General features: G+C 46.6%; 13 protein-coding genes and 1 long non-coding RNA gene across 36 annotated transcripts in view; 11 read left to right on the forward strand and 3 right to left on the reverse strand.

Annotated features, from left to right (window-relative positions):
• The window catches only part of pi4kb.L (phosphatidylinositol 4-kinase, catalytic, beta L homeolog), a 22,225-nt gene extending 1,996 nt beyond the window's left edge, over nucleotides 1-20,229 (forward strand). For 2 of the 4 annotated variants that reach the window (XM_041572034.1, NM_001092548.1), the window contains 10 exon segments: nucleotides 5,737-6,680; nucleotides 13,140-13,367; nucleotides 14,054-14,281; nucleotides 16,044-16,153; nucleotides 16,247-16,351; nucleotides 16,432-16,555; nucleotides 16,634-16,899; nucleotides 17,346-17,478; nucleotides 18,458-18,578; nucleotides 18,735-20,229. In XM_041572034.1, the coding sequence (XP_041427968.1) occupies nucleotides 5,763-6,680; nucleotides 13,140-13,367; nucleotides 14,054-14,281; nucleotides 16,044-16,153; nucleotides 16,247-16,351; nucleotides 16,432-16,555; nucleotides 16,634-16,899; nucleotides 17,346-17,478; nucleotides 18,458-18,578; nucleotides 18,735-18,916 (2,415 nt within the window). In that variant the 5' untranslated portion in view covers nucleotides 5,737-5,762 and the 3' untranslated portion in view covers nucleotides 18,917-20,229. 4 annotated transcript variants of the gene reach the window in all.
• A 4,979-nt stretch (nucleotides 20,230-25,208) lies between these two features.
• On the forward strand, nucleotides 25,209-44,178 carry myo1e.2.L (myosin IE, gene 2 L homeolog; the record flags this gene model as incomplete). Its single annotated transcript, NM_001086970.1, is given in 28 exon segments — nucleotides 25,209-25,338; nucleotides 28,462-28,599; nucleotides 31,089-31,178; nucleotides 31,879-31,973; nucleotides 32,076-32,163; nucleotides 32,248-32,337; nucleotides 32,777-32,908; nucleotides 33,228-33,362; nucleotides 33,440-33,572; nucleotides 33,986-34,182; nucleotides 34,314-34,394; nucleotides 34,523-34,609; nucleotides 34,687-34,773; nucleotides 34,991-35,158; nucleotides 35,351-35,436; nucleotides 35,585-35,666; nucleotides 39,403-39,509; nucleotides 39,670-39,768; nucleotides 39,847-39,991; nucleotides 40,089-40,203; nucleotides 40,344-40,513; nucleotides 41,056-41,201; nucleotides 41,711-41,857; nucleotides 42,183-42,340; nucleotides 42,501-42,554; nucleotides 42,796-42,988; nucleotides 43,087-43,268; nucleotides 43,667-44,178. Coding segments are annotated over 28 exon segments (3,285 nt in total). The 3' UTR covers nucleotides 43,744-44,178.
• A 7,507-nt stretch (nucleotides 44,179-51,685) lies between these two features.
• znf687.L (zinc finger protein 687 L homeolog) lies at nucleotides 51,686-73,376 on the reverse strand. The gene is made up of 9 exons (XM_018231561.2): nucleotides 73,005-73,376; nucleotides 59,184-61,423; nucleotides 58,071-58,249; nucleotides 57,807-57,983; nucleotides 57,548-57,725; nucleotides 57,059-57,391; nucleotides 56,522-56,634; nucleotides 52,630-52,768; nucleotides 51,686-52,550 (listed from the first exon to the last, which is right to left on the reverse strand). Exons 2-9 carry the CDS (start codon nucleotides 61,401-61,403, stop codon nucleotides 52,110-52,112), a joined length of 3,780 nt encoding a protein of 1,259 aa, XP_018087050.1. The 5' UTR covers nucleotides 61,404-61,423; nucleotides 73,005-73,376; the 3' UTR covers nucleotides 51,686-52,109.
• A 3,496-nt stretch (nucleotides 73,377-76,872) lies between these two features.
• Nucleotides 76,873-90,305, forward strand: LOC108699468. The gene is made up of 6 exons (XM_018231562.2): nucleotides 76,873-77,110; nucleotides 85,850-85,999; nucleotides 87,599-87,721; nucleotides 87,877-87,987; nucleotides 88,833-88,950; nucleotides 90,192-90,305. Exons 1-6 carry the CDS (start codon nucleotides 77,045-77,047, stop codon nucleotides 90,224-90,226), a joined length of 603 nt encoding a protein of 200 aa, XP_018087051.1. The 5' UTR covers nucleotides 76,873-77,044; the 3' UTR covers nucleotides 90,227-90,305.
• On the reverse strand, nucleotides 84,488-89,244 carry LOC121397265. The gene is made up of 2 exons (XR_005963615.1): nucleotides 87,617-89,244; nucleotides 84,488-85,372 (listed from the first exon to the last, which is right to left on the reverse strand). It is a non-coding gene; the product is annotated as an uncharacterized LOC121397265 (long non-coding RNA).
• Nucleotides 90,306-92,101: 1,796 nt separating the features above from the next.
• cks1b.L (CDC28 protein kinase regulatory subunit 1B L homeolog) lies at nucleotides 92,102-94,758 on the reverse strand. Its single transcript, NM_001171737.1, is given in 3 exon segments — nucleotides 92,102-92,454; nucleotides 92,631-92,758; nucleotides 94,657-94,758. Coding segments are annotated over 3 exon segments (237 nt in total). The 5' UTR covers nucleotides 94,716-94,758; the 3' UTR covers nucleotides 92,102-92,404.
• A 189-nt stretch (nucleotides 94,759-94,947) lies between these two features.
• shc1.L (SHC (Src homology 2 domain containing) transforming protein 1 L homeolog) lies at nucleotides 94,948-117,899 on the forward strand. 3 transcript variants are annotated; one of them, NM_001090463.1, is given in 14 exon segments: nucleotides 95,046-95,117; nucleotides 104,400-104,448; nucleotides 107,936-108,097; nucleotides 110,281-110,351; nucleotides 110,653-110,716; nucleotides 111,679-111,798; nucleotides 112,055-112,108; nucleotides 112,700-112,751; nucleotides 113,132-113,258; nucleotides 113,338-113,518; nucleotides 113,603-113,663; nucleotides 113,949-114,095; nucleotides 114,432-114,664; nucleotides 115,334-117,896. In NM_001090463.1, coding segments are annotated over 13 exon segments (1,413 nt in total). In that variant the 5' UTR covers nucleotides 95,046-95,117; nucleotides 104,400-104,436; the 3' UTR covers nucleotides 115,463-117,896.
• A 1,715-nt stretch (nucleotides 117,900-119,614) lies between these two features.
• pygo2.L (pygopus family PHD finger 2 L homeolog) lies at nucleotides 119,615-125,722 on the forward strand. 2 transcript variants are annotated; one of them, XM_018228725.2, is made up of 3 exons: nucleotides 119,615-119,780; nucleotides 121,224-121,273; nucleotides 123,137-125,722. In XM_018228725.2, exons 2-3 carry the CDS (start codon nucleotides 121,226-121,228, stop codon nucleotides 124,193-124,195), a joined length of 1,107 nt encoding a protein of 368 aa, XP_018084214.1. In that variant the 5' UTR covers nucleotides 119,615-119,780; nucleotides 121,224-121,225; the 3' UTR covers nucleotides 124,196-125,722.
• A 2,867-nt stretch (nucleotides 125,723-128,589) lies between these two features.
• Nucleotides 128,590-146,915, forward strand: LOC108699470 (pre-B-cell leukemia transcription factor-interacting protein 1). Of its 9 annotated transcripts, XM_041573836.1 has the most exons (14): nucleotides 128,593-128,747; nucleotides 130,489-130,561; nucleotides 131,252-131,408; nucleotides 139,382-139,468; nucleotides 139,945-140,017; nucleotides 140,548-140,615; nucleotides 140,698-140,833; nucleotides 141,095-141,181; nucleotides 141,406-141,621; nucleotides 142,197-142,220; nucleotides 142,316-142,383; nucleotides 143,162-143,287; nucleotides 143,862-145,234; nucleotides 145,424-146,915. In XM_041573836.1, the coding sequence occupies exons 4-14, from the start codon at nucleotides 139,409-139,411 to the stop codon at nucleotides 146,118-146,120; spliced, it is 2,928 nt and encodes a 975-aa protein (XP_041429770.1). In that variant the 5' UTR covers nucleotides 128,593-128,747; nucleotides 130,489-130,561; nucleotides 131,252-131,408; nucleotides 139,382-139,408; the 3' UTR covers nucleotides 146,121-146,915. The 9 variants fall into 9 exon arrangements, with proteins under 9 accessions (XP_018087052.1, XP_018087057.1, XP_018087055.1 ...); XM_018231563.2 differs by lacking the exon at nucleotides 130,489-130,561 and having other exon boundaries at nucleotides 128,590-128,747; XM_018231568.2 differs by lacking the exon at nucleotides 130,489-130,561 and having other exon boundaries at nucleotides 128,590-128,747; nucleotides 145,401-145,645.
• Nucleotides 146,916-149,001: 2,086 nt separating this feature from the next.
• On the forward strand, nucleotides 149,002-152,128 carry pmvk.L (phosphomevalonate kinase L homeolog). 2 transcript variants are annotated; one of them, XM_018229218.2, is made up of 5 exons: nucleotides 149,002-149,306; nucleotides 149,379-149,442; nucleotides 150,618-150,770; nucleotides 151,627-151,756; nucleotides 151,846-152,128. In XM_018229218.2, the coding sequence occupies exons 1-5, from the start codon at nucleotides 149,017-149,019 to the stop codon at nucleotides 151,992-151,994; spliced, it is 786 nt and encodes a 261-aa protein (XP_018084707.1). In that variant the 5' UTR covers nucleotides 149,002-149,016; the 3' UTR covers nucleotides 151,995-152,128.
• Nucleotides 152,129-158,658: 6,530 nt separating this feature from the next.
• LOC108699471 (phosphatidylinositol 4-phosphate 5-kinase type-1 alpha) lies at nucleotides 158,659-170,652 on the forward strand. Of its 3 annotated transcripts, none has more exons than XM_041573839.1 (16): nucleotides 158,659-159,409; nucleotides 164,490-164,524; nucleotides 164,990-165,082; nucleotides 165,211-165,341; nucleotides 166,009-166,126; nucleotides 166,308-166,460; nucleotides 166,561-166,860; nucleotides 167,026-167,231; nucleotides 167,437-167,520; nucleotides 167,746-167,794; nucleotides 167,876-167,960; nucleotides 168,075-168,212; nucleotides 168,292-168,421; nucleotides 168,501-168,560; nucleotides 168,667-168,757; nucleotides 169,172-170,652. In XM_041573839.1, exons 1-16 carry the CDS (start codon nucleotides 159,367-159,369, stop codon nucleotides 169,238-169,240), a joined length of 1,785 nt encoding a protein of 594 aa, XP_041429773.1. In that variant the 5' UTR covers nucleotides 158,659-159,366; the 3' UTR covers nucleotides 169,241-170,652. The 3 variants fall into 3 exon arrangements, with proteins under 3 accessions (XP_041429773.1, XP_041429774.1, XP_041429775.1); XM_041573841.1 differs by having other exon boundaries at nucleotides 158,664-159,409; nucleotides 169,387-170,652; XM_041573840.1 differs by having other exon boundaries at nucleotides 158,662-159,409; nucleotides 168,667-170,652.
• A 6,785-nt stretch (nucleotides 170,653-177,437) lies between these two features.
• On the forward strand, nucleotides 177,438-186,219 carry psmd4.L (proteasome 26S subunit ubiquitin receptor, non-ATPase 4 L homeolog). Of its 2 annotated transcripts, none has more exons than XM_018231570.2 (10): nucleotides 177,438-177,586; nucleotides 182,138-182,278; nucleotides 183,235-183,349; nucleotides 183,482-183,568; nucleotides 183,723-183,791; nucleotides 184,568-184,783; nucleotides 184,865-184,973; nucleotides 185,338-185,469; nucleotides 185,614-185,681; nucleotides 185,934-186,219. In XM_018231570.2, the coding sequence occupies exons 1-10, from the start codon at nucleotides 177,561-177,563 to the stop codon at nucleotides 186,102-186,104; spliced, it is 1,134 nt and encodes a 377-aa protein (XP_018087059.1). In that variant the 5' UTR covers nucleotides 177,438-177,560; the 3' UTR covers nucleotides 186,105-186,219. The 2 variants fall into 2 exon arrangements, with proteins under 2 accessions (XP_018087059.1, XP_041429776.1); XM_041573842.1 differs by lacking the exon at nucleotides 177,438-177,586 and adding an exon at nucleotides 180,686-180,818.
• Nucleotides 186,220-192,817: 6,598 nt separating this feature from the next.
• Nucleotides 192,818-198,735, forward strand: flad1.L (flavin adenine dinucleotide synthetase 1 L homeolog). Of its 4 annotated transcripts, none has more exons than XM_041571998.1 (9): nucleotides 192,818-192,977; nucleotides 193,290-193,478; nucleotides 194,531-195,290; nucleotides 195,980-196,127; nucleotides 196,209-196,307; nucleotides 196,383-196,572; nucleotides 196,918-196,991; nucleotides 197,081-197,212; nucleotides 197,636-198,735. In XM_041571998.1, the coding sequence occupies exons 2-9, from the start codon at nucleotides 193,323-193,325 to the stop codon at nucleotides 197,667-197,669; spliced, it is 1,593 nt and encodes a 530-aa protein (XP_041427932.1). In that variant the 5' UTR covers nucleotides 192,818-192,977; nucleotides 193,290-193,322; the 3' UTR covers nucleotides 197,670-198,735.
• Nucleotides 198,736-215,172: 16,437 nt separating this feature from the next.
• Nucleotides 215,173-222,543, forward strand: smad6.2.L (SMAD family member 6, gene 2 L homeolog). 2 transcript variants are annotated; one of them, XM_041573843.1, is made up of 5 exons: nucleotides 215,173-215,267; nucleotides 219,664-219,759; nucleotides 219,916-220,388; nucleotides 220,520-220,636; nucleotides 220,934-222,543. In XM_041573843.1, exons 3-5 carry the CDS (start codon nucleotides 219,968-219,970, stop codon nucleotides 221,509-221,511), a joined length of 1,116 nt encoding a protein of 371 aa, XP_041429777.1. In that variant the 5' UTR covers nucleotides 215,173-215,267; nucleotides 219,664-219,759; nucleotides 219,916-219,967; the 3' UTR covers nucleotides 221,512-222,543. The 2 variants fall into 2 exon arrangements, with proteins under 2 accessions (XP_041429777.1, XP_041429778.1); XM_041573844.1 differs by lacking the exon at nucleotides 219,664-219,759 and having other exon boundaries at nucleotides 215,182-215,267.
• The last annotated feature ends 11,692 nt before the right edge of the window (nucleotides 222,544-234,235 follow it).

Below are 234,235 nucleotides of genomic sequence, written 5' to 3' on the forward strand. Positions count from 1 at the left end.
TGGGGGTGTGTAGTGAGGGCAGTGAGTATCCTATGAGTTTAGTACTGGGGGGGGGTGTAGTGAGGGCAGTGAGTATCCTAATGAGTTTAGTACTGGGGGGTGTAGTGAGGACAGTGAGTATCCTATGAGTTTAGTACTGGGGGGTATAGTGAGGGCAGTGAGTATCCTATGAGTTTAGTACTGGGGGTATAGTGAGGGCAGTGAGTATCCTATGAGTTTAGTACTGGGGGGGTATAGTGAGGACAGTGAGTATCCTATGAGTTTAGGACTGGGGGGGTGGGGGTATAGTGAGGACATTGAGTATCCTATGAGTTTAGTACTGTGGGGGTATAGTGAGTATCCTATGAGTTTAGTACTGGGGGGTATAGTGAGGACAGTGAGTATCCTATGAGTTTAGTACTGGGGGAATAGTGAGGACAGTGAGTATCCTATGAGTTTAGTACTGGGGGGGTGTAGTGAGGGCAGTGAGTATCCTATGAGTTTAGTACTGGGGGGGAGTATAGTGAGGACAGTGAGTATCCTATGAGTTTAGTACTGGGGGAATAGTGAGGACAGTGAGTATCCTATGAGTTTAGTACTGGGGGGGTGTAGTGAGGGCAGTGAGTATCCTATGAGTTTAGTACTGGGGGGGAGTATAGTGAGGGCAGTGAGTATCCTATGAGTTTAGTACTGGGGGGGAGTATAGTGAGGGCAGTGAGTATCCTATGAGTTTAGTACTGGGGGAGACAGCAGACCGTTGGTACATTACCTGTAGTAAGAGCTGTGCATGTTGGGAGTTGTTGCCTTTGGCCCTTGCTCCCAGGCCAGTGGTTAGTTGGGTGACCAGGAGGTTGGACTGACTGCAGTGGGACATGAGAATAAGTGTATCCCCCCATTATAAGGTGTTGCACAAAAGTCCTGTATCAGTCCATGTGGGAGTTACAGTTCCAGCCAGTGACACCAACGGTTTGCTCAATGACAACGTCACATTGGCCAAACCCTGATTCCCCACCCCCTGCCTCTCTCCTTCTTTACAGAACAATTGTTACTGAATGGGAGAGGAGTGGCCCTCCAAGTGCTCCACACGTACTTCCTGCTCTGCTTTACACTCTGCATTCAATATGACTCTTAGCTCTGCAGCCTGCGCTTCCCTAGTGCTGAACTGTATCCTGCAGCCTGCGCTTCCCTAGTGCTGAACTGTGTCCTGCAGCCTGCGCTTCCCTAGTGCTGAACTGTATCCTGCAGCCTGCGCTTCCCTAGTGCTGAACTGTGTCCTGCAGCCTGCGCTTCCCTAGTGCTGAACTGTGTCCTGTAGCCTGTGCTTCCCTAGTGCTGAACTGTGTCCTGCAGCCTGCGCTTCCCTAGTGCTGAACTGTGTCCTGCAGCCTGCGCTTCCCTAGTGCTGAACTGTGTCCTGCAGCCTGCGCTTCCCTAGTGCTGAACTGTGTCCTGCAGCCTGCGCTTCCCTAGTGCTGAACTGTGTCCTGCAACCTGCGCTTCCCTAGTGCTGAACTGTGTCCTGTAGCCATGCGCTTCCCTAGTGCTGAACTGTGTCCTGCAGCCTGCGCTTCCCTAGTGCTGAACTGTGTCCTGCAGCCTGCGCTTCCCTAGTGCTGAACTGTGTCCTGCAGCCTGCGCTTCCCTAGTGCTGAACTGTGTCCTGCAGCCTGCGCTTCCCTAGTGCTGAACTGTGTCCTGCAGCCTGCGCTTCCCTAGTGCTGAACTGTGTCCTGCAGCCTGCGCTTCCCTAGTGCTGAACTGTGTCCTGCAGCCTGCGCTTCCCTAGTGCTGAACTGTGTCCTGCAGCCTGCGCTTCCCTAGTGCTGAACTGTCCTGCAGCCTGCGCTTCCCTAGTGCTGAACTGTGTCCTGCAGCCTGCGCTTCCCTAGTGCTGAACTGTGTCCTGCAGCCTGCGCTTTCCTAGTGCTGAACTGTGTCCTGCAGCCTGGGCTTCCCTAGTGCTGAACTGTGTCCTGCAGCCTGCGCTTCCCTAGTGCTGAACTGTGTCCTGCAGCCTGCGCTTCCCTAGTGCTGAACTGTGTCCTGCAGCCTGCGCTTCCCTAGTGCTGAACTGTGTCCTGCAGCCTGCGCTTCCCTAGTGCTGAACTGTGTCCTGCAGCCTGCGCTTCCCTAGTGCTGAACTGTCCTGCAGCCTGCGCTTCCCTAGTGCTGAACTGTGTCCTGCAGCCTGCGCTTCCCTAGTGCTGAACTGTGTCCTGCAGCCTGCGCTTTCCTAGTGCTGAACTGTGTCCTGCAGCCTGGGCTTCCCTAGTGCTGAACTGTGTCCTGCAGCCTGCGCTTCCCTAGTGCTGAACTGTGTCCTGCAGCCTGCGCTTCCCTAGTGCTGAACTGTGTCCTGCAACCTGCGCTTCCCTAGTGCTGAACTGTGTCCTGGAGCCTGCGCTTCCCTAGTGCTGAACTGTGTCCTGCAGCCTGCGCTTCCCTAGTGCTGAACTGTGTCCTGCAGCCTGCGCTTCCCTAGTGCTGAACTGTGTCCTGCAGCCTGGGCTTCCCTAGTGCTGAACTGTGTCCTGCAGCCTGCGCTTCCCTAGTGCTGAACTGTGTCCTGCAGCCTGCGCTTCCCTAGTGCTGAACTGTGTCCTGCAACCTGCGCTTCCCTAGTGCTGAACTGTGTCCTGGAGCCTGCGCTTCCTAGTGCTGAACTGTGTCCTGCAGCCTGCGCTTCCCTAGTGCTGAACTGTGTCCTGCAGCCTGCGCTTCCCTAGTGCTGAACTGTGTCCTGGAGCCTGCGCTTCCCTAGTGCTGAACTGTGTCCTGCAGCCTGCGCTTCCCTAGTGCTGAACTGTGTCCTGCAGCCTGCGCTTCCCTAGTGCTGAACTGTGTCCTGCAGCCTGCGCTTCCCTAGTGCTGAACTGTGTCCTGCAGCCTGCGCTTCCCTAGTGCTGAACTGTGTCCTGCAGCCTGCGCTTCCCTAGTGCTGAACTGTGTCCTGCAGCCTGCGCTTCCCTAGTGCTGAACTGTGTCCTGCAGCCTGCGCTTTCCTAGTGCTGAACTGTGTGCTGCAGCCTGCGCTTCCCTAGTGCTGAACTGTGTCCTGCAACCTGCGCTTCCCTAGTGCTGAGCTGTGTCCTGCAGCCTGCGCTTCCCTAGTGCTGAACTGTGTCCTGCAGCCTGCGCTTCCCTAGTGCTGAACTGTGTCCTGCAGCCTGCGCTTCCCTAGTGCTGAACTGTGTCCTGCAGCCTGCGCTTCCTAGTGCTGAACTGTGTCCTGCAGCCTGCGCTTCCCTAGTGCTGAACTGTGTCCTGCAGCCTGCGCTTCCCTAGTGCTGAACTGTGTCCTGCAGCCTGCGCTTCCCTAGTGCTGAACTGTGTCCTGCAGCCTGCGCTTTCCTAGTGCTGAACTGTGTCCTGCAGCCTGCGCTTCTATGCGAACTGTGTCAGCCTGCGCTTCCCTAGTGCTGAACTTGTTCCCTGCAGCCTGCGCTTCCCTAGTGCTGAACTGTGTCCTGAGCCTGCGCTTCCCTAGTGCTGAACTGTGTCCTGCAGCCTGCGCTTCCCTAGTGCTGAACTGTGTCCTGCAGCCTGCGCTTCCCTAGTGCTGAACACAAATGAAGGGAAGTGAAGTACAAGGCATCTTGTTGGCAGGAATTCTATGTGTCACTGATGTTTTCTTTGAGGTCCCCTAACTACAAGCCATTATACCAGGGAAGGGCTAGTGGTACCGGTACTATTACTGATTCTTATGAACCCACTCAGCGCCCACTGCATTCTAAGCTTTTAATATTGACTCATGCCTCCTTATGCTGAGTAATAGCCATGGTATAATGGGAAATCCCGCAGCCAAGGAGCTTACACTCTAGTGGTTTAATGAGGGATGCTGACACAGGGAGCTGGTTTAGGAAACATATATATATATATATATACATATATATACAGTGCTTGGTGTCTCACGGGTGGGAAGGGGGAAGGAAAGAGGCTGATGTTTGGTGTGGGGGGGGGACCCTGCTGGCAGTTTTGTTTCTATGCTCCATTGGCAGCAGCTGATGTCTTTGTCCTGGAAACTTATATCCTGATCCGGAGTCAGGCTGCACTGGTAACCAGAGCCTGGGCTTTCCATGTAACCCTACTCCTGCCCCAAGGCCTTGTTCCCAGACTCAATTTCACTCCTGACAGCCGCCCCCTCACTGTCAGTTCAGCCAATAAACAGGCGTGTGGAATCCAGGTCATGGCTGCACCCAGCGAGCAAACACGGAGCACCCTCTTGTCTCCTTGGGAACAGCCTGCTCTGAGGCACTGACACAAATCTGAGTTCCCCCATGCATCCCCCCATGCACCTCCACATGCATCCCCCCCATGCACCTCCACATGCACCTCTCCATGCCAGCACACCATTGTATTGTGCCAGTCTGTCAGTGCCACTGTATGCCACTTTATATAATGAAGTGCCCTCTGACTGGAATGTGGATTAGACCCTGTTGCACCAGTCTGTTCCTTATTGCTAATGTTTCCTGGCAGTGTTAGTGCTGCATCTGTCTCTGTGAGACCTTACCAGGGATCTATAAAGTGGTATCACTGTCTCTCTCTGTCCCCTGGGGATCGGGTCTGTAGAACTGAACCCAGAGCTCTAGGTGAGACTTTACTAGGGATCTAAAAAGTGGTATCACTGTCTCTATCCCCTGGGGATCGGGTCTGTAGAACTGAACCCAGAGCTCTAGGTGAGACCTTACCAGGGATCTATAAAGTGGTATCACTGTCTCTCTCTGTCCCCTGGGGATCGGGTCTGTAGAACAGAACCCAGAGCTCTAGGTGAGACCTTACCAGGGATCTATAAAGTGGTATCACTGTCTCTGTCCCCTGGGGATCGGGTCTGTAGAACAGAACCCAGAGCTCTAGGTGAGACCTTACCAGGGATCTATAAAGTGGTATCACTGTCTCTCTCTGTCCCCTGGGGAATCGGGTCTGTAGAACTGAACCCAGAGCTCTAGGTGAGACCTTACCAGGGATCTATAAAGTGGTATCACTGTCTCTCTCTGTCCCCTGGGGATCGGTCTGTAGAACTGAACCCAGAGCTCTAGGTGCGACCTTACCAGGGATCTATAAAGTGGTATCACTGTCTCTCTCTGTCCCCTGGGGATCGGGTCTGTAGAACTGAACCCAGAACTCTAGGTGAGACCTTACCAGGGATCTATAAAGTGGTATCACTGTCTCTCTCTGTCCCCTGGGGATCGGGTCTGTAGAACTGAACACAGAGCTCTAGGTGAGACCTTACCAGGGATCTATAAAGTGGTATCACTGTCTCTCTCTGTCCCCTGGGGATCGGGTCTGTAGAACTGAACACAGAGCTCTAGGTGAGACCTTACCAGGGATCTATAAAGTGGTATCACTGTCTCTCTCTGTCCCCTGGGGATCGGGTCTGTAGAACTGAACCCAGAGCTCTAGTTGAGACCTTACCAGGGATCTATAAAGTGGTATCACTGTCTCTCTCTGTCCCCTGGGGATCGGGTCTCTAGAACTGAACCCAGAGCTCTAGGTGAGACCTTACCAGGGATCTATAAAGTGGTATCACTGTCTCTCTCTGTCCCCTGGGGATCGGGTCTGTAGAACTGAACCCAGAGCTCTAGGTGAGACCTTACCAGGGATCTATAAAGTGGTATCACTGTCTCTGTCCCCTGGGGATCGGGTCTGTAGAACTGAACCCAGAGCTCTAGGTGAGACCTTACCAGGGATCTATAAAGTGTATTTGCACAATTGGTCCCTGTGTTGCACATTTCTGATTTATTTCTCTGTCTTATGCAGCTCTGACTTGAGGCCTGAGCCGTGAGATGGGAGACACCATGGTGGAACCAGTACCTGTGAAGCTCTCGGATCAGTCGCTGGTGTTACGGGGCAATGGAGGGAGTGCCCTGTGTGTCATTACGGAGGGCGTGGGGGAGGCGTCGTTGGTTATAGACCCAGATGTGGCGCAGAAAGCCTGCCAGGAGGTGCTTGAGAAAGTCAAGATGATTCACGGCTCCTCTGTCGAGAGCTTGGACAAAGTAGATGGTGGAGATGCTGGAGATGGAGGTTCTCTGGCCAATGGGGACACAGAGCCGAAACTTACCAATACCGGACATACTTCCACCAGCTCCAGAATTAACGAGGAGGAGTCTCCATTGGACATAAACAGTGTAAAGAATGCCCGCCGGAGACAGAAGAACAACTCGGCCAAACAGTCGTGGCTCCTGCGGCTCTTTGAGTGCAAGTTATTCGATGTTTCCATGGCGATTTCGTACCTGTACAACTCCAAGGAGCCGGGGGTCCAGGCCTACATCGGCAACCGGCTCTTCTGTTTCCGCTATGAAGACGTGGACTTTTACCTGCCGCAGCTGCTCAATATGTACATTCACATGGACGAGGACGTGGGCGACGCCATCAAACCCTACGTGGTCCATCGGTGCCGCCAGAGCATCAACTTCTCCCTGCAGTGCGCGTGGCTCCTGGGCGCTTACTCCTCCGACATGCACATCTCCACCCAGCGGCACTCCCGCGGCACCAAGCTCCGCAAGCTCATCCTCTCCGACGAGCTCAAGCCCGCCCACAAGAAGAGAGAGATCCCGCCCCTTAGCCTGGCCCCGGATACGGGCCTCTCACCTTCCAAGAGGACTCACCAAAGGTCCAAATCTGATGCCACGGTCAGCATCAGCCTCAGCAGCAACCTGAAGCGGACATCGAGCAACCCCAAAGTGGAGAACGACGACGAGGTGAGATGGGGGAACAAGTGGGAGCTACTGGGTTTTGTATAATCCTCAGCAGAATGGGGGGCCTCCGTTTACAAACGGTGCTAACAATACCAGGCAAGAAAAGAGAGGTGCTCACCAAGATGATCATGTGGTCCAGATGCAGCAGACCCCCAGCTTCAGGGAGCGGCAAACCAAAACAGACTGGGCTATGAATAGGTCTTTATTAATCATAGTTAAAAGTATAAACGCATCTCCATAGGCCCTACGCGTTTCCTACCTGAAAGGCACTTAATCATGGGCTATGGTCCCATCCATATACAGAAAACAGCCAATCAGAAACAATTTAGAAGAAAAGAAAAAAGAAAAAACAATTCTTAAAGAGACAGGGCATGAATTCAGAATATGATATTTCATGTTACTATTGAGGTTAGAGATGCACCGAATCCGGGATTTGGTTCGGGATTCGGCCTTCTTCAGCAGGATTCAGCCGAATCCTTCTGCCCAGCCGAACCAAACCCAAATCCTAATTTGCATATGCAAATTAGGGGCGGGGAGGGACATCGCATTACTTTTTGACACAAAACAAGGAAGTAAAAAATGTTTTCCCCTTCCCATCCCTAATTTGCATATGCAAATTAAGGCAGGTGTAGATTTGCATATGCAAATTATGACTTAGATTTGCTTTGGTATACGGCCGAATCTTTCCTGAAGGATTCGGGGGTTCGGCCGAATCCAAAATAGTGTATTCAGTGCATCCCTAATTGAGGTATGAAAAAATGTGCCCGAAACTCCCTATACGAAGTGCAATTTCTCACTGTAATCATGCATTAAGTGCCTTGCAGGTAGGAAACGCGTAGGGCCTATGGAGAAGCGTTTATACTTTTAACTATGATCAGTAGAGACTTATTCTAATAACTTGTACTTTTGGCCCTGGGAATTCCTGTGAGTGCCCAGTGGCCCTGTCTATTTGCTGTGTAACTATACGAGGGCCACATTCGGTGCCACACAATACCCATCACTAATGAAAAACTAATGCAGCGGAGCCAAGCAGAGTATTTGTCCCATCAGACCACATTGATAGAGAACCTAAGCCTGTGATTGGCTGAGTGTGTAAGAACTTGCCTTCTGATTGGCCGAGAGACGGCAAATTCAGTCTCCTTTGTACTGGGGCGGTGGGATTCCAGTGAATGTGTCGGCAGGCATAGGGCCAACTCGCTGGGTTCCCTCATTAGGAGCTGCCAGTCTGATGACTGCAGATGTGTGGGCACTGCCCAACTCACAGACTAAGCACTTTCCTCTCGGCTCTCCATTGTCTGGGCTCTGGACAAAGTGCCATTCAGGAGGATTCTGTGGGTCGCTTCCTGGGAGACTCGGAATGTCTGAGAGGTTCATTATTCCCATGTCACTGAGTCGTTCCTTTCCGTGCCACCCACCCACGGGGTTAACTGTAGATGCCCGGCCAGCGCCAATCCATCCTCCTGTTCATTGTGTTCTGTATATTACAGTACTTTAGTCTCACTCCTCCTCCCAGTGCAATGCAGAATGTCATTCCCTTCTGTGCCCTCTGTCCTGCCAGGTGTGCCCGTTATACAGGTGTACCCATTATACAGGTGTGCCCATTATACAGGTGTGCCCGTTATACAGGTGTACCCATTATACAGGTGTACCCATTATACAGGTGTACCCGTTATACAGGTGTACCCGTTATACAGGTGTACCCGTTATACAGGTGTACCCGTTATACAGGTGTACCCGTTATACAGGTGTACCCGTTATACAGGTGTACCCATTATACAGGTGTGTTGTCAGGTGTACCCATTATACAGGCATGTTGTGTCAGGTGTGCCCATTATACAGGTAGATATCCTGCCGGGCACTACCCAGTCTGTAGTAATTTGGGGGAGCACCGGGGGGCTGCAAAAGAAATGGCCAGAGGAGCAGTTGTTGGGCCCCAAGTATCCAGAAGTGGGGCCCCTGTACATGACTAGGAGAGTGCACCAGTGAGACATAGAGATTGTATAGAAACCCTGCCCCCGTCACCTTTATACACAGAGCCACTGCCACATGCTCCAGGCCCAGCTGACAGTCGGCTGAGTCACAGGCCTTGCACGTGGGCGTAACTCCTCCCACTTGTGTGTGTCACACGCTACTGTACTCTGCACTTCACCCCGTAATAAGTCTATACTAACAGGCACCCCTAGCTCAGCACAGGGAATTGTGTGTGCGCATTGCAGCCATGTAGAACTGCACCTCCCAACTGTTGCTGGAGTATCAGTTGCTGCTGGGAGTTGTAGTACAGCAACAGCTAGTGAAATCCATTCCAGGGTGGGCACCCATGTGTATGTGCTGCCTGTACAAAGAATACAGCAGTCGCTGGGCTCGGGGAGGGATGGGAGTGACACCCAATAGGAGACGAGCATCAGATCAGCACATGATTGACGGCTCAGAGCTGATTAAGTCACATGATGTGTGGCACACAGGGGCCCATTCTGGGCAAGTCAAAGGCTTAATTGTTCCTGAGACACAAGGAGATTCCCGTTATCCCTGACACACTGATGACTAATTCCCCTGTCAGCCTTTTTACTGACTCACTGTCTATTGGGCACGGACCCCTCGTGGTGCCTTATAACGTCTCACTAATACCCCCCTCTGTGTGTCTGGGGCAGAACAGATCCACTCTTAAAGGGACAGTGTGCCCTGTTCATACACCCCATTTCTGGACACACAATAAGCTATACCCTCATACCGTACTGTCTAAGGGAATCAATATGGCACCTCCTCCTCCCATATGTATAAATACAAATATACAGAGAAGGAATGTTCTGGGCACACAATAAGCTATACCCTCATACTGTACTGTCTTAAGGGAATCAATATGGCACCTCCTCCTCCCATATGTATAAATACAAATATACAGAGAAGGAATGTTCTGGGCACACTGACTAAGCTATACCCTCATACTGTACTGTCTAAGGGAATCAATATGGCACCTCCTCCTCCCATATGTATAAATACAAATATACAGAGAAGGAATGTTCTGGGCACACAATAAGCTATACCCTCATACTGTACTGTCTTAAGGGAATCAATATGGCACCTCCTCCTCCCATATGTATAAATACAAATATACAGAGAAGGAATGTTCTGGGCACACACTAAGCTATACCCTCATACTGTACTGTCTAAGGGAATCAATATGGCACCTCCTCCTCCCATATGTATAAATACAAATATACAGAGAAGGAATGTTCTGGGCACACAATAAGCTATACCCTCATACTGTACTGTCTAAGGGAATCGATATGGCACCTCCTCCTCCCATATGTATAAATACAAATATACAGAGAAGGAATGTTCTGGGCACACAATAAGCTATACCCTCATACTGTACTGTCTAAGGGAATCAATATGGCACCTCCTCCTCCCATATGTATAAATACAAATATACAGAGAAGGAATGTTCTGGGCACACAATAAGCTATACCCTCATACTGTACTGTCTAAGGGAATCAATATGGCACCTCCTCCTCCCATATGTATAAATACAAATATACAGAGAAGGAATGTTCTGGGCACACAGTAAGCTATACCCTCATACTGTACTGTCTAAGGGAATCAATATGGCACCTCCTCCTCCCATATGTATAAATACAAATATACAGAGAAGGAATGTTCTGGGCACACAATAAGCTATACCCTCATACTGTACTGTCTAAGGCAGGGATCCCCAACCTTTAGAACCCATGAGCAACATTCAGAAGTCAAAGGAGTTGGGGAGCAACACTAGCATGAAAAATGTTCCTGGGGTGCCAAATAAGGGCTGTGATTGGCCATATAGTAGCCCCTATGTGGATTGTCAACCTACATTAAGGCTCTGTTTGGCTGTACACATGGTTTTTATACAACCAAAACTTGCCTCCAAGCCATGAATTCAAAATTAAGCACCTGCTTTGAGACCACTGGGAGCAACAACCAATGGTTTGGAGAGCAACATGTTGCTCACGAGCTACTGGTTGGGGATCACTGGTCTAAGGGAATCAATATGGCACCTCCTCCTCCCATATGTATAAATACAAATATACAGAGAAGGAATGTTCTGGGCACACACTAAGCTATACCCTCATACTGTACTGTCTAAGGGAATCAATATGGCACCTCCTCCTCCCATATGTATAAATACAAATATACAGAGAAGGAATGTTCTGGGCACACAATAAGCTATACCCTCATACTGTACTGTCTAAGGGAATCAATATGGCACCTCCTCCTCCCATATGTATAAATACAAATATACAGAGAAGGAATGTTCTGGGCACACAATAAGCTATACCCTCATACTGTACTGTCTAAGGGAATCAATATGGCACCTCCTCCCATATGTATAAATACTAATATACAGAGAAGGAATGTTCTGGGCACACAATAAGCTATACCCTTATACTGTACTGTCTAAGGGAATCAATATGGCACCTCCTCCTCCCATATGTATAAATACAAATATACAGAGAAGGAATGTTCTGGGCACACAATAAGCTATACCCTCATACTGTACTGTCTAAGGGAATCAATATGGCACCTCCTCCTCCCATATGTATAAATACAAATATACAGAGAAGGAATGTTCTGGGCACACAATAAGCTATACCTCATACTGTGTGTTTAAGAGTAAACAGAAGAGAAGCCATATCAGTAGTGAGTACCTATTCTGTAAGTGTTGCAGGCTCCTCTTATTGGATCATTTCCAGAGCTGCAGTGATTGGCTTCCTTGGAATATAGGAAGAGTTGCAGCAAGGGAATAAGCTGCTCTGATTGGCTCTTGAAGAGCATAGGGAAGAGTTGTGCTGATTGGTTGATAGAGGTTAACAGGTTGGACCTGTTCTGAATGTCTCCAGTTGAGGGTGACCTCTCCTGATTGGCTCTGGGAAGGCTTATGAAAGAGCTGATTGGCTGTGGTAGAATCTCCCTACTTGCTGCTTGCTCCACCTGAGCAGTCACAATGGTGGGTAGAATGGGACATTGTGACATTTGGTGGCTAAACCTGTGCCTTTCTCTCCCCTTTATCCCCCTGTCCTTTCCCCTCCGCCCCTCTTTCCCAGGAGCTCTCGTCCAGTTCGGAAAGTCTCGATAGGTCGTTCTGCTCCGTAAGTGGCCACCGGATTTCATGTAGTTGGCTGGGGACTGGCTTCTCTTTCCTTCCGGCAGCATTTCCTCTGCTCCATCTACCTAACCCCGCCCCCATGCCTAGGAGCTCCTCCTCCTTACTCCCCAGCTCCTCCTCTGCACGCCCATCTCACCTGCCATTGGTCAGCTTGATCAACATGGCTGCCCCGTGCTCCACGTGCATGTCTCTGAGACCTATTCACTGCCTCCTTTACTGGGGGCCCCAGCTTGCTGCACCCCACATGCACCCTGTCACTGCTGATTCCCGCACGTGGGGGCAGGGCATGGTTTTGGGGAGCTGTTTTATTGGCCAGTTACAAACAGGAAACTCCAGTACAGACAAGGGACCTGGCAGTTGCATACCAGGCAGGGTCACTTCCAGTCGGGTTGCTCATGCTGCTGCCACTTCCTGTTTGTGAACTACAACTCCCAGCATCCCTTCAGAACCTGCCAGGTTCTCTGTTCCCTTATTTCCTTTTAATTGTTGGCCCTCATGCACAGACAGAAGGGCCCCATTCTCCCTGGTTTCCAGTCCTAATTCCACACTTTAGACGTCTCTGTCTCTGGTCCACAGGCCGTGGCATCAAGTGTTGGAGCTCGGTGCCAGTGTTCAGCCTTCCCAGCACTAACCAATGGGTGCCCTAAGTAGGGGGGGCGTGGCAGAGGAAATGCTGTTCATTCGTGCAAATTTTGATCATAAATGTCCTGGGAAATGGGATAAAATGTCTGTGTTTTATGTTGGAAATCCATAAATTTTCTGTAACTTTTTATCAATCTTTTCATTATTATTATTATTATATACTCCTCCTTGTCTCTCGTGGTTTTGCTTGCCCTTGATACCCTGCTAAAAGCAGCCTTGCTCAGATCTAATGGAAGTTATTTCCCTGCTGGACTGCACCTCACGTTCCCGGGAGCCAGAACCTAAAAGAGTTGGGAATTGGCATTTAACTTCCCCTTTAATCCCTGGAAAGTAGTGGACAAAGTAGTTGTTGGATTTGGTTGGCTGGATTCCCAGGGGTGGGTCTAGTCCAAATCTTCTGATGGAGCGACCCCCCCCCCAAACCCTGAATGTTCTGCCCCCCAGGTACCAGATCTACTCCTCATATAATGTATATATTAACCCTGTGAGTGCTGGGGGGTGTCCCAGTGACAGGTGAGTATTTAAGGGACGTGTTGGTCGTACAGATCCCCAGCCAGCGCCTTGTCTATCCATGTGCACCCAGGAAGCTGCGCTGCTCCAGGAAGTGGGGCGGGGGATGTCATTGTAGGTGGGGGAGACTGTTCTGCTCTGACTCTCTGGCTCTATCTCTGAACTGACAGCCGGTGCGCCTCGCTCCCGAGAGGGAATTCATCAAGTCTCTCATGGGCATCGGAAAGCGATTGGCCACCCTCCCCACCAAGGAACAGAAGACCCAAAGGCTCATCTCTGAGTTGTCCTTACTCAACCACAAGCTGCCCGCCCGGGTCTGGCTGCCCACCGCCGGCTTTGACCACCACGTGGTGAGGGTGCCACACACACAGGCTGTTGTACTGAACTCCAAGGATAAGGTAAGTCTCCCTTCTGTGAGTGTATATACCACCCGTGTGTGTGTGAGGGCGAGTGTATATACCACATTTGTATTATTGTGAGTGTATATACCACCCTTGTGTGTGTGTGTGAGTGTATATACCACCCTTGTATGATTGTGAGTGTATATACCACCTGTGTGAGTGCGAGTGTATATACCACCCTTGTATTATTGTGAATGTATATACCACCCCTGTGTTAATGTGAGTGTATATACCACCCGTGTGTGAGTGCGAGTGTATATACCACCCTTGTATTATTGTGAGTGTATATACCACCTGTGTGAGTGCGAGTGTATATACCACCCTTGTATTATTGTGAATGTATATACCACCCCTGTGTTAATGTGAGTGTATATACCACCCGTGTGTGAGTGCGAGTGTATATACCACATTTGTATTATTGTGAGTGTATATACCACCCTTGTGTGAGTGTGTGTGTATATACCACCCCTGTGTTAATGTGTGAGTGTATATACCACCCGTGTGTGTGTGTGAGTGTATATACCACCCTTGTATTATTGTGAATGTATATACCACCCTTGTATTATTGTGAGTGTATATACCACCCGTGTGTGTGTATTTACCTCTGCCAGGCCCCTGTGAGGGCCACAGAGATCCCTTATGCCCTGTTATAAAACAAAATGTCCCATTACCCCTCCCCCCAGGCCCCCTATCTGATCTACGTGGAGGTTCTTGAATGTGAAAACTTTGAGACATCGCTGGTCCCGGTCCGAATCCCGGAGAATCGAATCCGCAGCACCCGCTCCGTAGAGAACCTGCCTGAGTGCGGCATCACCCACGAGCAGCGAGCCAGCAGCTTCACCACCGTCCCCAATTATGATAACGATGATGAGGCCTGGTCTGTGGATGATATTGGGGAGCTGCAGGTGGAGGTGAGTGGGAAAGGGGTACTGGGCTAAATCTCACACTCAGCCCTTTTATCTGAAACCATGGGAAAGAGAACAGCCCAGGAGCAGGAAGTACAGAGAATCAGAGCTTTGTACCTGGGTAAGTACTGGGGGAGATTGGATTCACTTACCCAGGGGGAGGTTCCTGTCTGACCATGGGAAAGAGAACAGCCCAGGAGCAGGAAGTACAGAGAATCAGAGCTCTGTACCTGGGTAAGTACTGGGGGAGATTGGATTCACTTACCCAGGGGGAGGTTCCTGTCTGACCATGGGAAAGAGAACAGCCCAGGAGCAGGAAGTACAGAGAATCAGAGCTCTGTACCTGGGTAAGTACTGGGGAGATTGGATTCACTTACCCAGGGGGAGGTTCCTGTCTGACCATGGGAAAGAGAACAGCCCAGGAGCAGGAAGTACAGAGAATCAGAGCTCTGTACCTGGGTAAGTACTGAGGGAGATTGGATTCACTTACCCAGGGGGAGGTTCCTGTCTTGCCATGGGGAAGAGAACAGCCCAGGAGCAGGAAGTACAGAGAATCAGAGCTCTGTACCTGGGTAAGTACTGGGGGAGATTGGATTCACTTACCCAGGGGGAGGTTCCTGTCTGACCGTGGGAAAGAGAACAGCCCAGGAGCAGGAAGTACAGAGAATCAGAGCTCTGTACCTGGGTAAGTACTGGGGGAGATTGGATTCACTTACCCAGGGGGAGGTTCCTGTCTGACCATGGGAAAGAGAACAGCCCAGGAGCAGGAAGTACAGAGAATCAGAGCTCTGTACCTGGGTAAGTACTGGGGGAGATTGGATTCACTTACCCAGGGGGAGGTTCCTGTCTTGCCATGGGGAAGAGAACAGCCCAGGAGCAGGAAGTACAGAGAATCAGAGCTCTGTACCTGGGTAAGTACTGGGGGAGATTGGATTCACTTACCCAGGGGGAGGTTCCTGTCTGACCGTGGGAAAGAGAACAGCCCAGGAGCAGGAAGTACAGAGAATCAGAGCTCTGTACCTGGGTAAGTACTGGGGGAGATTGGATTCACTTACCCAGGGGGAGGTTCCTGTCTGACCATGGGAAAGAGAACAGCCCAGGAGCAGGAAGTACAGAGAATCAGAGCTCTGTACCTGGGTAAGTACTGGGGGAGATTGGATTCACTTACCCAGGGGGAGGTTCCTGTCTTGCCATGGGGAAGAGAACAGCCCAGGAGCAGGAAGTACAGAGAATCAGCGCTCTGTACCTGGGTAAGTACTGGGGGAGATTGGATTCACTTACCCAGGGGGAGGTTCCTGTCTGACCATGGGAAAGAGAACAGCCCAGGAGCAGGAAGTACAGAGAATCAGAGCTCTGTACCTGGGTAAGTACTGGGGGAGATTGGATTCACTTACCCAGGGGGAGGTTCCTGTCTGACCATGGGAAAGAGAACAGCCCAGGAGCAGGAAGTACAGAGAATCAGAGCTCTGTACCTGGGTAAGTACTGGGGGAGATTCACTTACCCAGGGGGAGGTTCCTGTCTGACCGTGGGAAAGAGAACAGCCCAGGAGCAGGAAGTACAGAGAATCAGAGCTCTGTACCTGGGTAAGTACTGGGGGAGATTCACTTACCCAGGGGGAGGTTCCTGTCTGACCATGGGAAAGAGAACAGCCCAGGAGCAGGAAGTACAGAGAAGTCCATGCCAGGTTATACCCTGTATGTTGCAGCAGAACTAAAGTGGGCAGTGTCCATGTTCTTACCCTTCCCCCCCGTTTGTTTTTACCCCCAGTTGCCTGAACTTCATACCAACAGCTGTGACAACATCTCTCAGTTTTCGGTGGACAGTATCACCAGTCAGGAGAGCAAGGACCCCGTGTTTATAGCGGCCGGCGACATCCGGTGAGATCTCCTTCCTGCGGGATGCAGAGTAATGGGGGGCACAGGGGTTATTGGGGGGGTTAATGTGCACTCACTGATTCTCTGTCTCTACAGGAGGCGTCTGTCAGAGCAATTGGCTCACACCCCAACTACGTTCCGCAGGGACCCCGAAGACCCCTCAGCTGTGGCCCTTAAAGAACCTTGGGAGGAGAAAGTCAGGTGAGAGGGTGACATGTGGGGGGCATATGTGGGTATAGAGGGTGGGGATGGTCTCTCATGCCTTTACCCCACCCCCGCAGGAGGATCAGGGAGGGCACCCCCTATGGGCACTTCCCAAACTGGAGGCTCCTGTCAGTCATAGTGAAGTGTGGGGACGACCTGCGCCAGGAGCTCTTGGCCTCTCAGGTGCTGAAACAGCTGCAGGTGAGTCCCGGGGGTTAGTGGGAGGAGAGGACCCTCCGCTGGGCACACAATGGGGTAACCGGGTGTCTCACCCCTCAGTCCATCTGGGAGAGCGAGCGGGTGCCTCTGTGGATCCGGCCGTACAAGATCCTGGTGATTTCGGGAGACAGCGGAATGATTGAGCCGGTGGTGAATGCGGTGTCGATACATCAGGTGAAGAAGCAGTCGCAGCTCTCGTTGTTGCATTATTTCCTGCAGGAACACGGCAGCTGCACCACCGAAGCTTTCCTCACCGCTCAGCGCAACTTTGTGCAGAGCTGCGCCGCCTACTGCCTGGTGTGTTACCTGCTGCAGGTCAAGGACAGGTGAGTGCGGCTACATACGGTCACACACTCACAATGGATCTTTTACTATCTTATAAGCAACTTTTCAATTGGTCTTCATTGTTTATTTTTTACAGTATTTTTATTTAATTGCCTTCTTCTTTTGACTCTTTCAAATAGGGGTCACTGACCCCATATAAAAAACAAATGCTCTGTAAGGCTACAAATGTATGGTTATTGCTCATATTCCATTCTCTTATTCAAATCAGTGCATGGTTGCTAGGGGAATTAGGACCCTAGCAACCACATTACTGAAATGACAAACTGGAGAGCTGCTGAATAAAAAGCTAAATACATCAAAAACCACAAATAATAAAAAATGAAAACCAATTGCAAATTGTCAAATTAAATATCCCTCTCTACATCCTACTGACAGTTAACTTAAAGGTGAACAACTCATTTAATACTGACACCCCCCTGTCACTCAGGCACAATGGTAACATCCTCCTGGACGCCGAGGGCCACATTATCCACATCGACTTTGGCTTCATTCTCTCCAGCTCTCCCCGGAACCTCGGCTTTGAGACCTCGGCCTTCAAGCTCACTGCTGAGTTTGTGGATGTAAGTACAGCAATCACTATGTACAGCAATCAGTATGTACAGCAATCAGTATGTACAGCAATCACTATGTACAGCAATCACTATGTACAGCAATCAGTATGTACAGCAATCAGTATGTACAGCAATCAGTATGTACAGCAATCAGTAGGTACAGCAATCAGTAGGTACAGAAATCACTGTACAGAAATCACTATGTACAGAAATCACTATCTACAGAAATCAGTATGTATGGCAATCAGTATGTGCAGAAATCAGTATGTACAGCAATCAGTAGGTACAGAAATCACTGTACAGAAATCACTATGTACAGAAATCACTATCTACAGAAATCAGTATGTATGGCAATCAGTATGTGCAGAAATCACTGTACAGAAATCACTATGTACAGAAATCACTACAGAAATCACTATCTACAGCAATCAGTATGTACAGCAATCAGTATGTACAGCAATCAGTATGTACAGCAATCACTATGTACAGAAATCACTATGTACAGAAATCACTATGTACAGAAATCACTATGTACAGCAATCAGTATGTACAGCAATCAGTATGTACAGCTCACTGCTGAGTTTGTGGATGTAAGTACAGCAATCAGTAGGTACAGCAATCAGTAGGTACAGAAATCACTGTACAGAAATCACTATCTACAGAAATCAGTATGTATGGCAATCAGTATGTACAGAAATCACTACAGAAATCACTGTACAGAAATCAGTATGTACAGAAATAACTACAGAAATCACTATGTACAGCAATCAGTAGGTACAGAAATAACTGTACAGAAATCACTATGTACAGAAATCAGTAGGTACAGAAATAACTGTACAGAAATCACTATCTACAGAAATCAGAATGTACAGAAATCAGTATGTACAGCAATCACTATGGCAGCTCCCACCAGCAGACACCCAGAGAAACTTTCCATAGTATTTATGCTACTGCAGAGACATCATGTGATCACTTTCTCTTCCCGCAGGTGATGGGGGGGCTGAATGGGGACATGTTCAACTACTACAAGATGCTGATGCTGCAGGGACTGATCGCTGCCCGGAAACACATGGACAAAGTGGTGCAGGTTGTAGAAATCATGCAGCAAGGTATGTGGCCCCCATGGTCTGGCCCCTGAGCTGTGTGTGCTCATGTCTTTCATATAACTTGTGCACCAGCTCCCCACCCTGTGTGCCCTTCTTGTGCCCTGACTCCTGCCCCCTCTCTTCCTTTCTTGTGGCCTGACTCCTGCCCTCCACACACAGGTTCCCAGCTGCCCTGCTTCCATGGCTCCAGCACTATCCGTAACCTGAAGGAGCGTTTCCACATGAACATGACGGAGGAGCAGCTACAGATCCTGGTGGAGCAGATGGTGGACGGCAGCATGAGATCCATAACCACCAAACTGTACGATGGATTCCAATATCTGACCAATGGCATCATGTGACCCGCCCCCCAGGAGCCACCGGCCGGCTGGATCAGCTACGGTTTCCCATTCACCAAAATCTTTATTTTGTTACTGTTGGGCGGGGACAGAATGAAACCCCCGCAGCACATTGTACAGGATTATGACTTAGAATGAGGTTATTCCTTTGGGGCTGGAGGGCTCCCTTGCACCTCCCTGGCTACAGCACTAGGCCACGGTGACCACTATGCAGGCAACTGCCCCACGCCCCCACTCATTCATTCAGTATTTCCACTCAGTGTTTGGCTCCTCCCCCAAGATTCTCTCTACTATATCCCTACCCCCCCATTTCTCATTCCACTTGCTCCTACTCCCCCATGTGATCAAGCTCCTCCCACTTGCTCTTTGCTACAAGCTCCTCCCACCAGGTTCCTGCTATAATGCTCCTCCCAGCAGGTCCTCTCTGTTCTATCACCCCCATAATGTGATTAAATCCATTTCTGCCCCCGCCCAGGATCATGCTTCAGCCCCAGGTCTAATGTCCCATAATGCCCCTCTGTGATCATTCTTCTTCCTCCCATCCCCCTTACTGTTATTAATGCTCACTGTGTAATTGATCCCGCCCACGAGGTCCCATCTTTGCCATAAAACTTCCCCGTGTGACCAGGCTCCTCCCACCATAGTTTGGGGGTTCAGACCTCTTGACTTTTTTAAAAAATCTGTGGAAGGGTTAATGCTGAACTGGAGGAAAGGGAGAAGCAGATTAACCCATTGGGACCCCCCGGGCTATGCGGGTGTTTATGTAGTAATGTGACGGCTGCTTGCCCCCTGTATGTAAATACCTGCATCTGACAGCCCCGGGACTCTGAATTCCTCTGCACCCCAAAGTTTTTTTTATAGTCTCTCCTGCACCCCTCTAAGCTCTCTGCTTCAATACTGACTGATGGGCACAGCTCTATGGCAACTCCTGCCTGTTATTAGGAGGGGCAACTTCTTCCTCCCATTATTCTTTTATTTATATGATTTTATTAGGAAATCTATCTCTCTCTGTGTAACTCCCTGATACCCTCTGCCGTGGGCCCCAAGAGCACAACAGCCTTTGTAGGGCCCCTCTCCCTGTGGCTCCAACACTGACTCTGCAGCTTCACGGGACAGAAATGGGTGTGGGCTCAGGGGGTATTTGGAACGGCCTTGGGGCAGAAAGATTTGCTGCTCGGAGAGGAAATGGCCCCCTATTTATTTAGGGGTGGGACAACCTGGGACTCCAGTTTATTAATGGGGGGGGGGGCTTTTTAAGAAATGATTACGTCTGAGCGCTTTCATGTTTATTTCTATTAAAAGTGATAATTCCCAGAGTCTCTTGTTGTAATTGTTGTCAACTCCTTGGGGGCGGGGCCTGATAGAGCTCTGATGTCATTCCCTGCGTCCTGCCCCTGCAGAGCTCATTCTCTTTCTTTTTTCTTTGTGTCACAGAGAGTACGACATCCAGTAAGGACTTGTTCCCCTTTAAATCAACTAAGTACAATTCACTTTGTATTGACCGGTTGAAATGCCAGCAGCTTTCTGGTTGCTAGGGTCCAATTTACCCTAGCAACTTGGCAGTGGTGTGAATGAGAGAGGGATGAACAGAAGAAGGAATAAGTGACAATACAATTGTAGCCTCACAGAGCAATAGTTTTTTGCTGCTGGGGTCAGTGACCCCCTTTGAAGGCTGTAGAGAAGCACAATGATTCAATAACTATATAAAACAAAGACCAATTGAAATGTTGCTAAGAATTCATTCTATAACAGTCTTACAATTAATCTCAATTAAAGTATAACTTTGGGTCAACAAAATCTGCTGTGCCAGTGCCAAATACTTTTGAGGTGGCAGAATTAAAGGGCAAGTAAAACCCAGAAATAAAATGTTGCCTGATGAAAGAAAATCTCAATATCCAATAGTTTCTCCTTCTTCGTGGGTTTACTATTGGAAGTAGTGTCTCTGCACTGGCGGTTCTGACTCGTAAAGCATTGTAGCAGAAGTCGAGAAGAGAAGGTCCCAGGTCCAAAGTCCAAATGAGGTTGGAAAGTGTTGGGATTGGACAGGAAGTCATCCCCCAAAATGGTCCCAAAAAGCTAAATCCCGGCAGAGGGGAGTCTCTGGTGAATCCAGTTCTGCTGCTCGTGGTCCCGTGAGGAGAAGTCGCCAGTTGGTGGAAAATATCGACATTGTCCCGTCGGATCTTCCCCAGAACTGGGACTGAAGGAAAATCCCGAGGGACGTCCCGTGTCCTGGAGAAGGACAAACGGAAAACTGCGACTGACCCACAAGCGATTCCCGTAGTGAAGATACTTCCCCGCGGAATGTCAGTTTTCCCAGTTTCAATTCCAAATCTCAGGAACTTCTGCTGCTTCTCATAATGAGTCGGGTCTCCTGGGTCCAAGTGTTCATTAGTCTCTAGTCGCTGCCGCTCTTGTTTCTCCGGAGAAATTCCTTGTTGGCTCAATCCCAAGAGATCGGTCTGTTCCAACTCCCAGCAGCCTCGCTGTTGTGCCACTTATTTGTTGCCTCTTTGGGAAGAACCAATGGATCTGCAGGATCTGCTCCAGGAATGTTGGGAATAACGGTCTGTAAGATAAAGTTTTCTACATGGTCATGTGGGGAACCAAGAGCTGATTGGTCGCCAGTGTTTGGCCAATCCCAATGTCTGATGGTTTTGCAATAGGTTCAGATCTAAAGATCCTCAATATGTTCTGATTATGAGAAGCTCGTCCGGCCAGAACTTCCTGACTCCGACCATCGACAGAACAGAACACGCCCACTGCAGCCACTGGACCCGCCCACCACTGAAATCTCCGCTCCCACTTCTGGATTGAGACACTTCCTGCGTTTCACACTGACCCGCCCCCAATTTGCGCTGGTCACATGGTCTCCTGGATCCAGTTCCAATACCCGGGGGCAGATCTGGGCTGAACCTGCTGAATAAGAAATGTCGTGGGTTGGACCAGGCGTTAGAGGGAAAGAAACTAAACTGGGAGGGGAGACAAATCACTATATTTATTCTGCAGAATACTTTACCATACTGAGTAAACAGCTCTAGAAGCTCTCTGCTTGTTTAGGATAGCAGCTGCCATATTAGCTTGGTGTGACATCACTTCCTGCCTGAGTCTCTCCCTGCTCACTCATAGCTCTGGGCTCAGATTACAGCAGGGAAAGAGAGGAGCAAACTGAGCATGCTCAAGCCCTGGAGGTTTAAGCTGAAAACAGTTAGTCTGATACAGAAGCCCATGAGGACACAATAGAAGGAAATGTGCTGTTTGACAGAGGACTCAGAGCAGCATTACTTTGAGGGGTTACTGGTGTATTTATATAGACCTTTCTGATAAACCTCACTTACTTTTAGCCTTTCCTTCTCCTTTAAATGCACTACAAACTATAAGGCTCACAAACAGTGTAGGACTCACATATAATTAGGCTCTTGACTTGGCACGTGAGCTTACATATTTTAGCCAAAGTCTGGGACTAACACCTCATTTTTTTTATAATAATAATTTTTAAAGGCAAACTGTGCGCTTGCAATTTTTCTCTTAATGGCAGGGGGGTAATAACCGGGGGTGCGAACACACACACACTCTTGGGGCCCTCCGGACACTTGTGCTGATGTGAAGACGCACGGAAAAACTGCGTCCGGGGGGGGGCGGCGGCTGCACGGCACAGACCCTGCTTAGTTACATTACTGAACAAGGGAACTTTTATTATAATACACAAGTGTCAGTGAGTCATGTGACAGAAATGACATCACTAAGCTCCGATTATAAGGATATAATTTACTGGATATTATATGCAAAATCTTGTCGTATTCAACTGCGCAACATTCCCTGAATATGACCCTATCTCAGTTCAGAATCAACTAAAACACTGATTCAGTCTCTCATCATCTCCCGCCTTGATTACTGCAACTTACTCCTCACAGGTATTCCCACAAGTCACCTTTCACAACTCCAATCTGATCTAAACGCGGCCGCTAGACTCATTCATCTATCTCACCGCTCAACATCAGCTGCTCCCATATGTATGTCCCTTCACTGGCTCCCAATCTCTTCTAGAATCAAATTCAAATTACTTACACTCACATTCAAGGCCCTTAATAATGAAACCCCTCCCTATATTTCATCTCTAATCTCCAAATACTCTCCTTCACGAAACCTACGCTCTGCTTCTGATCTTCCCTCACTTCTCTCTCATCACTTCTGCCCATTCTCACCTACAAGACTTCTCTCGGGCTTCTGCTTTTCTCTGGAACTCTCTGCCACAAGCTGTCAGACTTTCTCCTTCTTTCCAAACTTTCAAGCTCCTTAAAGACCCATCTGTTTAAAGAGGCTTATTCACTGTACCTTAATTAATCATTGCTGTATCATAAATGACAAAGTGTTTATATAATCCTAATGTCTAAATTGTACCCTAACCTTTAGTTTGTAAACTCTAATCTCTAGGTCCTTCTAACCCTATTGTATCTGTAATCCTTGTCTCTTATCCACCATTTATTCCCTGTTTGCTATAACTGCAGTAAAGCACTGCGTATCTTGACAGCGCTATATAAATAAATGATGATGATATTCATGGCTCTTGTGTATTATAACTGCAGATGCACCAAACCCACTATTTTGGATTCTTCTAAACCCCTGATTCATTAGGGGTGGGAAAACATTTTTTTACTTTCTTGTTTTGAGTCACTCAATTTCCCTCCCTGCCCCTAATTTGCATATGTAAATTAGGATTCGGGTTTGGCAGGGCAGAAGGATTCAGCGAGAGAAGTTATTAACGAATTAACCAATTAATGAACTAAATAAGGTTACTATGTTTTATGTTTTGCTCTCAAGCATCGGTTTGAATTTCTGTATTGATTCTCTAGTCAATAATCTTGATCTTTTGTGATAAATCTGAATGTCTACGTTAACACTTCAATAAAAAAACTATTGAAAATAGGGATGCACCGAATCCAGGATTCGGTTCGGGATTCGGCCAGGATTCAGCCTTTTTCAGCAGGATTCGGATTCGGCCGAATCCTTCTGCCTGGCCGAACCGAATCCGAACCCTAATTTGCATATGCAAATTAGGGGAGGGAGGGAAATCACGTGACTTTTTGTCAGAAAACGAGGAAGTAAAAAATGTTTTCCCCTTCCCACCCCTAATTTGCATATGCAAATTAGGGTTCGGATTCGGTTCGGTATTCGGCCGAATCTTTCACAAAGGATTCGGGGGTTCGGCCGAATCCAAAATAGTGGATTCAGTGCATCCCTAATTGAAAATGAAGGTTTTTCTTCCTTTCCCTCCAGTCCCTTTAATTTAGAGACTTTAGAGCCAGAGGGTCCAAGTAACGGCAGTAACTCAGGGAACGGCTTCATCTCTTTGACAAATTCCCAATCTCTCCCAAACGACAGGAATGGATTCGTTTGTCACTTGGATCATCTCAGGCCTAGAGTTACTCACACTGCGCCCTCTGCTGGAACAAGTCCAACACTGATGTCAGGAATATGCGCCACTTAGTGGTGAGTTTCAGTATTACACGTCTGTGCAATAAAGTGCTCCTGGGCTGCTAATGGAGTTCTACAGAGGCAAAACACCCCAATATGTGAGCCTTGTACCTGGGGGGTAATCACCTCTATACAAGGGATCCCCATTACTCACACCTCATGTACCTTATGTCAATACACTTTACATTTGGGGCTTATTTATTAACATTGGAGAGAAACATCAAGGGTGAAGTTGCCCATAGCAACCAGTCAACAATTTGATTTGAGCACTCACCTAACAGTTAGAACAAAAAAGCAAAGGTCTGATTGGTGGCTATGGGCAAATAGGCCCCATGTCATTGAAGGTGCAGTACTTCTCTTCCCCAGCAGGAGGCGCATAAAGACTGGCTTTTACTAGTGACTTCTGGAAGGCTGTGTCTATTGAGCGAGGACCCAGGATGCAGTACTTCTCTTCCCCAGCAGGTGGCGCCGGATTATTATAAAAAGGCTGCAGTATTCCCTGTAACCAGCAGGTGGCGCAGAAGAATCATTAGGACTTCCCAGTCCAAGTAAACCGGTTAGTGGCGCCGCAATACTCGCGGTGACCGGCAGGTGGAGCAGCACATTACTCGCTGGGATATTCATCGTTTGTCCAGCAGGTGGCGCGCAATAGTTCTCTGTATACAGGAACGTGACCGCGTGTTACTTTGAATATCCAGCAGGTGGCGCTCAATCATTTCCCAATTCCTCAGGTGCAGCCTCACCTGCAGGAACCGCCCAGAGACAGAGGGAATGGCTGGGAGCGACTGAGACTGAGACAGAGACTGTCCCGGGAGTGGGGAGAGACAGAGAGACAGAGAGAGAGAGACAGAGAGACAGAGAGGGAGAGACTGCTGGGAATGTGAGTGAGACCTGAGCCTGAGAGACACAGGGAAGAGACTGCGAGGAGGAGACACCAGAGACTCACAATGGTAAGTGACCCCCTCCCTCTCTTCATTCCTGGACCCCAAAGAAAATCTCCCCAACTTCCCAAGTGTTTGTGTAACATGGGGGGAGGGGGGAGTTGTGATTGGCTGTTGCTCTGTGGCCCCTGGGAGTTTGGCCCCTGGGAAACTAATGAGTGGGCGGCTCCTCTCAGTGTCCCACAAAGTGATTCTCAGTCTGTTTGGACTTTGCTCTGTTGTTTCAGGGGAGGGGGTTGGTCTCGCCCAGTGAGCTGACACTTTCCTGTAGTGATGGGCAGGGGGTACAGGGGTGGGAGGATCTTGGGGGAAGTGACGGGTGCAGGGGGTTCCTCTCTGGGTCCAGTTCTGCATTTCTACTCTGAACCCGGATCTTCTGCTTCTTTGGTGTCTCCATGGGCACCGCCAACTTCCTGCTCAGCAGAGGAAGTGTTAGTGCTGCGCAACAGGAAGTGCCAAGTGCAACAACAAACTGCCCCCCAGTAACAACTGTCCAATCCCCACCCCCTGCCCTGGGTCTCTCTCTCTTTCTGACTCTCTGTTTCTCTCTCTAACTCTCCCTCTCTCTGTCTTCTGTCTGTCTCTCTCTCTCTCTCTGTCTCTGTCTGTCTGTGGGTTTAGGGAACAGATCACATGGTGTAAGAGTGAGGCCCTAGAGTTGTTGTGTGATACATAAATGTGCTCAGTCCCCACGTTGGTTTTCCTGCAGTGTTTTCAGTGTTGAGCTCCTGGGCAGGAAGTTGACTGTGCACCAAATTATCATTCCCACCCCATGATCACAGCCAATAAAATGGAACTTTTTTACTTTTGTCCCATTCACTTCCTGTTCTGTAGAAGAGGAAGTTGCTTTTGGTTCCAGCAGTGACACCGGGGGGGACGTTTGTTAAATGAGGGGAGGAAAGAATTTACTTGGGGATCAGTAAATCTGAAGACTCAACAAACAACTTGTCTAAATCCCCCTCCTGTTTTAATCTTTATATTCACATATTTATTATGTCACAGACACATAGAAATAGTTGATTAATATTTAATTAATATTTTCCAAGGAACAGAGGGGTAACAATGATGTAATGGCTGTAGATCCCAATGAGACAACATCACTAGAAGTAGACCTGACATTAGTAAAGTCTGGGCACTCATGTCTTAGAGGAAGTAGCCGGTGCAACAGGAAACTCTTCCCACTCAGCTGCAATTGGATGAGATTCCTGGAGTGTTTGGCGCATTCCTGCCCGGCTCTGCTCAGACCTGAATGCTGGGGGCGGGGGAAGGTGCAGGGGGAGGGGCAGGAGCTGATCACATTCCTCAGGTGTGTCATTAACCCCATCACTGCTGCTTTACCTGGGACGTTTGGCTTCAGTTATAAAGCCCCAGTACAGAGCAGTTCTACAGGCGCAGGGCAGAATATTGGAGCAAACCCTATTAAATTAGGGGGGGGGGGGTGCATATAGATCTACACAATGTGAATGACTGCCACTGCCTAGATTGTCAGCTCTGCAGGTTGGGTGGTTGGTTATACCAGTGTGGGGGGGCATGTAAATCACACAAACCACTTCCACAGGGGCCGTATCCAGCCAGTAAAAGTTCTCTGTAGATCCCAGCACCAAAAGGGTTAATGCGGCCCCTCCCTCTTCCTCTATTTCCCTGAGGCACCACTTGGCCTTTATTGTAAGTGAGTTAATGGGGTGTGAGCGACACTCCCTGCAGCCTTTATTGTGGCATTGTGCTTCCAGCCGTCAGCTTCAAACCTTTCTATGGCCCTGGGGAGTCTTATTTCTTTGCACACTAATCTTTCATTCTTATCAGCAATTCTTATCTGACCCCACATGGTGCAGCATACTGCCACTTTAAGACTTAAAGAAACAATAACACCAAGAAATGAAATTGTTAAAAAGTAATGAAAATATAATGTAGTGTTGCCCTGCACTGATACAATTGGATTGTTTGCTTCTGAAACACTACTATAGTTTATATAAACAAGCTGCTGTGAAGCCATGGGGGCAGCCATTCAAGCACAGGATACACAGTAGATAACAGATAAGTACTACTATAGTTTATATAAACAAGCTGCTGTGTAGCCATGGGGGCAGCCATTCAAGCACAGGATACACAGTAGATAACAGATAAGTACTACTATAGTTTATATAAACAAGCTGCTGTGTAGCCATGGGGGCAGCCATTCAAGCACAGGATACACAGTAGATAACAGATAAGTACTACTATAGTTTATATAAACAAGCTGCTGTGTAGCCATGGGGGCAGCCATTCAAGCACAGGATACACAGTAGATAACAGATAAGTACTACTATAGTTTATATAAACAAGCTGCTGTGAAGCCATGGGGGCAGCCATTCAAGCACAGGTGACACAGTAGATAACAGATAAGTACTACTATAGTTTATATAAACAAGCTGCTGTGTAGCCATGGGGGCAGCCATTCAAAGCTGAAAAAAGAGAAAAGGCACAGAATACACAGCTGATAACAGATAAGCTCTATAGTATACAATGGGATTTTTCAGAACTTATCCGTTATCTACTGTGTATCCTGTGCTTGAATGGCTGCCCCCATGGCTACACAGCAGCTTGTTTATATAAACTATAGTAGTACTTATCTGTTATCTACTGTGTATCCTGTGTTTGAATGGCTGCCCCCATGGCTACACAGCAGCTTGTTTATATAAACTATAGTAGTACTTATCTGTTATCTACTGTGTATCCTGTGCTTGAATGGCTGCCCCCATGGCTACACAGCAGCTTGTTTATATAAACTATAGTAGTACTTATCTCTTATCTACTGTGTATCCTGTGCTTGAATGGCTTCCCCCATAGCAAACACCAGTTGAACTAGTGCAGGGCAACACTACATTATAGTTTTATTACTTTAATTTTTTGATGTTACTGTTCTGTTATATTAATATTTTTTCAGGAGTCGGAGGGGGGGGAAGCTGTTTTGTGCTGCACTCCTTACTTCCTGCTTTGGAGCAGCTCCTGTCTGTTTCAGCACAGGAAGTGAGCTGTGCAAGGAAATGCAAATCCCCAGCCAACTAGAAAACCTAATTGATGTTTCCAGGCAAGGGATATCCCATCATGCTCAGGGGCACTGAGACTCATTTATATGTGATGTACCTGATACAGGGCAGCAAGGAGCGTTACCATTGGCAGACGCAGAATGTGCGGCAGAGCGGAGTGGACGATATGGTTCTGCTCTCCAAGATCACGGAGGAAGCCATCGTGGACAACCTGAAAAAGAGATACATGGACGATTACATCTTTGTATCCTGCCAACTCCGCCCCCATTAATTAACTATTGGGGCAAATAATAACTGGGACAGGCAGGAGACAGGGACAGTTATTATTATTATTATTATTAATAATAGGAGGGACAGACAGGAGACACAGGGACAGGTATTATTATTATTATTATTATTATTATTAATAGGAGGGACAGGTATTATTATTATTATTAATAGGAGGGACAGGCAGGAGATACAGGGACAGGTATTATTATTATTAATAGAAGGGACAGACAGGAGACACAGGGACAGGTATTATTATTATTATTATTATTATTATTATTAATAGAAGGGACAGACAGGAGACACAGGGACAGGTATTATTATTATTATTATTATTATTATTATTAATAGGAGGGACAGGTATTATTATTATTAATAGGAGGGACAGGCAGGAGACACAGGGACAGGTATTATTATTATTATTAATCGGAGGGACAGACAGGAGACACAGGGACAGGTATTATTATTATTATTATTAATAGGAGGGACAGGTATTATTATTATTATTATTATTAATAGGAGGGACAGACAGGAGACACAGGGACAGGTATTATTATTATTATTATTATTAATAGAAGGGACAGACAGGAGACACAGGGACAGGTATTATTATTATTATTAATAGGAGGGACAGGTATTATTATTATTATTAATAGGAGGGACAGGCAGGAGACACAGGGACAGGTATTATTATTATTATTATTATTAATAGGAGGGACAGGCAGGAGACACAGGGACAGGTATTATTATTATTATTAATAGAAGGGACAGACAGGAGACACAGGGACAGGTATTATTATTATTAATAGGAGGGACAGGTATTATTATTATTAATAGGAGGGACAGGCAGGAGACACAGGGACAGGTATTATTATTATTATTAATAGGAGGGACAGGCAGGAGACACAGGGACAGGTATTATTATTATTATTAATAATAGGAGGGACAGGCAGGAGACACAGGGACAGGTATTATTATTATTAATAGGAGGGACAGGCAGGAGACACAGGGACAGGTATTATTATTATTATTAATAGGAGGGACAGGCAGGAGACACAGGGACAGGTATTATTATTATTAATAGAAGGGACAGACAGGAGACACGGACAGGTATTATTATTATTAATAGGAGGGACAGACAGGAGACACAGGGACAGGTATTATTATTATTATTATTATTAATAGGAGGGACAGACAGGAGGCACAGGGACAGGTATTATTATTATTATTAATAGGAGGGACAGGCAGGAGACACAGGGACAGGTATTATTATTATTATTATTAATAGGAGGGACAGACAGGAGACACAGGGACAGGTATTATTATTATTAATAGGAGGGACAGGCAGGAGACACAGGGACAGGTATTATTATTAATAGGAGGGACAGGTATTATTATTATTATTAAAAGGAGGGACAGGCAGGAGACACAGGGACAGGTATTATTATTATTATTAATAGGAAGGACAGGCAGGAGACACAGGGACAGGTATTATTTTTATTATTATTAATAGGAGGGACAGACAGGAGACACAGGGACAGGTATTATTATTAATAGGAGGGACAGGCAGGAGGCACAGGGACAGGTATTATTATTATTATTATTATTAATAGGAGGGACAGGCAGGAGACACAGGGACAGGTATTATTATTATTAATAGGAGGGACAGACAGGAGACACAGGGACAGGTATTATTAATAGGAGGGACAGGCAGGAGACACAGGGACAGGTATTATTATTATTATTATTATTAATAGGAGGGACAGGCAGGAGGCACAGGGACAGGTATTATTATTATTATTATTAATAGGAGGGACAGGCAGGAGACACAGGGACAGGTATTATTATTAATAGGAGGGACAGACAGGAGACACAGGGACAGGTATTATTATTATTAATTGGAGGGACAGGCAGGAGACACAGGGACAGGTATTATTATTATTAATAGGAGGGACAGACAGGAGACACAGGGACAGGTATTATTATTATTATTAATAGGAGGGACAGACAGGAGACACAGGGACAGGTATTATTATTATTAATAGGAGGGACAGACAGGAGACACAGGGACAGGTATTATTATTATTAATAGGAGGGACAGGTATTATTATTAATAATAGGAGGGACAGACAGGAGGCACAGACAGGAGACACAGGGACAGGTATTATTATTATTATTATTAATAGGAGGGACAGGCAGGAGACACAGGGACAGGTATTATTATTAATAGTAGGGACAGGTATTATTATTATTATTAATAATAGGAGGGACAGACAGGAGGCACAGACAGGAGACACAGGGACAGGTATTATTATTATTATTATTAATAGGAGGGACAGACAGGGACACAGGATTAGAACAAGATATACAATGGTTGAGCCACAGAGCTAGCACTTCATTGCACTAATGTTGAGGTTGACCAGATTTGTCCGTCTCTATTTATTAACCCTTTAACCTCCCACTCAGACATATATTGGCCCTGTGCTGATCTCTGTTAACCCCTTCAAGCAGCTGCCTTACTTCACCGACCGAGAGATTGAGATGTACCAGGGAGCGGTGAGTCGTTTATTTCTGCCCCTATGGAATTTAACCCTTTTGTGTCTTATTGATTAATAAAGTCTCCCTTTTTCTGGGATATTATTGTGACTGTAGTGCTCAGCCGGGCAGGTCACAGGTTAATGATCTGTAGGTGAGACGTGGGGACATGTGGGTTCAGCGGAACCCCAGGAAGTGAATCACTGACCCCACATTGATAACTAAGGGCCACACCCCAATCACTGTGACTGCACCTTCCTAGTGATCTCACCTCTATTATATTTATTTATTGGAGGTGGATTTACTCCCATTGGGCAATACTGCCTCCCAGTGGCTGGATGTGACAGTACCACAAGGATTATTATAATATGTGATTATATTTATATATATATATATTATTATTTATATATAATTACACAAAAGCCATGAATATCCTGTAAATTATATCCTTATAAACGGTGAGTTCTGATGTCATCAGTTATAAACGGTGAGTTCTGATGTCATTTCTGTCACATGACTCACTGAAACTTGTGTATTATAATAAATAAAGTACCCCCAGTTGTAAAATATGAGGATATTAGAAGTTACCTCGGAGTTCCATGACCTGTATTTATATGGTCATGAAACTCCTCGGTAACTTATAATATCCTTATAATTACAAGAGGGGGTACTTTATTCACTATATATTTATATTATTTATTCTGCTGTTCTCCTCCCACAGGCCCAATATGAGAACCCGCCCCACATCTATGCGCTGGCCGATACCATGTACCGTAACATGCTGATAGATGGGGAGAACCAGTGTGTGATCATCAGGTGAGTGGATGGGGAATAACAAGACTGGGCTGAGGAGCTTGCACTCTGTAGAGCGCCGGATTATTCTCTGCTGTCAGTAACGAGGGTCTGTCCCTTTTGCAGTGGGGAGAGTGGAGCCGGGAAGACTGTGGCAGCCAAATACATCATGGGCTACATCTCCAAGGTTTCCGGTGGGGGCCCCAAAGTTCAGGTAATGGGGGGCTGTGGGTAGAATTAGGGACTTGCTGTCATTTAATATTCTGCTCACCCCCCAATTCATCTTGCCCCCCTGCAGCACGTAAAGGACATTATTCTCAAATCCAACCCCCTGCTGGAGGCATTTGGCAACGCAAAGACTGTGAGGAACAACAACTCCAGCAGATTTGTAAGTACCGGGACCACTAGGAGCACCAGAGAGTTGCAGTTGGTCAGACTGGGCAGGAGGAGGGACTATATTAAGAGGAGGACACTACAAATAGTTGCAGTTGGTCAGACTGGGCAGGAGGAGGGAATATATTAAGAGGAGGACACTACAAATAGTTGCAGTTGGTCAGACTGGGCAGGAGGAGGGACTATATTAAGAGGAGGACACTACAAATAGTTGCAGTTGGTCAGATTGGGCAGGAGGAGGGATACATTGAGATTAGGACAGTGTAGAAAGTTGCAGTTGGTCAGAGGAGGGGATACACTGAGAGTAGAACAGCACATAAAGTTTCGGGGGCTGAATTGAGAGGTTCCATTAATAACGGAGCAATGCTGAATGGAAGAAATTGGGTAAATTCGGGTTATTTACTGACCCGTGTCCTGTCCCCGTCTCACCGCAGGGCAAATACTTTGAGATCCAGTTCAGTCGTGGGGGGGAGCCGGACGGAGGCAAAATCTCCAACTTTCTCCTGGAGAAATCGCGTGTTGTGAGTCAGAACTCAGGAGAGAGGAGCTTCCATATCTTCTACCAGGTGAGCAGTAAAGGGTTAAGTCACATGTGCAGATTTAGGTGCAAATTTCCCATGAAGCATTGCGGGGCTGCTCATAATACACAAATCCTCCGCCGTAGCCCCTCCCTGTTTCTCCTACAAACGAAGGAGAAGTTTCCCTTTAACCTAAATAACCGCAGCCCCCCCATACACCTCTGAGGTTGCCGTGGCGACCAGTTGGCCGCCCCTTGGTCTCTATGGGATTAAAATGAAGTACTTTTGGGTTCCGCGGGCAATATCAGGGTATTTGCAATAAGTGGCCCCACAATTTGGCCCCGGGGTAATTCTCCCTGTGTTGCAGGTACTAGAGGGGGCGTCAGCCGAGGATAAGGAGAATTTGGGGATCACCTCCCCCGATTACTATTTCTACCTGAATCAGTCGTCCGTGTATCACGTGGAGGACGTAAGTGACAAAAAGGAGTTTGCAGAAACCATGGTGAGTGCCACTGACTGGGAATGCTGGGAGTTGTAGTTTGGCCTTAATGTGACCCCCCACTGTCTCTCCCCCCTCAGCTGGCCATGAATGTGGTGGGTCTGGACCCCGATACTCAGACGTCGGTGCTACAGATTGTGGCTGGAATTCTACATCTCGGGAACATCACCTTTAGGGAGAATGGGAACAACGCGGAGGTGGAGAGTCAGGATTGTAAGTGGGACCCCGGGACACAAAGTGGGGAAATTGGGCTGAACCAACTACTGGGCTACAGGAGGCACCACTGCTACGGAATGGGCTGCACCAACTGCAGGGGTAGAGGGGCTGCTAGTGGTTGGGAATGGGCTGTACCAACTGTTGAATAATAGGGGGTGCTGGCAGCAAAGAATGTGAAGGACTATCTGTAGAGTAAGAGGGGGCACAAGTGGTAGGGAATGGGGTTCATCAGGGGCATTGGTAAGAAGTAATGGGGTGCACTGGTGGTAGGAAATGGGGTGAACTAACTGTTGGGGAAGAGAAAACACGAGTGGTAGGGAATGGGGTTCATCAGATGTAGGGGAATAGGGGGCACTGGGGGGAGATGGGACACTGCTGTAGGTCAATGAGTCTTCTTGTTGCCCCACCAGTCCTGGCGTTCCCTTCCTATCTACTTGGCATTGACCAGATGCGGCTGCAGGAGAAGTTGACCAGCAGGAAGATGGACAGTAAATGGGGAGGGAAATCGGAGGTGATTGACGTGACGCTGAACGCAGAACAGGCCTGTTTCACCCGCGATGCTCTGGCCAAAGCTCTGTACAGTCGCCTCTTCGATTACCTGGTGGAGGTGAGAAGCTTCTGCTGAAATTGCTGTCTGTTCCTTTCCTGCCCAATCTCCCCTGATCTCTGTCTGCCCCCCCCCCAAATCTCTTATACACGGACCCCTCTTCATATGCCCCCCTTGTGTGTTTGCTGCAGGCCATTAATAAAGCAATGAGGAAGGAGGCTGAGGAGTACAATATCGGGGTGCTGGACATATACGGCTTTGAGATATTCCAGGTAGGAGGGACCCAAAGCTCTGGGCATAGGATGATTGGTAGCGGCAAGGTGGAAAGGGCATCTGGGTGGGCAGGGGAAGGATGGGGGGGGGCATATTATGGGGCTGAAACTTTCTTCTAAATTCCCAGAAAAACGGCTTTGAGCAATTCTGCATAAACTTTGTGAATGAGAAACTGCAGCAAATCTTCATTGAACTGACGCTGAAAGCTGAACAGGTGAGTCACCAATGAGTCTGGTTTTTTTGAGGTTATGGGACGATCTGTGGTTCTGACCCACTTGTCTCTTCCCACAGGAGGAATATGTGCAGGAAGGGATCCACTGGAACCCCATTGAGTATTTCAACAATAAAGTCGTGTGTGACCTGATAGAGAACAAAGTGGTGAGTCTGACGGGAGCTCTTGGGCTCAGGGGCTGCTACCCAGGCTGAAGAGTCTGGAAATGGTCCAAAAAGAAGGTTCCTACTTGAACCCCCCCCCCCCAGGAGCAGATCAGAGGGAACTACAGCTGCTGCCCCCACTCTCTCACTCCATGTGGAACCAATGGCCCCAGGTACCAGAGTGTAGTGATGCGACTGCCCTTCCTTTTTGTGCCCACAGAACCCACCGGGGGTGATGAGTATCCTGGACGATGTGTGTGCCACCATGCATGCCAAGGGAGAGGGTGCCGACCAGACGCTCCTGCAGAAACTCCAGTCGGCCATCGGTAGCCACGAGCATTTCAACAGCTGGAACAAGGGCTTCATTATTCACCATTATGCTGGAAAGGTAGGGCAGCGGGGCATGGAAATAATTTGGGTACTGCAGAGGAATGGTGGGTATATTGGGGAATGTGTGGGTGGGATTGGAAAGAGAGGGGGTGATATGGGGCAGGAGAAGGGTGGCACAGCACTTGCCACAGAAGACAGCAGTTTATGGGGGCTGCGGGCAGACGTTTGGCTTCAATCCTATGTTTTACAGGTGTCGTACGACGTCAATGGATTTTGTGAGCGGAACCGGGATGTTTTGTTCACTGACCTGATTGAGCTGATGCAGAGCAGTGAAATGTAAGCGCCAAAGTCTTGTCCTCTCGGCCTAAATATGAATCCCTACCCCCAGGTCAATTTATCATTTGCCTATGGTGCGCCCCAATCTCTTCTGTCTTTTGTCCTCCCATTGGGGGCTACACATTAGCATTGCCTTTGTGTCCCATAGACCGTTCATCAGGGAACGATTCCCAGAAAATCTCAATGCGGAGAAGAAAGGGCGTCCAAGTACGGCAGGCACCAAGATCAAGGTAAACCCGGTGCCTCTAGAGGGGGGTATAGCTGATATGTTTGGATCGAGGGCTTGTGTGTTGTGGAAGAGGGATAATATGCTGGGTCCAGTGCTTGTGTGTTGTGTTACACTACTGATATGTTGGGTCCAGTGCTTGTGTGTTGGGTTAAACGACTGATATGTTGGGTCCAGTGCTTGTTTGTTGGGTTACACGACTGATATGTTGGGTCCAGTGCTTGTGTGTTGTGTTACACTACTGATATGTTTGGTCCAGTGCTTGTGTGTTGGATTACATGACTGATATGTTGGGTCCAGTGCTTGTGTGTTGGGTTACACGACTGATATGTTGGGTCCAGTGCTTGTGTGTTGGGTTACACTACTGATATGTTGGGTCCAGTGCTTGTGTGTTGGGTTACACGACTGATATGTTGGGTCCAGTGCTTGTTTGTTGGGTTACACGACTGATATGTTGGGTCCAGTGCTTGTTTGTTGGGTTACACGACTGATATGTTGGGTCCAGTGCTTGTGTGTTGGGTTACACTACTGATATGTTGGGTCCAGTGCTTGTTTGTTGGGTTACACGACTGATATGTTGGGTCCAGTGCTTGTGTGTTGGGTTACACGACTGATATGTTGGGTCCAGTGCTTGTGTGTTGGGTTACACTACTGATATGTTGGGTCCAGTGCTTGTGTGTTGGATTACATGACTGATATGTTGGGTCCAGTGCTTGTGTGTTGGGTTACACGACTGATATGTTGGGTCCAGTGCTTGTGTGTTGGGTTACACTACTGATATGTTGGGTCCAGTGCTTGTGTGTTGGGTTACACGACTGATATGTTGGGTCCAGTGCTTGTTTGTTGGGTTACACGACTGATATGTTGGGTCCAGTGCTTGTGTGTTGGGTTACACGACTGATATGTTGGGTCCAGTGCTTGTGTGTTGGGTTACACTACTGATATGTTGGGTCCAGTGCTTGTTTGTTGGGTTACACGACTGATATGTTGGGTCCAGTGCTTGTGTGTTGGGTTACACGACTGATATGTTGGGTCCAGTGCTTGTGTGTTGGGTTACACGACTGATATGTTGGGTCCAGTGCTTGTGTGTTGGGTTACACTACTGATATGTTGGGTCCAGTGCTTGTGTGTTGGGTTACACGACTGATATGTTGGGTCCAGTGCTTGTTTGTTGGGTTACACGACCTGATATGTTGGGTCCAGTGCTTGTTTGTTGGGTTACACGACTGATATGTTGGGTCCAGTGCTTGTGTGTTGGGTTACACTACTGATATGTTGGGTCCAGTGCTTGTTTGTTGGGTTACACGACTGATATGTTGGGTCCAGTGCTTGTGTGTTGGGTTACACGACTGATATGTTGGGTCCAGTGCTTTTGTGTTGGGTTACACTACTGATATGTTGGGTCCAGTGCTTGTTTGTTGGGTTACACTACTGATATGTTTGGTCCAGTGCTTGTGTGTTGGATTACACGACTGATATGTTGGGTCCAGTGCTTGTGTGTTGGGTTACACGACTGATATGTTGGGTCCAGTGCTTGTGTGTTGGGTTACACTACTGATATGTTGGGTCCAGTGCTTGTGTGTTGGGTTACACGACTGATATGTTGGGTCCAGTGCTTGTTTGTTGGGTTACACGACTGATATGTTGGGTCCAGTGCTTGTTTGTTGGGTTACACGACTGATATGTTGGGTCCAGTGCTTGTGTGTTGGGTTACACTACTGATATGTTGGGTCCAGTGCTTGTTTGTTGGGTTACACGACTGATATGTTGGGTCCAGTGCTTGTGTGTTGGGTTACACGACTGATATGTTGGGTCCAGTGCTTGTGTGTTGGGTTACACGACTGATATGTTGGGTCCAGTGCTTGTTTGTTGGGTAATACGACTGATATGTTGGGTCCAGTGCTTGTGTGTTGGGTTACACGACTGATATGTTGGGTCCAGTGCTTGTTTGTTGGGTTACACGACTGATATGTTGGGTCCAGTGCTTGTTTGTTGGGTTACACGACTGATATGTTGGGTCCAGTGCTTGTTTGTTGGGTTATACGACTGATATGTTGGGTCCAGTGCTTGTTTGTTGGGTTATACGACTGATATGTTGGGTCCAGTGCTTGTGTGTTGGGTTACACGACTGATATGTTGGGTCTAGTGCTTGTGTGTTGGGTTACACGACTGATATGTTGGGTCCAGTTCTTGTTTGTTGGGTTACACGACTAATATGTTGGGTCCAGTGCTTGTTTGTTGGGTTACACGACTAATATGTTGGGTCCAGTGCTTGTTTGTTGGGTTACACGACTGATATGTTGGGTCCAGTGCTTGTTTGTTGGGTTATACGACTGATATGTTGGGTCATACTTCCTTCCTTCTCTCTCTCCCTCTTCTTCCCTTCCTCTTCTCCTCTGCTTCCTAATCTCTTCTCCTTTCCATCCCTTTCTCTTTAGCCCTCCTTCCCCTTTCTTCTTCTTTCTTCAGCCAAAAACCAATTCCATTGTTATACTGTTTCTATGCCATTGACCCAAATGGGGAATGGTTCTGATTGGCTGATGACAATTTAAACAGGAAAACCAGCTAATTTCTTTAGATGTCCCTTTTACCAATAACAACTGTACAAACAGTTCCTCTTTAAAATGTAAAAGACCCTCTCCAGATGGTCTCTTGGAATGTGTCCCACCTATTTCTTATCTTGCATTTTATTACAAGACAGGATGAGCTCCTTTGAAGGAGTCATAAAAACTCAGGATACCTTCTACCTAAGGATTAATTACAATCGGTCTATATATATTACTACAATATGTTGGGTCATTGCTTGTGTGTTGGGTTACACGACTGATATGTTGGGTCCAGTGCTTGTTTGTTGGGTTACACGACTGATATGTTGGGTCCAGTGCTTGTTTGTTGGGTTACACGACTGATATGTTGGGTCCAGTGCTTGTTTGTTGGGTTACACGACTGATATGTTGGGTCCAGTGCTTGTTTGTTGGGTTACACGACTGATATGTTGGGTCAGTGCTTGTGTGTTGGGTTACACGACTGATATGTTGGGTCCAGTGCTTGTGTGTTGGGTTACACGACTGATATGTTGGGTCCAGTGCTTGTGTGTTGGGTTACACGACTGATATGTTGGGTCCAGTGCTTGTTGTTGGGTTACACGACTGATATGTTGGGTCCAGTGCTTGTGTGTTGTGGAACAGAGATTATATGTTGGGTCCAGGGCTTGTGTGTTGGGTTACACGACTGATGTTGGATCTAAGGTTTGTGTGTTGGGGTACAGTTGTGATGTGGTGTGTCCAGGACTTATATATTGGGCCCAGGATTAATATGTTGGGTCTAGGGCTTGGATCTTTGGGTAGATGTCTGAAAGGTTGGGTCCAGGGCTTGTGGAATAGAACTAATGTTGTATACAGGGCTTGTATATTGGCATTCAGGGATGATATGTTGAGTCCAGTGCTTAGCTATTTGGATATAGGACTGATATGTTGGGTCCAGGGTTTGTGTGTTGGGTTACATGCATGACATGGTGGATTCAAGAATTAATATGGGGCACCTAGGGATTTGGTATTGGGGAGTAGGAATGACATGTTGGATCCATGCCTTTTCAACAGTATGTTGGGGGGCAGGACATATATTGGGGTAAGAGCGCAGGCATTGGGGTAAAATACTGATAAGTTGGGTTTATGGCTCACCAGGACAGTCACAAATACTGAACCCCAACACCGATAATTCAAAACTATTGTCTTTCCCAGAAACAAGCGAACGATTTAGTACAGACCCTGATGAAGTGCACCCCTCATTACATTCGATGTATAAAGCCCAATGAGACCAAGAAACCACGGGACTGGGAGGACAGCAGGTACCTGGGGATGGGGAGAGAAGCAGCACCTGAGGGTTTGAAAGTGGGCGGGAAAATTGCCAAAAGGAACAGGAAATCGCTTAGAATGATATTTTCTCTCAATAATGCAAATTATATTTACAAATTGGGTGGGATTCGACCCCCTCTTCCTCATTATTAGGGCGAAACATCAGGTGGAATATTTGGGGCTCCGAGAGAACATCCGTGTTCGACGTGCCGGTTACGCATACCGCCGAGTGTTCCAGAAGTTCCTGCACAGGTACAGGGAGGGGATCTGCACACCTGAGTGAATTTGCATTGATTTTAGGGGGCTTATTCATTGTGGGGTCTCTGGCAGGTACGCAATCTTGACCCGTGAGACGTGGCCGCGATGGAGCGGTGATGAGAAGAAGGGCGTCATACATCTGCTGCGCTCAGTGAATATGGACTCCGATCAGTATCAGCTGGGAAGGACCAAAGTGTTTATTAAAGCCCCAGAGTCGGTAAGTGACTTGGGGTCATAGTTGGGGTTCCGGGCACTTATGTGAGATCTGGCAGTGGCTAAATAGACTAACCCATGTTGCCAAACTCTGGTTGTAGCTCTTCTTGTTGGAGGAGATGCGAGAACGAAAGTATGACAACTACGCCCGCGTTATTCAGAAAGCCTGGCGCAAGCACACGGCTGTGCGCAAGTATATTCGCATGCGGGAGGAAGGTGAGTGTTGCCCTTTAGATATCACGTGCACTAGTGGGATTGGGGTTGCAATTTACAGACTTCTAATGAGACCCACAAAGTGAGATTTCCAGTGCCCCGCGCATGGAGCAGATCATAATCCTCCATTGTCCCATTTGCAGCCTCCAGCATTGTCCTGAACCAGAAGGAAAGGAGGAGGAACAGCATCAACCGCAACTTTGTAGGTGATTACATTGGCATGGACAGTCGGCCCGAACTCCGACAGTTTGTGGGGCGCAGGGAGAGGATCGACTTTGCAGACATTGTGACCAAATACGACCGTAGATTCAAGGTGAGAGGAATGACCTGATTTAACTGGGGGGCTGCAATCCACTTGGGTTTTACTTACTGGGTGAAGTCCATACTGGACGGCCATATTGTAGAGCAGTGATCCCCAATCAGTGGTTGGTTAGTAACACGTTGCTCACCAACCAATTGGATGTTGCTCCCAGTGGCCTCAGGAGCTTATTTTTTAATTCAAGGATTGGAGGCATGTTTTGGTGCATAAAAATCCACCGAACCTCCTGTAGGCTGCCAGTCCACATAGGGGCTACCAAATGGCCAATTACAGCCCTTATTTGGCACCACCCAATAACATTTTTCATGCTTGTGGTGTTTCAAGTGTCAAGTGTCTCACTTGTCAAAATGGTTTGGGACCCCAGTTGTATTCTTCTGAGAAGAGTCTTTGGGTAGTCGTGTGATACGATCTAGTGCTGGGACCCTTCATATTTGGTAACTAGGAGAACCTGCCACTGCCCCACTACAGGGACTCACCATACCAGGATGGCCACCACACTGTGTCCTTATAAAGCCAAGCTCTTCTTTTGTGATTAGACACTCAAACGTGACATGGTCCTGACACCAAAGTTCCTGTATCTGATTGGTCGGGAGAAGGTGAAACAGGGACCAGAAAAGGGTCTAATTAAGGAGGTTCTGAAGAGGAAGATTGAGGTGGAGAACATTCAGTCTGTATCAATGAGGTAAGTGCATAATGGACCCTACACTCAGCTGTCACTAAGCTGTAATACACTAGATGGGACTAGGTGCTTTCCCTGGGATTCTGCAGTTGCCTCGCTCCTGGGCTGCTTCTGCTGGACTACTTCCTGGGCTAGAGCTGCAGGGGTCTCTGCCTATTTCTTCTGAGCTCCTTCCTGGGCTCAAACTACAGGGTTCTCTCCTGGTCGGTTTCTGCTGGGCTCTTTCTAGGACCAGAGCTGCAGGGTTCTCTGCTGGGTTCCTTCCTGGACTAGAGCTGCAGGGTTCTTTCCTGGGCTATTTCTGCTGGGCTAGAGTGTCAGGGGTCTCTCCTAGTCTGTTTCTGTCTGCTGAGCTGCTTTTTGAACCAGAACTGCAGGGGTCTCTAATTGTCTACTTCTGCTGGGCTCATTCTTGGACCAGAGCTACAGGGTCTCTCCTGGGCTGTTTTTGTGAACATAACATAAAACTCTGATATGGGGATGTCTTAACGGGTGCTGTTGTCCCTTCCCAGTAAGTTGCAAGACGACTTCATCATCCTCCACGAGGCCCAGTACGACAGCGTCCTGGAGACCATGTTTAAGACGGAGTTTCTCAGCCTCCTGTACAAACGCTACGAGGAGAAGAAACAGAAGAAACTGCCCATAAAATTCAGCAACCAGTAAGAAATTGACACTGTATGGGGGTGAGGTATGGGGGGGCCCTGCCTGTCCCCCTGTAAGTGATCAGCTCCGCCCTCTTCTTAATATTTATACAGAATGTAGTTTATTATATAGAATCTGCACTCAATGGGAGGGAAACAAATGAATTAGCTGCACTCAACGTCCCAGTGCTAGAAGGGATAAATGGGTCAGTTTAGCCATACTCTCCCTCCCAGTGCCAGTAGGGATCCATGGAATAGAAACGCCATCATCCCAGTGAGGGTTTGAAGTATTAGGGGAGGAAAACCCATGTGACCCCTGCCGTGTTCTTGTTCCCCCTCTCAGGCTGGAATTCAAGGTGAAGAAGGAAGGCTGGGCACCATGGGGAGCGGCGGGAACACGACAGATCCAGTTCCAGAATGGAATAGGGGACATGGCGCTGACCAAGATCAATGGGAAGGTTCTGGTTATCAGTATTGGGCAGGGGTTGCCCCCCAACTCACGTGAGTATCACTGAGAGAATCCGCTTCACATAGAACTGACTGTATCCTCGTCACTATTATCCATGGAACCCTGTATTTAGCCTTAATTACTCCTGCCTCATACCCCATATTGCCTAGGGACCCCCTTGTATGGTCTCTCACCCTCTCCCTATTGTCTCAGGACCCACTCGTAAGGATAACCGCAAGAGCCAATATCTGAGCAGCACACCGGCCGGTGAGTACATGGGCCCAAACATGACTGAATTCAGGTACAAATGCATCAAGTCTTCCTCAAATTCACCTGTACCCCAGAGAATTGCACCTCCGTCAGGCAGATCTGAGCTTTGTTAAAGGGGAAGTTCAGTTTCAGTTTTGCAGAAACGGGAGCATGCTCAGTAGGGGCTGCCTAAGTGTATCAACTGTATAGTAAGGATTGGTCAATCACATGATCTCTCTTGTTACCCTCTTGCACCCAGGGAACCAAAGGGCAAATGGAGGCAATAAGAAGAGCTCGCGGCCACCCATGTTGCAAAGAATGTCATTCACATCACGACAGCTAAGTGTGGAGCAACCAACCTTACCGAGACAAGGTGCCAGTCCCCGTGCCAAGGCTCCTCCCACGCCGGTCAACCTGGACTTCATGAATGTTCCAGATCAGGGCACAGCGGGGTCAGTAGACAATGTATTGGGGGGGGATAGGATGGAAATATAGGTGTAGGGACTGAGTAAGGTTCCTCATTTCTAAAACCTGAGTTCTTCTCTCCCAGAATCCTTAGGAGGCGCTCCAAGGAAGTCAAGCCTGTCCCTGGAGGTGGAAGGTCCAAGCCCGCCCCAAAGCCCAAGCCACAGCCTGCCCTGCCCCTCTGCCGGGCACTCTATGCTTATGATGCACAGGACACCGATGAGCTCAGCTTCAATGCCAACGATCAGCTGGAGATTGTCAGGGAAGGTAAGATCAAAGGGATGTGGCATACAACTCCCAGCATCCTCTCGAGGGGATGAAAGCCTGATAGCGCCATATTCCTGTCCTCTTTGGTTGTCTGTTTTTTCCTGGAGAGGGTAATGTTTAGGCATTTGCCCATGTAGGTGCTGTCGCACAGGGGTGGGCCCTCCAGCTAAGGACAACAGGGCCCCAATTTAAAAACAAAAAAATCGCTTGTCTAAATAAACCAAGCCCTGATCCATCCCACACACTCCTTAACAACCAAACACAGCTCTGCACCAGGACTACCCACCACTGATAAGTCCCACCCCTTCTGGGGTCAGAGATACTGGGACTGCGCCCCCCCTTACTAAGATCCATGTAGAATGAATGTAAGTGTAAATACCCTCCTCTCTCCTCCATAGACCCATCGGGCTGGTGGCAGGGGCGGATCCGAGGCAGAGAAGGACTGTTTCCAGGCAATTACGTGGAGAAGATCTGACCGCACCACTGCCCCATGTTCTGATCCTCTACTGGGGGGCTCATCTGGTGTATAACCAACCCATCCTGATAAGGAAGGACCACCGGCTCCAAGCAGATCCGGATTTGTTTATAGAAATCGAACAACTTTTTTAATTTTTGTTTTTTAAAGAAATCTATTTTTTAAAAAATACATAAAGTATGAGCCATTGTAATGCTGGTGCCAAGTCTATACACCTCCGGCCGGAACAGGAGCTTGAGGGACAGATGGACTATGTAGCCACTGACCCCCAGTGTATTTACTTGCTGGAGGCAGAAACATTTCATGGACTTTGGGACACCGAGAAAGTTCTTATATTTACCCCTCATATAATATTCCCCCCACGGCAGCCTATCATTATTATTCTACGATGATCCTTTCCATCTTGTACCCACTAAATAAACCAAATTGTGCCTTGCCGAGTGTTTTGTTATAATACAGATATCAGCAGTGCAACTCCCAGCGACCTTCTAATGAAACTATGATGGAAGGTTCAATGCGGGAATGGAAGGGGCAGAACCCAACCAGTCAGGAGACAACACTACGGGTTGACCAAGTATTGGCCGGGTACATTAGTCATTGTATCTTCCATTCCAAGAGGAAAGAGGAAATTTTTGCCGAGATAATTGTTCAGGGAGTCACGGTTTCCCCAGTCTGGTCACTGAAACGAAAAACTTGGAACCCAAAATGGCAGAATTAGTGAAAAGCAGCGACATTTTGCTTTGGCCCCATAATGCCCCTGTCTGGTTTCTGGATGGATTTGGTCTCTCTTGGGTTTCATGGACTAAGCAACTTCTTTAGAACCTCCAGAATTAAAGCTCCGAGGTCTCCTGAGCAGCAATAAAAATCCCAGTGATGGTCAGTCTGTCCTGCCTCCTGTTGGATAAAGAAAAAAATTTACAAAACAAAAGCATAATGAGCCCATTATGCTTTTGTTTTGTAAATTTTTTTTCTGTTAGATTTTTTTCTTCTTTTTTATAATAAATTAATTTTGGTTTTCTTAAATTGGGTGTGCTATCCATTCCTTGCAGTAGTTATAGATTATATGGAGACCCTTATGGGGAGTCACCTATGGATTAGCACCCTATAATTCATTTTAAAGGGTGTGCGCCTTCTCTCTTTACTTTTGATCCTGTTGGATAAAGGACTTTCCTTACAGAAAGCTTTATCAGATCATTTCACATCTACTGTAGTTCATCAGCATCTAAGAAAGGAAGACTTATATCCAGTTCCTTTTCACAAGCAATGGAGAGGTTTCTGCTCAGCTCTCTGCCTAATAAAAAAGAGAGGGATTTGCAAGCTTTGAAGGATAAACAAGTGCTTAAAGGGATCCTGTCATCGGAAAACATGTTTTTTTCAAAATGAATCAGTTAATAGTGCTGCTCCAGCAGAATTCTGCACTGAAATCCATTTCTCAAAAGAGCAAACAGATTTTTTTATATTCAACTTTGAAATCTGACATGGGGCTAGACATATTGTCAATTTCCCAGCTGCCCCCAGTCATGTGACTTGTGCCTGCACTTTAGGAGAGAAATGCTTTCTGGCAGGCTGCTGTTTTTCTTCTCAATGTAACTGAATGTATCTCAGTGAGACATGGGATTTTACTATTGAGTGTTGTTCTTAGATCTACCAGGCAGCTGTTATCTTGTGTTAGGGAGCTGCTATCTGGTTACCTTCCCATTGTTCTGTTGTTTGGCTGCTGGGGGGGGGAAAGGGAGGGGGTGATATCACTCCAACTTGCAGTACAGCAGTAAAGAGTGATTGAAGTTTATCAGAGCACACGTCACATGACCAGGGGCAGCTGGGAAATTGACAAAATGTCTAGCCCCATGTCAGATTTCAAAATTGAATATAAAGAAAATCTGTTTGCTCTTTTGAGAAATGAATTTCAGTGCAGAATTCTGCTGGAGCAGCACTATTAACTGATTCATTTTGAAAAAAAATGTTTTTCCCATGACAGTATCCCTTTAAGGAAAGAGACCTTCAAGATGGAGACATTTTTATCCATGATAAAAAACAGTAATTTGGCCAGGAGATGCTTATCTTCACATTCCCATAGCCCCCAAGCATCGGAGGTTTCTTTGATTTTCTCTCCGTGGACTTCATTTCTAGTTTCGTTGTTTACCTTCTGGCTTGGCCAGATCTCCTAGGATATTTACCAAAGTTCTGGTGGTCCTAATAAATACATCAAAGTGTCAGTTGTCTCCCTCGCAGAGGACAATATATTAAGGAGCTCAATAGATACACGTCTGGGTCTTCTGTCTCTTTTGCAGGAGAAGATCCAGCAATTCATTCTCACAGTGTCCTCTTATGAAGAAAGTGTCAAGGGAATTCATGGGATGAGTAGGCATGAACACTCAAACATAAGAATCCCTTGTTAGAAAATAAAAACTTAAACACCTGTTGTTTTGTGTGGTGAGAGGCCACAGCCAAAGTTTATTAAACAGCATCTGTAATTACTCCATTAACATTCACTGCTTCATTAACAGTAATAACCAAGCCCAGCTCCGTACAATTCCAGAGCTTGCCATACAATGTATTTATAATGTATATATAAGCCCCGCCATGGTATCTGGCCTGCTGGCCCTTCTAGCACCTGAGGTGTTTTTAGAACTATAGAATACAATGGGGGTGTATACTTTTAATAACTAAACCTATATAACTCAATGTATATATGTGGGATCTGAGCCCATTTACCTCCTGTCATGCCACTATCCCATACCCACAACAGGCTAATTTGGCCGCAATGGGACATGCGCTTCTTGGGTCTTTTAACATCCACAATTGGTCTGGTCTATCAGGGTTTATCTTTTTCAAGAAGTCCTTCAGGGTTCAGCAGTTCGGATCAGGTTCTACAATGCCTCAACGTAGCTCCTCTGTGTGTAGGAACACGCAGCTCCTCTGTTTTCAGGGAGACAAGACCAATTAGGACTGGACACAGAGGCATCTGCTGGACATCACAGCCCTATAGGTTCTGGGAATTTAGAATATCAAGGAAGATCTCAGCAGACACCTTGTTGAGAGGGTAATGGGCTTTGAATCCTGAAATCTTTGCCTGGATATCTTTCATCTGGGGCTGTCCTCCGGTGGATCGGATGGAGACAAAGTACAACACCAACCTCCTAAAATTCTTTTCACAAACTCCTTCTCAGAGAGTTATGAATTTGATCACTCAAAACTGGCAGAATTGATATACTTATGTCTTTCCTCCAGTTCCAGTCATAATGAGAGTCTTATAGGACATCTTGTCTTCAAAGATGGAGGTCATTCTAAATGACCCAGAAGACTGTGGTTCTTGTTGCTGAGACAGCTGTCAGTACAGGAACATTTAGATCTGTCACAGATTCTAGATCTTTAGTTCAGGGAACAGGAGTCCACAGAAGGCCTGCAGGTGGAGAGGAGGATTTCAAGACCGCATGTTTTGTTCAGTCAGATATAACTACACTAGTCTAGGCAAGAAAGCAGCACTTCATCTAAATTCTAGTACACTCCAAGGTCAGATATCTGCTTTGTCCGCAAAGAGATGGTTCAGAGATCCCTTGATAGAGAGAGTTTTTTTCAATCTGTTCTATGAATTTGTCCTCCTACTTGACCAATTTGTTCAGCTTGGGACCTCCCACTAGTTTTGACAGCTTTAACTTCAGCCCCGTTTGAAACTCTGGAACAGGTTTCGGTATGGTTCCTACTTTGGAGACATTTTTTCTAGTGGCTCTCACATCAGCTAGATGAATTTCTGAACGTTGTCTGTGGATTTACCCTATACCACCATTCATGAGAACAAGGTGGCTTTGAGACCGGTTTTGGACTTTTCCAGATTCATATGAATGAACCAGTAACTCTGCCTTGCTATGTGCTTCTGAGTCACATCAAGGAGATTTCTCCTCTTTCTGGATGTCAAGAGATGTTTAGAGATCTAATTAAGGAGACTGTCTGAATTCAGGAAGTCTAGGAGTCTTTTTGTGGAGCCGGCAGGCAGGAGAAAAGGAAAACTGTCGGCCAAGTCGGTTAAGTTCGTGGGTTGTTAATATAATCACAAAGGCCTATCAGGAACAGGCCAGACCTAGAAGAGTTAAGGTTCATTCAACTTGAGGCCACTTGGGCAGCAGAGGCAGGTGTATCGACTGAGATCATCTGCAGGGCACCATCTGCTGTTGCTCCCAATACGTTCATAAGACATTACAAGTTGGATGTCCTTTCTTCTTCAGAGGCCAAGTCTGGGAAATCGGATCCAATAAATTATTTTGTTTCGTTTTTCCCACCCTACTATGATTGCTTTGGTGTTTATCCATCCGTGTTGACAGAGAAAAAGAGAAAATTCTATTTATCTGGATTTTCTTTTCCCGACCTCCTGATCGACATGCCCTGCGTAACCTTTGTGATTTGTTCTCAGCTTTATAATGGACTGACAGGTCACCGATTCATTGTTGGATCCTCCTGTCTGGCCTGGTTAAAGGAGGGAAATATCCACCAGTATTTTTTTCCATTCATGTTGACCGGGAGGATGGTCAGCAAAAGAAAATTCCGTTAATATAACGATGTTCTCTTTTCCCTTTTGCAGACACAGGAGCCTAGGGGGCTTTATTGGCTTTACTGGCAGAACACAGGCAACTCTTCTATGCCCCGGCAATAATTAGGCCACCAAAAAGGGACTTGATTCTTCATTGGGACCTGTCTAGTTTTAGGTGCACCACCTTCAGCCACTGTGGCCTACAGCTATTGTGTTTCTTATGGGAAAGGCAGTTTTTCTCGTAATGATCCAGAAGGATTTCGGACCAGGCCACTCTATCTTGGAGTCTAATTAGAGTAAGGCCAATAGCATACAGTCATATGAAAAAGTTTGGGAACCCCTCTTATTTCTTTGGAGTTTTATCATTGGTTGAGCTTTCAAAGTAGCAACTTCCTTTTAATATATAACTTGCCTTATGGAAACAGTAGTATTTCAGCAGTGACATCAAGTTTATTGGATTAACAGAAAATATACATCATAACTAAATTAGACCAGTGCATAAATGTGGGCACCCCAACAGAGATATTCCATCAATACTTAGTTACAAATGTAACAGCCTCTAGACGCCTCCTATAGCCTTTGATGAGTGTCTGGATTGTGGATGTGGCTATTTGTGACCATTGGTCCATACAAAATCTCTCCAGTTCAGTTAAATGTGATGGCTGCCGAGCATGGACAGTCTGCTTCAACTCATCCCATAGATTTTCCATGATATTCAAGTCGGGGGGCTCCAGAATATTGTACTTGTCCCTCTGTATAAATGTCTTTGTAGATTTCCAAGTGAGTTTAGGGTCATTGTCTTGTTGGAATATCTGACCCCTGCAGCGGAACTTCAACTTTGTGACTGATGCTCGAACATTATCCTGAAGAATTTGTTCATATTGGGTTGAATTCATCCGACCCTGAACTTTAACAAGGGCCCCAGTAGTCCCTGAACTAGTCACACAGCCCCCGAACTAGCCACACAGCCCCCGAACTAGCCACACAGTCCCTGAACTAGCCACACAGCCCCACAGCATGATGGGACCTCCACCAAATGTGACAGTCGGTAGCAGGAGTTTTTCTTGGAATGTCGTGTTCTTCTCCCGCCATGTAAAGTGCTTTTTGTTATGAGCAAATAACTAAATGTTTGTCTCATCAGTCCAAAGCTCTTTGTTCCCAAATGCCTGTGTGTTGTGTAAATGATCTTTTCCATAGAACAAGCGAGTGTGTTTGTGTGAGTGCAGAAAGGGCTTCTCATCCCCCTGCCATACACATGTTCTTTGTGCAAATTGTGCTGAATTGTAGAACGATGTACAGATACACCTGCATCTGCAGCAAGATCTTCTTGCAGGTCTTTGGAGATGATCTTTGGCTTGTCTGGAACATTCTCACAATCCTCCGCATATGTCGCTCCTGGATTTTTCTTGGCCTGTCAGACCTGGGTTTTACAGCAACTGTGCCTGTGGCCTTCCATTTCCTCATTCCATTCCTTACAGTTGGAACTGACAGTTTAATAAACCTCTGAGATGCTTTTTGTAGCCTTCCCCTAAACCTGATACTGAACAATCTTTGTTTTCAGATCTTTTGAGAGTTGCTTTGAGGATCCCATGCTGTCACTCTTCAGAGGAGAGTCAAACAGAAGCACAACTTGCAATTGGTCACCTTAAATCCCTTTTCTCGTGACTGGACACACCTGCCTATGAAGTTCAAGGCTTAACCAGCTAATCCAACCAATTTGGTGTTGCCTGTAATCAGTATTGAGCATTCAAATTAGCAGAATTACAAGGGTACCCACATTTTGCACATTAGATTTAATGTCATACAACTGAATACTGCATCGCTAACTATCTTTGTTCAGAAAACCCCCAGTACTCGGATGTTCCTGGGAAATGAAAGACATATCACTGTTATCTTTTTTGTTGAAAGTGGAGTAAATTATTACACAGGCTGAGAGGGGTTCCCAAACTTTTTCACATGACTGTAGCTATGAGCCTATGAGTTGGTAAGATTAGCTACAAGTAGAGAAGATCCCACTGCCATTGGTAAACACAAGATGACAATGTCTACTTGGGTAATGGGGTAATATCAGGTACAAGAGACAAGGGGGTACCTAATTTAGTACCTTTCCCTGCAAAAGAAATGGCAGATCTGGGAATTTTCACTTGAATAAATGACGTCAACTCAGCTCAGGTACTTCCCCTTTATCTTTATATAGTTTGGAAAAGCAAAGCAGGTGCAATGTCCTCTCAGAAGTGAACTCTGCTCCCTGTGTAAATCAAGATCATCAATGTTAGAAGTGCCAACTTCATTTTCACAAATCACCTTTATTTTAGTGTAAAAAAAAAAAAAGAAAACTGATTTTGGAAACACGACCCATTATTTACAGAGCTTGATGATTCATGTGCAGCATTAGTCGCCTGTTGCAGTATCTGCTGGACTCAATACTCCATGTGACTGAAGGGCGCCACTGATTGGTTGGCTCTAAGGAACCAAAACCCCCATTTATTGTTTATAAGGAACATAAAGTGACCGGGTCTAACATAAAACATAATAATCTCAGTAGACATGGAGAGATGGGGGTATTCCAGTTATTGGGCCATGCAGCTGGGCAAACAAACGCTCCTCTGGGGTAAATAATTGTCAGTAGAAAATGGACTCACACACAAGGAGAGAGAAATGGATCTACAGGTCTAAAAAATTCTGTGCAGAAAAATATATATTTATAATGGAGCTATTTACATATTTACAGCAGGTTTTGCCCCTCCCTGAGGGTTACCAGGGGGAAGTCTGATAGGAACAGCAGTAGCGCAACAGGCTCCTCCCAAAACCATTTGAGTCTTTAACGGGGGGAATATTTCATCTTTCAAAAACCGAGCCCCACGCAGTGCCCGTCGGATGCTCTCATTGGCTGTGACCTGGTTTAATGCTTTCCAGCCTGGCACGGAGCGGGCACAGGGAATACAATGGTGCAATACGGGGGCGAGTGGGCGTCTGAGCCGCAGAACATTACAAGTGTCAGTTCTTGCACAACATGAAGGGTTCATTAATGACATTCCCGACACAGACGTAGCAATAAGGCACCTTTAGGGTTTCGTTTCCGGGCAAAAAATTTGTGTTGGTCCAGACAAGGCCCAATTGTCTTGTTCAATTCACTGACCGCCTCACCTGTTTCTGTGGCATTCACCGGCACAGCACTGCTCTCATTGGCTAAGAGCTTCGTGTGTGTGTGTTACTGGATTGTAGCACATTGTGTGTATGTGTGTGTGAGTGTGAGAGTGTATGTGTGTGTAGCACATTGTGTGTGTGAGTGTGTGTGTGAGAGTGTGTGTGTGAGTGTGTGTGTGAGTGTGTGTGTGAGAGTGTGTGTGTGAGAGTGTGTGTGTGAGAGTGTATGTGTGTGTAGCACATTGTGTGTATGTGTGTGTGAGTGTGAGAGTGTATGTGTGTGTAGCACATTGTGTGTATGTGTGTGTGAGTGTGAGAGTGTATGTGTGTGTAGCACATTGTGTGTATGTGTGTGTGAGTGTGAGAGTGTATGTGTGTGTAGCACATTGTGTGTGTAGAGTTGACAGAGGAAAGAATAACATACAGCTGGTTGTGCCACAATAGAAGTTTGAATGGCACAGGCGCCAGTGTCACTTGATCGTGGCCCTCCTGCTGGTCCCACGAGGTTGGCTGGAGGCCGGACAAGCACAGACAGTAACAGTCAGTGACCCCTGTGGCTCTGACCTGTTGGAGGCTGGAAAGCAGTGATCCCGCCCAATAAGTGAGAATGGACGCCGATACCCTCTACACTATGAGTCTGTTACCCGACTATCACGCTAAGTAGAAGACGTCACATGGGCAGGTCAGCGCCCGCTCAATTTTCGGTGCCCCCGCTCTGCCTCTGTTTGATGAAGGCCATACCGTGAGTCCTGAAGTGGGTGTTTAGGTTCAATTGGCTGTCGAAGCTCTTGTTACACACCTGGCAGGTCAGTTTCCCCTCAGAACCCTCCTCAGCTTTTTGGGGAGGTTCCTCGTCGGCAGCAGCCGGGCCCTTCATTTTGTGTGTCATGATACGGTGGCGGTTTAAGGAGCCCTGAGAAGTGAAACAGACCCCACATTCCCGGCACTGATGGGCGCTCTCGTCTGTCCGGTGCTGGGGAATATGTTGCCGGAAATCCGCCAGGCTGCTCGTCTTGTAACCGCAGGCTCGGCACTGGAGCGGGCGCTTGGGCTTCTGGGGGGGGTGTTTGGCTTTCGGGGACTCGTCGCTGCCAGAATCGTCTGATGACAACTTCCTCTTCCTGGATGAGGTCTCCTAAAGAAGGATACGTTGTGCACATCAGTAATGCTCCTCCCCTGAAGGTGCAACGACAGTTGTGCCCCCCTGCACGTACCTGAGACTTGTGGGAAATGTGGGAGACGGAGATCTCCTGACTCCTCTCCTGGTCGGTTATCTTGATGCCGTGTCTCACCTGGATGTGCTTCTCTAGAATCAGGCGGCTGCTGAAAGTTCTCTTTCCCTCTGTGCAGTACCTGCGAGTGGGGGGCACATGTATAACATTACAACACTCACACAGCAGAAAAGCAGATCTTTTAAAGGAACAGTAACACCAACATTTTTTTAAGTAAAAAGAATCCCTTGCAGTCACCTCCGCTAATACTACATTCCTGAACCATTTTTAATGCTTTACTCAATACCATGCTGAAATTCTGCTTCCGCTCCTCACAAACAGGGCAACAAGCTCTCGTCAATAGTGATGTGCGGGTCAGGCTTATCCCAACCCGCCCGAGCCAGACTTCCGGGTCTCTTTTATAGACCTGACCCACCAATGACATCACAAAAGGGGCGGGGCGAGAGGTGGGCGTCTATAAAAACTCATCCCGGAAGTAGGCATTTGGAAGGTCGTGTAGTGATGTGCGGACGGCCGATACCCGTGGGTCAGGTGGGTTCGGGCCAACCTTGCACGCTGCTTTCCAGGTCAAACTCTTCTTACTGCTCTGCGACCCGGAAAGGAGCGTGCCGGGTCGGCCCGAACCCACTCGAGCCTGTATCGGCCGGCCCACACATCACTGCTCTTCTACATCCTACGTGCCCCCCACATCTCCCAGTCCAACAAGCTCATCTCCATGATTTATTTCTGTACGAGCTGCAAGCGGTGAAGGAGTCAGAGCAATGATAGGGGGGGGGGGAAGATTTACCCGGGTGCTGCCTTCACTGATCGCAGTAGGGAAACAAATCCTGCTGACGGATAATACAGGCCTGCTGAAAACCCTTTCGCATGCGGCAGTAACTAGCGTCCGATTTTAGGAGACGCAGAGAGTCCCCGTAGGGCAGGTCGCCATATTTGTGAAGTCACTGCACAACCGGAAGCAGAATTTTAACAAGGTATTTTTGAATAAAGTAGGGATGCACCGAATCCAGGATTCAACCTTTTTCAGCAGGATTCGGCCGAATCCTTCTGCCAGGCCGAACAGAATCCAAACCCTAATTTGCATATGCAAATTAGGGGCGGGGAGGGAAATCACGTGGCTTTTTGTCAGAAAACAAGAAAGTAAAAAAAAATTCCCCTTCCCACCCCTAATTTGCATATGCAAATTAGGATGCGGATTCGGCCGAATCTTTCACGAAGGATTCGGGGGTTCGGCCGAATCCAAAATAGTGGATTCGGTGCATCCCTAGAATAAAGCATTAAATTATTTAAAGGGGTGGTTCACCTTCAAGTTAACTTTTAGTACGTTATAAATGGCCAATTCTAAGCAACTTTTTAATTGGTCTTCATTTTTCTTTTAATGATTTGCCTTCTTCTTCTGACTCTTTCCAGCTTACAAATAAGGGTCACTGACCCCATTTCAATAACACATACTCTGTAAGGCTACACATATATTGTTTGTTTGTTTTTTGAAAAATAAATATTTAATAAAACGTCCAGGGAAAGGGGGGGAACATATGACAACATGGTCCATACAAGGTAATAACTTCTAGTGCATGATACAACCCGCTACATGTCAACTATGGAAGACAGAGTTGCAGAGCATTTCAACACGTCGATTTACATACATACATACATACATACATACATACATACATACATACATACATACATACATACATACATACATACATATCTCCATTATGACATCAAGCATCTAATCACATGAATGTGTAGCCATGGCTCCTAAATGCTTTCAAATTTACAGGGACAACCTCTGGCCAAGTCGGTTAGCTTGATGGAGGGAAGGGCTTTATTTATTACATTGACCAATTGATGGGGCATCCTTGCCCATTCAGTTCATGACTACCACTTTCTTTACATAGTTATAAGGTTAGTCTCATAAGTGATCTGGCCCAGTTTAGGGGGAGTAGATCTTCCACTTCCCCCAATAAGCAAACTTCGGGGGAGCATACCTGTGGGAATGTTAAGTTCTTTGCTACATATTGTATTACCTCCCGCCACAAGTTCTGTATCTGAGGGCAAAAAGGATGCTTTGGGCTTTTGGCATCTTAGACTGTGGAATACTTGCCCATTTTCTGAAGCTTCAGAGGGGTGATATGTAATTGGTGTATATAGTGAATAAAGTACCCCCTCTTGTAAAATATAAGGATATTATAAGTTTCCGAGGAGTTTCATGACCATATAAAAGTACGAGGCTGAAGGCTGAGTTATACAGGTCATGGAACTCCGAGGTAACTTCTAATATCCTCATATTTTACAACTGGGGGTACTTTATTTATTATAATACACACGTTTCAGTGAGTCATGTGACTGAAATGACATCAGAACTCACCGTTTATAACTGATGACATCAGAACTCACCGTTTATAAGGATATAATTTACAAGATATTCATGGCTTTTGTGTATTATAGATTTATATTGAATGAACTTATCCCATAGTGACATGAGATCACTATACAGCAGGGGTCCCCCAACCTTTTTTTTACCCGTGAGCCACATTCAAACGTAAAAAGATTTGGGGAGCAACACAAGCATGAAAAAGTCCCTTGGGTGCCAAATAAGGGCTGCGATTGGCTACTTGGTAGCCCCTATGTGGACTGGCAGGTACAAGAGGCTCTACTTGCCACTATACTTCGTTTTTATGCAATTAAAACTTGCATCCAAGCCTGGAATTTAAAAATGAGCTCCTGGTTTGAGGGCATGGAGAGAACATCCAAGAGTTGGAGAGCAACATGTTGGGGATCACTGCTATAGAGGATCTCAGTGGCCTCCTCCCATTGTTCTACACTCAGAGCTGGGAGTGACTATTAGCAGAGGCTTTGGGCCCTGACAAAGGGTGGAGGGACAGTGTCTATCAACTGGATGTGAGTTTTGAATGTTCTGGATCCTGTAGAATTAATTCCACCGGGGGGGAGTAGCAAAGGTGATCTCCAAAGAAGAGAACTGGGCTTTGAATGCCTGGCGGATTTGGAGGTATCTCTATATATATATATATATATATATATATATAGAACTGCAAATTTGGCCTATTCAGTTTCAGCTTTATTTGAGGGAAATTTTTGGATTAATTAGAACGTCACCTAGGAGCTTAAATCCAGTCTTGAAGAGAGAACAGACGGGGCAGATTAGAATTATTCCAAAGTGGTAATAAGGGGAATATATTGTGCCCGGTGTATGAGCACGCAGACTTCCAAGCTCTGAAAGGGGTAGATATTGTAGATGGATAGTTGTAATCTTTTAATTGCCAATAAATATGGCAAATTCATCGTCCATCCTGGAGGCCAAAAGCAGAAACCAGGATCATGCGCCTCACTGTGTAAATGGTACATCTGGCTGGCAAGTAGAAGTGTAAATGTGATAGAGCGAGGCCATCTTTATCCAGCGGGGCTGCTAGAGACGTCCTGGATATGCGGCCTACAAATATATTGTTACTGCTACGTTTTATTAATCATCTTTCTATTCAGGCCTCTCCTATTCATATTCCAGTCTCTTAATTTAATGAATGCATGGTTGCTAGGGGAATTGGGATCCTAGCAACCAGATGGCTGAAACTGCAAACTGGAGAGCTGCTGAATAAAAAGCTAAATTAAGTCAACAGCCATGAATAATGAGGAATTAAAACGAATTGCAAATTGTCTCAGGAGATCACTCTCTATATAATACTAAAGGTTAATTTAAAGGTGAACAACTCTTTTAACTTTGTGCAGAATGGAGGTGTTTCAATGTTTTTTTGACTTCAAATGTTGTGTTACTGGTCAGTTAAATTAGAAAGCACAAAGCTTGGTGGCCCCCCCAGAGAACACAGAGAGGGACAAATCACGGTTTACTCACCGGCATGGGTACACCCGTTTAATTCCCTCGTGATTAACGCGGACGTGGCGGCGCAGGCTGGGTGCTGAGCAAAAGGAGCGCTCACAAAGGCGGCATGGAAACTTCTTTACGGACTGCAAGGGGGCGACAAATAAACATATTTAATAGGCAATACCCATCACCTGCTCTTTGCCATAAACACTAGTGATGTGCGGGCCAACCGGATACCGGCGGGTCGGGACTACCTCGCACGCTTCTCTACGGACGGCTTGAGCTCTTCTGCAGCTCTCCCCCCCCCGCCATATGCCGGCTTCCGTGTTCGTCTTTTATAGACCCTGTGCCTGCTCGGCGGCGCTGGTCTATAAAAGCAACCCGGAAGTGCGGATGCGGGCTAAGGGAGGGTGGGTTAGGGTCAGGGAAATCATGACCCGCACATCACTAATACACACAGGCCAACAGCCCAACACTGCCCCCTGCTGCCCTTGCCCAGCACTTCCTCACATCAAGCCCCCAAAGTCTATAGTCTCTCCTATCCCATAACCCCACTCCCCTTCTGACCTTGCCGTGCTCCTTCTTCATGTGGACGACATACTCGTCCCTCTCTGGAAACCACGAGTGGCAAATGCCGCAAGTCCAACAGTTGCTTCTTTGCCGAGGGCCGTCGCTCTTACGCTGCTCTTTAGCGCCCCCTTTCTTGCGTGGCTCTGGGGAGCTTGGGGGTTCAGAAGATGAAGACTCTTCCATCTCGGGCTCTGGCTCAGGCGGAGGTTCCAGTTCAGGATCAGCTTCCTCCATTGGCTTGCTGACAGGGATGTCTACTGGCTCCGGCTTGGGTGTGAGGGGTTCCAAAATTGAAGGGGGGTCCTCCCTCACCAGGCTATTGTGGGTGTTCTGTGGGGGAGGCACACAATGAGCTGATTTACTGGGCAAAAAGATAAAGCCAGGCACAATGCATGCTGGGAGCACAGATAAAATGGCACTACATGGGCGGGATAGTGTAACACAGGGATGTTTGGGTCACCCCGTTACTGCCCCACACAAATATACCTTTAAGTGTTCCAGCATGGTGCGCTTCTGTGCAAACAGCAGGGGGCAGTCTGGGCACTTAAACACGCTGACTCTCTGGTTGTTCAGCTGCTGGTCAAAGTGGGAGTGGTCCAGATGGGAACAGAGCAGAGGCTTGTGGGTAAAGACAGTGTCGCACATAGCACACTTGTAGATCATCCTGATAAGACAGAGAGTATGATCTTGTTATACAGAGCGATGGGCACCAGGGACTTACCTACCACCAAATGAGAGCACTTACTTGGCCTGCTGGTTGCTGAACCCTGGGTGCTGGTTAAAAATGTGAGCGTGAGCACTGGGGGCAGATTTAAATGCCATGGGGCATATGGGGCATTTGTGAAAGACTTCACAGTGAGACGTCTGGATATGGGACTTGATTGAATTCACCCCTCCGAAGACCACCGCACAGCTCTGACACCTGGGGGGAGAGAGTGGTTAGTTGTGCTGAATCAGAATGGGCGGTCACAAGGCCAACGAGGGGAGGAAACAAATCTCATGAACGTACTTGTATCCGATCCTGCGGGAGTAGTGCAGGCAGGTTTCCTTCAAGTGGGCCTGGAAGTTCTCCATGCGGAAATTTCCTCCACATTCAGGACAGACGTGGGGTGAGGTCTGCTTGTGCATGCGCTGGTGCGCCTCAAAGCTGCAGCGATTGGGCATCATCATGGGGCACAAAGAGCAGATCTGCAAATAGGAATATTAAAAATCTCTGCTCCCTGCCAGGTATACACTGTAACTATCTGTATAACAGAACATTCTGTCCCAGTGGCTGCACAGATCCTATCTGATCCCCATTGTAAGCAGCAGTCCTGTCCTGCTTTATGGCAGCTGAGATTCTAGCTATCTGTATAACAGAACATTCTGTCCCAGTGGCTGCACAGATCCTATCTGATCCCCATTGTAAGCAGCAGTCCTGTCCTGCTTTATGGCAGCTGAGATTCTAGCTATCTGTATAACAGAACATTCTGTCCCAGTGGCTGCACAGATCCTATCTGATCCCCATTGTAAGCAGCAGTCCTGTCCTGCTTTATGGCAGCTGAGATTCTAGCTATCTGTATAACAGAACATTCTGTCCCAGTGGCTGCACAGATCCTATCTGATCCCCATTGTAAGCAGCAGTCCTGTCCTGCTTTATGGCAGCTGAGATTCTAGCTATCTGTATAACAGAACATTCTGTCCCAGTGGCTGCACAGATCCTATCTGATCCCCATTGTAAGCAGCAGTCCTGTCCTGCTTTATGGCAGCTGAGATTCTAGCTATCTGTATAACAGAACATTCTGTCCCAGTGGCTGCACAGATCCTATCTGATCCCCATTGTAAGCAGCAGTCCTGTCCTGCTTTATGGCAGCTGAGATTCTAGCTATCTGTATAACAGAACATTCTGTCCCAGTGGCTGCACAGATCCTATCTGATCCCCATTGTAAGCAGCAGTCCTGTCCTGCTTTATGGCAGCTGAGATTCTAGCTATCTGTATAACAGAACATTCTGTCCCAGTGGCTGCACAGATCCTATCTGATCCCCATTGTAAGCAGCAGTCCTGTCCTGCTTTATGGCAGCTGAGATTCTAGCTGTTAGCTCAGTGGTTTGTACCCTGTTTCCCACAATATGCAAACCTTACCGTGCTGCCCGATGCGGGAGAACCAACAATTTGCTGGAAGTGCAATGCCAGGCCGGTCTTATTCTTACACTGTTCCTTGCATTCGAGACATCTGAAGGTGGAGTAGCAAGACTGCTCCGTGGCTCCATTACCAGGGAGGATGGCAGAGTCCCCTCCTGTACTGGCTGTGGCTGCTGCATCTTGAGCAGGTCCTGGGGTCGCTGTTTTACCTGGTGTCAGAACTGCCACAGAGACCAAAGGTGTGACATCGGGTTGTCCAATCATTTGCTCCAGTGCAATGGGCCTCATTACGAGATGTGAGCACTGCATTACCAAGCCGTTGTCCTTGTGCTTTCGGGCATGCAGTAACAAGCTGCACTTGTTGAAGAAGACCAGCCGCTTGGTGCAGTGGTTGCAGGTGACTTCGATTCTCATGCTCCTCCGGTCATAATGCCTTGCAAGGCTCTTCTCCAGGGCAAAAGAATCTCCACATTCCAGGCAACGGAACCCGAAAACTGGAAGAGTCAGGCTAGAGTCTGCTGGAGGGCTGAGGTTGGGCTTGTAAGTGGGCAGCAGATTTTTACTGTTGAGGATCTTGTTGAAGGACTCCACCAAGCTAGACTGTGTCCGGGAGATAACTGTCCCAGCCACAGAAGGGGAAGGTTTCTGAGGCTGCACCATCACCACAGTGGCGCTGCGCTGAGGACTGGGAGTGGTAGTTACGCTGGGGACAGGAGGCACATTGACATTACTGAGAGTTGTGGTGTTAGCGAGAGGCTGCTGCTGCACAAGCTGGATGATATTCTTGGTCATCACTTTGTTGGGCTTTGAAGGCAACACCACAGCTTTCTGCTGTGCCACACTGGCTGCCATGAGCATCACACTGCTGGCATTCTGGATGGTGGAGACGGGCAACACAGAGCCTTTGAGTTGACCACCATTGCCCAGTTCTGCCTTAACCGTCTGGGAAGTTTCAGCCTTTGCATGGCTGGAGAGTTCAGAGTCCTTCTCAGAGAGCTGCCCAACCTCTTCCTTTGCCTCTGTGTTTTTCTCAGGGGAGGCCTCTGAAACTGCCTCTTGGGGGGACTCTGCCATCATTGGGGTTGAAGAAACAGTGTCTGAATCAGAGGAAACTCTTGTAACGGTCCTTGTAATGCTTCCCGACCGGGTTTTGATGGTCTTAATACGGACCTTCAGGGGTCTGGATGAATTAGAAGAGGGTGAGCTGATACTCTCATCTTCCTCTACATCACTGGACAAACTTTTTGGGCTCCATCCTGGCTCCTCCTTTAATCCTGGGGCCTCAATCACAGAGCTGTTCTTGGGTTCCTGTGGAATATCTAGAACACCTTTAATGGGCTCAGGGGTTGGAGAACTCTTCAGCAATGTATCCATTGGGTAGGATTGGCTCTTTATTGGAGCAAGGCTATTTATAGGGGCTTCTGACTTCTGCTCTGGCCCTGAGGGAAGAGGAGGTTCTTCAGAAGGATACAGCACAGAGACTGACTTCAGGTGCTCCAATGAGCATTCCCTGGCCAAATCCTCCCTCTGAACACAATCATTGCTGCTTGTATCATCCTCTGGCTCCTTCTTGATTGAGGGAGGTCCAACTGTCAGTCCAAATGGTGCACTGTCAGCAGAGGGTTTAGCTATACTGAAAGTTTGGGGTGCTGCTCTAGATAAACTGTGGCTGCTCTCCTCCACCACGTTGACTGATGGAGAACAAAGCACTGGATCAGCAGGCTCGAACATTGTCTTGTCTTTGGGCTTGACGTCCCGTGGCCTGTCTATCAAATCGGTTGTGTGGCCGTCCATGGGATTGTCTACAGCACTAAAATCAGTGAATAAGTCAATGGGTTTTGGCCCTTTCGATCGTGCTGCCCAACCCTCGCCACCATTTGAAGCTGTGGGAGCTGAATCCATGGACCTCAGAGCAGAAGATCTACTGACATCGGGGCTGTTAAAGCCATTCTGCAGTAGCCGGGGCCCTGTAACTTGTGGATCCTTGCCATGACCTTCCAACAGGTCAACCTGATCAGGGCACACAGTGTTTTTGACTATAACACTGACAGTTGTGATGTCACCATGAGGAAGTCCTTGGTCCGAACTCTCGCCACTGGAAGACTTTGTTTGTCCCTCCTCATCCTCAGGCCCAGAATTTATGGCTTCGTTCGTGTCCACGTCAGGTATGTCAAACGCAGCCAAGAGATCATCAAAGTCTGGCGTTTTCATATCACCCATGTTGAACTATACGGACCAACCTAGGAGATCACACATATGTACAGGTTATAATAAGAACTGTACCATCAGGAATCATATAATAAGTATTTTATCCGTGTCATCCTTAAAATGTGCATTTGGTCTTTGGACTTTTTGGTTTCAAGTCCAACATTTTGTCAGGGAACCCTTTGCCAGCTTATATATCACTGTTCCCCTGTAAATTGTAGCCCTTCACTTGGTGACTAATGTAACCCTCTTTAATTGGCCTCCCCCCATTCAGTCCATAATAAATGCTGCTGCCAGGCCCATACACTTCACCAACTGCTCTTTCTTGGCCATGCCACTTTGTGAGTCCCTACACTGGCTCGAGGGCACTGCAGGCTATTCCTCTGGCATTTTGGCACAGATGAGGGGCAGTGTCAGGGCTGAAGGGGGAGTTGGATGAGGGGCAGTGTCAGGGTTGTGTGGGGGGGATGGATAAGGGGCAGTGTCAGGGTTATGGGGGGGTGGATGAGGGGCAGTGTCAGGGTTGTGTGGGGGGTGGATGAGGGGCAGTGTCAGGGTTATGGGGGGGTGATGAGGGGCAGTGTCAGGGTTGTGTGGGGGGGTGGATGAGGGGCAGTGTCAGGTTTATGGGGGGGTGGATGAGGGGCAGTGTCAGGGTTGTGTGGGGGGGGGTGGATGAGGGGCCAGTGTCAGGGTTATGGGGGGGTGGATGAGGGGCAGTGTCAGGGTTGTGTGGGGGGGTGGATGAGGGGCAGTGTCAGGGTTATGGGGGGGTGGATGAGGGCAGTGTCAGGGTTGTGTGGGGGGGTGGGATGAGGGGCAGTGTCAGGTTTATGGGGGGGTGGATGAGGGGCAGTGTCAGGGCTGAAGGGGAGTTGGATGAGGGGGCAGTGTCAGGGTTTGTGTGGGGGGGGGGTGGATGAGGGCAGTGGTCAGGGTTAGGGGGGGTGGATGAGGGGCAGTGGTCAGGGTTGTGTGGGGGGGGGGTGGATGAGGGGCAGTGTCAGGGTTATGGGGGGGGTGGGATGAGGGGCAGTGGTCAGGGTTGTGTGGGGGGTGGATGAGGGGCAGTGTCAGGGTTTATGGGGGGGGTGGATGAGGGGCAGTGTCAGGGTTGGTGTGGGGGGGGGTGGATGAGGGGGCAGTGTCAGGGTTATGGGGGGGTGGATGAGGGGCAGTGTCAGGGCTGAAGGGGGGAGTTGGATGAGGGGCAGTGTCAGGGTTGTGTGGGGGTGGATGAGGGGCAGTGTCAGGGTTATGGGGGGGGTGGATGAGGGGCAGTGTCAGGGCTGAAGGGGGAGTTGGATGAGGGGCCAATCTCAGGGCTGTGGGGGGGTTATATCAAGGAGCCAGTGTCAGGGCAGAAGGGGGGCAGTATAAGTGAGTGGGATCATGGGATACGTGCCCCAGAGCCGCAGGAAGAGCCACGGTGCTGACCTGTACAAGAAGTGCTCAGGTTTCAGGCAAGGAGAGCTGCAGAGAAGCCCTGGTTAAACATCAGTCAGCATCATGTGACCATGACATCAGAAGGTCAGGGCGGCCCCACAGAAAACATTTGGCTCACGCTGTGCATTGTGGGAAGTGGAAGTTTAACCCCACGGGTGCTGCAGTTAGATTGGCCAGGCTGTGAGACAGGGTTGGATGCAGGGAGGCAGCAATAAGAGCAGAGCAGGAGTGGGGGACAATGAATACAATTACAGCTCAGGAATGTCAGTGCTGCTCCAGTGCTCCGCTCCTGCCATTTCTTTCCTCTGATAAACACAGGCCTCTCCTGCTCTGGGCCCAAGAGCCTCACGTCACCAGCAACTGCCCCAAATCTGACACCTCCCCAGCAGCTGCTGTGTATGTGCCCCCCGGCCACTCATTATCTGTTTATTCCTGCAGGAGATACACAGTCAGCTGGGACCTGCACATGGAACAGACCCAATACACAGGGAACAGACACAATGCACAGGGGACAGACCCAATGCACAGGGGACAGACCCAATACACAGGGAACAGACACAATGCACAGGGGACAGACCCAATGCACAGGGGACAGACCCAATGCACAGGGGACAGACCCAATGCACAGGGGACAGACCTAATGCACAGGGGACAGACCCAATGCACAGGGGACAGACCCAATGCACAGGGGACAGACCCAATGCACAGGGGACAGACCCAATGCACAGGGGACAGACCCAATGCACAGGGGACAGACCCAATGCACAGGGGACAGACCAAATTATTAACATGTATTTATATAGCCCCAACATATTGCGTAGCACTGTATGCACAGGGGACAGACCAAATGCATAGGGAACAATTAGTACAGCCCTTGTGCTTGGGGGGGGCATGATACTGACCCTACAGGTGTGAGCCACACCCCCATCCCTTACACAGACTGGAAGGGGCAGGTAGATGAACACAGTGGGAATGCACCAAAGGAACAATTCACTGGGGGGGGGGGGGGGGTTAGAGGAAATCACAGGACAGTGAAAACTTTCCAGCAGATGGATCCAGTTTGCCTCCCATTTGTTCTATGTCAGTGGTATAGTCTAGCCCCCTGCACCCCTTGCTCTCATAGGGTCACTATTGTTGGCAATATCACTGAATATCAGAAGAATAAGAATATTTATAAGAGGCAGCTGGAGATAAAATGATGCTGAGACGTCACTATGTGTCAGTGCAGTAAAGTAAAGAAGTAAGTGAGACGTCACTATGTGTCAGTACAGTAAAGTAAAGAAGTATGTGAGAGTGTCACTATGTGTCAGTACAGTAAAGTAAAGAAGTATGTGAGATGTCACTATGTGTCAGTACAGTAAAGTAAAGAAGTAAGTGAGACGTCACTATGTGTCAGTACAGTAAAGTAAAGAAGTAAGTGAGACGTCACTATGTGTCAGTACAGTAAAGTAAAGAAGTGAGTGTCACTATGTGTCAGTACAGTAAAGTAAAGAAGTAAGTGAGTGTCACTATGTGTCAGTACAGTAAAGTAAAGAAGTATGTGAGACGTCACTATGTGTCAGTACAGTAAAGTAAAGAAGTATGTGAGAGTGTCACTATGTGTCAGTACAGTAAAGTAAAGAAGTATGTGAGACGTCACTATGTGTCAGTACAGTAAAGTAAAGAAGTATGTGAGACGTCACTATGTGTCAGTACAGTAAAGTAAAGAAGTATGTGAGACGTCACTATGTGTCAGTACAGTAAAGTAAAGAAGTAAGTGAGTGTCACTATGTGTCAGTACAGTAAAGTAAAGAAGTATGTGAGAGTGTCACTATGTGTCAGTACAGTAAAGTAAAGAAGTAAGTGAGTGTCACTATGTGTCAGTACAGTAAAGTAAAGAAGTATGTGAGATGTCACTATGTGTCAGTACAGTAAAGTAAAGAAGTAAGTGAGTGTCACTATGTGTCAGTACAGTAAAGTAAAGAAGTATGTGAGAGTGTCACTATGTGTCAGTACAGTAAAGTAAAGAAGTATGTGAGAGTGTCACTATGTGTCAGTACAGTAAAGTAAAGAAGTAAGTGAGTGTCACTATGTGTCAGTGCAGTAAAGTAAAGAAGTATGTGAGACGTCACTATGTGTCAGTACAGTAAAGTAATGAAGTAAGTGAGTGTCACTATGTGTCAGTACAGTAAAGTAAAGAAGTATGTGAGATGTCACTATGTGTCAGTACAGTAAAGTAAAGAAGTACGTGAGAGTGTCACTATATGTCAGTACAGTAAAGTAAAGAAGTAAGTGAGTGTCACTATGTGTCAGTGCAGTAAAGTAAAGAAGTATGTGAGACGTCACTATGTGTCAGTACAGTAAAGTAATGAAGTAAGTGAGTGTCACTATGTGTCAGTACAGTAAAGTAAAGAAGTATGTGAGAGTGTCACTATGTGTCAGTACAGTAAAGTAAAGAAGTAAGTGTGACGTCACTATGTGTCAGTACAGTAAAGTAAAGAAGTAAGTGAGACGTCACTATGTGTCAGTACAGTAAAGTAAAGAAGTATGTGAGTGTCACTATGTGTCAGTACAGTAAAGTAAAGAAGTATGTGAGAGTGTCACTATGTGTCAGTACAGTAAAGTAAAGAAGTAAGTGTGACGTCACTATGTGTCAGTACAGTAAAGTAAAGAAGTAAGTGAGACGTCACTATGTGTCAGTACAGTAAAGTAAAGAAGTATGTGAGAGTGTCACTATGTGTCAGTACAGTAAAGTAAAGAAGTATGTGAGAGTGTCACTATGTGTCAGTACAGTAAAGTAAAGAAGTAAGTGAGTGTCACTATGTGTCAGTGCAGTAAAGTAAAGAAGTATGTGAGAGTGTCACTATGTGTCAGTACAGTAAAGTAAAGAAGTATGTGAGAGTGTCACTATGTGTCAGTACAGTAAAGTAAAGAAGTAAGTGAGTGTCACTATGTGTCAGTACAGTAAAGTAAAGAAGTATGTGAGAGTGTCACTATGTGTCAGTACAGTAAAGTAAAGAAGTAAGTGAGTGTCACTATGTGTCAGTACAGTAAAGTAAAGAAGTATGTGAGACGTCACTATGTGTCAGTACAGTAAAGTAAAGAAGTATGTGAGTGTCACTATGTGTCAGTACAGTAAAGTAAAGAAGTATGTGAGAGTGTCACTATGTGTCAGTACAGTAAAGTAAAGAAGTATGTGAGTGTCACTATGTGTCAGTACAGTAAAGTAAAGAAGTATGTGAGAGTGTCACTATGTGTCAGTACAGTAAAGTAAAGAAGTACGTGAGAGTGTCACTATGTGTCAGTACAGTAAAGTAAAGAAGTAAGTGAGTGTCACTATGTGTCAGTGCAGTAAAGTAAAGAAGTATGTGAGACGTCACTATGTGTCAGTACAGTAAAGTAATGAAGTAAGTGAGTGTCACTATGTGTCAGTACAGTAAAGTAAAGAAGTATGTGAAGTGTCACTATGTGTCAGTACAGTAAAGTAAAGAAGTATGTGAGAGTGTCACTATGTGTCAGTACAGTAAAGTAAAGAAGTAAGTGTGACGTCACTATGTGTCAGTACAGTAAAGTAAAGAAGTAAGTGAGACGTCACTATGTGTCAGTACAGTAAAGTAAAGAAGTATGTGAGAGTGTCACTATGTGTCAGTACAGTAAAGTAAAGAAGTATGTGAGAGTGTCACTATGTGTCAGTACAGTAAAGTAAAGAAGTAAGTGAGTGTCACTATGTGTCAGTGCAGTAAAGTAAAGAAGTATGTGAGAGTGTCACTATGTGTCAGTACAGTAAAGTAAAGAAGTATGTGAGAGTGTCACTATGTGTCAGTACAGTAAAGTAAAGAAGTAAGTGAGTGTCACTATGTGTCAGTACAGTAAAGTAAAGAAGTATGTGAGAGTGTCACTATGTGTCAGTACAGTAAAGTAAAGAAGTAAGTGAGTGTCACTATGTGTCAGTACAGTAAAGTAAAGAAGTATGTGAGACGTCACTATGTGTCAGTACAGTAAAGTAAAGAAGTATGTGAGTGTCACTATGTGTCAGTACAGTAAAGTAAAGAAGTATGTGAGAGTGTCACTATGTGTCAGTACAGTAAAGTAAAGAAGTATGTGAGTGTCACTATGTGTCAGTGCAGTAAAGTAAAGAAGTATGTGAGACGTCACTATGTGTCAGTACAGTAAAGTAAAGAAGTATGTGAGTGTCACTATGTGTCAGTACAGTAAAGTAAAGAAGTATGTGAGAGTGTCACTATGTGTCAGTACAGTAAAGTAAAGAAGTAAGTGAGACGTCACTATGTGTCAGTACAGTAAAGTAAAGAAGTATGTGAGATGTCACTATGTGTCAGTACAGTAAAGTAAAGAAGTAAGTGAGACGTCACTATGTGTCAGTACAGTAAAGTAAAGAAGTATGTGAGAGTGTCACTATGTGTCAGTACAGTAAAGTAAAGAAGTATGTGAGATGTCACTATGTGTCAGTACAGTAAAGTAAAGAAGTAAGTGAGTGTCACTATGTGTCAGTGCAGTAAAGTAAAGAAGTATGTGAGAGTGTCACTATGTGTCAGTACAGTAAAGTAAAGAAGTATGTGAGAGTGTCACTATGTGTCAGTACAGTAAAGTAAAGAAGTAAGTGAGACGTCACTATGTGTCAGTACAGTAAAGTAAAGAAGTATGTGAGAGTGTCACTATGTGTCAGTACAGTAAAGTAAAGAAGTATGTGAGATGTCACTATGTGTCAGTACAGTAAAGTAAAGAAGTAAGTGAGTGTCACTATGTGTCAGTGCAGTAAAGTAAAGAAGTATGTGAGAGTGTCACTATGTGTCAGTACAGTAAAGTAAAGAAGTATGTGAGAGTGTCACTATGTGTCAGTACAGTAAAGTAAAGAAGTAAGTGAGTGTCACTATGTGTCAGTACAGTAAAGTAAAGAAGTATGTGAGACGTCACTATGTGTCAGTACAGTAAAGTAAAGAAGTAAGTGAGTGTCACTATGTGTCAGTACAGTAAAGTAAAGAAGTATGTGAGACGTCACTATGTGTCAGTACAGTAAAGTAAAGAAGTATGTGAGAGTGTCACTATGTGTCAGTGCAGTAAAGTAAAGAAGTAAGTGAGACGTCACTATGTGTCAGTACAGTAAAGTAAAGAAGTATGTGAGAGTGTCACTATGTGTCAGTACAGTAAAGTAAAGAAGTAAGTGAGACGTCACTATGTGTCAGTACAGTAAAGTAAAGAAGTAAGTGAGACGTCACTATGTGTCAGTACAGTAAAGTAAAGAAGTATGTGAGAGTGTCACTATGTGTCAGTACAGTAAAGTAAAGAAGTATGTGAGAGTGTGTCACTATGTTGTCAGTAACAGTAAAGTAAAGAAAGTAAGAGAGTTGTCACTATGTGTCAGTGTAAAGTAAAGAAGTAAGTGAGTGTCACTATGGTCAGTAAGTAAAGTAAAGAAGTATGTGAGAGTGTCACTATGTGTCAGTACAGTAAAGTAAAGAAGTATGTGAGAGTGTCACTATGTGTCAGTACAGTAAAGTAAAGAAGTATGTGAGAGTGTCACTATGTGTCAGTGCAGTAAAGTAAAGAAGTATGTGAGACGTCACTATGTGTCAGTACAGTAAAGTAAAGAAGTATGTGAGAGTGTCACTATGTGTCAGTACAGTAAAAGTAAAGAAGTAAGAGAGTCACTAATGTGTCAGTACAGTAAAGTAAAGAAGTAGTGAGACGTCACTATGTGTCAGTACAGTAAAGTAAAGAAGTATGTGAAGAAGTGTCACTATGTGTCAGTACAGTAAAGTAAAGAAGTATGTGAGATGTCACTATGTGTCAGTGCAGTAAAAGTAAAGAAGTATGTGAGAGTGTAATATGTGTCAGTGTAAGTCGTCACTATGTGTCAGTACAGTAAAGTAAAGAAGTATGTGAGAGTGTCAGCTATGTGTCGTAGCAGTAAAGTAAAGAAGTATGTGAGATGTCACTATGTTGTCAGTACAGTAAGTAAAAGAAGTAGTGGTGTCACTATGTGTCAGTGCAGTAAAGTAAAAGAAGTATGTGAGAGGTGTCACTATGTGTCAGTACAGTAAAGTAAGAAGTATTGAGAGTGTCACTATGTTCGTAGCAGTAAAGTAAACGAAAGTATGTGAGAGTGTCCACTATGTGTCAGTACAGTAAAGTAAAGAAGTTATGTGAGAGTGTCAGTGTCAGTCTAAAGTAAAGAAGTATGTGAGACGTCACTATGTGTCGTACAGTAAGTAAAGTAAAGTCACTATGTACAGTCAAGTAAAAGAAGTATGTGAGACGTCACTATGTGTCAGTAGCAGTAAAGTAAAGAAGTAAGTGAGACGTCACTATGTGTCAGTACAGTAAGTAAAGAAGTAATGTGAAGAATGTCACTATGTGTCAGTACAGTAAAGGAAGTATGTGAGATGTTACTATGTTCAGTACAGTAAGTAAAGAAGTATGTGAGACGTCACTATGTGTCAGTGCAGTAAAGTAAAGAAGTATGTGAGACGTCACTATGTGTCAGTACAGTAAAGTAAAGAAGTATGTGAGAGTGTCACTATGTGTCAGTACAGTAAAGTAAAGAAGTAAGTGAGACGTCACTATGTGTCAGTACAGTAAAGTAAAGAAGTATGTGAGAGTGTCACTATGTGTCAGTACAGTAAAGTAAAGAAGTATGTGAGAGTGTCAACTATGTGTCAGTACAGTAAAGCAGTAAGTGAGACGTCACTATGTGTCAGTAACAGTAATAGAAGTAAGAGAGTACAGTAAGTAAGAAAGTATGTGTCACTATGTGTCAGTACAGAGTAAAATAAAGAAGTAAGTGAGGTGTCACTATGTGTCAGTGCAGTAAAGTAAAGAAGTATGTGAGAGTGTCACTATGTGTCAGTAACAGTAAAGTAAAAGAAGTATGTGAGTAGTGTCACTATGGTGTCAGTACAGTAAAGTAAAGAAGTATGTGAGAGTGTCACTATGTGTCAGTACAGTAAAGTAAAGAGTATGTGAGTGTCACTATGTAGTACAGTAAAGTAAAGAAGTATGTGAGAGTGTCACTATGTGTCAGTACAGTAAAGTATGTCACTAGTAGTACAGTAAAGTAGAGTGTCACTATGTGTTCAGTACAGTAAAGTAAAGAAGTAAGTGAGTGGTCACTATGTGTCAGTACAGTAAAGTAAAGAAGTATGTGAGTGTCACTATGTGTCAGTACAGTAAAGTAAAGAAGTATGTGAGAGTGTCACTATGTGTCAGTGCAGTAAAGTAAAGAAGTAAGTGAGACGTCACTATGTGTCAGTACAGTAAAGTAAAGAAGTATGTGAGAGTGTCACTATGTGTCAGTACAGTAAAGTAAAGAAGTAAGTGAGACGTCACTATGTGTCAGTACAGTAAAGTAAAGAAGTAAGTGAGACGTCACTATGTGTCAGTACAGTAAAGTAAAGAAGTATGTGAGAGTGTCACTATGTGTCAGTACAGTAAAGTAAAGAAGTATGTGAGAGTGTCACTATGTGTCAGTGCAGTAAAGTAAAGAAGTATGTGAGAGTGTCACTATGTGTCAGTACAGTAAAGTAAAGAAGTAAGTGAGACGTCACTATGTGTCAGTACAGTAAAGTAAAGAAGTATGTGAGAGTGTCACTATGTGTCAGTACAGTAAAGTAAAGAAGTATGTGAGATGTCACTATGTGTCAGTACAGTAAAGTAAAAGAAGTAAGTGAGTGTCACTATGTGTCAGTTCAGTAAAGTTTAAGAAGTAGTATGTGAGAGTGTCACTATGTGTCAGTACAGTAAAGTAAAGAAGTATGTGAGAGTGTCACTATGTGTCAGTACAGTAAAGTAAAGAAGTATGTGAGAGTGTCACTATGTGTCAGTGCAGTAAAGTAAAGAAGTATGTGAGACGTCACTATGTGTCAGTACAGTAAAGTAAAGAAGTAAGTGAGTGTCACTATGTGTCAGTACAGTAAAGTAAAGAAGTATGTGAGACGTCACTATGTGTCAGTACAGTAAAGTAAAGAAGTAAGTGAGACGTCACTATGTGTCAGTACAGTAAAGTAAAGAAGTATGTGAGATGTCACTATGTGTCAGTACAGTAAAGTAAAGAAGTAAGTGAGTGTCACTATGTGTCAGTGCAGTAAAGTAAAGAAGTATGTGAGAGTGTCACTATGTGTCAGTACAGTAAAGTAAAGAAGTATGTGAGAGTGTCACTATGTGTCAGTACAGTAAAGTAAAGAAGTAAGTGAGTGTCACTATGTGTCAGTACAGTAAAGTAAAGAAGTATGTGAGACGTCACTATGTGTCAGTACAGTAAAGTAAAGAAGTAAGTGAGACGTCACTATGTGTCAGTACAGTAAAGTAAAGAAGTATGTGAGATGTCACTATGTGTCAGTACAGTAAAGAAGTATGTGAGATGTCACTATGTGTCAGTACAGTAAAGTAAAGAAGTATGTGAGACGTCACTATGTGTCAGTACAGTAAAGTAAAGGGCCGGGGCCCTTAGCAACCAACGTGTAAAATAAACGGATCCGCACACACACACCGATTAGTGCAGTCGGGGATTATCCCCTTTTATTCAGCCACCAAACATCAACGTTTCGGGGGGAAAACCTAGTGGCTGATCATTTCACTAATATGCCCAAATATTACTGCTATGGATTCATGATCACACTGTGCTGGGGGGCCTCATTATTATTCATTTTGTGACAGAACAACCCCTCAGTGACTTCTAATATCCTTATCATTTACAGTAGGGGGTACATTATCCCTTATAATACATGAGTGATACTCAGAGTTCCCTGTATAACTCAGCCTGCAGCCTTGTGTCTTTATATGGTCACAGAACAACCCCTCAGTGACTTCTAATATCCTTATCATTTACAGTAGGGGGTACATTATCTCTTATAATACATGAGTGATACTCAGAGTTCCCTGTATAACTCAGCCTGCAGCCTTGTGCCTTTATATGGTCACAGAACAACCCCTCAGTGACTTCTAATATCCTTATCATTTACAGTAGGGGGTACATTATCCCTTATAATACATGAGTGATACTCAGAGTTCCCTGTATAACTCAGCCTGCAGCCTTGTGTCTTTATATGGTCACAGAACAACCCTCAGTGACTTCTAATATCCTTATCATTTACATAGGGGGTACATTATCCCTTATAATACATGAGTGATACTCAGAGTTCCCTGTATAACTCAGCCTGCAGCCTTGTGCCTTTATATGGTCACAGAACAACCCCTCAGTGACTTCTAATATCCTTATCATTTACAGTAGGGGGTACATTATCCCTTATAATACATGAGTGATACTCAGAGTTCCCTGTATAACTCAGCCTGCAGCCTTGTGCCTTTATATGGTCACAGAACAACCCCTCAGTGACTTCTAATATCCTTATCATTTACAGTAGGGGGTATATTATCCCTTATAATACATGAGTGATACTCAGAGTTCCCTGTATAACTCAGCCTGCAGCCTTGTGCCTTTATATGGTCACAGAACAACCCCTCAGTGACTTCTAATATCCTTATCATTTACAGTAGGGGTATATTATCCCTTATAATACATGAGTGATACTCAGAGTTCCCTGTATAACTCAGCCTGCAGCCTTGTGCCTTTATATGGTCACAGAACAACCCCTCAGTGACTTCTAATATCCTTATCATTTACAGTAGCGGGGTAACATTATCCCTTATAATACATGAGTGATACTCAGAGTTCCCTGTATAACTCAGCCTGCAGCCTTGTGCCTTTATATGGTCACAGAACAACCCCTCAGTGACTTCTAATATCCTTATCATTTACAGTAGGGGGTGAACATGTCACTATATGAATATGACAGTACACCTGTAGGACAATCACATCCCAGGGGTAAGGTGGTGGTGGTGATCACATTACCTAGCCAAGACTAGTCCTTGTCCCCCGGTCCCTCCCCTGAGCTGCTCTTCCTTCCCCCAGCCCCTGCCTCAGTTGGCCCCTCCCCAGCGGAGAGCTCTCACACTTCCCCTCCCCAAAGTTAATATTTTCTCATCCCACCCCTGAGCTTTCAGCTAGTCCCTCCCACGAGTTGCTCCTCCCCAGAGCTGATCTCGCCCCGCCCCTGAGCCGCACTCCCCTCACTTCCTGTCCCTCCCCAGAACTACTATTCACTGAGCAATTCCGGTCCCACCCCCGAGCTGCTCTATATCCTGATTTGCCCTCACTACTTTCCCGCTGTCTCTTACCTCGGGTTCCCCGCGCAGCAGCCTCAGTGACGTTACGTTCCTAGCCGAGCCAGGCAGCGCCGCTGTAACTTAGTTTCCCGAGCCAGATTCTAGCCCCGGAAGCTCCACTCCCCATTCGAAGCCTCCACCGGGTTCTACTTCCGCTTCCGTCCTCCAACCTCCCAGCTCGGCCCCCCTCCCGGGTCAGGGACAGCAGGTATCATTTCGATGCCCAACAAGCCGCGCACAGTTTCATTGGCTGCTGGAGCTGTCCGTCCCGCTATCACCGCCCTAGCAGCACATGCAAACAGCTCATTGGTTTTTGACTTATCGTGACTGAATAGCGCACTCACTACGCAGGTGTCTAACATTACGTGCAGTGTGATTGGCTAGACTCTACCTGGCCAACCTGTATTGGCGAAACCGACACGTCATTCATCAGATTCACGATCTGATTGGTTAGCTGCTTCTGCTAAGACCGGTGTTGTTGCTAGTGTACATACAGCAGTAGTGTAGAGATATATGCCCCACTTCCTGTTCCGTCTAACATGGCCTAGTCTTGTTGTTGCTGCAGTTACTACTACTAGAAATATGTATTGGGCCCTCATAGCTTACACAGGTGCCCTCAGAGATCTCTTCTCTGCTGTGAACCACATCCTTTGCTCATTCTAAACCAAAATCAAAGTTAAACTTCATAAACCAAAAACAATTGGAAAACCTACAACAACTTATACATTGACTGAACCTGGTTTGTAGCTGTAGAATAGCTTTTAAAGGGGCTGCTCAATTTTAAATGAACTGTTAGTAGGATGTAGAGAGGGATATTCTGAGACAATTTGCAATTGGTTTTCATTTTTTATTATTTGTGGTTTTTGCGTTATTTAGCTTTTTATTCAGCAGTTGCAATTTCAGCCATCCGGTTGCTAGGGTAATTAATTAGCAACCATGCTTTAAGGTGAGAGGAACCTTTTTCATGGGCACAAGATGTCGGACAAGAACCCAGGCTAGTCCTGTTGATTTGAGGCACATCCAGCAACTGGGTGTTCAGGTGTCCAAGGCTTGGGCTCCTTCAGCTCAGAGTTCCTGGCTCCTTTTTTCGGAGGCCGTTCTCTGGCACTCAGTACCATTCCTCTACAAGATTGGGCACCAGTTTCACTACAGGTCCGAGCTGGTTTACTGGGTCTTCAGAACAACCTTATAGACAACATATTCATAAAGATAAAGGGACCTATTCTCTTATTTTGTGGTCAGGAATCCTCAGGAGGGTTTAAGGCAACACTAGACCTTTCATATCTCAGTTTGTTCATGAAGGTTCTGCGACCACTGGAAGGAATTTTACTTGTTTCTTATCTAAACAATATGCTGACCAAGAATAGAGATGATAAATAAATTGTTCTTCAGAGAGTTCTGGTACATCTTCAGGAGCACAGCTGGCTGGTCATTCCAGGAAAGAGATTGCTGGAGCCAGTTGGTGCGGGCAGATGATTTATCACCTTGATGCCTCCCAGATTAGTCGTGTGAGATTTTACTTATTAGAAACAGGTTCATAAACCAAGGGAAAGTAACTGCTGTAGAAAGTCAGTTTGTGATTGGCCAGCTAACTCAACTACCAACATTGCACAATGTGCAGCAATTCACAGTTGGGAACCATAATCCTAAAATCTTTCCCAAAGGATTGCTCTTGCCTCACCCATTAAAGGTCTTTGAGCTGATTGGCAAAGGCCAGCAATGTAGAACAAGTCAAGGGTCTAGAGACTGATGCCACTCAATAATGAATGACACCAGCAGTCACAGCTTAGGACAGTTTCCTCTCACCCCTCTTTTCAAGGAAATGGGTTGCCTCAATTCAAGTGGTCTTCATCTTCCAACTGAAGGAGAGCTGAAGGTGGTCCAGATGGCCCCTCATTGCTGGAATTTGGTTTAAGACCAATCACTCCAAGAGATAGTGATACGGTAGTTCAGTGTATGTAGTCCATTAAGGGCGGGACCCAGAGCAAGTTGCTACTGAACCTGACCTTTGGCCCAAGAGAGATCGGACCTCTAGGTCACCTGAACTCAGTGGTGCATTTCCTGGGGACTGCAGTTAGAAGTCCATGGTCCATATCACTTTCATACACACAAGAGTCAATAGTATCAGGAGTCAATTAATCTGCGAGTATATATTTGTGGGGAGAAAGTGGGGTACCTGGAGGGAACTCACACAGGAAGAACATACAACCTTTATGCTGATGGTGCCCAGGCTGGAATCAAACATAGGACGATCCCAGTCAAGAAAGCAGTTACTTTGCCTTGGTTTGGTGATTTCATGTCAGGGGACAATGTTAGGGTTCCATACTGGTCCAGCAGGGGGTGTCTCATACATACAGAGCCAGTAGGGGGGCAGTGAGCTGGAGGAGTCAACTTGAAATCAAGGGAAGGGTCAAGATCTGAATGGACCTTTATACCCAGCAGCATCTTCTACACAAAGGCTCATTCACTTCTCTGTGATGGTATCTGTGCCCTCCACTTGGCCCTGGTCCAGCCCCTGGGGGTCAGATTCCTCTCCAATCACTCAGATGAGAAAAGGAACAAGGGCAAAATGTCCTCAGGCCAAGATTATTCCCACACGTGCACCAGCAACAGGTTATCCACTGGGCTCTCTCATTCTGAATTTCTGTATAATGGATATATGGACAAATAGGCGACATTCAGCAGCTCATAACGATGATGGTGTGGACATCAGCATGAGACCCTCTAGGCTGTGAGAGGGAAACAATATAGCCCCTTCATTGACAAGGAATGTTCTGGGCACACAATAAGCTATACCCTCATACTGTACTGTCTAAGGGAATCAATATGGCACCTCCTCCTCCCATATGTATAAATACAAATATACAGAGAAGGAATGTTCTGGGCACACAATAAGCTATACCCTCATACTGTACTGTCTAAGGGAATCAATATGGCACCTCCTCCTCCCATATGTATAAATACAAATATACAGAGAAGGAATGTTCTGGGCACACAATAAACTATACCCTCATACTGTACTGTCTAAGGGAATCAATATGGCACCTCCTCCTCCCATATGTATAAATACAAATATACAGAGAAGGAATGTTCTGGGCATACAATAAGCTATACCCTCATACTGTACTGTCTAAGGGAATCAATATGGCACCTCCTCCCATATGTATAAATACAAATATACAGAGAAGGAGCCTGACACTGTATCTCCAGTTCAGCCATGGTGGTGGGGTGGGGAGTGGGCAGTTTTACCTATAAAGGTTTCTCAGTAACTGAAGAAGGGAAAGGAATGTGGGGTTCTGAATTCTGATCTGGCCTGGATGTTTGTGTGAGATTTTTCTGGACACTGGGCCCCATTCATATCCTGGTCTTACAGTGAATTCAGGAACAGAAGCCCCTTGTATTCAGCAGGTTCAGGTAACAAACTCCAAGCCAGGGAGCCCCCCCCCCTCATTTGTCTGAAGGGGAACGTGATCTCCCCTGGGCTCTCCCACCCATGAGCTGTGGGTAACGGGCCAACCTCGATGCCCAGATGGGGAGGGGAACATTTTGAGAATCCGATTCCTATGCTCCAGCGCCACATACACACATCCTTCTAATGAGTGAAAGCTAAGGGATATATGAAATATATTAATAGGACAGACACATGGAGGTGTCTGTTAATTGTCAGCTCCTTTGGCTCTGGGGATTGTTTATACAGGTACCAGTCTGTAAATGAAAATCCCCCCAGTACTCAGAGCTACAAATCAGCTCTATTGAGTTCTTACCTAAAACTGTAAATATTAAATTCATTTGTATTAAGGTTTGTTTACTCTTTATTCCAGGACAAATCAGTTCAGTTTGTGCCAATGAATTGTTTTTCTCCAGTCACTGCTGCTGGCAGCTCCCACCTGCATCATGTTTCTCTGAGCTCTGATTGGCCACAGATGTGGGACACAGGTGGAGAGGGACAGGGGGGGGTCCATGAATATAAGTCCCAGGTGAGACCGGCCAATAACCCCCCAGCTCTCACCTGCACGGCGCACCTGTACTGAGGGAACACAGACTGATCATACATGTCCTCCGAAGAGAAAGCCCCCGAGTCCTGGCCCCCAAGGGTCCATCTCAAAAGTCCTCCCTATGTAAGTGAATCTATATTTCTATAGCCAGTCTTAACCCCCTGTATGCTGTACTGAGGAGACAGGTGCTGGGAGTCGCTAAGCAGAAGTTTCCTAAATATCTAGAATGGGACCAGGGACTGGATCAACCTTTGGCTCTGGACTTAGTGCTATGGTGGGTGATCACTGTGACCCCTCTAATAGTAATAATAGGTTGTGCATCACCTTCATAGGAGTCTACTCATGTGTATCATAGGAATCTTGGGGTAACCTAGTAATCTGAAAAAAGACACATATACATTGAGTTCAACTGTAAGTCTATATATAACCTGCCTAACTGCCAGTTGATCCAGAGGAAGGTGAAAAACTCCATCTGAAGTCTCTCCAATTTGCCTCAGAGGGGAAAAATTCCTTCCTGACTCCAAAATGGACCAGTCCCTGGATCAACTTGTACTATGAGCTATTTCCCATATCCCTGTATTCCCTCACTTGCTAAACACCATCCAACCCCTCCTTATACCTATCTAATGTATCAGCCTGTACCCCTGATTCACTTCCCAGCTCTCCCTGTAACACCCCTTTCCCTCCTCTAATCTCATTGGCTCCTGCTGTCTGCTGGAGGAGCTACTGGTGAATAAAGCATCCGACCCTTCCTTGTACCTATCTAATGTATCAGCCTGTACCCTGATTCACTTCCCAGCTCTCCCTGTAACACCCCTTTCCCTCCTCTAATCCCATTGGCTCCCTCCTGTCTGCTGGGAGGAGCTACTGGTGAATAAAGCATCCGACCCTTCCTTGTACCTATCTAATGTATCAGCCTGTACCACTGATTCACTTCCCAGCTCTCCCTGTAACACCCCTTTCCCTCCTCTAATCTCATTGGCTCCCCTCCTGTCTGCTGGGAGGAGCTACTGGTGAATAAAGCATCCGACCCTTCCTTGTACCTATCTAATGTGTCAGCCCTGTACCACTGATTCACTTCCCAGCTCTCCCTGTAACACCCCTTTCCCTCCTCTAATCTCATTGGCTCCCTCCTGTCTGCTGGGAGGAGCTACTGGTGAATAAAGCATCCGACCCTTCCTTGTACCTATCTAATGTATCAGCCTGTACCACTGATTCACTTCCCAGCTCAACCTGTAACACCCCTTTCCCTCCTCTAATCTCATTGGCTCCCTCCTGTCTGCTGGGAGGAGCTACTGGTGAATAAAGCATCTGACCCTTCCTTGTACCTATCTAATGTATCAGCCTGTACCCCTGATTCACTTCCCAGCTCTCCCTGTAACACCCCTTTCCCTCCTCTAATCTCATTGGCTCCCTCCTGTCTGCTGGGAGGAGCTACTGGTGAATAAAGCATCCGACCCTTCCTTGTACCTATCTAATGTATCAGCCTGTACCCCTGATTCACTTACCAGCTCTCCCTGTAACACCCCTTTCACTCCTCTAATCTCATTGGCTCCCTCCTGTCTGCTGGGAGGAGCTACTGGTGAATAAAGCATCCGACCCTTCCTTGTACCTATCTAATGTATCAGCCTGTACCCCTGATTCACTTACCAGCTCTCCCTGTAACACCCCTTTCCCTCCTCTAATCTCATTGGCTCCCTGCTGTCTGCTGGGAGGAGCTACTGGTGAATAAAGCATCCGACCCTTCCTTGTACCTATCTAATGTATCAGCCTGTACCCCTGATTCACTTCCCAGCTCTCCCTGTAACACCCCTTTCCCTCCTCTAATCCCATTGGCTCCCTCCTGTCTGCTGGGAGGAGCTACTGGTGAATAAAGCATCCGACCCTTCCTTGTACCTATCTAATGTATCAGCCTGTACCACTGATTCACTTCCCAGTTCTCCCTGTAACACCCCTTTCCCTCCTCTAATCTCATTGGCTCCCTCCTGTCTGCTGGGAGGAGCTACTGGTGAATAAAGCATCCGACCCTTCCTTGTACCTATCTAATGTATCAGCCTGTACCACTGATTCACTTCCCAGCTCTCCCTGTAACACCCCTTTCCCTCCTCTAATCTCATTGGCTCCCTCCTGTCTGCTGGGAGGAGCTACTGGTGAATAAAGCATCCGACCCTTCCTTGTACCTATCTAATGTATCAGCCTGTACCACTGATTCACTTCCCAGCTCTCCCTGTAACACCCCTTTCCCTCCTCTAATCTCATTGGCTCCCTCCTGTCTGCTGGGAGGAGCTACTGGTGAATAAAGCATCCGACCCTTCCTTGTACCTATCTAATGTATCAGCCTGTACCACTGATTCACTTCCCAGCTCAACCTGTAACACCCCTTTCCCTCCTCTAATCTCATTGGCTCCCTCCTGTCTGCTGGGAGGAGCTACTGGTGAATAAAGCATCTGACCCTTCCTTGTACCTATCTAATGTATCAGCCTGTACCCCTGATTCACTTCCCAGCTCTCCCTGTAACACCCCTTTCCCTCCTCTAATCTCATTGGCTCCCTCCTGTCTGCTGGGAGGAGCTACTGGTGAATAAAGCATCCGACCCTTCCTTGTACCTATCTAATGTATCAGCCTGTACCCCTGATTCACTTACCAGCTCTCCCTGTAACACCCCTTTCACTCCTCTAATCTCATTGGCTCCCTCCTGTCTGCTGGGAGGAGCTACTGGTGAATAAAGCATCCGACCCTTCCTTGTACCTATCTAATGTATCAGCCTGTACCACTGATTCACTTCCCAGCTCTCCCTGTAACACCCCTTTTCCTCCTCTAATCTCATTGGCTCCCTCCTGTCTGCTGGGAGGAGCTACTGGTGAATAAAGCATCGACCCTTCCTTGTACCTATCTAATGTATCAGCCTGTACCCCTGATTCACTTCCCAGCTCTCCCTGCAACACCCCTTTCCTCTAATCTCATTGGCTCCCTCCTGTCTGCTGGGAGGAGCTACTGGTGAATAAAGCATCCGACCCTTCCTTGTACCTATCTAATGTATCAGCCTGTACCACTGTTTCACTTCCCAGCTCTCCCTGTAACACCCCTTTCCCTCTTCTAATCTCATTGGCTCCCTCCTGTCTGCTGGGAGGAGCTACTGGTGAATAAAGCATCCAATCCTTCCTTGTACCTATCTAATGTATCAGCCTGTACCCCTGATTCACTTCCCAGCTCTCCCTGTAACACCCCTTTCCCTCCTCTAATCTCATTGGCTCCCTCCTGTCTGCTGGGAGGAGCTACTGGTGAATAAAGCATCCGACCCTTCCTTGTACCTATCTAATGTATCAGCCTGTACCACTGATTCACTTCCCAGCTCTCCCTGTAACACCCCTTTCCCTCCTCTAATCTCATTGGCTCCCTCCTGTCTGCTGGGAGGAGCTACTGGTGAATAAAGCATCTGACCCTTCCTTGTACCTATCTAATTTATCAGCCTGTACCCCTGATTCACTTCCCAGCTCTCCCTGTAACACCCCTTTCCCTCCTCTAATCTCATTGGCTCCCTCCTGTCTGCTGGGAGGAGCTACTGGTGAATAAAGCATCCGACCCTTCCTTGTACCTAACTAATGTATCAGCCTGTACCACTGATTCACTTCCCAGCTCTCCCTGTAACACCCCTTTCCCTACTCTAATCTCATTGGCTCCCTCCTGTCTGCTGGGAGGAGCTACTGGTGAATAAAGCATCCAACCCTTCCTTGTACCTATCTAATGTATCAGCCTGTACCCCTGATTCACTTCCCAGCTCTCCCTGTAACACCCCTTTCCCTCCTCTAATCTCATTGGCTCCCTCCTGTCTGCTGGGAGGAGCTACTGGTGAATAAAGCATCCGACCCTTCCTTGTACCTATCTAATTTATCAGCCTGTACCACTGATTCAGGGAGACAATTCCACATCTTCACAGCTCTCACTGTAACAAACCCCTTCCCAATATTTAGCTGGAACCTCTTTTCTTCTAATTGGAATGGGTTACCTAAATAAAGCATTAGAGAGATTATTATATGATCCATGTATATATTTATATATAGTGATCATATCCCCCTTATATTTATATATAGTGATCATATCCTCCTTATAGATTTATATATAGTGATCACATCCCCATATATATTTATATATAGTGATCATATCCTCCTTATATATTTATATATAGTGATCACATCCCTGTATATATTTATATATAGTGATCATATCCCCTTATATATTTATATATAGTGATCATATCCCCCTTATATATTTATATATAGTGATCATACCCCCTTATATATTTATATATAGTGATCATATCCCCTTATATATTTATATATAGTGATCATATCCCCCTTATATATTCATATATAGTGATCATATCCCCTTATATATTTATATATAGTGATCATATGCCCCTTATATATTTATATATAGTGATCATATCCCCCTTATATATTTATATATAGTGATCATATCCCTCTTATATATTTATATATAGTGATCATATGCCCCTTATATATTTATATATAGTGATCATATCCCCCTTATATATTTATATATAGTGATCATATCCCTCTTATATATTTATATATAGTGATCATATCCCCTTATATATTTATATATAGTGATCATATCCCCTTATATATTTATATATAGTGATCATATCCCCTTATATATTTATATATAGTGATCATATCCCCCTTATATATTTATATATAGTGATCATATGCTCACTTAACTGCCTCTTCTGCATCTTTTTACTATTAATATACTTAAAAATTGTTGGGGGTTAGTCCTTGCCTGTGCCAAAATGCGCTCCTCATTTTCTATCTTTTTATTATTTTCTCATTTATTATAGTGTTTATATTCATTAAATGCAGCTTTTGTCCTCACAGACGTAAAGTTATTAAATGCCTTTCTCTTCTTCCCTATTAACTTTTGTACTTCTGTATTAAGCCACAAGGGGCCCATAACACTTCTCAAGGGAATAAACATTAATGAACATGCAATAATGTGTTTAGCAGAAAACCTAATGCCCCAATCAATACTCTGTAGGGCAGCGCTCAAGGCACTAAAATTAGCTTTTCTGAAATTCCTGGTTTTTGTTGCCCCAGTATATATTTGTTTTTTGCACCAGACATTAAATGATATAACATTATGGTCACTATTACCCAGGGGTTCAATGACTTGCACATTTGCTATAAGTTCTGGCTCATTAGAGATCACTAGATCCAGTAGAGCAGGGTTCTGGTTAGCTCCTCAACAACTTGTGCCATAAAATTGTCATGTAACAGTTTATAAACTTGTTCCCGTTAAGTGTCCTGTCAGTGTTCTTGCTCCAGTCAATATCTGGGTAATTACAGTCCCTTTATAGGAATTTTGTGGTGTTAAAATTGATGGATGTCTATCTTATTGTGAGCTACAATGTAACAATAACTGTAACACAGGTAGGTTGGGCACATTGTACATCTGGGGGTCAGGGGTAGGATTGTGGGACAGAGCTGTTGCTCAGTTTACTGAATACATTTATTATTTGCACAGTAGAAATATTACATGGTAAAGGGGAATTATAGTATCTTTAAGTGATCCTAAACCAGGGTTGTCTGTAGCAGTTCAGGAGGCTGCCATGGGCCCTGCATACAGTGGGACCCTGCAGAGCAGCAGTGATAGAGTGGTGTATAACAGGGGATATGAAACAAGATTGAGAGAGTAGGGCAATATTGTTACAGTAAGACAAGATGGAGACAATAGGGCTAGATGGAGACAGTAGGACAAGATGGAGACAGTAGGACAAGATGGAGACAGTAGGACAAGATGGAGACAGTAGGACAATATGGAGACAGTAGGACAAGCTGGAGACAGTAGGGCAAGATGGAAACAGTAGGACAAGGTGGAGACAGTAGGGTACGATGGAGACAGTAGAACTCGATAGTGAGCATAGGACAAGATGGAGACAGTAGGGAAAGATGGAGACAGTAGGGCAAGATGGAGACAGTAGGACAAGATGGAGACAGTAGGACAAGATGGAGACAGTAGGGAAAGATGGAAACAGTAGGGCAAGATGGAAACAGTAGGACAAGGTGGAGACAGTAGGGTAAGATGGAGACAATAGGGCAAAATGGAGACAGTAGGGCAAGATGGAGACAGTAGGGTAAGATGGAGACAGTAGGACAAGATGGAGCAAGTAGGGCAAGATGGAGACAGTAGGACATGATGGAACCAGTAGGGCAAGATGGAGACAGTAGGACAAGATTGAGACAGTAGGGCAAGATCGAAACAGTAGGACAAGGTGGAGACAGTAGGGTAAGATGGAGACAGTAGGGCAAGATGGAAACAGTAGGGCAAGATGGAGACAATAGGAAAAGATGGAGACAGTAGGGCAAGATGGAAACAGTAGGAAAATGTGGAGACAGTAGGGCAAGATGGAGACAGTATGTCAAGATAGGACCAGTTAGACAAGATAGAGATCTTAGGCCAAAATGGAGACAGTAGGACAAAATGGACACTGTAGGACAATGGTGAGACAGTAAAGCAAGATGGAAGACAGCAGGACAAGAGGTAGACAGTAGGACAGTAAGAAAACATTAGGACAGCATGGCAGGATAAAAAGCCATAGGACAAGATGGAGACATTAGCACAAGATGAAGACAGTAGACTAAAATGAGGGCCATAGGACAAAATGGAGTAGGGTTGCGACAGAGACTGTAGGACCAAATGGACACCAGAGAAAGATGGAGAAAGTAGCAGATGATGAACACAGAAGGACAAGATGGAGAAAGTCTGTCTTCCAGGAACTCATTAATGATATCCTCAGAGATACTGTATTTTGTGGCATTCAGTGGTCATTTAGTTAGTCGATATCTTGGCCTTTTCGAAAGATTTAAGAGGCATAGAACTCAGGTGCACGAAGAACCAACTTGACTGAAACAAATTAACTTTATGCCAAGTTTGAGATGTGCAGCTCTTTTCCCTGCTATGTTTTGTCCCTGGAAGGTTTTGAGATGGATCCTGCCAGTTATCTGCAATCCAGGATTGGCCCCTTCCCACCAGAACTAAGGCCATACAGAGATTCATTTGGATCTGTCAACTAACAGACAATTTATCAATGGATTCTGCTCTCGTAGATCACCCATCCTGCCTCTCTTTCGCAATGACGAAAAAATCTAATGCTCAGACTCTACAAGCTTTAAAACCTTTAAATAGAATTTTCCTTCTGCTCCAGCTATTAGGCATCTAGTCCCTCTTCTACCCTTCTTTATAATGGATCCAACATTGGACTAAGAGCTATTTTGTTGGGAAAATAAATATGTGAGCTTATTTTTCTACAAATGTTTCTCTTTCTAAACAGATTTATGTAATTGGAAACAAAGTTTATTTACTACTTTAGAGGCGTGGTGACATCTTCTAGAAGAAACACCCCATCCCATCACAATCTTTACTGACCATAAGAATCTGGAAGATTTGCAAACTCTCAAAAGACTGAATCCTAGGCAGGCATGGTGGGCTTCAACTTTATTGTTATATACCGTCCTGGTCCTAAAAAGAAAAAGGCCAACATTTCATTCCTGAGTATAGTCCTTGATAGGAGAACAACCCAATTATTTCTCCTTGTCTGTTCCCTCTTGAGCTTGACCCCCATGGACTTCATTGTTGAACTACCATCTTCCAAAGATAACAATGTTATTTGGGTGGTAATAGACCACTTCAGTAAGATTTCATTCTCTAACAGAACTCCCATCAGAGGTGGAAATTTGTGTAAGTTCCTTGGCATCTCCGCTTTTCCCATGCCCATCACCCACAATCTAATGGAGCTGGTAATAAGTTAACCAAGTTCTCAAACAATTGTTGAGATGTCATGTATCTTTTTGTAAGGATGACAGTCATGCCTCCATGAGTAGGTCACCATTCCTAGGTGTCTATAGTCAACATCCTCAGCCCCCCATGATTTTCTCCTCTCAGATGTCCCTGCAGCCAATGACAATATTGCCCACGTATCTGCAATCTGGAGTTCCACTTGAAAAAGATTCTGTGGCACAAAAAGCCTATGCTGGAAATGTCTTCTCCTCCTGGCTCTGCCAAGGAACAAGGTTTTTGTATCTACCAAGAACATTCATCTAAGGATTGCCTCTCCAAAAAGAGGTCCTACGTTTATTGGTTCCATCTGTGTTCTTGAAATTATCAATCATCATCAATGTGTCATCATCATCATGTATACATATATGCATATCAGTGAGGCAGCTTGTTACGATAATTATTATTATCAAGATGTATTTGTAGAGTGCCAACAAAGAAATCACATGAATTATATACATAGAGTTACATACATAACAATCAGTACTGGTACAAAAGGTGAGGAAGGTCCTGTTCAAAAGAGCTTGCAATCTAAAGGGGAAGGGAATGAGATACAAGGTGAGGGAGTGGGCAAAATCATAAATAAGCAGGTGAGAGATGTAGCACATGGTATTGCATCTGGTAGCTAAACAGAGTGAGGGAAGGATTCTCTAAACAAGTGTGTATAGAAAGGTGTGTATGAAAGTAGAAAGTTTGGGAGACAGTTGGACAGAGAGTTCCAGAGACCACAGGGAAGGTGGAAATAGGGATAAGATTTCTGAGACGTGGGAATTGACACGGAAGGGAAGGAGACCATGGCCGTGATGTAACTGGGATGGGGGAAATGACGAATTACTACACTAATGAAACTAACAGAAGTAGGATGGATTGAGTCCCAAGCAGAATATAAGGTTTGTAAGATAAAAGTACCAGAAAATTTTGTGGGCCCAGTTATGGTTCTGGCAGGAACTTTTAATCTGGTTCTGAGCCACAGAATCTCATTTTATCCTTTCCTGTTCTCCACCCCAGACCTACCCAACCAGCCTGGACTTCCCTGGCCCTCCAGTGCCTGCCAGTCGCAAGCTGCTTATAATGACAGTTGGAGCAGTCAGTGCACTGGCCATTAGCGTCTTAGGAGTTCTGCTGGCCACTTACCTTGGGAGAGCTTCTTGCAGTCAGGTAAGAGCACTGACACTGCACACAACACTGTCTTTGATGATGGTGGAATCTCCTTTCCTCCTCACCAATGAATCACTCATTCCCCCTCTCTTGGTAGGGAATCCCATAACCTGACTGTCCTTACAGTAAAGAACCCCTTCCTATGCTGATGGTGAGATCTCCTTTCCTCCCCACCAATGAATCACTTCTTCCCCCTCTCTTGGTAGGGAATCCCATAACCTGACTGTCCTTACAGAAAGAACCCCTTCCTATGCTGATGGTGAGATCTCCTTTCCTCCCAACCAATGAATCACTCATTCCCCTCTCTTGGTAGGGAATCCCATAACCTGACTGCCCTTACAGTAAAGAACCCCTTCCTATGCTGATGGTGAGATCTCCTTTCCTCCCCACCAATGAATCACTCATTGCCCTCGCTTGGTAGGGAATCCCATAACCTGACTGTCCTTACAGTAAAGAACCCCTTCCTATGCTGATGGTGAGATCTCCTTTCCTCCCCACCAATGAATCACTCATTCCCCTCTCTTGGTAAGGAATCCCATAACCTGACTGCCCTTACAGTAAAGAACCCCTTCCTATGCTGATGGTGAGATCTCCTTTCCTCCCCACCAATGAATCACTCATTCCCCTCTCTTGGTAGGGAATCCCATAACCTGACTGCCCTTACAGTAAAGAACCCCTTCCTATGCTGATGGTGAGATCTCCTTTCCTCCCAACCAATGAATCACTCATTGCCCTCACTTGGTAGGGAATCCCATAACCTGACTGTCCTTACAGTAAAGAACCCTTTCCTATGCTGATGGTGAGATCTCCTTTCCTCCCAACCAATGAATCACTCATTCCCTCTCTTGGTAGGGAATCCCATAACCTGATTGTCCTTACAGTAAAGAACCCCTTCCTATGCTGATGGTGAGATCTCCTTTCCTCCCAACCAATGAATCACTCATTCCCCCTCTCTTGGTAGGGAATCCCATAACCTGACTGTCCTTACAGTAAAGAACCCCTTCCTATGCTAATGGTGAGATCTCCTTTCCTCCCAACCAATGAATCACTCATTCCCTCTCTTGGTAAAGAACCCCTTCCTATGCTGATGGTGAGATCTCCTTTCCTCCCCACCAATGAATCACTCATTCCCCCTCTCCTGGTAGGGAATCCCATAACCTGACTGCCCTTACAGTAAAGAACCCCTTCCTATGCTGATGGTGAGATCTCCTTTCCTCCCCACCAATGAATCACTCATTCCCCCTCTCCTGGTAGGGAATCCCATAACCTGACTGTCCTTACAGTAAAGAACCCCTTCCTATGCTGATGGTGAGATCTCCTTTCCTCCCCACCAATGAATCACTCATTCCCCCTCTCTTGGTAGGGAATCCCATAACCTGACTGCCCTACAGTAAAGAATACCCCTTCTATGCTGATGGTAATATCTCCGCTCCAATCTCAGTGGATTACTGTGAGATTTTACCTGCACCATGTCATGTAGGAAAACTCCATTAAGGCGTATTTTTGGATTGACCGTGACATTTAAGTAACTCCCATGCTGTTGCCAAGGAACAATGTGTATATGTACAATTCAGTGTTGCTTATTTTCTTTTATTTTAGAGAGAGGCATCTACTTACCTGCCACCACAGCTCAATGTGCAGAATGAGGCGTCTCTTCTCCTGGCACTCAGTGACCTCACAGATCAGGGTTCAACCCCGGGCATCACCTGCGATATTAAAAACGTAAGTTGAATAGAGGAAGAACTGATGGGGGCGCTACTGAGCTACAGCCAGAGGGCAAGTGTTACCTCTAGAACCCACTGAAATTGCTTCTGTTATTAAATCAAATAAAAGAACCCAATGCATATGTGACCCACCCTCACGTCTCTCCCCACCAGCACCTGATGGTTTATCATGGACAGCCGGAGGGATGTGTGGCACGCAAGATGGAATCCACCGAAGCCCTGCCATCTTGTCAGGATCTGGAGATCTACTTTCAGGCTGTGCTGGTAATCCGACCCCATGAGCCCTATATTCATACATGCAGGGAGTGCCTAAGCTCCTCCCACTCTCTCCAGAGGCTGAAACCTATATTCATACATGCAGGGAGTCCCTAAGCTCCTCCCACTCTCTCCAGAGGCTGAAACCTATATTCATACATGCAGGGAGTCCCTATGCCCTTCCCACTCTCTCCAGAGGCTGAAACCTATATTCATATATGCAGGGAGTCCCTAACCTCCCCCCACTCTCTCCAGAGGCTGAAACCTATATTCATACATGCAGGGAGTCCCTATGCTCCTCCTACTTCCTCCAGAGGCTGAACCCTATATTCATACATGCAGGGAGTCCCTATGCTCCTCCTACTTCCTCCAGAGGCTGAACCCTATATTCATACATGCAGGGACTCCCTATGCCCCCCCCACTCTCTCTCGAGAAGCTGAACCCTATATTCATACATGCAAGGAGTCCCTATGCTCCTCCAGAGGCTGAACCTTATATTCATACATGCAGGAACTACCTATGCCCCTCCCACTCTCTTCAGAGTCTGAACCCTATATTCATACATGCAGTGAGTCCCTATGCTCCTCCTTCTTCCTCCAGAGGCTGAACCCTATATTCACACATGCAGGGAGGCCCTATGCCCCTCCTTCTCCCTGCAGAGGTTCATACTATATATAGGATTAGATTTTGTGCACAAAATATCACTTACCCCGAGAAAACCCACTACTGATTATTATACCTAAATATATTTAGCACTGACATATACTGCAGCGTGGGAGGAAACCCGGCAGGGGGAGGATATACACACCCCTTGTGTTCCCACCCACATCTCATTGTGCTTCTCTTTTGGCAGAGGAACGTCACCCTGGGTCTGTCACTGGATGTACAAGTGGTTGCCGTGGGCACGTTAGGGAGCCTGGCCACTCTGCTGTGCAATAACAAGCCCACCTACCTGGTGACCACTCTGCCAGGTAAGTTCCCTGTGGCTGCAAGATTAAGCAATGACTGATCTCAAGGGGAGTGGGGATAATGAGAATGCTGCATGATATAAGGGATTAATAAAAAGAGGGATTCCTATCCAAGAAAGATTATGTGCCTCAAATCCCCCACTGCATCTTCTGCTCCTGACACCTCCTCCAAACTAAGGAACTTTCCCTTAAAGGAACAGTTCAGTGTAAAAATAAAAACTGGGTAAATAGACAGACTGTGCAAAATAAAAAATGTATCTAATATAGTTAGTTAGGCAAAAATGTAATGTATAAAGGCTGGAGTGAGTGGATGTGTAACATAATAGCCAGAACACTACTTCCTGCTTTTCAGCTCTCTAACTCTGAGTTAGTCAGTGACTATAAGGGGAGCCACATGGGACATAACTGTTCTGTGAGTTTGTAATTGACCCTCAGCATTCAGCTCAGATTCAAAAGCAACAGTTATGACCAATGTGACCCCCTCAAGTCACTGATTAGTTACTGCCTAGTAACCAATCAGTGGAAAGCAAGAGAGCTGAAAAGCAGGAAGTAGTGTTCTGGCTATTATGTTACACATCCACTCCCTCCAGCCTTTATACATTACATTTTTGCCTAACTAACTATATTAGATACATTATTTATTTTGCACATACAATCTATTTACCCAGTTTTTATTTTTACACTGAACTATTCCTTTAAACCCAATATATTCCTCTCTCATCGTCTTACATTCTGCCTGCAAGAAATGTTGTCACCCCTGGTATTTGGGCTGTTCAACAGTCTTTGTTTCTTACAGGACATAAGGTGCCTGATTTGGTGTCCCCTGATTTGTATAAAACATGTCTTTTTAACCTGTGGCCCTTCACATTGTTCTACTGAGGTCTTTATGCTTCTCAGTAGGTACTGGCTGCAGGCTGGGTAACCTACCTTTGTTATAGTCAAAGTTTTGTCCTATTGTCTCCAGCTTCTCCTACAATCACCATTTTGGCTTGTCTCTATGTTACCATACTTTCACCCTCTGTTCCTACTGTCAGTAGTTTGTGGTACTGTCTCCATCTTGCCCTACTCTCTCCAGTATGTATGTTTTCACAGTATGGTGAAAAGCCGCTGCTCTTAATTTTGTTGTAATTATGTGCAATAGTTTGCCATGTGCCTTTAATCAATGCTGAGTAACCAGGTTATTTTTGTGTGCAAGTCATTTCTTTATATTTTGTGCCAATTATACATATTATGTGTGTTTCTAGCTCCGGGTAAGTTCCAGGAGAGCCTCACCGCCTGATCTCTGTACAGATGCCCATTACCCTGCCAGACACCGGATGCCAGCCCCACCCCCCACGGAACCCTCCATCCTACCTGCATGATCGTCGCCATAGATATATATATATATATTCAGCTTTTTAGTCATTAGCATTGGATATATAAATGTGTGATACAGTTACATATAAAAACGGTCACAGCTCCTTAACTGCTGAATAAATATGTCACTTTTCATGGCTTTCACCCACTTCCAATAGAAAAGCAGAAACATTGTATGTGATTACTGTGTGTGAGTGTTAGAATAAAGTCGCCACTGTCTCATTCATTCCTCTGGCTCACTGGCCAAGTGGTGGCTGTGGGTTACTGATAATGAAAGCTTGCACCTGATTGGACGGGACAGGTTAGTGGGAGGGTACACTTGGCATTAGGAAAGCTTGCGCCTGATTGTGTGTGACCATGGCCGGATTTACATAGTGGGTGCCCCAAGGCCCACTGCCATACGTCACCCCTGTCCCCTCCCCTTTATTAGTGCAAAGTTTCATGAGGACTGGAGCAATGGGGATTGCCGTAAAGGGAAAATGAAAACATTATTGTATTTCCAGCGCATCGCAAGTGTTTTTGAACCAATGTGGGTGTGGTTGGGCAGCATGCCGCCCCCCTAAAACCCTGCCGCTCAAAGGCCTTTCCACAAATCCGGGCCTGAGTGTGACAGGTTAGTGGGAGGGAACAGTTGGCATTGGGAAAGCTTGTGCCTGATTGGATGGGACAGGTTAGTGGGAGGGAACAGTTGGCATTGGGAAAGCTTGTGCCTGATTGGATGGGACAGGTTAGTGGGAGGGAACAGTTGGCATTGGGAAAGCTTGTGCCTGATTGGATGGGACAGGTTAGTGGGAGGGAACAGTTGGCATTAGGAAAGCTTGTGCCTGATTGGACGGGACAGATTAGTAGGAGGGAACAGCTGACATTAGGAAAGCTTACACCATGAGTACAAGAGACAGGTAAGTGGTATCAGGCGAGTTCCTGCCATGGGGTGGGTTGAGATTGTATTATAAAGGAAATCTTTCAGCACAGGGAGCGAGATTGTGCTCGACCCTCCCCAAATGTCAGTGAGGTAAGGACAGGGGACAGTAATTCTGATTTATCAGCTAATGAAGCTGCAGTCACATAGGAATCTGGTGGTTTAACGGCTGATTCCTTCGCAGGAGATCATGAACTAGAGATGGGTCCAAACAAAAAACTTCCTAACCACTCTTCCTCCACTTGGAGCTGCCCCCCATGCACTATAGAGTGACCCCACTCCCATGTATTTGTCTTTGGCCTGGGATGAATTTTCCATGTCCCTTCCTTTCACCAAGCCCTTATTAGCCCCATTATTCCCACCTGTTATTGCTGGGAAAGATCCCAGATGGCTTCTCCCGATTTCCCTGATTCTGATTTGCTGTCTCGTCACTGTCTCTTTGGAGAGGGCTGTCTGTCTAGGACTGGTTATTTAGTAACACCATAATGGGCCAGTGGCCCAAGTGGGACTGCCCCATATTGGTTTGCTAGAGTTGGTAGCCAATAAGTTTGTCCTTACAAAAAAGAGAAAAAAAGTTAAGTTACAGAGCCCAGTGGCCCCTAATAATCATCAGTCATCATGAGGTGACCACTATTACTATAAACCTGTTTCTTAACCTGGACGGGGCAAAAACTCCCTGCATGCTCATAATGATGAGCTGTGGCCTAGAGACATCCATGGTGGTGGTGGTGGAGGCTGAAGAAGGAATAATAAAGCTGCTGCCTATATTATACATTTGAATCATCCCGCGATTACGCTAATAAGTGCGCCCGCCCCCAAAAAATAACTGCCCCAAGCAAAACACACCACCCCGTACAATCTAAGAGCAGTCATATATCAGAGTCAATTTATTCATGCGAGTGCTAAACCCATGTAGCAACAAGTTGCAGCGTCATAGAGGGACATACACAACATGTAAATAGAAACAGGACGGGCCCTGCCACAGGGCCACAGTTAAGGGCCACTTCTTGTCCGGCCCCCACACAGTGGGAACATAAATACAGTCACATTGGCATCAGTGGGGGGCCTTGCTGGGGTCTCGGTGCATGATATGAGTGGGACAGCCGGAGAGGAACCAGAGGAACGGCACAGCCGGGAAGGTGCTTGCAGTCAGGAGACAGTAATGTACACAAGGGGGCGCCACTAAGGATTCTTGATTGGCAGGGACCTTCGGAACAGCAAGATATGTGGTTCTGCAGAACAGAAAAGCCATGATCAGAACCATAAACCCATGTGACCTGCAGCTAATCACAAAACGTCTAGTCATGTGATGTCACAAGCTGGCGTCTGGCTGGGATTCCTGATATCCAGCAGGGGATGCTGGGAACATGAGCCAATGAGTGCATTTAGGTCTCTAGGATACACTTACCTGGCTCGTGGATCATGTAGTGTACCCAGCCCTGACTCTGCTGCACCCCCAGGTTCCTCCATTCAGTTTCAGACATGAGGTGAGTTTTGGGCACCTGCTTTGCAATATCCTTGGGTAACATGACATGCCTGCAAGACAAGATGGAGAGTGTTAGTTCTGCCAGAGCCTGTGCACAGAGGCACCAGCACGTCCTTCCTGACTGTCAGCCCAGCAATCAGAAAACTCATCATGTGATCAGAAATGTACAACCTGCAGGGAAGGAACAATGGAACATTCTGCAAAGATGAATATGGAATTAGATGAGAAAGGGGTTAAATGAATGAATGATTTAAATGAATATAGTTTATATAAACAAGCTGCTGTGTAGCCATGGGGGCAGCCATTCAAGCACAGGATACACAGTAGATAACAGATAAGTACTACTATAGTTTATATAAACAAGCTGCTGTGTAGCCATGGGGGCAGCCATTCAAGCACAGGATACACAGTAGATAACAGATAAGTACTACTATAGTTTATATAAACAAGCTGCTGTGTAGCCATGGGGGCAGCCATTCAAGCACAGGATACACAGTAGATAACAGATAAGTACTACTATAGTTTATATGAATAAGCTGCTGTGTGGGGGCAGCCATTCAAGCACAGGATACACAGTAGATAACAGATAAGTACTACTATAGTTTATATAAACAAGCTGCTGTGTAGCCATGGGGGCAGCCATTCAAGCACAGGATACACAGTAGATAACAGATAAGTACTACTATAGTTTATATAAACAAGCTGCTGTGTAGCCACGGGGGCAGCCATTCAAGCACAGGATACACAGTAGATAACAGATAAGTACTACTATAGTTTATATAAACAAGCTGCTGTGTGGGGGCAGCCATTCAAGCACAGGATACACAGTAGATAACAGATAAGTACTACTATAGTTTATATAAACAAGCTGCTGTGTAGCCATGGGGGCAGCCATTCAAGCACAGGATACACAGTAGATAACAGATAAGTACTACTATAGTTTATATAAACAAGCTGCTGTGTAGCCATGGGGGCAGCTATTCAAGCACAGGATACACAGTAGATAACAGATAAGTACTACTATAGTTTATATAAACAAGCTGCTGTGTGGGGGCAGCTATTCAAGCACAGGATACACAGTAGATAACAGATAAGTACTACTATAGTTTATATAAACAAGCTGCTGTGTAGCCATGGGGGCAGCCATTCAAGCACAGGATACACAGTAGATAACAGATAAGTACTACTATAGTTTATATAAACAAGCTGCTGTGTAGCCACGGGGGCAGCCATTCAAGCACAGGATACACAGTAGATAACAGATAAGTACTACTATAGTTTATATAAACAAGCTGCTGTGTGGGGGCAGCTATTCAAGCACAGGATACGCAGTAGATAACAGATAAGTACTACTATAGTTTATATAAACAAGCTGCTGTGTGGGGGCAGCCATTCAAGCGCAGGATACACAGTAGATAACAGATAAGTACTACTATAGTTTATATAAACAAGCTGCTGTGTGGGGGCAGCTATTCAAGCACAGGATACACAGTAGATAACAGATTAGTACTACTATAGTTTATATAAACAAGCTGCTGTGTAGCCATGGGGGCAGCCATTCAAGCACAGGATACACAGTAGATAACAGATAAGTACTACTATAGTTTATATAAACAAGCTGCTGTGTAGCCATGGGGGCAGCCATTCAAGCACAGGATACACAGTAGATAACAGATAAGTACTACTATAGTTTATATAAACAAGCTGCTGTGTGGGGCAGCTATTCAAGCACAGGATACACAGTAGATAACAGATAAGTCCCACTGACTGAGGATACAGAAGAAGTCCCGGCAGCGGAGGGAGAGAGTCCCATTAGAGACAAGAGGCTGCTGTATCCCAGTCACACACCCAGCACTGGTCTGTACATAACACACAGGCACTGACTGATAATCGGTTGTTCGCGCAGCCAGAGCCGTAACAAACAGAATGCGCTTTTCTCCCAACTTACCGGTACTCATACAGCTCATCATCGTACTTGTCCGAGTAGTAAATGTTCTTGGCGGACATGGCCCTAAAGCTGTTCTTAATCTCCTCACCACACTCACACTGTCCGTTACCCGCCAATATCTATCTTTTCAAACTTGCCCGAACGTCTTTCCCATTGGCTGCCCATAGCCGGCCAATCAGAACATCGCGAACTTCTTCCTTAACCAATCAATTGCTTGGGAAGTGTCTTACATTCCGAAGCGCCATAACGAGGTACGAGACGCAATCTCCCCGCCTCCAAGATGGCCGCTCCCCTGTCCGGATTCTCCACCCAGGACACGTAAGTGACGCAACGGCTTGGCGAAGCCGGAAGAAGCGCGGAAAGTTCGGAGTTCGGGGCCGGGAAGAGCGGAAAGTTTCTAGAGGGAAAGAGTTAAGCTCCGGCCAGCGCCTCACAGGCCACACTCGCTTCATGCTTCCCTGGTGAGTGATTCTCATGTGTATCGGCCTGTCACCTAATTAGGGGAGGGGCTGACTGAATTTACTGGAACACCTTATATGTACCAGGCTGTGAACTTTCCCTCATACACCGCTCTGTCCCGTCAGCGCTGGATTTATTAACTACTACTTCCTGTCAGTGTTATACAGGGGTATCAGTACTTCCTGTCAGTGTTATACAGGGGTATTAGTGTTTCCTGTCAGTGTTATACAGGGGTATTAGTGTTTCCTGTCCAGTGGTCTATACGGGGAGTATCTTTTTATTTTTCCTTTGTTTTTCTGGGTCTATACAGGGGTATCAGTACTTCCCTTCAGTTATACAGGCTATTTGTTGTTCCTGTCACGTGTTATACAGGGGTAATGGTGTTTCCTCGTCAGTGTTATCACAGGGTATCATTACTTCCCTGTCAGTGTTATACAGGCAGCGGTATTAGTACTTCTTGTCCAGTGTATACAAGGGTATTGTTTTCTGTCAGGTTATACAGGGTATTTGTCGTTTCCCTCCGTCAGTGTTATACAGGGCGTATCTACTTCCTGTGGTAACGACTTTCCTTCTGTCAGTGTTATACAGCGTATTATTGCTTACCTGTCAGTGCTTATTACACGGGGTATAGCTACTTCCTGTCAGTGTTATACAGGCTGCGGTAATTAGTCGTTTCCTGTCGAGTGTTATACAGCGCGGTATTAGTACTCCTGTCAGTTTCATACAGGGTATTAAGTGTTTCCTGTCAGTGTAATACGAGGGGTATTCATAGAGGCTATAAGGTAACTTCCTGTCCAGTGTTTATACAGTGGTATTAGTGTTTCCTGTCAGTGTTATACAGGCGGCTATCAGTATCTGTCAGCTGTCTATACTGGATCAGTATTCGTATACAGGGGATATACTTCCTGTCAGTGTTCATACAGGGTATTAGTGTTTCCTGTCAGTGTTATACAGGTATCAGTACTTCCTGTCAGTGTTTTTTACTATACAGGGTATTAGTACTTCCTGTCCGTGTTATACAGGTATCAGCTACTTCCTGTCAGTGTTATACAGGGGTATTCGTCGTTTCCTGTCCAGTGTATTACAAGGCGTATCAGTACTTCCTGGGTCAGTGTTATATACAGGGGTATATGTTTCCTGTCCAGTTATATACAGGGTATTAGTACTTCCTGTCAGTGTTATAACAATTTTCCGAGTTATCAGTACGTATCCTGTCAGTGTTAACAGGGATATACTTCCTGTCAGTGTTATACAGGGTATAGTCTTCCTGTCAGTGTATACATATTGGTTTCTGTCAGTGTTATACAGGGTATCATACTTCCTGTCAGTGTTAACTAGGGTATCCAGTACTTCCTGTCATGTTATTACAGGGGTATCAGTACTTCTCTGTCAGTGTTATACAGGGTATCATACTTCCTGTCAGTGTTATACAGGGTATTAGTACTTCCTGTCCAGTGTTATAACAGGGGTATCAGTACTTCCTAGTCAGTGTTAACAGGGGTATTAGTTTTCCTGTCAGGTGTTATACAGGGTATCAGACTCTCTGTCAGTGTTATACAGGGTATAGTACTTCCTGTCAGTGTTTATACAGGGGTATTAGTGTTCCTGTCAGTGTTATACAGGGGTATCAGTACTTCCTGTCAGTGTTATACAGGGGTATCAGTACTTCCTGTCAGTGTTATACAGGGGTATCAGTACTTCCTGTCAGTGTATACAGGGGTATCAGTACTTCCTGTCAGTGTTATACAGGGTTATCAGTACTTCCTGTCAGTTATACAGGGGTATCTTGTACTTCCTGTCAGTGTTTACAGGGATAGTACTTCCTGTCAGTGTTATACATGGGTATCAGTGTACTTCCTGTCAGTGTTATACAGGGGTACTTAGTGTTCTCCTGTCAGTTTATACAGGGGTATGTGTATCTTCCTGTCAGTGTTTACAGGCGGTATCAGTACTTCCTGTCAGTGTTATAAGGGGTATTAGTGACTTTCCTGTCAGTGTATACAGGGTATTAGTACTTCCTGTCAGTGTTATACAGTGTTATCAGTACTTCCTGTCAGTGTTATTACAGGGGTATTCGTCTTCCTGTCAGTGTTATACAGGGGTATCAGTACTTCCGTCAGGTTATACAGGGGTATCAACTCCTGCATGTTATCAGATTTTTCCTGTCAGTGTTATACAGTATAGGTTTTCATTTATACAGTCAGCACTCCTGTCAGTGTTATACAAGGTATCAGTACTTCCTGTCAGTGTTATACAGGGGTATTCGTGTTTCCTGTCAGTGTTATACAGGGGTATCAGTACTTCCTGTCAGTGTTATACAGGGGTATCAGTACTTCCTGTCAGTGTTATACAGGGGTATCAGTACTTCCTGTCAGTGTTATACAGGGGTATCAGTACTTCCTGTCAGTGTTATACAGGGGTATCAGTACTTCCTGTCAGTGTTATACAGGGGTATCAGTACTTCCTGTCAGTGTTATACATGGGTATCAGTACTTCCTGTCAGTGTTATACAGGGGTATTCGTGTTTCCTGTCAGTGTTATACATGGGTATCAGTACTTCCTGTCAGTGTTATACAGGGGTATCAGTACTTCCTGTCAGTTTTATACAGGGGTATTAGTGTTTCCTGTCAGTGTTATACAGGGGTATTAGTACTTCCTGTCAGTGTTATACATGGTTATCAGTACTTCCTGTCAGTGTTATACAGGGGTATCAGTACTTCCTGTCAGTGTTATACAGGGGTATTAGTGTTTCCTGTCAGTGTTATACAGGGGTATTAGTACTTCCTGTCAGTGTTATACAAGGTATTAGTGTTTCCTGTCAGTGTTATACAGGGGTATTAGTGTTTACTGTCAGTGTTATACAGGGGTATTAGTACTTCCTGTCAGTGTTATACAGGGGTATTAGTGTTTCCTGTCAGTGTTATACAGGGGTATCAGCACTTCCTGTCAGTGTTATAGAGGGGTATTATGTTTCCTGTCAGTGTTATACAGGGGTATAAGTGTTTCCTGTCAGTGTTATACAGGGGTATAAGTGTTTCCTGTCAGTGTTATACAGGGGTATAAGTGTTTCCTGTCAGTGTTATACAGGGGTATAAGTGTTTCCTGTCAGTGTTATACAGGGGTATTAAGTGTTTCCTGTTCAGTGTTTACAGGGTATAAGTGTTTCCTGTCAGTGTTAGTACAGGGGTATAGTGTATTTCCTGTCAGTGTTATACAGGGGTATAAGTGTTTCCTGTCAGTGTTATACAGGGGTATAAGTGTTTCCTGTCAGTGTCATACAGGGGTATTAGTGTTTCCTGTCAGTGTTATACAGGGGTATTAGTGTTTCCTGTCAGTGTTATACAGGGGTATCAGTACTTCCTGTCAGTGTTATACAGGGGTATCAGTACTTCCTGTCAGTGTTATACAGGGGTATCAGTACTTCCTGTCAGTGTTATACAGGGGTATCAGTACTTCCTGTCAGTGTTATACAGGGGTATTAGTGTTTCCTGTCAGTGTTATACAGGGGTATTAGTGTAACTAGAGAGAGGCATTGGGTGGAACATGAATATAAATAAGATATAACTGTATAAAGGTGGCCATACATGGAGAGATCCACTCGTTTGGTGATGTCAGCAAACGAGTGGATCTCTCCCCATTATGCTCACCTTGGGGTGGGCAATATTTAGCTGATCCGATCGTGAGCCCTATGGTCCAACGATCGGATCCTAACGAATAGTAATGGCGGTCGGATCGCGGGGGCACATCAACGAATAGATGCGGCCGCGATCCAACGGGATTTTTCCTCCCATGTGATGTGGGTGAAGCCTGTCTGCGGGCCCCATACACGGGCCACTGTCTGTCTCCGGCTGTTATTGGCCCGTGTATGGCCACCTTTACTTGTACAGAGAGGTGAGTTGCTAATAGGGAGGCGAGTGATTAGCTGCAGTAATTGGTGCATAGTAATTCCAGACAGACAGGCAGCAGTATAATGAGGTTGTAGAAGGAACAACAGGCCAGTACAGACTCGCAGCAGCAGTAGTCTGGCTTCTCCTTGTCGTGCAGGAACCTGTAGGTGGAATTCCAGGCTGGGCCAGTACTTACCTGCAGTGGAGGAAATGCTTGTGTACTTACCCACCTCTGGCCACTGAGCCACCGCAGTCCGGCTAATTTGGCTTCATGTTAAAGGGGAACTGCAGCAAATTCAGTGCCGTGTCATGGAAATAACAATCTTACTTCTGTAGTGTGACCCCCATTATTATTTCCCCCATTTTTATTCCATTCCCTTCCCCTCTGGCTCTCTAATATGGGGGTCCCTGTTTGATTGACAGCTCTAATACATGGGTGGGCACTGCCATTGCCCATACACTGCATGTGTGTAACCGACACAAAGTTGTATGCAGACAGACAGACAGACAGACAGACAGCTGAGGGGCCCAGGGGAGAGTAGCTGGAGTGAGTCAGTTCAGTGTATTTCACTCCTTATTCCATGAACACATGAAGCTTTTCTAAAGATTTGTCTGTTTTATTATTGGCACGGGGGCAGTTCTGGAAATGTTACACAGATGCAGCTGCTTTATTCCTTTGTGCCCTGGTTGTATTGCGCCCTCCTGTTTATTGCGTCCCCTGGCTGTATTGCGTCCCCTGGTTGTATTGCGCCCTGGTTGTATTGCGCCCTCCTGTTTATTGCGTCCCCTGGCTGTATTGTGCCCTGGCTGTATTGCGCCCTGGTTGTATTGCGCCCTGGCTGTATTGCGCCCTGGCTGTATTGCGCCCTGGTTGTATTGCGCCCTGGTTGTATTGCGCCCTGGTTGTATTGCGCCCTGGTTGTATTGCGCCCTGGTTGTATTGCGCCCTCCTGTTTATTGCGTCCCCTGGCTGTATTGCGCCCTGGCTGTATTGCGCCCTGGCTGTATTGCGCCCTGGCTGTATTGCGCCCTGGTTGTATTGCGCCCTGGTTGTATTGCGCCCTGGCTGTATTGCGCCCTGGTTGTATTGCGCCCTGGTTGTATTGCGCCCTGGTTGTATTGCGCCCTGGTTGTATTGCGCCCTCCTGTTTATTGCGTCCCCTGGCTGTATTGCGCCCTGGCTGTATTGCGCCCTGGCTGTATTGCGCCCTGGTGCGCCCTGGTTGTATTGCGCCCTGGTTGTATTGCGCCCTGGTTGTATTGCGCCCTGGTTGTATTGCGCCCTGGTTTGCCCTGGTTGTATTGCGCCCTGGTTGTATTGCGCCCTCCTGTTTATTGCGCCCTCCTGTTTATTGCGCCCTCCTGTTTATTGCGCCCTCCTGTTTATTGCGCCCTTTCTGTATTGCGCGCTTTCTGTATTGCGCCCTGGTTGTATTGCGCCCTCCTGTTTATTGCGCCCTGGTTGTTTTGCGCCCTGCTTGTGTTGCACCCAACCCTATGAGCTGCCTTGATTCTGTTCCCTTTGTTTTGTCGTTGCCTTTGGCTGCTCTCAGTGTTTGTGTAGCCCGGGGCAGGGCAGCACGTGGCCTTACTCTGCTCTTTACACAGGTAATTGTGCTGACAGTAAAGGGGAAGTTCCCCTGCATATGAGCTCAGGGGGAAATACTCGATAGTCTACATTATTTGTCTTCCCCTTCTGACCTTAAAGGAGTTGTTCACCTTCAAACACTTTTTTTTAGTTCAGTTAGTTTCAGACAGTTCACCAGAAATAAAGACTTTTACCAATTACTTTCTATTTGTGACTCTCTTTTTCTAATATTGAAGTATAAAGATTAATTTTTCACCTTCTAAAGCAGCTGAGAGACTCTTTAAATGGATACATTTAGTTGATACATTTGTTATCTTTGTCCCTGCTGAACAGAATCCCATTACAATTGATACAATAGTTGCAAATACTCCAACATGCTGCTGAGAAATGGATCAACTAATTGTATCAACTAATTGTAGCAAATTGTATCGGTTCAGATGCTCCAGGATTACTGAGCTTCCAAACTGAAACACCAGAGACAGGAACATTAAACTTAAATCTTAAATCTTGAAAAAACAATAAAAGATAAAAAGCAATTGGGAAAAGTTATTTCTGGTGAACAATAAGAATAATTTTGGAATTTGAACAACCCCTTTATGCTGGCAGTTAAAATGCTGTCTGGTTGCCAGGATCACTGGCCCTAGCAACCAGCAAGCAGTCTGGATTGTATTTGTGTCCTTTCTGTGATTCCTTTTGCCCTAAAAAATAAGAGCAAGTGAAACTTTCTTTAGGGTAATGTTAGATTTCTTCAAGTGAGACCCTGAGTCTCTGTTCTGAGTCCCCAGTATTTGATGTGCCCGTCTCTAGAACCCCCTGCCACCTCCTATCAGGCTCTCTCCCCTTCCTTTCAAACCTGCAGATGTGATGCTGCATGAATGAGGATGATGATGATGGTGCAGCAGCGGGTAGCAGGCTCCATCTTATTCTCACTGTGCAGGAAATGGGTGGGGGTTGCAGTTCTGCTGAGCTCTCACTATTCTAGATTCAAGTGCAGCACAAAGGGCTGTGTCCACATAACTCACTTGGGCAAAGAGCTTGCAGTCGTATCACTCCCTGTATGGGGGAGGGGGTACAGAGTAGTTAGCTCAGCCTCTCTAGCAATGGGGAGGCTCCAGCCTGCGGGCAGGAATTCTATGTGTGTCAGGGCCTGTCCCAACTCTGGGAATTGAGAGGGCTGCACCGGGGCATTACTTGTGCTGGAGTGGGGAAGGTGAGTGCCTTTTGTGTGGGTGCTGGGTGTTGTGTAGTACGGCTTATCAGCTCCCACATAGACTCCCAGGTGTTAAAGGGGCCACATCATGAGCAACATGAATGCAATGAATATGGCTTGTGCACTCATGCTGCACATGGGGGGTGTACTGCCCCTTTAAATCGGCTGTGTATAGTATATAGGGGGTGAAGATATAGTGATGTACAGGTGGGATAGACTATGTATTGGGGGCAGGCATAAGAATGTAATGTGTATAGTCAGGCAGACCAAGGAAGGGGGTTGTTGGTGGTCTGTACAATACAATCAAAATATTCTGTTCCACTTCCGTGCAGTTGTTCTGGGCTTGCAACGTAACTGTAGCAGCTGTCAAAACTGAAATGTGAGAAGAACTCCAGCAGTTACCTGCAAATTATTTATTCCAGGCTGTGTAACCACCAGTAGTTCTTCTACTATTTTTGTTTTTGTTACCAGACTACTGCTATAGTACAGGCAGGATAGGTTCCCATAGATCAGTGCTACTGTCGCTTTATATATAGTTTAGTCTGCTGGCACCTTAGACTCCTGACCACCCCTATGGCTTCCAATACAGGCCTGGGACAATTTGTATACTGGCTGTGCCAAAAAGTAACATTCCCCCACTCAGTACAGGGAATACCTATGTGCTATCGTTTTATGGGATCTCTCTGTACAGACTATGAGCAAACTTAGGGACTGTTCCTGCTGAATTGTGCTTAGTACAGGGGAATACCTATGCTGCCATAGTTTTATGGGATCTCTCTGTACAGACTATGAGCAAACTTAGGGACTGTTCCTGCTGAATTGTGCTTAGTACAGGGAATACCTATGTGCCATAGTTTTATGGGATCTCTCTGTACAGACTATGAGCAAACTTAGGGACTGTTCCTGCTGAATTGTGCTTAGTACAGGGAATACCTATGTGCCATAGTTTTATGGGATCTCTCTGTACAGACTATGAGCAAACTTAGGGACTGCTCCTGCTGAATTGTGCTTAGTACAGGGAATACCTATGTACCATAGTTTTATGGGATCTCTCTGTACAGACTATGAGCAAACTTAGGGACTGTTCCTGCTGAATTGTGCTTAGTACAGGGGAATACCTATGCTGCCATAGTTTTATGGGATCTCTCTGTACAGACTATGAGCAAACTTAGGGACTGTTCCTGCTGAATTGTGCTTAGTACAGGGAATACCTATGTGCCATAGTTTTATGGGATCTCTCTGTACAGACTATGAGCAAACTTAGGGACTGTTCCTGCTGAATTGTGCTTAGTACAGGGAATACCTATGTGCCATAGTTTTATGGGATCTCTCTGTACAGACTATGAGCAAACTTAGGGACTGCTCCTGCTGAATTGTGCTTAGTACAGGGAATACCTATGTACCATAGTTTTATGGGATCTCTCTGTACAGACTATGAGCAAACTTAGGGGCTGTTCCTGCTGAATTGTGCTTAGTACAGGGGAATACCTATCCTGCCATAGTTTTATGGGATCTCTCTGTACAGACTATGAACAAACTTAGGGGCTGTTCCTGCTGAATTGTGCTTAGTACAGGGGAATACCTATCCTGCCATAGTTTTATGGGATCTCTCTGTACAGACTATGAGCAAACTTAGGGGCTGTTCCTGCTGAATTGTGCTTAGTACAGGGGAATACCTATCCTGCCATAGTTTTATGGGATCTCTCTGTACAGACTATGAACAAACTTAGGGACTGTTCCTGCTGAATTGTGCTTAGTACAGGGGAATACCTATCCTGCCATAGTTTTATGGGATCTCTCTGTACAGACTATGAACAAACTTAGGGACTGTTCCTGCTGAATTGTGCTTAGTACAGGGAATACCTATGCTGCTATAGTTTTATGGGATCTCTCTGTACAGACTATGAGCAAACTTAGGGACTGTTCCTGCTGAATTGTGCTTAGTACAGGGAATACCTATGCTGCCATAGTTTTATGGGATATCTCTGTACAGACTATGAGCAAACTTAGGGGCTGTTCCTGCTTTATTGTTCTTAGTACAGGGAATACCTATGTGCCATAGTTTTATGGGATCTCTCTGTACAGACTATGAGCAAACTTAGGGGCTGTTCCTGCTGAATTGTGCAGATAGAGTTAAAGGATAAGTAATAATATTATTATTAATAATGCAGGACTGACAGAACAGTGTAGCCACTAGGGGGTGACAGAGTTCCTGGTCGTTGAGCTGGGACAGGAAAGTAAGAGTGAGGAGTGAGGAGTAACTAGTAGGAGGCAAGTGAAGGGTGTAACTAATGTGTTACCTTGTTGTACAATGAGCTTTGGTGTGAATGAGAAGCTGCTGGGTATTGTACCATGTCTATTAGTGGCACATTGTGGGCATGGGGGGATGTGGCACTGCCCAGTAACACATGGGAGCCTGTATGATTGGCACGTCACTGTTTTATAGAAATCATTTCTCTTGTGTCACTTCTTCCTTCCTAATTGGCCCCGCCTCTTGCTCTCAGCCAATGTATCTGTATAACTGGCCCACAGGGGAGTCAGCAGGGCCCCTTATTATCCAGTGTGACCCCTCACTTAACCCCCTTTTTGTTACCCACAGGCTGTAGAAGACAGGGGGTTTGTTATTGGCACCAGACATGGAGTATGTGGTAAGCACCCACCTGCCCACCATGCTGTTCTCTTGCTGGTGGGGGGCTCTGTGTGGTTCTTGGGTGTTCTGATACGGTGGAGGGCACTGCCTTTTTATTTCTCCTGTCCTTCTTTTGGGGTGTCTTATTGCTCCCCAGTTTATACACATTTATTTTCAATCATTTATCCTTGGAAATTGTTCATGATATTACCTCTCCGTGTGGTGTATCCTGGGCAGCTTTGTGCCTAGTCTCCTCCTGGGTCCCTCGGTGCATAAATCTGCATGTGTGATGCGCCACACTTCATACAAGCTGCTGGGGGGCCCTGCCATTCCTGGGGGTTACATACCTACCACATCCCACACCACCTGTGCCACTTACCCACCTGCCTGATCACATGATTATCTCCGTGCCATCGAGTGAGGGACAGTGGTCAGTACTTTGCTCACAGGCTAAAGGGCCTTATGGAAGAACGAGACCTAACCTGCCCCTGGGTGGGTAATACTAGAAGTGCGTCTGTGCATGAGGGGCAGAATATTAGGACAGGGCTAATAATCCAGTATAAGAATTGGTCTGGCAGATATAAAACATCCCTTGTTATCCCTGCTGGGGGGTTGATTTTACCCCCACCTCTCTGTATTGTGGAACAGATCAGGGCTGTTGTCTATACAGCTCCCCTAATAAACTCCCAGCAGTCCCTGCTGATTCCTGGGAGACATGGCCGCAGGGTTAACTTTTTATTGGGTGGGTGGACTGCTGTATTGGCTGTGGGCTATAGGGATGGTCTGGCAGGGAAAGGGTTAGTAGGTAGGAGGGGGAAGCAGGTTCTCCAGAGATACTCAGTCCCTTCCTGCGTGCTGAGGGGGGGCCGGGCTGTGAGCCAGAGATGCAGGAAGCCGGCCCTCCCCAGGGACACACTGGATGGGCAATTAATAGAAAATCTGCTTTGGAGGCCAGCGGAAAGTGTTGGGGGGGGGAGGTTTGAGGAAGGAAAGGAGGGGGAGTAGGAGACTGAGCTTTCTGTAGTGTATGTCACTGCCCATGCTGTCCCTCCCTTACCCCCTCTGCTGGGAAGCTGCTCAATGAAACCACTTCTCTTCCTACTGCATTTAACCCTCTCCCTCCTCTGTGCGCTCTTCCTTTTGTGCCACTTGCTGGATAACCTGTCTCTGTGTAACTGGCAGGGCTGCCATCTCTACAAGGCAGTGACTCCTGCATCAGCTCCTGGTACCCACCCTCTACTTTACCCACCCTGTGCCAGGCACCAATACCCCTGCCAAATACATTATTCCTATTTCCTACTTGCTCTGTACTCCTGGGGCACTTAGTAGGGAGCTCCGCCTGTCTTACCCAAACATATCCCGGGTAGTTTAGTACTTACCCCCATCCCATGCCGTGCCAGGAAATCAACTGACTCTCCAAAGGTCACATTGTCCATCATGTTCAGCCCTTTAGTGCATCCAGGGGTACCCAGGGTACAAATAAGCACGCGCCCCAAATCTCCCCCTAACTGGCCTTCAGACTGGGCCCCCTTAGCTCATAACAAGGTTACAGATATATAGAAACATTGGGGGTCACCCTGCTATAGTTCCAGGGGTACCCAGGGTACAAATAAACACTCACCCCAAATCTCCCCCTAACTGGCCTTCAGACTGGGCCCCCTTAGCTCATAACAAGGTTACAGATATATAGAAACATTGGGGTGTCACCCTGCTATAGTTCCAGGGGTACCCAGGGTACAAATAATCACTCACCCCAAATCTCCCCCTAACTGACCTTCAGACTGGGCCCCCTTAGCTCATAACAAGGTTACAGATATATAGAAACATTGGGGTGTCACCCTGCTATAGTTCCAGGGGTACCCAGGGTACAAATAATCACTCACCCCAAATCTCCCCCTAACTGACCTTCAGACTGGGCCCCCTTAGCTCATAACAAGGTTACAGATATATAGAAACATTGGGGTGTCACCCTGCTATAGTTCCAGGGGTACCCAGGGTACAAATAAACACTCACCCCAAATCTCCCCCTAACTGACCTTCAGACTGGGCCCCCTTAGCTCATAACAAGGTTACAGATATATAGAAACATTGGGGTGTCACCCTGCTATAGTTCCAGGGGTACCCAGGGTACAAATAATCACTCACCCCTAACACATATTGTCAGTGTAATTTGTGCAAGGCTTAGCAGAATCCGACCTCTCAGAGGGAGGTGGTGTTTGGGCAGAGGTTTGCAAGCTGTAGAGTGTCAGCTCTGGGGCCCAGCAGTGTAATGAGGAGATGGAGCAGGTGCTGGTTTCATTGAGAGGAAATGAGTGGGTGGGGGTGTCAGTAGGTGGGTGAGTCAGCAGAGCGTTGCTATTGGCCAGTACTCCCGGCAGCCAGTGAATAGGTAATCAGGCAGCAGTGTCTCCATTCATCCTGACTCACACTCGCTCACACTCACACTCACTCTGATCCTGTACAGCAGCTCCCAGCCTGGGGTCCCCCTCCTCCTGCACCTGAGCTCTCTCCCTGCTGCCTGGGCTTGGGGGCCACAGAGGTGTCGGCTGGGAGATGTGAATGGAGGCAGGTGGAATAATGGCGTTCCCTGCCCCCGGCCTGCTGTCCATCTGTCCATCTTCCCACGAGGATTAGCCCCCCCCCCACTGACCTTTCCCCTAGAGGAGCCCCCATTAGGCCGGATATATAAATATATGGATTTATTTCTCACCCTCTGCATTTCCTCTGCTGGAGGGGAGGGGGGACTCGGAGCACCTTCCTGCTGGGTGCTGTCACACGCCTGGCTCATATCCTCCATCGTTAGGGTGTCACTACCCACCCAGCAGCCTGTCCTGTTCCCTTTGCTTGCGGCAGGGGGAATGTATTGATTGGTGGGAGGGGCCACGCTGTGTGGCACTTGCTCCCAGAGACTGTCAGCTCTCTTGGGCTCTCACTGGATCAGGACCTGCTTCTCTCCTGCTGGATTCTCCCCTCCTGGGCTTGAATGCTAATACCTGGCTCCCCTTTATAACCAAGGGGTCTGTACCAATGTGGGGTCCCAGAGGGAGATCCATGTAGACAGCGCGTTTGGCCGGCACCAGACTATGAGAAGCCGACCCCCCCTTGCTGTAGAGTGCAAGCTGGCCGCTGGCATCATGGATCTGCTTCCCAAAACCAAGTACAATCACCTTCGTAATGAGTCGCTCAGCTCGGTGGAAGAGGCTTTGGCTGCTGGGCCCCTCAGTCCTTCAGTGGAAATGATGGTGTCCCAGTCTGTGGCCCACTCAGCCTCCTCTTCCTCCCTGGCCCCCATGCTGGCCGAGCTTTCCTCTGAGTCGGAGGAGAGTCCCACCACCCTGTGCTCCTTTTTCCCCAAAATGGGCAACCTGAAACTTTCCAACCCGGCCAATCTGCTCAACCTGCGCAGCTTCTCCTCCAAGGAGAGTGTCAGCCCCGGGGAGCAAGGGGACCCCCACAATGAAGGCAGTAGCCCAGAATCAGGCGGCACTTTCACTGTTTTCTCACAGGATATGAACAAACTGAGCTGCGGGAGAAAGTCCCGGGTGGAAGGAGGACAACTGGCTGGTGATGAATGGACCAGACACGGGAGCTTTGTCAATAAACCCACCCGAGGCTGGCTGCACCCCGACGACAAGGTCATGGGCCCCGGAGTTCCCTATCTGGTCAGGGTAAGGGCACATTTCTCTCTTTATTGGGCTACTTCTCTCTTGGCTGCAACTTGGGCAACATGGCAACTTTATCTGTTGTATCACCCAAACCCTCTCATTTACTCCCAGCCACTACCCTGGCTGTTCCCTCTTCTCCTGGAGGGAATGCTGCTCCCATCTGCTCCCTCTACCCATACCTGCTTCCTATACCCCTACCTGCTGCTTCCTATACCCCTACCTGCTGCTTCCTATACCCCTTCCTGCTGCTCCCATCTGCTCCCTCTACCCATACCTTCTACTCCTTGCTGCTACCTTTGCCTTTAACTTCTACTACCAGTTGCTATTCCTGCCCCTACCTTCGACTCCTGGCTGTTCACTCTACCCTTACCTTCTACTCCCAGTTGTTCTCTCTGTTATATTCTACTCATGGCTGCTCCCGCTACCTCTACACCCTACTTCCAGCTGTTCCCTCTTCCCCTGCCTTCTACACCTGGCTACTCTCTTTGACCCTAACCTCTACTACCAGCTGCTATTCTGTCCCTGCCTTTTACTCCTAGCTGCCGCTACTCCCTGGTTCGCTCTCTGTCCCTGCCTTCTACTTCTGGCTCTCTCTGCACCAGTCTTCTCTCTCTCTTTCCATGCCTTCTACTCCTGGCTCCCTCTACACCTAGCTTCTCTCTCTGTCCCTGCCTTCTACTCCTGGCTGCCTCTACTCCAAGCTGCTCTCTCTGTCTCTACCTTCTACTCCTGGCTCCTGCACCCGGAGTCTCTCTGTGTCCCTGCCTTCTACTCCTAGCTCCCGCTACTCCAGGTTTCTCTCTGTGTCCCTGCCTTCTACCTGGCTCTCTCTACTCCCGGCTTCTCTCTCTGTCCCTGCCTTTTACTGCTGGCTTCTCTCTCTGTCCCTACATTCTACTCCCGGCTTCTCTCTCTTTCTCTACTCTACGGTTGGCTTCTCTCTGGCTCATTCCTTTTACTCCTGGCTGATCTCTCTGCTCCTACTCTTTGTACTCCTAGGTGCTTTTTCTGCTTTTATCTTCCTGGCCCTACCCTCTACTCCTGGCTGTTCTCTCTGCTCCTTCTTTCTACACCCAGCTGTTATTGCCCCTTCACTCAACTGCCCCTACCCTGTACTCACCTCTTGCTGTATAGCTGTGCCCTGCCGTAGTACCAACACACACATATACTCACTCAACTATTGCTGTATAGCTGTGCCAAGCAGCCCTACTACCCATATGCACACATACACATGCCACAATAGTACTGACATAAACATCTGTCGTCTGTTTATTGACTCATAAGCTAACACTTTTGTGTGATTACATACTTGCACCTCTGCTGCCCCCCCATACACACATCTGTTACTAACCGTCACTTGTTCCTAGGGCAGGGGGTGGCTGTTCCTGTATACACATACTCACTATACACATACTCACTATACACATACTCACTATACACATACTCACTATACACATACTCACTATACACATACTCACTATATACATACTCACGATACACATACATCAGGAGTGCCCATACTTTACTAATGTGAGGGCTACTTTTAGTCATTTTGTCCCATTATGATCTACATCCATAATATCAGTGTTAGCATTCTGTTCCATGGAAAATATAACTTAAATATTATATTCATATATAAGAATTTATATTACTATATTTAAAAAAAAACAACTATTTCTTATGTAACCTTAACAGAATAAATATATAGAATAAATATATAATATATAATCAAAAGAAGAAGAGTGATTTAGACAAGCTGTTTTTTGACAGTGTTTTGAGATCTGTTGATCACCAGCTAAATGTCTACTGGTAGATCCCAATCTATCTTTTGGATACCCCTGACATGCACCCACACGCACACATACCCACACGCACACATACCCACACGCACACATACCCACACGCACACATACCCACACGCACACATACCCACACGCACACTATACACACATGCACACTATACACACATGCACACTATACACACACACGCTATACACACACACACACTATACACACACACACACGCTATACACACACATACCCGCTGTCCTATTGTCCCACATATCCTGCTGCCCCTGTGTGTGGGTACATAGGGTCACTGCGACCAGTGTTACACACATGATATTGTCACACTGTTGTGCTTAGTGCCAGGGTGTGACTGATGTCCTGTTGTTGTGCTCTTGCAGTACATGGGATGTGTGGAGGTTCTGCAGTCAATGAGAGCCTTGGATTTCAACACCCGGACACAAGTCACAAGGTAGGTCCCCAGCCTGTATGGGGTGTTATTAACAAGTGAGACCGGGGAATGTCTGAAATGGCCCATAGCTGGTACTGAGCTTTACATAGCCTATTAACGACACTCTGTGTAATGTAACCATTAGGTGATATATATATATGATATATAGTTGTATTGCTGCAGGCTCAGCTACTCTCTATCCCCCAGTTTGTATGATTGGCCCAAAGGCTCACACTCTAGAATGCCTGTGTGTGTGTATCTGTCTTGTCCCACAGGCCCCTCTCTGTACCCCTAACCAGTGCCTTTCTCTGTGTGTATGTAGGGAAGCCATAAGTCTGGTGTGTGATGCTGTCCCAGGAGCAAAGGGGGCAATGCGAAGGAGAAAGGTAACTATGAACCCAAAATGTTAAAACAGGAAGAGACACTATCAACCTCTCAGATAATGTACTACAACTCCCAGTATCCCTCCTGTACCTGAAGGCCACCCAGCTGCCCAAACCTTCATTTAGTAGGCATAGCCAGCTGTACTCACATACATTTATATATACATCTATATAGTTAATGTGAGCCTTCACCCCTGTGGGATGGGAAGAGTTAAAGAGAGAGGGGAGGCATTAGGTTAATGAAAGGAAACAGATCAATATGATTGTGTCTGGACTCCATCTGCTAATGGATGGGCGAGGCCTGTGGGACAGAGCGGTCAGCTCCTCTCCATGCAGATCCCTGCGCTACTGTAGCTGCCCTTGCAGCTGAGCCACTGCATTTCAGCCCCTGCTATTTGGAGGTACATAGACATGCTCCCCTTATTGTTGTGCAAGAGAGGTGGGGACCCCTGAAGACTTTCATTTCAACTGAATTGTCCGTTTAGAACTGCCCACCTATAACATTGAGGGGCTCATATATAAACCTTGGACAAACTTATGCCTGGCCAGTAACCGATGGCAACCAATCAAATGTTTGCTTTCACTGTTCGACCTGTAGCTTGCAGAAATAAACCCGGGCTCTAATTGGTTGCTACAGGTTATTGTCCAGGTGCAAATGTGCCCAGTGTTTGTGTTGCTGTGCAGCCATATTGCTACTTACTCAGCCATGTTGCTAGCTCATTAGCTTTGAAGCATCAGTAGTCACAATCAATACTGTGTGTGTAGAGCTGCCAGATTGTGTCTGTGTGGGTATCACCCTCTTGCCCTGGTTTTTGCTGCTAAACCATTGATATTTGCTTAGTTGCCCTCCCTCCTTCCTTGTTTTCCTTAATACCGATTCCCACTTACCTGTCCTGCTGCACTGTATATTTCCCCTGTTGCATTATTGCTCAGTCCAATCCTTTCTCCCCTTGTTCCCTCCAAAGACTTGCGGACGCTCCTTAAACTCCATCCTAGGGAAGAGCAACCTGAAGTTTGCAGGCATGCCAATCACACTGACCGTGTCCACTAGTAGCCTCAACCTCATGGCTTCCGACTGCAAACAGGTGAGAGCCCCCGGTTACCTGTCTCATGTAGTACTATGTGCTGTCATGTGACCACCTAGTACTATGTGCTGTCATGTGACTTCCTACTTCAGGGGATGCTGGGATTGTGTTTGATGGACACACCGGTTACCATTCTAGGGGTGCAGCAGAGGGGGAATGTGAGGGTTCTAGCTAAGCACAGTAATTGCATGAATGTGACAGTGGGGGGAGGGTCATGATGGCAGAGAAAATAATTACATTCCCCTCCCTCTTACAGATCATCGCCAACCACCACATGCAGTCAATATCTTTTGCTTCTGGGGGAGATCCGGTAAGTATAGCTCTATGTATGTATGTATGTACCGTATATACTCGAGTATAAGCCGAGTTTTTCAGCCTCCAAAATATGCTGAAAACCTCTACCTCAGCTTATACTCGGGTCAAGCTCAAAAACGGTCGCCGGCGTCCAAGAATAGTTGCCGGCGTCCAAGAATAGTTGCCGGCGTCCAATTCTAGTCGCCGGCGTCCAATTCTAGTCGCCGGCGTCCAATTCTAGTCGCCGGCGTCCAAGACTAGTCGCCGGCGTCCAAGACTAGTCGCCGGCGTCCAAGACTAGTCGCCGGCGTCCAAGACTAGTCGCCGGCGTCCAAGACTAGTCGCCGGCGTCCAAGACTAGTCGCCGGCGTCCAAGACTAGTCGCCGGCGTCCAAGAATTTTTGCATTTCTCACCCTAGGCTTATACTCGGCTTATACTCAAGTCAATAAGCTTTCTCAGTTTTTGGAGGTAAAATTAGGTACCTCGGCTTAACTCAGGACGGCTTATACTCGAGTATATACGGTATGTATGTATGTAAAGGGGTGGTACATACAGGCTTCCCTGGTCCTGCTGTCTGTAACCAATCAATTCCCTTGTTCCTCTTAGGACACAGCTGAGTATGTTGCGTATGTGGCCAAAGATCCAGTCAATCAGAGAGGTGGGTACAAGGAATAAATAGTGTAAAATCTGGGGAAAATAAAGCAGCTTATTCTTCAAGTACTCAAAGGATATAAACACAGGCTTGTTTTACTTTGGGTGTGGGACCTATTATGCAGAACACTCAGAACCTGAGGTTTTCCGGATAAGGGATCTTTCTGTTATTTAGATCTCCATGCTGTAAGCCTGCTAAAAATCATTTCATCATTTTTTTGGACTTGAATATTTACACACAGAATCCATGGCAAAGTATGTTAATTTCAATAATAACACTCACAGAGTCAAATCAGGTCCCATTGAAATAAATGATAAAAAGTGTGAAATACAAGAAAGCTAAAAAGCAGGGTCAGGAGGAGGCATGACAGTTGGTCTGTATTGCAGCCTGCCATATCTTGGAGTGCCCAGAGGGCCTTGCTCAGGACGTGATCAGCACAATAGGACAGGCTTTTGAACTTCGCTTCAAGCAATACCTCAAAAATCCCCCCAAACTGGTCACCCCCCATGACAGGTAAGTGGCACCCAGTACTGAATAAAGGGCAAGTAGAGGGCTAGTCAGGGAATTTCACTCTTGTCCTTTATCCTGGCAGAATGGCTGGTTTTGATGGGTCGGCGTGGGACGAGGAAGAGGAGGAGCTCCCAGACCACGCCTATTACAATGATTTCCCAGGGAAAGAGCCCCCTATTGGGGGAGTAGTAGATATGAGGCTGCGAGATGGGGCTGCGCCCGCAGTTCTGAGGCAGAGTCCAAATCACATGGGTGCCACCCTGGTAAGTTAATGGACAGGGAACATAGAGGAAGGCAGGTGCTGCACCCAAACCTGACCCAGGCTGACTTCTTTCTTTCTCCCGCAGCCAGTGGGACAGGTTTCTGGTGCAGAACAAGATTCCCGGAAGATGCAGCCCACACTGCAAGGTAGGAGCCACTGGGGGCCCTCAGTCTGTGTGCCAATATGGGGTGCTGCTGGAGACAGCTGGGAAACTCCTCCCACTGTTGCTTTTATTTGGGTCCCACCAATGACAGATCTTTCTCCATTATACTGTGAAATATGGGAATCACTCACAACGGCAGATTAACTGCAAATCAGATTGTTTATTGTGTAACCACAATATAGATCTTTCTCCGTTACAGTGGCACCTCATTGGGGACAGGCAGTTCTGATTATTGATACATATTTGTCTCTCTCCCCCCCCCCCCCAGGCAGGGAGAGGTTCCCAGTTCCCTGCAGTCGGCCTCCTAATCGCCCTGATCTCTTTGATGACCCCTCCTACGTCAATGTCCAGAACCTGGAGAAGTCACGGCAGCCTCTGCGGGCAGCAAACGGCCAAAGGGACATCTTCGACATGAGTACGTTCCATTCAGTCGCTCAGTAGCCTGCATTTCATATAGCACCGCGCACCCCCAGATGCACCACGCACCCCCAATGAGTACGTTCCATTCAGTCGCTCAGTAGCCTGCATTTCATATAGCACCGCGCACCCCCAGATGCACCACCACCCCCCATCAGTAGGTTCCATTCAGTAGCTCAATCTATGTAGCCTGCATATCACATAGCACCACGCACCCCCCACTTGCGCCACGCACCCACAGATGCACCAATGGTACCATCATGTCTGTGGGTCAGTCCGTTCTCATGTACTAATCACATTGGTAGCACCACTAACAGGTCATTGTCCCCCCTAGAGCCATTTGATGATGCTCTGCCCTCGGCTCAGGCAATAGTGAGTATGGAGGATCAGCTGAAGCGGGAGCCCTGGTACCAGGGTAAGATGAGCCGCAAGGAAGCAGAAAGGCTGCTGAAAGTGAATGGAGACTTCCTGGTGCGGGAGAGTACCACCACCCCGGGGCAATACGTACTGACCGGCCTGCAGTGTGGCCAGCCCAAACACTTGCTGCTTGTGGACCCTGAAGGGGTGGTAAGTAGTACCGATAACAAAAAGAGGAGTCGATGGCGGAGCTCTCCCCACTCCTTCCTCTCTCCCACGTCCTCCGCAGCTGTCACGGGATCCCGGCAACACTCAACCGAGCACTCCTATACATCCAAACATATCCGCTAGCAGCGCAGGAAGACGTATCCACGGGAGACGGTAGGATTAATATCAATATCTGGCTTTATTTAAACATACATTGTGGTATAATAGTAGTGGGAGTGCCAAAAACTAACGCGTTTCGTGCCCCACACACTGGGCACTCTGAAGAAGTGCCCAGTGTGTGGGGCACGAAACGCGTTGGTTTTTGGCACTCCCACTACTATTATACCACAATGTATGTTTAAATAAAGCCAGATATTGATATTAATCCTACCGTCTCCCGTGGATACGTCTTCCTGCGCTGCTAGCGGATATGTTTGGATGTGTGGTAAGTAGTAGCCTGATAACTGCCACTCATTATATTCCTAGATTAGGCAATTGATCTAAGACCTGCCCCCTCAGCTAAGCCATTGGACAGGCCCACAAAGCTGATTCAGAGGCAAAGCTACAATGGGAATTAAAGGGGCAAAGTTTAGATATTTGTTCCCAATGTGAGGGAATGATCTGTGTCAGGAATCCTGATGTTTAACTCTCGCTTTGCCTCTCCTTCTTCAGGTTCGAACCAAAGACCACAGGTTTGAGAGTGTCAGTCACCTGATCAGCTATCACATGGACAATCACTTGCCCATCATCTCCGCTGGCAGTGAGCTCTGCCTTCAGCAGCCGGTGGAGCGGAGACAGTGACCCCGCCTTCTAGCTGGGCTCCGCCCCTTCACACTTGAGCCGTCACCAACACTACCCACACCTCTGTTTGTCTTTCCTTTCTCCAGAGCAAGTGACTCCTGGCCACGCCTCTGGCTGGCCCTACTGTAGTAGGAGGAGCCTTATGGGGCCCCAGCTTGGCTCCGTCTCTGATAACTGCACAAGAGCCAGGGCAATGTAAGAACTGCCCCCAGAAGCCCCAAGCTCCACCCATTGCACCTGAAGTCACAGACTATGATCAGCTGGGCCTTACTGTGTTCCCTCTTCCATGGGCACTGCCAGTGTCTGTATTCAGCACAATGCCAGGCTGATTCCTGAAAGCACACTCACACTCATACTCACACTCCATGTGACCAATCTCTCTTGTGCCTTCACAAGCAGCACCTACATACAGGCAGGAGCTTGACTCTTACCCACTTATGCCTGGCACCCACCCTGGGACTGGCTCACAACTGCCAGAGGAGGGAACCATATGATCTGTGCTTTCTTACTATTGGTTGGTTTGCTCTGAGGACTTCCCACCCCAAACCTGCCATGTGCTTCCTGTAGGAGACAGACGGACAAGCTTTAGTGCCCAGCCATGAATCCCACGTTCCTTCCCCTCCATCTTCAGCTGATGGTATCCTCCCTGTGCCTCAGGGCAAGAGACTGGCATCTGGGGAATGTGCCAATGCTGAGTATTGGGGGTGTCCCACACTCTGTGCCTTAGCCAGGGCCCAGGAATATTGCACACTCACCTGTGACCCTGTTACCTGTAGTTTCTCCCTCCCATTAGTCACATGCTCAGTTGTGGGCTTTAGTTACTGCTGTTGGTAGTCTTTAGGTGGCACTTACCCCCAGTCACCTGGATCTCCAATGGATCTCCTGATTACAGGCTTGTGCCCCTCCAGCTGGAGTTGCGCTATTGGTTGGCTCGTGTGGGGGAGGTCCTGTAGCGCAACATTTAGAGGCGGAGGCAAGTCTGTATCAGATAATGCTGGTCAGATTAAACATTTCCCTAAAATCCTGTGCAGTTTTAAGGGAGGCCGTCCTTTCCTTCATCTTACTCATTCATTCTCCTCTGCCAAAAATGAAACTGCAACTGTCAATTTTGGGGCCCAAACCTCACTCCCAGTCTGATGCTGGGGCCCAACCAAAATGCAGGGGAGCCGCCATCTTGTTTCATGTTCCCAGCGCATGTGCTGGCATAGGGTGACACAATGAAACAAGCTGGCGTCTCTCTCATTGGCTCCACCCACTGCATTTTTTTTGCCCTTTAAAGGGGTGTATCTCTCAATGAATGTTTAGTATCTTCCTGATCTGCTTTCGGTGAGGTGAGGTGTGTTAAAGGGGCAGTACACCCCGGGGCTTTACATAAGAACAATCTATATTTTATGTTTGCTTTCACTTGCCACTTCCCGGTCTTTTGGAGAAATGGTGTCAGGCAGAGAAGGCAGTTAATCTAATTATAAGGCTACCCTATAATAAACTCCTCCTTCTCTGTAAGCCTGAGTGACAGGCAACATTGGCTGGAACTTTACACTGAGTTCATCTCCTGATTCCTTAGGGGCAGGGGGTACAGTGTAAAAACTTCAAATGTTCTACAAAGGGTTTGTAGAGGCGGCTACTGCCCCTTTAAAGGACCCTTAGGGCCCCATTTCCAGAGAGCCAGATCTGCACATCCATAGGGGCATCTCATGAATATGTCTTGAATATAATGGTGTGGGCGGGGCTTTGTTTAGGCAACACCTCAAAGAAGCACAAGCAGTGCAATAAAATCCACTCCAGGAGGAGGGGGATCATGGGAAATGTATAGTGTTCAGTTTCCCCATCAAAACAGAATCATTTAAATCTAGTAATAATAATAATGATTAGCAAATGTAATAAACTGCTGCCTGTGGGGAGTCCAGCCCAAGTCCCTTGCACTATTGCTGCGCCTCAGTGGGGCTGCTGGGAATTGTAGTTTAACAACGACGAGACACGCACTTCCCTGCTCTACAACATTGTATAAGTCAGTGGTGAGAGTAACTTCCCCTTTAAAAGCATTTGAACCTCTGCCCCCTCCATAGCCGGGTGCAAGTGATAGTTGTGCTGCTCCCACAGTCTGGGGCATAAGACAATCAGCTGCGGAGCAGAGAGTGGGGTGCAGGGGGGAAGGGAATGGGCTGTACCCCGCTCTCTGTATTGGGGATATAATGATTCACCCCCCAATCATGTACATAAATCTGGTCTTTGTATTGCATGTCACTTTGTACCCCACCACTAAAGTCTCACCCCTGCACACATTCTGCATATCTTACATGCACACGCGTGTACCCCCGACCCCCCGTGTATATGTCCCACTTTCTTATTGTTTTAATCATATGCCTCGATTATACCAAAGGAACTCAGATATTCTGCTTCTTATTGTTATTAAAGTAGTATTTCTATACAAAGCTTACCCGTTCCTGCTCGACTCTCTTTCTTTAGTACATCTGCCCCCTGCTGTGTAATACTGCACCCCAAAACCAACCCTATATGGCTGAACGAGTCAGTAAGGATCCAGTCAGGACAAAACTGATCCCATTTGTGTCTGTAGAATAGATGGTTCTCTCTACTTCCTGCTACAGACCAGCGAGACCTGCAACCCACATTGTTACCTGCTACCCCACCTGACAAACCCTGAGCAACATTAAATAGGAAGTGCTGTTACTGCAAGCTGAGCCCTCTAACACGGGGTTAGATGGATTCACTTACCCAGGGGGAGGTTCCTGTCTGACCATGGGAAAGAGAGCAGCCCATGAGCAGGAAGTACAGAGAATCAGAGCTCTGTACCTGGGTAAGTACTGGGGGAGATTGGATTCACTTACCCAGGGGGAGGTTCCTGTCTGACCATGGGAAAGAGAACAGCCCAGGAGCAGGAAGTACAGAGAATCAGAGCTCTGTACCTGGGTAAGTACTGGGGGAGATTGGATTCACTTACCCAGGGGGAGGTTCATGTCTGACCATGGGAAAGAGAACAGCCCAGAAGAAGGAAGTACAGAGAATCAGAGCTCTGTACCTGGGTAAGTACTGGGGGAGATTGGATTCACTTACCCAGGGGGAGGTTCATGTCTGACCATGGGAAAGAGAACAGCCCAGGAGCAGGAAGTACAGAGAATCAGAGCTCTGTACCTGGGTAAGTACTGGGGGAGATTGGATTCAGTTACCCAGGGGGAGGTTCCTGTCTGACCATGGGAAAGAGAACAGCCCAGGAGCAGGTAGTACAGAGAATCAGAGCTCTGTACCTGGGTAAGTACTGGGGGAGATTGGATCCACTTACCCAGGGGGAGGTTCCTGTCTGACCATGGGAAAGAGAACAGCCCAGGAGCAGGAAGTACAGAGAATCAGAGCTCTGTACCTGGGTAAGTACTGGGGGAGATTGGATTCACTTACCCAGGGGGAGGTTCCTGTCTGACCATGGGAAAGAGAACAGCCCAGGAGCAGGAAGTACAGAGAATCAGAGCTCTGTACCTGGGTAAGTACTGGGGGAGATTGGATTCACTTACCCAGGGGGAGGTTCATGTCTGACCATGGGAAAGAGAACAGCCCAGAAGAAGGAAGTACAGAGAATCAGAGCTCTGTACCTGGGTAAGTACTGGGGGAGATTGGATCCACTTACCCAGGGGGAGGTTCCTGTCTGACCATGGGAAAGAGAACAGCCCAGGAGCAGGAAGTACAGAGAATCAGAGTTCTGGCATGTACAGCCTGAAAGAGTTTAATTAGGCCCCTCACAGAAGTAACATAGCCTCATGCTGTTTGCTTTTGGTTGCCAAGGACCAATAACCCTAGCAACCAGCTGCACCATGGAGGTAGGGTCAGACAGTGGGAGGAGATTGCCCTTATCAGTGATGAGCGACTGCTGCCCACAATGATGTCATTTATACTGAAAGTTAAAACAAGAACATGAATGGACTTCATACAAAGCTTTACTTCCCCTTTAATTACTGCCCAGCAACTCCCCGACCTAAGAAACAAATGCTCTCCCCGGCAGGATCAGACACAGATAGTAGTGCCCACGTGTGACTGAGGGACAGCAGGAGCCCACGGACACGTACATATCCCTAGATACTGCGCTGGACCGTCAATGGCACAAAGACGGAACTACATCTCCCAGAGATCCTTGCGCGGCGCATGTGCAGTTTACACTGTGGGGCGTACCATCTGAAAGCGAAACGGGTGGCTAGATGTTTGCGCCCCACAGGCTTGCCGTCTCACACTCGCTGTTATTTGATGACGTTAGAATAATAACCCAGCACGCGGTTTTAGCCACAAACCCACCGTCCAGTACTGACCACAGGCGGTAAGTACTTACACACCCCTATTTCCCGGTGGGTTTGCCCGGCGTTGTAACAACCCTACATGGAGTTTGGGCGATACCATTATGTGCAGATTTCAAAATCCCCCTATTTAGCGCGGCGCTGTTCGGAGTGTTGAGAAATGTTACTGACGTAGATCTATGACTGGTAAATAAACCGGAGTGCGCCTCGGTCCTGTGCGGTGTTCTCTTTTCCAACTTGTCCCCCTCCACTTCATACAGTGGTATGTGCCCGGCGAGTTTCCGGCGCGCGGTTTGTGCTTCCGGTTTTTGTGTGCGGATGAGAGGCCATAGCTGGAGTCCAGTCTGAGTGGAGCCGGTGTCCGGCGCTTCATTATTCTTCAGCCCGAGTGTAACGGGGGAGCCCGCAGGGTCAGCGTGAGGCGCGGGGGGAGTAGGGTTATATGTAGGGGCCAGTTACCCTTCCCTAGGGCGTGAGGGGACAGCTCGGCGCTGAACTAGGGCTACGGGCAACTCATTCACAGCTCAGTGGCGTCACGTGAGGAGGGCTTGTTGCTTTTACACAGACTTCTACTGACTCAGCATTTACGCTCTAGGGGTGTAGGGCAAATCCAGGGCATATATAGGGGTGTAGGGCAAATCCAGGGCATATATAGGGGTGTAGGGCAAATCCAGGGCATATATAGGGGTGTAGGGCAAATCCAGGGCATATATAGGGGTGTAGGTGCAAATCCAGGACATACATAGGGGTGTAGGTGCAAATCCAGGGCAAATATAGGGGTGTAGTTTTGGGCATCAGATACAGAGAGGTGTAATTACCAGTTGGGGCTTAGAGCCAAGTGTTATTGGGGTGAAGGCTGGGGGGACACTGTTAGTGGGGCAGCAGAGCAGTAAAGAACAGGCCGTGACATAGAGGGGCTTCGGGTCATGATTGGTGTGTGAGCTCCGGCCCCCGAGCAGCTGAGTCTGATGGCTGCAGATCAGGACAAGTTGGATGGACTGAGCCTTCCGGGCCGCAGAGCCAAGACTGGTGAGAGGGGCTTGTTGGGCTGATTCTTCTGTGTGTGTAACAGTCAGTGTGTGTGTGTGTAACTGTGTGTGTAACTGTGTGTGTGTGTAACTGTGTGTGTGTGTAACAGTGTGTGTGTGTGTGTAACAGTGTGTGTGTGTGTGTAACAGTGTGTGTGTGTGTGTGTGTGTGTGTAACAGTGTGTGTGTGTGTAACAGTGTGGCTGTGACTGTGTGTGTGTGTGACTGTGTGTGACAGTGTGTGTGTGTGAAGCTGCAGGGTAACACAGTGCAGGGGAGGGGTGTGTAATTAATGTGGGGCATGTCTGTATCAGTGTCACACACGCAGCACCTTTATCCCATACAATTGTTCAGCACAAGAGCCAGTGACACGGGGGGGGGGGGCATAGTGTTATACGTTTATTTCTCACCAGTATTAAGTCTCTGCTCCTGTTCCAGGTATGCAAATGAAGAGCCCCGAGAAGAAACGGCGCAAATCAAACACTCAGGTAAGGGGGGGGCTCTGCACTTTGTTCCCACGGCACAGGGTATTTCTATTAGGTGGGTTTTGCCAGGCCCCTCCCAGCTCAATAGTGAACTTACATATGTACTGAGCCAGACCTGTTAGTGATGCCTCCTAATGTGTCTGTTCCACTGTATTCCTAATAATGCAACGTAACTATTGCGTACTTTCTGTGCAGGAGGGATACACAGTCCCAGTACAGTAGGTACAGTAGGTATGTGGGTAGGTAGTTTGTGTGCAGGTGGGAGAGGGGAGGGATACACAGTCCCAGTACAGTAGGTACAGTAGGTATGTGGGTAGGTAGTTTGTGTGCAGGTGGGAGAGGGGAGGGATACACAGTCCCAGTACAGTAGGTACAGTAGGTATGTGGGTAGGTAGTTTGTGTGCAGGTGGGAGAGGGGAGGGATACACAGTCCCAGTACAGTAGGTACAGTAGTTATGTGGGTAGGTAGTTTCTGTGCAGGTGGGAGAGGGGAGGGATACACAGTCCCAGTACAGTAGGTACAGTAGGTATGTGGGTAGGTAGTTTGTGTGCAGGTGGGAGAGGGGAGGGATACACAGTCCCGGTACAGTAGGTATGTGGGTAGGTAGTTTGTGTGTAGGTGGGAGAGGGGAGGGATACACAGTCCCAGTACAGTAGGTACAGTAGGTATGTGGGTAGGTAGTTTGTGTGCAGGTGGGGGAGGGGAGGGATACACAATCCCAGTACAGTAGGTACAGTAAGTATGTGGGTAGGTAGTTTGTGTACAGGTGGGAGAGGGGAGGGATACACAGTCCCAGTACAGTAGGTATGTGGGTAGGTAGTTTGTGTACAGGTGGGAGAGGGGAGGGATACACAGTCCCGGTACAGTAGGTATGTGGGTAGGTAGTTTGTGTGTAGGTGGGAGAGGGGAGGGATACACAGTCCCAGTACAGTAGGTACAGTAGGTATGTGGGTAGGTAGTTTCTGTGCAGGTGGGAGAGGGGAGGGATACACAGTCCCAGTACAGTAGGTACAGTAGGTATGTGGGTAGGTAGTTTGTGTGCAGGTGGGAGAGGGGAGGGATACACAGTCCCAGTACAGTAGGTACAGTAGGTATGTGGGTAGGTAGTTTGTGTGCAGGTGGGGGAGGGGAGGGATACACATTCCCAGTACAGTAGGTACAGTAGGTATGTGGGTAGGTAGTTTCTGTGCAGGTGGGAGAGGGGAGGGATACACAGTCCCAGTACAGTAGGTACAGTAGGTATGTGGGTAGGTAGTTTGTGTGCAGGTGGGAGAGGGGAGGGATACACAGTCCCAGTACAGTAGGTACAGTAGGTATGTGGGTAGGTAGTTTGTGTGCAGGTGGGAGAGGGGAGGGATACACAGTCCCAGTACAGTAGGTACAATGGGTAACATGATTTTATTTTTAATTGTTATAGTTTTTAAATTACTTGCCGCCTTGTTTGATTCTTTCCAGTTTTTAAAATGTGGGTCACTGACCCCATCTAAAAAAAACAAATGCACCGTAAGGCTACAAATGTATTGTTATTGCTACTTTTTATTACTCCTCTTTCTATTCAGGCCTCTCCTATTCATATTCCAGTCTCTTATTCAAATCAGTGCATGGTTGCTAGGGGAATTTGGACCCTAACAACCAGTTGACTCAAACTGGAGAGCTGCTGAATAAAAAGCTAAATAACTCAAAAACCACAAATAACAAAAAATGAAAACCAATTGCAAATTGTCTCAGAATGTACCTCTCTACATCATACTAACAGTTAATTTAAAGGTGAACAAACCCTTTAATTGGCTGTATCGGGGCACGTGATTGGTTCTCTCATGTCTGTAATGATTTGGCTCTAATCCTGTGTTTCCCTTATGCTCTAGGGCCCCGCATACTCCCATCTTTCTGAATTTGCCCCACCTCCCACCCCAATGGTCGACCACCTGGTGGCGTCCAACCCTTTTGAAGATGACTTTGGGGCTCCGAAAGTCAACGCGGGCCCCTCCCCCTTCCTGAACAACCCGGTGCCCTTTGGAAATTACCGCATGCCGGGTGCCATGCCCCATCAGATGACCCCCGGCTATCCTGGTGGCCCACAGCCCATGAGAAGGCAGGCACCCCCTTTTCCTCCCAATCAGATGGGCCCTGGTTTTGGAATGTCCCAAAACCCAAACTACCACCAGCCTGGAAACATGAACTTCCCCAATGCCCCCTTTAATCAAGCCATGGGCCAGGGCTTCAGCCCCCCTGCTGGGCAAATGATGCAAGGACCAGTAGGAGGATTTGGGCCAATGATGTCACCAAACATGGGTCAGCCCCCTAGAGGAGAGATGGGCCCTGGTCCTGTATTGAACTCTCCTGGTGGCCCTCCATTTACTCAAAGGTTTGGCCCATCAGGGCACCCGTTTGGACAGCCCCCAGTGCCACGAGCCAGCCTCCCACCAAACACCAGTCCGTTTGCAGGGGCCGACCAAAGCTTTCCCCCGGGGGTTGAAGAACACGGCAAGAACATCAACCCTCCCAGCAACACGTTTAATCAAGACCAGCATGTTGGGTCGCCTTCTGCCGTCAATGGGAACCAACCAAACTTCACTCCCAACAACTCCACGCGGGGCAACAGCAGCACCCCCGAAGTCAACAACATCCCTCCCCCGAGCAAGCCCACTGGCAACTCTGGGCACCAGCCGCCCCCTGGACTTATTTACCCCTGTGGGGCCTGCGAGCGGGAAGTCAATGATGACCAGGACGCCATCTTGTGTGAGGCATCGTGCCAGAAGTGGTTCCACAGAGAGTGCACGGGGATGACTGAGAGTGCCTACAGCTTGCTCACCAGAGAGGTCTCGGCCGTGTGGGCTTGTGACTACTGCCTGAAAACCAAGGATATCCAGTCCGTCTACATCCGGGGGGCCATGGGCCAGCTTGTGGCTGCCAACGATGGTTGAATGTGGCAGAGAGTTGGGTGTCATGGTTACTCACAGCTTTAAGAAGCCGTCTCTTTGGGGTGCAAAGACTTTCCCAGTATGAGGGATCCCTGGCGGAAAATATTCCTCACACATTCTTCTGATCTGACTCCTCCTCTAACTTGGATTTTGGGGTGTAAGGCAGCCTGTCGGCCTCCCCTTCAGTCATAGAGTCGGATGATCATTGGATAGTTGGGAAACGTTCACACTCCATTTATTTTGTACAGAGCAAAGACAAGCCCCTCCCCCTCTATGTATTTTTGATAATGTATAAGTCGTGTCTGCATTTCTAACCCTCCATTGTGGCCTCACTAATTGGGAGGAGAATGATCCTTGTGCTGACGCATTTCACTCCATTGTGACGTTGTTACTTGCCGATTTAGTCTGCAGTTCTATCACAGATTGGTGCAGTTTTATAATGGATTTGTTTCTAACCATGTTGGGGCAATTGTGTGGGGCGCTGACTCCTCCCCTGGGGCCCAGTCTCTCTGATCCCCGTCCCCTCAGTCTGTCCCTCTTATTGCACTTATTGGTCTCTTACTCTTCCTGGCAGGAGAAGGTGCACGTGGGTTGTGGCTTCTCTAACTCAAAAGTTATTTATTTTCTCATGTCTCCATGGAAACAGTATCATTAACGTTGATGATTTAACTAATGAGGTTTCTCCCGTGTCTCTGTGTAAGTGAAAGGCTTGAGCAGAGCATTGTGAGAGCGCGAGAGAGAAATGTTCTTATAGGGAATTTTATTGTTGCATTCAAATCCTTGTGGGTGGAGACATAGCAGCAGTACGTAACTCCTCCCATGAGGAGCAAAGTAATTGGGTGGTAACGGTTACACACCCCTTTGTGGCAAGAGACCTTCATAGCTGCTCTGTGCAGTCAATGCATATGGTTCCCTGTATGTGGGGGAGAGGCACTTTGTGGGGTGCTTTGCAAGCAATAATCTCCCTGTTTATTTCCCCTTTAATGTTTGCATTCTACCTCATCCCAACCCAATGCAAACCATGGCTGGATCATCATCCGCTTGCCCTGGGAACCCCAATAGATGTACTTACCTGAACCCCATCACTCACATTACTGTGACACACTATGCTCCCCACATTTCTTTTCTTCCTGCCATTTCCCGTTTTATCCCGTCTCCTAGCAACAGCTCTTCCCTGTCCTGTAAATGTACTAACTGGTTCCACAGCAGACTGGTCCAGTAGCCCTGACTTCCCTCTTCTTCCCGGGAGTTGCCCTTTAATTAATGGAATCTTAGTGCAGGGAGTTTACTGGCGGAGCTGCCATACTGAGTTCTCTGAAAGCTCTGGCACCCCTTTACTGAGGCTGAATAAAGAGGCACAAATAGACGTATTGTGACCTAGCGGTTCAATCATTCCTCTATCAATCTGTATATTTCACTGCTACGACTGTAAGTGTATTGTGACCCCCGTGCAGCCATATTGTCCCCCACAGTGAGAATTGTGATGCTTATTCTTTCCATCTCCTTATAAAGATTTGTGAGAAAATCCCACCCCCCGCCTGTGCGTCATCTTTTCTCTTCCCTGGGCTCAACCCATGGAGTGGGGGGACAGTAATGAAATAGAGAAAGTACAGAGAAGAGCAACTAAGTTGATAAAGGGAATGGAAGGGATCAGTTATGGGGAAAGACAAGTTGGGATTGGTTACACTGGAGAAGAGACAGTTAAGGGGGATATGATCACTATATATAAATATATAAGGGGGATATGATCACTATATATAAATATATAAGGGGATATGATCACTTTATATAAATATATAAGGGGATATGATCACTATATATAAATATATAAGGGGAATATGATCACTATATATAAATATATAAGGGGATATGATCACTATATATAAATATATAAGGGGATATGATCACTATATAAATATATAAGGGGATATGATCACTATATATAAATATATAAGGGGATATGATCACTATATATAAATATATAAGGGGGATATGATCTCTATATATAAATATATAAGGGGATATGATCACTGTATATAAATATATAAGGGGATATGATCACTATATATAAATATATAAGGGGATATGATCACTATATATAAATATATAAGGGGATATGATCACTATATATAAGTATATAAGGGGGATATGATCACTATATATAAATATATAAGTGGGATATGATCACTATATATAAATATATAAGTGGGATATGATCACTATATATAAATATATAAGTGGGATATGATCACTATATATAAATATATAAGTGGGATATGATCACTATATATAAATATATAAGTGGGATATGATCACTATATATAAATATATGGGGGGATATAATCACTATATATAAATATATGGGGGGATATAATCACTATATATAAATATATATGGGGATATGATCACTGTATATAAATATATATGGGGATATGATCACTATATATAAATATATGGGGGGGATATAATCACTATATATAAATATATATGGGGATATGATCACTGTATATAAATATATATGGGGATATGATCACTATATATAAATATATAAGGGGATATGATCACTATATATAAATATATAAAGGGGATATGATCACTATATATAAATATATAAGGGGGGACAGTAATGAAATAGAGAAAGTACAGAGAAGAGCGACTAAGCTGATAAAGGGAATGGAAGGGATCAGTTATGGGGAAAGGCAAGTTGGGATTGTTACACTGGAGAAGAGACAGTTAAGGGGGATATGATCACTATATATAAATATATAAGGGGATATGATCACTATATATAAGTATATAAGTGGGATATGATCACTATATATAAATATATAAGGATATGATCACTATATATAAATATATAAGTGGGATATGATCACTATATATAAATATATATGGGGATATGATCACTGTATATAAATATATAAGGGGATATGATCACTGTATATAAATATATATGGGGATATGATCACTATATATAAATATATAAGGGGATATGATCACTATATATAAATGTATAAGGGGATATGATCACTATATATAAATGTATAAGGGGATATGATCACTATATATAAATATATAAGGGGGATATGATCACTATATATAAATATATAAGAGGGATATGATCACTATATATAAATATATAAGGGGGATATGATCACTATATATAAATATATAAGGGGGATATGATCACTGCATATAAATATATAAGGGGATATGATCACTATATATAAGTATATAAGTGGGATATGATCACTATATATAAATATATAAGGATATGATCACTGTATATAAATATATATGGGGATATGATCACTGTATATAAATATATATGGGGATATGATCACTGTATATAAATATATAAGGGGATATGATCACTATATATAAATGTATAAGGGGGATATGATCACTATATATAAATATATAAGGGGATATGATCACTATATATAAATATATAAGTGGGATATGATCACTATATATAATATATAAGTGGGATATGATCACTATATATAAGTATATAAGTGGGATATGATCACTATATATAAATATATAAGGATATGATCACTATATATAAATATATAAGGATATGATCACTATATATAAATATATATGGGGATATGATCACTGTATATAAATATATAAGGGGGATATGATCACTATATATAAATATATAAGGGGGATATGATCACTATATATAAATATATAAGAGGGATATGATCACTATATATAAATATATAAGGGAGATATGATCACTATATATAAATATATAAGGGGATATGATCACTATATATAAATATATATAAGGGGATATGATCACTATATATAAATATATAAGGGGATATGATATCACAAGGAAACTTCGGAAAATGAATTGCCACGTGTGGTAAGCGTAGGCGTATTTACATTTTAGCCGGCGCAGGGAAGGCATTTGGGGAGATTGGTTGCCGCAAAAACAAGGCGATTAGTCGCCAGGCGACCAAATCTCCCCAAAACGGTCTGTGTGGCCTGACCCTTAAGGGCAATTCACCTTCATTAGCAAAAATTTGAGAAAAAGAAACAAATGTGTTCAAACTTTCATAACCTGCCAAATTTTCTAAAATGAAGAAGGTAATTCGGGGGTGTGGCCACATCAAAGGGCGTGGCTTCAACTCTGTGTATTTGCAGAATGCTGGAGGCGTGTGATACAGGAGCTAATGAAGCTGCTCCTGATATACAATATGACACTTCCCCTGGCACAAATGATAGAGTGCAAGCTGTGTGGGTCAGTAGCTGAATAGTCTCCCCTCTGTACTGCACCTGCACCCACTCCCTCAGGCTCCGCCCCTCCAGCTGTCTCTGCACCTGTCACTTTCCCAGCCGAGATATTCAGGGGGCGGAGCCAGTTTTCACTCGGACGAAATGGAAGGTTATAGCTTTAGCTTTTGCTGGGGGAAGCGCTGATTGGCGCGTCGGCGTCACGTGGGATGCGGAGCAACAAGTTGATGTTGCGGAGAAGTTTGTGAGGCGAGTGTGAGGCAGCGGGAACGGGACTGACACCGAGAGACTCTCCCGTAATCAGGTGAGACACCGGCCTGCGCTCTGCCGCTTCTCTCTCTTTCTCTTGTCACATTCACAAATATTATGTCATGGCGCCCAGGGAGTTGTCAGTCACAGGGTCTCAGGGAGTTGTCAGTCACAGGGTCTCAGGGAGTTGTCAGTCACAGGGTCTCAGGGAGTTGTCAGTCACAGGGTCTCAGGGAGTTGTCAGTCACAGGGTCTCAGGGAGTTGTCAGTCACAGGGTCTCAGGGAGTTGTCAGTCACAGGGTCTCAGGGAGTTGTCAGTCAGGGAACTACACAGGGTCCCAGGGAGTTGTCAGTCACAGGGTCCCAGGGAGTTGTCAGTCCCAGGGAGTTGTGAGTCAGGGAAGTACACAGGGTCCCAGGGAGTTGTGAGTCAGGGAATTACACAGGGTCCCAGGGAGTTGTCAGTCAGGGAAGTACACAGGGTCCCAGGGAGTTGTGAGTAAGGGAAGTACACAGGGTTTCAGGGAGGTACACAGGGTCCCAGGGAGTTGTGAGTCAGGGAATTACACAGGGTCCCAGGGAGTTGTGAGTCAGGGAATTACACAGGGTCCCAGGGAGTTGTGAGTCAGGGAATTACACAGGGTCCCAGGGAGTTGTGAGTCAGGGAAGTACACAGGGTCCCAGGGAGTTGTGAGTCAGGGAAGTACACAGGGTCCCAGGGAGTTGTGAGTCAGGGAAGTACACAGGGTCCCAGGGAGTTGTGAGTCAGGGAATTACACAGGGTCCCAGGGAGTTGTGAGTCAGGGAAGTACACAGGGTCCCAGGGAGTTGTGAGTCAGGGAAGTACACAGGGTCCCAGGGAGTTGTGAGTCAGGGAAGTACACAGGGTCCCAGGGAGTTGTGAGTCAGGGAAGTACACAGGGTCCCAGGGAGTTGTGAGTCAGGGAAGTACACAGGGTCCCAGGGAGTTGTGAGTCAGGGAAGTACACAGGGTCCCAGGGAGTTGTGAGTCAGGGAATTACACAGGGTCCCAGGGAGTTGTGAGTCAGGGAATTACACAGGGTCCCAGGGAGTTGTGAGTCAGGGAATTACACAGGGTCCCAGGGAGGTGTGAGTCAGGGAAGTACACAGGGTCCCAGGGAGTTGTGAGTCAGGGAAGTACACAGGGTCCCAGGGAGTTGTGAGTCAGGGAAGTACACAGGGTCCCAGGGAGTTGTGAGTCAGGGAAGTACACAGGGTCCCAGGGAGTTGTGAGTCAGGGAAGTACACAGGGTCCCAGGGAGTTGTGAGTCAGGGAAGTACACAGGGTCCCAGGGAGTTGTGAGTCAGGGAAGTACACAGGGTTTCAGGGAGTTGTGAGTCAGGGAGGTACACAGGGTCCCAGGGAGTTGTGAGTCAGGGAATTACACAGGGTCCCAGGGAGTTGTCAGTCAGGGAAGTACACAGGGTCCCAGGGAGTTGTGAGTCAGGGAAGTACACAGGGTTTCAGGGTCACTCAGTGAGTGGGGAGGTAGTTACAAAAGGTGCATTGGATGAGAGCTGTGTGCAGAGGTTGCTGGGAGTTGTAGTACGGGGGGAGAGGAACATGTTGGTGCTTCTCTCTTGGGCTCAGGAGGGAAAGTTTAGGGGCAGTGAGTGACAGGGAGTGATGTCCAGGCCAGTTATTACACTAATCACATGACACACAGACATGTCCCTGTTTCACTAGTCTCGGCCCCCGGGTCACACACTCAGGGGTCGGCCACTTGCAGGCTGCTCATTCCTGTGTGATGATTTGCTGCCTCTCTACCTGTAGGATCTGATTGAGAAGATCTGGCACAAACCCAGCAGCTCATTGGCTGTGGCCCCAGTGACCCTACAGGTTAGAGGTGAGACTTCTCCAGGAATGATGGGGGGCCGCACTTAGTTCAGACTCCTGGACACCAGGCTGTCAGTCTGCAGCAGCGATTGTTACCCCTCTTACCCCCATAACCCCACACTACTTACCTTTGTTGCCCCGGGGGGACATTAGTAGCCCAGAGAGTAAACATGCCCCCTGCCCTGGGAGAAGCCAAAATACCTCTGTTACTATAGTAACTCTCCTTGTCTCATACATAGACTGTCCCCCCAATTACACTGACCCCCCAGCACTAAATGACACAGTGTCAGTGAGAATAATAATCAGTTGAGCGAGTGAAGTTGGTTGGTTGGGGGGTGTATGTGGGAGGAGTCAATTTATATTCCGTGTGTTTCTGTCCATTCATTTCAAGCCAGCCATGAGGCCGTTGCTATGGGGTTGCTAAGCCCTGTGTGGGTGGAGCTGATGTTAATGACACAAATAACCAGAGCCCACAAGCCCCTCCCCCTGATTATATGGGCCCTGAGAGTGGGGGGAGGGGCTATATGTTTGAGTGGCTCATGGGACAGATACAAATGGTAAATGAGATATTTTGGGGGCACAATGTGGGGGGCTCTGTGTGTTCTGTGTAATGTCAGCACATGTTACATCAGTGTCTCTAACACTCTCTCACTGTCTCACTCACTATTTATGTCTCAGCCCCTGTCTCCTGTTTCTGCAGTGTCATCACAGCACCCCCCCTCCAGGCTCAGTCTCAGCATAGAGCCTCTGTCTCCCCCGTCCTCACACTACTCCCAGCGCAACTCCCGGGAACCAGCAGAGCAGGGAGTCACAGCATTAGGGAAAGCTCTCCTTTTATGGAATTCTTGTAAACAAACGTAAGTGTGTCTAGTAAGTGTGGGTAGTAAGTGTGGGTAGTAAGTGTGGGTAGTAAGTGTGGGTAGTAAGTGTGTCTAGTAAGTGTGTCTAGTAAGTGTGTCTAGTAAGTGTGGGTAGTAAGTGTGTCTAGTAAGTGTGTCTAGTAAGTGTGGGTAGTAAGTGTGTCTAGTAAGTGTGGGTAGTAAGTGTGTCTAGTAAGTGTGGGTAGTAAGTGTGGGTAGTAAGTGTGGGTAGTAAGTGTGGGTAGTAAGTGTGGGTAGTAAGTGTGTCTAGTAAGTGTGTCTAGTAAGTGTGGGTAGTAAGTGTGGGTAGTAGGTGTGGGTAGTAAGTGTGGGTAGTAAGGTACAGGGTGGGTGTGTGAGCAGCAACTTCAGCTGGAGCACTTTGTAGCCTTGCAGGGAGGTGAGTGTTACTCTGTTCAGAGGGTGCTGTTGCCCCACTCTGGGGTTAAACAGTTGGGGTTCGCCATATAGCAGGTATAGTTATGTATATAGTTATATAGTGAGTTTATTAATAGATCTTCTGTTAGTGGAAGTGTGAGCTCAGATGTCACACTCATCCGTTACACTGAACGTGGGCCCTCGTTTCTCTCTAATCTACTAGAGATCTGCCTTCCTGTTGTAGGTACCACTAAATGTAGCCTTGCACAGCTCTGCCCCGCCCCTCGTCTCTCCTGCTAAGGGTTAAATCCTCTCTCCCCAGCACCCTTGTGTGACTGATCTGCACTTCACATTTTGGACCTTGCCAGGAACCCACATCCAACTTATTTATCCCACATTTGTTCTGCCGTTGCCCCTAACAACGCTCTTCATTCTCCTCTCTTGGCCAGACTTTGCCCTTCAGCTTGACCCTCTCACCCTGCCCCTCTCACTGCCCCTCTCACTGCCCCTCTCACCCTGCCCCTCTCACTGCCCCTCTCACTGCCCCTCTCACCCTGCCCCTCTCACCCTGCCCCTCTCACTCTTCCCCTCTCACTCTGCCCCTCTCACCCTGCCCCTCTCACCCTGCCCCTCTCACCCTGCCCCTCTCACTGCCCCTCTCACCCTGCCCCTCTCACCCTGCCCCTCTCTGTCACTTTCATGGGAACCTGTGCCCCTCAGTTGATTTGTAGCAGCACAAGCTGATGAGTTGGGTGGGAGGCACAAGGCAACTCTGGGAGTCTTGGTTCTTATTTGGGTTTTTATTTTGGATCCATTTGGCAGGAGGGGCGCAGGTTGGCAAGTGATGAATAGCATTACATGGCCATTATGGTGGGCACATTAAATGCTATAAGGGGGCACTTGTATAGTGTTTGTCTCAGAGGAATGTTGCATCTTCTACCTATTTAGCTCCCCTCCACTTAAACTAGGGGACTTCACTTAGCTGGGAGTTGTTAATCTACAGCTCCCACTATTCCATAAAGAGACAAGTGCAATGGTTGTGTGAGCACAAGAGTCTATAATGTAGCACCCAGCGGCCCTGCTGTACCAACCAATCACGTGTTAGTGAGGAGCTGCCAGCTGAATGCTTCTTCCCAAAGAATTCCTCTCATGCTGCTTTTTCCCATGTTTGGCCACAGACAGCCCAATCCACATGCACATCAGCATTTCCTTCATTATTGTAGGCTCCACCCACAGCTCCCACTGCTCTTTCCCTGAGCCCCTGAAACAGAACAAATGACTTGGGTGCATAGTGCTCCATTAACCAGGACATTCAGGTCATGCAATAAGCAAAATGTTTTTGTGTGAGTGCTGCTGTCTGCTGGGGCCACAATGTGAGTGCTGCTGCCTGCTGGGGCCACACTGTGATTGTTACTGCCTGCTGGGGCCACACTGTGATTGCTGCTGCCTGCTGGGGCTACAACATGAATTCTGCTGCCTGCTGGGGCCACAATGTGAGTGCTGCTGCCTGCCGGGGCCACAACATGAATGCTGCTGCCTGCTGGGGCCACAATGTGAGTGCTGCTGCCTGCTGGGGCCACAACATGAATGCTGCTGCCTGCTGGGGCCACAATGTGAGTGCTGCTGCCTGCTAGGGCCACAACTAGGGTTGCCACCATTCCTGGAAAAAAATACCGGCCTTCTTATATATTTATTATTTTTCCCTATTAATAACATTGGGATCAGTCATAATTTTTACTGGCCAGGCCGGTAAAATACCGGCCAGGTGGCAACCCTAGCCACAACATGAATTCTGCTGCCTGCTGGGGCCAGACTGTGAGTGCTGCTGCCTGCTAGGGCCAGAACATGAATTCTGCTGCCTGCTGGGGCCAGAACATGAATTCTGATGCCTGCTGGGGCCAGACTGTGAGTGCTGCTGCCTGCTGGGGCCACAACATGAGTGCTGCTTAGGGTTGCCACCTTTTCTGCAAAAAAATACCAGCCTTTCTATATATTTATCTTTTTTCCATATTAATAACATTGGGTAAAATACCGGCCAGTGGCAACCCTAGTGCTGCTGCCTGCTGGGGCCCCACTGTGAATGCTGCTGCCTGCTGGGGCCCCACTGTGAATGCTGCTGCCTGCTGGGGCCCCACTGTGAATGCTGCTGCCTACTGGGGCCCCACTGTGAATGCTGCTGCCTGCTGGGGCCCCACTGTGAATGCTGCTGCCTGCTGGGGCCCCACTGTGAATGCTGCTGCCTGCTGGAGTCATGATGTGAGTGTTGCCCAGGTAGTGCATCGCTAACTGCAGGACAGCCTTTGTGACCATGATTGCAGTTAATTAGGCTAATTACTGGGTATATGTTTGTCCTCACTGGGATTTTGAGGAAGGGTTTTCCACACTGGTTCCACACACACACTCAAGGTGGCGCTATTGCTGATTAAATATACCTCGACTTGTTCTATTGCTGGAGCTGTTACTGCCCGCAGTCTGGGTAATGGTGCTACTAGTACCCCATGTAACATTCTCAGGAGCCTCACATTTATTTATTATAGTCAGTCCTGCAGTGTTGCTATGGAACAAAGCGCATGGAGACTATAATGATATTCTTTCTATCAATGTTTACTTCCTGCATCCTATTAGCCACAGCTATTATCTTGTAACTGTCCTCCTATTAAAGGGATTGTTCACCTTCAAACAACTAGTTGCCTTTAGATAGATCACCAGAAATAAAGACTTTTTCCAATTACTTTCCATTTTCTATGTGTTACCATTTTTCTAATATTGAAGTGTAAAGTGACATTTTGCTAAGCAGCTCTGGGACAAAGATTTCTTATCTTTGTCCCTGCTGAGCTGAATCCCTGGATTTCATTAAAGGCAGCTTTAAGGGTAGGGAAGTTTCCCAGTGAGGAAACTTTGCGCGACTTCGGAAAACGAATCGCAGCGTGTGCTTAGCGCCGGCGATTTTTCATTCTAGCCCGAAATGCTCAGTGTGACCTTACCCTTAGACTTGATACAATAGTTACTAATACTCCAGAAATGCTGCTGAGAAATGTTGTAAAATTGTAACAGTTGAGAATCTGCACCTGAATTACTGAGCTGTCACTCAAACACCAGAGACACAGACATTCAACTTTACACTTAGATTTTGGGAAAACAGTAAAAAATAAATAATGGAAAGTATTTGAAAAAAGTCTTTATTTCTGAAAACAACTGAACTTAAAAAAAAGTGTTTGGAAGGTGAACATCCCCTTTAACCATATCTATTATTTTCAGTGGAGTAACTAGATGCTACTGGGCCCCACAGCAAATTAATTTTAGGGCCCCCAACATTTCCAGAGGTTGTCCTGTTTTACCAATATTTATTGACATTTAGGCCCCCTATACCTCCTGGGCCCCCCTGCAGCCGCGGGGTCTGCTTCCTCTGTAGTTACGCCCCTGATTATTTTATTAGCCATAACTACTAGCTGTTCCTGCTGAATTGTGCTTAGTACAGGGAATTACCTATGCTGCCATAGTTTTATGGGATCTCTCTATACAGACTATAAGCAAACTTAGGGGACTGTTCCTGCTGAATTGTGCTTAGTACAGGGAATTACCTATGCTGCCATAGTTTTATGGGATCTCTCTGTACAGACTATAAGCAAACTTAGGGACTGTTCCTGCTGAATTGTGCTTAGTACAGAGGAATACCTATGCTGCCATAGTTTTATGGGATCTCTCTGTACAGACTATAAGCAAACTTAGGGACTGTTCCTGCTGAATTGTGCTTAGTACAGAGGAATACCTATGCTGCCATAGTTTTATGGGATCTCTCTGTACAGACTATGAGCAAACTTAGGGACTGTTCCTGCTGAATTGTGCTTAGTACAGGGAATACCTATGTGCCATAGTTTTATGGGATCTCTCTGTACAGACTATAAGCAAACTTAGGGACTGTTCCTGCTGAATTGTGCTTAGTACAGGGAATACCTATGTACCATAGTTTTATGGGATCTCTCTGTACAGACTATGAGCAAACTTAGGGGCTGTTCCTGCTGAATTGTGCTTAATACAGGGAATACCTATGTGCCATAGTTTTATGGGATCTCTCTGTACAGACTATGAGCAAACTTAGGGGACTGTTCCTGCTGAATTGTGCTTAGTACAGGGAATACCTATGCTGCCATAGTTTTATGGGATCTCTCTATACAGACTATAAGCAAATTAGGGACTGTTCCTGCTGAATTGTGCTTAGTACAGGGGAATACCTATGTACCATAGTTTTATGGGATCTCTCTGTACAGACTATGAGCAAACTTAGGGGCTGTTCCTGCTGAATTGTGCTTAGTACAGGGAATACCTATGCTGCCATAGTTTTATGGGATCTCTCTGTACAGACTATGAGCAAACTTAGGGACTGTTCCTGCTGAATTGTGCTTAGTACAGGGAATACCTATGTACCATAGTTTTATGGGATCTCTCTGTACAGACTATGAGCAAACTTAGGGGCTGTTCCTGCTGAATTGTGCTTAATACAGGGAATACCTATGCTGCCATAGTTTTATGGGATCTCTCTGTACAGACTATGAGCAAACTTAGGGACTGTTCCTGCTGAATTGTGCTTAGTACAGGGAATACCTATGTACCATAGTTTTATGGGATCTCTCTGTACAGACTATGAGCAAACTTAGGGGACTGTTCCTGCTGAATTGTGCTTAGTACAGGGAATACCTATGTACCATAGTTTTATGGGATCTCTCTGTACAGACTATGAGCAAACTTAGGGGACTGTTCCTGCTGAATTGTGCTTAGTACAGGGGAATACCTATGCTGCCATAGTTTTATGGGATCTCTCTGTACAGACTATGAGCAAACTTAGGGGACTGTTCCTGCTGAATTGTGCTTAGTACAGGGAATACCTATGTACCATAGTTTTATGGGATCTCTCTGTACAGACTATGAGCAAACTTAGGGTCTGTTCCTGCTGAATTGTGCTTAGTACAGAGGAATACCTATGCTGCCATAGTTTTATGGGATCTCTCTGTACAGACTATGAGCAAACTTAGGGACTGTTCCTGCTGAATTGTGCTTAGTACAGGGAATACCTATGTGCCATAGTTTTATGGGATCTCTCTGTACAGACTATAAGCAAACTTAGGGACTGTTCCTGCTGAATTGTGCTTAGTACAGAGGAATACCTATGCTGCCATAGTTTTATGGGATCTCTCTGTACAGACTATGAGCAAACTTAGGGACTGTTCCTGCTGAATTGTGCTTAGTACAGGGAATACCTATGTGCCATAGTTTTATGGGATCTCTCTGTACAGACTATAAGCAAACTTAGGGACTGTTCCTGCTGAATTGTGCTTAGTACAGGGAATACCTATGTACCATAGTTTTATGGGATCTCTCTGTACAGACTATGAACAAACTTAGGGACTGTTCCTGCTGAATTGTGCTTAGTACAGGGGAATACCTATGTACCATAGTTTTATGGGATCTCTCTGTACAGACTATGAGCAAACTTAGGGACTGTTCCTGCTGAATTGTGCTTAGTACAGGGGAATACCTATGTACCATAGTTTTATGGGATCTCTCTGTACAGACTATGAGCAAACTTAGGGGCTGTTCCTGCTGAATTGTGCTTAATACAGGGAATACCTATGTGCCATAGTTTTATGGGATCTCTCTGTACAGACTATGAGCAAACTTAGGGGCTGTTCCTGCTGAATTGTGCTTAGTACAGGGAATACCTATGTGCCATAGTTTATGGGATCTCTCTGTACAGACTATGAGCAAACTTAGGGACTGCTCCTGCTGAATTGTGCTTAGTACAGGGAATACCTATGTGCCATAGTTCTATGGGATCTCTCTGTACAGACTATGAGCAAACTTAGGGGACTGTTCCTGCTTTATTGTGCTTAGTACAGGGAATACCTATGCTGCCATAGTTTTATGGGATCTCTCTGTACAGACTATGAGCAAACTTAGGGACTGTTCCTGCTGAATTGTGCTTAGTACAGGGAATACCTATGTGCCATAGTTTTATGGGATCTCTCTGTACAGACTATAAGCAAACTTAGGGACTGTTCCTGCTGAATTGTGCTTAGTACAGAGGAATACCTATGCTGCCATAGTTTTATGGGATCTCTCTGTACAGACTATGAGCAAACTTAGGGACTGTTCCTGCTGAATTGTGCTTAGTACAGGGAATACCTATGTGCCATAGTTTTATGGGATCTCTCTGTACAGACTATAAGCAAACTTAGGGACTGTTCCTGCTGAATTGTGCTTAGTACAGGGAATACCTATGTACCATAGTTTTATGGGATCTCTCTGTACAGACTATGAACAAACTTAGGGACTGTTCCTGCTGAATTGTGCTTAGTACAGGGGAATACCTATGTACCATAGTTTTATGGGATCTCTCTGTACAGACTATGAGCAAACTTAGGGACTGTTCCTGCTGAATTGTGCTTAGTACAGGGGAATACCTATGTACCATAGTTTTATGGGATCTCTCTGTACAGACTATGAGCAAACTTAGGGGCTGTTCCTGCTGAATTGTGCTTAATACAGGGAATACCTATGTGCCATAGTTTTATGGGATCTCTCTGTACAGACTATGAGCAAACTTAGGGGCTGTTCCTGCTGAATTGTGCTTAGTACAGGGGAATACCTATGCTGCCATAGTTTTATGGGATCTCTCTGTACAGACTATGAGCAAACTTAGGGGCTGTTCCTGCTGAATTGTGCTTAGTACAGGGAATACCTATGCTGCCATAGTTCTATGGGATCTCTCTGTACAGACTATGAGCAAACTTAGGGACTGCTCCTGCTGAATTGTGCTTAGTACAGGGAATACCTATGTGCCATAGTTCTATGGGATCTCTCTGTACAGACTATGAGCAAACTTAGGGGACTGTTCCTGCTTTATTGTGCTTAGTACAGGGAATACCTATGTGCCATAGTTTTATGGGATCTCTCTGTACAGACTATGAGCAAACTTAGGGACTGTTCCTGCTGAATTGTGCTTAGTACAGGGAATACCTATGCTGCCATAGATTTATGGGATCTCTCTGTACAGACTATGAGCAAACTTAGGGACTGTTCCTGCTGAATTGTGCTTAGTACAGGGAATACCTATGTACCATAGTTTTATGGGATCTCTCTGTACAGACTATGAGCAAACTTAGGGTCTGTTCCTGCTGAATTGTGCTTAGTACAGGGAATACCTATGTGCCATAGTTTTATGGGATCTCTCTGTACAGACTATAAGCAAATTTAGGGACTGTTCCTGCTGAATTGTGCTTAGTACAGGGGATACCTATGCTGCCATAGTTTTATGGGATCTCTCTGTACAGACTAGGAGCAAACTTAGGGGGCTGTTCCTGCTGAATTGTGCTTAGTACAGGGAATACCTATGCTGCTATAGTTGTAGTGTAGCAGCGTTACCCGTGTGTGTGACAGCAGTGCAGGAATATTTGGGTATTGGCTGATTTACATGTCAGATAAAGATTGTGTGTGTGAGTTGTGTATAGAGCAGGGAGGTGAGTGGGTGCAGAGCTGAGTCTCTATTATAAGTGCAGAACCTACTGAACCCTCCTGTACTTCTCTCCCCCCCATAGATAGGGACAGGGTGGATCTAGAACAAGATGTCGGGTGCAGCGGAGAGCAGGGACTCAGAGAATAACTGGGTGATCACTAATAATGAGGTAAGTGGCTGTCTATGTAAGTAAATAAGCCTATGTGGGGGTTACATCAGTTCTCTGACCTAAAGAGCTTACAATCCAGCACTGGTTTTGCTTCCCTTCCATTAGTGTCTCTGTGCAGTGAAACAGGGGAAGGGGGTGCTGTGGGGCGTGTGTGCAGGGAGACTGAGCAGTGCAGCTGTTGGGACATAAGTCCTGAGCTATAAACGGCCCCACAGAGATGCTGCTTCATGGGCAACTGATACGGCTACCGACATTCCTCTATGACTCAGGGAAACTGCTGGGTGGTGTTACAGTGACTAGCCGCTGGGCCTACTGTACACACCCATTATAAACCGCTCTTCCTGCCCCAATACCCCATATATTTCATTATTTGCTGTTAGTTACCCTTTAACACTAAAAAGGTAGTTCGTGCCCGTGCTGTAATGGACAGTTGTGTTCCTTCTGATCTGTATCTGACTCCTCCTCTTTCTCTGCAGGGCTTCCCAGTGGAGACTTTAGGGGCCTCCCAAACTGCCACCTCCCAAGTCCAACTGGAGGAGGAATCCGTCGGTAAGTGCAGCAGTAAATAACTGTCAGTATGATGTAGAGAGTGATATTCTGAGACAATTTGCAATTGGTTTTTATTTTTTATTATTTGTGGTTTTTTACTTATTTAGCTTTTTATTCAGCAGCTCTCCAGTTTGCAATCTCAGCCATCTGGTTGCTAGGATCCAAATTCCCCTAGCAACCATGCATTGATATGGATAAGAGACTGGAAAATGAATAGGAGAGGCCTGACTAATAAATGAGTCATAAAAAGTAACAATAACAATACATCTGAAGCCTAAAAGAGCATTTGTTTTCAGATGGAGGGGTCAGTGACCCCCATTTGAAAGCTGGAAAAGAGTTAGACAAAGAAGGTGTACTGTTTAAAAACGATAAAAAATAAATAATGAAGACCAATTGAAAAGTTGCTTAGAATTAGCCATTCTAAACGTTATCTTAAAGGGGAAGCACCCGTTTAAGGGTCTTTGGGCAGTGTGAGCTGGGAATACCCAGAATGCTGTTGGGTGCTGATCTTTTGCTTCTGTCTCATTCAGCCTGTGATACTGACACAGACCAAGGAGCCACACAGACAGATGGGTCGGCTGTTTCCAGAGGCAGTGAGGTGGGACTGAGGGGTGTCTGTTACCCAGTGCTGCCCCCCAATATACACAATGACACCCACATATTTCTCTCTGTTTCCTAAGGAGACCCCGCCTCAGCCTGCTGCCACCCTCACCAATGAGGAGCAGTTGTTCATTGACCCTGAGGTGCCTGAAATACCTGCCCCCGAGCTGGAGCCGCTGCACCCCAAGCCCAGCTCAGACGTGCCAAGGAACGTGGGTGAGTAGCCTGATAAGATTTCCTATATATATATGTGTGTGTGTGCCCCTTGCTGGGACAGAATGGAGTGCATGATCCTGTATATGATATCCCTGTGCCCCTGGTACTGGCGTCTCACTGTACCACATATACCCACTAGCGTCATCCTTACACTTCCCCCGCACATAAGCAACAGGACACCCCCGCACTTGTGTGGTTTCTTCCTTCATTTATAGACGCCATTAAACCTGCCCTCCTGTCTGTCTCCTTCTTGTCTTCAAGAGACTTTCCTTGCCAGGCTCAGCCATTACTTCCATGCCAGCTGGGGAGGATTGAGGAGCTGGGGGCGGCACTCCCATAGTGCACCAGGTGCTGCGTGTGGCATGATTTGCTGATGGCAATTCTGCATGGGGGGAGCGGGTCATACCATAGGGGAGCTTTAGGGGCACATTATCTGTTGCTGCCATCACTTGGGTTTCTGATCATTTTGGGTGAGTGTGATTAGAGTGCGGGGAGGTGTGTGAAATTGTTTTGTGCTGTACAATTGCACCTTGTGATGAGTGTGTGTGTCTCATTGTCTCTGTGTGCTACAGATGAGGAGCTGGAGGAGGTGAGCTGCTCTAGCAGTGAAGAAGATGTGGAGGGGCTCAGGAAACGTGCAGTGCGGGGGGCTGCGCCACTCAATGTTGCTCCTAGTGCTGCCAGAGAGACCCCAGAGCAAGAGACAGACATGACACTCAGCTTGACTCTCAACAAGTGCATCATCTCTGCCCTGGCACTCCTAGCCCTCGCATTCCTGCTCTTCTCAGGTCTGACATGTTTGTTCTCTAGTATGGCTCTTGACAGGGCCATGAACAGCAAGGAGTATAGTAACCCAGGAAGCTTACACTCTAGTGCTATAATGTTAGACCCTGCCCCAAGGAACTTACACTCTAGTAGTTAGTGGGAGACCCTGTCCCAAGGAGCTTACACTCTAGTGGTATAATGGGAGACCATGCCCCAAGGAGCTTACACTCTAGTAGTCTAGTGGGAGACCCTGTCCCAAGGAGCTTACACTCTAGTAGTCTAATGAGAGACCCTGCCCCAAGAAGCTTACATTTTAATGGGATAATGACCCTGACCCATTTAGCTTACATTCTAGTAGTCTAATGGGAGACCCTGTCCCAAGGAGCTTACACTCTAGTGGTATAATGGGCGACCCTGTCCCAAGGAGCTTACACTCTAGTAGTCTAATGGTAGACCCTGTCCTAAGGAGCTTACACTCTAGTGGTATAATAGGAGTCCTGCCCAAAGAGCTTACACTCTAGTTCTGTAATGGGAGAGCAGTGGGACAGTGTTGGGTGCTGGTGAAAAGGCACTAATAAGTTTTTGGTTTGTGTTTCAGGCAGCGGAATGATGACAGAGGAAGGTGAGTGTGAGTGTGAGTGTGAGTGTGAGTGCTACATTATGTTTATGGAGCTGGGTGGGGAGAGTCTCTGAGCTGTCTCTTGTCTCTACACACAGACCCCTATGAGAGTGTGCAGCTGCGCAGTGTGAGTGGAGGGGAGACACCGGCTATTGTAGCCATACAGGTGAGTGCCAAGCTTTCTGTCATTGGCCACTTTATATGCCCCCCCCCTGCGCACATTGTCAATCAAATCTTTTATGCCGGTCTGCTCAGGGACCCCAATTATTAACCCATTCATCACCTAGCTGCCTGGACTAGGGCCCTGCCAATAAGTAGAAAAATCACTGGAAGCGCATGATGACACCCCTGAGTTACCCAGCCACTCCCATTAGGTATAAAGGTGGCCATAGACTCAAAGATCCGCTCGTTTGGCGACATCACCACTAACGGCCATGGCATTATCGGGGGTAATCTGAACGTTCAGCCCTATGGCCAAACGATCTGATTACGATGAGAGCGCAATGGGCTCCGATGGGACGGTCGGGACAAAATCAAACCTGTCTGATCGACCAAACGACTGATCTCCGCTGGACGAAAAATGTCGGGACTCTCCACACACGGTGCGAAAATAGTACAAATCCTTGATTCACACGATAGGATCTTTGCGTCTATGGGCACCTTTAGACCCACATTGTATTTAGATGAGGTGCATGTCCTTCCTGCGTGAACCCCATGCACTTTACTTGTTACATAATCCCCAACACTTAGGCACTCGGCTAATGCACCAGTCACACGTAACAATAGTTAAGCAGTATAGCGGGGTCTGATATAGGGAGTTTGGGGGTTGAGGTGGGTGTCTATAGGACACTAGAGGCCATGGCTATATAGCAGTATAGTGGAGTCTGATATAGGGTGTTCAGATGGGTGTCTGTGATGGGAACTCTCTTTGTGCTTTTCTATAGGAGTGGGTGAAGCAACACGCAGCGGATTTTACCGGGGATCCTGGGAATTTACAAGTAATGAACAGCCTTCTGGACAAAGTGGCCAAGGAAAACCAGGAAATCCGGCTTGTGCAGGCCACACTGCAGGTAACTGGGGATCTGGGTAGGGTTGCCACCTTTTCTGGAAAGAAATACCGGCCTACTTATATTCTTGCCATTTCTTCCTATTAATAACATTGGCATCAAGCCAGCGCCGGATTTCAATGAGGGGCGCCCCTAGGCCGCGCGGTCCGACCAGGCGGCGGACCGCGCGGTCCTAGCGCCCACCTCACCTCCCCTTCCCAACGCGCCGGCGACAAAACGCCGGCGCAGCTGCTGTAATTGAATGGGGACGCACACATCCCCATAATGCGGCTGGGCGGCATGCCGCCCCTATTTTTTTGCCGCCCTAGGCCCGGGCCTATGCGGCCTTGCCACAAATCCGGCCCTGCATCAAGCATCATTTTTACCCGCCAGGCCGGTAAAATACCGACCAGGTGGCAACCCTATCTCTGGGGCACGTTGCTCTTACAGTGCACTGGTCTCACTGGTCTCACACATTCCATGGGGAGCACTAAGCTGAGACTGTTGAATAATAAATAGTGATGGGAAGTGAATTATGACCTGTATTGACTCCATGTAGTTATTGATGCAAGTTGAAGCCACTTCCTGTTTCTTGCAGGCCCAAAAAGAGGAACTGGAAGGGATGTTAAATGTCAGTGAAGGGGAAACCACAACCGCTGCTCCTTTACATCATGACTTTAAGCAAGAGAATGTGAGACTGAAGGAGGCGCTGCTGAAGGAAGAGACAACGCATCTCTCTGCCCAAGAGGAACTGCAGGCCCTGAAAGAGAAAGTGGAGGCCATGGAAGGGAGCACGGAGGGGAAGGAGGCTCTCACCTTAGAGAACACAAAGCTGAAAGCAGAGCTGGACTCCTCCCAAAATCAGATCGTAGGCTTTCTCTCCCAAAAGGAAACTCTTGTGGCGGAGTCACAGATGCTTCGCCAGGAGCTGGACAAGCAGAGACTCTTACTGACCTCCATCAGGACAGACCTGGAGAATCTGAATACACAGTTGGCAGAGCCTGAGGATGAGCAGCAACTGCCTGCAAAAATCTCCGACATGAGCAGCCGACTGGCCCTGGAGCTCCAAAGATCAGAAACCTGGGAGAAGAAGTATGATGAGCATGCCCAGAAGAGGAAGCAACAAATCAAAGATGAGAGGAGAGACCATGGTCATAAAGAGTGGAAGAAGGGGGAAAAATTACGGAGACCTGAGACTTCATTATCAAATGGGGAGTTCACCAAACACGATCACTCCTCAAAACACTGGAGGGATCAGGGTAAGGAGTCTCAGCATGAAGAGTGGAAAAGAAAGAAGTATGAACAGCAAGAGGATAGGAGGGAGGAGAAGAAATACCGGCCATGGGAGAGAGAGCAGAGGGACAAAGAGAGAGACCCAAAACAGCACCAGTACGAGACCTCTGAGAGGGACTGGAAGGAAAAGCATCACCAGCCTCATGAAGAGACAGGGGGCAATTTCCACCCTCGCAAAGGACAGAGAGACTTCAAGAGCCAGAAGCAGGAGGAGAAGAACAGCCAACAGAAAGAGCAAGAAGACCAAGCACATGGGAAGGACTCTCATCACCGACACCACGACCACAACAAATTCTGGAAGAAACTGTCTGATCACCAGTACCGCATCCCTGAAGGCTGCTCCGGAGTGGAAGAGTGTGCCAGGAAGGACGGCATGGATCTGTTTAACGTGGAACTGAAACCAGTTCAGAGGAAGCAACTGGAAGATGTTCTTCATAGTTACCTGGCCAAAGTGGAGCTCTCCAAGACCCTCCCAGAGCTCCTCCCACTTCTGGACGGCTTCTTCGATGGGCCCGTCTTCTCCCACCACAAGATCCGCTTCCGGGACTTTGTAGACGACATGGAAGACTTCCTGGAGGAATTAGCGAGGAGAGAGACTGGGGACGACGATATTGTGGATGACTTTGAGAGATACGTCTATACCAGCTTCTTTGGAGATGCCGCTCTCAGCAAGAAGAGGTAAGTCAGTGTGTTGGCACTTTCTCAGATATTTGATAGGGCCCAGTATAATCTCAGGCAATATACCCAATACTCCCTGAGTGGGGTGTCTGGGCTGAGCGAGTGAGGGGTGAGTGGGTGCTGGAGGAGGAGAGTGTTACCTGCAGTTCATCTAATAACGTTGTAGGACTCCATAAATTCATTTTCTAGATTGGCTGCCAAAGATCACAAGAAGAACCAGCCTGAAGCGAAAAATTACCCCAAACCCCATGATAAAACGCAAGAGAGACATATTGAGAGGCCCCCAAAATCAGCGTATCCCGAGGGGGAGGCCCATGCCCACCATAACCGTAAGTACCACAAAGACAAAAGCCACGGGGAGCGATATCAGAATGATAAATACAATGCAGGCAAAGCACGTCATAGGGAGAATGAGCAATCAAATTACCCTCATGGGGCATCCTCTGACGAGGGGCAGTTTCACAAGCACAAACCCCACTATGAGAAGCAAGTGAACCCCGATTATGAGTACACGCACCAGGACTATCAGCATGGGGAGGAGCATGGCAAGAAGTACGGCAAAGAGAAGTACCCACAGGGGGATAGGCAGGCGTGGGGCCAGGGCAAAGACTATGCCCATAAACACCAACACAAACAGTACAACCAGCCCCACTATGAGAAGCCCAGGGAGCAAGCCCACCTACACCCCCAAAGCCATAAGCCTTGGAAAGAACACGGCCCCCCTGCACCCTACTACAGCAAGGAGGAATGGTCCGGCCACAGGTACGAGGATCCTACACGGAGCCCGAAATGGACAAAGGATGGTCAGTACCACGACAAGCACCACCACAAGGAGAAGCACCAGCATCACTGGAAGGAGGAGAAGAAGTCCGACAGGGAGAGATAAAGAGCCGGCAGCTGATTAAAGGGAAAGCTAAACCTTATAATGGTGGCCAGTTTATTGCACTGAGTTACTCTGTTCTTGCCTCTCTGTGTCCCCATTATGGAATTAGGAAACTTGTACTTTACGTATAGGGAACAGTCACACTGACCTTGCTATTCACATGCCTCAACCCCCTTGTGCCTTGTAACCCCCCTTTATATCTGCTCTCCCACCAGTAATACTGCTCCGTCCCCACAATGTTCTTTTGTTATAAATCTTATTGGGTGGGACCCCCCGTGTGTAAGATGATGCCGTGTCCATTTACCCAAAAACCTCAAGTCTCTCACCAGTGTCTTTATATTTGTATTCAGCTTCTCAGCCAATCAGAATCGGCGGTTCCTTTGTGCTCATGATGTTTGTACCCAGGCCTGACCCCATGTCTGATGTTCTGCCCCCTGACATAACCTGGGGTGCCCATATCTGTCCCACAATATCCTATAGGCACAACATGCCCAGTGTCTCCAGAGCAAGAGACAACACTTTTATTGCTGCAGCTCCACAATAGGAATATCAGCTGTGGCCCCTAGTCATGAGGAGCAGCAGGGGCCACTCCATGTAACGTGTGCATTTGTCTTCTACTTCTAATTACACCAGTGTCTGGGTAATGACTTGTGCCAGGCCCTGTGCCCCTCATGTACACACAACTCTGCATTAGGGGCGTCTCCTTCTGAGTGTCGTCTGTTCATTAGATTTAACCCCCAGCTGAACCTCTGCTTTACTGCACTGTCACATCAAATAATAAAGTAGTGAGGAATTGTGTGTTTATTTCTCCTCTCCTCTTATTTCTGAGACACTGGGGTTTGGTATGTAGTGCTGCTTAATGGGATATGATCACTATATATAAATATATAAGGGGATATGATCACTATATATAAATATATAAGGGGGATATGATCACTATATATAAATATATAAGGGGGATACGATCACTATATATAAATATATAAGGGGATATGATCACTATATATAAATATATAAGGGGGATATGATCACTATATATAAATATATAAGGGGGATATGATCACTATATATAAATATATAAGGGGATATGATCCACTATATATAAATATATAAGGGGGATATGATCACTATATATAAATATATAAGGGGGATATGATCACTATATATAAATTATAAGGGGATATGATCCTATATATAAATATATAAGGGGATATGATCACTATATATAAATATATAAGGGGGATATGATCACTATATATAAATATATAAGGGGGATATGATCACTATATATAAATATATAAGGGACAGTAATGAAATAGAGAAAGTACAGAGAAGAGCGACTAAGCTGATAAAGGGAATGGAAGGGATCAGTTATGGGGAAAGGCAAGTTGGGATTGTTACACTGGAGAAGAGACAGTTAAAGGAACAGTTCAGTATAAAAATAAAAACTGGGTAAATAGACAGACTGGGTAAAAAATAACATGTATCTAATATAGTTAGTTAGGCAAAAATGTCATGTATAAAGGCTGGAGGGAGTGGGTGTGTAACATAATAGCCAGTCCAAGTACAATTTTTCTCCATCACACCCCTTACTTCTTTCTGGGTGAATCCACTCCCAAGCTGCCTCCAAGTCAGACAAATTCCTTATCTTGAATAACAGGATATAAAGCACACCATCCTCAGGCTTTGCCTTTAAACATTTTATTTCAGCAGAAAATTCACACACAAGCTTTCAGGGGCTTTCGGGGGAAAACCCCTTCCTCAGACCTGAGGAAGGGGTTCTCCCCTGAAAGCTTGTGTGTGAATTTTCTGCTGAAATAAAATGTGTAAAAGGCAAAGCCTGAGGATGGTGTGCTTTATATCCTGTTATTCAAGATAACATAATAGCCAGAACACTACTTCCTGCTTTTCAGCTCTCTAACTCTGAGTTAGTCAGTGACTATAAGGGGAGCCACATGGGACATTTCTGTTCAGTGAGTTTGAGAGAGCTGAAAAGCAGGAAGTAGTGTTCTGGCTATTATGTTACACATCCAGCCTTTATACATTACATTTTTGCCTAACTAACTATATTAGATACATTATTTATTTTGCACATACACTCTATTTACCCAGTTTTTATTTTTACACTGAACTGTTCCTTTAAGTGGGATGATGATGTTGCATACCTCCCAACACTTTGGAAGTAAAAGTGGGACAAAAAATGCAGGTAGCGCAGCAACATTTTTTGACCACGCCCCTAATTACCAAATTCATTTTACAAAATTTGGCAGGTTATGAAAGTTTGAAAATATTTCTCCTTATCTAAACAGTTTTTTTGTGTCTCAAAATTGTTACAAAGTCTCTTATTTGCACCTGTTAGCTGTTCTGGGCTCTCTGCTAAAAGCCAAATAGGAAATAGGGACTTTCCATTACAAATGAGGGACTGCAGGTTGAGCTGTCAAAAGAGGGACTGTCCCTCCGAAAAAGGGACAGTTGGGAGGTAGAAGTAGAAAAGAGGGGTAACAGTGAGTATTGGGGGACACAGGGTGTATAGTGAGTTGTACCAGGAGAAGTGGGAGGAGTCATTGCTATACTCAGTGTCACTATTAGACTCACACAGGTGCGCAGCTGACAGTAGGGGAGGGACAGACAATCCGTGGGCGTGGCCAGTGAATAGTGACAGGGAGAGACTCAGTGAGTGAATAAAGTACGAGCAGACAGTCGGCAGGAGCGGAGTTATGGGAGGAGTTAGTGCAATAGAGCAGTGGGCGTGGCGATTGGGTCTGTCTATTAAACAGGCGTGGCTAGTGTAAATTATCGGGTAGGCGTGACTACTCGTTTCTACATGTGGTTAAATAATAACTTATGGGTGTGTCTACAGTAAAAAGGCGAGGCCTGTGAGTGGCTAGAGGTATGGAGCATGCGCAGTTCGTGTGTGACTCCCAGTGGTGTGACAGTCACGAGGAGGCGGGACTCCAAGTGGTTGTTGCGGTGGTTGAGTCAAACAGATGCCGTGAAGCGATTGGTGGAACTTGTGGAGGGCGGGGATATAAAGCAACTTGCACGTTTCCGATTGGCTGAATGTGACAGCGAGTGCTCTGGTTATACAGTCGGTGCGGTGAGAGGAATGGGGGAGCCTCGGCTGGTTCTGCTCTTCAGCGGGAAGAGAAAATCCGGCAAAGATCATGTGACCAACTCCCTGCAGCTCAGGCACGTGGGGGAGAGTGAGGGGTGGGTGGGGCGAGTAGAAGTGCTGTGACGTCAGTCTGTCTGTTCCTGCAGGTTCTCCTCTGATACTTGTTCTGTTCTGCGCCTGTCGGGGCCCCTGAAGGAACAGTTTGCGCTGGTGAGTGGGTTCCATAGAGACTGGGGGGCTGGTGTCTCCCCTTGTGCTTAATGGCCCCTCCCCTCTGTACTCAATGACTCCTCCCCTCTGTGCTTAATGACCCCTCCCCTCTGTACTTAATGATCTCCCTCTGTGCTTAATGACTTCCTACCCCTCTGTTAATTCATACTCCTCCCTCGTGCTTAATGACCTCCTCCCCTCTGTACTTAATGACTCCTCCCCTCTGTGCCTTAATGACTCCTCCCCTCTGTACTTAATGACTGCCTCCCTCTGTGCTTTAATGAGACTCCTCCCTCTGTGCTTAATGGGCCCCTCCCCTCTGTACTTAATGGCCGCCTCCCCTCTGTGGCTTTAATGGCCCCTCCCCCTCTGTGCTTAATGAACCCCTCCCCAACCCTCTGTGCTTAAATGACCACCCTCCCCTCTGTACTTATATGACCCCTCCCCTCTGTACTTAATGACCCCCTCACCCTCTGTACTTAATGACCCCTCCCCTCTGTACTTAATGACCCCACTCCCTCTGTAACTTTAATGACCCCTCCCCCTTCTGTACTTAATGACCCCTCTCCTCTGTACTTAATGGCCCCTCCCCCTCTGTTACTTAATGACCCCTCCCCTCTGTACTCAATGACCCTCCCCTCTGTACCAATGACCCGTCCCCTCTGTGCTTAATGACCCCTCCCCTCTGTACTTAATGCCCCTCCCCTCTGTACTTAATGACCCCTCCCCCTCTGTACTCAATGACCCCTCCCCTCTGTGCTTAATGACCCCTCCCCTCTGTACTCAATGACCCCTCCCCTCTGTGCTTAATGACTCCTCCCTCTGTGCTTAATGACCCCTCCCCTCTGTACTCAATGACCCCTCCCCTCTGTGCTTAATGACCCCTCCCCTCTGTACTTAATGGCCCCTCCCCTCTGTACTTAATGACCCCCTCCCCCTCTGTACTTAATGACCCCTCCCCTCTGTACTCAATGACCCCTCCCCTCTGGTGCTTAATGACCCCTCCCCTCTGTACTCAATGACCCCTCCCCTCTGTGCTTAATGGCCCCTCCCCTCTGTACTTAATGACCCCTCCCCTCTGTACTTAATGGCCCCTCCCCTCTGTACTTAATGACCCCTCCCCTCTGTACTTAATGGCTCCTCCCCTATGTGCTTAATGACTCCTTCCTCCCCAGGAGCGGGGGCTGGACTATGAGCGATTGCTGGGGGCCACTGGATATAAGGAGGAATTCCGCGCTGACATGATCCGCTGGGGAGAAGAGAAACGCAGACGTGATCCCGGATTCTTCTGCCGCATCATCGTGCAACGAGTCTCCCAGCCTGTGTGGGTAAGGGTAAACTACTACTATAGTTTATATAAACAAGCTGCTGTGTAGCCATGGGGGCAGCCATTCAAGCACAGGATACACAGTAGATAACAGATAAGTACTACTATAGTTTATATAAACAAGCTGCTGTGTAGCCATGGGGGCAGCCATTCAAGCCCAGGATACACAGTAGATAACAGATAAGTACTACTATAGTTTATATAAACAAGCTGCTGTGTAGCCATGGGGGCAGCCATTCAAGCACAGGATACACAGTAGATAACAGATAAGTACTACTATAGTTTATATAAACAAGCTGCTGTGTAGCCATGGGGGCAGCCATTCAAGCACAGGATACACAGTAGATAACAGATAAGTACTACTATAGTTTATATAAACAAGCTGCTGTGTAGCCATGGGGGCAGCCATTCAAGCACAGGATACACAGTAGAGAACAGATAAGTACTACTATAGTTTATATAAACAAGCTGCTGTGTAGCCATGGGGGCAGCCATTCAAGCACAGGATACACAGTAGATAACAGATAAATACTACTATAGTTTATATAAACAAGCTGCTGTGTAGCCATGGGGGCAGCCATTCAAGCACAGGATACACAGTAGATAACAGATAAGTACTACTATAGTTTATAGAAACAAGCTGCTGTGTAGCCATGGGGGCAGCCATTCAAGCACAGGATACACAGTAGATAACAGATAAGTACTACTATAGTTTATAGAAACAAGCTGCTGAAGAGCTTATGATCTAATTTGTGTTGCCTGGTATATAGATGCGCTATGATTATGTGCCCCCAGGGACTGGATACCATTATTGGGGGGACAGGGGCAGATTGCTGACCACAAACTTGTCCCTCTAGATTATCAGTGACGCACGACGCAAGTCAGACATCGATTGGTTCCGTTCAGAATATGGAGCTGTTCTGCAGACAGTCCGTGTGGAGGCATCAGAGGAGACCAGAGAGGCCCGGGGTTGGGTCTATACACCAGGTGAGGCCCCTCTCCCTCTCTCACTGGGTTTATAATTTGGGGGTGTTGTTACTGGTCAGAAGCTCAGGGTCTCCCATGTCTCATTCTAGAGGTGGATGATGCAGAGTCGGAGTGTGATCTGGACCAGGGAGTGGACTTTGATTGGATCATCAGCAACGATGGAGAGAATAGTTCTCTAGAGGAGCAACTGAACAAACTCACAGACTTTATTTATAGCAAGTTGGATGAATTCAAGTGACTGGGGGGCCCACCAGCACCAAAGCAACTTGGACCTGGGACTAGCAGAAACCTTCTGTTTTATTAGCCAAATACTTATATGAGCTGATCCAGCTGCCCCATGCATTCCATAAATGGCTTCTTGTGTGCCCAGAACATTCCTTCTCTGTATATTTGTATTTATACATATGGGAGGAGGGAGGTGCCATATTGATTCCCTTAGACAGTACAGTATGAGGGTATAGCTTATTGTGTGCCCAGAACATTCCTTCTCTGTATATTTGTATTTATACATATGGGAGGAGGAGGTGCCATATTGATTCCCTTAGACAGTACAGTATGAGGGTATAGCTTATTGTGTGCCCAGTACATTCCTTCTCTGTATATTTGTATTTATACATATGGGAGGAGGAGGTGCCATATTGATTCCCTTAGACAGTACAGTATGAGGGTATAGCTTATTGTGTGCCCAGAACATTCCTTCTCTGTATATTTGTATTTATACATATGGGAGGAGGAGGTGCCATATTGATTCCCTTAGACAGTACAGTATGAGGGTATAGCTTATTGTGTGCCCAGAACATTCCTTCTCTGTATATTTGTATTTATACATATGGGAGGAGGAGGTGCCATATTGATTCCCTTAGACAGTACAGTATGAGGGTATAGCTTATTGTGTGCCCAGAACATTCCTTCTCTGTATATTTGTATTTATACATATGGGAGGAGGAGGTGCCATATTGATTCCCTTAGACAGTACAGTATGAGGGTATAGCTTATTGTGTGCCCAGAACATTCCTTCTCTGTATATTTGTCATTTAACAAGTGTATTTATTCCATCACTGAACAGTTTTCAAACCCCTTTCCCCAAATTCTTGTAAATGCGACAAACGTTTCCCTTCTGTTATCGCCGTATTTCTCTAGTTCACCTGCATCACATTCCCAGGCTCTGACTCTACTCTCCGCTCTCCAATTTGTTTGGAATAAGGCTCTGCCCTGAGATGTTACTTGTCTGGTCCAGTAAAGACCTGTAGTAGTAGAACAACAACTGGGATTATCTGTATGTCCTTCCATTGGCTGATCTCTTCCCATAGTGTTTGTATTGGGGAGATGTCGGGGAACATTCTATGTCGTTTCTCTCTAGTCTAATAAGCTCCGTGGATCATATACAGTTGCAACATCTCATTCCTCAATCTTTGGAGATTTATTTAGGGGTTTAAGCGCTGGGACACTATTACAAAACAGATGTGAGGACCTCCCATAATAAAGAAGCAACTCATTAAAAAATTAGAAAATGTATTAGGACATAAAAACGCGTTTCGTGCCTATTGGGGCATTTACTCATAGGCTAAAGGGCATCACCCCTGTGTACGTGTTATAAAGGGGCTGTAGCCAATCACAACATATGAGAGGAGCGAGTACCCGGCACTCATATACACGAGCCCTTGTGCCGCGGGCAACTCACATTGGTTTTGTTTTGACTTCATCCCAAATATCTCCTATAGTTACAATATCACACTCCCTCCAGCTTTTAGTCGGGTCAGAACTGCTACATTTCCAAATATTCTGTTGTTCCATAAGGGGGTGGATGGGTCTAGTGAGGGGTTACACTTTATAAGTGCAATGATTATATACAGCGAGCCTATCTAGATTGCCAGCTCTTTAGACCCCATATGAAAATGTAATCTCCTTACAAGACTCTCCCTTATTAAAGCAAAATGAGAGATTCTACTAACGAGGACTCTCCCTTGAGTTGCCCCTCAGGAACAATCTGCCCAACGACTGGACAATGTCCCAGACTTTCTTAGGGAAACCAGCAGATACTGCATTCCCAACACTCTTCTTCCTGGGTCCCCAAAATAATTGGGAAGATCTGGCTCTGGCTCTGGACACAGAGAGATTCTGGCAACAGAAAGTCTTAATTATACCAATCCTGTGTCTATAGGCAGCTCCCATGATTTCTTAGCTGAACCTTTGCCAGACCTGCATTCACATTGTCTTTTGTAAGGTCCCCCCCCCTTCCCAAATTTGATTCCCAAGATTATAACTAAACCTGGGGCCAGTGGGAATTTCTCAAGCCTTCTAAATCTGCAAAAACGCCTCCGATTTTCCCATTATTGATGAGACACCCCCAGAGCAGCTTTGAATGAACCCCAAAACCAGAGTGACATTGTCCATTTCAACTATGGACTGAAAGGATCAACCCATGGGAAACAGAACCCCCCTCAATCCCACCTGCAGTCTCTTCAAGAATGGAGCCAAGGAAAAAACATACAGGAGAGGACTTCCCTGTCTCATTCCAACTCTCACCCAAAGGTCCAACCATTCATCAATAGGAAGCTCATTGCCCCATTGTACTAAACTCTTAATCATTTAACAGATTTATCCAGAATGCCAGATTATGGCAAAGTAGCCCATAAATAATCATGGTTGACTTTATTTAAGGCTTTTTACCCCAAAGCCAGACCTTATGCTCCTCTGGTGTTTCCATTAAGAACAACTTCAGAGATATCCCGTCCCTCCACCAACAGAATTCAATTAGAGACCCAACAACTGCACCAGCTTTGAAGAATAAAACCCCAGTAAAAATCTTCTTATTTCAATTGAGAAGGGCAATTGGCCCCCAATTCTCTGTGCGCCCCATATCATTCTCCTTTGATATCAGAACTAGGGAGGAGGACCGCCTCGATGGAAGAAGTCATTAAAGGGATACTGTCATGGGAAAAACATTTTTTTTTCAAAATGCATCAGTTAATAGTGCTGCTCCAGCAGAATTGTGCACTGAAATCCATTTCTCAAAAGAGCAAACAGATTTTTTTATATTTAATTTTGAAATCTGACATGGGGCTAGACATATTGTCAATTTCCCACCTGCCCCTGGTCATGTGACTTGTGCTCTGAAAAACTTCAGTCACTCTTTACTGCTGTACTGCAAGTTGGACTGATATCACCCCCTCCCTTTCCCCCCCAGCAGCCTAACAACAGAACAATGGGAAGGTAACCAGATAACAGCTCCCTAACACAAGATAACAGCTGCCTGGTAGATCTAAGAACAACACTCAATAGTAAAATCCAGGTCCCACTGAGACACATTCAGTTACATTGAGTAGGAGAAACAGCAGCCTGCCAGAAAGCATTTCTCTCCTAAAGTGCAGGCACAAGTCACATGACCAGGGGCAGCTGGGAAATTGACAATATGTCTAGCCCCATGTCAGATTTCAAAATTGAATATAAAAAAATCTGTTTGCTTTTTTGAGAAATGGATTTCAGTGCAGAATTCTGCTGGAGCAGCACTATTAACTGATGTGTTTTGAGAAAAACATGTTTTCCCATGACAGGATCCCTTTAAGGACTGGGTTAAAACCTGATCCAACGTTAAACGTGAAATACAATCCAGCCCAGGGGTCTTACTTTCCTGCTGCTTCTCAATCGCCTGCTGAACTTCAGAACTGACAGTTTTTGAAAGTGAGGTTGCCTCCAGGAATGCTTGACTCTTAGCCCAACTCCAAAGCCCTTTCTTTATAAAGAACCTCAGAGCCTCCAGGAAACCCTCCATAGAAACTTCTGAAGGTTATAAAGGCCCTCAACCCACTTTGTTTTCATACAGTTCTGGTAAAGGGGACCATGATCCTTTGCCAGAACCAGGGACTGTCCGGTCAGCACCTTTCCTTCCCCAAATCTGAAGCCCCTCAATGCTGAAAGCTGCCCCTTTGGATTCCAGAGCTGAGATTCCCAGAACAAACCCAAGGGCTTCTCTCCCTCACACTGGCTACTCACTGCTCTGTATGAAGTGTAACTCCTGTCCTCTATTCGACCTTCTTATTCTAACTCACCTGCAACACTCTACTGCCTTTCACTTCAATATAAGCGCCACTACTATAAGTATCGCTACTATACGTGCTGCTACTATGAGTACCACTACTATAGGTGTCACTGCTAGAAGTATCACTACTATAAGTATCGCTACTATACGTGCTGCTACTATGAGTACCACTACTATAGGTGTCACTGCTAGAAGTATCACTACTATAAGTATCGCTACTATACGTGCTGCTACTATGAGTACCACTACTATAGGTGTCACTGCTAGAAGTATCACTACTATAAGTATCGCTACTATACGTGCTGCTACTATGAGTACCACTACTATAGGTGTCACTGCTAGAAGTATCACTACTATAAGTATCGCTACTATACGTGCTGCTACTATGAGTACCACTACTATAGGTGTCACTGCTAGAAGTATCACTACTATAAGTATCGCTACTATACGTGCTGCTACTATGAGTACCACTACTATAGGTGTCACTGCTAGAAGTATCACTACTATAAGTATCGCTACTATACGTGCTGCTACTATGAGTACCACTACTATAGGTGTCACTGCTAGAAGTATCACTACAATAAGTAACGCTATTATAGGTGCTGCTACTTTAAGTCCTTTGACACCTGGTATTCCCAGGCGCTTCTTGACTTGTCTGCATTTGCAAAAGAACATTTTTTTTTTTAAAACTTGGAAATCTTTGACCTGCCAAAATTGAAAAAGCCTACGACACCTGGTCTCCCATCCAGGTACTGACCAGGGCCGGCCCCGGATCACTTCAGAGATCAGTCGAGATCAGACCCTTCCAGGTTGGTGCGGCCGCAAGTGTTGAGCTGTGAGACTTTGACGCTTCTTGACTTGTCTGCGTTCACAAAAAAGAAGACTTTTTGAAAAAAAAACATTGAAAACTTTGAGCTGCTAAAAGTCAAAAAGCCTTGAACACCTGATATTCCCAGGCCGTCTCCAATGCAAGTACTGACCAGGCACAGCCCCAAATTGCTTCTGAGATCAGACGAGATTGGCCAATGTCAGGGTGTTGTGCCCGTAGGTGTTGGACTGCGACACTTTGACTCTTCTTAGACTTGTCTGCGTTCACAAAAGAACTCTTTTTGGAAAAAAAAACTTTGAAAATTTTGACCTGCCAAAGGCCTACGACACGTGATATTCCCAGACGGTCTCCCACCCAGATACTGACCAGGGCCGACCCCAGAGAGCTGACGAGATCAGACGAGATTGGCCAATGTCAGGGTGTTGTGGCTGAAGGCGATTAACTGCGACACTTTGACGCTTCTTGACTTGTCTGCATTCACAAAAAACAACACTTTTTGGAAAAAATAAAAAAACCTTGAAAACTTTGACCTGCCAAAAGTCATAAATCCTACGACACGTGATATTCCCAGACAGTCGCTCATCCAGTTAACTCTTTGCCTTTTTCTTCTGACTCTTTCAGCTTTCAAACGGGGGTCACTGACCCCATCTCAAACACAAATGCTCAGTAAGGCTACAAATGTATTTACTGCTCCTTTTATTCCTCCTCTTTCCATTCAGCCTCTCCTGCTCATATTCCAGTCTCACATCAGTACACGGTTGCTAGGGGCAATTTGGGGCCTAGCAACAAGATGGCGGAAACTACAAACGAGAGAGCTGCTGAATAAAGTGAAAAACCACAAATAAAGAATGAAACCCAAATAGAAATAGTGTTTATTATAAAGTCAGAGGTGGATCACGTGACTCAGTGAAGAGGATTGTGCCCCTCCCCCCCATTATTATTTAGTCTAACTCTATTCTATTCCTCAGTCTATTCTTTAGTCCAGGGGTCCCCAACCTTTTTTTACTGGTGAGCCACATTTAAATTTAAAAAAGAGTTGGAGAGCAACACAAACATGAAAAAGTCCATGGGGATGTCAAATAAGGGCTGTGATTGGCTGATTGGTAGTCCCTATATGGACTGGTAGCCTACAGGAGGTTCTGTTTGGCAGTACACTTGGTCTTTATGCAACCAAAACTTGCCTCCAAGCCTGGAATTCAAAAATTTGCACCTGCTTTGAGGCCACTGAGAGCAACATCCAAGGGGTTGGGGAGCAACATGTTACTCACGAGCTACTGGTTGGGGACCACTGCTTTAGTCTATTCCTCAGTCAGTTCCGCACAACACTCCGCGCTTCCGGTCTCTGGGGAAGAAACATCAATCACTCGGAGTCCGGAAACGCGGAGACGACGTTTCTCACGCACGTGACACTTCATGGAAAGGCGGGGCATAATAACAGGCTTCGGTGTCACGTGGGCTACGTGTGACCTGCGTCACGTTTATGGCGTTTCTTCGCTGGGGCGCCGTGCGCATGCGTACTGGGAGATTGTTTGTGTGAGAAACACCGGGATATAGCGGAGAGGAGCCGGGATAGGCCAGAGGGGGCGGCGGTGTAACGGAAGCAGCACCAGGACTGGCAGGGTCTTTATTGGGCGCTGTGTTCCCCTCACATACCGGCTCTGGCCACTCAACGCCCCAAAGAGATTCAGAACCGCTTTCCTGAACTGCGCGACCCAACAGGCCCTACTGGGTCCCGGGACTGATCCCTGAGGAGACAGGGGCCTCATAGTGACAGGTAAAGACCAACAGCCTCCCCCATTGGCCCCAAACAAAGACACGGGCCCCTGTGTGTGCGGATCCTCTGGAGCAGAGTCATTGTCCCCGGGGATTCAAACAAAGAGACACAGAGTCCTCCAGTGTAAGAGAGTCCTCCAGTGTACCAGAGAGTCCCCCCCAGTGTACCAGAGAGTCCCCCCCAGTGTACCAGAGAGTCCCCCCCAGGCTTACCAGAGAGTCCCCCCCCCCAGTGTACCAGAGAGTCCCCCCCCAGTGTACCAGAGAGTCCCCCCCCAGTGTACCAGAGAGTCCCCCCCCAGTGTACCAGAGAGTCCCCCCCCAGTGTACCAGAGAGTCCCCCCCCAGTGTACCAGAGAGTCCCCCCCCAGTGTACCAGAGAGTCCCCCCCAGTGTACCAGAGAGTCCCCCCCAGTGTACCAGAGAGTCCCCCCCAGTGTACCAGAGAGTCCCCCGTGGCCCTCATAGAGCCACAGCTACTCCCTGCCCCAGGGACCCCAGGTGTCACTAACTGAGGAGCACTCAGTGCTAAACTGTGGCCCCAGGGCCCCTGACAAGACAAATAGCAGCACAGTACAGCACTGCTCATGACCCAGGGCCCCCAGAGAAATCCCATTGGGTCGGTACAGTAAGGCTCTGGGAAGAGTAAGGTCAGTACCAGCGAGTGGATCAGTAGCAGAACTGGCGGCCCAATAACCTGCAGCCACAAGAGCTAACGATCCAGACACGTCAGCACCAGTAATAAAGAGACTTGGCTGTAACTGGACCTTCCCAAGGGACGAGAGAACCAGTCAGGCACTGGCACTACATTTAGGACTTTATACAAGTGACTGGGAGCAGGTCCGACTGTACATCAATATACTGACACCAGACAGAACCATCTGTACCTGAGAGTGAAACGGGTCGATCTGATCTCACACTCCTCACATCAGAGAACGACTCTCCTGATTGGTCCTGCCAGGAGCTGAAATGGCATCAGCAGCTGCCGAGCCAGTGGGTGGCACAAGCCCAGGTAAGGAATCCCAACCTGCCCCATAATGCACCACTGCACTACCCAAACAACTGCCGGATCTTGTTCTGATTCATAATGGCACCACCCCCACATACTGACCACTCATTGCTCCTGGGGCCCTGCTCTACTGTACCTCACACACACTGATACACTGACTATATACCCTCCTCTGAAGCTGCCCATAGACTCAAAGATCTGATTGTATGAATCGAGGATTTGTACGATATTCAGACTGTGTGGGGAGAGTCCCGACATTTTCCGTCCCGCGGGGATCGGTGGTTTGGTGGATGGGACAGGTTAGAAGATTTCTGTCGGCTGCTGATAATATCTCTGTGTTGCTGATCTGATGATTATCAGTGGGAGACTGTCAGACATAAGTATCGTACGATTACTGTCGGGGCAGAACATCATCTGTTACTACTTTATTTCATCTGATGGTCAGTGGCAGCTCTGGAGATGGGACGTCCAATCATACGTACGATCCGATCTTTGTGTCTATGGGCAGCTTTAAGAATGTTAGTAAGGAGCACAGAGCTGACAGTCAGCGACTTGTGGGGGGCACTGGCTTTGTTGCACATACCAGGGACTGGGAATTAGGGATCCTGGTTATTCCCACACTCGTCTCTGTCTCTAGAATTCCTGTTTCCTATCCAGGATGGGCAGGGGGTAAGAAGGCAGTAACGGGTGAGTGGTGTTGGGGGTAGGGTTGGTGGGTAGGTGATTGGGGTTGGTGGGGAGTGGAGTTTGTCGGTGGGTAGGTGATTGGGGTTGGTGGGGAGTGGAGTTTGTCGGTGGGTAGGTGATTGGGGTAGGTGATTGGGGTTGGGCAGTGGTGTTCATGGGTTGGGTTGGGTGAGTTGCTGCTGCAGAATTACAAGGAACGCTGTGACACCCAGGAACTCCCTGCACCTTAATCTGCTTGATTCTTCCCAATAGATACAATTATATCCTGTGGGAATGTCTCTGATTGTTGCTGGGAATTCAGGAACAGGAAGAAGAACTTCCTAATGAAAACAAAGCAAAGGGGCTGTCCCTAAAACTTGGCTTGGAATCTAGTGCTGGGAGTATTGGTGTGTGTGTAACAACTGTGTGTAACAACTGTGTGCCCTCCTCATCCTCCCATGTCAGCTCTTGTATTATCCCTATAGCACAGGTACAATTCTCCACTATATCACAGAGCTCACACTCACAAGACTTTATACAAGCCCAGGGTGGGTTATTGTGATCTCCCTGCTTGGGGTGGAGGTGAGTGGGTATAGGGCTGACTGTGTGGGTGACGTGTGGGTGCCCCTCTATATACACACACACACACACACACACACACACACACACACACCACACACACACACACACACACACACACACACACACACACACACACACACACACACACACACACACACACACACACACACACACACACACACACACACACACACACACACACACACACACACACACACACACACACACACACACACACACACACACACACACACACACACACACACACGAATTGAAGATCGCACTCACAGGTCTTATGTGTAAATAAATCAATTTATTCGGTGAACAGTCGCTGACGTTTCGGCTGATACGACAGCCTTTCTCAAAGTACAAAAATGGTGCTAGCAAACGAATTAAATACCAGATGTGGCGGGAAAATTACAAAAAGCAACCAAAAGCAGGGGAAATGACGTGATGAATGCATCAAAGATGACGGTATCACATTACATAAAACTAAATAACAAAGAAAAAGTGTTGAAGGAAGCAAAAAAGGGAAATATCTACAATGTTAGATTACCTACATCAAACGAAAAATGTGAATTAAAATCAAAATCAAACGAAAAATGTGAATTAGATGTAGGTAATCTAACATTGTAGATATTTCCCTTTTTTGCTTCCTTCCTTTTGTACTTTGAGAAAGGCTGTCGTATCAGCAGAAACGTCAGCGACTGTTCACCGAATAAATTGATTTATTTACACATAAGACCTGTGAGTGCGATCTTCAATTCTTCCTCTACATCCATTTCCTACAAGGACTGCACCCAGGCACCATTCGTGACTTTATCGTGAGTGCTGGCTTCTTCTCCTCACAATATATATATATATATATATATATATATATATATATATATATACACTGTGCTTACACTAGAGCTGTGTGTGTTTGTAGCCAGACAGTTGTGTGTAAATATCACATTCCTGTTACACAAGAAAATAAATGATTGGATTAGGGACTGGATCACATGGGCAGAACCACAACTTGTGTGTCACACTCTATAAAGGGTGTATTGTGGGGCAGCACTGACTGACAGCGCCTCTCTCTCACCCATGGGTGCTGCTGAGTGATATCCAGACTATAAATAGTTGTGATGATGTTCTGTCTGCTGCTCTGGGCCAACGTATCCCTGTGTTGGGCTTATTCTGCTCTCACCTACTTGGTTCTGTTCAGAACAGACTATATCTGCTCATACCCACTCCTATCTCTGGGCTCTGAAAGGTTCTGTCACTCCATGATACCCGAATAATAGTTACCCCAGCCACCCACATTACACCCCAGCAGTGCAGTGTGTGAGACTGAGGTCCAGAAGGAGCCAGGGCTAGTGAGTATCAATAGAGTGAATCACAGGTGTCACACAGGTATAAGGGCCTGGCCCAGGAATGTGCCCTGATGACAGTTGAGTGTGACGTGTGATGTCATTGCTGTATTTGGCCACAGAACAGGTGTCACTCTCACATATCAACAGTTACTGATCTCTCCGTTGTTCCCATGTCTCACAGAGCTGACAATCTAATGTCTTACTGGCACACCCTGCCCCAAGGAGCTTACACTCTAGAGACGCGGGGTGTATGTGTAGAGACATGTATAGAGTGGCGGGTGTGTGTGTAGAGAGACTGCTGCTGGAATCAATAGGCCAGGTGAACGTGTCCCAGCCGGTGGTGCTGATGTATCACATGTACATTCCATGTGTTTAGCATGAGCCTCAGGCACCAGTGCTTGTGTGCACACCTGTCCCAGGTACATTACAGCAGGGGGTGCAGCACTAAATAATTCCATCGCCATGGAGATTTTGGGTTAAATTGTTCCCTTACACAGATGTTGATCATATATTACATCACTAGCCCATTCAGTCTTGCTGCTGTGTTATCAGTGGGTACAACAGTTGATTGTGAGCGAGCCAGTGATTGGCTGGGGCAGTTGAGAGTTCTAGTTCAGGAATGTATGTAATACAGAGTGATCTTCTATTTCTGCAGCCATGCTGAGTTTTCTGTGCTGCGGCCTGGGCACTCGAGTCTCCCGCAGAGGTACCAGCTTGTGCCACTCGCATGATGCCCCCCGTTTATTTAACATTCCGCCCGTGTGTGATCTATAGAGGTGGTGCAGTGATGGAGTGTTGCCCGCTGGCATCATTGTGCTGGACTTGTGTATCAGGGGTAACAAGAGACCCTGTGTGTTGCTTTACTGACTGCGACACTAACAATATGTGCCCCTGTAATACAACTGTGCCCGTCTCTGCATTGTGCTGGGCACAGGCTCTGGCACATTTCCTACGTGTCTCTGGCACAACATCTGCCTGTCTAACTGCTTGGGCTGTCATTCTATTTACTAACACTCCTCTTACCTCAGGAGCTTACACTTTACAGATACAAGTGATCCTGTTCCAGTCACTTATACATTGGGAGACGGCATGCCAAGGGATTTACAGCCTAATACTATAAAAGGACACCCTGCCCCAAGGAGCTTACACTCTAGTGGTATAATGGGAGGCGCCATCCCCAAGGAGCTTACACTCTAGTGGTATAATGGGAGACCCCATCCCCAAGGAGCTTACACTCTAGTGGTATAAAGGGACATCCTGCCCCAAGGAGCTTACACTCTAGTGGTATAAAGGGACACCCTGTCCCAAGGAGCTTACACTCTAGTGGTATTAAGGGACACTCTGCCCCAAGGACCTTTCACTCTTAATGGTATAATGGGAGACCCCATCCCCAAGGAGCTTACAATCTAGTGGTATAATGTGAGACCTCACCCCCAAGGTGTTTACAATCTAGTGGTATAATGGGAAACCTCATCCCCAAGGAGCTTACACTCAAGTGGTATAATGGGAGACCCTGCCCCAAAGAGCTTACATTTTAGTGTTAAAAAGGGACACCCTGCCCCAAGGAGCTAACACTCTAGTGGTATTAAGGGACACCCTGCCCCAAGGAGCTTTCACTCTAGTGGTATTAAGGGACACCCTGCCCCAAGGAGCTTACACTCTAGTGGTATAATGGGAGACCCCATCCCCAAGGAGCTTACACTCTAGTGGTATAATGGGAGACCCTATCCGCAAGGAGCTTACAATCTAGTGGTATAATGTGAGACCTCATCCCCAAGGATCTTACAATCTAGTGGTAAAATGGGAGACCTCATCCCCAAGGAGCTTACAATCTAGTGGTATAATGGGAGACCCTGTTCCAAGGAGCTTACACTCTAGTGGTATAATGGGAGACCTCATCCCCAAGGAGCTTACACTCTAGTGGTATAATGGGAGACCCTGTCCCAAGGAGCTTACACACTAGTGGTATAATGGGAGACCCCATCCCCAAGGAGCTTACACTCTAGTGGTATAATGGGAGACCCCATCCCCAAGGAGCTTACAATCTAGTGGTATAAAAGGACACCCTGCCCCAAGGAGCTTACACTCTAGTGGTATAATGAAAGACCCTGTCCCAAGGAGCTTACACTCTAGTGGTATAATGGGAGACCCTGCCCCAAGGAGCTTACACTCTAGTGGTATAATGGGAGACCCTGTCCCAAGGAGCTTACACTCTATGGTATAAAGGGAAGCTCTTTTCCTTGTGCCTGGGACAGACCCTGCCCGATGGCTAATATGCTGAGCATACACTACATGATGTGTGCGGTGAGTTATCAAATGAGTGGATCTTTGTCTGATGTGTCAAACAGGACAGGTTGTTTGAAATGCAGACTGGTAACTGGCAGCCATGACTGGGATCTCTGGGTATGTCAGACACTCACACACTCGATCTCTCTGCCGTTCCCATTGCACCTTCTTATTCCATCTCTTCTCTCCCACAGGAACAACCTCTCTGAAGAAACCTCTGCCGGCCGAGGTGAGAATCCTGCCCTTCCTTTGTGGCACGCTGTAAATCTCGCACACCTTCCTTTGTGGCACGCTGTAAACTAGTTCCATGAAGTCCATCGCCTTTTCACCCCTCCAAATATGACAATTGTAGCAATAGCCACCATGTGTCCCCTGGCTATGGCAGAACTTCATGTCCTCCTGGTTCTGCTCCATTAATGACTAACCGTTCATAGTTCTGGAGGTCACAGGTTGGACATCTCTGACCTAACTCGTAGTACGAGAAGATACACAGATGTTGGCTATGAGCTAACGATCTTCACCCACACCTAGGTGCTAGTGATGTTAGGCTTCTAGGGAGACTTTATACAGCTTCTCCCAGTCACCAAGTAGGTGCTTTATAGAGAACCCCGAGATTGAGGTGTCCTGAAAAGATATTGAAGGTACCCCGGCCCCTGTACTATTAACCTTACACATACTACTACTTTACTCTCAGATACCCGGCTCTTCTGCTCAGTCTGCTGCACAAACCATGAAGAAAATTGGCCATAGAGGAGTTGACTCGACTGGTGAGACTACGTACAAAAAGGTGAGGCTCTGGAATGAAGGCTTTAGGGAACACAAGAAGCTTCATTGTAGGAATCGTTTGATACACTAACAAACTTGCTTCACTGAAAATGGGAAAAAACGTATATCGTTTAAATGTCTTTATTACAGACCACATCATCTGCTTTGAAAGGTGCCATCCAACTTGGCATCACTCACACAGTGGGCAGTCTAAGCACCAAGCCGGAGAGAGATGTCCTCATGCAGGACTTCTATGTGGTGGAGAGTATCTTTTTCCCTGGGTAAGTCATCTCTTAATGGTTTAAACCCTCACTCTATGGCTACTGGGCAGACATGTCTTTCCCACTCTGGATGAGTGTAAGGATGAGGAAGAGCAGGTCCCTCGGGGAGAGGAAGAGCAGGTCCCTCGGGGAGAGGAAGAGCAGGTCCCTCGGGGAGAGGAAGAGCAGGTCCGTCGGGGAGAGGAAGAGCAGGTCCGTCGGGGAGAGGGCGAGGAAGAGCAGGTCCCTCGGGGAGAGGGCGAGGAAGAGCAGGTCCCTCGGCGAGAGGGCGAGGAAGAGCAGGTCCCTCGGGGAGGGGGCGAGGAAGAGCAGGTCCCTCGGGGAGGGGGCGAGGAAGAGCAGGTCCCTCGGGGAGGGGGCGAGGAAGAGCAAGTCCCTCAGGGAGAGAGCGAGGAAGAGCAAGTCCCTCAGGGAGAGAGCGAGGAAGAGCAAGTCCCTCAGGGAGAGAGCGAGGAAGAGCAGGTCCCTCAGGGAGAGGAAGAGCAGGTCCCTCAGGGAGAGGGTGAGGAAGAGCAGGTCCCTCAGGGAGAGGAAGATGAGGTTCCTCAGGGAGAGGATAAGTGTGTTCCAGTGTACAGATGATGTTGTCATCCCTCAGGGAGAGCTTGAGCATGATGAGTCCCTCAGGGAGAGCAAACAGTAACAGTCACTGGTCTCTTTCCCACAGTGAGGGCAGCAATCTGACTCCTGCTCATCATTATAATGACTTCCGATTCAAGACCTACGCCCCTGTTGCCTTCCGCTATTTCAGGGAGCTTTTTGGCATTCGACCTGATGACTATCTGGTATGTATCGACACAGTATTGAATATTGAATTTTTCATGAGGCCTGTGGAAATTCCCAACACTGAAGGAATGTGTTAGAGTACTTACAGTTAATTGTGGGAAGTGGGCCCCTGCTCCTAGGAGTTGCAATAGAGTGGGACTGTCACAGCAAGACTAATGTTTCTTCCTCTTACATTCCCAGTATTCTCTGTGCAATGAGCCTCTCATTGAATTGTCCAACCCTGGTGCCAGTGGTTCTGTGTTCTATGTCTCTGGAGATGATGAGTTCATTATAAAGACGGTCCAACACAAGGAGGCGGAGTTTCTCCAGAAGCTGCTGCCTGGTTACTACATGGTAAATACCTATATATTTAGGTACAAATATTTATTTGTGTCCACATTGCTTGTCCCTACAGGTTTTGAGCAACTCTTCCATTTCCTTTTTTTCATTTTAGAACCTTAATCAGAACCCCAGAACTCTGCTGCCCAAGTTCTATGGCTTGTATTGTGTCCAGGCTGGGGGCAAGAACATTCGAATAGTGGTTATGAACAATCTGCTGCCCCGCTCTGTCAAAATGCACCTCAAGTACGACCTTAAGGGGTCCACATACAAGCGCCGTGCTTCCGCCAAAGAACGGGAGAAGCGCTCCCCAACACACAAGGACCTGGACTTTTTGCAGGACTTGCCTGATGGTCTCTACCTGGACCCAGATATGCACAATGCTCTTTGCAAGACAATCCAGAGAGACTGTCTGGTGAGGTCCAATGTACTCCAATGGGGGTACTTGTATATGTTTTTGTGATTACCTTAGTTTCTGAAGTCGTAGGTGGACTTGGGGCCTATAAGATCTGTGGGAAGTTATTCAGCCATAGAAAGTTCAGCCCATTTTGCTCCCTAATTAAGCAGACTCTTCCTTCAGGTGCTGCAGAGCTTCAAGATCATGGATTACAGTTTACTGGTGGGAGTCCACAACATGGACTATGCTCAGAAGGAGACAATGGTGGTGGATGGACACGCTCAGAGTGATACACGCCGCCCGGCTGCACAGAAAGCGCTCTATTCAACCGCTATGGAGTCTATTCAGGGAGAGGCACGGCGAGGGGGAGCCATAGAGACCGATGACCAGTACGTGCAATTTGTTCTATTCAGCAGAACTGCACCCACCCAGTAAAATCCGTAGGGTAATCTGTAGCTCTCTAGAGCTGGTTGAACTTCAACTCAACTAGTGGCTGTAGGTGGGTCTCATGACCCATTATAACCTACTGAGCTTCTGAATATTTGTACTCAATCTCATACGTAGCACAAAATATATTTTCCTTTGTTCAAACAGGATGGGTGGGATTCCCGCTCGCAACGCCAAAGGAGAACGACTGCTGCTCTACATTGGTGTCATTGACGTGCTACAATCTTACAGGTAGGTGACATTGTGGCTCCTCCCCATGTGTTCCGGCATGTGCAAACAGCATTAGATGAGTTTGAGGTGTTTTACTTGCCATGATGGTTTCCATGTAAAACTGATGCTGGAAGTAGTTGCGTATGATTTCAGGAGTTTTCAGAGGGGAAAAACAAGGCAGAATATCCTAGTGTTACCTGTGTGCAGGTCAGTTGTTGTGATGCAGTTCCTTTGTGTCTCAATTAGGTTCATGAAGAAGCTGGAACACTCTTGGAAGGCCCTGGTGCATGATGGGGTGAGTAGTTTATAGGGTTCTGCTATTGTCCTCAGGGTAAATGTCACCATTCTTTAACAAGGTGGGTCTTTTGGTTCTCAGGACACCGTGTCGGTTCACAGGCCTGGATTCTATGCTGACCGCTTCCAGAAGTTCATGTGCGTCTCTGTCTTCAAGAAGATCCCACGTAAGTCCAATTCCTAGCAGAGAGCAGTGCTTGTTAGGTTGCTCCTTAGGTTTAGTGGGACTGTATGGCCAAAATGAGTGTAGCACAAGTCTTAGGTCAATTGTCTCTTCACAGTAAAAACCTCTCCTTCCAAGAAGAGCCGTACCATGCCAGGTATCTCCCGGAGGCCCACCCAGGCAGCAGTACCCACCCACTTGCAGCTTGTGGATGAACCTAAGCAGTATCTGTCACCTGAAGTTGATTCAGAACAAGGTAAGTCTGTTTTGCCATGCTGAACCCAGGATGCCAACCTCATGCTCTTCACCTGCTCACAGCCACTTCCTTCCTGCAGTGGGTCAGTTTGGACGCCCCGACCTTCTTCCTCGAACCCCTCTGGTGGATGAAGCTGCTAGTGACTCATTGGCCACCACCTTATCCACCTCCTCACTGGGCAGTGGAGGGCTGAACTCTCCGGCACACAGGTAGGTAGCCAGGTGTATATTTCCAGGTATAGTCTGTGTCCCTGTAGCCGTGCACTTCATTATTCTGTGTGCTTCACAGGTCTGTGGGGGTGGAAGTGCACAAAGCCGAAGCGCCAGAGATAGAGTTAAACATGATGAGGTAAGAGGAATTCTGAGTTATGTCTGTGGCACAGTGAGTCTGAATGGAGACACGTTCTTGTGGCCAGTGTCTCTGGTCTCCATGTTTATTCTCATCTTTTCTCCAGAACTGAAGTATTAGAGGAATTCAACCAAGAAGATGAAGCAGGAGTAGAAGAGGCTCTGGACATCAGCCAGATTGAGACGGAGATCCACTTTGTATGTATTTCTGACTGAGGGAAAATGGGTCATACTTTTGCCACATTTAGCTTCCCTTCTCCCTGCTCTAATACAATCTGCTCTAGAACGTGTGCCAGGGTTCTGGTTGGTTGAGTTCTAGACTGTATAAGCAGAGCATATCCTACCAAGCATTAGTCAGGCCTGCCCAGCAAAGCTGGAAATGCACTGATGCAGATATAGCAATGATCATTGGGGAAGTACTTGTGGCCCCACAGCGGGACCCACGGGAGTTGATGGACTGGGGGACCGTAAAGTGAAAAGGGACAAATGCCTCTAGACATGTTAGTCGCTATGTCTCTAATGAGAGGATAACGCAGACCTATGCCTGGAAGTTGCAGTTCTGTAGCAGATTTAACCCAAGATTTATCTGTTGTCCTTTCTTGTACCCCACAGTTTTCTCCTTGCAACACATTTAGTTATCAAATCCACTTCTCTCTGTCCAGTCAGCAGTTAAAGGATTAGGATGTTTAAAAGACACAAATGAACGCCCCTGGTGTAGGGGCCCTGAGACATCCGATGCAGAGACTCAGAAGTCAGGGTGGGGGGTGTCAGGAACTAATCATACACATCCCTTTCCCTTTTATCTAAGTTTGTTCCTCCTCGTACAGTGAGCTGGGATTCACCAAGGCTGCTTTCTTCACTGTGGATCAGCAGGGGCCACTCATAGATTTGCCCGCTCTGTTGGCAACAAATGACCCTGGAGGCAACACGAGCAAAGCCACTGCGGTCGGACGAGGCAATCCAGTTGACTCCACCAGACCCACTGCCTGCCTGGAGCTGCTTCCCACCCTGATGTTGCAAACAGACCAATGGCTGCTCTCCAGAAGTGAATAAACTCCTCCCATTTGCCTTACTCTGCAGTCCCTTAATGAGAGGAGGTTCCTTTTCCCTCTATTTAAGATATATTTTTCTGCTCGTGTGTAGAACTCTGATGCTGCATTAACGGACCAAAAGTCTTTTGTAGAAGCGTTTGCTGCCTATTTACAGTGGGGCTGTGACCTCACAGTCACCCAAATGGACGCGGTGATGGGGATATACGCCCCCTTATGATCACCCCCTGAATAACAAGGTGATTATGGACAATACATGTTTGTCAGAGACTTGGTGGTGTTCTCTATGGAATGACAGCAGAATGTCTACCCGTGCCAATACTTGTGCCATGGAACAGCAGGGACTGGGTGGCTCGGGTTTCTTGGGCTCTTGTGACTGTCTGTGATGCAGCTTCTTACCCCCCAGTGGGGGCAATAACGATTGTGAGATTCCTCTCTGTATTTGCACGTGGAATCATTTGTGGACAGTGTCACCTTCTCTCCATTAACTTAAGAGTCATGGGTGATGTGTCCAGCCTGCAGCCCTCCAGCTATTGCTACACTACAGCCGTCAGAGAGCAGGAAGGCTGACTGGCTACCCCTCCCTTACTTGCACCCTGAATCCTATTGGTGCTTACAGTGTGAGGTCTGCAGAAGAGCATGTTGAGAGGGGGGGGGGGGGGTGTGGCCTGAGCTTGTGATTGAAGGGGGGTATCTGCTGCTAAACTGCAAAATAAAATTTAGAGCCAAATACCTTTCCCTAGTACATTGGTGTGTGAGGGCATCTTGGATATTATTATACAGGGATGGTAATGGCCTTAATGCACCACAAGGGGGGGGGATGTGCCCCAAATACTATTTATAAATGCACCTCCAGTGCCGCCCGGCTGATTTTAGCATTTCTAACTTTATTCCCATTTTATTGAGACATTTTAATTTTTCCTTCCCGTTGTCTTTTAATATTTATGAAAGTTTTTATTTGACGGTTTTATTTGAGAATCCAAGTGCTTTGTGCAGGAGCTGAGCTACACCCCTGTATGTACATAAAGCTATAAACCACACGGAGCCACATTGCCAGTGTATTATTATAGGGAAACACAACACACAATACCAGAGCCGCTCCTTTGTGAAACAAACAAATCTCTGTGACATCTGGCAGGTGAGGACAACGCACTCATGTGCTTCTTCCCTAAAATGCTCTTCAGACAGGCCACATATTGATTGGTCAGCTCTTGCCAAGTCTTATCAGCCTGTGTATGGGCAGATTTACATTCACATGCACAGAACTGGCTGCAGCAACAGATCAGATTGGTTCCCCCAATGTTGTCTCATAATAATTGTAGCCTCCCAGTCTGTCGCTCAGATTCCTCTCTCAACTGCCATCTTGACTGTGTCATGCATTGATTCCTTTGTCAACAGCCACTTGAATGTGCCACTGTCTGATTCTTCTCAACTCCCAACCTAAATGTGAGTTGCACACGTTCCTCCCTCAACTGCCAGTCTGTGTCTATGGGAGAAATTGGATCAAATTCTATTTTTTTTTTTTTTTTCATTTTGCTTGAAATTGCAGGTGACATGTGAATGCAAATTATTAGCACCCCCGGCCCTTTTTGTGGGGGTCTGAAATTTTTTGTTTTAGGTATGCTTTATTAGTTTTCATTACAAACACACAGAAGGAAAATATATAATTTGTACTCACTGTAATTTCTCTTTCCTTTGGATCCAAGCAGCACCAATGAGATTTATTCCGCCCTTTAAAAAGTATAGGACAATTAACCACACCCCCAAACTTGTCATTAGACAAGCGGTAGCTCCCACCCACATTGTAAGAACAAGTAACAAATAAAACCAATTTATTAATGGGAGGGGGAGATTGTGCTGCTGCTGCTTGGAACCAAAGGAAAGAAATTATAGTGAGTACAAATTTCGATTTTCCTTTGCATCCTGCGCAGCAGCACCAATATGATATAGAAAGTAATCCAAGTCTAGACATAGCACACTGCACAATCCTCCTGCCAAACTGATGTCGAGCCTATAGTGTTTAATGTATGTAGACTGCTCCATGTGGCCGCCTTACAGATCTGCTCTGCTGAAACCTGAGCCCTCTCTGCCCATAAAGTAGCCACTGCTCTGGTAGAATGGGCTTTGACAAAAACTGGAGGTTAGATTCCTGCGACCTTGTAGAACAATTGTATAGCATCCCGAATCCACCTAGCAATGGTGAACTTAGAAGCTTTAAGACCCTTTGTTCTAACAGCAAAAGAGACAAGCAAACTGAGTTCCTGAAAGGTCTTGTCTTTGATAAATAGCAATTAAAGGGATCCTGTCATCGTAAAACGTTTTTTTCAAAATGAATCAGTTAATAGTGCTACTCCAGCAGAATTCTGCATTGAAATCCAATTCTCAAAAGAGCAAACAGATTTTTTTATCTTGTGTTAGGGAGCTGCTATCTGGTTACCTTCCCATTGTTCTGTTGTTTGGCTGCTGGGGGGGAAAGGGAGGGGGTAATATCACTCCAACTTGCAGTACAGCAGTAAAGAGTGACTGAGGTTTATCAGAGCACAAGTCACATGACTGGAGGCAGCTGGGAAATTGACAATATGTCTAGCCCCATGTCAGAATTCAAAATTGAATATAAAAAAATCTGTTTACTCTTTTGAGAAATGGATTCAGTGCAGAATTCTGCTGGAGCAGCAATATTAACTGATTCATTTTGAAAAAATGTTTTTTCCCCATGACAGTATCCCTTTAAGACACCTTGCCACATCCAAAGCATGAAGCTTCTCCTCATGTGTTGCTGGGTTTGGAAAAAAAAAAAAAGCTGGCAAAATTATTTCCTGATTTATATTGGCACTAGAAGCTACTTTTTGCTGGAAAGAAGGCACTGCTCTCAACAACACCGTCCTCCAAAAAAATGCACCAAGCTCAGACACTCTTCCAGCAGAAGTGATTTCCAGGAGGAAAGCTACTTTCCATGAAAGAAGCCTAATGTCCATCTGATCTAGAGGCTCAAATGGAGGACCACGCAGACTATTTAGTACCAGGTTCAGGTCCCAACTAGGAACAGGATCCTTAAATTATGGACGAAGTTTATGGAGAGCCTTCATAAGTCTTTTTACCAAAGGACAAGTTGAAAAGGAACAGTCTTACCCCTGAATTGTCCCCTCTAGAAATGCAGTTTTGGGTCAAAAGGGAATAATCGCAATAACTCTTGCCTGGTCTTCTCGGATCTTCATAGGAAAAGGAGTAAATATGTAAGCCAGCCTGTAATTCCACATCACGGATATTGCATCCAACACCTCTGGAGCATCCTGTATGAATCGAGAATGGAATCTTGGCATTCCATTTGGATGCCATAAAATCTATCTGAGGTAGCCCAAATTTTTATACGATCCACCAGAATATCTGTGACTTCAGGTACCGTTCTCCCGGCAGTATAACATCTCTGCTCAGACGATCTGCCCAAACATTCTCCACTCCTCTTATGCGGAAATCTGGAATATAAACTCCTCTACCCAGGTCAAGATGTTTAAGGCTTCCCTCAGAAGTAGGGGAGACCTGGTTCCCTCTTGGCGATTTATATAAGCGAAGACTGTAGCATTGTCTGTCTGGACCTTTATGGATTTCCCCACAATACTGTTTTGGAAACTGCACAAAGCTAATCCAACTGCTCTCAATTCCCTGAAGTTTGATGACAGAATTCTTTCCATCATGGGCCAACTGCCTTGGACTGAGCAGCCATCCAGGTGAGCTCCCCACCCCCGGCTGGAAGAATTTGTTGTCAATAGCCAGGACTTCCTCTGTAGAAGAGACCTCCCCTGACTCAATCTGGCAGTCTGATACCACCACCTGAGTTGCGACCCTGTTCCCATCCACAGAATCCATGTGTTGTCCAGGGAACTGATTCTCCTGTCCCACCTCTGCAAAATCTCCCGTTGCAAAGGTCTCATATGGAGCCTTGCCCATGGGACTGCCTCTATCGAAGGAGCCATTATGGCCAACCTGATCGATATTGTTACTGGTCTCATTAGACCGTTTCTCTGATTGAGCAGCCTGATTTGCCTTTGCTGTGAAATTGTAAGAGTCATCTTTGCCAAGTTTATTACAAACCCCAAGAATTGAATCTCTCTCTTGGGGTCCAGGGGGGTTTCTGGGTGTTCACAGCCCATCCTAACAAGTGAAGCAGCTCCAGATATCCTCAGAAGGGATGCCGATACTGCTTTGAGCCACCAGTCGTCCAGGTACAGGACTACACAAATGCCCCGAGACTTCAGAACATCCACTACTGCTGCCACTATCTTGATAAATACTCTGGGAACACAAGAAATTCCAAATGGAAGAGTCACAAACTGCAGATACCACATTTCTCCTTGCATCTGAACCACTATCCTCAAATACTTCCGGTGTGGTGGAAAAATGGGAACATGCTCTTTTAAATCCAAAGTGAATATAAAATCCCTTGATCTAGTTAGATTACCAACCTTTTCGACTCCATATGGAAAGGTTTTTTTTACTATAAAGGTATTGAGATACCTTAGATTGACCACCATCCCGAAAGTGCCATCCTGCTTTGGGACTAAAAAAATTATCGAATAAACACCCGAATGGGCTTCTTGCCATTGCTCCCTTTCCAAAACCTTGTATTGGAGGAAATTCAGAATTATTTCCTGCATTATAAAAAAAAGGTATCGCTCTCGAGAGGTGGGAAGAAACTTTTGTTTGGGAAGCTCCAAAAATTCCAACCTGAGCCCTTCCCGAATAACCTGAAGGACCCAAGGGTCTTGGATAAATCTTTCCCATTGATGCAGAAAAAGACGTAACCTTCCTCCCACCTTTGGCCTGGTGTCATGCATGCCCACTAAATGTGTTTATATTTTAATAAAATCACCTTAAATTAATTGAAAATCACCAAATGAAGGTTAATAAATATCTTCTAGTCACTCACAACTGCAACACTGAATCTGCCTTAAACACATCCAAAGAATAATCCACAGCACCTTTAAGTGAACTGTTTGTATGTTGTAGAATGGCTAATTCTAAGCAGCTTTACAGTTGGCCTTTATTTTTTCCTTTTTTTATAGTTTTTTAATTATTTGCCTTCTGACTCTTGAAATGGGGGTCACTAAGCCCATCCCCTGCATTGTTTACACCTCAAATTCAGACATTAAACTCCTGCATTGTTCACACCTGAGAACCAGACTGAAAGTGCCCACATTGTTCACCTATTCACACCTCATATGAAAGGGCACCAGCACTGTGTTCAGGGCCGCCATTAGAAATCACGGGGCCCCGTTACAATTTTTTTTTCGGGGGCTCCAAGCCCCACCCAGATCCCGCCCACTCCCCTGCCAAATTTGTCAAAACCCCACCTACTCCCTGCCATAATGCATAACTATAGGTTCCATGCAGGATGCTGCCACTTTGCACAGTGATTTGTCTAAACTGGAAAACTGGGCAGCAAACTGGAAAATGAGGTTCAATGTTGATAAATGCAGGTTATGCACTTTGGCAAAAATAATATAAATGCAAGTTCTACACTAAATGGCAGTGTGTTGGGAGTTTCCTTAAATGAGAAGGATCTTGGGGTCTTTGTAGATAACAAGTTGTCTAATTCTGGGCAGTGTCATTCTGTGGCTACTAAAGCAAATAAAGTTCTTGTATAAAAAAGGGCATTAACTCAAGGGATGAAACATAATTGTGTCTCTTTATAGGTCCCTGGTGAGGCCTCATCTGGAGTATGGGGGCAGTTTTGGACTCCAGTCCTTAAGAGGGATATAAATGAGCTGGAGAGAGTGCAGAGACTAAGTGCAACTAAACTGGTTAGAGGGAGGGAAGAGTTAAATTATGAGGGGAGACTGACAAGGTTGGGGTTGTTTTCTCTGGGGGAAAAAAGGCGCTTGTGAGGGGACATGATTAGACTTTACAAGTACATTAGAGGACATTATAGACAAATAGCAGGGGACCTTTTTACCCATAAAGAGAATCACGTACCAGAGGCCTCCCCTTCAGACTAGAGGAAAAGAAGTTTCATTTAAAGGAACAGAGTAGGGGGTTCATCACAGTGAGGACAGTGAGGTTGGGGAATGCACTGCCGGGTGATGATTCAGTTAATGACTATAAGAGGGACTTGGATGATTTCTTGGACAGACATAATACAAAGGCTATTGTGATACTAAACTCTATAGTTAGTATAGATATGGGGATATATCATTTATGTGACAGTAGGGAGGGGTGTGTGTATGGGGCTGGGTTTTCATTTGGAGGGGTTGGACTTGATGGACTTTGTCTTTTTTCGACCCAATTTAACTATGTAATGAAGGAGGAAGAACAGGCGGAACAGCAGGAGGAAGAACAGGCGGAAGAGCAAGAGGAATAGCAGGTGGACAAGGTTGGACCGGGGCCCACCGGGACTGTTGTCCAGCAGATGGTGCAGTGCGCCAGCTACGTTTTTTTTCTTTTTTAATATCTCACGAGGGAAGGGGCGAGACTACTGGCTGGGGTATGGGGACGGCTGCCAGGTGGGCGGTGCAGCCAATGAGCTGGATGTAGAGCAGGAAGGGGCGGGGTGTAGCGCTGAGGGAGGTAGTGCGCGCCATTGGGGACTGGATGGACGGGAGCGCTCCGGGATTATCACTCGCCTTTAAGGGGGGCCCGGCTCTTTTGAAAAGTGCAGCACTGCCAGGCCCCCCTTCAGGCCCGGTACCCCCCTGACTGTGTTAATGTATGTAGCAAACTGGTTCAAACCACTGTAACCAAAATGAAACATATGCCTTGGAGAATGGAGGCACCAGATTGACCCAACCGACCCCCCATTACTGACAAACAGAAAACTAACCTCCCACTGCCACAACCTCAACCCAAAGACACAAACATCCCTATGGGCGACACACCTGTAGCTTCACTTCACCACAGTCACACACACAACTAGGGACACACAATAGTGGGAGACACACACAACTAGGGACACACAATAGTGGGGGACACACACAACTAGGGACACACAATAGTGGGAGACACACACAACTAGGGACACACAATAGTGGGAGACACACACAACTAGGGACACACAATAGTGGGGGACACACAATAGTGGGAGACACACACAACTAGGGACACACAATAGTGGGAGACACACACAACTAGGGACACACAATAGTGGGGGACACACAATAGTGGGAGACACACACAACTAGGGACACACAATAGTGGGGGACACACAATAGTGGGAGACACACACAACTAGGGACACACAATAGTGGGAGACACACACAACTAGGGACACACAATAGTGGGAGACACACACAACTAGGGACACACAATAGTGGGAGACACACACAACTAGGGACACACAATAGTGGGAGACACACACAACTAGGGACACACAATAGTGGGAGACACACACAACTAGGGACACACAATAGTGGGAGACACACAATAGGCAGGATAGACAATGTGTCACTTACACGAGGCCACGTGACAGTACAACTAGTTCCCTATTCACTGCTCTACAGTCACGTGACTCCCCCAGACATAAACAACTCATGTCCCTCACACTGACTTACACCCCCAATAGCACTGACCCAATCTCCTCTCAAAATTCTGGGTAAAAAACAAAAAAAAAAACTGAATTTCTAATCACAAAAACTTCTCCTAGTGTCAAAAAATTCCAGCCGTCTCCCACATAAAAAGCTGAGCCGACTGAATAAACGTCTGTATTTCCTTCTTCCCCGAGAAAATCGACTAATAATTCTGAGAAACTTGTGCCACTGACTGTAATGTCTCTTCTCCTCACATGATCCCCGACTCACTCACAGCTCCTCTCACGCCCATTCTATTTATACAGCCACTTGAAGAAGCCGCCCACTGTCACGTGTTAGCGACGTGCCCTGCGGCAGAACGTTACGTGAGCGTGACGTCACCCGGGCCTAATAGCAAATTGGAACTAGCAGCGACCCGTAGTGACTACAGGAAAAATGGGGCTGGAAAGTACTATGGTCTGGTGAGTGCCGGGGCCCGCGGGTGCAATGTGGGGACAGATAGAAGGCCCATAGGATTTTGGGAGGCGGATAGTGCTGGGGCTCGGCCGGACTGAGCTGCGATACGTAGCCTGGGAATCAATGAGTCATGCCGGGTACCGACACAAAGAGAATAGAGAGAGACCGAGAAGAGTAAAGTCTGAGGAGAATAGAGAAACACTGAGAAGAGGAAAGTCTGAGGAGAATAGAGAGAGACTGAGAGAAGAAAGTCTGAGGAGAATAGAGAGAGACTGAGAGAAGAAAATCTGAGGAGAATAGAGAGAGACTGAGAGAAGAAAGTCTGAGGAGAATAGAGAGACACTGAGAAGAGGAAAGTCTGAGGAGAATAGAGAGACACTGAGAAGAGGAAAGTCTGAGGAGAATAGAGAGAGACTGAGAGAAGAAAGTCTGAGGAGAATAGAGAGAGACTGAGAGAAGAAAGTCTGAGGAGAATAGAGAGACACTGAGAAGAGGAAAGTCTGAGGAGAATAGAGAGAGACTGAGAAGAGGAAAGTCTGAGGAGAATAGAGAGAGACTGAGAGAAGAAAGTCTGAGGAGAATAGAGAGAGACTGAGAGAAGAAAGTCTGAGGAGAATAGAGAGAGACTGAGAGAAGAAAGTCTGAGGAGAATAGAGAGAGACTGAGAGAAGAAAGTCTGAGGAGAATAGAGAGAGACTGAGAGAAGAAAGTCTGAGGAGAATAGAGAGAGACTGAGAGAAGAAAGTCTGAGGAGAATAGAGAGAGACTGAGAGAAGAAAATCTGAGGAGAATAGAGAGAGACTGAGAGAAGAAAGTCTGAGGAGAATAGAGAGAGACTGAGAGAAGAAAGTCTGAGGAGAATAGAGAGAGACTGAGAGAAGAAAGTCTGAGGAGAATAGAGAGACACTGAGAGAAGAAAGTCTGAGGAGAATAGAGAGAGACTGAGAGAAGAAAGTCTGAGGAGAATAGAGAGACACTGAGAAGAGGAAAGTCTGAGGAGAATAGAGAGAGACTGAGAGAAGAAAGTCTGTGGAGAATAGAGAGAGACTGAGAGAAGAAAGTCTGAGGAGAATAGAGAGAGACTGAGAAGAGGAAAGTCTGAGGAGAATAGAGAGAGACTGAGAGAAGAAAGTCTGAGGAGAATAGAGAGAGACTGAGAGAAGAAAGTCTGAGGAGAATAGAGAGAGACTGAGAGAAGAAAGTCTGAGGAGAATAGAGAGAGACTGAGAGAAGAAAGTCTGAGGAGAATAGAGAGAGACTGAGAGAAGAAAGTCTGAGGAGAATAGAGAGAGACTGAGAGAAGAAAGTCTGAGGAGAATAGAGAGAGACTGAGAGAAGAAAGTCTGAGGAGAATAGAGAGAGACTGAGAGAAGAAAGTCTGAGGAGAATAGAGAGAGACTGAGAGAAGAAAGTCTGAGGAGAATAGAGAGAGACTGAGAAGAAGAAAGTCTGAGGAGAATAGAGAGAGACTGAGAGAGGAAAGTCTGAGGAGAATAGAGAGAGACTGAGAGAAGAAAGTCTGAGGAGAATAGAGAGAGACTGAGAGAAGAAAGTCTGAGGAGAATAAGAGAGACTGAGAGAGGAAAGTCTGAGGAGAATAGAGAGAGACTAGAGAGAAGAAAGTCTGAGGAGAATAGAGAGAGACTGAGAGAAGAAAATCTGAGGAGAATAGAGAGAGACTGAGAGAAGAAAGTCTGAGGAGAATAGAGAGAGACTGAGAGAAGAAAGTCTGAGGAGAATAGAGAGAGACTGAGAGAAGAAATCTGAGGAGAATAGAGAGAGACTGAGAGAAGAAAGTCTGAGGAGAATAGAGAGAGACTGAGAGAAGAAAGTCTGAGGAGAATAGAGAGAGACTGAGAGAAGAAAGTCTGAGGAGAATAGAGAGAGACTGAGAGAAGAAAGTCTGAGGAGAATAGAGAGAGACTGAGAGAAGAAAGTCTGAGGAGAATAGAGAGAGACTGAGAGAAGAAAGTCTGAGGAGAATAGAGAGAGACTGAGAAGAGGAAAGTCTGAGGAGAATAGAGAGAGACTGAGAGAAGAAAGTCTGAGGAGAATAGAGAGAGACTGAGAGAAGAAAGTCTGAGGAGAATAGAGAGAGACTGAGAGAAGAAAGTCTGAGGAGAATAGAGAGAGACTGAGAGAAGAAAGTCTGAGGAGAATAGAGAGAGACTGAGAGAAGAAAATCTGAGGAGAATAGAGAGAGACTGAGAGAAGAAAGTCTGAGGAGAATAGAGAGAGACTGAGAGAAGAAAGTCTGAGGAGAATAGAGAGAGACTGAGAGAAAGAAATCTGAGGAAATAGAGAGAGACTGAGAGAAGAAAGTCTGAGGAGAATAGAGAGAGACTGAGAGAAGAAAGTCTGAGGAGAATAGAGAGAGACTGAGAGAAGAAAGTCTGAGGAGAATAGAGAGAGACTGAGAGAAGAAAGTCTGAGGAGAATAGAGAGAGACTGAGAAGAGGAAAGTCTGAGGAGAATAGAGAGAGACTGAGAAGAGGAAAGTCTGAGGAGAATAGAGAGAGACTGAGAGAAGAAAGTCTGAGGAGAATAGAGAGAGACTGAGAGAAGAAAATCTGAGGAGAATAGAGAGAGACTGAGAGAAGAAAGTCTGAGGAGAATAGAGAGAGACTGAGAGAAGAAAGTCTGAGGAGAATAGAGAGAGACTGAGAGAAGAAAATCTGAGGAGAATAGAGAGAGACTGAGAAGAGGAAAGTCTGAGGAGAATAGAGAGAGACTGAGAGAAGAAAGTCTGAGGAGAATAGAGAGAGACTGAGAGAAGAAAGTCTGAGGAGAATAGAGAGAGACTGAGAAGAGGAAAGTCTGAGGAGAATAGAGAGAGACTGAGAGAAGAAAGTCTGAGGAGAATAGAGAGAGAAGAAAGTCTGAGGAGAATAGAGAGAGACTGAGAGAAGAAAGTCTGAGGAGAATAGAGAGAGACTGAGAGAAGAAAGTCTGAGGAGAATAGAGAGAGACTGAGAAGAGGAAAGTCTGAGGAGAATAGAGAGAGACTGAGAAGAGGAAAGTCTGAGGAGAATAGAGAGAGACTGAGAGAAGAAAGTCTGAGGAGAATAGAGAGAGACTGGGCAGAGGAAAATCTGAGGAGAATAGAGAGAGACTGGGCAGAGGAAAGTCTGAGGAGAATAGAGAGAGACTGAGAAGAGGAAAGTCTGAGGAGAATAGAGAGATACCGAGAAGAGTAGTGACTACAGGAAAAATGGGGCTGGAAAGTACTATGGTCTGGTGGGTGCCGGGGCCCGCGGGTGCAATGTGGGGACAGATAGAAGGCCCATAGGATTTTGGGAGGCGGATAGTGCTGGGGCTCGGCCGGACTGAGCTGCGATACGTAGCCTGGGACTCAATGAGTCATGCCGGGTACCGACACAAAGAGAATAGAGAGAGACTGAGAAGAGGAAAGTCTGAGGAGAATAGAGAGACACTGGGGAGAGGAAAGTCTGAGGAGAATAGAGAGAGACTGAGAAGAGGAAAGTCTGAGGAGAATAGAGAGAGACTGAGAGAAGAAAGTCTGAGGAGAATAGAGAGAGACTGAGAAGAGGAAAGTCTGAGGAGAATAGAGAGAGACTGAGAGAAGAAAGTCTGAGGAGAATAGAGAGAGACTGAGAAGAGTAAAGTCTGAGGAGAATAGAGAGAGACTGAGAGAAGAAAGTCTGAGGAGAATAGAGAGAGACTGAGAGAAGAAAGTCTGAGGAGAATAGAGAGAGACTGAGAAGAGGAAAGTCTGACGAGAATAGAGAGAGACTGGGGAGAAGAAAGTCTGACGAGAATAGAGAGAGACTGAGAAGAGGAAAGTCTGAGGAGAATAGAGAGAGACTGAGAAGAGGAAAGTCTGAGGAGAATAGAGAGAGGCTAAGAAGAGGAAAGTCTGAGGAGAATAGAGAGAGAGACTGGGCAGAGGAAAGTCTGAGGAGAATAGAGAGAGACTGAGAGAAGAAAGTCTGAGGAGAATAGAGAGAGACTGAGAGAAGAAAGTCTGAGGAGAATAGAGAGAGACTGAGAGAAGAAAGTCTGAGGAGAATAGAGAGAGACTGAGAAGAGGAAAGTCTGAGGAGAATAGAGAGAGACTGAGAGAAGAAAGTCTGAGGAGAATAGAGAGAGACTGAGAGAAGAAAGTCTGAGGAGAATAGAGAGAGACTGAGAGAAGAAAAGTCGAGGAGAATAGAGAGAGACTGAGAGAAGAAAGTCTGAGGAGAATAGAGAGAGACTGAGAGAAGAAAGTCTGAGGAGAATAGAGAGAGACTGAGAGAAGAAAGTCTGAGGAGAATAGAGAGAGACTGAGAGAAGAAAGTCTGAGGAGAATAGAGAGAGACCGAGAAGAGGAAAGTCTGAGGAGAATAGAGAGAGACTGAGAGAAGAAAGTCTGAGGAGAATAGAGAGAGACTGAGAGAAGAAAGCCTGAGGAGAATAGAGAGACTTGATAGACAACGGGGAGGAAACAGCCAGTGAGTCTTTGGGCTCTTGGCTCTGAGAGGCCGATTATTTGCTTGACTCCATTGGCCAGCTCTGAGCTGCTGATCTCATAAGAAGGTGCTGTTTCTTTACAGTGTGGATAATAGTGAATATATGAGAAATGGGGACTTCCTGCCAACGAGACTTCAGGCGCAGCAGGACGCAGTGAACATTGTTTGTCACTCCAAGACTCGCAGTAACCCTGAAAATAATGTGGGGCTCATCACACTGGCAAAGTAAGTGAGGTGGGCTTGTGGGGGGCTCTCTGTCTAGTTATGAAGAGCCTTTAGGACAGCCCTTAGGGTAGGAGGAGCCCTAAAAGTCTGCTTGGGGGTCACTTGGGCTGGACTATTTTCCATTCCTGGAGCTGTGGGGGTTTGAACTGTTGTGATGTAATTGGAACTCAGATGGGCTTCATCAGAAGAAGCTCTTTAACACCAGACACAGGTTTCACACCAATTCCCCCTGTGCACCCAATATAACTTCCCCATGGGAGTTCCTGTTCCGTCACTACATCATTACAAGGGAACTGCCTTCCATCTGACCTGTTCTCTTCACTGGCTCCTCACTTCACATTGGTGCTAATTGTAAAGCAGGGCTTTCCCGTGACCTATAAGGGGACCTTTTCAGCAGCCAATCACAGTGCTGCAGCAGGGGAAGTCTGTGTACTGGGGACTATATGGGGGGGTACGGCTACATGTAGGGGGGTACGGCTGCATGTAGGGGGTACGGCTGCATTGTAGGGTGGGTACGGCTGCATGTAGGGGGGTACGGCTGCATGTAGGGGGGGTACGGCTGCATGTAGGGGGGTACGCTGCATGTAGGGGGGTACGGCTGCATGTAAGGGTTGTACGGCTGCATGCAGGGGGGTACGGCGGCATGCGGGGGTACGGCGGCATGCGGGGGTACGGCTGCATGCGGGGGGTACGGCCTGCATGCGGGGGGTACGGCTGCATGCAGGGGGTACGGCTGCATGCAGGGGGTACGGCTGCATGCAGGGGGTACGGCTGCATGCAGGGGGTACGGCTGCATGCAGGGGGGTACGGCTGCATGTAGGGTTGTACGGCTGCATGTAGGGGGTACGGCTGCATGCAGGGGGGTACAGCGGCATGTAGGGGGGTTACGGCTGCATGTAGGGGGATAGGTAACAGGAGCAGATTTGTCTCTGACTGGCTCCCTCTCTCTCCCACAGTAACTGTGAGGTTCTCACCACACTCACTCCAGACACTGGGCGAATCCTTTCCAAACTCCACGCGGTGCAGCCCATTGGCAGGATCACTTTCTGCACTGGAATCCGTGTTGCGCATGTAAGTGGGGCAGTTCTTTACCTCTATCTGCCAACTGAAAGCCATTGGTTTGTTTTTGTACTAGAGAGTTTAGCTAAGAATTGTGGGAGCTGTAGTCTGTATGGCTTATATGGAGCTCTGTCACCCATACAGCTGGCACTGAAGCACCGCCAGGGCAAGAACCACAAGATGCGGATAATCGCCTTTGTTGGAAGTCCAGTGGAGGACAATGAAAAGGATGTGAGTATCGGCCTGCACTGTCTTTACCTGGTTGCTAGGGTTGCTCTTATCCTAGAAACCAGGGAGCAGGTTGAATGACAGTGAGTGACAGCCAGGCAGTATGGGGGTGTCCCTTGCATGAGAGGAATATACTAATTAACCCCTTTGCTCCCAGTTGGTGAAACTGGCAAAGCGTTTGAAGAAAGAGAAGGTGAGCGTCGATATCATCAATTTTGGAGAAGAGGTGAGTCCTTTCTTATTAGGGGTTGGATGGTGAGATTAGGGTGGGCGCTATATAGGAGAGTGGGGGCTGTATAGGAGAGTGGGGCTGTATAGGAGAGTGGGGGCGATATAGGAGCGTGGGGGCGATATAGGAGAGTGGGGCTGTATAGGAGAGTGGGGCTGTATAGGAGAGTGGGGGCTGTATAGGAGGTGGGGCGATATAGGAGAGTGGGGCTGTATAGGAGAGTGGGGCTGTATAGGAGAGTGGGGGCTGTATAGGAGAGTGGGGCTGTATAGGAGAGTGGGGCTGTATAGGAGAGTGGGGCTGTATAGGAGAGTGGGGGCGATATAGGAGCGTGGGGGCTGTATAGGAGAGTGGGGGCTGTATAGGAGAGTGGGGCTGTATAGGAGAGTGGGGGCGATATAGAGAGAGTGGGGCGATATAGGAGAGTGGGGGCGATATAGGAGAGTGGGGCTGTATAGGAGAGTGGGGCTGTATAGGAGAGTGGGGGCGATATAGGAGAGTGGGGGCTGTATAGGAGAGTGGGGGCTGTATAGGAGAGTGGGGCGATATAGGAGAGTGGGGGCTGTATAGGAGAGTGGGGCTGTAGGAGAGTGGGGGCTGTATAGGAGAGTGGGGGCTGTATAGGAGAGTGGGGGCGATATAGGAGAGTGGGGCTGTATAGGAGAGTGGGGCTGTATAGGAGAGTGGGGGCTGTATAGGAGAGTGGGGGCTGTATAGGAGAGTGGGGCACAGGTTGTCAATTGCTAAGAGTCGCAATGTTTGTCCCCTCCCAGGAGAGTAACACGGAGAAGCTGACGGCATTTATCAACACCCTGAATGGAAAGGACGGCACTGGCTCCCACTTGGTCACTGTCCCTCCTGGGCCCAGCCTGGCCGACGCCCTCATCAGTTCTCCAATCCTGGCGGGAGAGGGAGGGGCAATGCTGGGACTGGGAGCCAGTGACTTTGAGTTTGGGGTGGATCCCAGCGCTGACCCGGAGCTGGCCCTGGTGAGTGCACTTCCTGTTCTGGGCGTCCAATATCCTGTGCAGCAGCCCAGATCCCTCTGATAATGTGTCCATTCCTCACAGGCTCTGCGTGTGTCTATGGAGGAGCAGAGGCAGCGGCAGGAGGAGGAGGCCAGGAGAGCAGCCGCTGCTTCAGCTGCAGAAGCCGGAATCACTTCCACTACTGGGGATGGTAAGGAATCTGCTAGTGACTGGGGGTGCAATCCCCAAATCTCGTGTTCCTCCACCTGCAGAACAGCCTCTCCCATGCCCCTCCCCCCACAGACTGGCCACTACCCATACCCCTCCCAATACAGAACAGCCACTCCCATGCCCTGCCCCCCACAGAGTGGCATTCCCTATGCCCCTCCCCCCACTGACTGGCCACACCCAATACAGAACATCTACTCCCATGTCCTTTCCCCCACAGACTGGCCACTCCCCATGCCCCTCCCAATACAGAACAGTCACTTCCCTGCCCCGTCCAACACAAAATAGCCACATCTTTGCCCCTCCCATCACCTGTGACCACAGAACATGTGGCTTTTCCTCTGCAGATTCGGATGAGGCGCTGCTGAAGATGACCATTGGGCAGCAGGAGGGCACGCGCAGTGGGCTCCCAGATTTCAGCAGCATGACGGAGGATGAGCAGATTGCATACGCCATGCAGATGTCCCTACAGGGGGCAGGTGAGTGGAGCCTGGGGGTTGCACATCTAGGGTTAAAAGATGTTTTGGGGTTTCTTTCATTATTAGCTTTGGCTATTGACAGTACAACCTGGGGAAGGACCCGGGGCTCATTATATTTATTTATTTATTCCTCTCTCGCTGCAGAGTTTGGCCCAGTGGAGGCCGGGGAGCTGGACAGCAGTGCTGTAATGGACACCTCAGAACCCACAAAGGTGAGTCTTTCTCTTCTATTCAGGTTTCATTCTCTCTCCTCCTGGGGGAGGTATATCTGTGTGGGGGTGCCCCTGTATCTGTGTGTGGGGGTGCCCCTATATATCTGTGTGTGGGGGTGCCCCTGTATCTGTGTGTGGGGGTGCCCCTATATATCTGTGTGTGGGGGTGCCTTGTGACCTGTCCCACCCCTGCACATAAGGGTAACATCAGACTCCTCCCCCTTTACCATCCCCCTATTCCCTTTGCTGCAGGATGAAGATGATTATGACGTGATGCAGGATCCCGAGTTCTTACAGAGTGTCCTAGAGAACCTGCCCGGAGTGGACCCCAATAATGAAGCCATTCGCAATGCTATGGGGTCCCTGGCTTCCCAGGCCTCTAAGGACAACAAGAAGGACAAGAAGGAAGAGGAGAAGAAATGACGGGCGCAGGAGCTGCCACTTGCCTCGCACTCTGACAGACTGGGGGGGGGGATTGTGGGTGGGGCTATCTATTTGCAATTCTAGTTACATAATAAATATCTTGCTGTTGCTCTGAGCTGTGTGTGTGTGTGAGCCAATAGGAGCGAGTTTTATTGTCAGGCTACCATTTGTGTAATGCTTAGATTGACCACTAGGGGCAGCAGCCAGTGATTTGTTTTGTTCCTTTATTTGTATTGCAATGTAAATAGAGATTGTACATCATTCCCTTCCCATCAGCCCCTGCCCCAGTGAGCTTGCAATCTAACAACCCTATCACATTCCCATCAATCCCTGCCCCACTGAGCTTACAATCAAAGTTCCCTATTGCATTCTCATCGTCCCTGTCTCAGTGAGCTTACAATCTTAAGGTCCCTATCACATTACCACACAATAGGAATGACTGCGCTTGGAGGGTTAAATTCATAGGCTCTTTCAATCTCAGTATTACACCTCCACCTGGTGTAGGAAACTTAGTCAAACATATAAAGGAACTGAGAGATTCAGCCAGACGCAGTACTTGCTGCTTGAATGTCTTTATTACCACAACATGTTTCGGGCGGTATCAAGTGTTATAAACATACAAGTGAAGACAGTGTATTTATACATTAGTGTGAACACTAGGGGGGTAGTGCACCAATCCCTTAAAGTCAATTAAGTCCATTAGATCCAGTGGGAGTGGGTAAAAAAGCTGAAGTGGGCGTTTCACTCAATTGAATTAAAATTCCTGGTACTGCCAATTTCTTGGCCTGCCTTTAGTTCACACCTGAAAATAAGCATTATTTCATTTAAATGGCTGCACTGCATTAGTCCATTTATATTTCAAAAACTTTTTTATATATACCACATACCATATTTATCAATTTCAATTTATTACAATTGCCCATCTTACCATTATGTAGTTTTCTAGTATTCTTTAGATAATAATCTAGTGTTTCAATTAAGGGGAGTTTTGGTATCTGTAAAGTGAAACACAAAGGATACATTAGTTACATTGTGGAACTTAAAGGAACAGTAACGTCAAAAAATAAAAGTGTTTTAAAGTAATGAAAATATAATGCAGTGTTGCCCTGCACTGGTAAAACTGCTGTGTTTGCTTCATAAACTCTACTATAGTTTATATAAACAAGCTGCTGTGTAGCAATGGGGGCAGCCATTCAAGCACAGGATACACAGTAGATAACAGATAAGTACTACTATAGTTTATATAAACAAGCTGCTGTGTAGCAATGGGGGCAGCCATTCAAGCACAGGATACACAGTAGATAACAGATAAGTACTACTATAGTTTATATAAACAAGCTGCTGTGTAGCCATGGGGCAGCCATTCAAGCACAGGATACACAGTAGATAACAGATAAGTACTACTTATAGTTTATAGAAACAAGCTGCTGTGTAGCCATGGGGGCAGCCATTCAAGCACAGGATACACAGTAGATAACAGATAAAGTACTACTATAGTTTATATAAACAAGCTGCTGTGTAGCCATGGGGGCAGCCATTCAAGCACAGGATACACAGTAGATAACAGATAAGTACTACTATAGTTTATATAAACAAGCTGCTGTGTAGCCATGGGGGCAGCCATTCAAGCACAGGATACACAGTAGATAACAGATAAGTACTACTATAGTTTATATAAACAAGCTGCTGTGTAGCAATGGGGGCAGCCATTCAAAGGAGAAAAGGCTCAGGTTACACAGCAGATAGTAGATAAGCTCTGTCTGTGTAATGATGTTATCTGTTATCCATTAGTTATCCTGTGCCATATAGTCGTTTTTCAATTTCTGCCATTGCTCCACAGCAGCTTGTTTATATAAACTATAGTAGTGTTTCTGAAGCAAACAGACCAGTTTTAACAGTGCAGGGCAATACTACATGATATTTTCATTACTTTAAAACACTTACATTTTTTGGTGTTACTGTTCCTTTAACAGTTTTTCTCTACAATGTTGTATTACAATCCACGTTGCAAACAAACAATGTAGACCCTCTTTCTGTTACAAATAACATATTACATTCCAACTGTCATTCATGCCTAGTGCTTGTAAGGTATCTCGTTTTTTAATCCCGAATCCTTCTTTTTGTGATAAAAATTGTCTCACATTTCCTCCCCTTTGAGGGGGTTGTCTAACCTCTAGGACCATCCATTTCAACTGCGTTTGGTTATGGTTTGCCTTATTCAAATGTCTTCATACGGTGGTATCTGTATAGGAGCCTTGTTTAAAGTTACGGATATTTCCTCTGTGTTCCTTAATCCTTCTTTTAATGCTCCTACTTGTTTGTCCAACATATCCTTGGCCACATGGACATTTTAAAAGGTAAATAACATTGTCTGTATCGCATGTTGCATAATGATTTATTTTTATGGGGGTCCCCTGTGTCGGATGTCTCACTATTTCTCCCTTAATAATTGATGAACAACATATACATCCCATACATGGAAAGGTTCCTTTCTTGGGTTCCCCTAAAAACCAATGGTGAGCCAATATTGTAAACAAAGTAAACAAATCAAAGGGATTGTTTCCAAATATTGGCCACTACTGTTGCAGGACAAAATATTGAAACAAGAAATACCCACATCCCCACTATTTAGCTATACCAAAGGAAAAACCATAAGAGACATATTATGTCCAGCTGAAGTGTACCCTCCAAAACGCCCAGGAACAAAAAGGTTTTTAGGGGAACCCAAGAAAGGAACCTTTCCATGTATGGGATGTATATGTTGTTCATCAATTATTAAAGGGCATGTAAAGGCAAAAAAATAAAATCCCATTTTTAGTTTCTTTAATGAAAAAGAAACGTATCTCCAATATACTTCAATTAAAAAACGTGTACCGTTTTTATAAGAAACCGGACTGTATGCAGTGAAATTCTCCCTTCATTTACTGCTGTGGATAGGAATTGTCAGACGGCCCCTAACTGCTGAGCAGGGAAACAATCATACTTATGTACAGCAGGGGGAGCCCCCGCCTTACTTCCCAGCCATGCAGATTTCAAGTAGCTTTGTTTAAGCAGCCCAGACCACACTGAGCATGTGCACAGTCTTAGTCTTGCAAGGATGTTAAACAAAGTTACAAGATGGTGAACCCCTGTGGCCAACTTTGAAAGCATCAATTATTTGTTTGATTTCGGCTTGTGCTGCAGTAAGTTCATGTTTATGTTTAGTATACAAAATACAGCCTTTCTAGCCTTATTCTATTTTACACTTTACATGCCCTTTAAGGGAGAAATAGTGAGACATCCGACACAGGGGACCCCCATAAAAATAAATCATTATGCAACATGCGATACAGACAATGTTATTTACCTTTTAAAATGTCCATGTGGCCAAGGATATGTTGGACAAACAAGTAGGAGCATTAAAAGAAGGATTAAGGAACACAGAGGAAATATCCGTAACTTTAAACAAGGCTCCTATACAGATACCACCGTATGAAGACATTTGAATAAGGCAAACCATAACCAAACGCAGTTGAAATGGATGGTCCTAGAGGTTAGACAACCCCCTCAAAGGGGAGGAAATGTGAGACAATTTTTATCACAAAAAGAAGGATTCGGGATTAAAAAACGAGATACCTTACAAGCACTAGGCATGAATGACAGTTGGAATGTAAAATGTTATTTGTAACAGAAAGAGGGTCTACATTGTTTGTTTGCAACGTGGATTGTAATGCAACATTGTAGAGAAAAACTGTTAAAGGAACAGTAACACCAAAAAATGTAAGTGTTTTAAAGTAATGAAAATATCATGTAGTATTGCCCTGCACTGTTAAAACTGGTCTGTTTGCTTCAGAAACACTACTATAGTTTATATAAACAAGCTGCTGTGGAGCAATGGCAGAAATTGAAAAACGGCTATATGGCACAGGTTAACTAATGGATAACAGATAACATCATTACACAGACAGAGCTTATCTACTATCTGCTGTGTAACCTGAGCCTTTTCTCCTTTGAATGGCTGCCCCCATGGCTACACAGCAGCTTGTTTATATAAACTATAGTAGTACTTATCTGTTATCTACTGTGTATCCTGTGCTTGAATGGCTGCCCCATGGCTACACAGCAGCTTGTTTATATAAACTATAGTAGTACTTATCTGTTATCTACTGTGTATCCTGTGCTTGAATGGCTGCCCCCATGGCTACACAGCAGCTTGTTTATATAAACTATAGTAGAGTTTATGAAGCAAACACAGCAGTTTTACCAGTGCAGGGCAACACTGCATTATATTTTCATTACTTTAAAACACTTTTATTTTTTGACGTTACTGTTCCTTTAAGTTCCACAATGTAACTAATGTATCCTTTGTGTTTCACTTTACAGATACCAAAATTGCCCTTAATTGAAACACTAGATTATTATCTAAAGAATACTAGAAAACTACATAATGGTAAGATGGGCAATTGTAATAAATTGAAATTGATAAATATGGTATGTGGTATATATAAAAAAGTTTTTGAAATATAAATGGACTAATGCAGTGCAGCCATTTAAATGAAATAATGCTTATTTTCAGGTGTGAACTAAAGGCAGGCCAAGAAATTGGCAGTACCAGGAATTTTAATTCAATTGAGTGAAACGCCCACTTCATCTTTTTTACCCACTCCCACTGGATCTAATGGACTTAATTGACTTTAAGGGATTGGTGCACTACCCCCCTAGTGTTCACACTAATGTATAAATACACTGTCTTCACTTGTATGTTTATAACACTTGATACCGCCCGAAACATGTTGTGGTAATAAAGACATTCAAGCAGCAAGTACTGCGTCTGGCTGAATCTCTCAGTACCTTTATATGTCCCTATCACATTCCCATCAATCCCTGACCCAGTGAGCTTACAATCTAAGGTCCCTATCACATTCCCATCAGTCCCTGACCCAGTGAGTTTACAATCTAAGGTCCCTATCACATTCCCATCAATCCCTGACCGAGTGAGCTTACAATCTAAGGTCCCTATCATGTTCCCATCAGTCCCTGTGCCAATGAATTTACAATCTTAAGTTCCCTATCACATTCCCATCAATCCCTGACCCAGTGAGCTTACAATCTAAGGTCCCTATCACATTCCCATCAATCCCTGACCGAGTGAGTTTACAATCTAAGGTCCCTATCACATTCCCATCAGTTCCTGCCCCAGTGAGTTTACAATTTAAGGTCCCTATCACATTCCCATCAGTCCCTGACCCAGTGAGCTTACATTCTCATCAGTTTCCAATAATAACAAATGATCAGTCCATTGAGATTTCTTAATATAATGAGTTGCTCCTTGTCAGCTCAGGAGAGGGAGGGGTTTGTTTATACAGAGGCTTCTCAGTGGAATCTATGATCTTATGATAAAGGGAAATCATTTGCACAAATCATACATTGTACAATATTCTCTTTCAGCTGCAGAAACGAATCAGTCAGTGACCTACTGTTTTTATGTTACCCCCACATAGTGTCATTTATCCTGTTTACTGGACAACAAAACCCCAGAACTGAGATATTAATCACCAATCATTTTTGTTTTTATAAACCCTGTTTATTAATGAAAGAAAATACAACTCTAAGACACTACCCAATATCCATTCATTCCTTATTCTCACTGGATTTTTAGTGGTGTAACTGTCATTGTATCTGTCAGTGCCATACTGTACTCTGCACTGCTGCTTCTGACTCCTGAAACAATGTAGCAAGCCTACTGATTAAAACAGATAAAAGAAAAAACCTAGAAAAGAACTAAATCCTTTTATATTGTTTGAGAAATTGGACCCGGCAGTAAATATAAAGAGACATGTAGTGCAATTGCTCTTTGTTGTTGGAGTGAGTGGCATCACTGGGCCCAGTTTGTAGCAACTTACTGACACTTTACTGAGACACTTGTACATCAGTCAGGGAAGGGGATTTAATCAATTATTTCACTGGCCTGAAGATCAGCTACACTTGCAGCACAATTCACTTTCATTTTATTCAGGCCAATCCAACAAGCTGTCCCCAAGAGCATACATAAAATGTGAGTATCACTCATGTATTATAAGGGATAATGTACCCCCTACTGTAAATGATAAGGATATTAGAATTCACTGAGGGGTTGTTCTGTGACCATATAAAGGCACAAGGCTGCAGGCTGAGTTATACAGGGAACTCTGAGTATCACTCATGTATTATAAGGGATAATGTACCCCCTACTGTAAATGATAAGGATATTAGAAGTCACTGAGGGGTTGTTCTGTGACCATATAAAGGTACAAGGCTGCAGGCTGAGTTATACAGGGAACTCTGAGTATCACTCATGTATTATAAGGGATAATGTACCCCCTACTGTAAATGATAAGGATATTAGAAGTCACTGAGGGGTTGTTCTGTGACCATATAAAGGCACAAGGCTGCAGGCTGAGTTATACAGGGAACTCTGAGTATCACTCATGTATTATAAGGGATAATGTACCCCCTACTGTAAATGATAAGGATATTAGAAGTCACTGAGGTTGTTCTGTAGCAGCAGTGAATTGTGAGACTGGATGTGCTGGAGTGCAGAGATTGACAGCTGGGGAGGCTGCGTGCGCTAATCAATTGGTTCCAGTGGGCAGACTGATAGGAGAGGACTTGTCCCGCCCCGAGCAGTTACAGCCAATAGACGGGCGCCCAATGGAGCGGAACTTCATGCTCGGGGTGGCTGTTTCCCTGGCAAAACTGTGCTGAGGGGACGTGCTGCTGTTGAAAGGAAACCAATCACAGAGCTTATGATGCAGAGTGACAGACAAGCCGGCGAATAGAGTTGGGGAGTGGGCGGGTTTGTGGGTTGCAGTGTTGGGAGCCGGTGTGAGAGGCTCAGAAGAGTCGTTGGAGCAGGTGAGAGTGGAAGGGGCACAAACAAGGGTACGGGCCGGGTGTCAATAATTCTTTCTTGGCAGCCCATTCTCAGCCCAAGGGCAAGTGTCAGTGACGTGAGTTAGAGGGATCTCAGCGGGGGAGTGTTACTGTGACGGACTCTCTGTTCCTGTGTCCCCCTGTCACGTGACATTTACTCTTTTCCTGTGTGAGTTCAGTGTATCCCCAGAATTAATAATAATAATAATAATAATAACAACAATAATAATAACAGCTGTTACACTGTGTCACTAGGGCCCCCCATTATATCTCTCTATTTTGTTTCTTCCACAGATCCAGCCCCCCCCTCCCCTGAATGAGGGGCCCATGTCTGTGTGTACCCGCCTGTGGCTTGTGAGAAGTGCCCTTCGCTTAAGGACAATACGGCAGCACTTAGCCATGACTTCCACTAGTCCCTGTCTGGCTACTAATGTGCCACCTGTGACTGCCGGGATTATCATCATCGGAGACGAGATTCTAAAGGTCAGATCTCATAACAAACTAACCTGTAATTATCCAGTACTGATCTTCAGCCCAACATCCTTATTTACAGATAATATTATCCCTTATAATACATGAGTGATACTCAGAGTTCCCTGTATAACTCAGCCTGTAGCCTTGTGCCTTTATATGGTCACAGAACAACCCCTCAGTGACTTCTAATATCCTTATCATTTACAGTAGGGGGTACATTATCCCTTATAATACATGAGTGATACTCAGAGTTCCCTGTATAACTCAGCCTGCAGCCTTGTGCCTTTATATGGTCACAGAACAACCCCTCAGTGACTTCTAATATCCTTATCATTTACAGTAGGGGGTACATTATCCCTTATAATACATGAGTGATACTCAGAGTTCCCTGTATAACTCAGCCTGCAGCCTTGTGCCTTTATATGGTCACAGAACAACCCCTCAGTGACTTCTAATATCCTTATCATTTACAGTAGGGGTACATTATCCCTTATAATACATGAGTGATACTCAGAGTTCCCTGTATAACTCAGCCTGCAGCCTTGTGCCTTTATATGGTCACAGAACAACCCCTCAGTGACTTCTAATATCCTTATCATTTACAGTAGGGGGTACATTATCCCTTATAATACATGAGTGATACTCAGAGTTCCCTGTATAACTCAGCCTGCAGCCTTGTGCCTTTATATGGTCACAGAACAACCCCTCAGTGACTTCTAATCTTATCATTTACAGTAGGGGTACATTATCCCTTATAATACATGAGTGACACTCAGAGTTCTCTATATATGGCCATAGACCTCCTCAGTGGGTGTTGGGATTCAGTACACAGGGAGCTGGTATATGAAGGGTTACCTATGGCAGCACTTTGCACAGCAGGTTGAGTTAATAGGTTGAGTTAATAATGAAGGAGGAGTCACATGATGAGTCGGTAGAGTTAATCTATGATCAGAGGGTAAGTAGTAACTCAGGGCACTCTCCTCTGTACATAGATATGGGTGGGTGGTGAGGATGGAGGGCCCCTATATGTATATGAATATGCTGCTTGTCTGTGGTTACAGGGCCACACGCAGGACACAAACTCATTCTTTATGTGCAAGAATCTCCGTTCCATTGGGGTTCAAGTCAATAAGATCTCGGTGATCCCGGATGACATTGACATCATTGCCGGCGAGATAGCAGATTTCTCTTCCCGTTACACCTATGTACTAACGTCGGGGGGCATCGGCCCGACTCATGATGATGTCACATTCGAGGGGGTGGCCAAGGCATTTGGAGAGAAGACCTTCCCTCACCCGGAGCTGGTGTCTCTGGTGCAGACATTTTTTGGCAAGTCGGAGTCGTGGTGCCCGGAGATGAAGTTGGCTCAGATCCCCGTGTCCTCCAGACTCAATTACGGCACAGACAAGAGGACCGGCGACTGCTTTAAATACCCGCTGGTCAGCGTTGGGAATGTCTACGTTTTCCCCGGCATCCCGTCCCTATTGGAGAAGTCTCTGGAGGGGTTGGACCACCTCTTCCGTAATGACAAGACTCACTTCCACTACCGGGAGATCTGCGTCAGTGCCGATGAGGTGGCCATTGCCGGGGTGCTGGGAGAGGTCAATGGGCGATTCAGGAAACACGTGAGTCTCGGCTCATACCCCGACTGGAGCAACAACTACTTCCGGGTGCTGCTGGTGCTGGACTCCCATTCCGAGGCACATCTGGAGGAAGCTCACAAGTTCTTGATAGAACATCTGCCCCCCGGGGTGGTGGTGCCTTTTGTGAAAGACCCAGTGACACAGGCTGCAGCCCAAGTTTATCAGCTTGCCCACTCAGGTACAACTCTTATTCTCTGCACTTTCTGCTCTGGGGCTGCTCTCTTTCCCATGGTCAGACAGACCCCCACCCTTACCCCTTGTAAGCAAATCCAATGCCCCCCCCCCGTAACCGAGTTGCAGAGCTCAGATACTGTGTCCTACTTACTCCTGGGCTGCTCTCTTTCCCATGGTCAGACAGGACCCCCCCCCCGGGTAAGTGAATCCCAATTCCAATCTTCCCCCTTCCCCAGTACTTCCTGCCCCATGGCTGCTCTCTTTCCCACAGTCAGACAGGTAAGTAAATCCATTCCCGCCCAGTAGAGGTACTTTCTGCCCCCGGGCTGCTCTCTTTCCCATAGTCAGGCAGGAAACCCTCAGGGGTAAGTGAATTCAACCACCCCCTCCCCAGTACTTTCTGCCCCCAGGCTGCTCTCTTTCCTGTGGTCAGGCAGGAAACCCCCTGGGGTAAGTGAATCCAATCTCCCCGCCCCCCACCAGTACTTCCTGCCCCAGGGCTGCTCATCCATTGAATTGAGACCGAGCTCTGCTGGTTAGTCTGACCCAGGCATGGAATGTTAGGCAGGATTATGAATTGAAGCAAGTTTGGGCAGTGGGAGGTGTTGAGGGGTGAAACAGTAGTGAGAAGAGTTTGGGGCCCCTGTGTGGGCCCTTACTACAGCTGTTGAATGATTCCCTTGCTCCTGATAGGCTCCCCCCTGGGGGACAAGGTGGCTGCAGCACTGAAGACACTGGAGGAGGCGCTGGACACTTACAGCCTAGAGAAGATCTGTGTGGCCTTTAATGGGGGCAAAGACTGCACGGCCCTCCTGCACCTGTTTCACGCCACTGTACAAAGGTGAGGAGACGCCACTCATATAGGCACCTATGGGTGCAGTGTCACACATCGGCCAATCACCTTCTCTCCTTTGCTCCTCAGGAAATTCCCGGATCAGAAGGACAAACTGCAGGCTCTGTACATCCGAATCGTGTCCCCCTTCCCAGAGATGGAGCAGTTCATGCAGAGTACGACCAAACGGTGAGAGTCCAGCCTGTCCTGGGGTCAACGACCCCCTTGGGCTCTGAAATTAACCCCCCTTTATTATGCCCACAGGTACAATCTCCAGATCTACACTATACAAGGATATATCAAACAGGCCCTTGTGGAGCTGAAAGTAGAACAACCCAACCTGGAAGCAGTTCTGATGGGCACCAGGCGCTCCGACCCCTATTCACGGACACTCACCCCCATGTGCCTGACAGACCCCGACTGGCCAAAGTACATGAGAGTCAACCCCCTGCTGGTGAGTGTCAGCTGTGTGTGCTTCTTACAGTACGGGGAGACGTTCCCCACTGCTGAGTGATGGGGGCTCCCTGCCAGGTGTCAGTTTTGGGCAGTAATAATACCGGAGATTTTGACATCCTAATCTTACAGTCTGACCGGGTGGGAATACCAAGGTGAGATGACTTTGCCTTTAATTTCCCATGATGCTCAGTAAAACGCATTGACAGGTAATTCTGATATATTTATGAGAAACAGCGCAAAGCATTACTTTCCTGTAGATCACAATATTATCCTGCACAATTCTTCTACGTCTGTTATGAAGTCATAACCGCCAGTGCAACACCCCTTTCATTTGCCACTGCAGGACTGGTCATACCGGGACATCTGGGACTTCCTGCGGACGCTCTTCATTCCCTACTGTATTCTCTATGATAAAGGGTAACTATCCCCGTGCACCTCACAGCCTTTGCTCCTCCCTCTGTGACATCACAGCCCTCTCTCATGGGTCCTTGGCTCTCCCGTTGCAGGTACACCTCTCTGGGCAGCATGGAGAACACCGTGAAGAACCCGGCCCTACGATTTACCACCCCAGCCGGCGCTGAGAGCTACCATCCCGCCTACAAACTGCAAAATGAGGAGGAGGAGCGCGTCTCCAGGAAGTAATTTGTCTTATGACATCATTGTCGCCCCCATGTCACTAAATGGTTCCCTCCTTCTAACTCACCTGCCAGTCAGTGTTTGTGGGGGCGTCTGCCAATCAGATTTGAGCTTTAAAGTGCCTGTAACTCAAGAGGAAAGCGCCACCCCAATGGCAACAGCTCAGTGGTCTTCTGCGGGGTCTCCGTCCCTCGTCCGTCCTTCTGATGTGTCCGTGAGTCTGCTGTCAGTCTAACTTGTTGTACGACGCTGTATTTTAGTGGAATGTATATATTTTATAAAGGGGGTGTTACTATTGTGACTGGCACTGCTCTACCCTGTGTCTTAATAAATTGTGTGCCATGCTCCATGTGTGTGTGCTACTCATTCCCTCCACCCCTATTTGTCTCTGTACCCCAACTATCTGACCTGTTCTCTCTTGCCAGTCTACAGATACCCCTAAGCCAAGATGTGGAGTAGACACCTGTGCTGATTTGGGTGCCACCCCTCGTGGGCACAGCAGCTGTTGGGGAGGAATTGGGGTACAGGGAAATGAGTGTGTGTAGGGGGAGGGGGTGCTGTGAGTGGCTAGAGACCTGTCGAACATAAGGGGTACTGATCGAGTAGTACTTACTAGTCTCCTATAATCCTGCCCATTATTCTGGAAGTGACGGAGGACAATGGCTCCTGCAGATCGTCTGTCTCAGCAGTTCTACCTCTCACTGTATCAGCACAATCCCACTCCAGGTCAGCTGACTGCACCCCCCCAGCCGGGGAAAGCTGTGCTGAGCCAAAACTATGGGGAGTGAGTAAAGTGCAGCACATTCAGGCCTGTTCCACTGGCTTCTCCCTCCTCCCATCCCAGGCCTCGTGCCCCTGTGTGACAGCTGATATATTGCCCCCCCTCCAGCTCCGCACACCCACATTATGATTCCACTGGAACGGTACCGCTCTCTCCTGGCTTCCCTGTTCCACTCAGACCCACGTCGCCCTATAGTTCCACAAGCACCCCTCAATGTGGGACATGCCCTGCGCAACATGACGCTGCCATTCTCCCGCTACAAGAGCGCCATGGGAATGAATTTGGGTTACTCCTTCCTGAAGACCCTGAAGGAATGTATCTACTTCCTGCTGTGCTGCTGGTGCATCAAGGAACTGATGGACTAGACAGGGGCCCACCATGTGCCGGAGGGACCCACCATGTGCCGGAGGGACGCCTTGTCTTGTGTGCGCTGCTGCTCTTGCCAGTCATTATGTGGATGATGCTGCCGGACCCCTTCAGCTAAGTGATGTGGCACGTGGAACTGTATCCTATAGATAATTAGTAGATAGTGCTGGTTGCTACCAAGTGAGGCTGTTGTGTAGTAAAGAAGAAATGAATGAGCACATCAGATCCAAGTGTCCTGCTGATAGAGGCGCCACGATGCAGCCCCAGGATATTGATTACAGCAACCTCTCTGCTTCTCATTGGTCCCTAGTAGAATAGACTGATGCCCCCCCTGCTGGAAGGCGGTGGAATTTTGAAATAAAGGAATTATTCTCCTTATGTTCTGTCTCTTTTACTGGGGTGGGGGTGCCATGGGGTGGGGGGCAGAAGGTTGATGCACAGTTACAGTTGGAGGAGTAAAACAGCTTGGCTGGGGCAGCACAAACACAATCCGGGCAACTTTACAAATGTTATTTTGCGTGTGTTTAAGTTAAATTCACTTTTGTTGTTGCTTTTTATTAAGGGGATGTAAAGGCAAAACAATAAATCCCATTTTTACTTTCTTTAATGAAAAAGAAACCTATCTCCAATATACTTTAATTAAAAAAATGTGTACCCAGTGAAATGCCCCTTTGTTTTACTTACTCTTACTGCTGAGGATAGGAAACTTCAGACGGTCCCTAACTGCTCTGCAGGGAAACGATCAAACTTTCCAACAGCAGGGGGAGCTCCCGCCTTACTTCCCTGAACTCAAACAGCTTTGTTTGTTTCCCTGTAGAGCAGACTGTGTAGAGATTTGTATCTACAGACCCAGTGCAGTGTGAATATTCTCATTATTAATCAGTCTTGCTTCTATGGCAGATATTATTTGACTTGTGCTGTTTTGATCATTTATGACGATCCCTAAGCAGCCCAGATCACACTGAGCATGTGCACAGTCTTGGTCTTGCAAAGATGTATAACAAAGTTACAAGATGGTGACCCCCTGTGGCCAACTTTGAAAGCATAAATCATTTGTTTGATTAGGCTTGTGGTGCAGTAAGTTCATGTTTATGTTTAGTATACAAAATACAGCATTTCTAGCCTTATTCTGTTTTACTTTAGCTCCCCTTTAAGGAATCTTACACTCTGGGCCACCTACTACTCCCATTTCTTTCATTCATACAGGTGCCCGGCCCACTTATCCCGGCAGCCAGATATACCTTAAAATCTATGAAATACTAAATGAGAAAGGTTAAAAGTAAAATGAATGCACATGCAGACAATACCCCATTAAAGGGATTCTGTCGTGATTTTCATGTTATAGTTTTTGTTACTAGATGACACTGTTTACATTGTAAGTAATTCATTCTGCCATTTAAAAAGTTATTCTTCAGTTAATAAATGCATTTTTAGTTGTGATATTGGTGAGTAGGAGACATGTCAGGTCATTGTGCCTGATCCTGAGCTTTCAGAATGAGCCAGCACTGCACAATGGAACTGCTTTCAGATAAGCTATTGTTTCTAATACTAAATGGAACTGAAGGATTGGTGACGGGTTAACTAGACTTGGAGTGCTGCTCTCATATCTACCACAAGGTGGGGCATGGGAGCATTTTTATAAATGCAGGTGTCAGGTGTTATCTGGTTACCTTCCCATTGTTCTGCTGCTGGGGGGGGGGTGGAAGGGAGAGGGCTGATATCACTCCAACTTGCAGCGCAGCAGTAAAGAGTAACTGAGGATTATCACAGCACAAGTCACATGACTGGGGGCACCTGGGAAACTAAAAACATGTCTAGCACCGTGTCAGATTTTAAAATTAAATATAAAAAAAAATCTGTTTGCTCTTTTGAAGAATTGATTTCAGTGAAGAATTCTGCAGGAGCAGCACTATTAACTGATACATTTTGTAAAAAGAAAAGTTTTCCCACAACAGAATCTCTGTGTATTTATTACTTTGCTATTTATGCTAGGGATGCACCGAATCCAGGATTCTTAGCCTTAGCATGCCCACCTGCACCCACATTTATACAAAGTGCCATGCTCAACAAATGCCATTAGTGTAACATAAATGTTTCCTGAGTTCCACCAAATTCTCTCCTATTAACCAGTGAAGTGCAGTGTTACATCCCAGCAGCAGAGGGCGATATTGCTTCATTGGGCTTTAGATTAGAAACCCAATTTGGCTGGAAAACGGCCAACCTGCCACATGCTGGCTCTGTGCCCATGAAGGAGAGACCTGTGAGGGTTGGGGAGCTCTGTACCCATGAAGGAGAGACATGTGAGGGTTGGGGAGCTCTGTGCCCATGAAGGAGAGACCTGTGAGGGTTGGGGAGCTCTGTGCCCATGAAGGAGAGACCTGTGAGGGTTGGGGAGTTCTGTGCCCATGAAGGAGAGACCTGTGAGGGTTGGGGGGCTCTGTGCCCATGAAGGAGAGACATATGAGGGTTGAGGAGCTCTGTGCCCATGAAGGAGAGACCTGTGAGGGTTGGGGAGCTCTGTGTCCATGAAGGAGAGACATGTGAGTGTTGAGGAGCTCTGTACCCATGAAGGAGAGACCTGTGAGGGTTGGGGAGCTCTGTGCCCATGAAGGAGAGACCTGTGAGGGTTGGGGAGCTCTGTGCCCATGAGGGAGAGACCTGTGAGGGTTGGGGGGCTCTGTACCAATGAAGGATAGACCTGTGAGGATCGGGGAGCTCTGTGCCCATGAAGGAGAGACATGTGAGGGTTGGGGAGCTCTGTGTCCATGAAGGAGAGACCTGTGAGGGTTGAGGAGCTCTGTGCCCATGAAGGAGAGACATGTGAGGGTTGAGGAGCTCTGTGCCCATGAAGGAGAGACATGTGAGGATTAGGAAGCTCTGTGTCCATGAAGGAGAGACATGTGAGTGTTGAGGAGCTCTGTGCCCATGAAGGAGAGACATGTGAGGGTTGGGGGCTCTGTGTCCATGAAGGAGAGACCTGTGAGGGTTGGGAGCTCTGTGCCCATGAAGGAGAGACATGTGAGGGTTGGGGAGCTCTGTGCCCATGAAGGAGAGACATATGAGGGTTGAGGAGCTCTGTGCCCATGAAGGAGAGACCTGTGAGGGTTGGGGAGCTCTGTGCCCATGAAGGAGAGACCTGTGAGGGTTGGGGAACTCTGTGTCCATGAAGGAGAGACATGTGAGGGTTGGGGAGTTCTGTGCCCATGAAGGAGAGACATGTGAGGGTTGGGGAGTTCTGTGCCCATGAAGGAGAGACCTGTGAGGGTTGGTGGGCTCTGTGCCCATGAAGGAGAGACATGTGAGGGTTGGGAGCTCTGTGCCCATGAAGAAGAGACATATGAGGGTTGGGGAGCTCTGTACCCATGAAGGAGAGACCTGTGAGGGTTGGGGAGCTCTGTGCCCATGAACGAGAGACCAGTGAAGGTTGAGGAGCTCTGTACCCATGAACGAGAGACCTGTGAGGGTTGGGGAGCTCTGTACCCATGAAGGAGAGACCTGTGAGGGTTGGGGAGCTCTGTGCCCATGAAGGAGAGACATGTGAAGGTTGGGGAGCTCTGTACCCATGAAGAAGTGACCTGTGAGGGTTGGGGAGCTCTGTGCCCATGAAGGAGAGACATGTGAGGGTTGGGGAGCTTTTTGCCCATGAAGGAGAGACCTGTGAGGGTTGGGGAGCTCTGTGCCCATGAAGGAGAGACCTGTGAGGGTTGGGGGCTCTGTGCCCATGAAGGAGAGACATGTGAGGGTTGGGGAGCTTTTTGCCCATGAAGGAGAGACCTGTGAGGGTTGGGGAGCTCTGTGCCCATGAAGGAGAGACCTGTGAGGGTTGGGGGCTCTGCGCCCATGAAGGAGAGACCTGTGAGGGTTGGGGAGCTCTGTGCCCATGAAGGAGAGACATGTGAAGGTTGGGGAGCTCTGTACCCATGAAGAAGTGACCTGTGAGGGTTGGGGAGCTCTGTGCCCATGAAGGAGAGACCTGTGAGGGATGGGGAGCTCTGTGCCCATGAAGGAGAGACATGTGAGGGTTGAGGAGCTCTGTACCCATGAAGGAGAGATTAGTGAGGGTTGGGGAGCTCTGTGCCCATGAAGGAGAGACCTGTGAGGGTTGGGGAGCTCTGTGCCCATGAAGGAGAGACCTGTGAGGGTTGGGGAGCTCTGTACCCATGAAGGAGAGACATGTGAGGGTTGGGGAGCTCTGTGCCCATGAAGAAGAGACATATGAGGGTTGGGGGGCTCTGTGCCCATGAAGGAGTGACCTGTGAGGGTTGAGGAGCTCTCTGCCCATGAAGAAGAGACATATGAGGGTTTGGGGGCTCTGTGCCCATGAAGGAGAGACATGTGAGGGTTGGGGAGCTCTGTGCCCATGAAGGAGAGACCTGTGAGGGTTGGGAATAGGAGACACTAACATGTGATTATTTTCTTGATGAATACATGATAATGAAGCAATATCGCCCTCTGCTGCTGGGATGTAAAACTGCACTTCACTGGTTAATAGGAGAGAATTTGATGGAACTCAGGAAACATTTATGTTACACTAATGGCATTTGTTGAGCATGGCACTTTGTATAAATGTGGGTGCAGGTGGGCATGCTAAGGCTAAGAATCCTGGATTCGGTGCATCCCTAGCATAAATAGCAAAGTAATAAATACACAGAGATTCTGTTGTGGGAAAACTTTTCTTTTTACAAAATGTATCAGTTAATAGTGCTGCTCCTGCAGAATTCTTCACTGAAATCAATTCTTCAAAAGAGCAAACAGATTTTTTTTTATATTTAATTTTAAAATCTGACACGGTGCTAGACATGTTTTTAGTTTCCCAGGTGCCCCCAGTCATGTGACTTGTGCTGTGATAATCCTCAGTTACTCTTTACTGCTGCGCTGCAAGTTGGAGTGATATCAGCCCTCTCCCTTCCACCCCCCCCCCAGCAGCAGAACAATGGGAAGGTAACCAGATAACACCTGACACCTGCATTTATAAAAATGCTCCCATGCCCCACCTTGTGGTAGATATGAGAGCAGCACTCCAAGTCTAGTTAACCCGTCACCAATCCTTCAGTTCCATTTAGTATTAGAAACAATAGCTTATCTGAAAGCAGTTCCATTGTGCAGTGCTGGCTCATTCTGAAAGCTCAGGATCAGGCACAATGACCTGACATGTCTCCTACTCACCAATATCACAACTAAAAATGCATTTATTAACTGAAGAATAACTTTTTAAATGGCAGAATGAATTACTTACAATGTAAACAGTGTCATCTGTGTCACCCCTAGACTTGTGTATAGTCTGTGTCACCCCTAGACTTGTGTATAGTCTGTGTCACCCCTAGACTTGTGTATAGTCTGTGTCACCCCTAGACTTGTGTATAGTCTGTGTCACCCCTAGACTTGTGTATAGTCTGTGTCACCCCTAGACTTGTATATAGTCTGTGTCACCCCTAGACTTGTGTATAGTCTGTGGCACAGAGCCCCCCAACCCTCACAGGTCTCTCCTTCATGGGCACAGAGCTCCCCAACCCTCACATGTCTCTCCTTCATGGGCACAGAGCTCCCCAACCCTCACATGTCTCTCCTTCATGGGCACAGAGCTCCCCAACCCTCACATGTCTCTCCTTCATGGGCACAGAGCTCCCCAACCCTCACATGTCTCTCCTTCATGGGCACAGAGCTCCCCAACCCTCACAGGTCTCTCCTTCATGGGCACAGAGCTCCCCAACCCTCACAGATCTCTCCTTCATGGGCACAGAGCTCCCCAACCCTCACATGTCTCTCCTTCATGGGCACAGAGCTCCCCAACCCTCACAGGTCTCTCCTTCATGGGCACAGAGCTCCCCAACCCTCACATGTCTCTCCTTCATGGGCACAGAGCTCTGCAACCCTCACATGTCTCTCCTTCATGGGCACAGAGCTCCCCAACCCTCACATGTCTCTCCTTCATGGACACAGAGCTCCCCAACCCTCACATGTCTCTCCTTCATGGGCACAGAGCTCCCCAACCCTCACAGATCTCTCCTTCATGGGCACAGAGCTCCCCAACCCTCACATGTCTCTCCTTCATGGACACAGAGCTCCCCAACCCTCACATGTCTCTCCTTCATGGGCACAGAGCTCCCCAACCCTCACATGTCTCTCCTTCATGGGCACAGAGCTCCCCAACCCTCACAGGTCTCTCCTTCATGGGCACAGAGCTCCCCAACCCTCACAGGTCTCTCCTTCATGGGCACAGAGCTCCCCAACCCTCACAGGTCTCTCCTTCATGGGCACAGAGCCAGCATGTGGCAGGTTGGCCGTTTTCCAGCCAAATTGGGTTTCTAATCTAAAGCCCAAGCAGGTTTAAAAAGTACAAACTAGCCAAAGTACAGATTTGGGCTACTTTTTGGGCCTTTGACTAGTTTGTACTTTGGAATCTAGCCAAAGTTTTTTTTCTTGCCCAAATTTGCCAGGCCTGCCTCTTCCAATGCATGTTGGGAAATGTAGTTTTTGCCAAGTGTAATGTAAGACTACAATACCCAGCATGCAATGGGACTGACTTGTGTAGAAGTCTGGAGTTACCACATTTTGGGTTCTGTACCCCAGTCTCCCGTCCCTCTTGACATTTTCCAATGACTTTCCTCAATTTGGGGGCAAAAATCTTCTGGCAACCAAAATGTCTAGAGGTTTAGCTGTTTTACTAATATTTATTTAAAGTGTATTTGTATTAGGGCCTTATGGGGCGTCCCGTGAAGCAGCCAATCAGAGGGCAGTACGTAGTGACGCGTGGGAGTTTTACACACAGGCCACACAATCAGCGACAGAAATAAAGATGTAAATAAAGCGCGAGGGGGAAGGAAGCGGAGGGAGGGGAGGCCGGGGCTGGGACATTCCACTTGGGACAAATTGGGAACAATTCCCGCGCTCGGCTCGTGCTCCTGTCACAAGGGGGCGGGGCCAAGTAGCACAACGTGACGGACCCAGTGGCGCCTCCCACTGATAAGGAAGTGAATCTAAACACAAATGAAAGGGCTGAGGAGAGAGGAAATTCCAGGCCCTGAATAGAGCGAGGGACATAGCCGACCCCTCCCTCCTCCTCCTCTAGGGACCGTCAGACTGGCGACTTTGTTATCACTCGGTCACATGGGACTGTGGGGACAAACCAAAGGGCACGGACCTGTCTATTCTCTGTGTCACCCCTAGACTTGTGTATAATCTGTGTCACCCCTAGACTTGTGTATAGTCTGTGTCACCCCTAGACTTGTGTATAGTCTGTGTCACCCCTAGACTTGTGTATAATCTGTGTCACCCCTAGACTTGTGTATAATCTGTGTCACCCCTAGACTTGTGTATAATCTGTGTCACCCCTAGACTTGTGTATAGTCTGTGTCACCCCTAGACTTGTGTATAATCTGTGTCACCCCTAGACTTGTGTATAATCTGTGTCACCCCTAGACTTGTGTATAATCTGTGTCACCCCTAGACTTGTGTATAATCTGTGTCACCCCTAGACTTGTGTATAATCTGTGTCACCCCTAGACTTGTGTATAATCTGTGTCACCCCTAGACTTGTGTATAGTCTGTGTCACCCCTAGACTTGTATATAGTCTGTGTCACCCCTAGACTTGTGTATAATCTGTGTCACCCCTAGACTTGTGTATAATCTGTGTCACCCCTAGACTTGTGTATAATCTGTGTCACCCCTAGACTTGTGTATAGTCTGTGTCACCCCTAGACTTGTGTATAGTCTGTGTCACCCCTAGACTTGTGTATAGTCTGTGTCACCCCTAGACTTGTGTATAGTCTGTGTCACCCCTAGACTTGTGTATAGTCTGTGTCACCCCTAGACTTGTGTATAGTCTGTGTCACCCCTAGACTTGTGTATAGTCTGTGTCACCCCTAGACTTGTGTATAGTCCTGTGTCACCCTAGACTTGTGTATAGTCTGTGTCACCCCTAGACTTGTGTATAGTCTGTGTCACCCCTAGACTTGTGTATAGTCTGTCACCCCTAGACTTGTGTATAATCTGTGTCACCCCTAGACTTGTATATAGTCTGTGTCACCCCTAGACTTGTGTATAGTCTGTGTCACCCCTAGACTTGTGTATAGTCTGTGTCACCCCTAGACTTGTATATAGTCTGTGTCACCCCTAGACTTGTGTATAGTCTGTGTCACCCCTAGACTTGTATATAGTCTGTGTCACCCCTAGACTTGTGTATAGTCTGTGTCACCCCTAGACTTGTATATAGTCTGTGTCACCCCTAGACTTGTGTATAGTCTGTGTCACCCCTAGACTTGTGTATAGTCTGTGTCACCCCTAGACTTGTGTATAATCTGTGTCACCCCTAGACTTGTATATAGTCTGTGTCACCCCTAGACTTGTGTATAATCTGTGTCACCCCTAGACTTGTGTATAGTCTGTGTCACCCCTAGACTTGTGTATAGTCTGTGTCACCCCTAGACTTGTGTATAATCTGTGTCACCCCTAGACTTGTGTATAATCTGTGTCACCCCTAGACTTGTGTATAGTCTGTGTAACCCCTAGACTTGTGTATAGTCTGTGTCACCCCATGACTTGTGTATAGTCTGTGTCACCCCTAGACTTGTGTATAATCTGTGTCACCCCTAGACTTGTGTATAGTCTGTGTCACCCCTAGACTTGTGTATAGTCTGTGTCACCCCTAGACTTGTGTATAATCTGTGTCACCCCTAGACTTGTGTATAGTCTGTGTCACCCCTTAGACTTGTGTATAATCTGTGTCACCCCTAGACTTGTATATAGTCTGTGTCACCCCTAGACTTGTGTATAGTCTGTGTCACCCCTAGACTTGTGTATAGTCTGTGTCACCCCTAGACTTGTGTATAATCTGTGTCACCCCTAGACTTGTGTATAATCTGTGTCACCCCTAGACTTGTGTATAGTCTGTGTCACCCCTAGACTTGTGTATAATCTGTGTCACCCCTAGACTTGTGTATAATCTGTGTCACCCCTAGACTTGTGTATAGTCTGTGTAACCCCTAGACTTGTGTATAGTCTGTGTCACCCCATGACTTGTGTATAATCTGTGTCACCCCTAGACTTGTGTATAGTCTGTGTCACCCCTAGACTTGTGTATAGTCTGTGTCACCCCTAGACTTGTGTATAGTCTGTGTCACCCCTAGACTTTGTGTATAGTCTGTGTCACCCCTTAGACTTGTGTATAGTCTGTGTCACCCCATGACTTGGTGTTTAGTCTGTCACCCCTAAACTTGTGTATAGTCTGTGTCACCCCTAGACTTGTATATAGTCTGTGTCACCCCTAGACTTGTGTATAGTCTGTGTCACCCCTAGACTTGTGTATAGTCTGTGTCACCCCTAGACTTGTGTATAGTCTGTGTCACCCCTAGACTTGTCACCCCTAGACTTGTGTATAGTCTGTGTCACCCCTAGACTTGTGTTAGTCTGTGTCACCCCTAGACTTGTGTATAGTCTGTGTCACCACCTAGACTTGTGTATAGTCTGTGTCACCCCCCATGACTTGTGTATAGTCTGTGTCACCCCCTAGACTTGGTATATAGTCTGTGTCACCCCTAGACTTGTGTATAGTCTGTGTCACCCTAGACTTGTATATAGTCTGTGTCACCCCTAGACTTGTGTATAGTCTGTGTCACCCCTAGACTTGTGTATAGTCTGTGTCACCCCTAGACTTGTATATAGTCTGTGGTCAACGCCCTAGACTGTGTAATAGTCTGTGGTCACCCCAACTATGGCACCCCTTGTGTATAGTCTGTGTCACCCCTAGACTTGTATTAGTCTGTGTGTATAGTCTGTGTCACCCCTAGACTTGTGTATAGTCTGTGTCACCCTAGACTTGTGTATAGTCTGTGTCACCCCTAGACTTGTGTATAGTCTGTGCACCCCTAGACTTGTGTATAGTCTGTGTCACCCCTAGACTTGTGTATAGTCTGTGTCACCCCTAGACTTGTATACAACAACTAGTCTGTGTCACCCCTAGACTTGTGTATAGTCTGTGTCACCCCTAGACTTGTGTATAGTCTGTGTCACCCCTAGACTTGTATATAGTCTGTGTCACCCCTAGACTTGTGTATAGTCTGTGTCACCCCTAGACTTGTATATAGTCTGTGTCACCCCTAGACTTGTGTATAGTCTGTGTCACCCCTAGACTTGTATATAGTCTGTGTCACCCCTAGACTTGTGTATAGTCTGTGTCACCCCTAGACTTGTGTATAGTCTGTGTCACCCCTAGACTTGAGTATAGTCTGTGTCACCCCTAGACTTGTGTATAATCTGTGTCACCCCTAGACTTGTGTATAGTCTGTGTCACCCCTAGACTTGTATATAATCTGTGTCACCCCTAGACATGTGTATAGTCTGTGTCACCCCTAGACTTGTGTATAATCTGTGGTCCACCCCTAGATTTGTGTATAGTCTGTGTCACCCCCTAGACTTGTGTATAGTCTGTGTCACCCCTAGACTTGTGTATAATCTGTGGTCACCCCTAGACTTGTGTATAGTCTGTGTCACCCCTAGACTTGTGTATAATCTGTGTCACCCCTAGACTTGTATATAGTCTGTGTCAACCCCTAGACTTGTGTATAATCTGTGTCACCCCTAGACTTGTGTATAGTCTGTGTCACCCCTAGACTTGTGTATAAGTCTGTGTCACCCCTAGACTTGTGTATAATCTGTGTCACCCCTAGACTTGTGTATAATCTGTGTCACCCCTAGACTTGTGTATAGTCTGTGTCAACCCCTAGACTGAATTGCCCCTTGTGTATAGTCTGTGTCACCCCATGACTTGTGTATAGTCTGTGTCACCCCTAGACTTGTGTATAGTCTGTGTCACCCTAGACTTGTGTATAGTCTGTGTCACCCCCTAGACTTGTGTATGTCTGTGTCACCCCTAGACTTGTGTATAGTCTGCTTGTTGTCACCCCTAGACTTGTGTATAATCTGTGTCACCCCTAGACTTGTGTATAGTCTGTGTCACCCCCTTAGACTTGTGTATAATCTGTGTCACCCCCTAGACTTTGTATATAGTCTGTGTCACCCCTAGACTTGTGGTATAGTCTGTGTCACCCCCTAGACTTGTGTATAATCTGTGTCACCCCTAGACTTGTGTATAGTCTGTGTCACCCCTAGACTTGTGTATAATCTGTGTCACCCCTAGACTTGTGTATAATCTGTGTCACCCTAGACTGTGTCACCCTAGACTTGTGTATAGTCTGTGTCACCCCTAGACTTGTGTATAATCTGTGTCACCCCATAGACTTGTGTACTGTGTAACCCCTAGACTTGTGTATAGTCTGTGTCACCCTGACTTGTGTATAATCTGTGTCACCCCTAGACTTGTGTTATAGTCTGTGTCACCCTAGACTTATAGTCTGTGTCACCCCTAGACTTGTGTATAGTCTGTGTCACCCCTAGACTTGTGTATAGTCTGTGTCACCCCTAGACTTGTGTATAGTCTGTGTCACCCCATGACTTGTGTATAGTCTGTCACCCCTAAACTTGTGTATAGTCTGTGTCACCCCTAGACTTGTATATAGTCTGTGTCACCCCTAGACTTGTGTATAGTCTGTGTCACCCCTAGACTTGTGTATAGTCTGTGTCACCCCTAGACTTGTGTATAGTCTGTGTCACCCCTAGACTTGTCACCCCTAGACTTGTGTATAGTCTGTGTCACCCCTAGACTTGTGTATAGTCTGTGTCACCCCTAGACTTGTGTATAGTCTGTGTCACCCCTAGACTTGTGTATAGTCTGTGTCACCCCATGACTTGTGTATAGTCTGTGTCACCCCTAGACTTGTATATAGTCTGTGTCACCCCTAGACTTGTGTATAGTCTGTGTCACCCCTAGACTTGTATATAGTCTGTGTCACCCCTAGACTTGTGTATAGTCTGTGTCACCCCTAGACTTGTGTATAGTCCTGGTGTCACCCCTAGACTTGTATTAGTCTGTGTCACCCCTAGACTTGTGTATAAGTCTGTGTCACCCCTAGACTTGTGTATAGTCTGTGTCACCCATGACTTGTGTATAGTCTGTGTCACCCCTAGACTTGTATATAGTCTGTGTCACCCCTAGACTTGTGTATAGTCTGTGTCACCCCTAGACTTGTATATAGTCTGTGTCACCCCTAGACTTGTGTATAGTCTGTGTCACCCCTAGACTTGTGTATAGTCTGTGTCACCCCTAGACTTGTATATAGTCTGTGTCACCCCTAGACTTGTGTATAGTCTGTGTCACCCCTAGACTTGTGTATAATCTGTGTCACCCCATGACTTGTGTATAGTCGGTGCCACCCTGGGCTAGTTATATAATCTAGTGACTGGTGTGCCATGTAATTGTGGGTAAAGTGCCCCCCAGTCCTCGCTGACCCCTAACTAATCCTTCTGTCACTTTCCCTCGACTCGTTTTCTCCTTTGAATCCCCCCCCAGCCCCACAAGACTTGTTGGTCCCTCTCGCCCCCCCGCTGCCAGTCTGTGCCACGCAGGGCTCTCTGCCAGTCTGTCTCCGTCACTCACTTTACTGCAGATAAAGATCCGGGTCTCTCAGAGCTGAGGAAACTGTCCCTGCTGGGCCCAGACTGGCTGGAGCTTTACTGGGGGGTCGTCCACGAGTGATGAAAGAAACAAATCCAATCATCCCTGTGACTGTACAGCAACTCTCTGCACCCCGTGTATCCCTGACAGTTTAACTCCCTGCACTCTGTGTATCCCTGAGAGTTTAACTCCCTGCACTCTGTGTATCCCTGAGAGTTTAACTCCCTGCACTCTGTGTATCCCTGAGAGTTTAACTCTCTGCACCCCGTGTATCCCTGACAGTTTAACTCCCTGCACTCTGTGTATCCCTGAGAGTTTAACTCCCTGCACTCTGTGTATCCCTGAGAGTTTAACTCCCTGCACCCCGTGTATTCCTGACAGTTTAACTCCCTGCACTCTGTGTATCCCTGAGAGTTTAACTCCCTGCACTCTGTGTATCCCTGAGAGTTTAACTCCCTGCACCCCGTGTATTCCTGACAGTTTAACTCCCTGCACCCTGTGTATCCCTGAGAGTTTTAACTCCCTGCACCCCATGTATGCCTTAGAGTTTATTTACCTGCACCCCGTGTATTCATGAGAGTTTAACTTTCTGCACCACGTTTATTCCTTGAAGTTTAATTCTCTGCAACCAGGGTATTGCTGGGAGTTTTTAATACATTAGTGATACTCAGAGTTCCCTGTATAACTCAGCCTGCAGCCTTGTGCCTTTATATGGTCACAGAACAACCCCTCAGTGACTTCTAATATCCTTATCATTTACAGTAGGGGGTATATTATCCCTTATAATACATGAGTGATACTCAGAGTTCCCTGTATAACTCAGCCTGCAGCCTTGTGCCTTTATATGGTCACAGAACAACCCCTCAGTGACTTCTAATATCCTTATCATTTACAGTAGGGGGTACATTATCCCTTATAATACATGAGTGATACTCAGAGTTCCCTGTATAACTCAGCCTGCAGCCTTGTGCCTTTATATGGTCACAGAACAACCCCTCAGTGACTTCTAATATCCTTATCATTTACAGTAGGGGGTACATTATCCCTTATAATACATGAGTGATACTCAGAGTTCCCTGTATAACTCAGCCTGCAGCCTTGTGTCTTTATATAGTCACAGAACAACCCCTCAGTGACTTCTAATATCCTTATCATTTACAGTAGGGGGTACATTATCCCTTATAATACATGAGTGATACTCAGAGTTCCCTGTATAACTCAGCCTGCAGCCTTGTGTCTTTATATGGTCACAGAACAACCCCTCAGTGACTTCTAATATCCTTATCATTTACAGTAGGGGGTACATTATCCCTTATAATACATGAGTGATACTCAGAGTTCCCTGTATAACTCAGCCTGCAGCCTTGTGCCTTTATATGGTCACAGACCCCTCAGTGACTTCTAATATCCTTTTCATTTACAGTAGGGGGTACATTGCCCCAGTTGTCAGTGCTAAGGTTGTACTCAGATAAATGAGCAGAAGGGAAATCATTAAAGACCCCAGTTGCCCCTGATGATCATCTCTATCCATTAACTCCCCTTGTCATTATAAGGATTTTGGATTAGGAAGGATTGTGGGTAATTGTGCTCCTGCCCCACCTTGGTGGGATCTATTGATTGACATTTAGCCGCTGGGAAGGAAGCGCAGGGAGGCTGAGGCTTTCCAGTCTGACATGAAGTGTTGGTTCTTGGGGGCCAAATGCAGATTCTTTTTTCTTCATGTTGTGAGTTGACTGAGTGAAATCCTTAGTAGAGATGATCATGGATAGTGGGGCTCTGGGTTGGGAATGGCACATTGTGTTGGTCAGTCCAGGCGTGTGGAGCTTAAATGCCATTGAGGGCCAATTTGAGAGAGAAAGTTTCAGTAAAGGCCACATCTGCCCAATTGGAGAGGAAATAAAGGAGTCAATAAGTGGGTAAATACACTTAATGTATTAGAACAGTCAGTGTGGGGGCAGGGAAAGGAGAGAGGGGCCACATGCAGCCCCCAAAAGAAGAAATGCCCTGTATGCATTATACATTGCACGTGGCCCTTACCCAGCATCCTCTTGTCTCTGCACAAACACCCTGTACACCTCCAATCAGCAGCACCCCGTATATAATACTGCACCACGGCTGCGGGTGGTGCACATTTGGGTCTGTAGGGCCGGTGCTGGGAGTTGGGCTGAGCAGGCGCCAGGCTGCTGTCCCTTATCTCCTGGGGAAGTCTGGAGCCGAGTAAACACAGTGGGGAAGGAAGTGAGTAGATAGAGTTCTGGTGAGCTTGTAACCCCTTGTGTGCCTTAACCATGGCTCTGTCACACCAGCCTACTATATATATATATACACACACACACACTGGCCTTGCACCCACCCCACACCTTGCACATTTATTCATTAATCGTAACAGAACCAATCCACTTACATTAGTACTAAGTTTGTAAACGGAGTGTCTAAATGTAGTGCAATGGTGCAAAGAGTTGTTCCATCGAAATAAAGTGCAAAAATGGATGTGTTGTGTATAAAGTGCATGAGTGAATGAGTTGGATATAAAGTGCAAGAGTGATTCCCCTGGATATAAAGGGCTCAAGTAGATGCCCTGGCTATAAAGTATGGAAGTGAATCCCCTGGACATAAAGTGCACATGTGATTCTCCTTGACATAAAGTGCATGAGCAGACCCCCCCCCTGGGCATAGAGTGCACAAGCGAACACTCTGGACATAAAGTGCACGAGCAAATGCCATGGATATAAAGTGCACAAGCAAAAACCCTGGGCATAAAATGCATGAACGAAACCCCTGGGCATAAAGTTCACAAGAGATTCCCATGGACATAAAGTGCATGAGTGATTCCCATCGACATAAAGTGCATAACTGGAACCCCCTGGACATAAAATGCACAATTGAACACCCTAGACATAAAGTGCACGAGCGAATGCCCTAGACATAAAGTGCACAAGTAAAGGCCCTGGACATAAAGTGCCCAAGTGAACGCCATGGACTTAAAGTGAATAAGTGCAGGCCCTGGAGATAAAGTGCATGAGCAAACACCATGGACATAAAGTGCACAAGCGGATTCCCCTGATCACAAGTACAATAGTGAAACCCCTGGGCATAAATTTAACTAGAGATTCCCATGGACATAAAGTGAATCAGTGATTCCCCTAGACATAATGAGCATGAGCAGAACCCCCTGGACATAAAGTGCACGAGTGAAACCCTTGGGCATAAAGTTCACAAGAGATTCCCATGGATATTAAGTGCACGAGCAGAACCCCCTGGACATAAAGTGCACAAGTGAAACCCTTGGGCATTAATTGCATGAGCAAAACCCCATGGCATAAAGTGCGTGAGAGATTCCCATGGACATTAAGTGCACAAGCAGAACCCCTTGGACATAAAGTGCACAAGCGATTCCCCTGGACATAAAGTGCACAAGTGAAACCCCTGGACATAAAGTTCCCAAGAGATTCCCATGGACATAAAGTGCACAAGCGAATGCCCTAGACATAAAGTACATGAGCGAATGTCCTGGACATAAAATACACAAACGGATTCCCCTGGACATAAAGTGCACTAGTGAAACCCTTGGGCATAAAGTGCATGAGCAAAACCACTGGGCATAAAGTTCACTAGAGATTCCCCTGGACATAAGTGCATTAGCGAATTCCCTGGATGTAAAGTGCAGGAGCAAACCCCCTGGACATAAAGTGCACAAGTGATTTCCCTTAACATAAAGTGCACAAACAGAACCCCCTGGACATAAAGTGCATGAGCAAAACCCCTGAACATAAAGTGCATGAGTGATTCTGCTGGACATGAAGTGCATGAGTGAATGCCCTGGACATATAGTGCACTAGCGAATCCCCTGCGTATAAAGTTCATGAGCAAAAACCTTGGACATAAAGTGCTTGAGTGAACACCATGGACATAAAAGTGCACGAGCGATTTCCCTGGACATAAAGTGCACGAGCGATTTCCCTGGACATAAAGTGCACGAGCGATTTCCCTGGACATAAAGTGCACGAGCGATTTCCCTGGACATAAAGTGCACGAGCGATTTCCCTGGACATTTAGTGCACGAGCGATTTCCCTGGACATAAAGTGCACGAGCGATTTCCCTGGACATAAAGTGCACGAGCAATTTTCCAGCCCCGGGGATATGAGAGTATTGTGCACAGAAGCTGTACAATGTGTTTCTCATGGGTGGGGGGCCCATATCTGCACCACTGGGTGCGCTGCCTGAGTGACAGGCTATTGTGGGTCAGTGACACGGGGGGGGGGTTGTCTGAAAGTGACGAATGGGAGGTGTCGGGGGTGGGGGGCAGGAAGTCTGTGGGTCGGTGTCTATGTGCCTCACAGCACAACCGCACACATGGGAGTCGCACACACAGCTGAGAAGTGAGAGAGTCGCTGATACTGGTGGGTACTTTGCTGGGCACTCAGGGGGGTTTTGGGGTCCTCTACTTGCCCCTGCTGCCCCCCCTATATTCATCTCTTCCCTGCACCCTCTTGCCCCCTACATTCATTATTCACTGCACCCTTCTAATTCTGTCTCCTGTATTTATCTACCCCTGCTCCTTTCTAATTCTTTCCCTGATAACCCTGCCCCCCATTCACCTGTTCCCCTGCACCTCTTAATCTGCACCCCCATATTCACCTGCCCCTCTTAATCTGCACCCCCATATTCACCTGCCCCTCTTAATCTGCACCCCCATATTCACCTGCCCCCTCTTAATCTGCACCCCCATATTCACCTGCCCCTCTTAATCTGCACCCCCATATTCACCTGCCCCTCTTAATCTGCACCCCCATATTCACCTGCCCCCTCTTCATCTGCCCGCTATATTCACCTGCTCCCCTGCCCCCTCTTAATCTGCACCCCCATATTCACCTGCCCCCCTGCCCCCTCTTAATCGGCACCCCCATATTCACCTGCTCCCCTGCCCCCTCTTAATCTGCACCCCCATATTAACCTGTTTCCTCTGCCCCCTCTAAACTGCACCCCCATATGTACCTGTTCCCCCTGCCCCTCTTAAACTGCACCCCCATATTCACCTATTCCCTGCACCTTCTAACTCCCGCTCCTTCAACTCCCTGAACCTCTCAAACTCAGGTACACTAGGCCCTTTGGCCCAGTTAAGGGATTTAAGCAAACAGTCATATGGACTCCCGACCCCCAAATGATATATGTGATTTACTCTCTCCCCCATATATTCAGGTACTCCCTGCACTCCTTTCATTGTGTGTCCATTTGTGTATCTATGTCAGGCTGCTTTTGTCTCTGCCCCCCATTATTATCCATTTCCTGCTCAATTGAAATCTGCACCCCTATATTTATTTACTTGCTGCTCCCCAATCCCTGTACTCTGTGAGCTAAACTTTCTGATCCTGCTCATTCTGTAACCTGTGTGTCTCATTATTGCAGTGTTACTAGTAATTATTTAAAGGGGAACTCCAGCTTCCAAACCAAAATTTGATAAAGAGGCCACATAACACAGAAACCCCCTAATATTCCCATCACAGTTACTGTGCATTTTCTATGCTGAAATCCAGCCGTGTAACAGTTCTTCTCTTTCTGTATCATATGAAATCCTGGCAGGGAAGGACTAAACACTGATGTTACACATTGTACTTACAGACACATGCAGGAACTACATTACCCACAATGCATTGCACTGGCATGTTCCTTATTGAAATCACATGTGCAGGGAATTGTGGGGTTTGGAGGATGCAGGCTGAGGACGGATACTGTTGATAAAAAATTAAAACAGTAGTCAGTCAGCTCAGCAAAGTAGTCAGACAGATCAGCAGGAGAGCAGGGGGCTGGGCTTAGGGAACTGTCAGAAACCATTACAAATCATGAAAAGTCCATATATTTTTGATTGGTGTATATTGCAGAGTTGCTTGAAATTAGGTTTACTTTTAAAAAAGCTTTAGTTATGTTTATGTGGAGTTCCCCTTTAACTTGCTGGTGCTGTTTAAATAAAGAAATAAATGATGATGATGATTGTCCCCCTAGATCAGTGTCTCTCTGTAAGGGAACCTTTCTGTCTCTGAATAACTTGCCCATATCTGCTCCATGTCATTAGTCCAACCCAGAACCACTTCTAAACTTTTGTTGGAATAATAAAAAGACAATGTGACACCTTCCGAGGGTCCGCTGGGGTCAAATACGTTTTGGTTTTTCTCTCTCTCTAGGATTGACTTCTCCTTTTCTTCCTTAACTTCCTATTTCTCAGGCTTTATATCTCGTTATATTCCTGGACTCCATAAATCTCAGCCCTTAGCTTTCCGTAGGTTCCTGGACTCCAAATATCTCTTATTTCCTAAAGCTCAGGCTTTATTTCTCCTTATTCTTCTGGACTCTGTGTTTTCAGGCTTTAGCTTTCCTTATGTTCCTTGACTCCATGTATCTCTGTCTTTATCTCTCCTGGACTCCATATAGCTCAGACTTTATCTCCCCTCATGTTCCAGGCTCCATACACCTCAGCCTGTATCTCATTATGTTCCTGCACTCCATACACCTCACCATAGTTTCCTTGACTCCATCCATCTTAGACTTAATCTTTCCTCATGTTTATGGACTCCATAGATCTCAGCCTTTATCTCTCCTTAAAGGGATCCTGTCATCGGAAAACATGTTTTTTTTTTAAACACATCAGTTAATAGTGCTGCTCCAGCAGAATTCTGCACTGAAATCCATTTCTCAAAAGAGCAAACAGATTTTTTTATATTCAATTTTGAAATCTGACATGGGGCTAGACATATTGTCAATTTCCCAGCTGCCCCTGGTCATGTGACTTGTGCCTGCACTTTAGGAGAGAAATGCTTTCTGGCAGGCTGCTGTTAGGCTGCTGGGGGGGAAAGGGAGGGGGGTGATATCACTCTAACTTGCAGTACAGCAGTAAAGAGTGACTGAAGCTTATCAGAACACAAGTCACATGACTGGGGGCAGCTGGGAAATTGACAATATGTTTAGCCCCATGTCAGATTTCAAAATTGAATATAAAAAAAATCTGTTTGCTCTTTTGAGAAATGGATTTCAGTGCAGAATTCTGCTGGAGCAGCACTATTAACTGATTCATTTTGAAAAAAAATTTTTTTCCCATGACTGGACTCCGTATATCTCAGGCATTATCTTTTCTTATAGACAAATACAAGATCCACTCAACCCATTATCAATATATTAAGGACGTTGAGACACTTTGTGCCTTAAGCTACTACAAATGCCTTACCCTTTAAACAAAACAGGAATTGTTGGTCCATATATTGCAATATATTTAATAATAAACTCATCCCATATCTGGCCAGTCCTACGCTCAATTTTATCTGATTCATTAAGAATTCAATTGCTTCATTATACATTTTACACAGGGACTAAGTTTTACCTGCAACTTACTTGCTGCTTTCTAAGTAAAACTCCCAAACTTGGCTGCCCTTTTATTGGCCACCAGTGGGATCACCTGACTATAGCTGGGAAGTTCATACATACTGTAAGTCTTCTCTCTACAACAGTTCCAGGACTCAATACATCTCAGCCATTATTTCTTCATAGACTATGGACTCCATACATCTCAGGCCTTAGTTTATCTTGAGTTCCTAGACTCCAAATATCCAAGGCTTTATCTTTCGTAATTTTTCTGGACTCCATACAACTCAGCCTTTATGCTTTCTTAGGTTTCTAGACTCAATATATCTAAGGCTTTATCTCTTTTTTATGTCCCCGGACTCCATACATCTCAGGCTTTAGCTCTTCTCAGCTATTATCTCTCCATAGATTCCTAGACACCATACACCTCGTGCTTTAGCTCTTCTAATGTTCCTGGACTCTATAAATTCTCTCTTCATCGTTCTTGGACTCCATACATCTCAGCCTTTATCTCTTCATCGTTCTTGGACTCCATACATCTCAGCCTTTATCTCTTCATCGTTCTTGGACTCCATACATCTCAGCCTTTATCTCTTCATCGGTTCTTGGACTCCATACATCTCAGCCTTTATCTCTTCATCGTTCTTGGACTCCATACATCTCAGCCTTTATCTCTTCATCGGGTCTTGGACTCCATACATCTCAGCCTTTATCTCTTCATCGGCTCTTGGACTCCATACATCTCAGCCTTTATCTCTTCATCGTTCTTGGACTCCATACATCTCAGCCTTTATCTCTTCATCGGTTCTTGGACTCCATACATCTCAGCCTTTATCTCTTCATTGTTCTTGGACTCCATACATCTCAGCCTTTATCTCTTCATCGGGTCTTGGACTCCATACATCTCAGCCTTTATCTCTTCATCGGCTCTTGGACTCCATACATCTCAGCCTTTATCTCTTCATCGGTTCTTGGACTCCATACATCTCAGCCTTTATCTCTTCATCGGTTCTTGGACTCCATACATCTCAGCCTTTAACTCTTCATCGGTTCTTGGACTCCATACATCTCAGCCTTTATCTCTTCATCGGTTCTTGGACTCCATACATCTCAGCCTTTATCTCTTCATCGGCTCTTGGACTCCATACATCTCAGCCTTTATCTCACCCTCTATGTCTCCTCTGTTTGTGGACTCTAAACATCCCATCTCTCCACAGGTTCCTCTAAGCTCTGGCCCCTCCTCAGTTGCACATGTGATCAGCACTGCATAAATTCCCCGTTATCTGTGTGAGTTTATCCAGATTGTAAGCTCTTTGGGCAAGATCCCTCTCAATGTTTTATATTAGCACCGTACAACTATTTCCCAGCATGTAACATACAGTTCCACCTTCGCTTTGTAGGACTAAGGGACCATTATGACTTACCACTTGTGCATTATATTGGCAGGGGATGGAGACTATACACTAATCCACTTACCGACATGGAGGGTATCGGGCCCATTTGGAAGTCCCAGTAGATCGGTGTCTTATTTGGATATTTCAGGCAAGTGGGAATCAGGATTTAAAGAGACAATCGCCTGATATATACACAAAGTTTGTCTTACATATACTTCCTTTACATTGGCTGCACAGTCGTAGTTGTACACATGGGTGAGAGCCGCCATATTGTTTCTGATCCTGGTTTCTGTTTATCACACAGCATATCTTGCCCCACAACCTCTGGGGTCCTGCCAATTGCCCATCTCCATCTTATGTTCCGTTCCCGCCGGTCTGTCTCTGCAAGGCAACTTTGGCGGCAGCGGTGCCTAGTGCCCAGCCGGGGTCAGGGGGAGGGGGCGCCCCCCAGCCCCGAGGATCTACAGAATGCCCTGCGGCCTGCAGCCCACCAGCTCTTCAAGAAACTGAAGGATGAGCAGCTGTGGCAGTTGGCGGAGGCGCTGGAGAGCAGGGGATCCTGGGAATGTGGGTGTGTCTTTTTACCATGGGATTCACGGAGCGGGAAGCAGCCATTGCCCCCCCACGTGCTCCTGTGCAAACTCTATCGCTGGCCGGACCTTCGCCATGGGGCCGAGCTCAAGAGATTGATCCAATGTGAGAGTTTCTGGAGGAAGAGCGGAGAGGGGACGTCCCTGTGCTGTAACCCCTACCACTTCAGCCGGCTGGCAGCTCCAGGTCTGCAGGGGATGCTGGGAACTGGGAATTCACTGCCCCATCATGTCTACCTGTGCCATGTCTGGGGGGAACCATTGCCTTTCCTGCACCATTGTCCTCCACTATTACCTTCTTTCTCCCCTTTATTGCAGATTCATCCTCCCCATTATCCATTAAAGCACGGGACCTTCCTCGGTTCTTCCTTGGAGATACCCCCATTGCCCGGTCAGTCCAGGGGGGCAAGATAAGCAGCATTCGAGGTCGTCAGGGTAAGTAGATAATGCACTTGCCCAAGGAGTTTGCAGTCTGGTTGTATAGACCTGTTGGGAATTTCAGGGAAGGTATAAAGCCTTCTCCAATTGTGACTACTGATGAATGGGTTGTCCCTGAACCCTTAGGTTTTCCCACAGTCGAACATATTAAATCCAATGTGCCTCTAAGGGTGAGGTTCTGATGAGTATATGAGTATAGTTTCTTCTACTGGACCCAAAGTAGCTGGGGTATCCCTGGGGGCATGATATTCTGTAAGTGTTGCCTCACTTGGGTCTCCTCCTTTTCCTCCTCAGACACTACTCTGTCCCGAAGTACCAACAGGGATGGCTACTGGTGCAAACTGGCATACTGGGAACACAGGACCCGAGTGGGACGACTCTACAACGTGAGCGAGCCTTCTGTCAACATTTTCCATGACCTTCCAAAGGGGAGCGGGTTCTGCCTGGGTTACCTACACTCTGAAACCCGTAACGAGACGGTGAGGCGCACTCGGAAGAAGATTGGTCAGGGCCTGACCCTTAGTCGTGAGCACGATGGCATCTGGGTCTATAATCGCAGTGAGCACCCCATCTTTGTCAACTCCCCCACTCTGGCTCCGGTGAGTGGCCGTGGGCAGTCGGTCTACAAAGTGCTGCCAGGATACTCCATCAAAGTGTTTGACTCTGAGCAAGGGGTCAGCATGTCCGGTTACAATTACCTGGGGGATGGGCCCTGTGACCCCCACAGTGTGCGCATCAGCTTTGCTAAGGGCTGGGGGTCTTCATACTCCCGGCAGTTCATAACCTCCTGCCCATGCTGGCTGGAAATTCTCCTTAGCCCCTCAAGGTATTCAAGAGATGAGAGTATCTCCACAAGGAACCATGTCATGTAGGCTCCATAATGAAAAGAAGACTACCCCCCCAAGGCCAACTACCAATGAAACCTGGGGGATGATGTGTGACCTGCTGAACCCATGAGAGATGTGTTGGTTGAGCATCATTGAAGGATCTCTGACCTCTTCAATCATCTAAAGGTTCCTCATGGGAACAGACATCCATGTTTCCATATTGTTCCTCCTTAACATCGGCAGCATCCAGACCCCCAGGTCCCGAAACCTTTACTAAAAGAGGTGCCAACATGGAGCCCATTAAGTGCCCCAACTTTGTGCCAGATTAGGTCTTCTTCTTACTTCTTCTTCTGACTCCACTCTTTGTCCCGTATCAGCCGACCAGTCTCTCTGAATTCTTTACAGTCCCACAAGATCCTGTAGAACCATACACTCGACTGATCCATAGACTTGTCTTACCTGTGTAATGAAGCTGCAGCCGTTGCACCTGGAGCTGTGCCCTCCATACCCTCAAATCTGTACCCCAAATTTACTATGCAGTATGCATTATCTTCAAGCAGTTGTTTCCCAGAATCCTTTGCTATGTTTCAGTTTGGTGTGCACTCTGATTGGATAATGGTTTTTGATTGCATTTGTCTGGGACCAATAATTCCACGCCTGGTCACCTGGGAGTGTCCTATAGAGCTGCAGAACTGAGTGAGAACAAGCCAATCACAGGCCTTCTCTTCATTCCATTGGACAAATCTTCATAGCAAACTTTCCATGGGCCCATCAGGGGTCATCTTTGCAGCAAGGGGGAGGGGGACAGTTCAGCTGCCCAATCATAGATGAGGTTTTGAGTTGGGGGGGTAAAGAATGTGTGAGTAGATCTGGGAAAGCTGTTTTCCTTAACATGCTGTTGAACTACAACTCCCAGTATCTGCCATCAGCCAATGAGAAGTGTAGTTCAGTGAGCCCAAGTAGGTCGTGGGAAGTGAGAAGGTAATTAGGAAGGTGAAGAGACGTAAGTGGGAAGGGGTGAGTGTCCGGGCCGAGCACTTGGGGAGAGGAGGGAAAGTGAATAGAAGGAAATGGGGGTAATAACTAGGGGCATCGACTCCTCTGAACCCCCACCCCACCTTGCTTGGCATGAAAGGAATTATGTGCAAGTGATATTAGGAAGCTATTACTAGAGCTATTACTAGAGCTATTACTAGAGCTATTACTAGAGCTATTACTAGATCAGTTCTTTCCATGAGATCATTACTAACTGTCAGCACAAGGGGGCAGCACTGAGCCGCAGCTGAAATCTCTACTCGCTGTGTTGTTAACCTTCCTTGGCATATAGTTGCTACACAGCAGCTTATTTATATGAACTATAGTAGAGTGTCACCAGTTGTACCAGTGCAGGGCAACAGCACATTATATAGTCATTACTCGAAATACTTTCATTTTTTGAAGTTACTGTTCCTTTAATAGGTTTTGTGTTAAAGGGGTGGTTCACTTTTACTTTTAGTATGTTATAGAATGGCCAATTCTAAACCACTTTTCCATTGGTTTTTATTATATAATTTTTATAGTTTTATAATTATTTGCCTTTTTCCTCTGACTCTTTCCAGCTTTCTAATGGAGGTCGCTGACCCCATCTAAAATCAAATAAGACTACAATGTATTGTTATTGTTACTTTTTATTACTGATCCTTCTATTCAGGCCTCTCCTATTCATATTCCAGTCTCTTATTCAAATCAGTGCATGGTTGCTAGGGGAATTTGGACCCTAGCAACCAGATGGCTGAAATTGCAAACTGGAGAGCTGCTGAATAAAAAGCTAAATAAGTCAAAAACCACAAATAATAAAACATGAAAACCAATTGCAAATTGAATATCAATCTCTACATCATACTAACAGTTAATTTAAAGGTGAACAACCCCTTTAAGTGCAATTAAATCGGAATAATGTGGGAATAATGAGGGTGGGAGGGGCTGTCTCACATCTGTGTAACCAAAGTATTAATAGTATCATTATGATATAACTATGTTACATTGTATCACTATATATATATATATGTATTACACTGTATGGCTTATTTATTCCCTTTATATGTCTGTGGGGAGAACTCTGCTCCTATTTTATAGGCCCCCCTCTATCATTCTCCCAAATTAGATTGTAAGCTCTTGAGGGCGGTGTTACTATAAACAACATTGTTATCACTGACACCAGTGTATTCCATTAAATTATTATATCCACTTGTGTGTCCTGTTCTGTGTGTGTGTTTATATATATATATATTTATGTGTGTGTGTTGGGAAACAAGAAAGTTTTGTCCTAAGCACAGAGTAAATGTGCCCCCTACAGTTTCCCTCTACCTCTCTCTCCCTTTCACTTCTCTCCCCTACTCACTATTCTCTCTCCCCTACTCACTATTCTCTCTCTCCACTACTCACTATTATTTCCCCCCCCACCCACTAGTCTCTCTCCCTCCACTCTTCTCTCTCTCTCTCTGATACTTACTATTCTCTCTCCCATACTCACTATTACTTTCTCCCATACTTACTATACTCTCTCCCTCCAACTCATTATTCTCTCTCTCCAACTCACTATTCTCTCTCCCCCTAGTCACTATTCTCTCTTTTCCCATTCTCACTATTCTCTTCCCCCTAGTCACTATTCTCTTCCCCCTAGTCACTATTCTCTTCCCCCTAGTCACTATTCTCTTCCCCCTAGTCACTATTCTCTTCCCCCTAGTCACTATTCTCTTCTCTCTAGTCACTATTCTGTCTCCCCCTACTCACTATTCTTTTCCCCCCTACTCACTATTCTCTCTCCCCTCTACTCACTATTCTTTTTCCCCCTACTCACTATTCTCTATTTTCCCATTCTCACTATTCTCTTCCATCTAGTCACTATTCTGTCTCCCCTACTCACTATTCTTTTTCCCCCCCTACTCACTATTCTCTCTCCCCTCTACTCACTATTCTCTCTCCCCTCTACTTACTATTCTCTTTCCCCCTACTTACTATTTTCTCTCCCCTACTCACTATTCTCTCTCCCCCTACTTACTATTCTCTCTCCCCTACTCACTATTCTCTCTCCCACTACTTACTATTCTCTCTTTTCATACTCACTCTACTCTCTCCCTCCTACTCACTATACTCTCTCCCCTACTCACTGTTCTCTCTCCTCCTACTCACTGTTCTCTCTCCCCTTACTCACTGTTCTCTCTCCCCCTACTCACTGTACTCTCCTTTACTCACTATTACTTACCCCCATAATTACTATACTCTCTCCCTCCAACTCACTATTCTCTCTCTCCAACTCACTATCTCCCCTATTCACTATCCTCTCCTCCTACTCACTGTTCTCTCTCCCCCTACTCACTATTACTTACCCCCATACTCACTATTCTCACTATATACTCACTATTCTCTCCCCGTAGTGTCTCTCCCGTACACACACTAGGCCCTGTGCACAATTCTGTCTCTGATCCTGTGTCTCCCCCCTTCCTTCCTCCTGTTCAATCTCAGCTTCGCTCTGGCTCCTGTAATGTGGGGGTCCTGCGGTTTGTACTAGATTTAGTAGCTGCGGTGGTGCAGCCGTGGGTTAGTAGTGGAAGTGGGGTGCTCTTGTGGAGGCGACTGATGCAGACGCTGTGGTTGGAGGGCTCTGGGGAGGATATGGGTGGGGGCTCATTCACCAACATCTGCAGCAGTTCCTGGGGGCTTGTGGTTACGGCTTCTATAAATGTCCCCAGAACTTGTCTGGCACTGGCCAATCAGGAGAGAGATGAGAGATAAGGTAACAAGACGCTGCCATACTGCTGCACACCTGCCCTTACTCACAGTCATTATACAGTCTGACGGGCCCACTCGCCTGCCAACTTACCTTCACTGCCACCCACTGGGTAAGTGTCGGCTTCCCCAGATGCCACAGAACTACAACTCCCACAATTCTGCCCAGCTGATTATACAGGAAACTGTGAAATACATATACTCACTCCTATACACTGCCCCTTTACTCACTCCTACCCCAATACACTTCCACTGTTCTTACTCATACCCCTATACACTTCCACTGTTCTTACTCCTACCCCTATACACTTCCACTGTACTCACTCCTACCCCTATACACTTCCACTGTACTCACTCCTACCCCTATACACTTCCACTGTTCTTACTCCTACCCCTATACACTTCCACTATTCTTACTCCTACCCCTATACACTGCCACTGTACTCACTCCTACCCCTATACACTTCCACTGTACTCACTCCTACCCCTAAACACTGACACTGTACTTACTCCTACCCCTATACATTGACACTGTACTTACTCCTACCCCTAAACACTGACACTGTACTCACTCCTACCCCTATACATTGACACTGTACTCACTCCTACCCCTATACATTGACACTGTACTTACTCCTACCCCTAAACACTGACACTGTACTCACTCCTACCCCTATATACTTACACTGTTCTTACTCATACCCCTATACAGTGACCCTTTACTCACTCCTATCCCTATACACTGCCACTGTACTCACTCCTACCCCTAAACACTGACACTGTACTTACTCCTACCCCTATACATTGACACTGTACTTACTCCTACCCCTAAACACTGACACTGTACTCACTCCTACCCCTATACATTGACACTGTACTCACTCCTACCCCTATACATTGACACTGTACTTACTCCTACCCCTAAACACTGACACTGTACTCACTCCTACCCCTATATACTTACACTGTTCTTACTCATACCCCTATACAGTGACCCTTTACTCACTCCTACCCCTATACACTGCCACTGTACTCACTCCTACCCCTATACACTGCCACTGTACTCACTCCTACCCCTATATACTGCCACTGTACTCACTCCTACCCCTATATACTGCCACTGTACTCACTCATACCCCTATGCACTTCCACTGTACTCACTCCTACCCCTAAACACTGACACTGTACTCACTCCTACCCCTATATACTTACACTGTTCTTACTCCTACCCCTATACATTGACACTGTACTTACTCCTACCCCTAAACACTGACACTATACTTACTCCTACCCCTATACACTGAACCTTTACTCACTCCTACCCCTATACACTTCCACTGTTCTTACTCCTACCGCTATACAGACACTGTACTTACTCCTACCCCTATACAATGACACTGTGCTCACTCCTACTCATACATACTATCACTGTAGTCAATCCTACCTCTAGACATTGTCACTGTACTACCCATAATCACTGTCAATGTAATTACTTCTACTCCTACATACTGACTACAACTCCCTGCACTTTGTGTTACGGTGTCACTGTACTTACTCCTAATCCTTAGCCAGTGGCACTACATTGGTCTAAAGTAGTACTGTCCAACTTCTGTGGTACCTAAGGGCCTATGTGCTGGAGGGCCGATAATGGAAGCCAGTGTTGACCACTCCCTGTTTTTAAACCACACCCACCTTAAATCACACCCACGTTACCACAAGACCATGTCCAATAGTGATGTGTGGGTTGGGCAAAACCCAAACCCGCCCTCCCTCCACCCACGCACGACTTCCGGTTTCCCTTTATAGACCGCCACCTTGGCTGACCCGCCCCGCCAATGACATCACAAAAGGGGCGGGGTGAGCAGGCGCGTGTCTAAAAAAAGGAAGCCGGCAGTGTAAAGTGGAGGACGGGGAGAGCAGGAAGAAAAGCTCAACCAGGACCCGCCCACCACCCGCAAATGTGGGGTACAAGGTTGGCCCAAACCCGCGGGTGAACTTGGGGCCGGCCCGCACATTACTTATGTCCACATTAATGGTGGTAACCAAATGGTTGGTGCTCACTGCAGGGATATCATTTATCATTCAAATGTGAAACAAGTTAAGTCATATTAAGACACACCTTTAAATTCATATGTCTCCTCCTCCCCTGTGGATAACACAGCACCCCCAGCACCTGATTAAACACCTTAGGGGACCCTAACAATAATTTTCAAATGCTAACAAGCCCCAAGAACAAATACCAGTGTTATGTTCCACAGGCAGAGTATGACACACACAGGGAGTATAGGACAGAGAGTATGACACACACAGGGAGTATAGGACAGAGAGTATGACACACACAGGGAGTATAGGACAGGCATAGTATGACACACACAGGGAGTATAGGACAGAGAGTATGACACACACAGGGAGTATAGGACAGAGAGTATGACACACACAGGGAGTATAGGACAGGCAGAGTATGACACACACAGTGAGTATAGGACAGGCAGAGTATGACACACACAGGGAGTATAGGACAGAGAGTATGACACACACAGGGAGTATAGGGCAGGCAGAGTATGACACACACAGGGAGTATAGGACAGGCAGAGTATGACACACACAGTGAGTATAGGACAGGCAGAGTATGACACACACAGGGAGTATAGGACAGGCAGAGTATGACACACACAGGGAGTATAGGACAGACAGAGTATGGTACACACAGGGAGTATAGGACAGGCAGAGTATGACACACACAGGGAGTATAGGACAGACAGAGTATGACACACACAGGGAGTATAGGACAGGCAGAGTATGACACACACAGGGAGTATAGGACAGGCAGAGTATGACACACACAGGGAGTATAGGACAGAGAGTATGACACACACAGGGAGTATAGGACAGGCAGAGTATGACACACACAGGGAGTATAGGACAGAGAGTATGACACACACAGGGAGTATAGGACAGGCAGAGTATGACACACACAGGGAGTATAGGACAGGCAGAGTATGACACACACAGGGAGTATAGGACAGAGTGTAAGACACACACAGGGAGTATAGGACAGGCAGAGTATGACACACACAGGGAGTATAGGACAGACAGAGTATGACACACACAGGGAGTATAGGACAGACAGAGTATGACACACACAGGGAGTATAGGACAGGCAGAGTATGTCACACACAGGGAGTATAGGACAGGCAGAGTATGACACACACAGGGAGTATAGGACAGAGAGTATGACACACACAGGGAGTATAGGACAGAGAGTATGACACACACAGGGAGTATAGGACAGGCAGAGTATGACACACACAGGGAGTATAGCACAGGCAGAGTATGACACACACAGGGCGTATAGGACAGGCAGAATATGACACACACAGGGAGTATAGGACAGAGAGTATGACACACACAGGGAGTATAGGACAGGCAGAGTATGACACACACAGGGAGTATAGGACAGACAGAGTATGACACACACAGGGAGTATAGGACAGGCAGAGTATGGCACACACAGGGAGCATAGGACAGGCAGAGTATGACACACACAGGGAGTATACGACAGAGAGTATGATACACACAGGGAGTATAGGACAGGCAGAGTATGACACACACAGGGAGTATAGGACAGGCAGAGTATGACACACACAGGGAGTATAGGACAGGCAGAGTATGACACACACAGGGAGTATAGGACAGAGAGTATGTCACACACAGGGAGTATAGGACAGGCAGAGTATGACACACACAGGGAGTATAGGACAGGCAGAGTATGACACACACAGGGAGTATAGGACAGAGAGTATGACACACACAGGGAGTATAGGACAGGCAGAGTATGACACACACAGGGAGTATAGGACAGGCAGAGTATGACACACACAGGGAGTATCGGACAGGCAGAGTATGACACACACAGGGAGTATAGGACAGGCAGAGTATGACACACACAGGGAGTATAGGACAGGCAGAGTATGACACACACAGGGAGTATAGGACAGGCAGAGTATGACACACACAGGGAGTATAGGATAGGCAGAGTATGACACACACAGGGAGTATAGGACAGGCAGAGTATGACACACACAGGGAGTATAGGACAGGCAGAGTATGACACACACAGGGAGTATAGGACAGGCAGAGTATGGCACACACAGGGAGCATAGGACAGGCAGAGTATGACACACACAGGGAGCAAAGGGCAAGCAGAGTATGACACACACAGGGAGTATAGGGCAGAGAGTATGACACACACAGGGAGTATAGGGCAGAGAGTATGACACACAGGGAGTATAGGACAGAGAGTAAGACACACAGGGAGTATTGGGATGGTAGAGAATGGCACACATTGTGTTCCAGTAAAGAGCTTTGAGTCCAATGGGAGAAGGGTGCTGTATCATTTATTCTCCTTCTTGTGCAGGTGGCACTGCACTTAGTCCAATTAGCTTCTTAAAGGGGTAGTTCACTTATGTTATCTTTCAGTTGTTATAGAATGACTCATTACTAGCAACTTTGCAATTGCTTTTCATTTTTGTTTTTTTATAGTTTTTAATTATTTGCCTTGCTCTTTTGAGTTTTCTAGATTTTACATGGGGTTCACTGACCCCAGCAGCCAAACAAGTATCTCTCTGCAAGCCTACCATTTTATTGCTATTGTTACTTTTTATTACTTATCTTCCCATTCAATCCTTCAGTTATCCTTCCCGTTCAATCCATTGCCTGGTTGCTAGGCTAAATAAAACCCTAGCAACCAAATAGCTGCCGAAACAAACAGCTAAATAACTACAAAAAACACACAAAATTAAGACTGATTGAAAATTGTCTCTGAATATCAATGTCTGCATCATACTAGAAGTTCATTCAAATGTCACTCTACTTTTGCTAATATATATACTACTCCAGCTCCTTATCCACTGCTACCCATTTATTCATGTCACTGTCTTACACCTACCCCTTACTCAGTATTTCCACCCTTAGTATTACCTCTTACCCAGTGTCAATGAAGTTACTTCTACCACTTACCAAGTGCAACTATTAGACTTACTCATTACCCAGTGGCACTGCACTACTCTGTCCCCAGCACCATTATATATATATACATACTCCTAGCTTTTGCTCAGTGATAATGCACTTACTCCTCGCCCTTATCCAGTGTCACTGTTATTAGTCTTACAGTTACCAGCCAATGCAGTTTCACTCTCATGCCACTGTACTTACTCAAGTGAGGACCCAAGGTAACCATATTTACTCCCTCTCTTTATTCACATCCATTGTACTAACCTCTGCTACTTACTCAGTGATACTAACTCCTTAGTGTATAGTGGCTCTATTCGGGGTCACTCTGCTTCTATTCCATTACCTAATATCACACTTATCACTCCTTAGGATTTTGTACTTACTCCACCCCTTAAGCAGTGGCATAATATTTACAATTACTTACTCCTAGCCCTTACACACCAATGCAGTACTTACTGCTACTGCTTAGCCAATGTGACTACACTGTATATTCCAACATCTTGCTCAGTGTCACTATACTTTCACTTTCCCATTACACAAGGATATTGTTATTACTTTTACCCTTTAACGCTTGCCACTTTACTTACTACAACCCAGATTTTTGTTCTTACTCCTAGTTGCTACCAAATGTCACAAATACCCAGTTCCACTGTACTTACTCCTACACCTTATGCAGTTCCAAGGGAATAACTACTGTCTACCCAGTATCATTGTACATAGTTGTTAACATTGTACTTCATGCCCAACTTCACTGCACTTTACCCTGCCACTTACTCAATTCCTCTGTACTTAACTCTTACCACTTCTACTGTACTTACGCCTTCATTCATCATTGTAGTAATTCCTACACTTAGTGACACCACATAAATACTTTCCACCCACCCAGTGTTACTACACTCCCTACTGTCTTCTGTTCAGTGACACCACATTTACTCCAACACTTTACTCCATGGTACTGTACTTACATACCACCCTACGATGTTTAATTCTACCTACTCCTGCCCCTTACCCACAGTACTGTTACTCAGTCCTACAACTTACCCACATCGTTCTTACTCCAACGCTTACTCCTACCTGAATTCCACTGGAAATACTGGGCCTGGTGGTGACAAGGGCCCCTGTGTTTGTTTGGGTGTCCCCATGGTCTCCTTCGGTGACTGTTTTACCAACTGATACCCCTCTATTAGCAGCTGATCCCCATGTTACTCACTGGACCCCATTGTGTTACTGGCTGCACTTCATTGTGTTACTGATCCCTAATGCCGCAAAGAAGTTTATTATCCTTAATTACTGAAGGTTTTGTATTCAAGTTGTATATTGAGTTCTGGCCCTTAGGGGCCACAGCACTGGGATCTCCCTGACTGAGCACAGAATTGTCTCTCATTGGTCCAACTGCACCTGTTAGTAAGGCGGAGCCATTGTTATGGGTGTTGCTAGGGGTGCAGATGTACAGCACAGAAAAGAGAGGCAACAGCTGCTACTATACCATTGGTACTGCTGTTCCTGCTGTGTCTGCGTTTCTTTCCCATGAGCCTCAGCTGCACAGTGTGCATTGTATATATATATATATATATCAGTAGCTGGGCATGGAGTTGGAGGAGAGTAGGCAGGGGGTGAGTTGAGGTGAGGGAGGAGAAGGAACAGGTTGTGCCCAGCAGGTTTGGGGGATGGGGGGATGTTGTGGAACAGGTTGAGCCTGTAACCCCTCCCTGTTGCCGTGTGACTGGGGGGTGGGGCACTATGTGTTGTACCCTGGGGTTAGGGCCCCGGAACATGCCGGACTGCACTGACACAATGGCAGGATCACTCCCCCCAGGCAGCCGTACCAGGATCAGAGTGTCAGCTCTTGGGGCTCCTCCTGTAGTGAATGTGGAGTACAGGGATGATACAGGTGTATATACAATGTGTGTGTAATATTGGATTTATAATGGACCCAGAATTACACCTGAATGTACAGTCAATGGAATACCAAGACGTGGCTGTGCTGAAGAGCTGACAATCTACTATATACAGATACAATGAGCCACATTCCAGGGCAGGGCGTCCCACATAAATCTCCTCCGACAGGGAACGGCATGAACTCTTCCTGCTGGGATTTTCCTCAGCCCACAATTACAAAACTGGGGCAAATAGTTCCATGGGGCGGAGACAGTAGAGACTCCTCCCACTTGCAGACAGACAGACAGACTAACATTGGCAGTAAATTAGACATTATTAGGCCCAATGGCAAGTACATTTTATTTCCCAAAGCCCCTATTGCACACACTGACATTGCACAGGCCCATAAGGGCCCTAAATACTCCTGGGGCCCCAATCAACCATTGGATCCGCCTCCCTGTTGTTATGTCTCTCCCCCTGGACAGACAGTTCTGGAGAGATTGATTGGCACATTTGCAGACATACAGACAAGGGCAGTCACAGACACACAGATTCAGATAGACAGACACAAGGAAGAGACAGACAGACACAGTAACAGACACACACACACACATATAAAAAGACAGACACACCGACATAGGAAGAGACAGACAAATATACATATTCAGTAAGAGACAGACATACTTAGGAAGAGACAGACACACAGATATAGGAAGAGACAGACAGATAAACAGATAAAGTAAAAGACAGACGCACAGATATAGAAAGAGACAGACAGACATAGGAAGAGACAGACAGACAAACAGATAGACATAGGAAGAGACAGAGAGATACACAGATAAAGTAAGAGACAGGCGCACAGATTTAGGAAGAGACAGACAGACATAGGAAGAGACAGACAGACATAGGAAGAGACAGACAAGAGACAGACAGACATAGGAAGAAACAGACACAGATAAAGGAAGAGACAGACAGACAAACAGATAGACATAGGAAGAGACAGAGAGATACACAGATAAAGTAAGAGACAAACGCACAGATATAGGAAAAGACAGACAGACATAGGAAGAGACAGACACACAGATATAGGAAGAGATAGACAGATAAACAGATAGACAGGAAGAGACAGATACACATATAAAGTAAGAGACAAACACACAGATACAGGAAGAGACAGACAGATACACAGATAAAGTAAGAGACAGAAGCACAGATATAGGAAGCGACAGACAGACAGCCATACATAGGAAGAGACAGACACACAGATATAGAAAGAGATAGACAGATAAACAGATAAAGTAAGAGACAGATGCAGAGATATAGGAAAAGACAGACAGACATAGGAAGAGACAGATACACAGATATAGGAAGAGACAGACAGCCATACATAGGAAGAGACAGACACACAGATATAGGAAAAGATAGACAGATAAACATACATAGGAAGAGACAGACGCACAGATATAGGAAGAGACAGATAGACATAGGAAGAGACAGACAGATACACAGATAAAGTAAGAGACAAACGCACAGATATAGGAAGAGACAGACAGACATAGGAAGAGACAGACAGACATAGGAAGAGACAGACACACACATATAGGAAGAGACAGACAGACAGCCATACATAGGAAGAGACAGACACACAGATATAGGAAGAGACCGACACATAGAAAGAGACAGACAGACAAACATGTGAAGAGACACACAGACATCGGAAGAGACAGACAGAGACAGACAGAGACAGACAGGAAGAGACAGAAAGAGACACATACATAGGAAGACAGATACACAGATAAATTAAGAGACATACACACAGACATAGGAAGAGACAGACAGATACATATATTAAGTAAGAGACAGACAGAGAAACAGAGAGGAAGGGACAGAAAGAGACTCAGTCATAGGATGAGACAGACACAGATATAAGAAGAGACAGACACAGAAGGACAGAAAGAGAGACAGTCACACACACACAGTGAGCGGTCTCTAGGCCTTGGAGCAGGTGGAGAAAAGAGGATTTGGGCTACAGAGCTTACACTCAGTCTGTTGGAGATTAAAGGCCAAGTCATATGAGATAAGATTATGGAAGGCCCTATCTGTGTCAGTC

The sequence above is a fragment of the Xenopus laevis genome, chromosome 8L, assembly GCF_017654675.1.
Source record: "Xenopus laevis strain J_2021 chromosome 8L, Xenopus_laevis_v10.1, whole genome shotgun sequence".
Classification (NCBI taxonomy): Eukaryota; Metazoa; Chordata; class Amphibia; order Anura; family Pipidae; genus Xenopus; species Xenopus laevis.

Bases quoted from the DNA above. Each gene is read 5' to 3' on its own strand.
- shc1.L (XM_041571958.1), top strand. From the start codon at position 107,513: ATGAGAAGCCGACCCCCCCTTGCTGTAGAGTGCAAGCTGGCCGCTGGC. The intron at 108,098-110,280 runs GTAAGGGCACAT...GTGCTCTTGCAG, and splicing joins GAGTTCCCTATCTGGTCAGG to TACATGGGATGTGTGGAGGT. The intron at 113,519-113,602 runs GTAAGTTAATGG...TTTCTCCCGCAG, and splicing joins ATCACATGGGTGCCACCCTG to CCAGTGGGACAGGTTTCTGG.
- pmvk.L (XM_018229218.2), top strand. From the start codon at position 149,017: ATGCGCAGTTCGTGTGTGACTCCCAGTGGTGTGACAGTCACGAGGAGG. The intron at 149,443-150,617 runs GTGAGTGGGTTC...CTTCCTCCCCAG, and splicing joins TGAAGGAACAGTTTGCGCTG to GAGCGGGGGCTGGACTATGA. The intron at 150,771-151,626 runs GTAAGGGTAAAC...TTGTCCCTCTAG, and splicing joins GAGTCTCCCAGCCTGTGTGG to ATTATCAGTGACGCACGACG.
- psmd4.L (XM_018231570.2), top strand. From the start codon at position 177,561: ATGGGGCTGGAAAGTACTATGGTCTG. The intron at 182,279-183,234 runs GTAAGTGAGGTG...TCTCTCCCACAG, and splicing joins GGGCTCATCACACTGGCAAA to TAACTGTGAGGTTCTCACCA. The intron at 183,792-184,567 runs GTGAGTCCTTTC...GTCCCCTCCCAG, and splicing joins TCATCAATTTTGGAGAAGAG to GAGAGTAACACGGAGAAGCT.
- znf687.L (XM_018231561.2), bottom strand. From the start codon at position 61,403: ATGGGTGATATGAAAACGCCAGACTTTGATGATCTCTTGGCTGCGTTT. The intron at 57,392-57,547 runs GTATATTTGTGT...CCTCCCCCACAG, and splicing joins CCATGCTGGAACACTTAAAG to AACACCCACAATAGCCTGGT. The intron at 52,769-56,521 runs GTGAGTAAACCG...CCCCACTCGCAG, and splicing joins AAACGGGTGTACCCATGCCG to GTACTGCACAGAGGGAAAGA.
- smad6.2.L (XM_041573843.1), top strand. From the start codon at position 219,968: ATGTTCCGTTCCCGCCGGTCTGTCTCTGCAAGGCAACTTTGGCGGCAG. The intron at 220,389-220,519 runs GTCTGCAGGGGA...CCTTTATTGCAG, and splicing joins CAGCCGGCTGGCAGCTCCAG to ATTCATCCTCCCCATTATCC. The intron at 220,637-220,933 runs GTAAGTAGATAA...TTTCCTCCTCAG, and splicing joins CAGCATTCGAGGTCGTCAGG to ACACTACTCTGTCCCGAAGT.
- flad1.L (XM_041571998.1), top strand. From the start codon at position 193,323: ATGTCTGTGTGTACCCGCCTGTGGCTTGTGAGAAGTGCCCTTCGCTTA. The intron at 196,573-196,917 runs GTGAGTGTCAGC...TTGCCACTGCAG, and splicing joins TGAGAGTCAACCCCCTGCTG to GACTGGTCATACCGGGACAT. The intron at 197,213-197,635 runs GTAATTTGTCTT...CTCTCTTGCCAG, and splicing joins GAGGAGCGCGTCTCCAGGAA to TCTACAGATACCCCTAAGCC.
- LOC108699471 (XM_041573839.1), top strand. From the start codon at position 159,367: ATGGCATCAGCAGCTGCCGAGCCAGTGGGTGGCACAAGCCCAG. The intron at 167,961-168,074 runs GTAAGTCCAATT...GTCTCTTCACAG, and splicing joins TGTCTTCAAGAAGATCCCAC to TAAAAACCTCTCCTTCCAAG. The intron at 168,213-168,291 runs GTAAGTCTGTTT...TCCTTCCTGCAG, and splicing joins TGAAGTTGATTCAGAACAAG to TGGGTCAGTTTGGACGCCCC.
- LOC108699468 (XM_018231562.2), top strand. From the start codon at position 77,045: ATGTCCTCCGAAGAGAAAGCCCCCGAGTCCTGGCCCCCAAGGGTCCAT. The intron at 77,111-85,849 runs GTAAGTGAATCT...TCTCCACCCCAG, and splicing joins ATCTCAAAAGTCCTCCCTAT to ACCTACCCAACCAGCCTGGA. The intron at 87,722-87,876 runs GTAAGTTGAATA...TCTCCCCACCAG, and splicing joins TCACCTGCGATATTAAAAAC to CACCTGATGGTTTATCATGG.
- LOC108699470 (XM_018231563.2), top strand. From the start codon at position 139,409: ATGTCGGGTGCAGCGGAGAGCAGGGACTCAGAGAATAACTGGGTGATC. The intron at 139,469-139,944 runs GTAAGTGGCTGT...CTTTCTCTGCAG, and splicing joins GGGTGATCACTAATAATGAG to GGCTTCCCAGTGGAGACTTT. The intron at 145,235-145,423 runs GTAAGTCAGTGT...TTCATTTTCTAG, and splicing joins GCCGCTCTCAGCAAGAAGAG to ATTGGCTGCCAAAGATCACA.
- pygo2.L (XM_018228725.2), top strand. From the start codon at position 121,226: ATGCAAATGAAGAGCCCCGAGAAGAAACGGCGCAAATCAAACACTCAG. The intron at 121,274-123,136 runs GTAAGGGGGGGG...CTTATGCTCTAG, and splicing joins GGCGCAAATCAAACACTCAG to GGCCCCGCATACTCCCATCT.